The 248176-nt window shown below is 35.5% G+C and overlaps 5 protein-coding genes and 1 long non-coding RNA gene across 15 annotated transcripts; 5 read left to right on the top strand and 1 right to left on the bottom strand.

Annotated features, from left to right (window-relative positions):
- The first annotated feature begins 55755 nt into the window (after nucleotides 1-55755).
- On the top strand, nucleotides 55756-57441 carry LOC123541002 (serine protease inhibitor Cvsi-1-like). The gene is made up of 3 exons (XM_045326343.2): nucleotides 55756-55897; nucleotides 56535-56660; nucleotides 57271-57441. The coding sequence occupies exons 1-3, from the start codon at nucleotides 55858-55860 to the stop codon at nucleotides 57393-57395; spliced, it is 291 nt and encodes a 96-aa protein (XP_045182278.1). The 5' UTR covers nucleotides 55756-55857; the 3' UTR covers nucleotides 57396-57441.
- Nucleotides 57442-61801: 4360 nt separating this feature from the next.
- Nucleotides 61802-64248, top strand: LOC123540666 (uncharacterized). The gene has a single exon (XM_045325880.2). It carries the CDS (start codon nucleotides 61895-61897, stop codon nucleotides 63098-63100), a length of 1206 nt encoding a protein of 401 aa, XP_045181815.2. The 5' UTR covers nucleotides 61802-61894; the 3' UTR covers nucleotides 63101-64248.
- A 1543-nt stretch (nucleotides 64249-65791) lies between these two features.
- On the top strand, nucleotides 65792-73796 carry LOC128549239 (tenascin-like). Its single transcript, XM_053525760.1, has 3 exons — nucleotides 65792-65940; nucleotides 67095-67220; nucleotides 73644-73796. Exons 1-3 carry the CDS (start codon nucleotides 65901-65903, stop codon nucleotides 73760-73762), a joined length of 285 nt encoding a protein of 94 aa, XP_053381735.1. The 5' UTR covers nucleotides 65792-65900; the 3' UTR covers nucleotides 73763-73796.
- An 8349-nt stretch (nucleotides 73797-82145) lies between these two features.
- Nucleotides 82146-201725, top strand: LOC123540797 (adenylyl cyclase-associated protein 1-like). Its single transcript, XM_053527339.1, has 14 exons — nucleotides 82146-82210; nucleotides 108273-108495; nucleotides 112303-112406; nucleotides 123230-123307; nucleotides 129845-129898; nucleotides 130124-130213; nucleotides 130830-130915; nucleotides 148302-148407; nucleotides 187198-187390; nucleotides 193669-193877; nucleotides 194657-194780; nucleotides 196544-196626; nucleotides 197206-197349; nucleotides 198434-201725. Exons 2-14 carry the CDS (start codon nucleotides 108375-108377, stop codon nucleotides 198512-198514), a joined length of 1473 nt encoding a protein of 490 aa, XP_053383314.1. The 5' UTR covers nucleotides 82146-82210; nucleotides 108273-108374; the 3' UTR covers nucleotides 198515-201725.
- On the top strand, nucleotides 103759-108336 carry LOC123541278 (uncharacterized). The gene is made up of 3 exons (XM_045326693.2): nucleotides 103759-104233; nucleotides 107627-108282; nucleotides 108329-108336. Exons 2-3 carry the CDS (start codon nucleotides 107865-107867, stop codon nucleotides 108334-108336), a joined length of 426 nt encoding a protein of 141 aa, XP_045182628.1. The 5' UTR covers nucleotides 103759-104233; nucleotides 107627-107864.
- Nucleotides 201726-209246: 7521 nt separating the features above from the next.
- Nucleotides 209247-237954, bottom strand: LOC123540678 (uncharacterized). Of its 10 annotated transcripts, XR_006684249.2 has the most exons (8): nucleotides 237087-237954; nucleotides 235090-235206; nucleotides 234465-234562; nucleotides 234056-234239; nucleotides 232323-232432; nucleotides 230270-230467; nucleotides 223402-223770; nucleotides 209247-216201 (listed from the first exon to the last, which is right to left on the bottom strand). It is a non-coding gene; the product is annotated as an uncharacterized LOC123540678 (long non-coding RNA). The 10 variants fall into 10 exon arrangements; XR_008367937.1 differs by having other exon boundaries at nucleotides 234465-235206; XR_006684257.2 differs by lacking the exon at nucleotides 235090-235206 and having other exon boundaries at nucleotides 234056-234242.
- Nucleotides 237955-248176: the final 10222 nt, after the last annotated feature.

Raw genomic sequence — 248176 nt, 5'->3', positions numbered from 1 at the left:
ATAGAAAGAGGTGGTGTAACAGATATGTTGGAACAATCGTTTGCTTCTTCTACAATCCTACATACGCTTGAAACTGATGAAGATGCTTTTGGTGTGGTTTCCTTGGAAACCCTAATATAAAAGCATTACGGGTGGCACTTGGTGTTGATCCAGCTTCATCTTAATAGCATCATATCCACAAAATATAATCAAATTATAAAGAACAGATAAAGGTTATTCCATGTATTATCGCCTGTACCATTTTGTACTTTTATTTGTTGAAAAATGAAACATGAACAATTATTATCAAATTGCTGTTTATGCATTTATAAGTGAACAGTGAAATTTATACACACAATAATGATCAATTTCGTTATTCAATGTAGGCTATGAATCGGTTTTAAATTGCCGGGCAAATAACATACAAAGAGATGTAATAGAAACGAAGTAAGCATGCTAACATTGGATTACATTTTCAAAGAGTTTAATGAATAAAACAATATATTTGGCAAAGCGTTCTCTAACAAATGTTATGTTTTAAATCCGTTTGATATGCAGTTACAAAATCTTATGAGAAACAGTAATTGTACGTAGCAAGAACACAATATCAATAATTCAATATCGTGTTTGTTTTATTCAACCATCACATAAGCTTTTCACTTGTTTGTGTTTTTCAGGGTAACTTCATGCAAATAAACATGTCATTTAAACATTTGAAACAAATTATTTTAACTTTTTTGAAGCACTTGGCGATAATACAACGTTGTTTTCGTTTTTCGTTTAGTTGTAGAAGGGGATATCTCGAATATTATTATGAAACCAGAACAATGTAGAACTTATTTAGTTGATACTAATTTGTTTCAGCTCGTTCTAGCTTATTGGAACCACTCTCGAGTCTGCTTCCTGGAAAAACCAGTACTGGTGTCATATGAGAAGTCATGGTCGTGACCTTGGTAGGGCTCGAACCCACGAGCCCTGAATTGAGCGCCCGACACCTTATTTACTAGACCACCTCTTTCTTTAGTACGTAATACTATGAACTATGCAGGTTCTATTCTTTTACATAATGAAGTTCAAATAGAAAATAGAAAAAGTGGAAACTTCACTGGTCGCTCAACACGACAAAAACGAAAATGTTGCAGGCTCGGTTTGATTGAGCCTGTTCATGGACGGTAGTGGAAATGCATGTTACCGTCCACGCCCTCTAGCCCCGGGTTGAGCAGAACTCAACATTTACACTTGTATGAACAAGACGTGATAATGCTGCTTCCTTCAAACATATATCCCAGTTGGTATTCGAAGACTTACATATAACCAAACTGAGGATGACGCCCTGTATCTATAGTGTCTTTGCTTGACGGTTAACCTTACAGGCGTTTCTGGACTCTGCAGCAGTACCAACCTATTCTCCGCAAGTAACCGCTATTTTTTCCACATGAATCAGTGGTGGGGGACGAATGTCGTCAGACACAATGCATTTTATCAATCGTCATGGTGAACATAAACTCACGTCCCGCGATCCGTAGGTCTGCGATACTACTATTGTGCGTATCCTACGTTTTCGTACCTACAGAACAAATCTATCAAGTGTGAGGTGGGCAAGCCGGAAACTCTTTTAAATCAGACGCATATTTCAACCTGCAATTTGCTTAAAACGTGTCCCTGAGTTTGTGGTAATGTATTAGTTAAGTAGTGGCTGGATATATATATATATATATATATATATATATATATATATATATATATATATATATATATATATATATATATCTTCTCTCATCTCTCTCTCCTCTCTCATCTTCTCTCTCTCTCTCTCTCTCTCTCATGGTCGTGAACAGACTTAATCAAACCAAACCGTTATATATATGCCTCTCATGACAGACTCAATCAGACCGAGTCTACTATTATTCTTCTTGGATGCATTCTTTGCTTCTAGGATCTTTTTACAGATTTTATTAACTATCACAACAGCAATCTTTAAGCTGTAAAAAGTTTCCCCGTACTTGGATTCAGTGTTGTTATATTTTCTAGTCGTTTGGGATCATGGATTCCATTCAACATATGTGTAATATAGTTCCGCTGGGGTGTGAGAGGTGTTGCACAATTCCATTACCTCTCATGAACAGACTTAATCAAACCGAGTCTGCTATTATTCTTCCTGGTTGCATTCTTTGTTTCTAAAGGATCTTTTTACAGATTTTATTGACTATCACAGCTGAGCAATCTTTAAGTGCCGTGTGGTGGCTGTAAAAAGTGTTCCCGCACTTTGATTCAGTGTTTTTATATTTTCTGGTCCTTTGGGATCATGGAGTACATTCAACATATTTGTAATAGAGTTCCGCTTAAGCCGGTGCTAGGGGGCGTGAGAGGTGTTGCACAATTCCATTACCTCTCATGAACAGACTCAACCAAACCGAGTCTGCTATCATTCTGCTTGATTACATTCTCGACACGGTTTTTATGCATGTACTATATTATAGAAAACAATGCAAATCCCTACGTAAATAATACATTTCTTCATTTTATATAGAGGATATTAATTTGTTTTACATTGCGAGAGTGAAATGGAGTACCCGTTCACTTCGATGCGAGTTCACGGAACTGTGCAATTTGAGGGAAATAATCACCACAATATCATTCACAGTATGAGCGATATAGATTTTATTTCAATGATATAACACAACATTTCATCAGTTTGCATTAAACTGATGTTTAGACATGGTATCTAGATACGTAATATGACTTCTTTTGCAATTTGATGTATTATATTAGGCAGCTGTGCTTTGTCAAGAATAAATATTTCATATCTATTTTAAATTTTTATGCACATGGCATCAAAGAGAACAAAGATTTTATTATAATCTGCAATAAAGCTTGATTTTGACATACTTAAAGGTTATAATTACAGCTGTCGTTATAATCCAAAGAAACCAACTTCTTTCATACTATCATACGCTGACGACTTGAATGTAAAAAGGAACTTCTGCTGCTTGTGTAAACACCATGTGAATAAATTTCTCTTTTCCTGCCTTACTTGTGTGACAGTTTATTCGCCACATGATTCAACCTGCTATTAAAATTAACAATTTAAATAGTATTTGTTAGCACCATTTAGCATGTAATTATTTCGCTTTCAAAAAGAATTTACAAGCGATCTTCTCAACCTTTCGTGGCATTGTAAAAACTATTATTTACATCTTCATTATCATTTCATATATACGAGCGTAGGTACAAACTGAATGTATTAATTCGGAACTGAAATATATATAGCAAAATGAATAACGTAATCGTTTCATAATGATTGATAATTGCTCTCCATCACACTTTGGTACTAATATTTCAAAATTTCATAAACAGGTAAAGCCACTAGATTTTAGTGAAAATTGGAATATTTTAGTTAACATAGATTGTGTTGTGAAAGCTGGTATTAAGTTTTTGTTCATTACGTCTTTCAAAGCCTCGCACAATCTGTAAGCATTGTTTTAAAGCTGCGAGGGAAAAAAACTCTAGGTATGCTTAGGTAGATAAACATTTTAATTACTGTAATTGAAGAATTTGAAAAAGAATACACCAAAAAACACGATTACGATTCCTCAGCACATTCTTCATTGTCTCCGCACAGTTTGATCAACCCTTCCTTTTAAACTGATGTTTACTGCGAATTTTCTTTAAAAAGATTATCGTGAATTTCTTAAAAAATCTGCGAAAATATGAATACTGAACAGCATTCTACAGAACTCACAGATGTTGATGGATTTTCATTGTTACAATGTATTTATTGTTTTGAATTCACTATTAAATAAGAACGTTTGGATGAAATATTTCCGCTGCATCTATATTGTTGATTTGGGTTTTACGGCACAAATTAAAGGCAATATGATGTCAAACCGGTTCTATATTTCAGTTACACCGGTAGGGAAAGAGAAGATATTTTTTTGCGAAACACTGTTACGCAATCGATGAATCAAACAACAAGTATTTTATCAACAAGCATTTTGTAATCATAGAATGTGGGCTCAATATGTTAGCAGCATATTGCATTTCAAAAGACACCCACGTGAAATTTTATATATCATTTAAAAGATGTGGTTATCAGAACTTCCCACATTGGTTGTCGTTTAAAGCGAATTGTGCTATATAAGAACCCCAGAAATGATTATAGCTCTATTTTGTAAAAATGACCTTTCGTATAAAATCATTGCGAATATCCGTGTTATTTATAGAAATAGTTTTTGAAAGAAGTAAGACGTTTTCAAACGATAGAGAAATCAACATGCAAAATATGTTGGTTGTAAAAAGTATGTAATATCAGTTTTAATCATTTTAATTCCTGGTCAGAAAGTCATTTTTTACGGAAGAGCATTAGTGCCAGGTGTAAGTTATTTATTTACCCGAAATTTCGAGTTACGTATCTCGCAATTTCGAGTTAATAAGTCAAAATTTCGAGTTAATAACACGAAATTTTGACTTCGTATCTTGACCTTCTATCCGCAAAATTTGAATGTCTGCCCGTCTGTCAAAGGCTAAAAATGTAATGGCTTCGAAATGGAATCAATTATCTACGCATCCATATACTGTACCCAACATGTAGCGACTTGAATATATACTACTATACATAAATGCATGACCTACCCCATATCCTGTAGAGCTACTCCAGGTTTTAACCTGTATCCAGGATGTATACCTTCATTTACATATATAGTATGTTTAGGTGGTAGGGACTCGAACTAGGTCGAAAATCTTCCGATATGGTCAAAATAATGAAATATTCTAAGTTTGAATACTTCCCGGTAACCTTCCAGGCACCCAATCTTGGTCAGACTCATTATTACACGTTCATGTCGAGTATGTCTATATTTCCTTGCCATATGGGCTCAAACTAGGTCGAAAACCTTCCAGACTTAAACATGGTTTAAATAGTGATATTTTTTATGAGCAAACGCTGCCCGGTCATCTTAATCAAATGACTCTGTAGGGCTACCCGATGGATACACCATGTATGTAATCTTGACCAGGACATATACATCAACGTAAACTATTGTAGTTAGAAACTCGAAATTTTGAGTTACTAAATCGAAAATTCGAGATACTTAACTTTGAGAAAGTAACTCGAAATTTTGAGTTAATAAATAACATACACCTGCACATTTATTAATAATATCTGTCATGTGTTTACGAACCGGATAGAAATATCCGTCCCGAGGGCACCTGCGCATTGGGCGGTAATGAGGCTTGCCGAATTACCGCCCATGCGCAGGTGGCCGAAGGAATCGAGAAATATACCACATGGAACGGAGAGAAACTATCAAGATACCTGCTTTTTTCGTATTTTTACATAAACAATATATTATAAGTGCATGAACCATTAGTTGTCATTAACAGCACGAGAGTCATCTGGCATGGGGGTGGGGGGCCAGATGGGTTTTGTCGGCATGGGTAAAATCACCGGAAACGCCAGTCCGGTATGCAAGAAAAAACAGTCTTATGCAAAAGATTATTTACATATTAATTATTAAATCATATCTAGATCCTTTTAAAATTAAAAATCTTTAACATTCATATCGGAGAGATGCCTCAATTATTTCACGTTCTAAATATTGTCTATTTCCGTCTTCAGAAATGATTCAAAGGCTGAATCTTTGTTACAATCAATATAATAGTATACGCGGATGCTAATTCATATTTAATACTCCTTTTTTGAAACGGAAGTACGATGAAATGATGAGGCGTGGAAAATCCCATGCCAATTCAACAAAGCTAGGACATAGGCACGGCTTACTAAATATTCAGATCTATATCTATTGTAATAGTTCAAATAATAGGAAGAAGAAAGGTATGTGAACAAATACCTTGTATACATACACTGGACCAGGTTTCTAAAAGGTTTTATCCCTATATTGATGCACTCTGTTGTTACAAAGCATATGTGGTCAAGCAAAAAAAAAGCTATGTTACTAGTCTTCTCTAAACATTTACTAGATATGAAACGAAAGCATTTCAAGTTTTAGTTACTGTCGATATCTGTTTATAACTATGACAACAGATCGGATGCTATAATTTCATAAAGAGTGAGTTTGCAGAAAGAAAGAGATCAATAGCAGATCATACATTTCAACGTACATAATAAATTACTACATGATATATATTCAGACACGATATAAACAAGTAATACGAGCTTTTACTCGTGCATTATGAACGTTAAATAACGCAGCTGGGTATTGTCAAGGACAAGTATTGCTTTCCATTTCAGTCGCGGGGTGTCTAATGGAACACCGATCAAGTTTCGTTAAAGGTTATAACACACTAAATAGCCACCACTATATATTCTATATAAAATGACAAGTTTTCACAATGCTGCAATACACACCTAAACCCATTTTAAATTTCTTTAACTTACATTTTCTTGTAGAGCAACATTTATACTGTAAAAATATCCAAAGAAAAGTAGGGGTCATGTTTGATGCAAGAAAAATATTTCTTGTCAAATGGACACACCGTAATTTTTACACTGAAATGACAATCACAATTTAGGATAGGGATGTATGAATAAATTTCACATGTTAAATCAGTTTGGAGTCTTTTTTCAACATGCAAATGCTACCAGTATGTCAAGTATAGGCATACAATATGATTTCAACCAGTATATAGCAATGATTTCAAGGAAAAATCCTTCTTACAGCAAAAAAAAACTGAGAACTATTTGAATCCGCCATTATGCGACTACCATTTTTTCATAGGTGCTCAGGCTATTTAGTGTCTGTATGCCTATAAATTAATAAGGTCAGTAATTCGGTCGAAAATGTGCTTCCGTGGTGTAGTCGAAAGAAGTCCATAATAAATAGACCCTAATTTTCCCATTTTTTGCGCAAATTCGTGTAGAACGAGTGCTTTAATCACCATTTTTCACTACTAGAATACATTCTGCATGAAATGAGATGGTTTTCATGTTCATACACCCCACATGGCAAGTTTTGCAGATCGAAACCGGAAGTAGGTGTTTATTGCGCGGACGAGAGCAAATATGCGCCATTTTTAGGGTAGCAGACCACAACTGACTGGCATTTCACTAGGAACTACATAACCCCCTATTTTCTTTTCATTTTTTCGTTAATTTGTGATAGAACTTCCATAAAAAAATAGGTGTAGGAAAAAGTGATGTTCTCTAAAGATACGTAAAGACGACCTGAAGTTGTCGTTTTTTTATATGAAACAAAGAAGGATTTGAATTACTGACCTTTAACCTAAACAGAATTCAATTTTATAAAAGACGTTACGGTTTTAATCATAGCAATCGTAAAAGTCCATTTAAAATCAGATTAACAGAGGTTAAGATAACCATACAGTGACATTTGTTCAAGTGTTGTCACACAATACTTGTATTTTGTAATTTCCGCTTTATCTCTTAATAAAGTGTATGTTTTGTTCTCTTCTAAATACGTATGTAGAGCATTTGCAGTCAGTACTGCCCATATTTCCTAACCATATGAAAATGGTTGATGTCTTTATCTGGAGACAACTCCCAAAGAAATTAAAAATGTCTTATATTTGAAATTGGTCAATATAATGTATAACGATTTTTAAGACATTATGATATTATATGCTATACCCGCTTTGAAAAGTTATTCCTGATACTGTGTACCCAACAGGGAGTAACAAAATTTCATGATTAAGAAAAAACTAAACTATTAATGGACTATGGTTCTTCATTATAGATTCACATTAGGGGAGAATTTGAATGTATTAATTATTAATTGAAGCACTGCACAGTGTATTACATAATAATTTCATAATTGCTACAAATTGTTAAGACTAGGTAATTGCCTTTGCTTAAGATTTCAAAGGTAATGAGAGCTACTTTTTACAATCTAATTATATGATATTGTTGCCTCTAATATTTGTGCTCTGCTGAAAAAGCGTGTCTGGAGCGATATTTTGTTAGATCTGTTCATATATACATGTACAGTTAACGTTCGTTCATTGAGAGGTAACTGAAGTTATGAACATAAATTTATACGTTACTCTTTCGTACATTTTACGCTGAATGAAAAATCACTGACATTCAGCGTGACTTCGTAATTTATTTTACTATAATACATTTTAGCTCTTTTAGAACTTGCCGAAAATGATGGTTTAGTCTGCGGTTTGACGAACCAATTTTTTACAAAACATTGAATCTGTACTTGACGTCTTTGTGACATCAACAATGAACTGTATGGGTCTACCTAAATTTGTCCGCTTTTTCCTGGGCAGTGTTACAATGCTGCAGTGCACTCACACTATTGACTCTTGACCGGGTTTTCGGAAGGATTTCATGAGTGAATTAGTACATGCATGCTTGTTATTGTAAATGCATATAATATTATGATTAACAAAAAAATCATCATGCGAGTCTTATAAGAAGATAACTGATAACTAATTGATAACTACCATTACTATCAGAGAGGAAATATCCAATTGAATACCATAAAACCCGATGCAATATGAGAGTTAATTTGCAGAAAGGAAAGCATTGTATGCATATAATACATTTCTACGTACATAATAGATTAAAACATCACATACATTTGAAAAACGATATAAGCATGTAATACAATATCTTATTCGTGTAATTAGAGGGCTAATCCATGCAGCTTGTCTTCGTCAATGATATATATTGCCTTGCATTTTTCAATTGCATTTTATCAAAGAGAATTTTCAATATGCAGTACATTTCATGATTTAATAGACTTGCACGTTTAAATAACAGCAGCTTTATAATCTGTCTTTCATACTACCATACACTTAAAATATGTCTTCTGTCTGTAATTGTTTCTTCTTGTTTAAGCGCCAAGTAAATTAGTCAGTTAATTTTGTCGATGAATTATGTCTTTATTGTGGAACTTTATTAAATAATTTGCCACATATTAAAACTACGGTTAAAGTGAAAAGGTCTGCATTGTCATGTTCGGTCCTCCCATTTAGCATTTAATAGTGTTTTATTCAAAGAGTATTGAAAAAATAATTTTCATAACCATTCGTGGCTTTATATAAATACATCTTTTATCATATATGATTGATTTGGACAAATTGGCTATATTAATTATTAATTGAAATCCATACTGCACAATGTAGTACGTAGTAAATACATAATGATTGTAGACTGTGCGAGACGCCCCCACACGCTCATACATAAGAATATTTCAAAATGTTTAAAGCTACTCACCTTGGTGAAAATTTCAATATTTTAATTTGTATAGACTGAGCTGTGAAAACTGGTGTTAAATATTGTATGAAAGATCGATCTTGTTTTTTATTTTTGGAAAAACATAATGTTCGTATTTCAAAACTATTCTCAGAAGTTGTAACTATATAAAACAAGTCTTTCGAAATATGATTGCCCAACAATTCTTGATACGCCTATACAGATATATATCACATCGTTGTCATGATTGTGCATAATTATATACCCAAAAAATCAAACGAAAATTGTGTGATTCCTTAGTAAATTGTCGTTTTTATTCCTTTTTCTTTTGGTGGTTTTGTGGGACGAAGGCGTGGGGGAGGAGTGGGGGGAGGGCAGTTTGAGGGGGGCAATATTGGTTTATAAAGTTTTACAAAGTATCATTGTCTAGGACAAAAATAGTGTTTTGAACGTTTGAAAGGAGTAAAAAGGTTGAAAGGATAAAAATCAACGTTCTATATACTTTTTGCAAATATTCATTACTTATATATTTTGTTATTTCGAGATAATAAAACCAAATGCATTTTTAAGTAAATGAAGATTTTCGGAATTAGTTTTCCGCTTAAGCCGGTGCTAGGGGGCGTGAGAGGTGTTGCACACTTCATTACCTTTTATGAACAGACTCAATCAAACCGTATCTGCTATTATTCTTCTTGGTTGCATAATTTGCTTCCAAAGGATCTTTTTACAGATTTTATTAACTATCACAATAGCAATCTTTAAATGCCGTGTGGCGACTGTAAAAGTCTCCCCGTACTTGGATTCAGTGTTGTTATATTTTCTGGTCCTTTGGGATCACGGAGTCCATTCAACATATGTGTAATAGAGTTCCACTTAAGCCGGTGCTAGAGAGGCGTGAGAGGTGTTATACATTTCATTACCTCTCAGGAACGGACTCATTCAAACCAAACATTATTCTTCTTGGTTGCTTTCTTTGCTTCCAAAGGATCTTTTTACCGATTTTATTTCTTAAAAACTTTGACCGAGTGGCTGTATAACAACGGAAATATACCTGTAACAAACTCAGTTTGCTAATTAGTGTTACTTGTGTATGTGCAAAGTTTCAAATCTGATTAAACGAAATTTGACATCTTTATGTGCAAGATGAACATGCATTTCTGAAGAGTTTTCGGTAATTTTTGTTAATTTTATTTTCATTTGTTTACGTTACAGAAAAGGAACGCATGCAAATATCTAAAACTGTGCAAAGGTGAAACTGACGGGAGAATCTTTACGATTTGTTCAATCCCAAAATAAATGTGCGACATTCATTCAATTCGTTGCTCTACTGTTGTTCAATGATGAGATATAAACAAAGGCACATAAATAAGGAATGCAAATGATATGTCTGCAACTCGACTTAGGGACGGCAAAAGTGCTAGGCCACTGATCACCAAGGAATCGATTGAGTTTTGCAACAGTTAATTAATAATTAAAGACAGGAATAATTGTATTGACAATGATTTGTAAAATGAAAATGAACTGCATGAACAAGAGAAATTTGAGAAAGGAACGTTTATTTTGATAATTGATTTAATTTGTGCTATATTGAAGAATTTATGCAAAGAAAGAGCGATATACATTTAGTCAAGTGAATGAAGTATTGCCATTATCTCAACTTCAGTATAACCGCATTTTTGGACCAACTGAAACAGTGCTATTAAACAGGTGGTGACTGGTTAAGCTGAGATCCCGTTCGGCTCAAAACATTAAAATAATATGGACTCGGGAACATAATAGTATCTGCAAATGTATTTTAGTAAAGCAACATCGTCTTTTATTCATACGAATGAAACAGAATCAAATACAGATCGTCTCAACTTTTATTATCTTAAAGATTTCTCAGTTTATGATCGTATTTACAAGCAGCATACAAAAGTTTCACATTTGATTTCCCAGTGTCTATTACGTCAGATAAAAAGCGTGTAAATATTAATATGCAATGTTAAATATCGCTTTATACGATTTCATGCAACTGCTTAGCACGTAAACAAACTGAGTAGTAAAGCACTTTTTTGTTAAAACGTGTCTTTGAAATGTATGTATGTATTTTAAAGAAACTCTATGGACCAGTAAAAGAGTACCGCAAACCTATTCTAGATAAGTCTTTTCCGCAAATTTTTTATCAGATCAGTTTTTGTTTAAATTTCTATGGTCGCTGACCATAATGTGATATTGTTCGGATTCGAAAAGAAGATTTCATAAGAGCAATAAAATATCACTTAATTCTCTCAATATTCAAATAAAAATACATCAACACGAATGTCTTCATCAGCATACGAATTAGATAAAGGGCATAACATTTATAACCGTGTACACCGGCGTGGATTGAAATAATTACCATAGAAACCAAGACGTCATGTAACACAAGAAATGGAGTAAACTCGCGTTTGTCAGACGTCATTTCCGTATAAAATTGCCAGCCGATTCCTTTGAGAGTTTCAAATCATATACAGATACATTAGTGCTCTCATTTTAAATAGAAAACCAATAGGCTAGCATCATTTTGGGAACTATTCGAGTTACACCTTCTTGACCTTAGTATAAAAAGAATATTCATTTTGGTGTAACTATAACAAATGACGTAGGAAAGATGTGTCCTTCAAAACTTGATATTGATGTTTCTTCTTGAAAAGTTGATATAATAACCTTGTACGTTCTTGAACGTACGGCAACCGTGTAATATACATTATATCCACACAACAGAATGGCTGTAATCAAAAAACAAATACATAAACGAACAAATTGATTCAATGATTATCTATACTCCTAATCACTGTTTATTATACCAGATGCTTTTTTTGCAGATTGTTTCTTCGAACTGAAATTAGAATATGAAAAGATATTTTTACCTTTTAATTGTTTTTTAATTGTCGGGCTAATAAGGTACAAAGAGATGAAAAATCAATATGACATAAGTGTGTTAGCATGAGATTATATTTTCAAAGACGTAAAGGAATACTAAAATCAGGGCAAACACTCCATATCTTTATCAAAATAGTTTCTAAACAAATATTATATGCTTCATATCAGTATAATGGGCAGTTAAAATTTCTTTCAGAGATATGTAACTGAGTCAGGAACATCTACGAGATCAGCATTCGTTGTTGCATTAATTTAGACCTTCTAATTTCTTTGTTTTATCAACGGAAACATTACACAAGGTAAATTATCCCAACGATGATATATCCACAAAGTGACAATTGTGTTTACCTATTTACAGAAGGTAGCACAAACAACTTTAATGCAATTTTAGACCAGAACTGTTGATGACATCCTATATCTATGAATGAGCGAGCCAGTAACCAATGTTCTTACTTACCTTGTTTGGTGTCTTTTATGGTGTCAGTTATGTAGTGCCTGGGTATATCTTATCTTACTAGCGCCTCAGTCACAATCAAATGCATTTTTTTGTTTCACTTGAGGTCAAAAATAAAAGTTTGTAAAACTCTTTTATTTTGAAATGTTAATTTACCATATACCTTGGTTCTACAAAAACAATGGTAGTTGTCGCTGTCTGATAGTTTGACAATATTTTTTTCCGATATAAAGATGAATCTTCAGGGAAAAAATAAAACAGACATGACCATTTTTAAAGGACTGTTTTATTCAAGTAACTCTTTGAGACCCAACAAAATTGTTACCACATGATAAGGTACATAAAAGTAATGTAGAAAACCCAAAAAACTAATAAATTACACAAAGATTTGTAGTTATTATCTTCTTTTGAAGTTCAAAATTCTAGAAATTTTTGTTTTCTACTTGCTTTCAGTTTTTGCATACCTTTTGAAATGCATTTATTCAACTCAAATATGTTATTTTCTAAAAATTCAGTCATTTCTCTTTAAATAATGGTCTCATTTTTGTGATTACGACTATGTTTGGCAGAGATATCGCAATTTTAAAATGAAAGTCGAAATTTATCCAAAAAGTCTACGGACAAGACATCATCGCAAAGTGCTTTCTACATAGGTTTTAGAAGAAAGTCTTTTAGTTCTGTTGAACTTTTTATGTTTAAAATGATCAAGAACAAGTAAATAACAAACAAATTTAAGAAAAGAAGTATAATTGACGGTCTTCGGAATGTGTCTTCGAATAATTGAAGGATTTGAACAACTGTAACTAAATCAAAATGTCATTATGTGACAAGTTCTGTGCTACTGCTTACATAAATTAGGACTAATTGTTTTCATATTTCACTATATACTAAAAATAATGATACTTGGAAGGATCCTCACTGAAATAGGCTGTTAAGAATCTCCTTCAGCTTGGTGTCTACGGACAAGACATTTGACCATAATTTCTGTCTAAAAGACAGATAGAGTAATAATGTTTCTGATCAATGCTCATGCATTTAATGGGCTTAAGAACTGACCTTGCAGTCTGTTATGTACACCATTTAGACTATGTTTATTTATCTGTAATAACTTTTAAACTCAATCTTCCTGAAATTGGATGGTGGAAGAAACCACCTGACTAGACTTTGTTGAGGCAAATTATTTACATGCTGTTATCAACCATATCAATCAAGAAATGGTAAAAAAGTATAAACATAAAGTTTAACATGAAGAACTCTATGAGTTCATCTAAACATGTTCATTAAAGTAGAAACATTAAAAAAGTAGGAAGAACTTGTTAAACTTATAGCTGAGAACAACATCTTAAAAAGATTACAACTGTGTCTTAAATGGAAAACTAATGAAACAAACTCCCTTGCTGACTGCTTAAATAGCTGTATGTTGTAAAATACTCATATGACATTTATTCTGTGAGATCCATAACTCATACTAATATTTTAAGTAGTCCTGCAAAATAAAATTCCTGTGAATTTTAACCTGTTTACAGAATAATTAAATGTTCACTGTGATAAGATTTTATCACTTAGTTTTGAGTCAGCTAATGACTTACATATTATGCTTTTTTCTTAAAATTCCCAAGATACATTCTCTTTTTCTAGCCAGTAATATTTTTTATTAATATTGACCTTTTTCCATTATATAAGATAGTATGACTGGAGACAAAGTTTTTTAACTATCTTTTTATCACATTTACTTCTTTTTTTCATGTTATCACCTATATTAATATTATTTTCTTGGAAAAATACTGGAACAAATGTTAGTAACTCCAATCGTAAATCAAACTATGATTTCAAAATTCTAGACCTCTGCCTCTGATGCATGTGGGGAAGTTGGCAGTTACTTGCAGAGAACATGTTTGTACAGTACAGAATCAATTAACAATTGTTAAGTTACATAACTGAAATTCTGTTGAAAAAGGGCATTAAACCCCCCAAAAACAAACAAATCTAAATAGCTCTTATTTTTGAAAGGGAGAAAGCTGCAAGGAGACTAAGGTAATCACATAGTAAATTGCTTGTAATTTCTTTTTTAAGATGATTTAAACTGCTTCAATTTTATGTGATTTCAGTCAGTTAGAGAATAAAAGTTGATAGGCAAATGAATAGAATGAAATCTTGAAAACCAATCACCATTATATCTTGGCCCTGAAGAGCACAGAAATATGCCATCTTGAGTGGATTATAACAAAATGTTTAAGGTTTCGATGGAGGCCTTGAGAAACAAAGATCAAACAACACCAAATCATGGAAAGAAAGAGTTGTTTGACATGAAAATTGAACAGCATGTAAAACATGTATATTACTTTACGAAACAAGTGTCAGTATACTGATATAAACATTGAATTCCGGAAAAGGGCTGCCTAAAGGGGCTCCACTTCCGGACAGTTAAACGCCTTTAAAAACTCACCATTTTCAAAGAACAGTTACACATGTTCGTTTTGATGCATTTGCAATAGCGTGCGAGTGGTGAAATTTCGCATAACAAGGTGGAACACAGTTTTCAGCAATTGTTTATCTTTATTTCTTTACAAATGGCATTCATTTTCAAAGGGAGACAACTGTTCCCGATTATTTTAAGTACAAATGCCATTCATTTTCAAAGGGAAACAACTTTTTCTGATTATTTTAAGTAATCTTTGAGAAAAAGTTGTCTCCCTTTGAAAATGAATGCCATTTGTAAAGAAAAAAGATAAACAATTGCTGAAAACTATGTTCCACCTTGTTATGCGAAATTTCACCACTCGCACGCTATTGCAAATGCATCAAAACAAACATGTGTAACAGTTCTTTGAAAATGGTGAGTTTTTAAAGGCGTTTAACTGTCCGGAAGTGGAGCCCCTTTAGGCAGCCCTTTTCCGGAATTCAATGTTTATATCAGTATACTGACACTTGTTTCGTAAAGTAATATACATGTTTTACATGCTGTTCAATTTTCACGTCAAACAACTCTTTCTTTCTATGATTTGGTGTTGTTTGATTTTTGTTTCTCAAGGCCTCCATCGAAACCTTAAGTTGAAAGTGGACAGCCCACACCATGTCTAACAATAGATCCATACTCAACTAGAATATGACCAAATGTCAAATGATTTTGCTTCTATCTTCTCATTCTTTCTGTTTTACTACTAACTTGTAAAAGATTGTTGTTTTTTTTGCATTTCAGAGTCTCTTGATTTATTTCAAAGAACTCTTGATATATTTCTAAGGTCCAGTACTGGCTTTTATTGAAAACAGAAAATATATTGAATAGTATTTGCATAATGTCTTGTCCGTAGACACCCTCATTACATGCCTTGTTTTTGCCATAACAAAGGGAGGGTTAGAAAGAAATGTATTATTCCTTTTTTGATAGCTTTTAACATTTATATAAGTCATGTATAAGATTAAAACATATTCTATATCCATTGTACTTCTCAGATTCAGATTGTACACACAAGAATAAATGGGTAACATTTTGCATTTGGAAGAAGTAAGTTTCATTAGAAATATATTTATTCTATATTTTGTATAAACATTAAGTGTGGTGTATCATTGAAACTTGATAAATAGCTCCAGTATGATTTTATAAATAATATTTGTCAAAAAACCTTCGTTTCTTTAGTGTCTACGGACAAGACATGTGTCTACGGACAAGACATTTTGCAATTCAACAACTATTTATATCTATATAACCCAGTTTAATTCCGTCTAATGTTTATCAACTTAGACACTATCCTAGCAGCTTTCATACCAACAGTGATTAATCTCTAATATTGTACCCTTCACAAAGAAAATAGGTGTCTACGGACAGGACAAAAAAATGGCGCATTTATCATTGTCTGTTCAGAGTCAAATTTGAGGAGATAAGAAACTTCCATCTGAAAGAATGCTATTATTTTCAGAAGAAGGTAGACTGAAGTTCACACAGAGACAAATAAGACAGTAAAAAAAGAATTATTTCATAATGAAATCACATATCTGATATGAGGAAGAGCAAAAAGGCAAAATATATAACAAAACGGTCATGTCAGTCTTCAGTACATAACTTCTGTTGTGGGTGACATAGACAGTTGAAATAACTTGCGGCTGAAAGAAGACGAATTTTCCTGTAAACCAAACAGCACAAAAAGGTCTTGCTGGTTCAGGTTTTAATCAAAATGAAAAGACAAAAAGCACATTTTTTAAGGTGAAACAATATAACGCTGAATTTTGGCCTTTTTTCTGTTATTGGACAGCATGGCGTTCGTTTTATATGTACATCAGCTACCTGATAGTAGTTTTACCTGCAACTGGGTAGTGATATGTAACTCCTGAAGTGCTGGAGACAGAATATATAAACATGCACTTATAAATTTGGGTATATAACATGGAGCACCTAAAAAGTATGCATTTGATTGTGACTGAGGCGTATATTGCCCGTGTTAAAATAGGTTTACACGGGTGGCCTTGGGAAGGTGTCCAATTGGTTAAATGCATATATAAACCGAAATTATGAAAGAGGACAAGATTAATTGTACATTCATTTCTATGAACGTAATAAATGACTTCATAATATTAATTTAGATGCAATATAAACAGGTAATACAATGTTTGTTTCGTGAATGTTAAATAATGCAGCAGGATCTGTAGTGCATTCCATTTCAGTTGCATTGTTTCTGAGAGAACAAACAAGGTTTCAGTTTTCAGTACACAATATTGTGTAAACGACTTCCAGTTTTAATTATAACAATTGTTATTATGCACGAAAAAGCAAATTCACACTAATTTCATTAACTTCATTCATACTTTAACAAGCTAATGGAAACATATCTAAAAAATATGTCATATGTAAGACAAAAAAAAGAGAGACATATGTAAAGAAATTATTACTTCTTGTTGAACCATGACCAAGTACACTAATCCGCCAGTCTCGTCTACGTATAATATATTTTTCTCCGCTTTGTTATTAGTTTGTTACCCTTGTGACATTTTTAGCCGTATTATAAAAAAAAACTATTGTGTACAATTTCAGCAGCCATTCCCAGAACTAGCTAGCAGTAGCATTTAAATGTTTGCAGTCAGAAACATTGTTTCAAATGCTTTTCAAAGGTTTGAAAAATAGAAAACTTTACTTTTATTCAGAATACTGTATAAACGGAATCAATGTATTTCTTAATAATTTGATTTGTCTGCATTTTTACACTACAGAACCATTCCATATAGTTACTACCGCCGTAAATCCAATATTTCGTACAATTTAAACAGTAATGTAAGCGAATTACAGTACCACGAAATGGGTTTGATTTCAAAATGTCCACTTTGTAAAGAACATAAAAGGACCTACAGTTACCTTACTAACAAAAGTCATTCGTGTCCGTATTTCTAAACCAGAATGCCAATGTTTTATGACAGTGTCTTGAGACAAGTTTTAGTCAAAAAGAGTTGTTCATTTAAAATTAAAAACATTTAAACTTCAGAGGTGGAGGATACACATCGTCACGGCGAACAAACATCTTGCCCTGGTGTCCGGTGTCCGGTTCATAACTCTGCCGTTCATCAAGGGATTTTGAAACTATTTGGCATAAATGTTCCCCATAATCAGACAACGTGTCATGCGCAAGAGCCAGACCACTAGCTCTAAGGTCAATGTCACACTTAAATGTTAAATGTTAACATGGTCTGTTTCTTGTCCGGTCCATAACTCTGCCATCATTGAAGGGGTTTTGATATTACTTGGCGTAAATGTTCCCTATAATGGGATGATATGTCATGCGCAAGATCCAGAGCTCTAGCTCCAATGTCAAGTTCACACTTTGAAGCAAAGGTTAAGGTGGTCTTTTTCTTGTCTGGTCCACAACTCTGTCATTTATCAAGGGATTTGAAAATAATTTGACACAAATATTAACTATACTGAGAAGGTTTGTCATGCTAAAGACCCGGGTCACTCACGTCAAGGTCAATATCACAAAATGATTCATACCTAAACTATTCTGGCATATTTTGTGCAGACAACTAGCATTCTTGGGCATGCTTCGGGGGCATTTGTCACCAAGAGTGACAGCTCTTGTTATTAGTATTTTAAACTTTTAAAACATGGCTTTGAATAGGGCTATGGATATTTAGTGATAGGTCTAGTAAAATGTTCCACCGATGTGCTGGATCTTGTTATAGAACAAAACTGCAGCTGACATCCTGTATCTATTTATAAAACTGCAGATAAAATCAAGTATCTATTTACAAAACTGCAGATGACATCCAGTATCTATTTGACATCTAGTATCTATTTAAAAAAAACAACTGCAGATGACATTCAGTATCTATTTATAAAACTGGGCTATGTTGGCTATATAGTCTGTGGTTGGCCAGTCAAAACCCGATTTAAAACCAAAGTTTCCTTCTAACCTTTTAAATTTATGTTATGTCTGTGACGTATTAACTATATAGTACTATTTGGATACATCTAGACTTACTTGACTTTTCCTCGAAGTTCTATATTAACTTCTTAATGCCTGTGCTACCCTGTTCAGGACCAGATGTCAATTTACGCATGTACCGATACATAAATATTTGTATGTATTTCCATATATATATAATAAGCAAAAATAAAAGCTAGCTGATCATTTATATGAAATGCATGCGAGAACTGAATCCATTTATAACTGCAGTTAATGTAGGAAAAGCAAAGTTGATGTAACACCATTGGCACCTGCGTCTGTATGGCTTGAGTTTACGAAGGATGAGTTTGCAAAACAGTAAAAGGTTTGAAGTACGATCATAGATTTTAACGAACGTTATAAATTACTTCATCGTTTATATTTAGATACAATACAGACATGTAATACAAGCTTCTATCCGTGCAATGAGAATGTTTAATAAATCCAGCTAAGCTTTATCAATTAGATAGATTGCATTCCATTTCAATTGCATGGTATCAAAGGAACAAACAAAAGTTTCAATTTTCGTTATGCAGTATAGAAATCTTAAGGAATCATCATAATGTATGAAACGGCATATAGGCAATTGTTTAATTTACTTCTTTCATGTTGCAACACTATGACGACTACAAATTTATAGTACAAATCTCGAGTGTGTGTTCGTAAAGAAGTTATTTCTTCTTGGTTGTACACCATCATGATCATAAATATTAATCCGTTAGTGTCGTTAATGCATGTCTTTTTCTGTCTTCAAATTTGTATAACCTGGTACTAGTTACTAGTAGTAATTGGTATTAAAGTGACCTTTGGTAACTATAGTTTTGTAAAGTTTCCATGTTATAGTGATTAACTGCAAATTATGTCTTTACGTTTAATAAAATCTATCCACTGGAAGCACAGAATATGATACATGTAGCTAACGCGGTTTGATGTAGTCTGTTCAAGAGAGGCAATGAAGCCGGCTAGAGCGTAGTTCAGTTATAGTAAAATCTAATGAACTCCATGATTTCAAAGAACCAGAAAATTTAACAACTCTGAATCCAAGAACGGAGAAACTTTTCCCGACCGCAATACGGCACTTTGAAGATTGCTGTTGTAATCGTTAATAAAATCTACAAAGCAAGCAGAAAGGTTATGAAATGTGCAAACCCACAAGCGCCCTCAAGCACCGGTTTCCCTTCTTTTATTTTCTCTCAAAGCCTAGTGCTAGCATTCATTTTATACAACATTTCCATCCCAACTTTGAGCTAGTAGCTTTAAATAAAGTAAATAAACTTTTCACTAAAAACATCTGTACACTACCTGTGTATGTGTGTTAATTTTGAAACAAGATTAAAGGAAATCCGACATCTTCATGTGCGGTTAATTTCATGATTTGCTAGATGAACGTGCAAGTCTCAAGAGTTTTTGTCAATTTCATTTTCTTTTACATGATTTGTCGTTTACTTAGGAGATATTTTGAACAGAAAAGAACGAGTGTAAATACTCAAAATCTGAACATGCCGTCTTTAAGTTTTGTACAAACAAAAACATTTAAAGTTTATTTCGTGTGATGTCATAGATTGCGACTGTCCTCAATTCCCGTACTCTGAGACTGAAGTTATTGCTTTACGATGAGTTGCGATGCCTTGCCAATATGTTTATTGATATATCAGCGGGGTATGGTGGTATCCAATCGCCCTTACTAATAATTTTAAACTTATAATTTGCTCTTCTTTTAGTTTCTGAAACGCATCGTTCAACATACTTTTATATTGGGCAGATTTTTTTATCGTACTACACATTTATTTCAAACCTAGTCGTTTCAGAGAAGACAGACACGTAAAAAGAAGAAATGAAATAAAGACAGACAAACAGAAATAGATGGAAATATAGGAAAACATAGACACGGGCAGGTGGATGGAAAGATGGAAAGACGGAAAGGAGAGAAAAAGGGGTTAGGTGACGATTTGTAGGTAGGATATAGGGTAGACACAGAGACAATGTATTATGTTCTTGGATTTAATGCATCTTGGTTGTTTATTCTCTCATGTCCCAGTGGTAGTCCTTGTCACGCCATATATATATGGTAACAAAGTACACTGTTTCTAAACAGGATTTTGAGTTGAGAGAATGTGTTATAACTGAACATGAAATTCATGAAATTGCACATGCATTCCTTTGAGGTTTACGATTGTTTCTTTACTTTATTTTCTACAATAATGTTATCTTTAAAAAATTAAACGTTTAATTCTTTATACAGCAGTAAGACTTCATTTACATATACAAAAGTAACATCCCAATCGCATCAAATATTTATCATAATACAGGTCAGTACAATATTCATAGCAGTCGCATGTTTAAATTAATATTTTTACCAATATTTTCATATAACCTTAATTAGGAAACTAAGTACATGATTTATAACTATTATTGAATTTTGATTTGCAGTTCGCTTCAGCTAACATTATTCTGTCAATAGTCATTGTTTATTTAAGGTGACATGTATGTCAACTGGGGTGGGTGCTCGATGATATATTGGTCCGTTGGGATACATAGGTCCGCCGGGGCGGGCGCTCTGTGATATATTGGTCCGTTGGGATACATAGGTCCGCCGGGGCGGGCGCTCGATGATATATTGGTCCGTTGGGATACATAGGTCCGCCGGGGCGGGCGCTCTGTGATATATTGTTCCGCTGGGATACATAGGTCCGCCGGGGCGGGCGCTCTGTGATATGTAAGTCTGATGATAGGCGGGTGTTCAACACTTATTTAAGGTGACACATATGTCCACTTGACCATGTCACGGTTTTAGTGTGTAATGTTTTCTTTGTTTTGTGTTTGCACCAGCCACTGTAATGAAACACCTTATACTATTGTACTTTATACGTTCAAGATTTGCACTTTTCAAATTGTTGCCTTTTCTTTTATTACCATGGCGATACAGCGTTTAGCCTTGATAATAGTTTAGAAAGCGCCATGAATTCAAACAATGAAACTGTGCATGTAATTCTATTTAGTTTAAGATCGTTTATGATAGCACGATTCATACCCGACAACGCAACTCAACTTTTATGTAAACATCCCCTTTTTCACATCCCTATGGATATACAACAACAGTTACAGGTAGTATAACATTCTCTTCAAAACGCGAGGAAACTAGAACGCATGGTAAAATCTGAAACACCAATCTGAGTATAGCAAGACGTAGAGTTTCTGTTTTTTAGCGTCTTTTTTTTAAAGTACCTCAACTCAAACTAATAACCACATGATATGCTAAAATGTGATGTAGGGAATGAAATAAATAAATACATTAGGTTTTTAGGCAATTGATTTTAAACCCATGCGTTTTTGTACTGGCACATTGTTACTTTGAAGCAAGAATGACTTAATTAAATAATTAAATTTTACTGATGATTATTAAAATGATAATGTGGCCGTGTTTGTGGCGGGCCTACCTTGTGATGTATGACTGTGGCCGTGTTTGTGGCGGGCCTACCTTGTGATGTATGCCTGTGGCCGTGTTTGTGGCGGGCCTACTTTGTGATGTATGCCTGTGGTCGTGTTTGTTGCGGGCCTACCTTGTGCTGTATGCCTGTGGCCGTGTTAGTGGCGAGCCTACCTGGTGATGTATGCATGTGGCAGTGTTTGTGGCGAGCCTACCTGGTGATGTATGCCTGTGGCGGGCCTACCTTGTGATGTATGCCTGTGGCGAGCCTACCTGGTGATGTATGCCTGTGGCCGTGTTTGTGGCGAGCCTACCTTGTGATGTATGCCTGTGGCGGGCCTACCTTGTGATGTATGCCTGTGGCGGGCCTACCTTGTGATGTATGCCTGTGGCGAGCCTACCTGGTGATGTATGCCTGTGGCCGTGTTTGTGGCGAGCCTACCTTGTGATTTATGCCTGTGGCGGGCCTACCTTGTGATGTATGCCTGTGGCGGGCCTACCTGGTGATGTATGCTTGTGGCGAGCCTACCTTGTGATGTATGCTTGTGGCGGGCCTACCTGGTGATGTATGCTTGTGGCTGGCCTACCTGGTGATATATGCTTGTGGCGGGCCTACCTGGTGATGTATGCTTGTGGCGAGCTTACCTTGTGATGTATGCCTGTGGCGGGCCTACCTTGTGATGTATGCCTGTGGCCGTGTTTGTTGTGCTCTATGCTTCTGGAAAATCTTTATCGTTTAATTTTGATAAATTGTTTCATAAATGATATCAAAATTACTACTAGGCTATGAAAAAACTCAACCAAACCGAGTCTGCTACTATTTTACTTGGCTGCTTTCTTGTAGATTTCATAAGTTGTGAAAAGTACGAGGTTGCATATAAAGCCTACTAGATGGTCTCAACTCAATTTGTTCCTTTACTGTTGTTCCTTGGCCAGACATAAATAAAGAAACCAATAAATACAATGCAATTAATATGTCTGCATCTCGACACGGGACAGCAAACGTGTGGGGTCGCTGATCTGTTGTCTACGACATCCAAGGGAATAACCGCAGTTCGTGTAAAGAAGACAAGAATAATTGGCTTAATAATGATTTGGTAAATGTGAATGAACTGTATAAACAAGCGTTGCTTCATTTAAAAAGGGAACCTTTGTTTTGATAATAGATTGAATTTGTACAATATAGAAAGATTCATATAAACAAAATTAATGCGAAGAAAGAAAAGGTGATATACATTAAAATAATCCAAGAAGCAGACGAGGATATCTTAATTGTTATACAAATATACAAACGTAGTTAAATTTGAACAGTTTAGAAAGATTCAGTACACATTTGATCTGAAATAGGCCACACAGTTTGGTATAAAACCTCCAGTTAAAACGGCACGGATGGGATGTCTTTTCTTTTTAAAAAGCTTTTTTTCATTAATTGTTCATGAAATACACGTATAATATACTGAAACAAAACGTCCTCTGTCAAAACTAATTACGTATTTGGTATTTTTGCAGGTAACTCGGTGAGCTATTCAGTTCAGGAATGTTATATAGGGAAACTGCCCTGGAACGCCCAAACACTCATCTCCTAGGGCATGAAGTCACGACGTACAGTTGGTCGCTACAGCAGGTTGACTCTAGTATTGTTCAGTCGTTTCCTTGGAAACACAGGTATATGAGCCGTGTTGATTGGTACGCAGTCCCGGCCCCGTCTGTGTAACTGAGAAGGGAGAGTGTCATGAAGTCCCCAAAACGCAATGGAGATTGTTTCATACAGAATCTGATATTCTTCCTGGCTAATTCATAATCTTTATTTTGAATAATTGTGATGCTTTGATAAATTGTTATACTATAAACAGCTGCTCAGCTCTCAATAACTGAATCCTGAACCATAATTAAGATATTATCATAGAACAAGATTTGTGTACAAATATTTGATTTACTGAAAATGTCTTCATATGAAATACACCTAAATGAAAGGATTTAATTTCATAATTATCTTGAACCCAATCATTATCAAATCGTGTATAGAATAATAATCGGTTTTAAATTGTCGAGCAAGTAAGATCCAAAGAGATGTAAAGGAATATGCACATGATAACAGGGGTTTATACTTTCAAAGATTTTAATTGATACCACAAGCAATGCAAACTAAGTAATTGCCGCAAAGCGTTCGTTAAATATGCAGTTAAATGATCTTGTGTGGTACATTATCAACTATTCAACATTGTATATGACATAAACATTTCCTCACTTCTGTTTTGTTACCCATAAATTACCCATAACTATTATATATTATATAAGAAGTACATTTTACAAAAAAAAATATATTATAACAAAACGACAATGTAGGGATAATGCATGTTTGTTTTCGTGTGCTAAAGCCTGCATTATTCCCTAGAGATAACACAAAACAAACATGCCTAAACGCTATTATATCATAAAACGTGAAAAAAGCTAAACAAAAATTAATACATTGGCCATCAACTTCATTAAAATGTTCGTGAAAGGCGCAAGAATCTCACGATGACGTCATTTCCTTTATTTGAATATTGTCCGTTATGGGACTGTAATACATTTGCGTGTTGTCGCGGAACGTACATTTGTAATGTGTGAGCCCGAGAATCTCTATTAACACACGTTTAGTTCCTATTGAAATACCTTCTGAAAACAACAAGAAAACAAACAGAAGTTTTATGCTAGATTTTTTATTTCTTACATAGATATAGAAGCATGAATCTATATCTAAAACTGGGTTGTAGCAGCCAAAATCTTGGAATCTTGGGTCTCCGTCACCTACTGGTTAAGGTCTCTGACTTGACTTCGAATCAATTGCTCCTCACCAGTGTGGGTTCGAAACCTGCTTGGTTGTAGATTTTTTCGTGTGCTGGCTTACGGTAGGCCGGCGGCTCTATCCAGGTTCCCGTCCATGTTAAAACAATACTCGGAGGGGAATCTGGGGTCTTCCCCGCAATCAAACGCTGGAAATGTTGCCATATGATCTAAATTGTGCCGGTGCGCTGTAAATGCAACAAAAAAAAACCCAGCCAAAATCTGGTTTGAATCTAACCTCAGCTGTATTGCTTTTGTGTCTTTGTAACCACATGATTGTGGTATTTAAACACGTGCACTGACGCACGTGTATGAATAAGCGATACCATCATTAAAGATGTCTTAACATTTATGAAACGTATACGAGAACTATGTCTCATTGATACCGGAAAGGCAATGTCAGTCTTGAATGTTCAATCTATTTAACACCCCAACACTATGTACTATAGGAAACAACTTTTTGAAGATTAAGGTTGCAGAAAAGGCAAAAGGAATAATACCAGATCATAAATTTAAGCGCCGTATAGACATGAAATATGATCTTTTAGTCGTAGGCTCACACTGAGATATTGTATATATAGACTGCATTTCATTTCTCAACTACAGGGTTTCAATTTTCATTATGCAGTATAACATCATTTAAAAGACTTAAAACGTTTAATTATAGCAATCTAATAGCACATGAAAAAATACATTTAAAATGAAAATTGCTTTAACAGAATAAATGTGTTTAGATTATTTGAGAGAGATGTTTTCATTGTTACGTTGTCGTACATGAATCGGAATTGGGCGAAATTCAAACATAGCTTATTTTGCGTACATGTATATATGCAACTTGATTTCTGTAGAAGAAAAAAAAATTACTTCAGGTCTATGTATACCAAATATCCTTCTTAACATCTACCTTGAAAGTTTTGGAGTTTGTTTTATTGTTTGAATTTTACTGTAGAGACCTAATGCATGTCTGTGGATAATATGGATCATCATTAAACCGATAGTGAAAGTGAAAGTCCATCCCATTGGTCGAAATACAGCTACATGGTTAATTATAAAAAAAAAAGTCAAACTGAATTGTGACTTCCAACAGTGACAACATGACATTTTGCCGTAAAAACAGTGCGACGTCGTACACAATTTAAGACCAGGACACTGGAAAAATTAGCAGTCGCTGCAAATGTTTGCATTTCCCTTTTTTACTTTTACTTTATCCAGATCATTAAATCTCCATATTGAACTCACTAAAAAAGGGCAATTATTGTATATTTATTAAAATCACCAGGAATTGCTTGATCTATGGTCATTACCCTGTCATTTTCCACAGACGACAATATTTTATGTTTGAATCTGGTGACAATTCTCTATCATACTGAACTTAAGGTATAGGTCCATGTTTCAGAGAAAAAAGTTCGAACGTCATCAAATCATAGAAAGAAAGCATTGTTTTACTTGAAAATTTAACAGCGTATAAAACATTTATATTATTCTACAAAACCATTGTCAATTTACTGATATATATATTGAATTCCGGAAAGGGACTGCATGAAGGGGCCACACTTCTGGAAAGTTCAGCGCCTTTAAAAACTCACCATTTTTTAAAAGCTGTTTCACGTCTTCGTTTTGATGCATTTGCAACATCGTGCGAGTGTTTAAACTTTACATAACTAGGTAAAACATCGTTTTTGACAATTGTTTACACTTTTTCTTTACAAATGGCATTCTTATTTAAAGGGGGACAACTCATTAAGAATATTTTAAGTATCCAACTCCGTGGGACAGAACAGTAAAACATGTATTGGACAGATAAGTTGTGTATCAAGATGCTGTTCATTCGTTAAAAAATCTGTTGTTTTGTGATATACTGCTAAACCTTAAGTAATTTCAGATCAATATTACAGAACAAATAAAGGTTGGGCAATACTTTTTTCAAATTTTGAAAACCATCGAAGGTCTTAATAAACGTAACTATCTGTTACACCCGCTATGAAAATATCTTTTTAAAAAGAATGGCAAAATCAATTATCAAAATAATTGAAAAACTATTTTCTTAACCATTCAGTGCCTAAGGAGCCGGTAATGATATTAGCAGCCCTGAGCCAACAGCGTCTAGGGAGCCGGTAAAGATATTAGCAGCCCTGAGTCCGCAGGAACCTACAAAGATATTAGCAGCCCTGGGCCAACATTGCCTACGAAGTCGGTAAAGATATTAGCAGCCCTGAGTCCGCAGGAGCCTACAAAGATATTAGCAACCCTGGGCCAACAGTGCCTACGAAGTCGGGAAAGATATTAGCAGCCCTGAGTCCGCAGGAGCCTACAAAGATATTAGCAGCCCTTGGCCAACAGTGCCTACGAAGTCGGTAAAGATATTAGCAGCCCTGAGTCCGCAGCAGTGCCTAGGGCGCATGCAAAGATATTAGCAGCCCTGGGCCAACATTGCCTAAATAGCCGGTAAATATGATCAGCCCTGGGTTCAAAGTGCTTACAGAGCCAGTTAATACGAGCATATGATCCGTAGTGGTTTTACAATGCCTATGAAGCTGGTAAAGATATCATCATTCCTGGGGGTCGGTTAAGATATGATCAGTTCTTGGTCCACAGTGCCTACGGAGCAGGTTAATAGATGATCAGTCCTGGGTTCTTAGTGCCTACGGATCCGTTAAAGACCTTGCTAGTGAAATGATCACGTAAATTGTATGTTTAATGACACATAATAAATATGTCTCAGCAAATATGACAAGACAAGACAAGACAAGACAAAATTTTATTATGATAACTTGTACACATATTGGTACATCGTTATATACAAACAAAATTGTAAATAAAATTCGTATAAGTCAGTGAACTAAACACATAAGTAAGAAAATTATAAAAATATGGTATTATTATTTTGTAAATATTATGGAATCGCCAAGTTAAGACAGATAAATTGAATGAAATGTGTGTGTATACATTTCTATGAATTTTATCCACTCGATAGAAAACATTATTAACTTTAAGTGGAGAATGAAGCAGTTTTTAAGTGGAAATACATAAATACTATGGATTAAATATTAACTTTAAGTAAGGAATGAAACATTTAAATCATTAATAATAAAAGTATGGATTACTACATTAAGGTAGTCGTTACAAGGGGTGGGGGGTGGGGGGCAACCCATGCATGAATCTTATACTATTTCCTTTATTAAAGTAATGAAAAAGTATTTAACCGTTTCAACATGGTTTCAAAGGGAAGACCTTTAAACTTTTAAAGCGTCCTGTAAACGCAACGCACGTCGTATGAATAGTTGGTTGATCAATACGAGAAAATGATTACCGCATTAAATAAGTAAGTTCGTTTCTTGCAATATTTGCCTTAACTAAGAATTGACAAAGATTCTTTAAAGTTTTTTTTATTCTTGGATTAAAGTAGTTGCGTAAATTTAAACATACTCGGGCGGATATAATAGTAACGCTTGATGAATTGTACTCGCAAATATTCTAACGCTTTGCACACAATCACAAAGTGATACTCGTCTTCTATCTCGTTTGAATCACAGAGCAAACAGACTCATTCGTGGCGCTCTAAGCGATCTCTCCCGTACCTTCCGGACTCGATGCGAAGCCTGTGCGCGGACATACGAAGCTGTGACAATGCGCTTCTAAGAGATTTACACGGTAGTTTGTCCAAATAGGTCTCATATTCAAACTTATCTTTTACATGAATATACAGTTGTGACAAAACACTTGAATTTCGCAAATGCATGTGCCAGTCTTGTAAATAGCAAAAGACGCTTACGGGCAAGATTTCGAGAACATACACGAAAATATGACAAGTTCAACCAAATTGTACAATATGGTTATCTACATGTTGAACATTTCTGAAGAACCACGCATATTTTAGCAGCGACTGATAATGACAAACGACTGTCGACGCCATTTTGTATCAATGCGCATGTCAAATAAAATAATTATCACTACAACTCAGCACGTGTTGAAACAATTATTTTTGTAATTCATATCTGAAAAAAAAGACGCTGAAAGGCTTGATACTAACGACAACATTATTTTGTTGTTTTTTATCTGATCAACTTATATGTAGTCCGATAAACGAGAAGAAGATACAAATATTATTTGGCATCGCTTTTCTTTTACACGTAATTGGACTAGATTTTTACGCGGAGGAACTACCGCGCATGAATACAAATTCTTGTTATCAGATCTCGCGAGAATCTCGTGTGCGTTCCTCGCAGTACAATGAAGACATTTTTTGCGAGTTGCTGTCAGATTAAATTTCGATAATAAGAGACTGATACATGTAAGTATTTATCTTGGAGAAAGATCTTTTTGTTTAGAGATTGTCTTTGAATGTAGACAACGAATAAGAAGGTGGGAAAGATAAGTCATCAACTGCAGTTGATTCTAGTCCGTTAATAATTGAAATACCATCCAAGAATACAGAGTAATATGGACCAAGTGTACTAAGTTCAAGAATCGTGTTTCTGCGATACATTTTGTCCAGTATGAAGACGTTAAGTGTGAGTCTTCTAGGAGACAGATCACTTATCGCAGTTACTTTGATTAAATGTTAAAATGGACATGCTTGCCGAAGCACTGGTGCCGCGGACACAGCCCCTGTCGCCCCTCTCACGATGCCACTATTCCAGATGTGAAACAAATTATCAGCTTCTTTAATAAAAATCGTGTACAAAAGAAACAAAGACATTTTCAGTGTTAATAAATTGATACCTACATGAAAGATACGAAGTGCAGGTAGATTTATTCTGTTTTACAGATCGCAGTTCTAAAATGCGCTATTTACGCAGTAATAAATTTTCTACATATTTTACACGATGCAGTGACAGTTACTTAATAAACTTTTCTGCTTAGAATTCGATTAATCACTTTATTTTTGCTATTTATGTACGATATATTGTATAACAAATGGAAGTACTTTCAATGTTTTTGGAGAGACAAACAATCTGGATGCGTACTCTGTAAGAGAATAACAAATAATTGACTTTTATCTTTGTAAATTTGTAGGACGCCGGACTACGACTCCAGTTGGTTCTTATCCTCTGAAAAAAATACACATATTCTTTCAGATTTTTTGGTGTTTTAAATCTTTCACGCAAACTTCTGAGATTAATTCTTGAAAAATATCATTTTCTGTATAGCAAAATCAAATCAAATCAAATTTATTCACTCAGTGCATCATACATGATACAAACATGAGGTATATATATATAGTAATACGTTTTAAACAGCGGTACATAGTAAATGTTTCGTAAAAGGTAACCATCTATTGTTTACAATTTGTTTTTTTTAACAATATTATTAATCATAAATCTACATTATGAGGACAGTAGATGTATGCCGCATGTGGAAAAGATTCCCAATCCCCACACTACTAACAGTCTACGAGAGGAGTCACCTCAGTGAGTAGCCGGCGGCGATAGATACCAACATCATTGGAATAAAATGCGTTAATTAAAATACGTAGATTTTAATGTCCAGAAAGTAAAACAATAAAGAGCTTGCACTGAAAACCTAAATGTGTCCAATATTCTAATAGGTTCAGTTTGCACGACGACTGCGTAATTTCCCCTGTCACAGGAAAAAAGCAATTAGTTTTGAAATGGAAATACACGTCATGCTTTCGACAGGCGGTAGGCATATTTCTCAGGAATATTGCACAATGTTCCTTCTGGTAGTTTTTTTTATTGAGCCACAACCGGAAACAAGAAAAAAGTAACTTTGTTCTTCATAACTTTTTAAACTGAACCATTTCCAGATAGAAATTATATTTATTTAACTGTATCCTATGATAAGACAATTTGTCTCATTCTTAAATATGTATTTATATTTGTCTTGTCTTGTTTTATCTGTATGTTTTACATTCATATTATTGTTAATGAAAAGAAGGCATTTTTGTTTGTGTTGAATTTGTTTTTGTTAGTATTTTTCGCAATGTATTCTGTAAAGCACTTCAAGTTGAACCTGTACATCCGCATGAAAAGAGTGATATATAAATGTGGAATAATTATTTTGATACTAAAAAGCAATAATTCTATGATAAAACATGATTTATTTTCCTGAAATCATCTCATGTGGATATGACGTAGAAATCATCCAATGATAAAACATGATGTTTCTTTATGTAGCAGTGAACTGTTTAAATGTTCTATTGTAAACAAAAACAATAAGAAAGGAGCTGAATTGTTCTAACATACACAGCTCGTGTTTCAAATCAACCTGAACATTTCTCAAACACTACTCGAACATGCAGAAAATGGTCTTAGGTGAGACTGACGTACACTTGACGAAATGTTTCCTGTGAAACACGTGTTTCTATCAACAATTCGTTACTTCTCACGAAGTGGTGAAAATTGAAAATTCAGGTGGCCATACGCTTTTGTGTAATTTTGTCTAGAATGAAAGTAATATATTCTTATTAAAGGTAACATATCTTTATACTGTGCAATGAAACATATACATGTACTTTGTAGCTCGTACCGCAGATTTGAATGTATAAGAAAATTATTGTCTTGCCTTCTAAATGTAGCTTCGAACATTTGTTAGTAATCAAGTTACGCTCAAAAAGTGAGGACTGGTGTAATTAGATAAAAAAAGTGCAATTATATGTATAAATCGTAGAATGATAGAAAAATAAGATTTACCATAAACTGTTACGGTGGTGTATGTTAGTGACTAGAAAATAATTAATATCAACATGATTATATTTTAATTTATGTAACGAGGATGACAACTGTCGTACAAACTTTACTATATTTTTCTGCTGCTAAAGGGTTTGTGACTTGAAAATAAAAAGTGATATTTTAAGCAAAAAAAAAAAAAGAAAAAAAACAACAAAAAGCAAAAAACAAGTCCATCCTATGGATGAGCATTAGTGTCGGGTCTTTGTTATTAGTTTGTTCGAAATTTCAACATACTAATGTGGCTAGCTCGAAACTTCTATTTCTTTACCCAAGGACATAGAAGTGTAGGTTGTGGCCAAGATACTTGGATAGCCATAGTAGATCATAGCAGACGAACGGTCAGTGTTTACACTAAAAAATATCCATATTTTTGCTATGTTTAAGTCTCAAAAGATTTTGTAACTACTTCGAATCCCTATGGAAACGAAATGCAGTAACTTCCAGCACGTTCATTTATGACGAAGATCATGTAACTTGGATAGCTCTAAAATTGAGGGCAGATCGTTGAAGGTGACCGGAAAGTAATTCCACAGTTTTGTCCACAGACACGACTAACTTGGATAGCTCTAAAATTGAGGGCAGATCGTTGAAGGTGACCGGAAAGTAATTCCACAGTTTTGTCCACAGACACGACTAACTTTTGATCACTTGGCATTTTTTCAGTTACTGTTATGTATGTGTATGCGTGCGCGCGCGTGTGCGTTTGTACGTGTATGTGTGTGTTTCAGTTGGTTTCGCGTATTTTTTCTTTCGTTTTATGCTAAAGAAATTACATGTCACCTTTATGTCACTGTAGATTCCCGATTTCAGGTAAGTCGATGAAATTCCCCCGCTGTAAACATTAGGCACTACGTGACACGGAGCAAGATAGCAATGAAATAAAAAGTTCAGACTAATGGCTGGAAACAGCCGTAGTTACGTAGTGTAAAAACAAAAATTCAGACTATGAAACTATTTTTTTTACAGACGCATGATCATTACATGCACGCAAGTTACCGTTCATCAAAGCACATCATCTCCCACGACTAAATATTATCACACAAAAATGATATAATTCGCAGTCATGTTTTGAATAGGTTCTTACAATAAATTCCCATGTGCAGAAAATTTCATGGAATTCAACATGGCTTTTAGATAATAATTTAATTATTTATGCTGAATTAATTATTCGTCCTCCCAACACAGTAATGTTAATCTCGCGCAACCCGCGTGCTGAGTAGCGTTTAAAGCGCCTATTTCACACTTTGGGCGTGAAAATGAAGTTCCTTTCCTTCAAAACTATTTTTTTTTTTTTTGCGCTTGGTCATATAAGATACGTGGACTGTTTTTTTACCAAGTCGGTCGATACATTGTGTAAAATATTTCTTTAAGGCACAATAAACAATCTCTTGAAAGAAAAAAAAAACATCTAGAAAGGTTTAAAATAATAAAGAAAAATTTATTTTGGCTTTATCATGGGTATTTCTCAATGCCAGGAATAGATGAATATACAAAATGTACATGTAATACCTTATTCTACACGTGTGGAAAAAAAGCTGCCCGATTAGAGTGTATATCAAAATCCCCTTGATCAAAATCCCCTCCACTGAAAAATGACTGGGTGTTAAAAAATCCCCTTCACACATTTGCAGGGGGTATCATAATCCCCTCTGTGATTAACATTATAGATATATAGATATTAGTGCTCCAAATTACATTGTGTTTGCTAAAGGTATTGTATTTACGTGCTTTATGCAATAGACTGTTAAGCTGTATATAATTGTATTTGAATTTCATTAAATAAGTGAAAATCACAGAGGGGATTATGATACCCCCTGCAAAAGTATGAAGGGGATTTTGTAACACCCTGTCATTTTTCAGTGTAGGGGATTTTGATCAAGGGGATTTTGATTGTCCCCCGCCCGATTATGAAAGCGTGTTTTATCATGTGTTGTACGTCTAATAGGTCGAATACATTTCGATAAATGTAGAAACTAAATATAGAAAAAAATGTTTGAAAAGTGCATCTATTAAAAGAAGTTGAAAAATAGTATTTACACAAATGTAGAATTAAAATGCAGAATATGCACCATGGACGTCATTTCGGTATGATGAAAATAATACTTTTTGTGAGTGACTTATATATGTCTAAAGACGTAGAAATCGTTTGTTTTTTCCAATGTGTGACAATAACTGAGAGGCAATTCTATCAGAATAAAATGGTTGGCTCTGAAAAGTGCCGTTTTTTGACATTGAATGTCGTAAAAGTTTGTTGACATCAACAGAAATTATCGTCCGAGGAATCGTCGGAGCCCGGGGTATATCCAAACATCAAGTCGGACATCTCAGAGTCGCTATCGCCGTCGTCGGAAGAAATGTCGACATCGAGAACGCGGCGCTGAAGTTCAACAATGTCGGCTGCCTTTTTGGCGGCGTATTCGTAAAACATATTACGAACACCCTCGAGAATGGAGAGACGCAGACGAACGTTGTAACGTTGTATTTTGTTATTAGCAGCATCGGCGTCGTGAAATCGCAAAGTTGCTTCCTCGACCTGACGGTTCAATACGAAGACCTGCTCACAAGCTCGTCGGAAGAAAACTTCAGCGTGACGAAGTCGTCGGCGGAGATCAGCGTTCATGTTGACTGACATTGTGATGTACTGATATACAATTTAAGAAGAATATGTAGGCGTTTTGGTACTGTTTACTGTGAAACTCAGGAAACAGAATAATTTCAAAAGTGAAAAATCTAACATTTATACGTTTTTGGAGTACTGGTCACGAAATTGTGACAATACACACAGAAAATGTCAATTAAGAGGAATATTTCAATTTGCACCCCAGATATTAGAAAACCCACCGGAAAGTGTCAATTAGAAGGGTCATTGCACAGTAGTGTTCTATTCGAAAAGTGATAGTCACGTGTCTAATCAATTAATGGAGCGAGTACTTATTTTTCTGAAATTAACAGGGGCGTGAAAATAACTGATCTGTAAATGTCTACTTATTGTTTTAACACCTTGCCCACAACAATGCATAGACTTAATGGCTCTAGCCGCTAATTGATATTCCTGCCTTTTTTCTCTCCGTTAATTGACACATTTTCCTCCAGGAGTAGTTTACAAAACGTTTTTCTTACAGATAAGATTAGAAAAACTTTTGATATTTAGAAGTAGTTTCATTCAAAATTAGCCCGATATTTTTTCCAAAAAAACAATACATAAGACTTAAATACGTATTTGTTTAAATTAAACAAATATCAATTTGCAAACGGACCAGGGAAAATTTCCATCTAGATTATGACCCTGCTCCATTTGACAAGATATACACATTTTTGCCAGACAGACTAAGAAGTTCCAGCAGATAGTAAAATTTAGAAAAATAAATAAATAAACAATTGTCAACTTAAGCAGTTTATTTAGTACACTATCTAATTAAGTTTGAATTTAGTAGAGTGCGCGCAGTATTCTTTCCTCATATATTTATTCTCAACCAGCAGTTTTCTTTATAAATAAATCTTTTTCCAAATTGTTCATGTACCACATCCGTATGTTGTAAGTTATTACAGAAAACTCGTCACGTTTGAAATAAATCACTTAACTAATATTTGAAAAAAAACTTATTTTATTGCAATTGTTGAAATCTTTGTGTTGAGAAATAATTATTAATAGCTTTAGATGAGATACGCTATCAAATTTAGACGTTATTTAGGAACATATCTTGTAATCTTATTTACAGTTTGCAATTTAACGGGTATTAAATGTCTGCACTTGAGAAACGCTTTTACCTCACCTATTCATCAAATACAGTTTTATTGAAATATAATTGTTTCACCTTTTATATATTTTACAACGATATATAAATAATGCAAACAGTGAAGTATTGTTTCTTGTTAATTCTTGTAAATTGTAAATTTAAGTTATGTCTACAAATTTTTCATACAAGTGCATACATATTCCTCATTTTACTTAGTATGCTTAATAATTGGTAATGGATTGTGACTGACTGAATTAAATAACTTAGTCATATGTTCATTGAAATATGAATTTGACTTCCACTTAACATATCAGTACACTCTGAGGTAACTTTCCCTCACCAGTTTCAATCACACACACACAAACCACACAGACAAATGCAGACACACATACATATACACATTTCTGTACTTTTCTAAGTAATCTGGTTACACACATACACACTGGTCGGTATGTTTTAAGTCAACTGGTAACACATACACACAGACACCTGCACACAGACACACACTGACTGAATTAAAAAAAAAAACTTAGTACATTTCCCTCACCAGTTTCAATTACACACACACACACACACACACACACAAACCACACAGACAAATGCAGACACACATACATACATACATATACACATATCTGTACGTTTCTAAGTAATCTGGTTACACACATACACACACCAGTATGTTTTAAGTCAACTGGTAACACATACACACAGACACCTGCACACAGACACACACTCAAGCACTCATAACACACAAGCACACACTTGCTTATACACATAAATCTGTACTTGTTTAGTAATCTGGTTACTTTTAATGTATGTATCGTTATTTTTACTATTTTATACGGGTATGTCTCTTATAATTCTAAAATTGAATGGCCATTTACATGTGTTTTTAATGCTGTGATGTTTATTTATTTGTATATATTTGATGTTTGTAAATGGAGGAGACTGAAATAAATAATAAATCTAAATCTGTTACATTATTTAGTGTTTTTAAAAATATTGTTTTATCTGCTAGGCGTTCGTGCGAGCGCGTGTGTGTCCCTATCATTTTTGAATGGTACGCTGATGAACTAGTTACGAACGAACACGCCATATCTTTTTCACTCCTCATCCATACAACTTCTATATGATATATAGCTAAGATGCCTAACACAAGTATACGAGGGCTGTTCAAAAATAACAGAGACTTTTTTGCTGTGAAAAGCGGTTTATTGCTTGTGGTGCAATGTTAAATATTTTATGACTGAAATTCGCAATATTTGTGTGATTTGTTCATATATTTTTTGTAACATTTTTGCTAATAAGGTATGCATAACCGGCGCAGCCGCTGTCTCGTCTGTCATGACCTCAATTTGACCGCTGATACTCGCACTAAAAGTCCACTTGTTTACCTAACAATATGCCAAAGTACAGCAACATGTCCAGGAGTATGGCGTCAGTGGACATAAAGAACGCCTGAACTAAGTGAAAAGTGTTGTTTTTTTATAACGAATGTAATGTCGTCATCTGCTCTTCTTCTCCGAGCTCCCTGGTGCGTGCACGTCGCGGAGAGGGCACATATGGCGCTAACTGGGTCAGCGCCCTAACTAGGTCAACGTCTGATCTAGTTAGCGTCACATGGGAGTGTGGCCGTAAAAAGGGGACATTCATCGGCTGAGCTTCATCTTGCCTACTTGCCTTCGTGTTGGACCTCTCTTCTACAGCCGAGGTGCCGGATCTGGTTGATCCCGGCCAACTCGATGCCGGATTACCATCTCTGAGGGATCTCTATCCAGATACTTCAGCTGGTTCATCGACGAGGTTGATGTTGGTCCAGAACCCACGACTCGATGCCGGATTACCATCTCTGGGGTATATCAATACAGTCGACCACAGCTGGTTCATCGACAAGGTGGGACCTCGGGACCAGGCTTCCAGATGCGACACTTCGGGCAAGACAGTTAATGGAGGCGACGTACAACGCAGGGACGGAGGGCGGGATGAAGAGCAGACGACCAGATCGTTTAAAATGTAGACACAATAACAGCGATGCCAACAACACTAAGAAGATATACTCATAACAGATGTTACATAATCACGATGACATACATAACAGATGACACATAACTACGATGTTACTTAAATGATGTATTCTAATGGGAGTGATGAAGAGATGATGTACAAAGAGGAGGAGAAGAATAATTGTAGCTATGCTCGCCCATATGGTTTATAACCGGTGGCGAGGGTAAACAAACTCACAACACACACAGTCATCTGCTCGCACATAGAACGGACGCAGCGGTCAAGTGGTAACACCGTCTGACTACGAAACCTGGGGTGGTGAGTTCGAGCCCCCACTCCAAATAAAAATTACTAACATCGGGATAAAGAGTCCCATGTATGGGTGCATTACACCTGGCTCGCTAAAGAACCAAGGAAGCGTCTTCTGTATCTTGCACTAGCCCCCCCACTAGTGTTACTAACAGTCTTATAACTTATTACTGCATGATCATTATCACGTCAAATTTGCGATAAGTTAGCAGAATGATTGGCATTTCTTGTTTTGCTCCATTAATGTATATAAAGCTAGACAAAGTCTACGTTATAACGGCCCTCGTATATCAGAAATAAACATATTTCATTGGATATTTAAATGCTACATACCTTCGATCTAATTTTAGTTTTGAACATATTTTTGTCACCGGACAAAATTTCCGCATCCGGGTAATTTTACATTGCTAACTTTTCATTGATAGTTAGGAGAGTTTGGGGGAAAATGAAACTTCTCCGAGCTCCCCGGTACGTGCACGTCGTGGAGAGGGCACATATGGCGCTAACTGGGTCATGTATATTGTCGGTATATTGTCGACCTAGTTAGCGTCACATGACTAAAACCGGGGAGTGTGGCCGTAAAAAGGGAACAACAATCAACCGGAATGCATCCTGCCGATATGTACAACGTATTCGTCGGTGGTCTACATGGTGAGCCGCGCCACGACTTGAGGACCTGAGGAGTATGCACCCAACTGGACTTGGGCTTTCGTCGACAGCATGTTGCTTTTAATGTGTTTCTATCCGGTTTTAACAAGCTCACCGGGTGCTGGTGTGCTCTTACGGCTCTTGACGGAGGCCCAGCACAGACCAGAAGTACGGGCTTGTGGACTCAACAGGGACTCGAGCGTTTCTAGGTCTTCAGCTGGTTCATGGACGAGGATAGACGCCAACACTCCGGGACCTCGGTAGTGGCACACAAAGGGAAGATGGCGGGACATATGGACGATCGCCAGGGTTAATACTTAACGGGCGTTCATGTACCCCGATCCGCGCCCCGGTCTCGAGGGCTTGGTGAGTTGGAGTCTACCAACACTATGCCGGATTACCATCTCTGAGGACATGGCACTAAGCATGCCATCGTGTTGGGCCTCTCTTCTGCGGCCGGAGTGCCGGGTCTCAGCCGAGTTGCGGTCTTATCCACCTTTCTATTATTTCTTGCGAGTAGATCATTGGGCGGCTGATCGGGTGCGACGCTTCGGACGGTGGAGGCGACGTACAACGCGGTGGCGAAGACGGCTGATGATGCGGAGCACCGAGGCTAACCACAGATCATGGCGGTGGGACACATTCCGGATGACCAGACGTTTTATATAGCAGGATAGGGAGGTCTGAATTGCAGAAAGACAAACACGCAGACTACAACATAACTACGCAGAATACAATATAACTACGCAGACTACAACATAACTACGCAGAATACAATATAACTACGCAGACTACAACATAAGAAGGCACCATATAACTACGTTGACATACACAATAGAAGACATATAACTACGATGTAATATAATTGATGTTCTATAACGGGAGTGAAGAAAAGACGATGTGATGAAGGAGGAGGGAATAATTGTAGCAACAGTCGCCCATATGGTATTAACCGGTGGCGACTATAAATAAACTCAACACACACACACAGGAAAATGAAATCGTTTTCGTTCAAATTTCCATCCATTCCGAATCAGAGTATTCTATGCCTATTGTCTACAGTTGTACATTTTATATGTGGTTTCTCCATGCTTTACATGTCGACAAATGTTCCATGTTGAGCGGTAATTTACAGACACTTTGAATACCAGACTTATAAATAATTGATGTTCATCAAATGCTATCTTTAAATCTATTTACCACATACTTTTCTATAGGACAATAAGTCATGATAGTACATCTATAAAGTCAATATCATTTGTTTTCAGTATTAAGTATTTGATCTAGCCGATTAGAAGCTATTGAACACTATGTAAGGAACGTATTTATCTCTAAGCGGTGATAGAATTTCATATTAAATTTTACATACAATTTTTTGGTGGTATTCAATTCGTATTAATCAGATTTTCACATGTAACGTTTAATAAAACATGAAATTCGAATACCCATAAAATAGACCTGGAGTATATAGATTCATTTTACGGACTTAGAGGAGATATTTCAAACTATTAAACATTTTATCTCGTATATCTAACAGAATTTAACATTTTATTGTTTAATTGTATTTACCTATGTTTGACATATATAACTGCCAACAATATGTAATCAAGATGGCATTAACTGATAAGCCGTCTGAGTTTTTGAACAATGTTTAATAGATGGAATAGATAGCGGGAAAGATCGCATTTCTAGAAGACTGGTCTAGCGGAGAGATGAGATATATGGATACCTAATGTCAGGGGAGGCCCTGCATTGGCTAGATTTTAAAGTCACAACAAGATACAATCGGAAGACAAATGGCAATTAGGACAAAATCTGGAAAAACAAAACCCGTCGCTCTTGTAAGCAGGAGCAAATTAAAAAAAGGCGTCCCTGGCCTCCATGGCAACGAAGAAGCGCAAGAGTCCCCCCCCCCCCCCCCCCCCCCTTTGCGCTCCATCCTCGCCCCTCGTGGTTTAAAAAAGGGTAAGAAAAGACAATCGCATCTTTCTACATCAATATCAAACAAAGACACCACCTATCTCCTCTGAATATAGACACCCCGTCCCTCCCTCGAATATCTTCTAATTTTAATGTGTGTAATATTTGACTATATATGTATAGCAGATATTAATAGAAGGTCCTCTTATGTAGAAATATCGTTACTTTCCCGCTCATTTTGTCGGACACTCCTACTCACTTTCTCCTTATTCAGCTTATTCGTGAATACAGTCTAACCTGTACTAACGGTCACCTCCGATCAGCGGTCGCCTCCGTTCAGCGGTCATTTTGTGTGAAGAATGGTTCATGAGTTTCAGTTGCGGACGCAGTGGTATGACTATGAAACCAGGGTCATGAGTTCGACCCACTCATTCAACTTAAAACTAAACGAACTTTCGGATGAGTGCTTTACATCTGGCACGCTTAAGAACTAGGGAAGCTTCTCGCATAGAAGTGTCTTCTGTATCTTGTACTATTCTGAGGTGTTCTGGAGAAGATGCACATATGGCACTTAAAACTGAGCTCCATTTCCGGAAAGGGTACCGATATTCTCATCACGACAAACTACCTTCCATTTTTTTGTCAATGTTTTTACTAAATTTCAAATATATATATAAAGATACACACATCACATATATATATATATATATATATATATATATATATATATATATATATATTCTACTCCATTTTAGTATAGATTTAAAAGACATACACAATACTATATAGGGAGTGGGAATGAGACCGGGACCCTCAGCACCACCTCTAATCGGGTCATTTAATTGATCAGTGATATTGCATTTCTCATAATAATGTTTCGCGTGTTTCGAACCCAAACAGATACAATGTATAGCTGTCCCATTGTTACAAATCCATTCTTTGTCAAGACCCACCGAAGTTTTTGCCAGAGATTTCCTAAATGGGTTTATTTTGTCACATTTGATCACAGATAAACGGAATAATTAACAAATTAAGTTTATACGTGGATGGTCGCCCTAAAAAATCAAACACATCGTTTGAATGGAAGGCGGTTTGATTTTTATCTATTTACGACCTGGAATCGACCTACGAACACTATTATATATATTATCTTATTTTGAACAATTTGCAGTCATGCTAGTTTAGTCAAGTCGGGTGTCAAATTTCGCGCAAACTGTTGCATGATTTTGAAGATTTCTCAATATCACTGTTTAAAATAGATTTGGCTGCAAAAGAACAACATTTACTATCAAAACGTCCGCACAATACACGATGTAAAACATGGTTATTTTGGATTTAAGCAAAACTTGGGATGTATTGATCGATTCAATCAGGATAAGATAATACACACAATTGAAATATATGTATCCACAATTAGTAAGCCGCAGGTTGTACACTAAACTGTTATGAAACGATAGACAGGGCCAAACATGCATCTGCTTTTACACAAAATGTTACACGTATAACACAGATAACAAACCCTAAAAGGATAATTTTATTGTGATTTATTTTTAAAAATCCATCCATTAAAGAATAATTATTATTTTACAAAAAGAAATAAAAGCATTTACAATTATTTCACAGTTTGACTTAAATAGTCTCGACTAATCTCATACCGATGTACCCACTTACTTCCGGTTGGGTCCTCTACTTCCGGTCGGGTCCTCGGAGCAATGTGAAAAGCATAGTCTACCTTCTTGAAATTGAGAAGGACAATTCATACCAGTCATGGTTGTCTGTTTTGTTTTAACGTCTTAATTACGACAAAAATAATTCGGTTATTCAATGTTCATGTTGATGCTGACCAGGTTAATTATCTTACTTAAGTTGTTGTGGCTATAGATTTTGGCCAATACTGCTAGATGATATTAAGGGATGGGGCGATGGGGTGGGTTGGGGGTGTGGCGTTCGGAGTCAAATTTGAAGAAAAATGTAAAAAAAAAAAAAAAAAAAAACACACACACACACAATGTATTAAAGGTCCATTACTAAGGGAAAGTGAGTTGGCAATTTTTTTCATAGCCAGTGCATAGACTTCTGCAAGACACTAAATAATGATGATTGGCAGGTCAAAGTTTACAGAAGGTCTTTGGAACTCAAAGAAATGTATGTGTATTATGTTGAAATTTCAATGAATCGACAGAATGACGCCCCAGGTCTTTTTAACTTTCTTCATACTTCATAGAAAAATAATTGTACATATACTGCGATTTATTTCGAATTTCTACATACCAACTTTCATTTTCCAATAAAATGAAATAGTTTCTGTGCTTTTTAAAAGAAATTAAAATGTTCACTTTCCTTAGTACTGGACCTTTAAAAAGTGATAAATACTTCTATGTCATTTCAATTTTATTATTTGAGTTCAATTTAGTCAACAGAATACCGTTTTCAAAAGTATTATATGCGAAAGATAAAATTACAGGTGTGAATTATGAACAATGTGAAACGTAAGCCCTAGATGGAGATGGTTATCCGCCTATGTCTGTCAGTGATAAACTGATGACTTGCTAAATATAATAAATTCATGTAGCATAACTATTTCGATCATAGGTTTGTCACGTGTGAATTCTTTTCAATAGCTCGCAGAAGGTCACTGATTGTACTCGGGTGTTAAACACAGGGCTGTCAAAAAACATGTAGCTACCCAATCCATATACACATACTGCAGAATCGGTGGTTAAGGACTGGAATCTCACACAGACTGGTTTTTGGGGGGTTTTTTTTCCGACTGGCGGCATGTGATTCTGCCTTTGTGACCAGTGCAGACAAGGGTCAACCTGCTGGTCAGTGGTCTGCATTGTTCGCTATTCAGTCAGTAAATTTTCAGGGAACACCCCTTCCAATAATAAATGGTACTGCCAAATTAAATGCTAGACCAGTCCATTTTAGAAATTTAGCAGGGTAAAGGTTATTAATGATTCACACTTGAATGGTGTCCATAACCCATGATCGGCATAATGATCGGATTGCTCTTTGGCTTGACCATTGTTTCAGAATTCTTTTCTTATCTGATACATTTGCAGCTAAATTGATTTTTACCGCACTAAATAACTTTTCAAGTATATTATATAATGTTATGTATTATGTTATGTTATATAAGGGAATATTTTCTTAAATAATTATTACATATAATTTACCGGATCACTTTCTTTTCATATTTAAAAAGTAATTTTAAACACAGACATTTCTCAACATTTTTACATATGCGCGTTCCTGGGTAAACTGTAAAAGTATTTCGGTCCTTTAACGGAAATTCAGAAGAAAATGACATTCTAGACCATTTCATGAATATTCATTGACCTTGATAGGCAATATTCTAAGTCTTTCATCTTTGTTTTTTTTTCTTTGCTAGAACAGCGTTCACCCAGTTTTGTTTCATCATATAACATCAACAGAATCCCTCGGAATACGTTGTTGCAAACCTCGCCCTACCGAGTTTGGGCACCAACCGGACCGGCTTCGGGTTTCTGCAAATGTTATAACACAAAAAGCTCGCGGTATCCCGTAAAACGTAACGTCGGCACATTAAGAGTGCTTCACAATTTTGTATAATCGAAACGCGTTACACTTAATTCTCACACTCTGAATCGCAGAATAGTTCACTAAACGTCTAAGGGTGCCATATTTCATGACGTAGAAGAAGACATGTAAGAATCAAAATAATAAATAGCAGAACTATGGTTTGATTCATTTATACACGACAAGGAAGTTATACGCCGTCGAAATAATTTCACGTAAAATACACTTAAAACACTTTCTCAATCAAAGATAAAAACAATCAAGCATAAGAGTTTATGTAAAATGAGCAACAATGCTTGCGTGACTTCCAGCAATAATCGTACAGGCACCGTTAAACACAATGGATCAAAATTAATTTAGAATGGATTTTGGTTTGTAATAGGAAATAAAAGTTCTCTTGCACGCAACTCAAGCTCTTATACGAGCGTATCTGTAAACAATCGACTTTTAATTGGTATAAAATGATATTCATTTCAAGGAGATATGGTATAAACAATCGAAAACAATATGGGAATGTCATAAATACAACTGTAATGTTTTGTCCAGAAATACGACATTTGGGGAAAACATTTACCATAATAAAATATATCGTTGGAAGAACTTGAGAAACTTTTACATCGTCAGTCTTACTATAAAACAAGGAATTATGTGCCCGCAGTCTGAAAACTCTCCTTATCATTAAATGAATGTAGATAAAAAACTTCAGTCATTATATAAGCTAAGACACTGTTTATTGCAGTGACATGTACATTCTCAATAATAATGAAGACCAAAACACCCGAACACGTGGGGCTATAAGTCACCATATACCAACAGTTATTTTTTATCAACAATATGAAGTATATACAATATACATGCTATATTTCAATAGAAATACATGACAGAATAAAATTATTTTTCATTTTTATTGATATTTTTTTCCAAATTTCATTGACAACCAAAGTGGCAAGATTTCGTTTGACCTGTATATATCATTACACCATTAGAATATTTTTTGTCATAGTATTATTATGTTAATTTAAATTTCTGGCCAAATAAAGTTTCTTTTTAACTCTATTCTGTTTTTATATAAGTGTGGTGCATGCATCGGTGAAAAAGAAAACGAAAAAGACGCCTCTGGCCTGGACTTTGTCATCGAGTGTATATCAAAATCCCCTTGATCAAAATCCCCTCCACTGAAAAATGACTGTGTTTTACAAAATCCCCTTCACACATTTGCACGGGGTATCATAATCCCCTCTGTGATTAACATTATAGATATATAGATATTAGTGCTCCAAATTATATTATGTTTGCTAAAGGCATTGTATTTACGTGCTTTATGCAATAGACTTTTAAGTTGTATATAGTTGTATTTGAACTTGATGAAATAAGTAAAAATCACAAAGGGGATTATGATACCCCCTGCAAAAGTATGAAGGGGATTTTGTAACACCCTATCATTTTTCAGTGAAGGGGATTTTGATCAAGGGGATTTTGATTGTCTCCCTTGTCACAGTCTATTTGTATGTGTGTTAAATCTTATTTATAATATTGTACTGTCACTTGTCGTTAGAGTTCTTTAAAATAAATCTAACTGCCATAACGTTCTCTTTTTAAAGCACTTTCTGAAACAGTATATGTTGATCTCTTATCTCGATGAAACTAGAGAGAAAAGGGTTTTCTGAGAAAGTATCTGAGAGTATGAAGAAAGAAATAAACGTTATTACAGATTACTTGGTCTAAGTCTAAGTTAGTTTTTATAGTTTAGTCCAACTCGTGACGTAATTATTACATTCTGATTGTCAGGGGAGGTAACTAGAGTCACGGCTTGGGACTACGCTAACCCATATTGGTGACTCTTCCAGAACACTGTTACTGATGTTCAATGGAAGGAAAGTGCAAGGTACTGAATACAGCTTCCCTACTTCTTTAGCGTACCAGATGTAAAGCACAGATATACGGACTCTTAGCTGAATGATAATTATTGTTAGTTCGAGCGGGAGTCGAGCTCACGGGTCCTGGTATCGTAGTCAGGCAGTGTTACCGCTGTCCTATAGCATTTTATATTTGAATATTATCAGGGGAAGTAGCTCCAGTTATCACACTTATACAATCCTTTATTTGTATCCCTTGACTCTGATAGATCAAAATATTGTTAACGATATTTTTCTCAGTGAAAATCCCTGATAGACAGGGCTCGAAATCTTTGATTGAAAATTGTAAAATTGGAGTAATTATCTCTGATATGCTATTTTAAGATGACTGGTATGCCATTCAATAGAAAAAGGTACATTCATGGATAGCACGTGCGAGTGGGTTTACAAAGGAAAGAGAGACAACTCCTTCGGCCTTATCCATGTTTGTTATTAACGGAGTAACTCGTTTTGAAAAAAAAAGATAATTTATACCAAACGAGCATGGATAGTTGTGGATAGGGACAGTGTTTCGGCGGGGCATTGAGACGGTCGATACTTAAGCAGTGTATTTTTCGGAGTGAATCCGGAATATTTGTACAATAAGAATGTAGGACAAATACATGTATACCAGAAACAGGGCGATTTTTAAAATTTCAAAAAGTTAATAGTTACAAAATCAGTTAAAATGTCGCAGAACATATTAAAGGAGATCACTGCGTAGGAGTTTGATTATAGAGAGTGAATGATAATATTTACATCAATACGCACATCCAAAGTAAATAGTTTGTAAAACATACTGTGTATGATTGGTTGTAACATTCACAATCGTAACATATTAATCTAAATTATACCGTTTCACCTCTAATATAAATGGTATCGAACTTATTGAATGATGACATTCGCGTACTGGGCTACACCTCTCAAACCACTAGGTCTCCAACAATCGTTATTCATCGATAGCTACACCTCTCATACCGCTGGGTCTCCACTAATCGTAATCCATCGATAGCTGCACCTCTCATACCACTAGGTCTCTACCAATCGTAATCCATCGATAGTTACACATCTCATATCACTGGGTCTCTATCAAACGCAATCCATTGATAGTTACACCTCTCATACCACTGAGTCTCTACCAATGTTAATCCATCGATAGCTACATCTCTCATACTACTGGGTCCCCAACAATCGTAATCCATCGATAGCTACACCTCTCGTACCACTGGGTATCCGCCAATCTTAATTCATCGATAGCTACACATCTCATACCACTGGGTCTCTATCAATCGTAATCCATCGATAGCTACACCTGTCATACCACTGGGTCTCTACCAATCGTAATCCATCGATAGCTACACCTCTCATATCGCTGGGCCTCTACCAATCGTAATCCATCGATAGGTACACCTCTCATATCGCTGGGTCTCTACCAATCGTAATCCATCGATAGGTACACCTCTCATACCGCTGGGTCTCTACCAATCGTAATCCATCGATAGGTACACCTCTCATACCGCTGGGTCTCTACCAATCGTAATCCATCGATAGGTACACCTCTCAAACCACTGGGTCTCTACCAATCGTAATCCATCGATAGCTACACCTCTCATATCACTGGGTTTCTACCAGTCGTAATCCATCGATAGCTACACCTCTCATATCACTGGGTCTCTACCAATCGTAATCCATCGATAGCTACACCTCTCATACCGCTGATATTACTGGGTCTCTACCAATCTTAATTCATCGATAACTACACCCCTCATATCACTAGGTCTCTACCAATCGTAATCCATCAATAGGTACACCTCTCATACCACTGGGTCTCTACCAATCGTAATCCATCGATAACTACACCTCTCATATCACTGGGTCTCTACCAATCGTAATCCATCGATTGGTACACCTCTCGTATCACTGGGTCTCTACCAATCGTAATCCATCGATTGGTACACCTCTCGTATCACTGGGTCTCGACCAATCGTACTCCATCGATTGGTACACCTCTCGTATCACTGGGTCTCTACCATTCGTAATCCATCGACAATGTCAAAGGCTTTGACCAATGGAACCGGCATAGAACAGGTACTGTGATACGCTAAAATTAATATTTAACACAAAAAAAATGTTCATTACATTATAGCCTGTCACGGACACATATCTAATCTTACCAATAATATACATTTCTAATACATGTATTACCAATAATAGAGAAATATAAAAAAAAAATCTAAAATAAAACAGTGAGAAATGATTGTGAGGGGAACTGCTGGGTAAGTAGAAGCTTTCTGTTTTGTATTCTCTTTATTGAGGATTTTGTGGTTCCAGAATATTCCACATGCTATTCTAGTTTCTAATTTTCTTTACTTTTTCCAAAATAATGTTGCATTGTATTATTGAGGTTTAGCTTTCTGCAAGAAAATGCATTAGACTGTTTGCAAGAAAATGCCTTAGAGTTTGCCAGAAAATTTAGTGGAGCAAGAAAATGCAGAGAACTGTTTACAAGAAAATGCAAAGGAATGTATGCAAGAAAATGCTATGAACTGTATGCTGGAAAACGCACGAAGTTGTGTATAAAATTTAATGCAGGAAAATGCTGTATATTAAGTGCTGAAAGTATGTTGTACAATATCATATGATATATATTATAAAGGAGAACAGAATCAGTTATAATCTCTATTGTCTATTGTATTATCTATAATGATATTGATGCAATGAAACTGATGTGATTTTTTCAGGTTCTGAAGTCGTGACTACAACAAAACAGAAGAAGGATGAGCATAAATCCTAGAGCTGGAATCCATATAATGTTGACCCCAGAACTGAATTAAGAAAAATCATGTGGTCTAAAGGAACATTTTCATAATATTTATATTCCCGGTCACCAAAGGACAATTTCGTCAACTTTATATTCGTCGTAAAAGGAACATTTTCTTCAAATCTATATTCGTTGTAAAAGGAACGTTTATAAATCAAAAGTAGCATTTTCTTGTTCTTGAACAAATTACAAAGTGATAAACAGTCATTAACAGTTAAAACAACATTCTAAAAATTCTTGATTTGATTAAGAAAAATTTCCTATTGAAATATTTATAAAATTCATAAAATTATGAATTATGTAAATAAATGTATTAAAATTTTATTATTGGTTAAATCTCATGTGTCTGGCTAGACCCAACCTGTAACATTGCCTCAAGTACTACGTGCGTGGCTTACAGGAAACTGTGGGAATACTTCTACATTTTAGCGTCCGACTTTTGCGAATGTATCTTTGATATGGTTGAAACTTTTAGGGATCAATATTTATGCTAAAGTAACTTAAAGTCTGATGTAACCCGGGTATTTCATATAAATTCTAATATTTTATTATGCATGTACTTTGATATTATTGGCGTAAAAAATTTCGACTGCATGTATCACTACGCTCAGCGTACATTTTTAAATACTGTGAACGGTGCAAGGTAGTTCCAATACGTCTGTAGATAGTTATAATGTGGTAAGAATATCTTCCTGTACGTGTCCGAGACTATTTAAGATATTCACTGATATAAACATCTGTCTCCTGGACTAATTATTGCAAGTTACTAATCCTAACGCAGTACATTAGTACTTTTTCAGAAAGTGAAATGTCAACAATGAAGCCATTCTAATTTTAGGAAATAGTCCATATATAGAAGAGTCACTTAGGTACACTTTAAGGATTGATAACGGTCCATTACACTAGTTCATTCGTTCTATAAGGGACAACTGCATTACAAACTCAAACATTTTCAATAATATAGAGAGTAATTTACAAATAATGTAAAGTGACCCTAGCATATCTTCTCTATTGAAAAACAAAATCTTTCACAGTAAAAGACAAGAACCAAATCTGAAAGAAAAATACCGTCACGAGAAACCTTTCTGCTTAAAAGTCAAAATATAGTGTTAAGTTCGTTTATTCGTTTGTTGATTATTGCCTTGTCACACATGAAAATTTACATTATTTTTCAGATTTTAATGTGACACATATCTCTGATTTATTGAATACTATTGGTATACATAATTGTTTTTCTAAAAATATACCTGATCATTCTATAATTTCATGGAAAATCAATATACCAGACACTGAACAATCAGATAATTTGAATAGTTTTTCAAATGTTGAGGAATGTGTAGCTCCTTATGACAGATTTGATTTAAAAAATATTCCCTCTGACTTTTTACTTGATACTTGTACTCTAACAAAAGTTAATCAGCTTATTGATAGGCTTGAACAGGGATTGCGTACACAAGGTGATATTGATACAGCCTATAGTGGCTGGTGTGAAATTGTGAAGCAGGAAATGTATGAAAAGCTGCCTCATAAGACAATATACTCTGGTACTACTATTACAAGGAAAAACAGAAACTCGAAACCGTGGTGGAATCCGAATTTAACAAGTATTTTTAAGAAACTACATACGGCTGAAAAGGAATGGCTAAAATGTAAAGAAAGAGCCAGAAAAAACAATCTTAAGCACATATATGTATCTATTAGAAAAGAATTTGATAGAGAGGTCCAAAAATGTAAACGTTTCTATTGGTATAAGAAGCAGAATGATATTTTGTCTGACCTAAATGATAAAAATACAGAAAATTTTTGGAAAAGTATTGGGAAGTTGGGTATTATATCTGACCGTAATATCTCTATTCCTATGCAAGTTGTTCTTGAGAATAGAACTGTTTCTTACGAAGTCAAAGCTGTTTTGCAAAAGTGGAAAAATGATTTTTGTAATTTATTAAATGTAAAAACTGATGATAATAGTTCTACAGCTCATGTTAATTCTTTTACACATAAAGTATCTTGTGACACGCTTGATAATGGAATAAGTATATTAGAAGTTGTAAAAGCAATAGAAACAGCCAAACTAGGTAAAGCAGCAGGGGTTGACAATATTCCTTCAGAGGTTCTAAAAAATGATTCTTCTTTGTTTATTCTGCATAGCTTGTTCAATGTATGTTTTGAAACAGGTCAGGTCCCTTCACTCTGGACGAAGAGTATCATAACCCCTATTCCCAAAGCAAGTTGTAATGACAAAAGAGATCCGCTCTCTTACCGTGGTATATCACTAGCTGCTACAATGTATAAAATGTATTCTGGTATTTTGAATAACCGTATTGTATCCTGGACTGATGAAAGAGATGTTATTGTTGAAGAGCAAAATGGCTTTCGAAGTAAGCGTAGCACTGTAGATCACATCTCTAGTTTGACAAATATCATTGATACACGCAAGAAAAACCGTCTCTCAACTTTTTGTGCTTTCATTGATTTCAAAAAGGCCTTCGATTCCATTAACAGAAACCGCCTTTGGCAAAAATTAATTGAAATTGGTATATCAACCAAAATGCTATCGGCAGTAAGATCTCTTTACAGTAATATCTCTTCATGTGTACGACTTAATGGATATTTTACTGACTGGTTTTCTGTCAATACAGGCTTACGTCAAGGCTGTTCATTGTCTACTGTTCTTTTTAATATCTACATTAATGATCTTGCATTAATGTTGAAAAGTACAGAGAAAGGTGTCTATATTGATAATCAAAAGGTGTGTATTTTGTCTTTATGCAGATGACATTGTCTTGATTGCTGAAAATGAAGCTGATTTGCAATTCATGTTAAATATGTTAAATGATTGGTGTAAAATTAATTGTATGTCTGTTAATACAAGCAAGAGCAATATTGTACATTTTAGACCTACCTCTGTTCAAAGATCTGATTATTTATTTGTATGTGGTGAATCAAAATTAGATTATGTCAGTCAGTATTTGTACCTTGGTATTATGTTGACAGAACACCTTGATTATAATGTAACAGCAAAAGTTGTTGCCCAGAGTGCTGGACGTGCCCTGGGTCTTCTCATTGCTCGCTTTAAAAACAATGGAGGCTTACCATATGATGTATACACAAAACTGTATTATTCAATTGTTGTCCCAATTATAACATATGGCTCCTCAATTTGGGGAACTAAGGTATTTTCGTGTATAAATGCAGTCCACCACCGGGCCATGAGATTCTACCTTGGAACAGGAAAATATACACCAAATGTGGCTGTTTATGGTGAAATGGGTTGGAAGCCAATCCTTATAGATCAGTGGACTTCAGTATGTAATCATTGGTATCGCTGTCTGAGTTATGAAAATACACGTATAAATAAAAAGATTTTTAGCTGGTCCTGTAAGAAAGGTAACTCAAGATGTAAGAACTGGCCATTTATTGTTAAAGAAAAATTTAAGTGTTTAGAGTTAAATGACTTCTTGCAATTACCTTTCTCAAGAAAACGCTTAATTGAAACTATGTCTACTGTTTTGTTAAATACTCATTTAGAAAAATGGTCTACTGACATTTCAAGATTAACTGGTGTCAGTGGTGCTGGTCAAAATAAGTTACGAACCTACAGTATGTTTAAGAATGAGTGTAATGTAGAACCTTATTGTAAGTTGCTTTGCCTTTCTCTCATAGATCTGCATTGTCTAGATTCAGGTGCGGTGTTGCACCCATAAGACTCGAAACGGGTCGTTACGAAGGTTTAACAGAAAATCAACGATTGTGCCCATTTGGTTGTAATACTGTAGAATCAGAGATACATGTTATTCTATGCTGTCCGCTTTATACTGTTGAACGAAGACTTCTATTAGAAAAGGTCACTTCTATATTTGTAAACTTTGGGAGTCTAAATGACAATGATAAACTGGTTCTGTTATTCACACATCCAAATTTGATAAGAATAGTTGCAAAAACCTGTTATGATATACTTAAAAAAAGAAGTAATACTTTATATAATATAAACACAGTTTAATGTACCTGTATAGATAGGCTTTTATTTATTTATAAATTTTTTTTTTTTACTAAATTGTATGTAGATTCTTTTAAATAATTACAGTATTTTAGTGTTAAGTAAGAGATATCTGCTAATCTGTTCTCTACCAATCTGATTGGTGGGGATACTTGATTCTTTAAGCCATTTTTTACTAGCGCACATTTAGTGCACCTGTCTAATCTGGTTCAGTGTCTTATAACCCTTTTTTTTAATTAAATTTTAGGACACATCTTTGTGTTATGATTAGCAGACATGTCTTGCTTTTTACTGTAATATATGAGAATTGATTTATGTGAAATATGTGATATGTAGAAATTTTATATATATAGTCTCTTGTAATTCAAATTTGAGTGGCCATTTACTTGTGTTTTATTATGTATATGTCATGTTTTTATACTGTAAACATGTAAATGGATGAGACTGAAATAAACAATAAACTATATCGTAGCAAGTAATTATCATAACTTCAGTTGGTTTAATCTTTTTGTACACGAGTCAATGACATTCGCAGTTTGAAATGTTTTACATGTTTTATATCATTATATATACTGTTTATAAAGAGTATTACATAGGTGATAAATTAAGAAATCGAAGAACTGTACATTAAAAAATGGAGACCCTTCAACAAGGCAAATGCTTTTAAGCAAACATTTAGAGATATGTGGAAACAAAAATATGAAATATGAAATGTTTTCATTTTCAAGATCAAACTTAAAATTAACTCAGCGATTCATGTTTTATTTGCCGATCCTTACGCATAAACTCAGAAAAAAAAATTCATTTCTTATATTTACATTATATTTCCTTTCCGTATGTAAACAAGGTTATATTATAAATTGCACACATTTTGTTTCATTTAATATAAAAATCAGCTTCCCGGCCATTCTGTTCACAAGGCGGAACAATGGCGACGTCATCTCCATGATTAGGTTAGAAACACCAATTGTTTCCTATACACTTCCATTATAGCATAATGGCGTGTACGGCCTTCCATAAATCGAAACATGTAAATCTAACCACATTTTTTTTTAACTATTTTAGTTCCACCAAAATATCGGGCTAAAATATATGAATAGTGATACTTTATTTAAGTATTTTATTTTCGTGTGAATGAGTGACAAGCTCTATAATTTCAGAGATCAGACAAATCACTCAATGTTAATAACATAAAACTAATGAAGTTCAGCTTAACGTCCTATAGACTTGACCTACCATTCATGACTGGTCCTTTTGTTGAACTCAAAATATTTACATTTGCTCTATTCTTTTCCATTGAAAATTATGACGTTCATTTTATGTGAACAGCTAAAGGAAAGGTGCCACAGTTTAGTGATAACGGGCCGCTGTTTTGACGACGTCCGCGTATAATGGTCAGAGACCACCAATTCAAAAAGGTACTGGGTACTTACTGGGAATAAGGTACGCGTATACCTGGGTATAAGGTAATGTTTGTCCGTTCTGATTGGTCAGTCGTGTAAACAAACCCAAGAAGTGATTTGTTTTTAAACATTGAATTTTTTTACTGCAGTTACAGTATTTTATTGTAGGGATAACGCATATTTTTTCGAGCCCGGTAGGGCGAGGGTACCAACGATTGCGTGTGTTGTGCGGGAAGCGGGTGGAGGGGGAGTGGGGCTTCTCAACGATTAATGTACCAGTACCACTAATTTGTGTTTGTTGTGCGGGGGAGAGGAGACTTCTCAATGATTAATGTACCACTAGTTTGCGTGTGTTATGCGGGAAGCGGTTGGAGGGGGAGTGGGGACTTTTCAATGATTAATGTACCGCTAATTTGTGTGTGTTGTGCGGGAAGCGGGTGGAAGGGGAGTAGGGACTTCTCAATGATTAATGTATCGCTAATATGTGTGTGTTGTGCGGGAAGCGGATGGAGGGGGAGTGTGGCTTCTCAACGACTAATGTACCACTAATTTTTGTTTGTGCGGGGGAGAGGGGACTTTTCAATGATTAATGTACCACTAGTTTGCGTGTGTTATGCGGGAAGCGGGTGGAGGGGGATTGGGGACTTCTCAAAGATTAATGTACCGCTAATTTGTGTGTGTTGTGCGGGAAGAGGATGGAGGGGGATTGGGAACTTCTCAATGATTAATGTACCGCTAATTTGTGTGTGTTGTGCGGGGGAGTGGGGACTTCTCAATGGTTAATGTACCACTAATTTGTGTGTAGGTTATGCAAGAAGCCGATGGAGGGGGAGGGGGGGGGGCGTTTCAATGATTAATGTACCACTAATTTATGTGTGTGGTGCGGGGGAGGGGGGACTTCTCAATGGTCAATGTACCACTAACGCGTGTGTGTGTTGTGTTGGAAGTGGATGGGGGGGACTTCTCAATGATTAACGCACCACTAATGTGTGTGTGTGTGTGTGTGTGTGTGTGTGTGTGTGTGTGTTGTGGACTTTTCAATAGTTAATATACCACTATAGTTTGTGTGTTGCGTGGGATGCGGGTGGAAGGGGAGTGGGGACTTCTCAATGATTAATGCACCACTAGTATGTGTGTGTTGTGCGGGAAGCGGATGGAGGGGTAGTGGGGACTTCTAAATTATTAATGCACCGCTAGTTAGGTTGTTTGGTATTACTTCTCCAGTGATTAATGTACCACTAATTTGACTTTCTGGTTTATTTAGGGAGAACTTCTCCGGTGATGTATGTGCCGCTAGTTTGCGTTTGGGTATGATAGGGGAGGATAATTATTATCTTTAGTTTATACCGGAAGATGGGTACTTTATCCATGATCTTGAATATTAACATGTCGATTGTCGCCAATATTTGATTACAAACTGTCCTTAATTATTCCTTCTACACAATTTCGTAGTGTGTAAAACATAATGTCAGCAAATGAGCCTATGTCCTTAAATACCTTCTGGTGTCTGATTGTAGCTTTCGCTTCGTGATCTTAATGTCACGATTATATCTGCTATGTCTTATCATTTGTGAATGGTCAACTTTCTGACATTGCGCTGCGTATAAATAGTCGCCAAAGTTTTTGACAGTTTACTGTCTGTAAGTTTTTCTGCATATCGGACTTAAAATGAAGATTTCCATAGCACTTTGTTTAGTAACGTTTGCAGGTATGTATTTTCGTATCACCAATAAAAACCTATGTTTTTTACTTATGATCCATTCATTAAATCGATTTTACATAAAATAAAAAAAAGAAAGAACATGTTGTGAGACATTAAAGTTAGAGAAAACGAAATGCAAAACTTAAACTTGGCGCTTTCAATTCGTTTACTTTTTAAAAGCCTACCGTGCGCCAAGTCATTGCGTTACACAAGGTTATTGATGACCTATCGCACAGTCATATTGATGATCTACCATACAGTCATATAATGACCTACCTTACAGTCATATTGATGACATTTCGCACAGTCATATTGATGATCTACCATACAGTCATATAATGATCTACCTTACAGTCATATTGATGACCTATCGCACAGTCATATTGATGATCTACCATACAGTCATATAACGATCTACCTTACTGTCATATTGATGACCTTTCGCACAGTCATATAATGATCTGCCTTACAGTCATATTGATGACCTGTCGCAGTCATATTGATGAGCTACCATACAGTCATATAATGATCTACCTTACTGTCATATTGATGATCTATCGCACAGTCATATTGATGAACTACCATACGGTCTCATATTAATCTACCTTACAGTCATATAAACTTTTTCTTATTACAATTTCAGTGTGTGTGTACAGTGAAACATGTACTCGTCTCAGTGATTGCCACGAGACGAAATGTAGCTCTGAACATGGATGGTGGCTTCACTGTACCAAAGGCAACTGCCTGTGCACCCATGATACGTTCATAGGTATGCATGTACTTGTACACATATGTTTACTGATGATAGTTTCCAGTTTGTGTTTTGATTTTAGAAATACTTTTATTTAATTAAAACAAATCTCATGTTGCGAGCATAAGCAGGCAAGGTGTCGGTCTGAGTACATGTTTCAAACAGAAATACAAATACAATCCGGATATACCGGCCTATTTGTGTACATCAACTGTTGTTACCAACGTTTGCAGATACCGACAAAGGTCAAATTCAAAGCTATTTCTATACATGTGTAGTTACTGGTAATAGACAAATTCAAACGAAACCGGACATTCAAAACATAATTTAACAAAACGATATGATGACCGTATGTTTGGTGCTACAGATTACCGAATTGAAGCTTTTCGTGCAGTCGTTTATAATAATTTAGTTTATAATGCCGGTACTTGATATCAATGAAAATAGAGTAAAAAGCGGAAATATATAGAAACAATCTAAACACTATCTAAGAACCATCATGGATAGAACTGCACTGGCCTTGAGGTCATGGGTCCCGTTGAAAGAACTATGCTCTTGCGAATCCCGCGAATAAAAATATATATTGTCATATTGTTACCTTCCCTAGTTTCTTGTTTCTATTTTACAGGAAAGAATTGCACGGACGGTGCCTCCGCAACATGTGATGCTATCCATGGATCCCGTTGCACAGACCATAATCTCGTTTGGCGGTGTATTGACAGTGTTTGCCATTGCTCGAGACCTCGTAACTAAATTCAGAATGGCGAAATCAATAACGAAATAAAGCTAAATCTTTTCATTTGTGTATATTGGTATTTCCTAGTGGCATCTGTCTTCATGACTTACTGTACTTCATTTGTCATAAAACTGACAATGTGTCGGGCCTAATTTCTACTATGTACAGTTGTAAAGAGTTTGAATGTATCGTCTTTTAGTATTGTTTCTGTGTTACTTAGAACATTGGTAGGTGTCACTTCTATGACTCTGTGCGTTGTTTTTAGCCGATCTTTTATTTTCATGTAAATTTCATCAGATTCGGTTCAGGATTAAGGAAGCTAAAAAACTTCGTATTTGTGACTTATTTTATATCTATCCGTACATTCCTTCGATTACTCTAAGCTAATGTGGCAAAATGGAATTTTTCTTAAATGTTTAGAACATAATTATGTTAACTATTATATATAAAATCTGCTGCAGACAGAACAACCACTGAATACTTTAAATGCTCTCAAAAAGTTCTCCACTTTTGAAATGTATGACATTTGTAAAGAAATTAAAGAACTACATGTTACGTTGCTATAAGAAATTTCAACACTGGAATATTATTGAAAATGCGTCATATTGAAGATACGTAACAGTTTTTTGAAAATGTTAAGTTATTAAAGGTGCTAAATTGTCCAAAAGTGTGGCCCCTTTCTCCAGTCCTTTTCATATGTCAGAGTAATATACATGTTTTTACATGTTGATAGATTGTCATGTGAAACAACACTTTCTTTCCATAATTTCCAAAATATTGACCTAGCCGCTAAATTATTGTTCATAATTGCTAATAAAAGGTAGCTGGAGTGCACGGACAGTTGAGGACTGTCTCTGTGTAGTATTATGACCTATTTAAACGCTAAATATGTATACTAGTGTTACAGAAAGTAGAAGACAAGTTTCTACGGGCGCCGCCATATTTTGCTTGATCGCCTCTGCGTGACGGTGTAACTATGAAAACTAGCAAATACTCCGAACATTGTCAAAAAACAGGAAGTGCATGGCTTCCATAAAACATAACAGGCGACTGGCTTCTTGAAAAGTGACCAATATAAACGAGTTTTTCAAAGCAAATATTTTCCTCTACAGTCCACCATCTTGAATAGGAACTAGAATAGGACAGGAAAATAAATACCAAAAAAGATCATAATGGCATGGAAATAACAAAGCAATCTTTTGCAAGGAAAGGATCATGATCAATTTGCTTTTGGGATTTCTCTACAAACCCTGTAATTAAAAGCTTCAAATCATATGATAAAAAGTTATGTTTTCATTAAGCTATTTATATATTATGACGATTTCAAAAAGCTACTACGATAATGGGATTTCACGGAAACCGTTGTAACGGGGGGTCCTTTCTGGGCAGGTTTCGATCAGAGCCTAACCCCCGCAGTCAAATCTTGCCTTCAAACAAGAACCAAGCGAGCGGCATTTGTTTATGCATACTTTTTCACCTCCAGCAACAGAAAGCAGTACGCTCTATTATTGGAGAGGTCTATCGGTCTATCAATACCTCTCCATATATAGTGTTGGCTTTCAAACTAGGAGGATTTAGACTAATCTACGAATTTTACGGCGTTAGATTTCACTTTATAGCGCAAGTTATGGTGAGCCAGTCCAAAATGGCCCAATGCGCTTGCGCACAAGTAAGTTTTGAAATCCTCTATGACGAAAATAATTGATCGTTTAAAAAAAAAGACATATAGAGTAATACTATTGTTACCAATGTTGGAAACGGTTCAGTTATTAATAAAAATCTATAGATATATATTTACTATTCTTTGTTTGCAGTATTCAAAGATATGCATATGAATTGAATCACGTTAAAATATATTTCATTTATTGTTTAACTGGCGGTTCTTTTTGCTGCTAACGTTTGACCCGTTCGTTTGGGCCACGGAAGATCTGCCGGAATAAGAAGAGCTCATCTGAGATATTCGATTGTGCGTCTTCTGTTTTTAGAAGATCTGTGTCTTCCACCCGATAGTAGGAATAAAAAAAAGATACATTTAAAAAAAAAGAATGATATATTTTTTCACTCCCGGCAGACGTCCGTTCGATTGAGATTTTCTTCCAAGCTTTTCTAAAGCTTCTCGGAAGCTATTCTCTTGGGCCTAAACGAACGGGGCAGTTGACAAACAAGCCAGTCAGGTGAGGTTCTAGCAAAATGGCCGCATTGTTTCTGATGTCATTAGGTCATGGTCACAGTGACCTGTACCAGGAAAACAGTTTCCAGACTATAACCCAAGAAAACTTGGAGCTAGGATCTCTAAACTTGATACGAAGGTTTCCCATCACCGACAGAATGATGACCACTGGGAAATTGTTGAGGATTTTCTCCCGGAAGCGCTGCTTGATTACCTATTTAGTACTATTTTACCATAATATTTGGCTACCGATTAGATATATTTTTTATTTGTTTTTAGAAAAAATAATTCTTTTATAATTATATTCTGACTTCATCATGGCTCTGTTTATCTACCTATGTTTTGAGAAGACAAGGGACATAATTATAGCCTCAGGAGTTATCTCCTGTGATCAAAACAGGGTCTGAACATAGACTACTGCCACATGTAAAGAGGTTTTCAATAACACTGTATAGACAACGACTGTCATTGTTCGAGACATTAACAAAAGTAAACTGGGTTAACCAAGGTCAAAATCTAGGTCATCAGTTTAATCTTGTTACCACCCTAAACGCCATACTTTCTACTTCATCATCATACCTTTTTGTCAGAATATTTGTCTCTATGAAATTATGATAAACAAATAGTCCTCAACTGGAAGGCAACTAATTTTCGCTATGATCTGATAATGTCTGATGTATAAACAATATTGTACTCTAAAACATATCATTTGGATTAAAATTTGCATATTCAAAAATCTATAGTTGTTGACTGCTTATAGCATCTATAAATATAAAAAGAAAATATCTATAAATATAAAAAAAAATATTTATTTTTTTAATTTCAATTTTGGTTACATTTTGATATTGGTGATGAAAATATGAGAAAACTTCAAATTAAAGGGAAGCAAGTCTGAAGAAAATACACCAACAGTATTTTTCATTTGGGTCCATATAACACATGAGCTTATATTGAAATATTTTACAGATTGGAATGGAAAATATCAATGTTGATTTTTGACATTTTGAGCTAAAAAAGCTTAAAAAGCTTAAAATCCCTTCATGGATGACAGAGCTATGGACCAGTAAGGAAAAACTCCTATTGACCTGCGACCTCCGAATGTGACCTTGACCTTTGAATTAGGGATAAGGGTTTTGCGTGAAATACTCGTAATAGGAAACAGCTGTTGGCCTTTGACCTCCAAAAGATTACATTGACCTTTGTGCGAAGGCCCCGAGTTTGGCGCATGGCACGTCGTCTTATCCAGAGGAATATTTGTGCCAACTAATATTTAATTCCTGTTTTGCATGACAAAATTATTGACCGGACAGCAAAAAATACCTGTTGACCTTTGATCGCCAAGTACATGATGGATGATAGAATTCTGGACCTGACACGAAACAGACCCTGTTCATGCCATGTTCACATTTGACTGCCAAGTGTGACCTTGACCTTTAAGCTAGGGGTCTGAACAATGTGCATGATACATCGTCTTATTAAGGTGTACATTTGTGTCAAGAAATATTAAAATCTCTTAATGGATTGTTGAGTTCCAGACTGGACAGGAAAACTTTGACCTCCAAGTGTGACATTGGTCTTTGGCCTAGGCATCCAAGGTTTACGAATGACAGGTCGTCTTATCACGGGGAACATTTGTGTCAAGTAATATTAAAATTCCTTGATGAATGACAGAGTTATGGACCGGACACGAAATTGCGGACGGACGGACGGACGGACGGACGGAATGACGGACAATCAGATGGACGGACGGAAAGTGCAATCCTATTCCCCGAAACTGGTTTGGTTTTCAACAAGTGGGGGACTAATAACACGATATAGACTTTGTCTTAGTAACTTTAAATGCATGCACACTTGTGCAGTTAGTTGAGTAATCAATATTTCTAAAAGAATCATTACATTTTTTTAATTAGGGTAAAAATAAACCCGCACAATGTGCTATATAAAATGTACGAGCTTTTGATCACCAGCCCTGTATATGAACCTAAGAGGTCTGTAAACATTCATGTAAGTGGGTCAGCATTCGGTTTTAAAACCCCTATGAACTTCTGTTGTGCTGACTGATCCCTCGCCGACTTTAAATAAAGCCCCCTCCCACACCCCACGCTAACTGACCAACAAAATGAACCACTTGGTAAATACACTATACTTTTTATTTGACACATATACATGTGACGAGATTATGACACCTAACATAAATTTAGGATCGTTATTTTCAAAAGCTATGTCACGTAACCAACCAGGAAGAATATTAGATAAATACACCGTGAAATATATTTCAAGTAGATAAAAATTAAACGCCATACAATAATTGTGATTTTAAAACGTAACAGCTTTCTGATTGAAAAAATGGCGAATGTGTTAGATTTAGCGTTTGCAATGGATTGTACTGGAAGTATGGGTTCTTATATAACAGAGGCGAGGAACAATATTGAAGCTATTGTAACCGAAGTTGTTGAAAGTGAAAAATGTCAGGTTAGACTAGCCCTGGTTGAATATCGTGATCATCCTCCGCAGGATAAAACTTTTATTACGAGGAAACATGATTTCACAGATTCCGCTGATACTATGAAACTGTGGTTACGGGAATGTGAAGCCGATGGAGGTGGCGACACTCCTGAGGCTGTTGCAGACGCGCTGAATGATGTACTAAATCTTTCCTGGCGGGAAGAGGCTACGAAAATGTGTGTGTTTGTAACTGATGCTCCTCCACACGGTTTAGCTACAGAGGATTGCAGCGATTCGTTCCCAGATGGCTGTCCAGAAGGGTTAGATCCAATGGAAATTGCCAAGCTACTTGCAGGAAAAGGTGTATCACTTTACGTGGTTGGGTGTGAACCAAGTGTAAGTCCTTATAAGGACTTTTACCTCGCTGTAGCGCACGTAACTGGCGGACAGTACGTTCCGTTAGCGGATGCAAAGGGTCTTGTGAAAATAATCATATATGGATCACGGGAAGAAATGTCGTTGAAAAAGTTAGAAGCTGAGGTTGAAGAAGAGATTAAAGTGTTGACATCTTCAGGAATCGTCATAAATGAAGAAGAACTGTCTTCATCACTGCATAAAAGATGGAAATCACGAGGAGAAAAGTCTAAACAATTGATGCTCAATCAGCGAGGGTTAGAAACTGCAAAGAACTCCGCAGATGCTATGGCGATGACGAAAATGGGGTTTGATGATGTAAGAAGTCTTTTTTCTACGTCATCAAGGGAGGCGAAAAAGGCGTCAGGAACGCTGCACGATTCTAAAGCCAAAGAAAACGCCGGAGAAGGTCCTAGCAAGGACATGGATATGGATGCAAAAACTGCTATGGTAACCGCTGCCTTAGCAGATATTAAAACTGCATCTAAATCAAGCTCTGGGGACTGGGTAAAGGTTGATTTTAGCGGATTAGCAGAAACAATCGACTTTGGTCCGGCCGAAGAAAAAAAGCAATCGATAGATGAAGGGTCTGGATACCAGTGTATTGATGGAGGTGTAACATTGTCTCAAACCATGAGAGTTGTTCAAAAGTCAATGATGAAAATGTCAAACAGCGGAAAGACTGATAAATGACAAGATTTACAATACATTTAACACTGTAGAAATATATAACATACGGAAAGACTAATCAGAATTCTGTTTTAATTAGTGACTATAAACGCTGTGTTGCGACATATATTATCTAATCAGTGTAACACGATAACATATATTATAAAGTAAAGTGTAAAGTGTTTGTTTATTATAGCGTCACCTATTTTTTAATGCCAGGCACCAGACAGGTAGACAATCGGTAACCATTATTTAACTAACTGGCGGCTCACCAACCGGTCTCTCTTCAGTAAGAAGACCCTCTTCTGGCAGGGCTCGAACCTTCGACCTCCCGATTGCGGGGCAGGTGCCTTATCCATTAGGCCACCGCAGCTCGGTTTACAATAAAGGTTAATAATACCATATACAAATGTACTTGTATTTGTAGGACAGGACAGAACAATGTCGATAAGTAAAATATTGTTATTTAATCGTATAAACACAATGAAAAGTTGAAATACATTCTTGAGAATTCTAGAAATCAACAAAATCATGCCAATATACTAATTTTTAGTAATTTTAGTAATTTTAGTTTTTAGTATTTGCTAATATCCTGTGTTTCTTTGTTATTGTTATTAATACGTAATGTCACTTGTTTTTGTTATTGTTGTTTTATTAGGTTTTCATTTTGAAATGGTTTTCTTTGTATACATATTGTGAAGACTGGTTGTTAAACAGTTTATATCTGGATCAAATAATCGAGGCCTTCGAGTGGTTTATCGCTTGATTTATCACGGTTTAGAGTTCAGATGTGCAGGCATTGAAACACGGGGCATAAGCCTGAGTGGTAAATCTATTCAACTGAACGATGAATCGCGGTAAATAACACGTTAAATCACAAGAAGACCTTGAATATTTTAATTCTTACATGTTCATTGAAATATTTTGTTAATTTATGTAGGTCTTTATTTATCAGAGTATTAATGAACCGAGCAACCGTTGTATATCGCAGAAAATACAGAGCTTGACCTTCTACTTTGTTTAACTGGCAATGAAATCCAGCCATATTATAACTTATAGAATGAATGATGTTGTTATTATTATCTTTTCATTATAATTATTATTATTTTCTATGACCGTATATCCATGGGTAAGAAATAAATCTCTAACTTGCGTATAGAGATTAGACCTCCTGTTTGTTGTTTATTTTTTTATTAGCTCGTCTGATTTTTGAAAAAAAAAAAGCTACGAGGTATTGACGTCATTTGATCGTCGGCGTCAGCGTCAGTGTTGGTGTCGGCGTCGCCGTTGGTTAAATTTTTTGCTTAGGTCCACCTTTTCTCAGAAATTATAACAGCTACAGCTTTAAAACTTTGCACACTTGTTTATCATCATTAGATGACTATGTATGCCAAGGGCCATAACTCTGATTTGCGTTTTGTCGGAATAATGACCCTTTTATACTTGGAAAATTTGAGTTTAGGTCACCTTTACTAACAAACTATAAGAGCTACAGTTTTGAAAATTTGCATACATGTTTATCATCATAAGGAAACTTTGTAGGTCAAAAACCATAACTCTAACCTGCATTTTGCCAGAATGATGGCCCTTTTTGTACTTAGAAAATCTGAAGTATAACTCTTTACTTACATTATTGTCCAGCACATTCAGACGAGTGACGGCACCCGTAGGCGGTGCTCTTGTTTCTGTTAGCCACAAGTTAACCTGAACGTAAACCAAGGACTAGTTTGAAACTGGATTGTCTATGTCAAAAACTAGGTCACTGTGTCTTATAGAATGACCTCGTTTACACTTAATAGGCCACATTTTCTACCTGATCTTCACGAGAGACTTGACCAGAATGTGGATGTGTTTAAAATCTTCGTTAAATGTAACTGTGTCGTTTTTTTTTTTTTTTTAGACGGGGGTTGGGGGCGTATGAGTTGTACTGTGGTAGGAGAGATAATGACATGATACTGAGAACTAAGAGACAATACCAACATGCGATCCCGAAGCTTAGCGATCTAGGGCCACCACGGTCCTCTCATTTTTATCTACCTATTAAAATACATGGACATTAGACAGCGGTTGGATTAATTCTTTAGGCTAGAATAAGGCAATACATCTAAAACTGGAGCTTAGTCCTGCCGGCATATAGTCGCTTCTAAAGAGGCCATGACTTTCAATTGACATCCCAGAAAAATAGGACCAAAGAAATATAAATACTTTTAAAAGTACGAGTGTGAAAAAAAATGCGTGTATTTTTGTCTACAGAATCTTTATTTCTACATATCAATCATATTGCATGCGGACAACTGACAATGATGTCTGGATATTTCGCAAAAAGAGGCACATGTGTTACGTGGCAACCATTTACAAATGATGCGCGTATAGCATATAGTGACACAGGCTACCGGCGGGACTAAAGTTAGAACTTTATTTTGTTTTTCATAACCCAAGGGAAGTTTTAAAAAATTGAATTCATTTTTTATATTTACATCGATAATTGTAATAAACAAAGATATAACCGATATTTTTTCGTTACGTTATGTCTTAGGAATTGATTTACTTCTACATTTGTGACGGATATTCTGGTATTCTGTAATGCGTTCTATGAGCAAAAAAAAGAAGATATGTAAGCCATTAGAATCAAAATCCATAACCTTCGTGTTGGCAGTGTCACGTAAATGCTATAAATGTCTTACCATTTTTGATAATACAAAACTTTCCTAAATTGGACATTGCGGCATATATAAGTAATTATATATTGTAATCAGTCACGACCACTTCCACAGTCAACAGTTGGGACTTGGTGGCTTTATTCGCATCACAACAAGGCCTAAAGATGAAGATTGGCATAGCTCTTTGTTTAGTGACATTTGCAGGTAACAATTTCAGTCTTTTAATCAAGGATTGATTTTAGAATAGTGAAAAGGGAAGCACGTCTTATAAAGCATCAGTTTACAAAAAAAAAGAAAACATGAAAGCGAAATTAAAAGTAAGCAATTTCGCGCCTTGCTCTAAGTTTCGTACTCCAGTATTCTATCAAAACGCACACATTGGGGTCAGGCAGTGCTACTGATTTTTCCATAGGCTTCCATTATAAGAAATGACTCTGTCACATACCCCAAACTTTAGAGATGACAATTAAAATGTGATTCTTTTGATAAGATAACATCCAAAAAAATAGTCATGTTATAAAGGCTTAACCGAATCCATTATTCCAACACAACTACCCCCTTTTTTGAATTGCATCTAGAAGCTAAATGCCCACTGACACCTAAAGTAACAACTGAAAAGTCATGCATTCAATCAGACCCTTGCAAAATATTCCAAATTTCACAGAAAACATTGTATTGCTTGATTCTGACATAAATTTTATTTTTAATCAGCTTATACCTTGTTGTTTCTTACGGCTTTCCCTACAATTGCTTTTTCAACCAATCTAAAGCCGCGTTTCAATACAAACATGTGACCTAGGGCGAAGCAACATTTTCAACTTTCGAGAAAAAGAGTGAGTGAGTGAGTTGGGTTTTACGGCGAATCGACACAAAACGGTCATATATCGATGTCATATATCGCCGAGTTCGCGAAAAAGAAGCACATTTTCTACACGTAAAGGAAACGCAAAAATGACAAGTTTAAACTTCGTGCGTTTAAATATACATCGTTGTACTATCTATGTGTTCTTGTCTATAAGTATCGCATGTAGTATTATGGCAAAAGGTCAATTGTTCTCTTAGTGGATATTAGCGAAAGGAAATAGGATTATAAATATATGTTTTAAGATTGTTATTCTCCAGTTTCTAGTTCATAAGTTTGTAGTTAATTTCGTATATAACCGGTCGTATCTATAAATCAATCAGTACTGAAACTTACACCTAATGCTATTTAAAGTAAATATGAGATTGGCGTGAAGTTTATGGAAGTATTCCATAGACTAGCCTTAAATTGCATAGGAGTCAAAAAGCCAGTCTTATCTTGAAATTTTGTCAAAGAAACGATTGAAAAATTACGGTATATGATTGCTATATTTCAGTGAGTGTTTATGGTGAGCAATGTAAAACTGTTAATGACTGTGATGAGACCAGTTGCATCAATGAAGATGGTTGGTGGCTTCACTGTGTAAACAACCTGTGCCTTTGCAATCACGACACATACACTGGTGCGTATCAAATCCTACATAGCACGAAATTTAGACTAAGGCTTTTTTATTTTGCTCTGTCATGGTTGAATTAGCACTGATTGTAATGAAACTCAGTACTAATCAGCATTCCGAATACACGAACCGCTCTGCGAAATTTCATTAGTATATATGTCTGCTAACAATGTTCAACAAGAAGGCCTTGATTGTTTTAATAGCATAAAGCGGCTGTTCTTTCTCGTCACTTTTCGCAGGGTGGGGGGGGGGGGGGCGAGGGGGCCGGTAGGGTAGGGTTAACAGGAGAGAAAACGCGTGTTAAGGACGTACGCTAGAATTCGGGGAGAAATTTTTCCCAATAATAGAATTTCATCAAACTTTGGATATTGAAGGACAATCGTCTAAACAACAAAAATATGCAATAAAAATCATAGGTCGCCGATATTGAAAATGAGTTATCTGCCCTTGAAAACAAAAATTCCCACCTTTCAATACCTGTGACCTATGATTTTTATTGCATATTTTTTTGTTTCTTAGATTATTGTCCTTCAGTATCCAAAGTTTGATGAAATTCTATTACTGGGAAAATTTTCGCCATTACAGGGAATTCTAGCGTGCGCCTTTAACAGACATGTTTTCACACTAACGTGATTTTAGAACACCTTTTTATAAATGCGCGTTCTGTGGCAAAGCGTAAACGTATTACGGCCCCAAAACGGGTAATTCAAAAGGGAGTGACACAACATACACATTTGCGAGCATTTCATGAAAATTTAATAACGTTAATGGACAATAAATTTGTTTATGTATTCCTGATACCTACTTCTTTGAAATGTTTCTATTGTATTCTGCTTCCAAATGCATCTATAAATTTGACATTTTTTTAAATCACGTTTTCTTGCGATTCTGCTCGACCTATGTTTTGTGGATATAATTAGCACAAATTTAGTTTTAAAGAATTCTCCCTTATTACAATCAGCTATATCTGTAAGAAGAAGAAAGAAGAGGAAAAACAGCTTTCACACAATTCTCTGTATATTTATTTTCCAAAGAAAATTAAATGCTTCTTTAACATGTTCTGATCTTTTCAGAATGACAAAATTTCTTCCAAATCTGCTACTAGTATTAGTAAAATCTTATCAGTATTCTAAACTTTCATTTGACCGCTTTTCAGTGTAGTTCGTGTTCTTGTTTTTAGCAACATTTGACATAAAGAATCCGTGTACAATATGAAAAATTCAATCATTACTTGAAATAACTTCACGAGAAAGTATTTGCATTTTAAGCAGGCCTATATCATTGGCACCAGTTGCAGAAAATATAAAAAAAATCAGAGACGGGATTCTTTCAAAAACTTTTACAAAGTCAGTCATGTCAAAGGAGTTTAGCTCAAATATAAGGTAGTTCTGTACATGAAGTTTGATTTATCTAAATTTTAGAAAGCGTCGTTTAAAACTAAGAATTCACCCAATAAAAATACGGTCGCCGCAAGGTTGAGTCTTTGCTAGACTTATTTGTATCAACAATTGGACCTTGAGCATACTTTTCTGAGTGTCTGAAAACTCACGCCTTCGTAAAACTCCGTTGTCTGTCATATCGTAAACCATTTTCATTTACCAGAAGTTCTTCATAATTCTGAAACCACGACAGGCCTCTGCTATGCTCTGCGATAAAGATTTTCAAGTATATTAGTTCCATATATTAGCTTTTGAGATATTTGTCAATGGTTCAAAAGAACCCAGCACTTTTTGGTCTTTAAATGCACACGGCCATTATTGGGATAGTTTTGTTACTATCTTAAATCTCCAGAAAGATAGTAACATCACGGGTGGTAAACGCGTAATCCTTTTCCCATTGGGAATACGCTTAAAATGGGTTGAGCGACTTCAAGTGCTGGTGTTGCGCATCTATATATACAAAATCGAGGTAGGTGGGTTTTTGTTTTTGTAAATAATGACACATTTATGAGTGTCTTCGAAAAAAGCAAAATGCTATTCGACACAAAAATGAATAAAGATCATATGTTTGAAATGCGAAATTATTAATTTAAGAATCAGCCCTGATATCATGAAAACTCTGCTGGCTCGGTCTGTCAGAAAAGTTTGGAATCATAAAAATGCAAATTTTCTAACTCTTGTGCCTTCTTTATGGAAATGTGACGCTTCTAATGATCAAACACGTGTATAACAGTCATGAATATTACATACACTTGAACGAAATGTTGCTTTAGGGGGAAAGATTGGCAAAAAAAACAATCGGGAATGGGGTTGCGCCCTGGGAATGGAGTTGCGCGTATACATTATATACATTATGATTTATACGTGCAACTCCATTCCCGGTGCGCAACCCCATTCCCGATGATTTTTTGTCAATTATGTCCCTGTAAGCAGGATTTGAAGCAAATAATTTTGATATTCGTTACTATATAACAGTTGAGTTATCATAAAAAGCATCAGATGTCCTCAGATTAGGTATATGAGGTCAGAAACTTCCATTTTTGTTGATTTCATACTTTTTTCACACTTCGTGCCGCCAGAGTTTTTGTGATAATAGAGCCGAATCATAAATTACAAACCAGATATTTTATATATACGATGTATCATCATATTTGTGATGAATAGCATTTTCCTTTTTTCGAGAAAAAATATTCTTGTCTCATACGAAGCAAAATCATGACTTCACATATCTCAGTTTCGTCTATTTTTACGCGCAACACCAGCACCGGAAGTCGCGCAACCCATTTTAAGCGTATTCCCGGCGGGAATTGGGTTGCGCGTTTACCACCCGTGAACATGGCTAGTGCTTTCGGTTAACAAATAGTTTATCTGTTTAATTCTTAGGTTTAATTCTTGTTTATCTGGATAACAAACTCACCTTGTGCTAAATTACAAATACCACGTGACCATGACAACCACATGGCAGTTGTATCTCATTCCTATGTTTATTCATTTTTCCATTTTACCATCCACATTAGTATGAAATCTTTTAGAAATACTCAAAACAATTTCAGTAACCAAAATCTAATAAATACAAAAAAAAACGATTTATCAAACGGAAGCCATACTGTAAGGGGAGATCACTGTGTAAGAGATTATGTTCAAAACGAATAAAACACCTGAAAGAGAAATATATCTAATTCTTGATTTAAAAAATCTGTAATCACGTTGATTGAAATCAAAAGAAGTTAATCTATTTTATGTTAAATGCATTTTCAAATGTCTATGACACGGTTTCCACAAGCAGGGACTAGACTCTAGGTTATAGACCTAAAACTCAGTAAAACTTTTGGGTATAAAAGGGTTGTTATACTGTGATGAAGGTCTGGCAAAATCCACTTGAGCCATTATTATATACCACATGTTTTAAAAAGATATTTTACAAAAAAGAGGGGGAAAAAAAAACAACGTTGTGTTACATGTGAACTCAGTCGTTTAGTACCCCAATTGGAAAATCATGACGTCACCGTGCTCCCAATAAATAGAAGACTTATTGATAAACAAGACATATCTTTAAAAATGATGGTCGGCGAATTGTAATAAGGAAAGAAGTTTGTGAATTTTTCATCCAACATTCATCTTTCATCTAAAATTTTTCAAATTGCAAAACTAAACACCGCACTTTAACAATTTAAATGGTTCTCTTTTAATTTTTCGCAAAGGTTTCGTAGGGTTGCAATTTTGTTTCGTTTATCCTTAGACGAATAATTACAGCAGTAGTTTGATGAAGATTCATGAAGCGGTTCACGAGAAGAGATCATTAAACGTGTTTATATTTTTAGCTAAATTGGTCCCTATCCCCATTTGTAACAAAATAGCAGGAGACCTTACGATATTGTTACACATCGAGTTTGATAAAAATCCAAGACATTTTAGTGGTTAATGCGAAGAAAGGCATATCTACTTTTAACTATAGTGGTCCCTAATAGGGCTCAAGTTCCTATTTAAATAAATTTGGAAGAGGACCTTATAATGATGCTCCAGACCAAGTATGACAAAGATCCACCAAGCTGTTCATGAGACGCTGTATAAAGGCATTTCTAGTTTTAGCTCTAGCAGCCCCTAAAAGGGATCAAATGTCCCAGCTGAACAAAGTTGGCTGAGGGCCTAATAAAGATGCTAAAAATCAAGTTTGATTAGGATACATGAGAAAAAATCAATTAAAGGATTTTTTATTTATTATTTTTATTTATTTCTAAAATAGGCCAGCTGATCCCACTTTAACAAACAGCATATTCGCTATTCATGAATCTTTGGACAATGAGGTCACACCTATAAAAAAAGTGAAGGTCAAGCAAAAGATACAATTGTAATTATTTCAATATTTCTGTTCCATAAGCAAAGTTTGACCGTAGTCATATCACATAGATAAACTATATGCAGCGTACCTTCATTTCAGTTTAATGAGATTCAGTCATTATATAGCATATATATAATAAAACAGATTTCAACTGAGTTCAATATTTGCATACCATACTAAAGAAAAATATTCATATATAATAAATCAGTTAAATAATTTATAACAAATATATCAAAGCAAACAAGTACTCATTTTAATATGCAATCTGAATAAGTCACAAAAGCAAGAAACCTTTTCATATACAGACGACAATTGTTACAAGGAAAATCTTTTAAAAAGCACTTCTCTACATAAAAGACTCTTATCACACCCTTATTCATGTGATACGCAGACCGTATTCAGCTCTTTCTTTAATTTGATATATGTTGGTATTTGAACAGGTTTTTATGATATTTATTAAACTTACTTATCATTTTGAGATATATCAATAGTCTTGCTAAATATACTGAGCCAAAGTTAGCTTTAAAACTGTGAACAGCGTCGTTTAGGATAAACGCTTTGTCTACATTTCACTCAGCGTAGCACAATCACCAGAGTGAAAGAAATTGACACTCTCGATCAATCAGGCAGAGTGTTGCATAAATCTTCCATTTTGATAAATTATCTATAATGCGTTATCAAGTAGTTTGATTTGCAAACTGAAGTCACGTGGCATAGGTAACGAAAACGAATTTAGACGGCGTCGCCGAAAAAGCATAAAATATGTAATAAATGAATTAGATGATAATGTCATTATGAGTAGTGGTGCAGTTTGGTGTTAAAATGGGGAATAAATATGGATTCCTTTTTATTTTTCTAAAGTTTTTATGTTTGAACTGTACTATAGAACGGGTAATGAATACTACTAGTAATGAAAGAAGTCAGGGCACACGCATAATACGGAATTGGATTTCAAGTCAATATAATACGGAATTTGTTTTTCTGCTTGCTCGTATTCACTTGTAATGTGCAACCCATATTCACAGAATTTTTGTTTTATAATACATGGGGTTATCCTTAATCGTAAGCTGTTTGTTCCATCTTCTCTTAAGAAGAAACACTAATGGTCAACATTTCACACTTGACTGAGCAAGTAATGGATACAAGGGTACTGTCAAAGGCATCCGAATACCAGTAGGGCGCCGCCATCTCGGACTCATGCATATTCATTACAAATAACCTCTATGCCAATGTGTGCGTAAATCTAAATATTGTGAAATGCATTAAAAGCAGGCTGACAAGGAAAAAAATCGTATAGAGTGCTGACCAGTGCATTGAATATTTGATATTATTATTAAATCTGTATTTATAGTCCTTTCCATTGGTCTAGATGTAGTCACATGATCAATGATAAAAAGTCGTATTGACTCGAAGGTGGAGCCAAAAACACATATTGACCTCCAGCTTGACGTCATCGCAGTTTGACGTAAAAATAATGCGACGTCGTACGTACAATTTACCACGAAAAATGACCAAAGGCCGCAGATATTTATACTGATTTAATAATGAATTTAAGCTGCGCCCTCGGTCGATATCGCTTTTTTATCAGGTCAATAAATCCACCGGTCGATATCGCTTTTTTCAGGTCGGTAAATCCACATATCGACCTCACCAAAAGGCAATCATTGTATAAATGTAGAATATAGATTTATTAATATAATTGATATGCATGATCTAAAAATAGACTCCTGCCAAATATATCTGACATATTTTTATGTATGCATAATATGCAGGCAAAGAAGTATAAATACATTTATTTTATATAGCTTTGCTTGTGTTAATCACGTGATGAAAACTTCTTTTGAACATAAAGTAAATTAACAGACTTTCATCACTGTCATATTAAACATCTGTAATATGATGCTAAAATCAGATTTTCTGAAAGACAAATCATTGCATATGCGCTAGAATGAACCTTTTGGTCAGCTTAATCTTGTAAATATTGATGATTGATAATTAATTTCTTCCTCCACTATGAAAAGCTGGAAAGGTCGTACAAAAAATGTATTACGTGAAATTGATCGTGAGTTCGAGCAGCTGTTAAAAACGTCTATGGGATGTTCTAACAATTTTTTAACAAGACTACGGTGAATTGTTTGTCTTTTTCTCTAGGAAAACCTTGCGCTGATGGAGATCCCGCTACATGTGCGGCCGTCCATAATTCCCGTTGCACGGACCATGGTTTCCGGTGGCGCTGTATAGACAAAATTTGTCACTGCTCAAAACATTGAATATTAAATAAATATTATCGTTAAAGAAAATTGAGTGTATTTATATTTTCTTATAACATCCACCATGTTTGTTGTTGCTACTATATTACATATCACTGATATTGTCAGTGTGATATGACCTACTTGTGTCGCAACGTCGGTCGTTAAAGTATCAATCAATCAATCGATCGATCGATCTCAAATTCCCTGAAAATCGATATATTTTGTATTTATTTAGAAAGTTTTATAATACTCTATCTTAAATCCGAAGCCCTTGTATAAGACTTTTTCAGGCCACCTAAATATTTCAAAGAAATTCGATTTGAATGACATAAGTTGTAACTATTCCATAGCAAGGAAAGTAGTGCAAAAAGGATGGTGAAAAAATCATGCCATCATATTTTTTTAAAATAAGTCTCTTTTGTTATGCCGAATATATTTTAGAATGGAAGTGTCCAGGTGTTGTAGTAAGTCCTAAGTATGAGTAAGGGTTATTTTTGGATGTACATATCACCGAGTGAATTGAACTTAATATAATGATTTTATTCCTGTATTGAAATAGAAAAAGTGGAAATTCCGCAGGTCGCTCAACACGACAAAAACAAAAATGTTGCAGGCTCGGTTTGATTGAGCCAGTTCATGAACGGCAGCGGAAATGGACGCCACCGCCCATGCCTCCCAGCCCCGGGCCGAGCAGAATCCAGCACCTACAAATGCCACAGATACAATTTAGAGACATCCACAGATGTGTTCATACGGCGTTGCAACCTTCGATGATAAACTAGAGTGTAATTCCATGAAAAGCGGCGTATGGATCCCAGTCAGAATAATGGGTTTGCCCTAAACGAAAAAAACAATGACCAGAACAGGAATTTAGAAAGGTACGGTGTTCCGTTTGGACAATCATGACTTTTTATTTAATACTAAACCGCGATGCACGATGGTACGATGACGAAAAACGCGATGGCATGATGATGAAACAACGATGGTACGATGGTGAAAACGCGATGGCACGATGATGAAATCGCGATGGTGCGATGGTACGATGGTGAAATGTCGATGTAATATCGGGTTTTCATCATCGTACCATCGAGTTTTCACCATCGCACTATCGTGCCATCGCGTTTTCACCATCGTACCACCGCGTTATCACCATCATACCATCGCGTTTTCACCATCGTGCCATCGCGTTTTCACCATCGTACCATCGCGTTTTCACCATCGTACCATCGCCTTCCGGTTAGAAATGCGTAGTTCGGTGCACATGTATTTTTGTCAACAATAGATGAATGCATCTCAATGAAATTTACCATTTAGTTTATGCTGTTTTGCAAAATGTTTAGTGCTCAGTTCATTAAAACTGTGTAAAATCTTCAAGGCCATGTCCTTTATATTCTATGTATGCATGAAAGTAAATAAAAAGCTGGGTGTAATAGTCATATGATATTATTCAAACTCTGCTTATCCTTGTTAGGATGTAGAAGGTACATAGTGCAATGTGAAAATGAGATTGTATCAAGCCTGTACTTTACTGACACATATACTGTACCACTGAAAGGCGATGGCACGATGGTGAAAATGCGATGGTACGATGGTGATAACGCGATGGTACGATGGTGAAACCGCGATGGTACGATGGTGATACCGTGATGGCACGATGGTGAAAACGCGATGGCACGATTTTGATAACGCGATGGCACGATGGTGAAAACGCAATGGTACGATGGTGAAAACGCATTGGCACGATGGTGAAAACGCGATGGTACGATGTTGAAATCGCGGTGGCACGATGGTGAAAACGCGATGGTACGATGGTGATGGTACGATGGTGAAAACGCGATGGTACGATGGTGAAAACGCGATGGTACGATGATGAAAACGCGATATTACATCGACATTTCACCATTGTACCATCGCACCATCGCGATTTCATCATCGTGCCATCGCGTTTTCACCATCGTACCATCGTTGTTTCATCATCGTGCCATCGCTTTTCCGTCATCGTACCATCGTGCATCGCGGTTACGGATTCAATAAAATGTTACGATTGTCCAAACGGAACACCGCAGAAAGGGGATCTGAAATTATGGAGCCCGCGCATCACAGGAATTGCAAAGACAAAAATTAAAAAACAGGCACCATATCCACGGCTTGATAATAAAAAACCAAAAGCTATGAAAGCGGGAATATCGGAACTACCCAGGCCTTTGAAGCCTTTTTGGATATTTAATTACTTCAAAGTGTACCCTTTAGATTAGTTGATGACGTATCTTTTACGAGTTCGCGTGCGCAAAAAAAAATGTTTATGATAAACAACCATACGCTACATATAGCATTATAATACCAGATTTATACGGCGCCCTAATATGCCAGATGTAACGCAAGTAAAAATAAGTCGGCGTATCAATATTTTTTTCTAGACAATTTGCAACACAATAAAAACACTAAAACTAGATTTTATCATCAAAAAGTCCGTTTCTGATTTTCCATCAGCATTTTAGCACTTGTACTCCTTACAAGAGACGCTAGTGGCATGGCTGTTGGAGCAACCATCATTTTTAATTTGGGTAACTTCGATGAAATAGGTCGTCTTTCTTCGGGAAACATAATCCGGTCAATTTCTTTCATTTCTTTTAATGTTTCTTGTACATCATTTGCTTTTTTGACAGCGTCTATTGCCGAAGCACCTTTTCCAGTCCTCTTTAACACACTGCCTTTATGTTCCTTGCGATTTCCGAGTGGTGTTGGTGTGTAGTGATATGCAAAATCGCCTTTTTGTTCTGTCGTCTCAAATGTCTCAAAACACGAGGGCGTCGGGATACTTTTAAGATTTTTTATTATAAATCTATGCCTGACATTGTCCCTGTCAATAACTTTCCGTCTATTACTGGCAGAACTGACAGACCTAGCTGAACTTAATTTTCGCTCTGGACTTCTTTTCTTCGAACTAGTTCCGTGATCGGAGAATCTCGGAGTTGTTCGTCTTGTTCTGCTTCTGCTTTTGCGTGTACGTTGGTTCCTTTGATGCCGCTCGTGTCTAATACCTGCACTGGAACATCTGCTTGATGTTCCGACAGACTGGCAACTTTGACTATCACTTCCATCGCTAAATTTACTTGACAAACTTCTATCCCGCGATTTTCTGCCTGATCGCGGCCTTCGTCTGTCAACGTGGCCGCCTTTTTTCTCTATTCCCAATGTCCTTGGACTGATTTGCCGTACTGCATTTGATAAAGTATTTTGTTTTGTTTCATCATCAAAGGACATTGCCGTTTCAAAAAAACTTTCACTACTGGTAATTGGTTTCCTTAAAGTATTATTATCGCGTTGTGTACACTTTCTTGAAGCAGAGCTGGCACTTTTTGACCTTTTTCGAGGTCTCGAAGAACTTGGTCGCTGTGGTACATGTCTTACATTCCCGGCACTTTTTACCCTGACACCTTTTTCCTTATACGCTGTGTCCCCAACAACAGAATCTCTGTCAAGTCTTTCAAACCTATCATAAAATGAACGGTCCACACTCGGTGACCTTGACATTGACTGAAGCACGTGTTTGTCGACATGCGCTGACTTAGGTCTATGTTTGGTATCAGAAACAGTTCCAGTAGACGTTATTTTTTTGTCTGTAACAGTTTGTGCACTTTGTGCTCTCTGAATTGTACTTCCTTGAACTAAAAAGTTAAAATTTAAAGGGACCGGCTGTCCCTTTGGAAGCATTTTATCCGGCGCGGGCGGTGGTCTATTAGGAGAGGATGGTGGCCTCTTTTTCAATATATACCGGCTCATTTTATCTTAAACTCGTTAACTACTTGAAGTTTAAACGTTTCAATTGACTGTTTGTTGAAACAGTTATCAGGTTATCAGTATTTGCCCCTTTACTACACACATTCATAGCACAAATTCGTATCTTTTTCTTTGATAACAGTCGTCACTATGTCTCTCATTAGACTTAAATGTGGATAAATTATGGTCAAATAATTAACAGCTCCTTTTAATGTTGAAATCATTCTATCATCTGTTTAAACAGGGGTCCGTCCAAATTATAAGTACCTTCTTGTATCGCTGGGTCACATTCAAAGTGCTCAGTGAAAAAAATGGTCCGGTTTCACTGTATCAATAATCCAACAATTCAACTTCCTTACAATCTAAACAGTCTATTCTATTCTTGTTAAATTATCACCATTAATAATCCATACTTTTAACCATTGTGTGAATACAATTTGCTATTGCACGTTATAGCTTTTTCATTGTTTTTATCCTACCTCATTCATACATTTAATTTTAATCTTGTCCATATAAACAAGCATTTTTGCGTTAGTATGTCAAGAGTCAAGAACGTTGATAGAAGCGATTATATTCCAGTCCGTGCTTGAGGCCCATATCGGGGTACCCAGGTCAGAATGTGTCCTTACAACGCTTTAAAGTTGATATTTTGAGGGGGAAAATATGGTATTGCTTTCCTCGACTGCTAATAAATTTTGAAAAACATTTGTCCATGGATATTTTTGTGCCATTTATTTTTCTCACTACAACTGCGGCGTTTTATTCATTTATTCGTAAAAATTCTACTGTATCTATGGCCAAGATATATACATATTAATAAAGGATCATTTATGAATACCAGTCCAAATCAAAACATTTTGAACTTAAACTAAGGAGCAGTTACTTCTTTAAGGGTTTGTTAAATTTCTCTTATATATTTAGCATGGATTACTTCTCTTATATATTTAGCATGGATTACGTCTCTTATTTATTTAGCATGGATTACTTTTCTTATATATTTAGCATATTAACTTACACTTTATATTCCAACAGTTAGAACACATGGGATGCGCACATCGGCCGGTATCAAACCCTTTTGTAGGGAAATGGCCTATATATACAATATTATAATAATACGGAACTACAGATTACTGTCCCAAAACATAATGTAGTACATACAGGCTATTTCCCCATAGGCCATTTCCCACCAAATAACATAGTATGTATAGGCCATTTCTCCCAAATAATATAGTATATCATAATATGGGTCTTTTTCTCCAAATAATATTTTATATATAGGTCGTGTTTCCCTTGCGGATAGATACACTGTTGACTAACATGACTTAAGAAATAATAAGTTCCCAAACGTGGTTTATCGTAGAATAACCCGAGTTTTGAGTTCTTATGCGTAAGCATATATCGCGAAGGCCGTAGGCCTGAGTGATATATTGTTTCACATAAGAACGAAAAACTCGGGTTATTCTACAATAAATCACACTTGGGAACTTATCATTTCGATTCGAACACGACATACTAGTATCAACAGTGTAGAAAAAGATGGTAACTACTTTTTACGACCGTGCTCCGCACCTGGATCGGATGACGTCATTTCACGCGAGTGGTTTATGGCAGAATAACCCGAGATCGATTTTACTCTACATGTATGTAGGTTATTCGCTGGTCGTGTTAGAATAACATATGAACCGGTCAAAACACCATAGCTTTCACGTCAGCTTCTGGCAGATAACACATTTGTTTTCTACGGCTATATCGAGGTTTTTCTCTATTATACTGTTTATAATATTAATACCAGCCTGCTAAATTAGAAATTGGTTTTATTACCTAAACATTAATTGTTCCCTTCCTCATATATAAACTGCTTTGGCTGTCGTTGTAGTATCATTGGTTGAAAAATGTTAATTAAATTATACACCCCATTTACATTCCCATTATTACTTTTTGTTTGGTTTAACGTCGCGCCGACACAATCATAGGTCATATGGTGACTTTCCAGCTCTGGTGGCGGAGGAAGACTTCAGGCGCCCAGGTGGGTAGAACCACCGACCTTCCGTAAGCCAGCAGCTGAAGAATTCAACGCCCCATCGGTGAGGGGCAAGTGATTCGAAGTCAGCGACATTAACCACTCGACCACGGAGGCCCATAAAAGAAACTGAGATTAACTATAAAAACATTTATAATTGAGCTACCCTTTACACGTTAGTCTGAAAGGTTCAAATTCATGTATGTATACTCACACCTGAACTCGACGCAATCTTTCAAGATTGTGTTTTAAAAGTGAACATCACTGTGTTGATCTTTTTTCAGCCTGTGGAACTTTGATTAGCTGAATTATATCGTATTTCATATTATCATTTTCTTTATGTTTGATTCACTGACCACTCTAGCTGGGCCTCAATTTATATCAATATATGTCAGAACCTTTAATTATCAAATACTTAACACACATCTATAAAGAAATCAGTGACTTTATTCAAGCGTTTATTGAACGTGCTCCACAAAAACTTATCTATCAATATAGAATAGTCTAAAACATGTGTGTCTAATCTGCAGAAACAAATGGTCCATTGTTAATCGATACAATACAGTGATGAAACGGGAAGATTATTCATTCAAAATATGAAATTCGTGTGCGATCATTTTTTTATGCTGGAGGAATTTGAATAAGAATTGAACAGTTTTAAGCTGAGTCTCGAAATATGCATAGAATAGTGCATTTATTTCGGTCACCATATAAATTTAAACATATACTGTTTAAAACAAAGGTGACGATCTTGCTGATGCTGACGAAGAAGAAAATAAAGTATTGTTGCCGCTGCTGTTGATGAAGACGATGATCGCAATTGTTTTTTGTTGTTTTTTTTTGTTGTTGATGATGACGATGATGATGATGATGACCATGACAACGACAATGATGGTCTGATACCCACAATGTAATAAAAAGTTCTTAGTAGAAAACTTACTAGGAGTAAATAAATGTGACCCTGCAAGGTTCAGTCCTTGTAAACAAATCCAAAGTAGTATTCAACCTTTTTCATGCATTTTCCATTTTTTCGGTACTTGGTTATACATATTTACAATATGCGCTACATTGTTTTTGCATTGTGTACTGATAGAATTTTTTTTCATTCAACACTTTTCTCCCACCATCCAAACCATGCCAGCGATGTAAAGAGGGGTTATAAATCTTTCATGCGAAAAATATACATATAAAGTATCTTTCGAAAGAACTTAGATAACTCTTGAAAAAATGTTGTTGACCGTTTCGACTAATTGGGGGGCGACGCACGTCATAATGTTATAATGGAGGTTAATCGGAAGATAATTTGTGGCTTCTAACCTGTTCACAAGAATAAAGGAAGTATTGTTGATGTTGTTGTTGCTGCTGCTGCTGCTGCGAGTGATGATAATGGTGATGATATTGATAAAGATGGTGGTTGAATGGATCATGAAAATGATCATTTGTCAAGTTGTTGTTGCTACTGCTAATGATGACGAAGAAAATCTGCTGCCGGAGATGATAATGCCGACTGCGATATTTATATTGACTCGGGGTGCGGGCTTTGAATGACAGGCTGTTACATGTGAGAAATTAGTCATTGCTCGATTATAAGTTTAACCTTTAGCCTGCTGGTGGTAACTGTTTCTGCCTTTGCGATCAGTGCAGACCAAGATCAGCCTGCACGTCCATACAGTCTGATTATGACCTGCAATGTTCGCCATTCAGTCAGTATCTTTTTGGTAAGCACCCCTTTTAACAGTTAATGGTACTGTCCGAAAGATGGACAAGTTCGTTATAGAAATTTAGCAGGGTAAGTGGTAATGGATGCTGGCAATAATAATTAAGGAAAGGATGTCACAGCCCTGCATTCTCGCATGCCTAAGATCTTCCACGGAGCTTCTGGTAATAACAAGCATTCTGGTGTACCGTTATAGGTTTGAATTTTCAAGGAAATAGTATAAAATAGTATAAAATGTCAAAAAAGACGTTAGGCATCACACATGTATAAAGCATGAATATTTCCTCATCTTATTTCTCTTTAAAGGCGACATATTAAGCAAACATTCATAAAAATGTTGACGTTTTTAACATCAGATGAACTGAAAAAGATAATAAAAGACAGTCGGGCATCTATGTGACGGAAATAAATCCGGTGCCGTTTAAGACTGTGTAGCTTTACGTTAACACTATGGTTGTGGCCGAAGTCGGAATTTCCAAACGCGTTGCCCCGCGTCTTTGTGCCGCTTCTATTCTGTCTATTTGAGTTTGTGTGTATGGGACCAGACCTTCGAGTTATATTCTTGTTGGGGTCTGTTTAAGCAAAGAGCTATAAAAATAAATATAGTTTATAGTTATTTGGTTTATGATCTGGCAAGTTGTTGGCTTAAGGGTCTTTGGCTTGACCTTGGATGTTGTTTTATTGTTTGATGGAAGTAACATGACATGTACTGCAAAAAGTGGCCGAATTTACGACTCGAACCAGTATATTTAAAAAGGTAAAGGATAGATTTCTCGGAAGCACTGATCACCACAAACACAGCCGCACAGCCACAAAAAAAAAAAAAAAAAAAAAAAAGCCGGTAAATAATCCGACTTCGGACAGATTTTAGTCTGCGCATTTATATTGCATTATGGGTCACATTTCTGTTTCCGGTCATAGACAAATGCGGAAGTGAGGCGTTTTACCGGTAAAATTGGTGTTTTCTTTAAATTACACTTATTATATTTAGTTTATAGTAGGCAGAACACTTAATTATGTTGTGAATACAAGTTTCAATGCATGTTCACCTGTCATTAAAGCTGTCACTATCGTTGAATAATGAAAAGTGATGGTCTGGTCCAGAGTAGGAAATGAAAGAATGTGAGTCATGTATTATTTAGGATCTTTCAAGGAAATGATCCACTGAACAATTGCACGGTGTTGGAAATCATTGTGTGAAAGAATATTTTTCTGCTAAGAAGAGTCTATTGGCAAAACTTTTGTGCCGATTATTTTTCTTATTCCACAACGGTCATATCCTTATCTCCTCACAAAAGCATGTGGTCCCGATGGTCTAAAGCCAATCCTTCTTAAAAATCTTAGTGAACAAATCTCACCACTAGTCACTAAGCTCTTTCAAAGGTCCCTTGACACGGGCACTATCCCAGCTGACTGGACCAAGGCCAATGTCACTCCTTTATTTAAGAAGGGTGACAAAAGCAATCCTGCAAATTACCGGCCTATATCCCTAACTTGCATCCTTTGTAAGTTACTGGAACATATCATAGCCTCTAATATTACCAAGCATTTCCAGGTTAACAATGTCCTGTATGACCTACAGCATGGGTTCAGAGAAAAAAGGTCATGTGAAACGCAGTTACTCGAACTTGTAGAAGATCTATCCCGAAACTTAATTCAAGGCCACCAGACGGACCTGATCCTTCTGGACTTCTCTTAAGCATTTGACAAGGTTAACCATCTGAAACTTCTGTATAAACTTCATCAACATGGCGTTCAGGGCACCACGTTGCAATGGGTCAAGTCTTTTTTGATTGGCAGGCTCCAGTCTGTCCTTGTGAATGGTGAAACATCAGAAGAAGTTCCAGAAACGTCCGGAGTCCCACAGGGCTCCGTCCTAGGCCCCCTTCTATTCTTACTCTACATTAATGACCTGCCTGAAAATCTAATTTCACAGGTTCGGTTATTCGCCGATGACACTGCTGTCTACTTAACTGTAAATAGCTCTGCCCAAGAAAACATCCTCCAGCAAGACTTAAATAGGTAACAGATATGGGAAAGCAAGTGGGACATGGAGTTCAACCCATCAAAATGCACTGTTATGAACATAACAAGGTCAAAAAAACCTTTTAAATCAAAGTACACACTCCATGGCCAAGTCTTGGAAACAGTTCCTGATGCAAAGTACCTTGGGGTCACTATATCCTCAGATCTAAATTGGAATAAACACATCAATTTAGCAGTCTTCGCCTTAATTTTTTTTCAGCACTTGTCCTTTCGGGCAAGCAAGTTAAGAAAACCACTTGCCTGAAAACATTTTTACTTGCCCGAAATAATTTTGTTTATAAATATGATGTATTTTGGTTTATGCTTAATTCAACATTCAGTTATTTAAATGGTAGTCAACTAACCTACCCACACTATCCATGGGCAGGCTAAGCCAACGTAAGTGGATAACCATGTTGCAATATTCAAGTAACTAGCAGACAGAAATTATGGGAGAAAACTGTAGAAAAAAAGTAAGACCTATACCAGTATCTAGTTGTATGCCAGGTGTGGGGTTCAAATTTGCACTATCCTTCTAAAACTTACTTTTTAGGGCCTAGGGCCTTTAAAATATTGTGTAGTTGTTCAAAGTTAACTGCAATAATGGATCAGCCTGGTTAGGCAGTTAGGCACCTGGCATGGCCAAAAAAAGTAGGGTCGGTAGGTCAGTATTTTTGTTTTTTGTTTTGTTTTTTTAATTTTTTTTGAAGCATTATTATCAAGTAAAATTTTAATGTAGCCTATTATCACAGTCCGGGGCGACGTGTCCAAAAAAAATATGGACAAAATAACACATCAACCCACCCGTGTTTAAAGCGAAAAAAAAACATTAACAATTATAGGTAATTATTCTGTTGATAAACAAGTAATTGGCCTTGTTTTCATCATCAATTAAAACCCCCTCAAAGAGCTAAAAGAAGTGTGTCGGTATTGTGGCTTCTGAAGTGGAGATCAAAGCGGCATAGTTGCCCGAGATTGTCATGGCATTACGTCATGTTTTCGCGCCATGTGACACATCACTGTCTGATCGTACGGCCTCGGTTCTTTAAATTGCTGAGAAGAAATCAGTAAAAAAGGTATCTTCTTTAATTTTTTTAAAAGCGAATATACAATATCCCGTATAAACTGACAGGTAAATGTGTCAAACGATAATAGTAGATATCCTACCTCTGTGACCTATTTGCCCTCAAGGAATTTACATTATTGTTTGAAAAGAATATCTGACATAGTGTCGAGTCAAAAAAGTACAAAGATTCATTTACTTATTAAACTAATTAAAAACCACAGCGACATCATACTGCTTTATTTTAAAACAATTTTTATTTACGTTCACGTGGTCCCGTAACCTATTCTGCCGCACTTGCAGAAAACAGTTTGCCGAAAATCGTTTTACTCGATGTATTTAAATTGCTGCCGCTTTTTCATTATTTAAGATTTTTTAATTCTGTTTTTTGTACTTTCTTGTCAAAAGTCTGAAATTTATGACTATAGTATGTTTTATCTATTTACTTTTAGAAATAAATAAATAATTAAGATCGCGCTGTTTGAAATTTTACAAGTAATTGTATGAAACTTCGATCGTTTTTATAGAATTTTGCCTACATTTCTGTCGATATCTTATTAAAATTGTTATAGAATTCAAACTGTATAACTTTTCAAGCGGTGTTGAAAATTTGAAGCGATTATATTAAAGAATGAATGCACTATACGCATTTTTTGTGTACGTGTCGATAAACAAAAGTAACGGCGATACGATAGGTCGCACGTGCTCGTGGAATTGAAAATTACTGGCATGACGTTTTGATATCTTTACGATTCGCGGGTAAATTCCAGTCAATTCAGGTAATTTTAGGGATGTAATTTATGAATTTTGTAAAGTTACTTTATATATTGCAAATGTGAAGTCATCAATTCATGCATAAATATACGAAAGCTAGTATTTAGGATGTTCATTTCAGATTCATGAAATTCTGTAATTATTGTGAAAATTAAGGGATTTAAATTTCGGAAAAAAGCACTTGTCCGTTCGGGCAACCACCTGAAAACTTTGGCTTGCCCGAAACAGGATCTACTTGTCCCGGACTTCGGGCAACCCAGTTACGACGAAGACTGATTTAGTCACGTCCAAAGCTACCCGAACACTAAACTTCATTAAACGAAACATCCCATGCAAGAACCCAAAAGTTCGAGAAGTAGCTTATAAATCACTAGTCAGGCCACAGCTAGAATATGCTAGCTGTGTTTGGAACCCTTACACCCAACAAAACATCCACCAGATCGAAATGATTCAGCGGAGGGCAGCGCGATGGGTAAATCATGACTACTCCCCTTACAGCAGTGTCACAAACATGCTAGGTCAGCTGAGATGGCGTACCCTTGAAGATAGGAGATCTGATTCACGCCTCCTTATGTTCTACAAGATAGTGAATGGTTTGGTTGCTGTGCCACTCCCCCCCTATGTCAGCCCCCCATCCCGTCTAACAAGACATATGCATCCCCACTCCTATACTCAGATCCTCACTCCCTGTAATTACTATAAGTACTCTTTCTTCCCAGCCACCATAGTACTTTGGAATGCCCTTCCAGTACAACTTGTGCAAGCCCCCACCCTGAATCAGTTTAAACAGGGTGTGACCAAACTTGTACACAATGCTTAACATGATGGACCTGTTTTTAAACTGCTTTTATCTGTAAATCCTTCTTGTTTTTAACACTATCAACTGTATTTATACTGCAATACACACCGTGTATTACTTTTATCCTTCTATCCAATCTACTTTTAACTTCTTGTACAGGCGCGCAGCTGCAAAAAATACTCGCAGAGAGGAGCGCTGCAGTATAAATAGATAGATAGATAGATAAGATATAATTTAGATATGCCAATAGCCCTTCTATTTTTGGCATAAGATATATCTCTCAGTTATAAGACTATTCAATAAGAATCATGTTGATTCTTTAACAGAGAGCAACAGATAAGGTATATATTTACCCAGTGATTTTTTTTATTTTCCAAACAACCTGTCTATCTATCTATCTATCTATCTATCTCAAGGGGGGTATTTGATCTACTCCTTACCACCAAAACAAAATGGCGGCCAAAACTGAAAATGTGAGTTTTTCTTACTTTTTATCTTTTTCAAAGATTTCTAGACCATGATACATGGCTATCAACCTGCTACACTGTTTTTTCTATTTACCAGTACCTTTAACTTTGGAAACAGTGCTGTAATTTGTCTAAAATGCTGGTCATGGGATTTGAATCGATAGAAAATCCTCCTGAAAACACGGGATAAGGAATAGTGCGATTAGCAAAAATGGTCTTTTTCCCCAATTATGCAAATAGTTGTGAGCTATTTTTCTGATAAGAAGTAAGATTTCAATATATATTTCCATCATGGTTAGTCTGGAGCCGATTAAAAGTCGTAATTTTTAAATTACACAGTTTTTTGTCTGATGGTAAGGAACAGTGTATGAAAATAAGAGGATAAGGTGCAGTTCACTTCTTCAAGCGACTTTTTTCTTCGCTCTTTTCAGAGACAATCAAGTAAAATTCTGTTACAATAATATTTTGATGATCATTTATAACTATCTCTTGCTCAATGTAGGAAGATTTAAAAGGTATCCGCCTGTCTATCAGACACGTGATGTACTGAAAGCCAAAAGTTTATCAAGTATTTAATATAGTATTTGGTATAGCGCCCAAGTCTTTAATAACAAGCAATTGTCTTACAAAAATGTTGAAATATTTTTGTCTTAAAACGTTAAGCCTACTTAAAATACATTGTGTTCTACTAAAGATAGTGATAAATCAGCAACACCACTTAAAGGCAAAGAAAATCTCCTATATAAGTGACCCCCACCCCCAAATACCAGACATCTTAATCTCCAATAAACAAGATCCTGTCTGGTCCAGTCTGATGAGGGTCCATTTCATAAAAAAAGTAATTATTTAAAACTTAATAAGTCAAATTAGAAGGGTTTTTTTATTCAATGATTATGATCTTTTTATCTGAAGTAACAAAATAAAACCAGAAAAAAATTATAAATGCTGGATTTTATTAGAAATTAAAGAAGTGTTTAGGCGTTATGCATTGTTGAAATATACCGCTCTTTTTTTTGCGTTAAGATACATACGTTATGCGACATTTAGGCGCACTAATTCTAGATTTTTTGGTTACATACAGACAAGAAATTATTGTGGTTGAAGCTTTAACTATGTATACGACTTTTCATAATTATGGTTAACTGTTACATTATAAGTTAACGTTGGCTTAGAGTTATTAAGGGATATTACCTCGCAAGTTCGCTAGTAGATTATTGAACGAACATTTATCAGTTACAATGCATATTTAAAAACATTGACAAAAGGCAAATCACAAACATAATTAGCTCATAAAATCATATATATACTTTTATGATGCCATTAATATATACATTTGAAAGAGCAGTTTGAATATTTTATGTGTCCTGCTTGTATCTTAAGCTGCATTACCAAAGTAACGTATCATTACACTAAATTACATGGGTATGAGAAAAAAATACATTCAAGTAAGGCTTAATATTTGGCAAATATGATTGTTATTTACCAACATTATGCATCTTATACCACGAATTTAAGTTCATTTAATTATCAAGCTTTTCTTGGGAACATTTATGTCAATCAACTATAACATGTATTATTTACTTGTCAAAACATAAAACATGCAACTTTACAATAATACTTTTAAACAACAAATATTGTGGTTATTCCTTTGTAGTAAAACCGTTGACATATAATCAGCATAATCTTATGCACAATATGACTATACAATCTTGGTAACCATCTGATCAGAAATATGCTGATGGTAACGTATGTATCCCAAATTAAGAATAACGAATCAATTCCTTTTCGGGCATCAAAATTCGTGTTCAAGATTGCCATCAAATTGAAGCCGACCATTGTAAATCAAAAGCACAAATACTTATTTATTCAAATTAATTATTTCTTACGATTGTCAAATTAATTATTCGTAATTTCAAAGGCCGCGTTGATAATCTCGTTCTCTTGTATATTTGTAAGGTGGCAGCCCTTATAACAAGTGCTTTTGTCATTGAATCCATGAATCACACAACATTAAGCTGTATATAAGAAGAAAAAGTGCTTATTCAAATATTAAAAATTAAATGTAACCACAAGTCACCGTGTCAGAACTTTTCCAAAAAATGAAGAAAAGGTCATTTTATTTGAGTACAACCACATTCATGAACCAAGCATCAACACAAACAGCAATTCTACATATAAAATTTCATTCAGAATTAACAGTTCTATTAAGTCTGTCTTTACTGTAAGGACTTTTTCAAATATATTAACAGTCTTGTAAAAATATTTCAAGATATATCACGGTTGGAACAAAATTTTATGCCCTTTTACTGGAAGATTTTTACCTTAACAGTAGCCCACCACAAGTCAACAGTGAGTTATTATTACTGATATACACACACATACACCAATAACCTATGTATTGATACGTACGTTACCGATCACTGTGCTATGGGTACCACAGGTATGCTGTTTCCATTCATTTTGTATTCATGTCAAACATCTATCTTTATGATAAAAATGCTATGACATACGACCAATTCTGTAAACAAAACCTTTTTAACAAGAAATTAATATTAAAGCATATATTATCAGATTTTAAAAATAGAATTTGCATGACATGTTTTGAACAAAAATAGTGATAAAAACAAAACTTTTCAGCAAATTAAAACTTGGAAACTTGACTTCAAAAAATAAAAGAAGCCTCATGTTGTATAAAATGGTCTGTCAGTAAGATATCAAGTATGAAAGGATACGTACGTTACCATACGTAACATATGAATCAATAGTTTGTACTGTGTTTATAGCGTACTCAATATGTATAACAACATAAATTTAATTGAAACAAAAAATATAATTGTCATATAATCACAAATAGGTTTAACTTTAAGGAATATCAAATTAGCTTCCTATTTAAACCGAACATTACCAGCGGAGCCCGTTGAACATTTTCAGAAAAAGAAAACACGTCTTTAAGGACAAATGTGTGACTTTACATGTGTGAAATCTGCATCTTATGACATAGACGATACAAACTGACGACACTGTCAATTAAAACTGAGTGACACTTTCTTGTTTATGTTATTTTAAATAAGACTGGTAACGTTTGTATCGATCATGTATCATTTTGCCATTCTATGCCATTTAAATTAAGAAGGACCTCTGCTTCATAATAGATTTATTGAAAATGCATGCACTGTTTTGGCGTGAAAAAACTACTCTTAGCTCAACATGAATTGCTGTGATTTTCAATGTCTTAGAATAAAGGTAACGTTTGTATCATAGAAAGTGGAATCTTTACATAAAGAAAGTTTAAGTGAAAAATATATCACTACTAAGTATATCTTGTATCAAATTTTATAACATGTAGTTGAAACAAAACTAGAAATAACCTTTAAAGACATAAAAACGCTATTCTTTGTATGTCAAGCTCATATATTCGTAGTAGGAATTAGATCCATAGCGTAAGTATCCCTTCATCGGCATCATATCTGTTTTATTGTTTAGGAATCGTAATAACACAAACATACATATTATGATGCAGTTATTAGTAATAAGGGAATATGTATTCTTTGCATTTACTAAAAAAATCTATTAAAATTTTTAACTATAAAAGCGATCGAGCGTTGTGATTTTTTGCATAAAACTTGCGCATGGCATCAGTAACGTATGTATTATTTTAAATTGTCCCTAGTACATTTTTTGGATTATGGATCAGGTAAATCCAATTGACATTAGGTAACAAGTGTAAACACATAGTCATTGAAATTATAGTATGTTTAATTTGCTTCTGGAGCCTATTTTTAAACGACCAGGCACGATAATGAACACCGGATTGTTTGACATGACTTTTAACAAGGGAAGGGTTTACACTAAGGTTCACCTGCAGTATTAGTGTAGTTTAACAGCCAGGGTTACGATTCAGACCTCCTTAATTATTAAATGGTAGAGAAATGTCAGTTGGTTATCTCAGAAACGATGAGAGAAAACTGTAAAATCTGTTTGAAAAAAATTGCTCTGCACCTTATCCTCTAATTTTCGCACACTGTTCCTTACCATCGGACAAAAATTGTGTTTTTTTGAAAATACGAACTGTGATCTGTTCAAAACCAACAGTATTAGATAAGTATGCGGAAATATTCCTTCAAATCGGAAAAACAGCTTACAACCTGCAGTATATTAGGTAAAAAAGACCATTTTTGCAAGTCACACTATTCCTTATCCCGTGTTTACCGGAGGATTTTCCATCGATTCGAATCTCATGACCAGTATTCCAGACAAATTACAGCACTGTTTCCAAAATGAAAGGTACCGGTAAATAGAGAAAACAGTGGAGCAGGTTGATAGACATGTGTTATTGTCTAGATATCCTTGAAAAAGAAAACATGTAAGAAAAACTCACATTTTCAGTTTTGGTCGCCATTTTTTTTCCATGGTAAGGAGTAGATCGAATACCCCCCTTGTATCTATCTATTTATACTGCCATTGACCATATCGACATTATAGGATAAATCCCGTCTTCCGGTATTTCCGTAAATAGGGTCAGGGGAGCTGGCGAGATTAACCAATATACGGACCGTGTACAATATATCAGCCATTATTTGTGCCAGAAGATAAGATTTTATGAAAGTTCGTACTATCTCACAATGAAAATAGTATTTTACGACCTCGGCAACAAAATTTTTGCAAAAATGATTTGTTAACCTTGAAAAATGCCAATAATTTCACACCTTCGGTATCGAGCAATGGAAGCAGCAGTGTAGAATAAAAGATCAAATTTCAAAATGAAATTAAACTTGCAGGATATTTTTGCTAAATCTTAATGACAACAGTGTTTTATGATAATCTGCAATACTTTTTTTTATTCATTCTCTTTGTTTAAACCTTGAAAAAGGATAATATTAACCACTACCGCTATACAGTGTAATGGCCGATACCCCCCTCACCGTAAAACAGGGAACAGGTGTTTATTGGTGGGTAATACCAGAAAACGGGATTTATCCAATAATGTCAATATTGAGAATGCCCTCTTTCCGAGTATTACATGCAGGTGCACATTTAGTAGCCCTTCAGAATTTTCTGGTAGCCCCAAGGCTCCAGACATGGGATTTTAGAAACCCTGCACCAGAAGGAATTGATTTAAAAGTTCATTGTTTTGTGTTCTAAATAGTATAGTTTATTGGTTGAAGAGTTAAGAAGGGAATTTTTGCAAAAGAGGAAGAAAACATTTTTATAAGGGAGAGGAATTGGGCCAAATTTTGACCTCAGTAGCAGCCCCAAGACACTGGTAGTTCTTATCCAGTGTTCACCAAACTATGGTAACCAGGTCCAGGGCCTCCTCTGGGTTTTTCATACTTGTCGCCACCCTTTTCGCCAAATTAAAGAAGTTGGAGCCACTTTTGAGCCAAAGTTCTGAGCCACTTATTTCTCTCAGTTGGCTGTCATAGTGTGCATAGGGAAATTAATTATTGTAAATAATTACACTTAATAGGAATAATAACAATGTGAAATGAATAATTGTAAAAGTAAATACAAAATAAAAAGTTCAGTTTCTAAAGCCGAATCGACAAATACACCGCCTAGACTGTTTATCGATTTTATTTACAACCAACGCCTAGGTAAACACGTGTATCGAGAACCAATTCTTGATCACTTATATCATTACGGAAAAAAACATGAACGACCCCAAAATAATATGTGCCACTCATTTTCATCAATTTGCAAAATTTAGCACCAAATTCTTAGAATTATCGCAAATGGCAACATTGGCGATCGACTGTTGAGGCCCTGAGATCACATAAGTCCCAGTCACTCTTGAGTTATTGCCGTTGTAATTGCATAAAATTGTAACAGTGTTTGCTTTAAAACTAATGCAAAACTTTCTTATATCCACTGTTCACCAAACTTTGTCATATTAATTTTTTGCGTATTATCTTGGCCAAGTTCAGTAACCAGCTGCATAGTCTGCAGCTGTTTAGTTATGCTCCTTGAAGCTGAAATCGAGAATATTGACAACAAGGCTTCTCAATAAGTAGAATATTTTACAAGACAGAATGATGTATTTTGTGAAGTTTTGCACTGTTACTAGCATTGTAATTGCAAAATTATGTGGAATGCCATCATACATGTAACGATACTTCTGTCAGCTCAACACGTGTTTCACTTTAGCTAACTTTTGGAGCTAAGAGATCCTCTAGAAGGTTTCGCTGAATCCATTGATTAACATTCTCTTTTTTAGCTCCACTATTCAGAGAATAGGGGTGCTGTTCTACTCACCCCGGTGGCGGCATGCACTTTCTTGGTTAAAGTTTTTCGGCAACCTTGGTTTTTCTTTGTTACTATTATTTATATCTTACTGTAACTTCACTTTATCATTGTTCAGCATGCAAACAAAGTATGTGCATACTGACAATGGGCATTGTTCCACATACCTGACAGTCAATACACCTCATGCTTATATTTGACAAAGTAATAAGAGGTACATCTTTTCAGTTTACAACATCTCTAAATATATGTAGTAGGGTAAAGTATAAGGGTGCACTTGTACTTCTTTGCTATAAAAGCTACATGTAGCTCAATAGCCAGGCCTTGACACTGACTTTTTTCTATGGTGTCGAATTTGGTGTCCCTCACCAATACAAGGGATACCTCGAGTTTGAAAGTATGAAAATGTACTCAACCAAAACTGCTAAATCTTGAATCATATTTATTTCTTTTCTTGTTTCGATTATAACAGCTAATATAGGTTGTTGCTGAATTTAAATTTAAGCAATAAATGAAATAAATATGATTTAAGATTTAGCAGTTTTTGTGAGATGAAAGCAACATCGGTTTCATATTTTTCGGTTGAATATTCTGTTAGAATTAAGAAATCTATGAATGTAATCCGGTATTTAATGTGGCTATTACATTGTTGTTACTGAAAATAGGTATCCTGGAGGAACACCTAGCTTTCAATATTGGGTGTCCCTCACAAGAATTTGGGGTCCTCGGGATTCCGAGACACTGTTAGTGTCGAGGCCTGATAGCAAAGAAGAACAAGTGCACCCTTACACTCACACCTGGCAATCTCCAAAATTATAACCAGTCAGTAATATATGGAAATGCTTCTTTTGTGATTGATGGTTATGATGGTTCTAGTATGAAAACATTGACACTGGTAAGCAAATCTTGCATTATTTTCTTATATTACTGAAAATGAAAAATCAGCGAATGCTATTCGGGGCCTGATTGAAAAACAGTTACAGGCATACACAATTTCCTGTGCAGCAACCAACTACTTGCTTCCTGTTAACTTAAGAAGTTGTACACCTGATGACATTTCAGCGGTTCAGAACCACAAATATCATGCTCTGCTAGTGTTTTCAAACATAAATAAGTTTTTTTTTGCAAATAGTCAGCATCAGTCGATTAATGATTTACAAACGTTTCAGTTTGTTCCCACAAAATGTTTTGAGCATAGTTTACGAATGAAATGCTGCAGTGTATTTGGTGTTATGATTCGGTTGGTGATGTTATGATTCTTCGGAGGTGGTTATGATTCTTCGTAGCATATAACTGCCATAGGAAGTCTAAACTATTCTTTCAGACAGAAAGAAAATAAAACATGGAATTTCAGATTTCCATCTTATAACCCTACATGCACACACTCACACATGTATAGAGTTTGAATAGTCGAGCATTGGCTGTCTTACAGACAGCTCTTGTTTTGTATAATGTTAACTATGCCTTTATGAAACTTAAAAAAGTATTTTTGACAAGATTGCATTTTGTATGTAGATTTTTGTGATATAAACTAAGATCCTGAAAGTTTAACAACCAATAAAGAAAGGAAGCCAAATTTTTATGTGAAAACTTCTGTTGTTTAGAAGAGTGGGGGCTTGAAGTCAATGTCTTAATCAGTTCAAGATTGAAAACAGTTTTGGATCAATAACTGGAAAATGTTTTTGTAACAGCGATGAACCTTCATATGTGATAGTCTTTGGTCCCGTACTGTTTCTAGTCAGTAGGTCAATTTCAGAGGGACCTTGCAATAAGAAAGTAAGAATAGAATCCCTTGAAGCCGGACAGTAATTTCTGATCAGTTACTGCAAACCTCTTTGGTCTAGGACAAAGGTTAAATCAAAATTATGATTACGTTGATTCTAGTGGTTAGTAGTAAATTGACCCCTGTTTTTCGAGTGGTGGGGGAGTGGTTAGCTGCTGAGGTTCAGATCAAGGTCTCTTGGTCTTTTAAATTGTTTGAGTGGATAATGCATTGGCCTGGGGCTGTCCAACTTTGTAATAATTGCCTGTGGTTAGTAGATGACCCCTATGACAAACACTGGGATGTGGGGGCATATGTTCTCTTCAATCAGCTGTTATTGATATAATATATGGAGAAATTAAGCCAGGCATATATATATATTGGAAAATATTTAGGTGCTTGTAGCTGCAGAATGCATCTTTTGGTCACCTGTTCACAGATTTATACCACTGATAATATGACTGTATGTATTGAAGTAAGTGGTTTTATTGTGTTGTAATTTTGCAGGTATTTCAGATATTTTAAGCGTCCATGTATCCACTTGAGGTTAATAGAGACACTAGTATTTTCTGGCAGTAACTGTAGGGGTTACTCAAACAGATATGCTGAATATTGTCTGTATGGTGCTTGAGTTCTCGTGCTTGAATAGAACTTGAGTTGCAACAAATTTTGCACTCAGGAAAATCAGTTGGAAATGGATGGTTTTATATCTCTGCAAAGCTAGATGACTAAAGTTGTCCCATCTCTCAGTTGAGCTGTTTGTATCAAGAGATAATCCAGTGTTCACCAAAGTTAGTCACAAAGTTTATGAGCATGATATCGTGGCCAAGCTTGATAGCCAGCTGGATCCTCTAAGTCTCTCTAGAGTTATGGCCCTTGAATTACATGCAATCACAATAATTGACAGGTTTTGTTCTTGAACTGGAGCAGTTTTTATCCATTGTTCATCATGCAGGATCACAATGTCTGTGGGTACTCTTATCTTGACCATGTTCGATAACAGTCTAGATTTTTTAAGTAACTGTAGTTAATTGGCTTTTGTATTATTAAAAATTTCAAAGAAAAGACAGTGTCTGCTGTCTCTATGTTCACCAAACTTGGTCATGATATTTATTTGCATGGTATCTTGAACAGGACCTGGTTTGATTTGCAGTCTCATGCACCTTGCACCCTTGAGTTACATCAAGTTGCGAAATATTGTCAGAATTTAGTTAAATGCTAAAAGCAGTTTATATCCACTTCAGTCAGAATATATATGGGCATATTATCTTGGCCAGGCTTGATAACCAGCCAGATAGCTATTGTCCCTCTGGAGTAAGTCAAAATAAAGAAAATTGACAACAAATGTGTTCATGAAATCTACTCAAGTTTGAAACAGGTTACATATGCTGTTATTTATATGGCAGTTATTGCCTATAGTTTATCAGCTATTAAGTGAAAGGTCAAAGTACCTCAGCTTCAGTGATATAGCAGTGTATCTTTTGCTGGTCAAAATTCAGTTCAAGTTTTGTGCAAATATCTGTTGAAAAATTAAAACTATTTTAGGCCACAGTCTATTGAATAATGAGGTGTAGGAAAAGTATGTGTTATTTATTTTGCTTATCAGCCTGTGGCAACTGGTCAGTGCTTCGCCTGGGATTATCTTTGATAATCTTATCTGAGTTTCCATCCTTCACTTGATATTTAGTAGACACTAGGCTGGCTACCGACTACAAAATCTTATAAAAAAATTATGCCCCCCGGCATCTACTGATGCGGGAAGCATATAGTGATTGTCCTGTCCATCTGTTCGTTCGTTCCTCCGTCTGTACGAGGTTAACCAAATGGGACCGTTTTGTCTAGCATCAATACCCCTTACTAGAATGACTTGATACTAATGCAGATGTAACCTGTGATCATTCCTCATCTTCAGACATCACCTTACCTCAGTTTGACCTTGACCTCATTTTGGACTTAAGTTGCTTTATATGGGTTATCTCTTGGTTAACCAAATCGAACCATTTCGTCTAGCATCAATACTGTTTACAAGAATGAATTGATATTAAAACAGATGTAACCTGTGACCATTCCTCATCTTTAAACATCACCTGACCAGAGTTTTACCTTGACCTCGTTTTGGACTTAGGTTGCTTTGTATCGACAAGAATGCCACCGGGGGCATCAAGCGTTAATTGAACGCAGCTCCTTGTTTAATCATTTGACCGAGCTTTCCTATAGCTCCGATTTTTAGCTCACCTGAGCACGAAGTGCTCAAAGGTGAGCTTTAGTGATCGCCCTGTGTCCGTCGTCCGTCCGTCGTCAACAGTTTAACTGTCAACACTCTAGAGGTCACATTTTTGGCCCAATCTTAATGAAACTTGGTCAGAATGTTACCCTCAATAAAATCTTGGACGAGTTCGATATTGGGTTATCTGGGGTCAAAAACTAGGTCACCAGGTCAAATCAAAGGAAAAGCTTGTTAACACTCTAGAGGTCACAATTTTGGCCCAATCTTAATGAAACTTGGTCAGAATGTTGCCCTCAATAAAATCTTGGATGAGTTCGATATTGGGTCATCTAGGCTCAAAAACTAGGTCACCAGGTCAAATCAAAGGAAAAGCTTGTTAACACTCTAGAGGTCACATTTTTGGCCCAATCTTAAAGAAACTTGGTCAGAATGTTACCCTCAATAAAATCTTGGACGAGTTCGATATTGGGTCATCTGGGGTCAGAAACTAGGTCACCAGGTCAAATCAAAGGAAAAGCTTGTTAACACTCTAGAGGTCACAGTTTTGGCCCAATCTTAATGAAACTTGGTCAGAATGTTACCCTTAATAAAATCTTGGACAAGTTCGATATTAGGTCATCTGAGGTCAAAAACTAGGTCACCAGGTCAAATCAAAGGAAAAGCTTGTTAACACTCTAGAGGTCGCATTTATGACTTTATCTTCATGAAACTTGGTCAGAATGTTAATATTGATGATCTTAAGGTCCAGTTTGAATCTAGATCATGTAGGATCAAAAACTAGGTCACCCGGTCAAATCAAAGGAAAAGCTAGTTTACACTGTAGAGGCTACATTTATGACCATATCTTAATGAAACTTGGTCGAAATGTTAATCTTGATGATCTTTAGGTCAAGTTCAAATCTGGGTTAGGTTGGGTCAAAAACTAGGTCACCAGGTCAAATCAAAGGAAAAGCTTGTTAACACTCTAGAGGCCATATTTATGACTGTATCTTCATGAAACTTAGTCAAAATGTTAAACTTTATTATCTTTAGGACAAGTTTGAATCTGGGTCATGTCGGGTAAAAAACTAGGTCACCAGGTCAAATCAAAGGAAAAGCTAGTAAACACTTTAGAGGCCACATTGATGACCGTATCTTAATGAAACTTCGTCAGAATGTTAATCTTGATGATCTTTAGGTCAAGTTTAAATCTGGGCCAGGTGGGTTCAGAAACTAGGTTACTAGGTCATATCAAAGGAAAAGCTTGTTAACACTCTAGAGGCCACATTTATGACTGTGTCTTCATGAAACTTAGTCAGGATATTAAACTTGATGATCTTTAGGTCAAGTTCGAATCTGGGTCATGTGGGGTCAAAAACTAGGTCACAGGGTCAAATCAAAGGAATAGCTAGTTAACACTTTAGAAGCCGCATTTATGACCATATCTTAATGAAACTTGGTCAGAATATTAATCTTGATGATCTTTAGGTCAGTAGGTCAAGTGAGCGATACAGGGCCTTCATGGCCCTCTTGATTATGTTTTGAGAAGAAAAGGGACATAATTATACAAAAGTTGAATAGCCTCAGGAGTTATCTCCTGTGAATAGGAAGCATTTGATAACAGAAACAAATTCCATACTTTTTCTTTTAGAATTAAATGTTGCTGTAAATAATGCTTACTTCATGTTGCAAACATTTGGCATGATGGTTGTTCTAACTTTAATGAAAAAATGTCTTTTAAGTTATAATTTATCATTTTGTTTTAATATTTAATTGTAACCCTCATATGATTTATAACTTGAAATAGATACAATGTAACTTCAAATTTAAATGTGGGTTGCCTCTATGGCCGAGTGGTTAAGGTAGCTGCTTTCAAATCGCCCCTCTTCAATATGGGTTCACAGTCTGGGTTTGGATGTAAAATTCTTCATCTGAGGTAATCCAGGTAGCTTACTTAAGGTTTGTGTTCTAGTTCTACCCAAATCCTGCCCTTATTATATAATCATAATGGCACCTGGGGTCTTAATCCGCCATCAAAAGCAGAAAGTTGATATATGACCTATATGTTGGTGTGATGTGATGTTAGACACAAGCAAAACAAAATTTCAAGTTTTAATCAATTATGTCCACTTCCTTTAGAACAACAGCAATTAAGTCAGGTCACATAAGGTGAATAAATTTGAATAAATTTGAATAAATTTTGTGTATTTGCTAATCCTGTATCAATGAAATGGTTTGTTTTAACAAATATTGGAGCAGTATTTTGCCATTAGCAATATATTATGATGAAAATGTTTAATTTTATCAAGCCTAAGATACCAAACACAGAGTTCCTAACATACCACGCATGGATTCTTACTTTCCTAAAATGGAATTCCTTAAATACAAAACATGGAATTTGTAACATACCAAACATAGATTCTTAAATACCAAACATAGAAGTCTTAACATAACAAACACAGATCCTAACATACCAAACATGGAGTTCCTAACATATAAAATACAGTGTTTGTAATATACCAAGTGCAGAGTTCATATCATACCAAACACAGAGTTCCTAATATGATGATACGCAGAGTTTCTAATGCACCATACACAGAGTTTCTAATGCACAGAGTTTCTAATATACCAAACACAGAGTTTCTAACATATCATACACAGAGTTCCAATATATCTTTGCTTGCTAATTATAATTTTGAAAGTACATGCTCATGAGCACAAATACTGAATGGCATGGAAAGGTTTCTCCTTTTTATACGCCTGTTTGAAAAACGGGACATATTAAGGGTACACCCCTGGCAGGCGGATGGGCGGGCGGGCAGATGGGTTTTTCGGGCAGCGTCCACAGACTTTGTCCGGAGCCTATCTTCTACATGCATGGAGGGATTTTGATGAAACTTGGCACAGTTGTTCACCATCATGAGACAGAGTGTCATGCGCAAGAACCAGGTCCCTAGGTCTAAGGTCAAGGTCACACTTAGAGGTCAAAGGTCAAATTCAAGAATGACTTTGTCCGGAGCATATCTTCTTCATGCATGGAGGGATTTTAATGAAAGTTGGCTGAATTGTTCATCATTATGAGACGGAGTGTCATGCGCAAGAACCAGGTCCCTAGGTCTAAGGTCAAGGTCACACTTAGAGGTCAAAGGATACAAGAATGAAAACTTTGTCCGGAGCATTTCTTCTTCATGCATAGAGGGATTTTGATATAACTTGGCACAAATGTTCACCACAACGAGGCGGAGTGCCATGCGCAAGAACCAGGTCCCTAGGTCTAAGGTCAGGGTCATACTTAGAGGTCAAAGGATCCAAGAATGAAAACCTTGTCTGGAGCATTTCTTCTTCATGCATAGAGGGATTTTGATGTAACTTGGCACAAAGTTCACCACCACGAGTCATGCGCAAGAACCAGGTCCCTAGGTCTAAGGTCAAGGTCACACTTAGAGGCCAAAGGTCAGATACAAGAATGACTTTGTCCGAAGCATTTCTTCTTCTTGCATGGAGGGATTTTGATGTAACTTGGCACAATTATACACCATCATGAGACGAAGTGTCATGCACAGTTCCCTTCTTTAGAATTACTTCCCTTTGTTGTTACTATAAATAGCTTATATTGTAACTTTTTCATTACTAGTCGTAGGGAAAAATCGAGACCACTTTTCTGTAGTACAATAGTACAACATGCATTCTACATCCAATGGTAAAGTATTTTGTGTAGACTTACAATTTTTAGCTCATCTGATTTTTTGAAAAAAAAATGATGAGTTTTTGTCATCACTTGAGCGGTTGTCGGCGTCTGCGTCTGCGTCGGCGTTGCCTGGTTAACTTTTATGTTTAGGTCAGCTTTTCTCCTAAACTATCAAAACTATTGCTTTGAAACTTGGAATACTTGTTCACCATCATAAGCTGACCCTGTATAGCAAGAAACATAACTCCATCTTGCTTTTTGCAAGATTTATGGCCCCTTTTGTACTTAGAAAATATCAGATTTCTTGGTTAAGTTTTATGTTTAGGTCAACTTTTCTCCTAAACTATCAAAGCTTTTGCTTTGAAACTTGGAATACTTGTTCACCATCATAAGCAAACCCTGTACATCAAGAAACATAACTCCATCTTGCTTTTTGCAAGAATTATTGCCCCTTTTGGACTTAGAAAATCAGTTTTCTTGGTTAAGTTTTATGTTTAGGTCAGCTTTTATCCTAAACTATCAAAGCTATTCCTTTAAAACTTGCAACACTTGTTCACCATCATAAGCTGACCCTGTACAGCAAGAAACATAACTCCATCCTGCTTTTTGCAAGATTTATGGCCCCTTTTGGACTTAGAAAATATCAGATTTCTTGATTAAGTTTTATGTTTAGGTCAACTTTTTCTCTTAAACTATCAAAGCTATTGCTTTAAAACTTGCAACTCTTGTTCACCATCATAAGCTGACCCTGTACAGCAAGCAACATAACTCCATCCTGCTTTTTGCAATAATTATTGCCCCTTTTGGACTTAGAAAAATCATTTTCTTGGTTGAATATTATGTTTAAGTCAACTTTCTCATAAACTATCAAAGCTATTGCTTTAAAACTTGCAACAGTTTTTCACCATCATAAGTGGACACTGTACATCAAGAAACATAACTCTATCCTGCTTTTTGCAAGAGTGATGGCCCTTTTTAGACTTAGAAAATCATGGGTGGGACAATATTTCTATTATACAAAAAAAATCAGATGAGTGTCAGCACCCGCAAGGCGGTGCTCTTGTTTTTTTTATGCCCCCGAAGGGAGGCATATAGTTTTTGAACCATCTGTCGGTCTGTCAGTCTGTCCGCAATTTTCGTGTCAGGTCCATATCTTTGTTATCGATGGATGGATTTTCAAATAACTTGGCATGAATGTGTACCACAGTAAGACGATGTGCAGTGCGCAAGGCCCAGGTCCATAGGTCAAAGGTCAAGGTCACACTTAGACGTTAAAGGATAGTGCATTGATGGGCGTGTCCGGTCCATATCTTTGCCATCGATGGATGGATTTTCAAATAACTTGGCATGAATGTGTACCACAGTAAGACGACTTGCAGTGCGCAAGACCCAGGTCCGTAGGTCAAAGGTCAAGGTCACACTTAGACATTAAAGGATAGTGCATTGATGGGCGTGTCCGGTCCATATCTTTGTCATCGATGGATGGATTTTCAAATAACTTAGCATAAATGTGTACCACAGTAAGACGACGTGTCATGCGCAAGACCCAGGTTCGTAGCTCAAAGGTCAAGGTCACACTTAGATGTTAAAGGATAGTGCATTGATGGGCGTGTCCGGTCCATATCTTTGTCATCGATGGATGGATTTTCAAATAACTTGGCATGAATGTGTACCACACTAAGACGACATGTCACACGCAAGACCCAGGTCCGTAGCTCAAAGGTCAAGGTCACACTTAGACGTTAAAGATCATTTTTCATGATAGTGCATTGAGGGGCATGTCCGGTCCATATCTTTGTCATTCATGCATGAATTTTAAAATAACTATGCATGAATGTGTGACACAGTAAGACGATGTCGTGCGCAAGACCCAGCTCCTTAGGTCAAAGGTCCTAAACTCTTAACATCGGCCATAACTATTCATTCAAAGTGCCATCGGGGGCATGTGTCATCCTACGGAGACAGCTCTTGTTTTTATGCCCCGGAAGGGAGGCATATAGTTTTTGAACCGTCTGTCAGTCTGTCGGTCTGTCAGTCTGTCTGCAATTTTCGTGTCCGGTCCATATCTTTGTCATCGATGGATGGATTTTCAAATAACTTGGCATGAATGTGTACCACAGTAAGACGACGTGTCGCGCGCAAGATCCAGGTCCGTAGCTCAAAGGTCAAGGTCACACTTAGACGTTAAAAGATAGTGCATTGATGGGCGTGTCCGGTCCATATCTTTGTCATTGATGGATGGATTTTCAAATAACTTGGCATGAATGTGTACCACAGTAAGACGACGTGTCGCGCGCAAGACCCAGGTCCGTAGCTCAAAGGTCAAGGTCACACTTAGACGTTAAAGGATAGTGCATTGATTGGCGTGTCCGGTCCATATCTTTGTCATCGATGGATGGATTTTCAAATAACTTGGCATGAATGTGTACCACAGTAAGACGACGTGTCGCGCAAGACCCAGGTCCGTAGCTCAAAGGTCAAGGTCACACTCAGACGTTAAAGGATAGTGCATTGATGGGCGTGTCCGGTCCATATCTTTGTCATCCATGGATGGATTTTCAAATAACTTGGCATGAATGTGTACCACAGTAAGACGACGTGTTGCGCGCAAGACCCAGGTCCGTAGGTCAAAAGTCCTAAACTCTAACATCGGCCATAACTATTCATTCAAAGTGCCATCGGGGGCATGTGTCATCCTATGGAGACAGCTCTTGTTTTGTTTTGTTTTTAAATTAACTTCCCTTAGTTGTAACTATAAATAACTTATATTGTAACTTTTTTATAATTGACTGCAGGGAAAAACCAAGACCACTTTTCTGTGGTACAACATAGATGTTACTTTCCAATTTTAGGTGTATTTTAAGGTATCTCTACCTAGTAAGGAGTTTTTTTGGGGACTTAGAAAAACAAAAGACTTACAATGATTACTAAACAACCACAAAATTAAAATTCCAGTTGCAAATACAGGTGCTAGAGTAAAGAAATTTGCTGTGACGGGCGTATATTGTGACATTCTGGCACTCTTGTTTATCACTGTGGATTCAAGCCTTCCTCACTGTGTCTGAGTTTCTTTCATATGAGAAAGTCTGCTTGCTTTGTAGTTCTACTCAGATATAATTTGCTCCTGTGACAGCACCTGGAGTAACTGCCAGTCTGACTTTAAACCCCTCACAAGATATTCCATAATATGCTCTGGACTAGGGTAATCAGTTTCCTGAATTTCATGTGTGTACAAATCCACAAAATCCTTTCCATAGGAAACAAGGAAACTTCCTTTTATTTTGCATCTGAAATTTGAAATCTGCAAATTTTTTTGCAAAACTACAATGTTCCATGCTCACGAAATTTAGTAAGTGAATAAAGTTCCAGTCTAAATCTGATTATGTGGAAGACTTACCATACGTTACCTGGCAGAGAAATTTAGAAACAATTAACAGAGCAGTGTTTTTAATTATTTCACTGTTATTACTCTCAGAAGGTAATTTAACTGTAAAATAAGATTTTACCTTTAAACTGATCTCACCATCAATACAAGTTATGAAATGCTCATTAATCAAAAAGATTCTAAATGTTGGGGATTTTATCAGCCGCATAGATGCCTGCTGGTGAATAGATTAGTTATACCCGGAGTTGATAAGGCCAGTCTATGTAACATGCTCACATGTTGAATGAATTTACAACATTTTTATATTCACTGGCTTGGATAAAATTTTCGCATACACAGAATCAGTGAAGGGAGGCCTTTTTTTCGTGTTGTGTATATTTTGGAAGAAAAAAATAATGAAGAGATTGGAAGTAAAGTGAAAATGGTGTGTTAACTTGTGAGAATACATGTGATCTAGTGAACAGGAAGTGTAATTGTAGGTTATTCTAGGATATAGTGTGACCTTGACATTCAAATTGACAGTTGTAAACACTACATAGTACATATACTTGTCGGAAATATAAGTAGCTTGATAATGGGCACTTACGATAGTTTTTCTTAATCAAGGGCTTGATTACACTAATATATATTACCTGAATTACCTGAATTGAGAAAATTTGCTTCAAGCAATCACTGATTTTTTTGTATTAACCACATTCAATATTAAACACATTGAAGTATATCTTTAACTTTATGTAATGTTTCCTCAAGCATGAATATTGCAAAGATTACAAAATATTTATGGTTAAGAAGATGCAAGTAATTTATTATTATTGATGCATAATGTTTTATAATGCAGGATTTATCTTAGCCAGTTTAACTTAATTGTGTATGTAATTTATTTTCATATTAAGAAATAAAATTTTCTTGCATCCTATTTTAGCCGGTATTTGAATTAGGAAATCAGAGGTTTGAATTCTAGTCAAAACAAATGTTCTGTTGGTGATGGACTGAAAGATATATATCCCAAGGTTGTTTATGCTCCACCAGTGATTCATGTGGGGAAGTTATCAGGTACTTGTTGAGAATAGGTTAATACAGGTGTAAGGTTACTGGTTAGTCACATTTACTGATATACTGTTAAAGTGGTGTTAAAGCTTACATTACATCAGATCACTGTTACATCAGGTCACTGGTGTTTTGCATTTATTCTATTTCTGTTTGCATTGCACAAAAATACAGATGGTATATATCACTGCTTTTTTGAACAGTCTTCTGTCTGCCACATGGTAGCTGCTCTGCTCAGTCTGAACAGTCCTAGGACTAAGTCTAAGTCTGAACACAGTTAAAATCCAGTGTGTGGTCTCTGTTGAAGTAAAAAATTGTTTAAAAATTCAAATTCAGTGTTTGGTCTTTCAACACTGCAGAATACAATTGAAATACAATTTTGGACTATTTTAATTGAAAGGTAGAACTGTCCAGTTCAGCCAGCTTACAGTTCAGATTCATAAATCAGGTTCTCAGTCCAAAGTCATTTGTCGATCGGCAGTGATTATTGCCTGCCTAGGGAGAGCCTTTGACTACCTAAACCAAGGTTGTGAGTCTTCACAAAAGGCCAAAATCCAGTCTGAAGACATGACTGAGCAGCTAGGTTATTTTAAACTTAGGTCAACAATAAGACATTGTGGTAACAGATTGTTAAATTACCTGAAAGAAAATGTAGCATCTACAGTATAATATTATCAACATAATGATACTTTATATATATAAAGATATAGACAATAAGTCTTGTGTACATTTTTGCACCAGAAAAAAAGAACATAAATTTCATCAACATCTATCTCTGTGTTTATAACAATAGGTTGTTTGTTTGTTTGAAGTCTGACTAGCAGTATAAATGATCAGAAACCTATATTTATAAAAGATAAGTGGTTATAAAGCCTACAGACCTATCAGTCAGGTAGTAGTTTTCCCAGGTAAACACATAATATTCATGTATTGATCTCATAAAGGGTGTGTGCTTACTAGCTGAGATAAGAAATAAGTAAATTATTTTCACATACAGTCTATAGACTGGCTTACTGTACCAAAAAGTGTGGCAACTATTTGTTTATTATTGAATCTAACAGCACTGTTAAAGAACAGTAAAAGTAAATGCTTTTGTGAAAAAATAGCGATTGAATGAATATGTGGGCAGTTCATTGAAAAGGAAGTAATATTGTACACACTAGTTGCAAAATGAAAATATTTAAGGGGAATTCGTTTATATTAGGGATGGGAACGAATACTGAAATCAATATTCGAATATTCGGTTTGCCATATTCGAATATATTTGAATATTTGGTTTGTTTTAATGGAAGCTTTAAATTCTTACTACCTTAAGTGATTGGCATATACTCAATGTATTCCTTTGTTTAAAGCGTGAATCATCGTACGTAATAAGGCCTAAAATGTTTCTTTCGGGTAACTCGATTCTACCTATAGTTAAACCCGCCGACCCTAGCGTTTTATTTCACGATTCTGTCAATATAACCATGAACATATTTAACTAATTCAGTGTTTTAGCTTCAAAATGATACAAAAAAATCAAATCCATTATAATTTAGACCGTCACAACTTTATCTAAACATAGCAGGTCATCCCATTTAAGCACGTGTCTCGCTGTTGTATTACCGCCGCCATTTTGAAAATTTTCAATCGACGTATAAAAAGCAAGTAAGGCAGACTTAAACTCCTTCAACATGATCTTATGCATCAGTCATACGTTACTTCTTGATTTTTATTATAAACTACTTCAAAATTTATTTCAAATACGGCCAATTGCGCATGAAAACAGATTTTGCGGACGGTCTGAAATGTCGCACAAAATATTGTAAAAAGATCGACAATATCTACAAGTTTGGTATTGTTTTCGAAAATAAATAAATTTTAAAACTTGTTATATAAAACAGACACCAATAAAAATGAACAAAAGATAAAAAGTTACGCCTAGTGCAAACTGTTGATCCGTAACGATGACCTCAGCTAATTATGCATTGCAATTTTCTTGTTAATTGGACATTTTTTGACATGCATCTGACACATTTACGCCTGTTACAAACTGTTAATCCTTGACGGTGACCCCTGCCAATTATGCATTGCTATTTTCTTGTTAATTGGGCATCTTTTGATACACTATAAACAAACACTAAAGAACAAACGGTTTTATTCCGTACAATTAGCATGCTTATATTGCCCAAAATCAATGATACTTATTTTGAAACCGTTATACAATAATTTATGAATATTCGAATTATTTATATTCAAATATTCGACCGATTTTCGAATATTCGAATATTCATTCCCATCCCTAGTTTATATTCTTATATAAATTATTGTTTATACTGTTTTTTCATTTCAAAATTATAATTTATATAAAGGGAGGTAATAATTGGTCTTACTGTTCTGAAATGAAAATGCATATCAAGGGAGGTAATAGAACACCTAAAATGACCTTTGCAGTAGCACAATTATAGGGAAGTATCAAGTGCTTCTGATGCTATATAAGGAGGTGGGGGATGGGTTGGTTATATAGATTTTTTTATTATCAGTTTTGTAATAACTGCTGCATATAATATCATGTATATGTTTGTAATGGCTTTTGATACAGGGTAATAAAATAGTTTTTTATTGGAAATAGCATATAGTTGAATATTTTACTTTATGCTCAATACACAAATCAGGCGAAGAGGATAAGTTTTTATGCTTTTTTCCATGTACATGTTAAAAGGATAAAATCAAGGTTCCCATCCAGGACTGTTAATGTTGAGGATGTATTTTAGGTGTTATGAAATCATTTTTTTTCTTCATATTACCGGTAATATTGGGTCTTATGTTTGTGATTAGACAAACAAACAAACACGCCAGCATGAAGTACAGCTAATTGACTTTTAATGTAAGATTTTGTATATGGGAATGAAAAAGGTCACATTATATAGTGCTATAGGAGAAAAAACAACAGGAGATACTTTTTGATTTGGTGCTGTATAAATATAGAAATGAAAGCTCTTTATTTGGTTACATGGTAACATATTGACGTACTGGTAAGAGTAAAGCATGTGGAGAAATGAATTCAGTGTAATTTCTCTATAAATAGCTTGTCGGAATACTTAACAGTCTAATAAGATAATCAATTAAGACAAGTTAGTGACAGCAGTACAGACTAAACCCAGCAAAATGTTTTGCTGTAAGCCAAAGAAAAGAGAGTATGATGTCGCCAATGAGGAAGAAATTGATAAAGAACGAAGTAAAGACTTAAAGGTAGATAATGACAAAGAAGTTAAAGATAATGCTGCTGATATTGAATCTCCTATAGAAGTCACTGTAACTGAAGTTACTGAACTAGAACCTAAAACAAGTTCTGAACAAAATGGTGAAGTGAAAAAAACTGAGACTCAGTCTGGAGTAGGTGAATCAGGGGAGAAAACTCAGGCTGAGGAAACAGTTGAAGAAAAAGGAGAGAAGAAAAACCCCAAATATGTATCTCAGATGAGTGTTTCAAGCTCTTTGAGTATTCGGGAGGAAATAAACCGTAGTAGGGAGCAATTTTTTTCTAATACGTCTCTAAATGACTTTAATTTACAGGAGGAGATAAGTAAAAGATACTCGGCTACCGAAGAAAAGTTTGCCGAACACCAGAGAAAAGTAAGACAACTACGGGCACAACGTCAAGCAGAAGAAAACATCATGTCAGCAGAACAAATGCAACAGGCTGTGAGTCGTCTGGAAGCAGTGGCAGCAAGACTTGAGACATTGGCCGTCGCTGGTGTGAAACCTGGCAGCAGTGCAGCACCTTCAGCTGGCCCAGGTAAGATTTTCTCATTTAAAAATTTCATTACAGAGACATTCATAACTGTGTTTAAAAAGATCTAATATTTGATTAGTTAGGAGGTGGGTTTCTTGAAGTGTCATTAAGGCAATATGAAGCTCCCCCACCTTGCTGCAGTAAATAAACTCTGGAAAGTAGATCCTTCGGAAGCACCAAGAATAAGGCAAACAGTGAAAATTGTAGACTCTGTTTGATTGAGTCTGTTCATGAGCAGTACAACATGGTCAGAATGCTCCGGGCATATTCTGCCATTCGCCAATGTAGCCAAATGCTACAAATTCAAAGAACTGGCTAAGATTTTTAAAGGTGGTGACAAAATTTTTATTAAAATGTGACCAAATTTCAGCAGTTCAGATTCAGTTTGGCACTTTCTCTCAAAAAGTGGCTACAAAGTTCTGCAGGGTTCACATAGACTGAAATGTCCCTGAATGTTAGTCCTTGAAAACTCCTTTACCTCAAGCCAGCTGGCACATCATGCAGGCTGATCATGGTCTGCACTGTTCACTGTTCAGGTAGTAAATTTTCAGTGAACACCCCTTAATTATAAGTGGTACTGCTCAAATTGAACGATGGACCAGTAGAAATTCAACAGGCTAAAGGTAAAAAATGACTAAAAGCTGAAACTTCCTTTACCCAAACTTCTTGAAAACATTATGTCCAGCAGTCCACTTTTTTATTGGAGGGCAAATGTCCTGGGGGGCAAATGTCCGGATCCCCAACTTGCTTTATGGAATGAATAATTTGTAAAAAAGAAAGTAAAGAAATAAGATGTTTTAAAGGAAAATATGGGGTTTTGCCACTTGTTAACCTTTGTATGCACCTTTAGCTATGATCACATTTTATTGTGATTTTTAGCCCACCATCATCAGATGGTGGGCTATTCAAATCACTCTGCGTCCGTGGTCCGTCGTCCTTCCGTCCGTCCGTCATTCCGTCCGTCCTTCCGTTAACAATTTCTCGTTATCGCATCTCCTCAGAAACTACCAGGGGGATTTTGACCAAACTTTGTCATAATGATGTATTGGTACCCTAGTTGTGTCCCCCTGAAAATCAGACTGGTTCAACAAATTTTTAGTAAGTTATGGCCCTTTGTTTATTTCTATAATTTACATAGATTTATATAGGGAAAAACTTTGAAAATCTTCTTGCCCCAAACCACAGAGCCTAGGGCTTTGATATTTGGTATGAAGCATCATCGAGTGGTCTTCTACCAATATGATTCAAATTATTTCCCTGGGGTGTAATATGGCCCCGCCCCGGGGGTCACATGGTTTATATAGACTTATATAGGGAAAAACTTTGAAAAACCTCTTGTCCAAAACCACAGGGCCTAGGGCTTTGATATTTTGTATGTGACATCATCTAGTGGTCTTCAACTAAGATTGTTCAAATTATCCCCCTAGTGTCAAATATGGCCCCGCCCCGGGGGTCACATGGTTTACATAGACTTATATAGGGAAAAACTTTGAAAATCTTCTTGTCCAAACCACAAAGCCTAGGGCTTTGATATTTGTAATGTAGCATCGTCTAGTGGTTCTCTACCAAGTTTGTTAAAATTATCCCCCTAGGGTCAAATATGGCCCCGCCCTGGGGGTCACATGGTTCATATAGACTTATATAGGGAAAAGCTTATAAAAACTTCTTGTCAATAACCTACAACATTCAGATTTGGACCACATGTATGGTTTTGAGTGGCAAGATGAACCTTGACACGAGTTGACCTTGATTTTGACCTAGTGACCCACTTTCACATTTCTGTAGCTACAACCTTCAAATTTGGACCACATGCATAGTTTTGTGCACTGAAATAAACTTTGTCCTTGACATTGACCTAGTGACCTACTTTCACATTTTTGAAGGTACATGCTTCAAATTTGGACCACATGCATAATTTCGTGTTCCGAAATGAAATTTGACCTTGATTTTGACCCAGTGACCTACTTTCACATTTCTCAAGCTACAGCCTTCAAATTTGGACCACCTGCATGGTAACTGTACCGAAACAAACTTTGACCTTTACATCGACCTAGTGACCTACTTTCACATTTTTGAAGGTACAGGCTTCAAATTTGGACCACATGCATAGTTCTGTATTCCGAAATAAAATTTGACATTGATTTTGACCTAGTGACCTACTTTCACATTTCTCAAGCTACAGCCTTCAAATTTGGACCACATGCATGGTTTTGTGTACCGAAACAAACTTTGACCTTTACATTGACCTAGTGACCTACTTTCACATTTTTGAAGGTACAGGCTTCAAATTTGGACCACATGCATAGTTTTGTATTCCGAAATAAAATTTGACCTTGATTTTGACCTAGTGACCTACTTTCACATTTCTCAAGCTACAGCCTTCAAATTTGGACCACTTGCATAGTTTTGTGTTACCGAAATGAACTTTGACCTTAAGATTGACCTAGTGACCTACTTTCAGATTTCTGTAGCTATAGGCTTCAAATTTAGACCACATGAATAGGATTGTGTACCGAAACAAACTTTGACCTTGATATTGACCTAGTGACCTACGTTCACATTTTTGAAGGAACAGGCTTCAAATTTGGACCACATGCATAGATTTGTGTTGTGAAGTGAAATTTGACCTTGATTTTGACCTAGTGACCTACTTTCTCATTTCTCAAGCTACAGCCTTCAAATTTGGACCACTTGCAAAGTTTTGTGTACCGAAATAAACTTTGACCTTAAGATTGACCTAGTGACCTACTTTCAAATTTCTCAAACTACAGTCTTCAAAATTGATGCACATGCATAGTTTTGTGTACAAAGAACTTTGTCCTTGAAATTGATCTAGTGACCTACTTTCACATTTCTCAAGTTACAGCTTTCGAATTTAGACCACATGCACAGTGTTGTGTACGGAAATGAAATTTGACCTTGAGCTAGTCAGTAAGTCTTGAAATTTGGAACACACAAAAATGACACATTGGTGGGCGCCAAGATCACTCTGTGATCTCTTGTCATAGAGTGCACCTTTTTACCACAGTGCCTCTTTCAACATTTATGTTTTCAAGGCCGAAACAGTACAGTTTTCATACTATTTATTCAGAAGAGCTTTTTTTCTGATTAATACACAGGCAGCAAATTTGATCCCTGCTAGAAGAGCCAATTGCTCTCTGTTGAAAATTTTTTCATTGATCAAGTTAAGCAGGAATTTAGTTGACAGATTGAGCATATATGGCAACCAGTCCGGTGTCCAGAGGCACTGAGTTAGAACCAGGGCATGCTTATATTGTTGGTGGCAGACTGACGGATGAGATTGTTTCTGAAGTAATTAGTCCTCTGTATCTGATTCTAGTGGAGTAGTTAACGGTCAGCACTAGTAGTGAATCCAGAAACAATGATTAGGTCTCTTGACCTATTTTAGACAAATTCAGCAGTATATGAAAACAGAATTAAACCCATTCACACCAGTAGCAGACAGTTTTGAATAAATTACAGATGCATATTTGATTAGGGCATTTTATTTAGACATTTCCTACTTTATATAACCCTCATTCTCTGTACTTGTATTGATGTAAAAAAAAAAAAAAACAAAAAAAAAAAGATTTAGCATATAAGTTAAAACCTTGAATAACCCATGGGTTATGTGAGCAGCAAATGATTTGATGCAGTCCGAAAGTTTCAATATATAAACTGTTCTATCAGATAATTTTATCCCATGCACCTATAGTTCAAGGAAAAATCTCAGAGAATTTGTAGGAAATAATTTTATTAAAGATTCAAAGAAAGGTAAATATTAATTCGATATTGTTTTGCATTTTGTAGAAGTAACAGCACCATTTGTCAAGGCGTTTGATGCAATACTGAATGGAGAGTTTGCACGCTTCTTAGAATGTAGCAGCAAGATAGGGGGTGATGTTGAAACACAGGTGAGACAATATACATAATTACTATGTCTCCTGCATGTAGTGGGGTTGGGGGGCGGGTGGACATTGATTTCGTGCCGTCTGTCCTTCAGTCTGTGTGTCTATATGTCACAAAATTTGTTCGCCTGACTCCTCAGACACCACAGAGTAGATCTTTTAACTTCACTAAAGTGATCATTGCCAAGCCTAGTTATGCATATCATTGGCATGTTTTGTTTCAGTGGTTTTCATTTGAGATACGGCCCTTGATCCATCAAGTTTTATGATGTTTTAGCCACTTCTGTTATATTATTTGACAAATTTCCATTCAACCTTACAGGATTGATCTGTCTGTTAGTCTACATTGGTCTTCACAACTCTTCTGAATCCATTGGGTGGATTTACATCAAACTTCACCAAAGTGATTATTTCCAAGCCTTGTTCTGCATATTATCAGCATGTTCCTGCTCGGTGATTTTCGGTGGAGTTAAGGCCTTTGATTAATTAAATTTTATGATGTTTTTGCCACTTATATTATATGGTGAGATTCCACGAAACCTCACAGGTTTGATCAGTGCCAAGCATAGTTGTGCATATTTTGGCATGTTTCACTTTGATGGTTTTCAGTGGAGTGATGGCCCTTGATTTGTTGTAGTTTACCTTTTCCGCACAGCTACTCTTTCACCAAAAGGAGGAATTGCACCAAAATCTATCAAAGTGATAATTGCCAAGCCTTTGTTTACACATCGTCAGCATGTTCTGGTCATTGAGTTTCAGCAGAGTTATGACTCGTGAGTTATCAAATTCTATTATATCTGTGTGACTTCTCCTAATACCACTGGATGGAATTCCTCAAAACTTTACAGGAATGGTCAGTGCCAGGCCTAGTTGTGTATATATTGTTAAAATATTGTGGTTCAGTGATTTTCACTGGAATTATGACCCTTAATTTGTAGGATTTTACAATGTCTGTATGTTAAGATTAGTGTTGGGAGAAATAGGTTTTTCATGACTAACAGTGTCTAGTTCTTAGTTGATGTAAGTGGTACCATTGTGTCCTCATATTTTGAGGGGGATGGGATTTAGACTTGCCCTTGTCATTATGTCTGTCTGTCTGTCAGAGGCTATACCAAAACTATGGTTTGAAGTTTTTAAATGAAACATTGTAAAACTGTTAACTGTTTATAAGGGAACACTGGCAAAAATTGAAATCTGACCAGATGAGGGTGGAAATGGGCTACTTTAATTAGAATTTGATAGAAAATGACAAATATATTGCAATTTTGCTGTAAATATAGATAACACACAAAAATAAGCAAGTGTAATTTATACTTGACCTAACTACATTAAATGAACTGGAATGATTTTGTGGCAATGACATGTTCAGAGTACTCCAGATTGTCAGTGTATGAACATTGACAGTAGTTTTCCTGTTAAAAAATAAAGTCAAACTCAGTAGACAGCAAGCTTTGTCCAAGTTTCAACAATGGTTTTAGGAGTTTCGATAGGATTACAATCTTAAGGAACTAAATACCTCCCTGCATCACAAAAAATTGTTAGCATTCACTGTCAGTATTATGACAAAGATCAATTGTCATTCAGTCATTCATAGATATAAGTCCATTGTTAGCTCACCTGTCACAAGGTGAGCTTTTGTGATCACACTTCGTCTGTCGTCCGTGCGTCTGTGCGTGCGTCAACAATTTCTTGTCTGCACGATAGTGGTTTCATTTACGATTTTATTTTAACCAAACTTGCACACAACTAGTATCACCATAAGATCTCGGTTCCTTTCTTGAACCGGCCAGATCTCATTATGAGTTCCAGAGTTATGGCCCCTAAAAGGGCCAAAATTAGCTATTTTGACCTTGTTTGCACAATAGCAGCTTTATTATGTCTCCCCAAGGAGACCTATTGTTTTTGCCCTGTCCGTCCATCCTTTCGTCCGTCCGTCCATCCGTACGTCACACTTCATTTCCGAGCAATAACTGGAGAACCATTTGACCTAGAACCTTCAAACTTCATAGGGTTGTAGGGCTGCTGGAGTAGACGACCCCTATTGTTTTTGGGGTCACTCCATCAAAGGTCAAGGTCACAGGGGCCTGAACATTGAAAACCATTTTCGATCAATAACTAGAGAACCACTTGACCCAGAATGTTGGAACTTCATAGGATGATTGGTCATGAAGAGTAGATGACCCCTATTGATTTTGGGGTCACTCCGTAAAAGGTCAAGGTCACAGGGGCCTGAACATTGAAAACCATTTCCGATCAATAACTAGAGAACCACTTGACCCAGAATGTTGAAACTTCATAGGATGATTGGTCATAAAAAGTAGATGACCCCTATTGATTTTGGGATCACTCCATCAAAGGTCAAGGTCACTGGGGCCTGAACATGGAAAACCATTTCCCATAAATAACTAGAGAACCACTTGACCCAGAATGTTGAAACTTCATAGGATGATTGAACATGCAAAGTAGATGACCCCTATCGATTTTGGGGTCACTCCATTAAAGGTCAAGGTCACAGGGGCCTGAACATTGAAAACCATTTCCGGTCAGTAACTTGAGAACCACTTGACCCAGAATGTTGAAACTTAATAGGATGATTGGTCATGCAGAGTAGATGACCCCTAACGATTTTAGGGACACTCTGTGAAAGATCAAGGTCACAGGGGCCTGAACATTGAAAACCATTTCCGGTCAGTAACTTGAGAACCACTTGACCCAGAATGATGAAACTTCATAGGATGATTGATCATGCAGAGTAGATGACCCCTAACGATTTTAGGGTCACTCTATTAAAGGTCAAGGCCAAAGGGGCCTGAACATGGAAAACCATTTCCAATCAATAACTTCAGAACCTCTCGACCCAGAATGTTGAAACTTCATAGGATGATTGTTCATGCAGAGTAAATGACCCCTATTGTTTTTGGGGTCACTCCGTTAAAGGTCAAGGTCACAGGGGCCTGAACATTGATAACCAGTTCCTATCAATAACTTGAGAACCACTTGACCTAGAATGTTGAAACTTCATAGGATGATTGAACATGCAAGGTAGATGACCCCTATTGATTTTGGGGTCAGTCTATTAAAGGTCAAGGTCTGTTCATGTAAAATCATCTTTTGGAAAAATCATCTTTTGGAAATAACTTGAGAACCACTTGACCTACAATGTTGAAACTTAATAGGATGATTGGACATGCAGAGTAGATGACCCCTATTTATTTTGAGGTCACTTGATCAAAGGTCAAGGTCACAGGAGCCTGAACAGTGACTTGAGAACCACTAGGCCAAGAGTGTTGAAATTTAGCGGGATGACTGGACATGCCAAGTAGATGATCCCTATTGCAGCCAACCATCAGTGTCTCTTTGACTACGCTCCTGACCCCTATTGACTTCTTGCCTATAGGACTTTGCATTGGGGGAGACATGCGCTTTTTTACAAAAGCATTTTCTAGTTTATGATTTGATATTTACCAAACTGGCACACAACTTGTATCACCATAAGATCTTGGTTCCTTTCTTGAACTGGCCATATTCCATTATGGGTTCCAGAGTTATGGCCCCTAAAAGGGCCAAAATTAGCTATTTTGACCTTGTCTGCACAATAGCAGCTTCATTTATGATTTGAATTTAATCAAACTTGCACAAAACTTGTGTCACCATAAGATCTCGGTTCCTTTCTTGAACCGGCCAGATCCCATTATGGGTTCCAGAGTGATGGCCCCTGAAAGGGCCAAAATTAGCTATTTTGACCTTGTCTGCAGAATAGCAGCTTCATTTATGATTTGATTTTAACCAAACTTGCACACAACTTGTATCACCACAAGATATTGGTTCCTTTCTTGATCCCATCATGGGTTCTGTAGTTATGGCCCCTGATAGGGGGTGGGGCTTATGGCTATATAGAAAACTTTGAAAATCTTTTTCTTAAAAGCTGCTGGTCCGTTTTCAAAATAATTTTACACAAATGTGCCATGGATGACCTTCTACCAAATGCCTTGAGATAATTTTGATTCTTCGAAAAACATGGCGGCCCGCAGGAGACACTCATTATCCCTATTTGGCCATATAGAAAACTTTAAAATTAAATCTTCTTGTATGAAACTTCTGGCTTGATTTGAGAATAATTTTATTTAAAGTTACTTTGGGAAAATTTCAACTATATTTTCTCATAATTCTTTTGATTGATCTTTATTATGATCTTTTGACCTTGAAGACTTGTCCTTAAGTGCAATGATAACAGGTGAGTGATATAGGGCCATCATGGCCCTCTTGTTTTCATATACTCACAGCTGCTGCTTGTTTAGATTTCAGTCTATTACCAAAATAAAAGTATGCAAAGAACAGTCTTGGTATATGAAATGTTAAGAATCTATGTTTTGGCCACAAAAAAGGTTTTTTTAGACTAGAAAATAAAATGTTATCAACTCTTTGTTCAACAATGAAAAACACAAATACTTCACTATGCCTTGCTACACAGATCACCATGTGGAATATCTTCTCTATCTTCACTGCTGTGAAATTAGAGAAAGTACAAAGCTATAACTGCTGGCATTTGTTTACCACATTTGAATGCTAATTCTTCAAAGTAGTAGGTCTACAGCAATGTAAATTGTATTTACATGAAATTCAGAATATGAACCTTGGTTAATAGTTCTGCCTTAAATGTAATGAACCAATATACCCATGTTGGGTGCCAAATGTCACATGGTGAAAAAAATTTGCAGCCAGACCAGGGCTCGAACCACGGGCCTCGGAATACCGAATGAACTGTGAGCTTACAAAAATGAACTACGAGCATACAGGAATGAACTACGAGCATACAGGAATGAACTACGAGCATACAGGAATGAACTACAGGTATAAAGGAATGAACTGTAACAAGCATATAGGAATTAACTACAGGTATAAAGGAATGAACTGTAACAAGCATACAGGAATGAACTACAGGTATAAAGGAATGAACTGTAACAAGCATATAGGAATGAACTGCAAGCATATAGGAATGAACTACGAGCATATAGGAATGAACTACGAGCATATAGGAATATGTACTACAAGTATAAAGAAATGAAATGCAAGTAGATAGGAATGAACTATGGGCATACAGGAATGAACTTCAGAAAGAGAATACTACAAACTTTTATTTAACTAGTTGTAAAATGTTAATTGATAAAGCACTGTGTTGCTGCATAGAAATGGTTTGTCTTGGACTTCATTTATCAATGACTGAATCTACTTTAAGCATAAATGACTCAATCACTCTGCATTTTTTTGTTTGCTAATGAAAACATTCTTCTTGCCTAATATGCATAGTCATTTTTCATTATTTAAGAGTTGTTGGTGCGATTTTTATCAGTAAAATACTTCAATGGGGTGCTCTCAATACGTGTAATTAGTATTGAATAGACTTTCAACAATAGGTAGAATTACTTTAGAAAAGATAAATTGTAAAAATTACTAGTATTCTTCAATAGAAGTTGAAATATAAATAAAGATTTTGACAGGTGCCAATCAATGTCTCTAATTTGCATAATTTATTCATAAAATATGCTTTGATGTATCAGGAATAAAATAGAAAAAGTGGAAAGTCCACAGGTGGCTCAAATCGACAAAATGAAAATGTTGCAGGCTCAGTTTGATTGAGCCTGTTCATAAATGGTAGTGGAAATGGATGCTACCGTCCACGCCCTCTAGCCCCAGGTTGAGCAGAATTCAACATTTACACATGCTACAAGTACAAAAAGCAATTTAGAAGCATACGCAGATATGTTCATACAGCGGTGCAAATGGAACCTTCATTGTATAATTACATGAAAAGCGGTACTTTATGCTTTGTTGCTTTTACTGCAGTTATTCTTTGGACAGAGCAATTTTGCTGTAACGGTTTAAGATCTCATAAAAAAGGTAAATATATGAAAGACACTGCAAATCTTTTACTATGTTTTAGAGAAATTTTCAGTAGTATTGTGGAGATCAGCAAATATAATGTGTGTTCCCGAACTCTTTACCAGTACTGACAGTGTTTTTAGCTCACCTGTCACAAAGTGACAAGGTGAGCTTTTGTGATCGCGCGGTGTCAGTTGTCCGTGCGTCCGTCCGTAAACTTTTGCTTGTGACCACTCTAGAGGTCACATTTTTCATGGGATCTTTATGAAAGTTGGTCAGAATGTTCATCTTGATGATATCTAGGTCAAGTTCGAAACTGGGTCACGTGCCTTCAAAAACTAGGTCAGTATGTCTAAAAATAGAAAAACCTTGTGACCTCTCTAGAGGCCATATATTTCACAAGATCTTCATGAAAATTGGTCAGAATGTTCACCTTGATGATATCTATATCAAGTTCGAAACTGGGTCACGTCCTATCAAAAACTAGGTCAGTAGGTCTAAAAATAGAAAAACATTGTGACCTCTCTAGAGGCCATATATTTCAAAACATCTTCATGAAAATTGGTCAGAATGTTCACTTTGATGATATCTAGGTCATGGTCGAAACTGGGTCACGTGCCTTAAAAAACTAGGTCAGTAGGTCTAAAAATAGAAAAACCTTGTGACCTCTCTAGAGGCCAAATATTTCATGAGATCTTCATGAAAATTGGTCAGAACGTTCACCTTGATGATATCTAGGTCAAGTTTGAAACTGGGTCACATGCCATCAAAAACTAGGTCAGTAGGTCAAATAATAGAAAAACCTTGTGACCTCTCTAAAGGCCATATTTTTCATGGGATATGTATGAAAGTTGGTCTAAATGTTCATCTTTATGATATCTAGGTCAAGTTGGAAACTGGGTCACGTGCGGTCAAAAACTAGGTCAGTAGGTCTAAAAATAGAAAAACCTTGTGACCTCTCTAGAGGCCATATATTTTATGAGATCTTCATGAAAATTGGTCAGAATGTTCACCTTGATGATATCTAGGTCAATTTTGAAAGTGGGTCACGTGCCATCAAAAACTAGGTCAGTAGGTCAAATAATAGAAAAACCTTGTGACCTCTCTAGAGGCCATATTTTTCATGGGATCTGTATGAAAGTTGGTCTGAATGTTCATCTTGATGATATCTAGATCAAGTATGAAAGTGGGCCATGTGCCGACGAAAACTAGGTCAGTAGGTCAAATAATAGAAAAACCTTGTGACCTCTCTAGAGGCCATATTTTTCATGGGATATGTATGAAAATTGGTCTGAATGTTCATCTTGATGATATCTAGGTCAAGTTCGAAACAGGGTCATGTGCGGTCAAAAACTAGGTCAGTAGGTCTTAAAATAGAAAAACCTTGTGACCTCTCTAGAGACTATACTTGTGAATGGATCTCCATAAAAATTGGTCAGAATGTTCACCTTGATGATATCTAGGTCAAGCTTGAAACTGGGTCACATGCCTTTAAAAACTAGGTCAGTAGGTCAAATAATAAAAAAACCTTGTAACATCTCTAGAGGCCATACTTTTCATGGGATCTGTATGAAAGTTGGTCTGAATCTTGATGATATCTAGGTCTCAAGTTTGAAACTGGGTCAACTGCGGTCAAAAACTAGGTCAGTAGGTCTAAAATTATAGAAAAACCTTGTGACCTCTCTAAAGGCCATATTTTTCAATGGATCTTCATGAAAATTGATCTGAATGTTCACCTTGATGATATCTAGGTCATTTTCGAAACTGGGTCACGTGCGGTCAAAAACTAGGCCAGTAGGTATAAAAATAGAAAAACCTTGTGACCTCTCTAGAGGCCATATTTTTCATGAGATCTTCATGAAAATTAGTGAGAATGTTCACCTTGATGATATCTAGATAAAATTCAAAACAGGGTCACATACCTTCAAAAACTAGGTCAATAGGTCAAATAATAGAAAAACCTTGTGACCTCTCTAGAGACCATATTTTTCAATGGATCTTCATGAAAATTGGTCAGAATTTTTATCTTGATAATATCTAGGTCAGGTTCAAAACTAGGTCACATGAGCTCAAAAACTAGGTCACTATGTCAAATAATAGAAAAAACGACGTCATACTCAAAACTGGGTCATGTGGGAAGAGGTGAGCGATTCAGGACCATCATGTTCCTCTTGTCTTAGAATCTTCACTGAGAAAATTTGATTAGCCTGACAAACACTTGATTCAGCAAAACATTTGCAATTGAAAAACCTGAAAAAAGCTTTATGATATTCCATTTACTGTTTGGTTGGTTTCTTTGGTCACTGGTTAGGTTAGTTGAAGTGTAATCTAAAATACTATTAAAAATGGCACTCAGTTAAATTGCTTGCATAAGAATTTGATAAATATTGAGCCCCGACTCTAATGTTTTTCTGTAAGTTCTTGTTGAACTTATCTTAGCCTTGATACCAATCATTGAAGTTACTGTCCTAAAAATTAAAGTGACTAGTTAGCATCTAGCTGTAAAGTGGATTATATAAATGAAAATCAAATTGGGTAACAAAAGGACATGACAATCACTGACAATTTGTGGTATAGATTATTTAATAAAAGTGGAGTAAAAAATATAGGTTGTTAATTTATATTGGAAAAGAAGGCCGCCTACCTAGGACTGTCATTGTAACAATACATATTAAAAGATAACAAGCTCAGCTTTGTATAGGAATTCAATTTTTTTAGTTTTATTTTAAAGATCATCTAATCAGAATAAATTGATAGAAATTAAATTGAGTGAAATAAACGTAGGGTCTATTGTTGTATCATTTAATATGCATTTGACATGCATTTTGCATTTTGTTCATTTCCAAAGTTTAAGCAAAAAAATGTGCAATGATAATCAGTATTCATATTTCAATAACAAAATTACCTATGCAAAATACCGATAGACATGTTTGTAAGACCTGTATTAGCTGTACAAGTGGAGCTTTTTGTACCTATTAAAACACATTGTACTCAATTTTTATCCATTTAACATCATTTGATTTATGATAGATCTTTAAAGTAATTTACTGTTGTAGAGTTTTTACAAAGATTTCACTAATTCAATTAAAGTGAAATAGAAGGTATAGAGATAACTGGCAGTTAATGACACATGTGTCATTTTTTGGAAAAATAAGATATAAAACACTTCCATTGTAGAACAATTTACACCTTTCGGTTATTGGCATGAACAAGATATATCAGTGCACACAAAGTAGATACTATAAATATTATATACGATCAAAATAGAACTTCAAAAATGATTACCTCATTGCTATTTCATACAAAATGTAAGAGAGATAATGGGGTAGAAAAGTGAATACAATATCAGACTAACTGAACCACACCAGGGACACATCTGTATGTTCTCATGAGACATCAGCCTCGTGATTGGTCAATTTCAAATTTGTATACATGAACAACCAATCAGAAGCTGTAGTTTAGAGACTAGTCTCTAAACTCAGTTTTATATAACAATTGACCTGTGCAGGTTAAATGCCAGTCTCAGAATGCATCCTGACATACCCAGAAAAACCAGTCAGATGCTTGGACTCAGTTCACTGTATAGCATCTGTGTATGTTTAGTACAAGGAATACACTGGTTAGAACTCTGTCCGTAGTACCACCTGTGTATGTTTAGTACAGGGAAAAGTCTGGATGTGGAACTCAGTCAGCTGTAACATCTGTGTACAGATAAGTACAGGGAAAAGTCTTGATGTGGAACTCAGTCAGCTGTAACATCTGTGTACAGATAAGTACAGGGAAAAGTCTGTATGTGGAACTCAGTCAGCTGTAACATCTGTGTACAGATAAGTACAGGGAGAAGTCTTTATGTGGAGCTCAGTCAGCTGTAACATCTGTGTACAGATAAGTACAGATAAAGTCTTTATGTGGAACTCAGTCAGCTGTAACATCTGTGTACAGATAAGTACAGGGAAAAGACTGGTTGGAACTCAAGTCCATTGTAGTGCATCTGTGTAAAGATTAGTACAGGGAATAGACTGGTGTCAGAACTCAGTTAACTGTAGGGTCTGTGTATAGTGAAGTACAGGGAAAAGACTCGACTTAGACTTTAGTCCACTGTAGCATCTGTTAGCAGTCTAAACAGGGAATAGATTGGTCACGGAACTCAGTCTACTGTAGCATCTGTGTACAGTCTAGAACAGGGAATAGACTGGTCATGGAACTTAGTCCACTGTAGCATCTGTGTACAGTCTAGAACAGGGAATAGACTGGTCACGGAACTCAGTCCACAGTGGCAGGGAATAAACTGGAAATTTGACTGATGTATTAACTGGGATAAGTAATGGAAAGAGTAGGGGTTCATGAAATTAATTAGGTTATTTCTCAAAGGCTACGCCTTCTCGAAATAACCTTATTATTTTCTCATTATTCGAGTGGCCCCCTACTCTTTCTGATTCGTATCATGGTCCGCCAATATGAACAACGCATTCAACTAGTAATTTTGATTAACAAGTGAACATTCCATTTTAAGCGTTGGTACTATCACACGTGACAAGCGTACTCTAACTGAAATAGAGAACGGTTTCAGAAAGTTCAACATTTCCCTACAGTTTTCTATAATATTATGTAGGTGAACCTAAGACATGTTCTCTAACTTAGAGTACGGCATATAGCCAAGCCTCTTCCTAAGTTGAAGAATATTACAGATAGAAGTTAACAGTTATAATGACACTGCAGGTAAACCATGATACAAATGTGGATTTAGATTACATTGTAGATATCAGTCTGACAGTTAGACTGTACAAAACCGTAGTACTCTCCATGTATTGAATTCTTGTTACAATTAAATGATTATTGAATAGAAATTTGAAAAAGGAGCAATTTGAAAATATATTGTCACTACTGTAGTAAAGAAATATTTTTTATTAATCATTTTTAGTAAATTCTTTCCATTTTTCTATTTTCAGGCCAATATGGTTAAAGCATCGTTTCAGACTTTGAGAGATTTCCTCGTTACTGCATCGAAGAGCAAGAAGCCTGCTCAGGTAAATAACAGTAAACGTTACAATATTCCTCAAGTATTTCATGCACTACCTATATATGACATAGAGGGGATTTAACTATATATGGGCATCATGTGGCAAAGATATCATTAGTTCCAAGAAAAAAAGCGATGATCAAATTTTTAAGGGAATTGATAGGATAATCAGGCTGTGTTTTTCTGGACAAATAAATGTCAGAGGTTACAATGCCCACATGGCTGTCATAATCCCAAAATTATTTTAGCTGAACTTTACGAAGAAAAGGTAGAGCTATTGTACTTATAGGTACCTGGTGTTAGAATTAACTTCCAGGCAGCTTCTTGTCAAAGGGAGAAAACTCATGTTTTCTGATTTAATGCCTACCAGAGTTAATTTTCTTGGTAGAAAGTGAAAGATGCTGTTTTCAAATTTGGTCTATATTATTATTATGCTTCTGGCAAGACTGATAGGAAATCTTGGATAAACATATTATCATTGCTCTAAAAAGGAATTGTTTGCTATAGACTGTCATTGACTAGCATGTTATTTTCAACAAAATTATCTTTGCTTGTTCAAACACTGGCTTAAAAGCCCCCGTTTGATAATCAAAGGGAGGGAATCCAGAAATTTTCTACTTTTTTGCTGAATTTATTTCTTGTAGAGTAAGCTAAATTGGAATGGTATATACAGGAACAGATGCATGGTTTCTTATGAAAATGATCAAATTTATTGAGAGATTTTTTATACTACCATACGATGTAACAATATACAATGGCTTTTTAACGATAATTTAAGTCAAAAATTTGATTTGTTTTTGCGTCATGCTAATGTTTATTGAGTTTTATGTTAAGTAAAGATTATTTATTGGCAGAAAAGAAAACATTGAAATGAAATATGCTGACAGACTTTTTAAAAAACACAGGTGTATATATATATTTTTTACTTTTACTTTGGTTCTGAGATTTTTGACTGCTGACATTTTGGTAGTGAGATAATTTTTTCTTCGTAGACAAAAGAATAGAAACCACTTTCTGCTCCTCTTTTTCTTAATTGTTAACATGCGGTAGATGTACTTGAAACAGTCCCCCAAATTACTGAGCCACATGACAGAAGTTACAAGATGTAATACTTGTTTCAGATTGCTGGCTTCTAAAAGCTAACCTAATGAACTGAGCATTTACTGCCAATGATCCCAATAATGTAACAAAGATTTCTGTAATTATGACATAAGACATTGAATTAAAATGTGTTAGTAATTACACATATTGTAATGACTGTTCCAAACGTCTTTGAGTAGCAAACAGGTCTGGAGTTTTTATCATTGTTGAAGTGTGTAACTTTACAATAATCCTGCCATTAAACAGAACTTGTCAATGACTGTATAAAACATCTGTCATTAGTCAATAACATTCTGCACATAGTTTTTTGTTCATTAAGAAGCACTGCTAATTGGAAATTGTTTGCAGCCAGACAGCTTTGGAGAATTTACTTTTCCCAAGGGGATTCAGAAAAAAAATGCAGTATTATTCAGAAAGAGTGGCTAGATTATTTAGGGACTAATTATCGTGGATTTCATGGTTGCATCAGTCCACAAAATTAAGTCCTAACAAACAAATTCCCATTCATTTTATCTTCAAAAGATGAATTCATATCCCCACGAAACAGTCGTTTTGGTCAAAATCTGGAAAATTCATGCGAAAAACAACATCTTGTCCTGAAACGATATTTCATGCTACTGGGAGAAAAGCTTATCACGGATGTGCAGACTCATCTTGGTCTGAACTGGTTGCAAAAGCAGAATCATGTGCCGCTAGCAGGCTAAAGGTTAAGGAACAACAGGTTTTGAAAGTCCTAATTACATAATTTTTGATTTTGCCCACAGCAGCTATTTCATTAGGATATGAATTTTGGATTTCCACTTTTCAAGATTAAAGAATGAGAACTTTGCATGAGATATGTAGAGGAATTATTATTTCTAGTGGATCAGACAAAACTAATTATGAGTTTTTATATGATAAAGTTCAAGTCAGAGACACAAGCAAGACAGGTCATATGGAGACTTTGACCTTTAGCCTAAATTTATAAAATGGAGACTTTGACCTTTAGCCTAAATTTATAAAATGGACTGGTCCATCATTCAATTTTAGCGATACCATTTATTAATCGAAGGGGTGTTCATTGGAAATTATGTCTCCCACCACACAGTGGTGTGGGAGACATTGATTTATTCCAGTCTGTGTGTCTGTCACAAAGCTTATCCGCACTCTAAGTCAAACATTTCTCATCCGATTTTCACCAAACTTGAACAAAATGTGTTTGACCATATGACCTCGGCCAAGTTCGATAACTAGCCAAATTGGTTCAGGCATATTGGAGTTATGGCCCTTGAATTACCAAAAATCGGCCTTTTTAGCTCATCTGATTTTTTGGAAAAAAAATGATGAGTTATTGTCATCACTTGATCGGCGTCGGCGTCGGCATTGCCTGGTTAAGTTTTATGTTTAGGTCAGCTTTTCTCCTAAACTATCAAAGCTATTGCTTTGAAACTTGCAACACTTGTTCACCATCATAAGCTGACACTGTACAGCAGAAACATAACTCCATCCTGCTTTTTGCAAGATTTATGGCCCCTTTTGTACTTAGAAAATATCAGATTTCTTGGTTAAGTTTTATGTTTAGGTCAGCTTTTCTCATAAACTATCAAGGCTATTGCTTAGAAACTTGCAGCACTTGTTCACCATCATAAGCTGACCCTGTACAGCAAGAAACATAACTCCATCCTACTTTTTGCAAGATTTATGGCCCCTTTTGTACTTAGAAAATATCTGATTTCTTGGTTAAGTTTTATGTTTAGGTCAACTTTTTCTCTTAAACTATCAAAGCTATTGCTTTGAAACTTGCAGCACTTGTTTGCCATCATAAGCTGACCCTGTACTTCAAGAAATATAACTCCATCCTACTTTCTGCAATAATTATTGCACCTTTTGGACTTATAAAATCAGTTTTCTTGGTTGAGTATTATGTTTAAGTCAGCTTTTCTCATAAACTATCAAAGCTATTGCTTTAAAACTTGCAAAACAGTTTTTCACAATCATAAGCGTACGCTGTACATCAAGAAACATAACTCTATCCTGCTTTTTGCAAGAATGATGGCCCTTTTTGGACTTAGAAAATCATGGGTAGGACAATATTTCTTATATACATAAAAATCAGATGTTACTCTTGTCCGCACTCAGAGTCAAACATTTCTCATCTGATCTTCATTAAACTTGAACAAAATGTTTTTGACCATGAGACCTCGGCCAAGTTCGATATCTAGCCACATCGGTCCAGGCATTCTGGAGTTACGGCCCTTGAATTACCGAAAAATCAGCCTTTTTATTCTTGTCCACACTCTAAGTCAAACATTTCTCATCCGATCTTCACCAAACTTGAATAAAATATGTTTGACCATGAGACTTCAGCCAAGTTCGATAACTAGCCAAATCGGTCCAGGCATTTCGGAGTTACGGCCCTTGAATTACCGAAAAATCAGCCTTTTTATTCTTGTCCGCTCTCTAAGTCGAACATTTCTCATCTGATCTTCACCAGACATGAACAAAACGTGTTTGACCATAAGACCTCAGCCAAGTTCGTTAACTAGCCAAATCCACCCAGGCACTTTTGAATTATGGCCCTTGAATTACTGATTGGATCCACTCGTCCAGACCATCTGATTGGATCCACTCGTCTAAACCATCTAGAGAAACTAGACATTTTTCATAGGGGCAGTTGTGGGAGACATGTGCTTTTCTTAAAAGCATCTAATTTACTGACTGAATAGCGAACAGTGCAGCCCACGGATGTGCAGGCTGATCTTGGTTTGCACTGGTCGCAAAGGCAGAATCACTTGCCGCTAGCAGGCTAAAGGTTAAACGAAATCCCATCGTGATCCGAAATACCATGCTACACGGAAAAATCTTATTATGATCTGACATATCATGCTACTTGGAGGAACCCCATTATTTCCCAACACATCATGGTACTAGGAAAATCCCCACCATGTCTCAACACAATTTATACCACTGGGAGAAAACCCTTTCATGTCCAGACACATAATTCGTGCTACTGGGAAAAACAACATCATGTCCTGAAACATATATCATGCTACTGGGAAAAACAACATCATGTCCTGAAACGATATTTCATGCAACTGGGAAAAACAACATCATGTCCTGAAACGAAATTTCATGCTACTGGGAAAAACAACATCATGTCCTGAAACGATATTTCATGCTTCTGGGAAAAACAACATCATGTCCTGAAACGAAATTTCATGCTACTGGGAAAAACAACATCATGTCCTGAAACGATATTTCATGCTACTGGGAAAAACAACATCATGTCCTGAAACGAAATTTCATGCTACTGGGAAAAACAACATCATGTCCTGAAAGGATATATCATGCAACTGGGAAAAACAACATCATGTCCTGAAACGATATTTCATGCAACTGGTAAACAACATCATGTCCTGAAACGATATTCCATGCTACTGGGGAAAACAACCTATCATGTCAACACACATATTTCTACTGGAAAAAAGACCATTATGTCCTGATATTATTATTATTCCATTCTACGGCCCAACATATTATATCATGCTACTGGGAAAATCCAGTATCGTGGCCCAACACATTAGTTGTAACCGAAATGAATATAAAAGGACCTGGTGCACTTGGACCCGATTTTAGGCCACTAGGTAGAAAATCTATGCTGTTTCAAGCTATCTTCATGTCTTCTCCACATTTGATGATTTTACTCTTAGCACAAATCAGCTATCGTAAGGGTCAAGTAATTTCAAGAAGAGCAAGGTCAACTCTTCAGCTGTGTGTCCCAAAATTGTGTCTGAGATATATTTTCCCCATTGTCATTGATGGAAAAATTACTTTCTCAAGGTATTATTGTAAGAAAAGTAATAAAAGAGAGGTAATTGCTTAATTACAGGATTACCATCAGTCTGTCTTTGGTTAGAGGAAATATCCTGCCATACATTCTATTGTTGGTGATAGATACATACTTTCTAGAAATTAGATATCTCCTTGCTGGCACATATTTGCATACTTTGTGGTAATTTAGGGAGGATGTATAAAGTCAAGTACATTATAACTCAAGTTTATTATTTTCTTAGTGGGGTGCTACATTTTTTTGAAGTAATTTATCAGTGATATGGTTATACCATCAGTACAAGACAGTTAATGCTGATGTACAACTTTGTTACTTGTAGTGTTGGTGAACTGGTATTACATGATAACAGTGAATTAGCAGTTGAAAAAAATATGTAGAAATTTTTATTTGATAAAACGTTATGATCTACTTAATGTATCAGATCTGAATCTCTTGTAAGAACATAAATGAAATCTTGCTAACTCTTATGAGATAATGTATATTAATGATGAGACTGTCTTAATACTTGAGGTAATAAGCAATTCTAGGTATTTGATAAATTGTTCAAGATGATACAATTCATGATTTCATGATACTGCCTCGGTAGCCTAGTGGTAGAGCGTCCACTTCGAGTGCGGGAGGTCATGGGTTCGATCCTCGGCCGCGTCATACCAAAGACATAAAAAATGGTACTAGCAGCTTCCTCGCTTGGCGCTCAGCATTAAGGGATGTGCTACGACTGGTCAGCCCGGTGTCAGTATAATGTGACTGGGTGTGGTAGCATGCCACGTCTCTATGGCGTGATATTCCAGTGAGGCAGCACTACAAAGTTGGGCATTGTGCGCACTGCTACAAGTAGCCACTGTCGTTTATATGACTGAAAAATTGTTGAAAAAGACGTTAAACCCGAACACACACACACACTCATGATTTCATGACAAAAATGGCCACTAAAGACATGTATTCATTTGTTTAGTATTTCTCCAGATAATACACTTCTTTCATAAAGTATTAATAGTGGATAAAATTAGAGAAGTTTATTACATTGTTTTATTTTTCTAGAACTAACATTGCTTTTCATCATCCCCTTATATTTACCTTTAGCCTTCTGGCAGCAAATGATTTTGCCTTTGCGACCAGTGCAGACCAAGATCAGCATGCATGGTCTGTACTGCAGTAAATTTTCAGTAAACACCCCTTTGAATAAGAAGTGGCACTGCCTAAATTGAATGAAGAACTAGTCCATTTTAGAAATTTAGAAGGGTAAAGGTTAAAGTGGGAAAGTTGTCAGTTATTTACATAGAACAAGACAGTACTGAATCAAAAGCTAGGAACACCACCACTAAAAGTCTTTATGTTTATGACACTTACAAAACAAAGTAGTCATGTAATACAGTATGTTATAAGTCTTAAAATGATTTATTTCCATATCTGTTTAAGTCTGTATTTCGGTGCTCATAATATTATATTAAGTTAAAATTCATATATATATAGATTTATATATATTTTGAAATGGATTCTTTATTGCCCTTTTGTTAGTATATAATATATGAATAATATTGACTTGAGTAGCGATTTTGATTTTTTATGAAAAATTATTTCATTGTAATTATTTTTTGTTTAATGTATTTTCAGAATGTATTGTCTGAGCTGTTGAGTCCGCTTTCTCAGCATATTTCTTCCATACAGGTATGTTATTTTGAAAGCTGCGGGCAGTTTGAATTATAAAAATTGTGTGATTCATCAATATTCTGTAACAATTTTGTATGAATTTCTCCATAATTTTTTTGAGAGCCAGATATTTTTTACATCAGTCTACATGTCCTTAGGGAACTTGTATTGTGTTTAATATGCAATAATTATATAACAGATTGTTCATAGAATGTGCTGGTATTATTATATTTCTATTACCAGGAATTCCGGGAGAAAAACAGAACAAGTCCAAACTTCAACCATTTGTCTGGCATCTCCGAGTCCATTCCTGCACTTGGCTGGGTAGCTGTGGTAAGAAGGATTCTCAGATTTTAATAGAAAGTTTTAATTTAACTCCTCACTTTAATATTTTATGTTGTCTGTAGAAGTCTTGTATAACATACTGTAAAAAAATGTCCCTGACCCTTCCTGAAATAGTTCCTTGAAGAGTTATGCCATTGTTAAATGATCATTTTAAGTAATTGCTTTTATTACATGACTCTTTCCATCATGCTGACTTATGGAAGGTCGGTGGTTCTACCCAGGTGCCCGCTCCTGATGAAATAATGCACAGAAGGGCACCTGGGGTCTTCGTCCACGATCAAAGCTGGAAGGTTGCCATATGACCTATAATTGTGTTGGTGCTACTTAACCCCAACAAAATAAATGAATATATGACTCTTTATATCACCAGTCCATAGTCTGTGGTATATATGACCGTTTTACATTCAACACAATCATGTTTACTTGGATAATAAGCCAAAAAACTTAAAACTGTGAAAATTAATTTCTTATATTGTGTCGTGAAACACACTTATTGAATGGCTTGAACTATTGTCTGAGGCAGAAAGAAACTCTGCACTTGAAGTAGAGGGTTTTGCTGAATATTTAAAGTAGAAATGAAGACATACCATTTATATTTTTGCAGGAGCCCACTCCAGGACCTTATGTTAAAGATATGCAGGATGCTGGACAGTTCTACACAAACCGAGTTCTCAAGGATTATAAGGAAAAGTAAGTACAGTAGGCTGGAATAGGAGAAAGCTGAGCGTCTTTGACTTCTGATAGGTTTTAAAAGTTGGTTCGTTAAATTTTCTTGTGGGAAAGTAAAAGGTATTTTATTTAAAGAAGGGCTGCCATTGCAGATCCCAGTCCCAGTGTGTTGTGGATATTGACAGGTTGGTGGTATATTGATACACAACGATAGACAAGATATAGAAAAAAAAATCCTTATGAAATTTTTCAAAGAAAAGTTTTTGTACTTGTAGCCTTTATTATTTTATACAGTGCAGGCTTGCTCTCCTTAATCTTACATTAGCACATTGGTATGGTCTTGTGTTCATACTGCCCAAGATCTATAAAAGTTCTTTGGAATTCAAGATTTTATAACTACTTTCATTTTACACACGAGTAAGTGGTTATAGTGATGAAATATCAAAGTCTGCTATTTGATATATCAGTGAAAAGTCTCTATGAGAGGCCCTAATAAAACTATGGGCAATTTGCGATTACCCGTGTGATTACATGTGAATTACATTTTAGAAGGTTTTGCAAGCTACTTATTACCTACCCCTTGCACTGTAAATTAATTAATAAAACAAATATTTCAAAGTTAAATTCTAAACTTCTAAAATTTAGATAGCTGGGGATAAAATTTTTGGTGATTGACAAAAACAAAAACAAAAATAAAATTTTTAAAAAAATACGCCGCCAAATGAAACGTATTGATTAAAATAAAAATGTTTATTTAAATACAGCTCTGATTAAGACGTGAGCAAGCTGTGTTTACTCTATAGCATTGTGTTTTCTTGAAGAAAATTTTGGTATTTCTGGTATTCAAGTGGTCTTTAGATATTTAAAATCTCAAATAAACAGATTATGAGTAACTGTTTTTGTGAAGTATAATGATGTGAAAGTCCTGAAAAAACACAAAAACAAGTGAAAAAACACCATAAGACAAGCATTTTGAAAAATAGTGTTTTTGTTTCAAAGTTAATTGTTCTTTGCACCAAAGACTCGTGCAAGTTGAGTGTAAGTTTTTCTTCACTGCCTATGATTTAATGTTCTGTTGCACTTACAGATAGATTATTCCATGTTTTGCTAATTTTTACCGTTCTGCAAAAAATTGTCGACATCTTGTTACATTCGTCAAGTCAATGTCAGTTGAGCTATAAATTACTTTATCTTGTACATAATCTTCAATCTTCGTGAGATTTTTTTGTGTGTTCAGAATATTGTTTGCAGGGTTTAATGTGGTACTTACTATACTGTTGCATAGCAAAGTGCATATACACATGTACATGTGTGCAGTTCATTTTGAAAATGAAGGAAAGTAAAAGTGTTTTCTACTTATAAACCGTAGTAAAGTTGGTTCAATAGGAGGGTTAAAAGCACTACTTTAGAGAAGTCATGATTGTGTCAGTGTCCTCCATAAATCTTAAAAACCTCAAGTTTTGTACTTGCTTTGTCTGCAACAAATTAAGATATTGATTATTGTCTGTCACGAATGATAATATTTTACAGTATAATAATGTTTTACAGAGTCAGTCTCATTTCTCTTTGTTCTATGGTTTCATTTGGTTTCATTTTATAATGCACTAAAGGGGTCTCTGTGGCTGAGTGGTTAAGGTCGCTGACTTCAAATCAGTTGCCCCTCAATGATGAGGGTTTGAGCCTTCAACATTGTGACATCATTATTATGTAATTAGTTTGGCATTGGGCAGGTAAAATGGTGTAATTTGGTAAAGACCATTAAAGATACATGAATTAAGGAGAAAATTCGTATGGTTTACATACAAGATTGAAGTATCTTTAACTTTTGAACAGCATACATTACATTTTCACTTTTGCCTTCCCCACTTGTGAAAGTATTGCATCTGGTTTTCATTAAGTGAAATATATATTGGTATAACAATGGAACAAGAAGATGTCACAAATGGTTGAAGGCTGTTTGAGCTCATCTCAGATCTTCAATCTTCATAGTTACCATTATCTGCCATATAAATTTCTGGCAGAGGACAGTTCAGTAATTATACAGATACCAGACAGAGGACAGTTCAGTAATTATACAGATACCAGAGGACAGGACAGTTCAGTAATTATACAGATACCAATTATCCAGGCAGAGGACAGTTCAGTTATTATACAGATACCAGGCAGAGGACAGTTAGACAGAGGACAGTTCAGTAATTATACAGATACCAGACAGAGGACAGTTTAGTAATTATACAGATATCAGACAGAGGACAGTTCAGTAATTATACAGATACCAGGCAGAGGACAGTTCAGTAATTATATAGATACCAGGCAGAGGACAGTTCAGAAATAACACAGATACCAGGCAGAGGACAGTTCAGTTATCATACAGATCCCAGACAGAAGACAGTTCTGTTATCCTACAGATACCAGACAAATAGTGTTTCAGATGCTGCTGCTGTTGCATTTAGGTCTTCTTGTCACCCCAACCATAGTGCATGAAACCTTAGTTTGTAAATAGTGTAGCATGAGGGTATTAACCTGCACGAAATCCTAGTTTGTAAATACCGTAGATACCCATGTATAATGCGCAGTTTTTTGACCCCCCGGGACCACCCCCGAATCGTGGGTGCGCATAATATACAGGTATAGACAATTTCAAAACAAGTTTGTTACCGATGTTCGCCATTTTGGTAAAGTGAAACTACTCCCCGCGCTTACTGTCTCCGCTAAAATCTAAGATTGCCATTCCGTAAAAGATCTAATTGTTTATTTTTCTTTCAAACAAAATTAATTTCATGTAAGGCCATACCAAATTGATTTGTCGTTCGTCGGAACTACCGCATCAACGATTTCATTCCCGAGAAAAAGAAAAAAAATTCACCCGCCCGCACGTACATAAAAATCTCCGGAAATTTTTTTTTTCTGCTTACGCGGTCGGGAATGATAATGGCAAAACAGGTTTTATCGCTGTTTTAATGCGTCAAAGTGATATTGATCAGAATTCATGCATTCGTAATACATGTAGCTGATGACTCAAACTCAAAAAGTCGGGAATTATGATGTTTTTCATCATTTGTTTTAAATCTGGAGTGTGTGTGCTAGTGCCACACATGGCCTTCGATGTGCCGGTAAGTGATGAAGTAGGCACGTTCTACGATTGTTCAATACAGTGAAAAGAACAAGCCCGACTTGTAAGACGTGCACGGGGATTCAGTTAAAAATATTTGGATTAAACATAGAAATATTGTTCAGATAAAGTTTCCAAACCATTTGTTATCAGTTGTTTAGTTCATTATTTTAGATCTCAAGCCAAAGCCAGTGCTTTCTTAAAAAAAAAAGAAGTTTGTTCACAGATCCTGACTGATCCATCACATTAGTTGTCTGGGGCCCAAATCGTTTTGAACGAAACTTCTTTAGTACTGAAGTCAGATATTCTATCAAAATGCATATATTCAATTGAAAAAAATGTTTAGCTTTTCAAATAAGTAGTGTAGATATAAAAAATAATTTCTGTCGTATTGTAATCCCAATTTTCCCTGTTAGTATATTAATTTGCTGTGAATTGATTGAAAGAAAGAATCTGAAAAAAACAGACCTTCCCAACTCAAAATTTCTTGGTCAGTCAAAGCACAACAAATAACACTTTTAAGAGTGGCCATATTGGGATCATTTTTTTGTCCGTCTGTTATCATTTTTGACTGAAATGAACCTCTACCACAAAAACTTAAGCTAGCCTGATCTGTTAATTAAGGAATTATTCCAGTGGAATTCGAGCAATGTCGAAGCATTTAATTGTGTGCCCAACTTTGTTTGATCTCATTGGTCAAGTGACTTATTACTTGCCCCTCACCTCTACCGTTTGGAGTTTCTCTAGGGGCACAAAGTTGCTCATGTGTCGAAGCCATCTAACTGGGTTTCAGAAGATATGTTAATTATTCCACTTGGGTGCCCATTTTGTGTTAAATATTCCTCATCCTCTGCAGTTAAATGGGCACGCCTTCAGATTAATGTAGAGCAATCAAAATTAAAAATAAGACACTCATCCCTTAGTAATTATAAATACAAAATAAAAGCAAAGTGATTCAATGAGTTTTAGCAAGAATTTATTAGCAAAACCATTCATGTAGTCTTTAAAACATATAGAAAAGCTATCTACTGTGTTAGTCACACTGTAAATGTTTAAGTTCTGTGTTATTCTTAAAGAAATTTTAACTTCATGTATAATCATAACTGCAAAAAAAAAAAAAAATACCCGCTCGCTCCATGTAAAAGCTACCCGCCTCCGAAAAAAATCAAAATTGAGAAAAAAAAAAAAATTTTGCTCGCTCGCTCCCATTTTTTTTGAAAATTTTCCGAAGAACTATGAATCAATTTGGTATGGCCAAAATTTAAAAGTATTTTGACGAAATAAATGTTTATAAATCACAAAAATTATGATACTAATTAAAGATCGAGAATTATCTTTAACCGAGATCAAACTGTGAACAACTTAATTGACACGAGGTGACACGTTAATTGCCGGTAATTACTGGCTATTTGATCGTGACAAAAAGACTATCACACCTTTTGTTATCAGTTTGATTTGAGAAGCTCATGTCATTTTGAAAGATACCATTCCGAAATATTGAATCAGCTGCTATTTATTTATTCAAAATAGTGAATTAAAGAAGGTCAAACAACAAATATAACAATATTTTACTGGTTTTATTTTCGAGAAAACAAAAATCGATAGTACCGCGAGACCAATGCTGCTCTCCGCCGCGGAGATAAAATTTATTACCAGTGTCTATGTAAACTCTACTTCCGTTTTCCATCCTCCATCCACCTCAAAATTGACCAAAAATGTTTTTTTTCCCCCAGGATTTTGGGCTAAGATCGGGGGTGCGCATTATACACGGGTGCGCATTATACATGGGTATATACGGTAGTGTAACATGAGTGTATTAACTTATATGAAATCTTAGTTTGTAAATAGTGTAACATGAGGGTTTTAGCCTGCACGAAATCTTAGTTTGTAAATAGTGAAACATGAGGGTATTAACTTGCACGAAATCTTAGTTTGTAAATAGTGTAACATGAGGGTATTAACCTGCACGAAATCTTAGTTTGTAAATAGTGTAACATGAGGGTATTAACCTGCACGAAATCTTAGTTTGTAAATAGTGTAACATGAGGGTATTAACCTGCACGAAATCTTAGTTTGTAAACATGAGGGTATTAACCTGCACGAAATCTTAGTTTGTAAATAGTGAAACATGAGGGTATTAACCTGCACGAAATCTTAGTTTGTAAATAGTGAAACATGAGGGTATTAACCTGCACGAAATCTTAGTTTGTAAATAGTGTAGCATGAGGGTATTAACCTGCACGAAATCTTAGTTTGTAAACATGAGGGTATTAACCTGCACGAAATCTTAGTTTGTAAATAGTGAAACATGAGGGTATTAACCTGCACGAAATCTTAGTTTGTAAATAGTGAAACATGAGGTATTTTAACCTGCACGAAATCTAGTTTGTAAATTTGTGAAATCGAGGGTATTAACCTGCACGAATTTAGTTTGTAATAGTGAAGCATGAGGGTATAATTAATCTGATCTTAGTTTGTAAATAGTGTAGCATGAGGGTATTAACCTGCACGAAATCTTAGTTTATAAATAGTGTAGCATGAGGGTATTAACCTGCACAATATCTTAGTTTGTAAATAGTATAGCATGAGGGTATTAACCTGCACGAAATCTTAGTTTGTAAATAGTGTAGCATGAGGGTATTAACCTGCACAAAATCTTAGTTTGTAAATAGTGTAGCTTGAGGGTATTAACCTGCACAAAATCTTAGTTTGTAAATAGTGTAGCTTGAGGGTATTAACCTGCACGAAATCTTAGTTTGTAAATAGTGTAGCTTGAGGGTATTAACCTGCATTTTGTAAATAGTGTAAACAGAAGATTAACCTGTTTGGAATGGCTGCAAAAGATGCTGCTGTTGATTAAATACTTGTTTTCAACTATCTGACTGTTCCTAGACACAATGCCAGGTGAAAAACAGGAGAGTGGGAGGATGATTTATGGTTTAAAATTTGATTGTAAAACAACATCATTCTGTTGTTCACCTTGACACTGATATAGTTTTCGGCACTTGGGTGGTTTCATAGTTTTTGCTCAGTTGTATGTAAAAAGAATCGGTATTAAAACTCGAGTACATGCAACTGTTTTATCTAATTTTAGAAATTATAATTGCAAACTAAGTTTAAATGCTTCCCATTTTATATTTTCTGATTCATATGAAAGTTTTATATAAAATGTTTAAATTTTGTTTGCAAATCTTTGGTTTTTCCTAAATAAGTATTTATAGGGACATGAAAATATGTATTTATAGTATTTCAAACTAGACCTTGGTTTACAATTCAGTTGCCCCTTGCTGTATCATGAATGGTATATATTTAACTAGAGAGGGATTCTTGGGCCTCCGTGGGCGAGTGGTTAAGGTCGCTGACTTCAAATCACTTGCCACTCACCGATGTGAGTTCAAGCCTCACTCAGGACGTCGAAATCTTCATGTGAGGAAGCCATCCAGCTAGCTTACGGAAGGTCGGTGGTTCTACCCAGGAGCCGGCTTGTGATGAAATAATGCAGGCAGTGGCACCTGGGGTCTTCCTCCACCATCAAAGCTGCAAAGTCGCCAGATGACCTATAAATGTGTCGGTGTGACGTAAAACCCAACAAAAAAAAAAGAAAAAAAGAGAGGAATTCTTTCTAGTGAGGAAGTTCTTTAGTTTGTAAATTTTGTATATTTTCTCATATGCCTGCCTTTTCCTGAAAAAATCCCAGCATAATTATTTGTTTTTGGTTCTTCCTCCACCAGTAATTAAAGCAGAAAAGTGTTTGAGGTTAACTTTATTTGAAAAATATTTTAAAGTAAACAAAATTTCACCATCTGTTTGATTGCAAGCCATCTGTTGATAATTTCATTTAGTTTAGAAGCCCGCCCAGTAGATAGAGCACAATACTTATAGTTATAAGAGAAGTTTGAATCTTTGGTAGGGCCTGTCGTCTCCATAAGGATTGACTATATATAGGCAGTCAACCTCCACCTTTAATTTGTGTAGAGAAGTTGTATGTTTCTTGCAGAGAACAGGTAAATGCTGAAAAAGTTAAATGACTGTTATTGGACAGCATAAATACTGATGAAAATTATGTTTCTGTTAAGGACAGCATAAATACTGATGGAAATTATGTTTCACCCGATGAAACAAAGAAGTTATTAGTATAAGATTTCATGATTTAGATAAATTTAGATACATATTGGAGTCTACTTCAAAGGTAACCGATTGTTTCAAGTCTAAACTTGTTGATTACTTAATTACATGCTTGTTACTTAACTTAAGGTATTGGATCCGTAATGATGTTCTGCAATTTCCATACAATTTTATATTCTCTATATTTGATATTTCGGCATTCTGCAGCTGGTTGTTTCTTTGAACTACAGTGCCAAAATAGCATAAGAAGAATACAAAATCGAACATAAATTACCAAATGTCATTACGGGTCCATTAACCTAAAGTTGAATTGATTGGAAAATTCATACATGCTGTCAAAGCATTTTAGTTCAGTGGGGCTGGTATTTATGTTAATTAAACCAAACCTGTTTCTTGCAAGGAAACAATTTCAATCAACATTTTACATACTTTTTTATGCAGATTTTACACATTTTTGGCAGAGATAATGAAATTTATTTCCCATTTAATTCTGTTTTTATGTATAGATATGAGCAATAATGTAACTTTCAGCACTTAGAATGAATTGATTTCTGTTATTTAGCCTGAACTTTGGAAATGAAATGGTTAAAAAGCCATGCTCCTTTGATTGGAACAGACATTTAGTATTCCACTTTTTAATTTAATTTAAGGTTAATGTGTAAAGGGTAATGTTTGCATGTCACAGTGGTTAGAAAGTGTATGGAGTTGAGTAATTAAAGATAATACTTGAGAAATCAACTAAGGTTTCCTGTAAAATGTGGTGTTGGTAACATTCACAAATAAAATTGATAAAGATTATGCAGAATAGGAATTTACTGGTAGATGCTGTTTTTAGCCCACCATCATCAGATGGTGGGCTATTCAAATCACTCTGCATCCGTGGTCCGTCGTCCTTCCATCCGTCCTTCCGTCAGTCCTTCCGTCCGTTAACAATTTCTCGTTATCGCATCTCCTCAGAAACTACCAGGGGGATTTTGACCAAACTTTGTCAGAATGATGTATTGGTACCCTAGTTGTGTCCCCCTGCAATTCAGACTGGTTCAACAATTTTTTAGTGAGTTATGGCCCTTTGTTTATTTCTATAATTTACATAGATTTATATAGGGAAAAACTTTGAAAATCTTCTTGTCCAAAACCACAGAGCCTAGGGCTTTGACATTTGGTATGAAGCATCATCTAGTGGTCCTCTACCAAGATGATTCAAATTATTTCCCTGGGGTCTAATATGGCCCCGCCCCGGGGGTCACATGGTTTATATAGACTTATATAGGGAAAAACTTTGAAAAACCTCTTGTTCAAAACCACAGGGCCTAGGGCTTCGATATTTTGTATCTGACATCATCTAGTGGTCTTCTACTAAGATTGTTCAAATTATCCCCCTAGGGTCAAATATGGCCCCGCCCCGGGAGTCACATGGTTTACATAGACTTGTATAGGGAAAAACTTTGAAAATCTTCTTGTCCAAACCACAAAGCCTAGGGCTTTGGCATTTGTAATGTAGCATCATCTAGTAGTTCTCTACCAAGTTTGTTCAAATTATCCCCCTAGGGTCAAATATGGCCCTGCCCTGGGGTCACATGGTTCATATAGACTTATATAGGGAAAAACTTTTAAAATCTTCTTGTCAATAACCTACAACATTCAAATTTGGACCACATGTATGGTTTTGAGTGGCAAGATGAACCTTGACATGAGTTGACCTTGATTTTGACCTAGTGACCTACTTTCACATTTCTGTAGCTACAGCCTTCAAATTTGGACCACATGCATAGTTTTGTGCACTGAAAAATACTTTGACCTTGACATTGACCTAGTGACCTACTTTCACATTTTTGAAGGTACAGGCTTCAAATTTGGACCACGTGCATAGTTTCGTGTTCCGAAATGAAATTTGACCTTGATTTTGACCTAGTGACCTACTTTCACATTTCTCAAGCTACAGCCTTCAAATTTGGACCACATGCATAGTTTTGTGTATCGAAATAAACTTTGACCTTTTCATTGACCTAGTGACCTACTTTCACATTTTTGAAGGTACAGGCTTCAAATTTGGACCACATGTATAGTTTCTGTGTTCCGAAATAAAATTTGACCTTGATTTTGACCTAGTGACCTACTTTCACATTTCTGGAGCTACAGGCTTCAAATTTTGACCACTTGCATAGTTTTGTGTACCGAAATGAACTTTGACCTTAAGATTGACCTAGTGACCTACTTTCACATTTCTGTAGCTACAGGCTTTAAATTTAGACCACATGCATAGGATTGTGTACCGAAACAAACTTTGACCTTGACATTGACCTAGTAACCTACTTTCACATTTTTGAAGGTACATGCTTTAAATTTGGACCACATGCATAGATTTTTGTTCTGAAGGGTAATTTGACCTTGATTTTGACCTAGTGGCCTACTTTCACATTTCTCAAGCTACAGCCTTCAAATTTGGACCACTTGCATAGTTTTGTGTACCGAAATAAACTTTGACCTTAAGATTGACCTAGTGACCTACTTTCAAATTTCTCAAACTACAGCCTTAAAACTTGATGCACATGCATAGTTTTGTGTACAAAGAATTTTGTCCTTGAAATTGATCTGGTGACCTACTTTCACATTTCTCAAGTTACAGCTTTCAAATTTGGACCGCATGCACAGTGTTGTGTACGGAAATGAAATTTGACCTTGAGCTAGTCAGTAAGTCTTGAAATTTGGAACACTCAAAAATGGCACATTGGTGGGCGCCAAGATCACTCTGTGATCTCTTGTTTATTTATATGTATAGTTTCATACCCAGCTGTCTTGTTTTGATAAACAGTTTAAATAACTTCTACTTTAAATTGTTGTTAATAATCATATTAGAAAAAAAAATGTCTCTTATAGCTTCCTGGGGATCGGTTTTATGACAGTCATAGAGGGATAAAGCATTTCAAAAGGAAGTATGAAAGAAGTCTTACGTAACTGAAGACTCTGTATTCTGGAGCCACTATGCCCAAGTATTAATGGTTATGATAGAGTCTTTTCTGAGGCTTTACTTACAGGGTGGTCAGAGTCACTGATTTCAGTTCACTTTCCTTTCACCTAACAGGCAGAGTGGTACGTTAAGGTCACTGATTTCAGTTCACTTTCCTTTCACCTAACAGGCAGGGTGGTACGTTAAGGTCACTTTTTCATCAGCTTCATGTCTGAGTGGTTAATGTTGCTTATTTTGATTCACTTGCTCTTTAACACCATAACTGAGTGGTTAATGTCCCTGATTTGAAATGATTTACCCTTCACCTCCATTGCTGAATGGCCATGGTCCCTGATTTCAATTCACTTGCCCGTCACCTCCATAGCTGAGTTGTTAAAGTTCCTGATTTGGATTCATTTGCTCTTCATCTCCGTGATGGAGTGCTTAAAAGTTTGTTTATTTATTTTGTTGGGCTTAACATGGCACCGACATATAGGTAATTTGGTAGCTTTGATGGTTTAGGGAGACCCCAAGTGCCCCTCTGTGCATTCATTTCATCATGCAGGGCTTGACAAATTCTTTGAAATCAACTTGCCTGGAGGATGAGCTGCTTAGAATTTTCACTCATCGTGCTACAATTCTTACTTGTCCTGCAGTTCACTAAGAAAACAGTTTTTACACACAATGTCTATCTTAAAGTCTGTTATATATTATGGGGGCAAGGGACAGTAAATTTGAAAATTCCACAACTCTGCGCTGATACCAGTGTGAAAAAAATCATAAAAAACCCAATTTTGACAAATTCAAGGCAATTTTTAAGTGAATGTCTTGCATAGACATAGCACTTCATTCTATGACATTTTCAGCCTGCCGATTCTGTTGATTCTGTGATAGAAAAGAGAAAAACGCAGGTTTCAGGACACTAAATTTTGAGACAATGGCCCAAAATGCACACCTTGCACGGCCTGTACCATATTATCTGCAAATGACTGACCTAAAACGCACACATATTTTTAAAGCATGTGGCCAGACGAAAATAATGGTTGGAAGAAAATGATCTCATAACCATTTACATTTTCCGCAAATTTGAGCTGAAGCTGGATGGATGACCGTTTCCAATTCGTCTGACTTCCGTTACCTCAGGTAAAGTTTTAGACCCGGCCGTCTACATGGAGCTAGGAAAATCGATAGAAGTACATATTTATTTTACACAATAATCACTCGTACGCGGGAATTCTTAGTTCTATAAACATCATAAATAACCAGTTGAATTTATATGCCTGTAAAGTACATATGTCTATTTTATTTAAAAAACGTACCCGGGCCAAATGCGAAACTGGCCCCTGCCACTTAAACTGTAAATACTGGAGTCTTGTTCTGGATTATCAAGCTTCTAGCTAATGTGATCAAAATATAGTACTGTAACGGACCAGAGGAGATTGTAAGAGTTGCATTTAGCAACAAATGTACTTTCATTTTAGTTTTTAGCTCACCTGTCACATAGTGACAAGGTGAGCTTTTGTGATCACCCTTCGTCCGTCATCTGTGCATCAGTGCATCCGTGCGTGCGTCAACAATTTCTTGTCTGCACGATAGTGGTTTCATTTGTGATTTTATTTCAACAGGTTCATTTAATTGGAAGTTTTATTGAATCTAGGTTTTTGATTACCTCTCTTTATGGTACTCCTTGTTCTGTATGCAAAGAATCACTTTTTAGGTGAGAAATGCATGATTGAAATAGGTTAGAACATTTTACGTTCATGAAGGTGGTTATTATAGTATACTTTAGGGTCAATCTGACTAAAGTACTTGATCTTCTAAACGAAGATCTGAGAATGACCCATTCACATTCGTCTTCTGTATATTTTGGATTTCCAATATTGCTATTTTTATTTTCACACATATATTTTTATTTGAACCAACCAGACGACTTGTTCGAATGTCAAAGAGTAAATATAGCTATAGAGGCCCCCTGATTTGTGTTTCCACTTGTGCCTGCCTGTGTCTTGAATTATGCCTTAAGAGAAACCAGGAATTTTCTTTCACCATTGAAAAGTCTTGAAAGTTGCAGTATGACCTGAATTGTATTACCTTCATTTAAGAACAGCAGTTTAACAAACACACATTTAAAATAACAGTTTTTTTCTGATTTTTATTTTATATTTTTGTATGTGTGAAAGTTATGCTTTTAATTCGATGTAAAACACTAGAATGTTTTTACTCAGACACTATCTCAGAAAAATGTGCAAAAATGTCTGCTGTTTTTTGTCTTATTTTTAGATCTTAAAAACAACATATCGCTTCTGTGAAATATATGATATGTCAGTAGATATTACCATCTTTCTAACAGCTGATTAATATCCAAAGGGCAGGTAATGTTAGCAAGTTCGAATTCAGATAGAGTTATCTCTCTTTTGTGTAAGTTTAGTGATGAGTGGAAAGTACTAACAGCAACAGTGTTCATTGTTGGCATGAAAGATTTGAATATTAGTTACATAGGTGCACTATATATCTATGACTGACAAAAAAGTGAAAGTTGGTAATAAATAATTGTGAAATTCCATAATTATATATTATAGATTTTTTTTCATTTTAAAATGAGTTTAGATGCTTGTCTTTACTCAGACACTTTCGAGGATAAAAATTGGTAATAAAAAGTCAAAATCTCTTAATAATTCATTTTTACAAATTTGAGAGGACCACAGAAATTAGGAACAAGTTGCTGTAATGAAGGTACAGAGTTGATGATCTGGTTCTGTCAAGTTCAGAAAATACCTTTCTTCTTAAATCTCACAACAGCTCGGAATGTCCTTCTCTAATGAAGAAAGCATGTAAAAACTGAATATAAACAAAAGAACCATCCAAGGTTGAAATGCCAGGGTACGAATTGTGATCATATTCTATGTGGGATATAAGTCTGGAAAGGTCATAACTCCTGCCTGCAGAAGTCATTATTTTCAAAGTTCTGAGTCCGTATAACATAACAGTCATGGCCACAGTGATTGATGTGTAACTGTCTATACTTTTAACTGCTTTTTCTTGTTGAGTTTTGATACAGTGAATGGATTTACGCAAAGGCAGTTTTAAAACAAAGTACTGTTCATTTAAAAGCACTTAACACCTTCAAATGTTGAGCACCTGCCATTTTCACTTTTTGGAAAATTTCTTTCACTGTTCGCTAACAAGTGAATGATTTTTACAGAAGCAATTACCAGTACATTCGTTCTGGTGTAGATTTTGGACAAGACCTCATAGGAAGTCAGAATACAGACTGAGTGGGACTTTTTTTATCTAGTTTGACTGTCAGTAGTTTTTCCTAGTTTGGCTGTCATTGGTTTTACTTAGTTTGGCTGTCTAGTTTGGCTGTCAGTGGTGTAACCTAGTTTGGCTGTCAGTGGTTTTACCTGGTTTGACTGTCAATGGTTTTACCTAGTTTTGCTGTCAATTGTTTTACCTAGTTTGCCTGTCTAGTTTGGTTGTCAGTGGTTTTACCTAGTTTGGCTGTCAATTGTTTTACCTAGTTTGCCTGTCTAGTTTGGCTGTCAGTGGTCTTACCTAGTTTGGCTGTCAGTGGTTTTACCTAGTTTGCCTGTCAATGGTTTTACTTTGTTTGGCTGTCAATGCTTTTACCTAGTTTGACTGTCAATGGTTTTACCTAGTTCGGCTGTCAGTAGTTTTACCTAGTTTGGCTGTCAATGGTTTTACCTATCAATTGTTTTACCTAGTTTGGCTGTCAGTGGTTTTACTTATCAGTGGTTTTACCTATCAGTGGTTTTACCTAGTTTTGCTGTCAATGGTTTTACCTAGTTTGGCTGTCAATTGTTTTACCTAGTTTGCCAGTCTAGTTTGTTTGTCAGTGCTTTTATCTAGTTTGGGTGTCTGTGGTTTTACCTAGTTTGCCTGTCAATGGTTTTACCTGGTTTGCCTGTCTAGTTTAGTTGTCAATGGTTTACCTATTTTGGCTGTCAGTGGTGTTACCTAGTTTGTCTGTCAATGGTTTTACCTTGTTTGGCTGTCCGTGCTTTTACCTGGTTTGACTGTCAATGGTTTTACCTAGTTTGCCTATCAATGGTTTTACCTTGTTTGGCTGTCTGTGCTTTTACCTGATTTGACTGTCAATGGTTTTACCTAGTTTGCCTATCAATGGTTTTACCTGGTTTGACTGTCAATGCTTTTACCTGGTTTGACTGTCAATGCTTTTACCTAGTTTGCCTGTCAATGGTTTTACCTGGTTTGCCTGTCTAGTTTAGTTGTCAAAGGTTTACCTATTTTGGCTGTCAGTGGTGTTACCTAGTTTGTCTGTCAATGGTTTTACCTTGTTTGGCTGTCCGTGCTTTTACCTGGTTTGACTGTCAATGGTTTTACCTAGTTTGCCTATCAATGGTTTTACCTTGTTTGGCTGTCTGTGCTTTTACCTGATTTGACTGTCAATGGTTTTACCTAGTTTGCCTATCAATGGTTTTACCTTGTTTGGCTGTCTGTGCTTTTACCTGTTTTGACTGTCAATGGTTTTACTTAGTTTGCCTATCAATGGTTTTACCTTGTTTGGCTGTCCGTGCTTTTACCTGGTTTGACTGTCAATGGTTTTACCTAGTTTGCCTATCAATGGTTTTACCTTGTTTGGCTGTCTGTGCTTTTACCTGATTTGACTGTCAATGGTTTTACCTAGTTTGCCTATCAATGGTTTTACCTGGTTTGACTGTCAATGCTTTTACCTGGTTTGACTGTCAATGCTTTTACCTAGTTTGACTGTCAATGGTTTTACCTGGTTTGCCTGTCTAGTTTAGTTGTCAGTGGTTTACCTGTTTTGGCTGTCAGTGGTGTTACCTAGTTTGGCTGTAAATGGTTTTACTTTGTTTGTCCTTCAATGGTTTTACTTTGTTTGGCTGTCAATGCTTTTACCTGGTTTGACTGTCAATGGTTTTAGCAAGTTTGCCGGTCAATTGTTTTACCTGGTTTGACTGTCAATGGTTTTACTTTGTTTGTCCTTCAATGGTTTTACTTTGTTTGGCTGTCAATGCTTTTACCTGGTTTGACTGTCAATGGTTTCAGCAAGTTTGCCGGTCAATGGTTTTATCTGGTTTGACTGTCAATGCTTTTACCTGATTTGACTGGCAATGCTTTTACCTGGTTTGACTGTCAATAGTTTTACCTGGTTTGCCTGTCTAGTTTAGTTGTCAGTGGTTTACCTATTTTGGCTGTCAATGGTTTTACTTTGTTTGGCTGTCAGTGCTTTTACCTGGTTTGACTGTCATTGGTTTTACATAGTTTGCCTGTTAATGGATTTACCTAGTTTGACTGTCAATGGTTTTACCTGGTTTGCCTGTCTAGTTTAGTTGTCAGTGGTTTGCCTATTTTGGCTGTCAGTGGTGTTACATAGTTTGGCTGTCAATGGTTTTACCTGGTTTGCCTGTCTAGTTTAGTTGTCAGTGGTTTACCTATTTTGGCTGTCAGTGGTGTTACTTAGTTTGACTGTCAATGGTTTTACCTGGTTTGCCTGTCTAGTTTAGTTGTCAGTGGTTTACCTATTTAGGCTGTCAGTGGTGTTACCTAGTTTGGCTGTCAATGGTTTTACTTTGTTTGGCTGTCAATGCTTTTACCTAGTTTGCCTGTCAGTGGTTTTACCTAGTTTGACTGTCAATGGTTTTACCTGGTTTGCCTGTCTAGTTTAGTTGTCAGTGGTTTACCTATTTTGGCTGTCAGTGGTGTTTCATAGTTTGGCTGTCAGTGGTTTTACCTGGTTTGCCTGTCTAGTTTAATTGTCAGTGGTTTACCTATTTTGGCTGTCAGTGGTGTTACTTAGTTTGACTGTCAATGGTTTTACCTGGTTTGCCTGTCTAGTTTAGTTGTCAGGGGTTTACCTATTTAGGCTGTCAGTGGTGTTACCTAGTTTGGCTGACAATGGTTTTACTTTGTTTGGCTGTCAATGCTTTTACCTGGTTTGACTGTCAATGGTTTTACCTAGTTTGCCTGTCAATGGTTTTACCTGGTTTTGTGGTGAAGGCATATCTATTTTATTTAATTTTTCCTTCAAACACACATCGACATTTATTTGACACTTTTTATACACTTTAATTTAATACAAAAACACCATCATAATTTATATTCATTTTATTACTCCAAAACACAATTTATATTTATTCCACTTGGATTATTTTCCAACTATATCAAACATGTTTTAATCCAGTCATGTGTAGATGTTACCACTTTTCTATTTCTTACTTATATATCTTTTTCTAAATGACAAATAACTGCTTTTATATGCTGGCTTTAACAAAGGCAAACAATACACACAATGGAAGGAGCAGGCTCCTCTATACAAAGTTTAAATAGTACAAAGAGTGGAGCCTTATACAATGAGAGGAGTTTTCATTCATAGCTTATTGAATTAACATATATACATATACATATACAACAAAGGAGGAGCAGAATGCTCCGAAATCTAAATTTAGTTACAGAATAACAATATGCAAATATTATTCAGATAATCAAACACATAGTAATATTAAAGTCTTTGCGATATTCGCAACAGGTTTGCCTGTCTAGTTTAGTTGTCAGTGGTTTACCTATTTTGGCTGTCAGTGGTGTTACCTAATTTGACTGTCAATGGTTTTACTTTTTTTGGCTGTCAATGCTTTTACCTGGTTTGACTGTCAGTTGTTTTACCTAGTTTGGCTGTTAATGGCAAAGTTGTCATAGTACCTTAGTTGTGTCAGTGTGCTAATCGTAAATTTTGGCATTATCAGGCCTGGGATTTTTCAGGACTGGTACTGATTTCAGGCTTTTGATTGTCAGAATTTCCCTAATATAACTCTATTGAAAATGGGATTTCAGGCTTGAGATTGTAGATTTTCAGGCTTTTGATTCCTGACAGAATCCCAGGCCTGATTATGCTAATTTCTACCAGTGGACACAGTTATTATATGAATGAAAAATGGTTTGGAAAAAAAAAACTAACGCAAATACATTGTATCTAGGAGATTGAGGGCCTTAATCTTTAACCTGCTGGCAGCAATTGATTCTGCCTCTGCAACAAGGTTAATTAGTGCAGACCAAGATCAGCCTGCACAATCATGGTCTGCACTTTTCGCTGTTCAGTCAGTAAATTTTCAGTGAACACCCCGTCAAATAATAAACGGTACTATCCTAATTGAATGATGGACCAGTCCATTTTAGAAATTTAGCAGACTGAATGTTAAATGAGTGTAATTGTTCCATTTCAGAGATCAGACGCATGTAGATTGGACAAAGGCATGGAATGGCACCCTTAGAGAGATGATTACTTACATCAAAGACAACCATACTACAGGTGTCTCTTGGAATCCACAGGTTAGATAGCTAATTATGCTTGCCTACACCAAAGAAAATCTTGATCTCTTCAACCTGTACTCATAGAATTTAGACCACTCACATTTAGTTAGTGTTTCATTGAAATCACAGACTGGATAGTGTTTCAGTGAAATTCACACTAGATAGTGTTTCAGTGAAATTTACACTAGATAGTGTTTCAGTTAATTCACAGAGTAGATAGTGTTTCAGTGAAATTCACAGGCTAGGTTATGTTTCAGTGAAACCCACATAGTAGACAATGTTCTAGTTAAGTTTGCAGGCTACATAGTGTTTCAGTGAAACAGACATAGATAAAGTGGCTTAGAATTTGATCTATTTCAATCTGTTTATGTCCCGGCTTGGCTACTGGTTCTTGTTGCAGCACAATAAATATGGAATTGATTACAGCCTGATTTTATGTGTGTTCTATCTCTTGGAAGTTGCAAGCAAATACATTTTACCTGGAATTTTATCTTTTCACATTAAAACAGTTCTGTTAATTGCATGTAAAATACTTTCATCTTTTCTGACACTGAAAGGTTTACTTTAAATTAATATTGAATGTTTTAAACACTTCCCCCCACCTCTTATGTGTTTACTTAAAGTGTTTTATGTTATTGTGTTCTTAATGACACACAGGTTATGATTTACAGTCCAACTTTATTTGCTGGAACTTGAATGGATTGAACACCTTCCTTTTCCTGAACCCAGCATAGGGTTACAGCAAAATCCCTATATAATACATAGTGTTGTATGTCACATTGCTCGAATAATACGGATGGCTGAAACCATTGATTGTTGCCTCTGGTTCAGATAACTATTTATTGCAGAAACAATCAAAGGAAAGAATTATTATGTCCTCTTTTGAAAATGAGGGATATATTGCTTTGATCATGCCGATCTGTATGTTTATTGGTAGACCTTTTAGTTTCCCCATCTAAAACTAAAGAATTCTTGGTCACACAATTATCAAACTTCCTAGGATGACTGCCTGGGGTCAGTAGATGAGCTATATATTTTTGGGGGCCAATAGGTCAAAAGTCAAGGTTACAGTGGCATCATGACTGAAGAAGGTTTCTGCTCAATAATTAAAGAACACTTTAACTAACAGTTGTTCAACTTTATAGGATGTTTGCCAGTGGACATTAGGTGTAATGGCCCTTTGAAATGTTATTTTTAGCTGTATGAATAACTATTGCAACAGGCTAATTCAGTTTTCAAGGGACCTAGCCCAAACAAATGGATATGCATTGCTATTAAGTTAACTTGGGCATATTTTCAGGATATCAAGGTACTACCATATGATCAAGTGATGCCCATACACCCTCTGCCATATCTACCAAAACAAATTTGTTTCTTGTAAAGTCATGTTCTACCATCCACCAGTTTATACAACCCCATACAATTTATAGAATAAAAAAAAAACATTAAAATTATTATTTTTTTAGTTATGTCTGAAGAATGTAATTGTGGAACCCACGTGTTGCAGTACATCAGCATGCTGCAGTTATATTTGTTGTTGGTTTCCTTGCTTTATAATTTATCTTCATTTTATCCACTTAAAAGATTAAAAGCTACAATTCATTCCAAAATTTCTATAATAACTACATCTCAGACTTGGCACTTGGCTAGGGTTTTAAGGGCGTAAAATATACACAATAAAATAATATTTGTCTGAATTATTTTACTCAGATACTAACATTGTAATTCCTCACATTCTTTTCACAATAAAAATCTGGAAATGCAATAAATTATATCATTTTTGTGCTGAAAAATTGTTCATCACAGTTGAATTGATGCTGTTGTGTATACTTGTAATCAGCTGAGCTTACCAAAAGATTTACGGAAATTACAGGCAAAGATTTCTTTTCTTTTTTCCACACAAAAAATTGTGATCGGAATTGTTAATCATGATACTATTTGGAAACCTTGAATACGTCTTTTTTTATATGTCTGAGAGTATGTGTTTACAGTAATAGTAATCCAGAAATCATTGGTTTAATTGAAAATGCAGCAATGAAAATTCCATATTTTATCCAGCGGTGCTTAACTAGCATGGATAATCAGACTTACAGCTCTAACAATATGACTGGACAAATTGGTCATATACTTACAACTATATCTTTGATGTAATATAGTTTGTTTGCTAATTTTGTTTGCTTTAACTGTGTAAAACAGGATAGTCAACTATATTAAGTTTGTTTAAAGTCACACTGGCATAAACATTCACTATGCAAAATAAAAAAGTGGAAAACGAAAATGTTGCAAGCTCGGTTTGATTGAGCCTGTTCATGGATGGTAGTGGAAATGCATGCTACCATCCACACCCTCTAGCCCCGGGTTGAGCAGAATTCAACATATACACATGTTAGTACTAGGATATGATTTAGAGACATCCGCAGATGTATTCATAGGGTTGTACAGAATGCAATTCCATGAAAAGCGAAGTATGGTTCCCAGATAAAATAATGGCTTTGCCCTAAACGAGAAAACAATAGGCAGAACTTAATAAACTGGAATTTAGAAAGGGGATCTGTGGTTATGGAGCCTGCATATCACAGAAACTGCCAAAAGACAAAATTAAAAAGCAGGCTTCATATCCAAGGGGTGGTTTAACAATAAACAAAGCTTTTACAAAGTATTGGAACCACACAAGCCAAAATGTTCAAGCTGAAAAATTAAACAGTACACTAACACAACATAAATGTCATGCTGAACGATCTGAAGAGATCAGATATAGGCAACATATCCTTGGCAAGACTTAGATCACTAGCTCAAATGTCTAGGTCACAGTAAAGGGTTAAATCTAAACATTTTATTGACAGAACACATATTTCTTTTCCCTAACATAGCATAGCTAGGGCATTTGTGTCCTGTGGACAATTTGGACAATTGTCTAGATCTCTTCCTGGGCAAACTATCTTACAGTGCCAGATCTGTGAGAGATCTTTGGTCCTTCTGAAAATAAATTCTGGGTTTACATTATCACAAAAGCATTATTTGAAAGTACATAGGGAAAAGTCTTTAACCTGTCAGTTTACATAATTTCTTCTGCAGAAAAGAAGCCTCTGGATTAATTCTCAAGTTTAATTTATTTTGACAGGTTTTTGTTATCTACAAATTAAAAGTGAAGTATAATAACCAGTCTGTGAAATCAGGATCAAGTAGATGATTGCAACATGGAACAAACATTTTATGAAAGCTTTTGGGTAATCCTGATGCAAACCAGCAGGTGAAGTTATCTTCAAAATTCATTTTTGTATTGAAAAAAAGCAAAAGAAGTCAAAGAAAATTATATCATAACAGCGTGCAATAGTTGCTGTGACTGCGATGATGAAAATTCCTGGAAAGTTCTTCATTGTTGAGGAACTTGTATGTTTGTACCTTAATCTACAAGGAATAATTATAATATACAGGCACCTGCTCATGCTCATTGAGTTATGTTTGCATTTTCTTATTTTCAGTACTTTGAATTACAGTTAAACCTGTATTTAGTGTGCAAGGTGGTGACATAATGTAGTTGCTGTAGCCAAGTGGCTGTTTAAGTCAGTTGGACATTGGAACAGAATGTCAATATGGGAAGATTGCTGACTAGCTGCTTATGGCAAGTGCCTGCATGATAATGTGATAATTGCAGCCTTTGCGTTACTATACCACTGGGTAGACTGAAATTGTTTTTAGCTCACCTGTCACCAAGTGACAAGGTGAGCTTTTGTGATCGCGCGGTGTCCGTCGTCCGTGCATCCGTAAACTTTTGCTTGTGACAACTCTAGAGGTCACATTTTTTGTGGGATCTTTATGAAAATTGGTCAGAATGTTCATCTTGATGATATCTAGGTCAAGTTCGAAACTGGGTCACGTGCCGTCAAAAACTAGGTCAGTAGGTCTAAAAATAGAAAAACCTTGTGACCTCTCTAGAGGCCATATATTTCACAAGATCTTCATGAAAATTGGTTAGAATGTTCACCTTGATGATATCTAGGTCAAGTTCAAAACTGGGTCACCTGCCATCAAAAACTAGGTCAGTAGGTCTAAAAATAGAAAAACCTTGTGACCTCTCTAGAGGCCATATATTTCCCAAGATCTTCATGAAAATTGGTCAGAACGTTCACCTTGATGATATCTAGGTCAAGTTCGAAACTGGGTCACGTGCCATCAAAAACTAGGTCAGAAGGTCAGATAATAGTAAAACCTTGTGACCTCTCTAAAGGCCATATTTTTCATGGGATCTATATGAAAGTTGGTCTGAATGTTCATCTTGATGATACCTAGGTCAAGTTCGAAACTGGGTTACGTGTGATCAAAAACTAGGTCAGTAGGTCTAAAAATAGAAAAACCTTGTGACCTCTCTAGAGGACATATATTTCATGAAATCTTCATGAAAATTGGTCAGAATGTTCACCTTGATGATATCTGGGTCAGGTTTGAAAGTGGGTCATGTGCCATCAAAAACTAGGTCAGTAGGTCAAATAATAGAAAAACCTTGTGACCTGTCTAGAGGTCATATTTTTCATGGGATCTGTATGAAAGTTGGTCTGAATGTTTATCTTGATGATATCTAGGTCAGATCCGAATCAGGGTCATGTGCGGTTAAAAACTAGGTCAGTAGGTCTAAAAATAGAAAAACCTTGTGACCTCTCTAGAGGCCATACTTATAAATGGATCTCCATAAAAATTGGTCAGAATGTTCATTTTGATGATATCTAGGTCAGGTTCGAAAGTGGATCACCTGCCGTCAAAAACTAGGTCAGTAAGTCTAAAAATAGAAAAACCTTGTGACCTCTCTAGAGGCCATATATTTCACAAGATCTTCATGAAAATTGGTCAGAACGTTCACCTTGATGATATCTAGGTCAAGTTCGAAACTGGGTCACGTGCCATCAAAAACTAGGTTAGTAGGTCAAATAATAGAAAAACCTTGTGACCTCTCTAAAGGCCATATTTTTCATGGGATCTGTATGAAAGTTGGTCTGAATGTTTAACTTGATGATATATAGGTCAAGTTTGAAAATGGGTTACGTGCGGTCATAAACTAGGTCAGTAGGTCTAAAAATAGAAAAACCTTGTAACCTCTCTAGAGGCCATATATTTCATGAAATCTTCATGAAAATTGGTCAGAATGTTCACCTTGATGATATCTAGGTCAAGTTCGAAAGTGGGTCATGTGCCATCAAAAACTAGGTCAGTAGGTCAAATAATAGAAAAACCTTGTGACCTCTCTAGAGGCCATATTTTTCATGGGATCTGTATGAAAGTTGGTCTGAATGTTTATGTTGATGATATCTAGGTCAAGTTCGAAACAGGGTCATGTGCGGTCAAAAACTAGGTCAGTAGGTCTAAAAATAGAAAAACCTTGTGACCTCTCTAGAGGCCATACTTGTAAATGGATCTCCATAAAAATTGGTCAGAATGTTCATCTTGATGATATCTAGGTCAAGTTTGAAAGTGGGTCACGTGCCTTCAAAGATAGGTCAGTAGGTCAAATAATGAAAAAACGTTGCGACCTCTCTAGAGGCCATATTTTTCATGGGATCTGTATGAAAGTTGGTCTGAATGTTTATCTTGATGATATATAGGTCACGTTTGAAACTGAGTCAACTGCGATCAAAAACTAGGTCAGTAGGTCTTGAAATATAAAAACCTTGTGACCTCTCTAGAGGCCATACCCTTGAATGGATCTTCATGAAAATTGGTCAGAATTTTTATCTTGATAATATCTGGGTCAAGTTCAAAACTGGGTCACATGAGCTCAAAAACTAGGTCACTATGTCAAATAATAGAAAAAAACGACGTCATACTCAAAACTGGGTCATGTGGGAAGAGGTGAGCGATTCAGGACCATCATGGTCCTCTTGTTGCTATACAGAGTTGTTTTGCCATTTGATCTGGGTATTCCATAACATTAAAGTCTGTAAATAGATACTTTGGAAGCATAGAATGCAACCAAGCAAAATAACTCGATATGATTGAGTCTGTTGATGAAATGTTATGGAAAGTGCAACACCCCTCGGGCTCCCTACCACTGGCTTGAGCGGAACTCTATTACATAAATTGTGAATGAACTGCATGATCCATAAGAACCAGAAAATATAACAACACTCAATTCAGTTATTTTTAAGGCCTTTTAATTGCTTTCTCTTGACAAATAAACAGTACCATTTTTAGCTCACCTGTCACAAAGTGACAAGGTGAGCTTTTGTGATCGCGCGGTGTCCGTCGTCCGTGCGTGCGTCCGTAAACTTTTGGTTGTGACCACTCTAGAGGTCACATTTTTCATGGGATCTTTATGAAAGTTGGTCAGAATGTTCATCTTGATGATATCTAGGTCAAGTTCGAAACTGGGTCACGTGCCATCAAAAACTAGGTCAGTAGGTCTAAAAATAGAAAAACCTTGTGACCTCTCTAGAGGCCATATATTTCACAAGATCTTCATGAAAATTGGTTAGAATGTTCACCTTGATGATATCTAGGTCAAGATCGAAACTGGGTCACGTGCCTTCAAAAACTAGGTCAGTAGGTCTAAAAATAGAAAAACCTTGTGATCTCTCTAGAGGCCATATATTTCACAAGATCTTCATGAAAATTGGTCAGAATGTTCACCTTGATGACATCTAGGTCAATTTCGAAACTCGGTCACGTGCCGTCGAAAACTAGGTCAGTAGGTCAAATAATAGAAAAACCTTGTGACCTCTCTAAAGGCCATATTTTTCATGGGATCTGTATGAAAGTTGGTCTAAATGTTCATCTTGATATCTAGGTCAAGTTCGAAACTGGGTTACGTGTGATCAAAAACTAGGTCAGTAGGTCTAAAAATAGAAAAACCTTGTGACCTCTCTAGAGGCCATATATTTCATGACATCTTCATGAAAATTGGTCAGAATGTTCACCTTGATGATATCTAGGTCAAGTTTGAAAGTGGGTCACGTGCCATCAAAAACTAGGTCAGTAGGTCAAATAATAGAAAAACCTTGTGACGTCTCTAGAGGCCATATTTTTCATGGGATCTGTATGAAAGTTGGTCTGAATATTCATCTTGATGATATCTAGGTCAAGTTCGAAAGTGGGTCACGTGCCATCAAAAACTAGGTCAGTAGGTCAAATAATAGAAAAACCTTGTGACCTCTTTAAAGGCCATATTTTTCATTGGATCTGTATGAAAATTGGTCTGAATGTTCATCTTGATGATATATAGGTCAAGTTCAAAACTGGGTCACGTGCCATAAAAAACTAGGTCAGTAGGTCAAATAATAAAAAACCTTGTGACCTCTCTAGAGGCCATACTTTTCATGGGATCTGTATGAAAGTTGGTCTGAATGTTCATCTTGATGATATCTGGGTCAAGTTTGAAACTGAGTCAACTGCAGTCAAAAACTAGGTCAGTAGGTCTAAAATTATTAAAATCTTTTGACCCCCCTAGAGGCCATATTTTTCAATGGATCTTCATGAAAATTGATCTGAATGTTCACCTTGATGATATCTAGATCAGTTTCGAAACTGGGTCATGTGCGGTCAAAAACTAGGCCAGTAGGTATAAAAATAGAAAAACCTTGTGACCTCTCTAGAGGCCATATTTTTCATGAGATCTTCATGAAAATTAGTAAGAATGTTCACCTTGATGATATCTAGGTAAAGTTCAAAACAGGGTCACGTACCTTCGAAAACTAGGTCAATAGGTCAAATAATAGAAAAACCTTGTGACCTCTTTAGAGACCATATTTTTCAATGGATCTTCATGCAAATTGGTCAGAATTTTTATCTTGATAATATCTAGGTCAAGTTCAAAACTGGGTCACATGAGCTCAAGAACTAGGTCACTATGTCAAATAATAGAAAAAACGATGTCATACTCAAAACTGGGTCATGTGGGAAGAGGTGAGCGATTCAGGACCATCATGGTCCTCTTGTTATTACATGGTTCTAAAGATGTCTGGGATAGTGTTAGGAGGTTTGGAAATTTTTAGAATAACTTAATATGTTTAGAATTAATAATCTGAAAATGATTTTGACAAAAAGTTGGTAAAATATCAATATTGACTTTTATTAGTCTTCCACTATTGTTTCACCAGAGGAGACCATCAGTCTGTAAGTCACACAAAGTAGGGGCCTGTGATAACCTGTTTTTCATAAAACTTGGTGCATAGATAGATGGCAGTATATATGGAAAATATGCATATCCATTTATTTTTATTGCCATGGCAAAAGATGCAGTGGCAGCAAATAGTCCAAAAATATGACAGAAATGTGGATTCAGCAGTAACTTAAACAGTACGAGAATTTTTTTTTCATATAATTTGGTAAAGGGGTAGAAGACAATGTGGAAAACATGCACATTGGTTTATTTTCTCTGTTTTTTGTCTGTTTGTCCCTGTCTCTCATAAATTGTGGATTCTGTTACAGCTTTGGAATTACATGTCTGCATTGTTTCATGAAATATGGGACATAAATAGGGTATTTGGTGAATATTCAGGTTCTTCTAATTATGTTTTGGTATAGAAATGTGTGGTTGCTGATGCAGCAAATATGACAATGCCTGTTTTGGTAGTCCATATTTCAGAAACATTTTTTTCCTTGGGGGATTATAAACTGTGAAAAAACATTTTTAGTTCCGCATTAGGTTTTGTGTTGGTGTCACACCGTAGAAAAAAGTTTTTAGTGCAAGATGAGACAGTAACCATTGCATGTATTTGATTGAAGCTTCACACAAAGCTTCCTAGTCATCAGACTTCTGTATATCTTGGTTGATTTTATATAAACACTGGCCCCTTTTTGTTTAGAAAATTGGAGTAAAGTTTTGTGTGCAACTGACTGTCAAACTGTTAAAGTGTCAGACTGATTGTATCAAATTGAAACTAATATTCTTGCATAAAAACTACTTTTTTCACTGGATCCGCCCATGTATTAACGGGAGAAAAATCGTGTGCAAACAAGGCAATTCACGTGCTGTTAATACCCGATTTTTATTTTTGAAATGCTTTCCCAGGGACATATATGTAATTCTGCGCAGATTGACATCTGGTATCTGCGTCTTGTTTCTTTCATAAAAACCTCTTCTGGAAGCATTAAAGATGCAATCTAAACCATAGAATGTTTTACTGTATCAGTAACTAACGCCAAATGCGCTGCCCCCAACATTGTTCGTACTCGTTTCTTCCCTTGTTTACTCCCCTTTTAGAACCCGCTGTCAATTCAGATTTTGTAGACAACCGTGAATGTTAAAAAATCGTGTGTTTACCTGGGTGATTCTTTGTTTTTAGGTATCATATTTATGATTTTGGTAAGTATCAGTCGGTATGTTTTTATCTAATTTCTCGAAGAATTTATATAAACAGCTTGGAAACTTTACACTACGTTCGTACTCATCGGTACTCCAACTGCATGTCCGTACTCAAAGTAACTCGAATGTAAAGTTATTATTCTTGAAATTGTGATCGAGTCCACCAGATTGTGAAATGATATGAACAATTATTGGTAATTTATGTTTGTAATAATGAGAGATAAAAAAAATCAGTTAAAAACCTTCAGGATGTGCTTTTGATAGTGTTGTTTATTTCCGGGCCCTGGATACAGATATTTAAAACATGTTTACCGTTTCCAAGAACAACAGGAATGGTAAATAAGAAATGTAACTGAATTGTCAAGTCATCACATATGAAAACAATACATAAATCGTCGTGAAATATTTTTTTATGCAAGAATAGCGACAATACATGTTTGTTTGTCGAGGTCACAAACATATCCCGCGGGCTTCTGCAGACGTTAATACACAAAAAAAACGTGTATTATTCCTACAACAATGCTTCCCACTGACACAGCCAACAAACCTGCTGGAATAACCAGGTTAGATAACTCTTGCTTGAATATCATACAAATTGTGGCTTTTTCCTTGTAGAACATTTAACAACTATATGGGAAACTAATAACATGATGCTTCCCAGTCAACAAATCTACAGAAATATACAAGTTAGGTAACTCTTTAAATAGTTGAATTTAAAGTACAGATTCTCTAAAAGTTTTGCATTCAACTAAAAATCATACTGTTTTTCAGTAACAGATATATACCGGATTGAATATATAAATTTTTAGTATTTTTAAGAGTTATACCCTTTATAAAACTGTCAATAATGGGAAATAACTGAAAAAAATAAGAATGATAGAGTTATGTTCCTTGTACATTGCACTTCCTTGCATGAAATGTCCTCGATCATTGTATGCAAAATGAATAAATTCCCTACAGTAGTTGAAGAGTTATGCTCTGGACAAGAAAATTGGATGAAGGAGGGTAGAAGAACCCTGAACATTTTGGATTTCTTAAAATTATGGACTTTGATTACAATATAATTGATGTCTTCTGCACATGTTTATCATTTTAGTTGCTTAATTCCAAGTCAAAACATTTAAAACCTCATTGCCAATAAAACTTCATACTTAACAGCAACTGTGTATAAAGTTTTCAAAATACATTTCAACTTCAGAAACCAGATTCATTCTACAATCCTCAGGTTATCTTCAATCATTTGTTAAAGTCAATTAACGCAGCTGAAAGATAGAAATGCTAGGAAAAAACTGATTCTTGCAAAAAATGGAACAATTGGTAGTATGAACAGATAAGAGATTAGTTTTACTGTTCGGAATAAGGTTTTTGATGGGTTCCTCAAATGTTCAAACATTTCACTCTACATTGTAGTTAGAATCTTAGTTGAAAAATTTAGTACTAAAAACTTAAAACATTTTGATGATCGAGGAGAATTCAAGTGGGAGCTGATGGCAAAAAGACAGAGATTTGAATTTGTACTGTTGATTATGTTTTACATTTATGTCTTTTGACACTACCTGAGTTACTGTCATTTAACTTGATATAAGTAGTAACTTGATATAAGTAGAGAACTTCTGTGGCTGTGTGGTTAATCTTTACCTAGCTAACTTTTTAAAGGGAGTGATCTATCCAGGCCGCAGGTATATTGGAATACAACAAGAAGTGTAGCACATGGGGACTGGGTGATTTCACGTGACTTTTTACCGATATGCGATTGGCTAATCGCATTTATGGAACGCCGTTTTTGCAATATAGCTGGCACTCTATATGATATATAGAGAAATGTTTGTGACCTGAATTCCTCATTCATTATTTCATATAATTTATTCAAACTTTCAGCAGTGATCAATATTGATACCTAATTGTGCATTAGGGATTTCTTCTGAATTGCTCTTAAATTTCCTGGATTATGGTCCGGTGTTGTCTTGCTCTATATTTCAACGAAGTCCAGGTGAAGGCATGAATCACATTTGTGATAGCTCTAGTAAAGTATTTCAAAAGTCAAGGAATTGACCAGTTGAGCTTAAAGTTATGTTTTACATGAAAGGGAAATATACTAGTAGTTTTTTTTTGCTCAAAACAATAACTTTCAGAATTAAGAAATACATATATCATAGATCTACTTGTATATCATGTAGAATTGAGTAATATTTCCTATATCAAAGCGTAATGGTATAATAAATAATCAAGCGCGTACGTTATTCACTAATAAGTTACTTTTTAGGCTGAGGGGACACACATACATCCGTAACAATTTCTGGTCTGTATAACTCCTGGCCGCAGGAAATCTTTTGACTTGTTTAATTTGGGCAGACCATTTATCATTCCAAGGGGTGTTCACAGAAAATTAACTGACTGAATAGAAAACTGCGCAGCCTGATCTTGGTCTGCACTGGTTGCAAAGGCAGAGTCACTTACCACCGGCAAGCCAATATTGTTCTTTTCAGATCACTGCAGGTTTGAAACCTTCTTTGGATGTAGAAGTCAACTATAACTGTCTAGCTGGCTTGCAAAATGTTGGTGGAGACCAAGGGGTGGAGGGGCATACCTTGTGAAATACTTAACATAAATAAGTAGATATATGTCATAACAGATGAACAGAATGGATATTTTTAACTCTTAAGGTAAGGGTTTCTGATGCCCAGTTGTCAGGGTCACTGCAGACTTTGAAACACTTGACATAAACCTATCTGGGTTTTACCCTAAGTCCTACAATAGATGGAAAGGGTAACGGTTTCAGTGGTGACGAGTCTCTGCCGAGTTCCCACAAAAATAGTTGGCCAAGTACAGAATATTCCTCATCTTCAACTACTACCAGTAATGGATTTTAATTCAAGCATACATATTTATACAAAAATGATAATAGCACTATTTTCTTAAGGAAATATATCTGAAAAATGTATAACAATAAACAGAAAGGACCTCTTGACTTTTTAAATGAGAACAGCAAGGAAGAGTACCACTTTAACCTTTACCCTGCTAAATTTCTAAAATGGACAGGTCCATCATTCAATTAGGGCAGTACCATTTATCATTTGAAGGGGTGTTCACTAAAAATTTACTGACTGAATAGTGAACAGTGCAGACCATGATCAGACTGCTCGGATGTGCCGCCTGAATTGGGTCTGCATTGATCGCAAAGGCTGAATCATGTTTATTTACTATGTCATATAGTCCTGGTGTAGTAGTTTATTTGAATCACAGAACAAAAGAATTTGATTTTTATCCCATTTTACAGAAGAAAAAAGAAATAATTTGTGAATCTACCATATAAATGCACTGTGTTTTGATGTCATTTAAAGCATAAGGGTCATCTTACACCGTAGGGTATCTCGGACTGGTGAAGACACCAGAAAATTCTGTTTGCTAGACCAGAATACTTTAATATGGAGTTAAAAATCCAGCTGTATTGCAGATGGTCAATGTTTTTCCTTACGACCTAATTTGACTTAGAACCCAACCCAACAACACAAACAACAAAGTGCACACCCTATAAACGACTGTATTTCCCCCCTTCCTCTTGCGAGTGATCAAAACAATTAACAGACACGTAAAAGGTAAGAATCGTCTTCAAATTCATTATTTGGCTTTACACTGTATGTGTATTTAAATTAAGCGGTAAGACTGACATGAATATGTGTATATGGTGATATAATAGATGAAACTGACAAGTAATGTTTAAAAACAGTTGACTGATCCAGTGCTCCAGCTAGGATTAAAAAAGGGCAGGGTGCTGGCACTGAAAAGGCCACTTCTGGGGTGGTGTTCGGTCCGGGACCGTGCTCCCCCGGGAAAAAAATATAACTGGTCCATGCATACAGTGCATTTTAACATAATTTAGGCATGGAATATTGCATAATTTAGGCATGTTTTTTTGGCACACTTTAGGTATGGTCTTTTAATAAGCTATGTCTGTCATCTCTAATGCACCTATTTATTAACTAAAAATTCTGCTGTTTGTATTTTACTTGGCATTGATTTTCAACTTGTCACATTTCTTTGTAATTGCATACTGAATAACAATATCTATGTGTTTAGGCCTATTTTACTTGTTACAATTTCAGTGACACATCTTCTCCATGTAGGCTACTTGATATTTATAAATTTATACGTGCAACATATTATATACAGAAAATAAAGTTTAAACTTCCACTTAAATAAATGAAATGAGGCAAAGTTTTTAACTTACAACAGTCTAAAAGCAAGTTTAGCACTTGTAATAGGCATATTCCGGGTATCCAAAATTTTATATCCGGATATGGTTACACTTTTTAGCTCACCTGAGCACGAAGTGCTCAAAGGTGAGCTTTAGTGATCACCCTGTGTCCGGCGTCCGTCGTCGTCCGTCGTCCGTCTGTCCGTCCGTCGTCAACAATTTGACTGTTAACACTCTAGAGGTCACATTTTTGACCCAATCTTAATGAAACTTGGTCAGAATGTTACCCTCAATAAAATCTTGGACGAGTTCGATATTGGGTCATCTGGGATCAAAAACTAGGTCATCAGGTCAAATCAAAGGAAAAGCTTGTTAACACTCTAGAGGTGACATTTTTGGCCCAATCTTAATGAAACTTGGTCAGAATGTTACCCTCAATAAAATCTTGGACGAGTTCTATATTGGATCATCTGGGATCAAAAACTAGGTCATCAGGTCAGATCAAAGGAAAAGCTTGTTAACACTCTAGAGGTCACATTTTTGGCCCGATCTTAATGAAACTTGGTCAGAATGTTACCCTCAATAAAATCTTAGACGAGTTCGATATTGGGTCATCTGGGGTCAAAAACTAGGTCATAAGGTCAAATCAACAAAAAAGCTTGTTAACACTCTAGAGGTCACAATTTTGGCCCAATCTTAATGAAACTTGGTCAGGATGTTACCCTCAATAAAATTTTGGACGAGTTGGATATTGGGTCATCTGGGGTCAAAAACTAGGTCACCAGGTCAAATCAAAGGAAAAGCTTGTTAACACTCTAGAGGTCACATTTTTGGCCCAGTCTTAATGAAACTTGGTCAGAATGTTACCCTTAATAAAATCTTGGACGAGTTCGATATTTGGTTATCTGGGTTCATAAACTAGGTCACCAGGTCAAATCAAAGGAAAAGCTTGTTAACACTGTAGAAGCCGCATTTATGACTGTATCTTCATGAAACTTGGTCAGATTGTTAATATTGATGATCTTAAAGTCCAGTTTGAATCTGGGTCATGTAGGATAAAAAACTAGGTCACCAAGCCAAATCAAATGAAAAGCTAGTTTACATTGTAGAGGCCACATTTATGACCATATCTTAATGAAACTTGGTCAAAATGTTAATCTTGATGATCTATAGCTCAATTTCAAATCTGGGTTAGGTGGGGTCAAAAACTAGGTCACTAGGTCATATCAAAGGAAAAGCTTGTTAACACTCTAGAGGCCACATTTATGACTATATCTTCATGAAACTTAGTCAGAATGTTAAACTTGATGATCTTTAGGACAAATTTGAATCTGCGTCATGTCGGGTCAAAAACTAGGTCACCAGGTCAAATCAAAGGAAAAGCTAATTAACACTGTAGAGGCCACATTTATGACCATATCTTAATGAAACTTGGTCAGAATGTTAATCTTGATGATCTTTAGGTCAGGTTTAAATCTGGGTCAGATGGAGTCAAAAACTAGGTCACTAGGTCATATCAAAGGAAAAGCTTGTTAACACTCTAGAGGCCACATTTATGACTGTATCTTCATGAAACTTAGTCAGAATGTTAAACTTGATGGTCTTTAGGTCAAGTTCGAATCTGGGTCATGTCGGGTCAAAAACTAGGTCACGGGGGTCAAATAAAAGGAATAGCTAGTTAACACTTTAGAGGCCACATTTATGACCATATCTTAATGAAACTTGGTCAGAATGTTAATCTTGATGATCTATAGGTCAAGTTTAAATCTGGGTCAGGTGTGTTAAAAAACTAGGTCACTAGGTCAAATCAAAGGAAAAGCTTGTTAACACTCTAGAGGCCACATTTATGACTGTATCTTCTTGAAACTTAATCAGAATGTTAATCTTGGTGATCTTTAGGTCAAGTTTAAATCTGGGTCATGTGGGGGCAAAAACTAGGTCACCTGGTCAAATCAAAGGAAAAGCTAGTTAACACTTTAGAGGCTACATTTATGACCATATCTTAATGAAACTTGGTCAGAATGTTGATCTTGATGATCTTTAGGTCAATAGGTCAGGTGAGCGATACAGGGCCTTCATGGCCCTCTTGTTTCTAAAAGTCGTCGAATGTCCAGTTTAAACAATATTTTTGAAAAATTATTATGATGCAAAGACAGTTTAACAGCATTTTACAGTATCTGACATTAAAGTGTACCCTGTCATTACATCTTAGTAAACTAATTTCAAAGAAATCTTCATGAAAAATCGGCAATTTCACCAAGCAGACGACAACCTACTTTCGATTTCAAAAACTTGTAAAACGATAAAATCAAAATATTTTCCTATCTAAATTTGATTGTGATCGATTTTTAGCTGATCTGATTTTTTGAAAAAAAAATGATGAGTTATTGTCATCACTTGAGCGGTTGTCGGCGTCGGCGTCTGCGTTGGCATCTGCGTCGGCATTGCCTGGTTAAGTTTTATGTTTAGGTCAGCTTTTCTCCTAAGCTATCAAAGCTATTGCTTTGAAACTTGGAATACTTGTTCACCATCATAAGCTGACCCTGTATAGCAAGAAACATAACTCCATCTTGCTTTTTGCAAGATTTATGGCCCCTTTTGTACTTAGAAAATATCAGATTTCTTGGTTAAGTTTTATGTTTAGGTCAACTTTTCTCCTAAACTATCAAAGCTATTGCTTTGAAACTTGGAATACTTGTTCACCATCATAAGCAGACCCTGTACATCAAGAAACATAACTCCATCTTGCTTTTTGCAAGATTTATTGCCCCTTTTGGACTTAGAAAATCAGTTTTCTTGGTTAAGTTTTATGTTTAGGTCAGCTTTTATCCTAAACTATCAAAGCTATTGCTTTAAAACTTGCAACACTTGTTCACCATCATAAGTTGACCCTGTATAGCAAGAAACATAACTCCGTCCTGCTTTTTGCAAGATTTATGGCCCCTTTTGGACTTAGAAAATATCAGATTTCTTGGTTAAGTTTTATGTTTAGGTCAACTTTTTCTCTTAAACTATCAAAGCTATTGCTTTGAAACTTGCAACACTTGTTCACCATCATAAGCTGACCCTGTACAGCAAGCAACATAACTCCATCCTGCTTTTTGCAATAATTATTGCCCCTTTTGGACTTAGAAAATCATTTTCTTGGTTGAGTATTATGTTTAAGTCAACTTTTCTCATAAACTATCAAAGCTATTGCTTTAAAACTTGCAACAGTTTTTCACCATCATAAGTGGACACTGTACATCAAGAAACATAACTCTATCCTGCTTTTTGCAAGAATGATGGCCCTTTTTAGACTTAGAAAATCATGGGTAGGACAATATTTCTATTACACAAAAAAAATCAGATGAGCGTCAGCACCCGCAAGGCGGTGCTCTTGTTATTAATTAGATTTAAATGTCTGTTGTCTGGACTTAAGTTTCAGTTGTGTATAAAGGGGTATTTACGACTATATTACCGAAAACGAAAGTACACTTTGACAGGTGGCGCAAAATGATAATGATTTCAGACTGGTTTTCAAACTGTTTTAACACTAAGTTCAGTGATTTTAATGCTAGTGGAGCAGTCTAAAATATCATGGTCTGCCTCAGGCACGATTACAGCAGGTAATTGTTTAATTGTTTGCTAATTATGTCAATGCCCCCCGGCGTGTATCACTCGATAAAAAGGAGCAATAAAGCAGTGTATTATAACCACTGAGGCAAAAAAGGGAAGTTTGGCCAAAAAAAGAAATGAATGGTTGCAAAACGGGCAGGGTGCCTGGCAGGGCAACAAGGCGGAACGAATTTCGGAACGGGCGATGCGCCCTGCTGTAAATAGCTAGCTGGAGCACTGTGATCACACTCACTGCATGAAAATTCACTCGACCCAGTCACGAAACTGATGAATATCACGCCAAATTGATTTGTAATCCAATTATCCATGATGTTTTCTGTAATAAGTGTGCATACTCCATAAATATATGTAAATAAAATGTTTCGTTTCTGTTGCGTTTTTGAATGAAATTAATTTTTATCTAGTCGGTGAAAAACATTAACTGTATGCCGACTTGCCAAATTTGATATTTGATCTGAATGCGTATTTGCGAGTGATACTGTATTTAATCTAGCGGGTACAATAGGCGATTTATGTCCTTAAAAGGCGTAAATGAAATACAAAATATGCATACAAAATTGTTTCTTTTGATCAGTCGTCATCTTTATAATGTCATTTAATGTCGAACCCCCGTGCGATGCTTGTACTAATCCATTGGGGGTGGGGTGGAGAGTCTGTGACTCGCTATCCTACTTAATTAAATAATTAATTGAATGCTTCAGCGTCATTTACATGCAAGTGTTCAGTATTGGTTTTGCACACAATCATATACTATCATAAAATACAAATTAGGAAGTGAATGTATACACAAGGTCCCTACTATGTCTTGCAAGAAATTAACCGTCGATTCCATATGCATGGAAATCAGACGAAGAAATGTTACCTTACGATTTCAAAATATCGAGACAGGAGAGGACTATAGGTTGACCCCCGTCTGTCTGTCCGTCTGCAACAAAATGATCCTCTGATTTAAAAAAAAAAACAACAACTATTTCACCCGCAAGTATCCTGCACATTGACGTATTAGTAAATCAGTCAACAAGATTCAAAAGTAGTACAAAATAGTTGAATGGCCTAATGGTTTAACTGCCCGATTCCCCCTTCCTCAATAATAAAATAAACATGTTATCGTTACAAACACAGCCGTCGTGTTTACTACCTGTCAAGATTTATCGCTATTTCTCATGTTAGAAATAATTAACACTTGATAGTGATAACGCACGCACGCCGGGAATCTGTCCTTGCGGATTTGGTCGTTTTCATTGCTAGGCCTTGCTCAATCCACTTCCATTATTTAAAAATGGCGTGAGTTGTACCTCATCTTTGTTTCAGTATGATCAGCAAATTCCAACATTTATATCGAAAGCTGTATGTTATTTGGTAAGTATAAATGTATGAGAAATGATTATCAAATCACAGCAGGTAGTCGTGGGTAGGCATTAGAGATATTGCCATACTTACGGCCGATAGAGAGTTAACAGGCTTTTCCTTTGATTTTATCTGGTGACCTAGTTTTTGACGCCACTTGACTCAGATTTAAAGTCACCTATGGATTATCAAGATTAATATTTAGTTTTCATTACGATAGATGTGGCTTCTAGAGTGTTAACTTGCTTTTCCTTTGATTTGACTTGGTGACCAAGTTTTTGACCCATCTGACCCAGATTAGAACTTCACATAAATATCACCAAAAACACATGTTGAAAAAAAAGTTTCATTAATAAATGGTCATAAATGTGGCCTCTAAAGTGTTAACTAGGTTTTCCTTTGATTTGACTTGGTGACCTAGTTTTTGAACCCAGATGACCCAAAGTCGAACTGGTCCAAGATTTTATTGAGGGTAATATTCTGACCAAGTTACATTAAGATTGGATCAAATTGTGATCTCTAGACTGTTAACAACCTTTTCCTTTGATTTGACCTGGTGACCTAGTTTTTAAGCCAAGATGACCCAATATCGAACTCGTCCAAGATGCTATTGAGGGTAACATTCTGACCAAGTTTCATTAAGATTGGACCAAAAGTGTGACCCCCTCAGTGTTAACAGTCAAATTGTTGACGACAGACGACAACGACGGACACAGGGTGATCACAAAAGCTCACCTTGAGCACTTCTTGCTCAGCTGAGGTAATAAACCCTCATTTTTTCCTTTGATGGCACTTCTGCTTGTAAAATGGGGACTTATTTCATTCGCAGAATGTATTTTCAGTAAAATAAGACAAGTTTCATGTTAAAGTTCATGTGTTTATGGCAAATACAAAGACAAAACTAAAATAGAGCTGTTTGCTGTGCGACGCTGTCAAGAAAGCGATCCACAAAGGATTAGTGGATTCAATCTGGCGCCGTTTCACTCCAAATCACCCTATTTACTGTTCATATTTTCACACCTTATTAATTGCAGTTGCGATTATATATTGGTTTCAATGGTTTGAATTTCTAGAAAATATTGTCTTGTATGCGACACATCGTCGCATTACGGTCTCATGATGGTGAACATTTGTGCCAAGTTAATTCAAAATCCCTTAATGCATAAAGAAGTTATGGCACTGACACGAAAAACAGACCATGTTTCACCTTTAAGTGTCACTTTAAAAAGAAAAAGGAAAATAATAAGTTGGACATTAACTACATATGGCCGATGTTTGTATGTAAACTTTGTGAGAGGTAGGTGCAATAGCATTGAAGTAATTGCACGACCAAATATATGAGGATACATATACAAACAGACCGAACAGACACACCAGATGGTGACTGCTTTATACCACCCTCCTTCAAACATTGTTTGCGGGTTCTAAATATGAAGAAATACTACAGGAGCATAGGAAACGCCGATATTTTATATAAAAAAAGTCACTCACAAACAGGCATACAGTCTTTTTACCAAACTCGCAAGCACTTGTACAGTAATTAAGCAAGCGTGCATACAGTCAGGAAATAACACCGAATCTTCTTTCATTTACGGTTATAAACAAATTGGAGAATTTATCAATGATTTTATTTGATTTTACCAAACTAGTATTGTTTCTTTATCCATGAAACAGCGGAATTTTCATGTAGGTCATTCTTCAAGCAAGAAAATAAGTACTTTTGACGCCGACAATGTGCAATTTCTGGACAAAATCAGTGATCAATCGAGTTTTTTGCTATAATTCTACCTGTCATCAGACTAAAACATTATATACAGAAACAAATCATGTTTAACTTCCAATAAAATGTAAATACATATACCTTCAAAGCAAATCAGTCACTTTAAAATGCTGTTTTTCAACTTTTAGCTGTCAGTTTATTGCTTTGATCACTCGCAAGAGGAAGAGGGGGAATACAGTCATTTATAGGGTGTGAAGTGAAATTGATAACCATGCTCTTTTAGTACTAATATGTTTGATATACAATGAATATGCCATCTTAGAAGTGCAGACTGTGATATCCTCTTTATTTTTTTATTTTTTTTTGAAGCAATAATTGTACAAACTGATCATTTGCCTTGACATTGATTGAGTGCATTTTGCATTCTACAGAAATGTATGCAACAGAAGTACTCTCATGACAGTATTCAGTCTAAGGGGTTCATATTCTGCACAATTGAATGCATGAAATGTTTGCAAAAGTAATTTTCTGATGTAAAATGTATGCAGCAAGTGTATTGATTTGTTTAACAGATAACATTCTTATCAGCAGAAATGATATATGATTCAAGTTTTTAGAGGTTGAAAATCTCATTTTGTGATGAACTTTGATTTTTATGGAACAAAAAAAAAATGACAGCTATGAATACAATTTAGGGAACCCTATATATTTTTCACATTGGATCAGGGTAAAAAAGGCTATGTAGGGTATAATTTTGATATATTAGCCATTCCAGCAAGGCAGTTGGTAGAGTACAAGACCTATAATGAAAACAGATAATTTTGCATATGCATTCATCATTCCATTTGGATGAAGTAGGTGACCTGTGCAGTCTCTAGTTAACACCTGGTCAGGTCAGTTTAAAGGAAAACTTGTTTTCTTTTCAAAGTTGTTATGATCTGTTTCACTGTTTGATTGCCCATATGTTAATTAAACATGCTCTCAACTCAGTTGTTTATTGTTTCTACTGGCCTTTAATTATCCCAGCTTCTCTATTGTATTGGGTTCAAGAATGTTCCAGAACTGTTTATCTGCAGAAACATGGTCATTTACAGGTCTTTGATTATTTGTGTTTTGATCTGTTGTTTTCAAAATGAAGAGTATTCGTTTACCTGCTCAGAAAGGTCAGACTTAATGGTATTGGTTACATTTGTTACTGGAACATTTTAACAGAACTTTTCATGAACAGAGAATTATTTATAAGAAATTTCTGCTATTTGCAAGCATCATTAAACTTGCAGACTGGGAGAGACATTATGATTGTACAAAAAAACAACACTTGAATATGCATTCAGCATGCACTAAAATTATACTGTTTGTTTAAATGATGGTGATAGAATCTATTGATATTCATAAAAATAGATAGAAGTTTTACCTTCTGAAGTAGAAATCGGAGGTAGAAGTTTTAGCTTTCTGAAATTTTTATAGTTGTCAAAGGTAGAACTTCAAGCTTCTGAAATAGGAATGGGAGGTTTGGTCCCAGTTTCATGTGGCTATAATGAAAGCCATTTAGAATCACAGTAGCTGAAAAATGCTTATAGAACTCTTTCATGTGTGGATGCTTATAATTTTTGGAACTTGGCTGATGGTTCTACTCTGAGGTGGTTATATGTGCATGAAACAGTAACCATTCCTGAAGATATAGCTGAAGTTGCACCTTGTTACGATATTAAGCGTAACACTGTGACTTAAAATCCTACAAAAGTGTAATTCTGGTTCAGGAGAGAGTAATTTCCAAATGGTCATGAAGCTGTACATATGGTTGATAAAATTGTGTGTAAAAAATCTCAAATTTTATAGTTTAAAAATTGATTATACAAAAATATCCACCAATTTGTAAGTTCCATTCTAATATCATTTTCAATGTCCTTCAAGTCTTTGTAACCACTTTATACAAGAGTAATGTTAACTGCCAACCACTTAATACAAGAGTACTGTTAACTCCGACTACCCCACTTCTTGAAACTATCTGTCCTAGAATAACCTTTCTACTACAGTTTGACCTTGGCAAATGTATCCTTTGATGCCCTCTGATAGGGAGCTTCAATAAACAACCTAGTGTTTGCTGGTACATGAATTCCACATACCAGTTTGTACAGGAATTACAGCTATTGTTTTCTTGTATGTGAGATCCTTGTTTACTGTGTCATAAATATGAATTATGATGTTTTGCTTTGGCTTTGAGAGTGACAAAAGAATGTTATATTTAGGAAACTGAATATTTCTTAGCATTTTTGGTGAGAAGGGAGCATATTTGCAGCATTTCTTTCACCCTCATTCAGAATGTGGCCTATATCACATGAAGAGCAGTCATAAATGTCAAAGTTTGGCTTTGTTTCATTGAACTAGAATCTTATCATTTGATTCAGAATAGATTTTTGCCCATAAAATATAGGGCATGACATGAGCAAACAAGTAAAAAATTGCTGCAAGATGCAGCAAATAGATGGTCGCACGGCCCAAAAAAACAAAGTGTTTGACCCATATTCAAACTTGACCTAGATTTTATCAAGGCAATAATTCTGACCAAATTTCATGAAGATCAGTTGAAAAATACTGTCTCTATCGCATACACAAGGTTTTTCTTTGATTTGACCCAATGACCTACATTTTGGCCCCAGTTGACCCATATTCAAACTTGACCTAGATTTCATCAATGCAATCATTCTGACATAATTTTATGAAGATCAATTGAAAAATACAGCCTCTATCGCATACACAAGGCTTTTCTTTGATTTGACATAGTGTCCTAGTTTTTGACCCCAGAAAAACCATTTTCGAACTTGGCCTAGATTTCATCAAGATAATCATTCTGACAAAATTTCACGAAGATCAGTTGAAAAACAGGTGAATGAAGTATTGCCATGCAATACAAAGTCCCCTACTGGAAGGCACCTAGTTTTCTCTACTGCAGTATAACATGATGAACTGATATCTGTCAATGATGTATAAACAATATTGTACTTTATATACAATATGTTATAACAACACACTTGGATTAAAATGTGCATATACAAAAACCCACAGTTGTTTTCATATTGAAATGTTTTTGCCGATTATAAAAAAGTTATCATGTAAGTTATTTATAGTACCAACAAAAGGAAATTAATCTTAAGAAAAAAAAATCTATATAATATAAGTCCACAAGAAACTCTTTACCAGGTAGAGATAGGCCAAAATACACCTAAAAATTGGATGTAACATGCATGTTGTACCACAGAAAAGTGGTCTTGACTTTTCTCTACAGCCAATAATAAAAAAGTTACAATAAAATCTGTTTATAGTAACAAAGGGACATAATTCTAAAAATAGGGTGCCTCATGGTGGTGACCATTCGGTCCAAGTTACATCAAAATCCCTCAATGCATGAAGAAGAAATGCTCCGGACAAAGTCATTCTTGAATTTGACCTTTGACCTCTAAATATGACCTTGACTTTAGACCTAGGGACCTGGTTCTTGCTCTTGACAATCCGTCTTATGTTGGTGAACATTTGTGCCAAGTTACATCAAAATCCCTCCATGCATGTAGAAGAAATGCTCCAGACAAAGTCATTCTTGTGTCTGACCTTTGGTCTCTAAGTGTGACCTTGACATTAGATACTGGGCTTGGGTTTTGCGCATAACATGTTGTCTCATCCAGGGGAATATTTGTGCCAACTGATGTCTAAATCCTGTTTTGCATGACAAAGTTATAGACTGGACAGGAAAAAAATCCTACTGACCTTTGATCTCAAAGTGTGACCTTGACCTTTAAGCTAGGGTACTGGGTGTTGCGCATGACATGTCATCTCACCATGGGGAACATTTATGCTAAGCAATATTGTAATCCCTTCATGGATGACAGAGTTCTGGATCGGACAGGAAAAAAACCTTATTGACCTTTGACCTCCAATTGTGACCTTGACCTTTGAGGTAAGGGTCCGGGATTTGTGCAAGACAAAACGTCTCATCATGGGGAACATTTCTGCCAAGTAATATTAAAATCCCTTAATGAATGTCAGAGTTACGGACCGAACACTAAACAGACCCTGTTCATGCTATGTTAACATTTGACTGCTAAGTGTGACCTTGACCTTTGAGCTAGGGGTCTGAAAGTTGTGCATGACACATCGTCTTATTATGAAGTACATCTGTGCCAAGTAATATTAAAATCCCTTCATGGACGGCAGAGTTATGGACCGGACAGGTAAAAAGCCCCGTTGACCTTTGACCTCCAATTGTGACCTTGACCTTTAAGCTAGGGGTCTAGGTTTTGCGCGTGACTCGTCGTCTCCTCATGGGGAACATTTGTGCAAAGTAATATTAAAATCACTTCATGGATGGGAGAGTTATGGACCGGACAGGAAAAAAGCCCTGTTGACCTTTGACCTCCAATTGTGACCTTGACCTGTGAGCTAGGGGTCCGGGTTTTGCGCATGACACATCGCCTCATCATGGGGAACATTTGTGCCAAGTAATAATAAAATCCCTTCATGGATGGGAGAGTTATGGACCGGACAGGAAAAGAGCCCTGTTGACCTTTGACCTCCAATTGTGACCTTGACCTTTGAGCTAGGGGTCCAGGTTTTGTGCATGACACGTCGTCTCATCATGGGGAACATTTGTGCCAAGTAATATTAAAGTTCCTTCATGGATGACAGAGTTATGGACCGGACACGAAATTGCGGACGGATGGACGGAATGACGGAAAAGCGCATTCCTATAGTCCCTGAAACTGGTTTTCAACCAGTAGGGGACTAATAAAGCCTCTGTCGCATACACAAGCTAAATGTTGACAAACGACAGAGTGACATCGAGTGATCACAAGAGCTAAAAAAAAAAACAAAGAGTACAAATATGCCCCAAAGAGTAAACAAAATAGTGGGGAATAAATTTATTTCAAGGTAAATACAGTATTACAGCAGTTTAAGTAAATAAGATGCATTTTTATATTTTACCTGTAGATCTTCTATAAAAAAAAAACTGGAAAAAGTTAACTTCACAACGCGCAGTTTGCACAGCCAGACCAGGATTCGAACCTGGAACCTCCCCAAAACACAAATTACCATACGTAATTTCCTCAATTTTGGGTTGCTCTGCCAATTGAGCTATCTGACCAGCGGAACTGCAATATCCTAGCAATATCACTTAAGATAAATGTTTGATTTGCGGTTTTTAAAGCTGAAAGGGAGCATGAAAATGTGAAAAAATGGTAATGAGGATATTAGTAACCATTCAAGTTTCTACCAAGTCAACTCTGTATATAAGCTGATTTACCACCTTTTTTTCTATTGAGCCTGCTGAAATTCTCTCAAAAATATTAATTAAAATCCTCTTTTAATATTTAAAACAAGCATTGTCATAAATAAATACAAATTAGGTTAGAAAAAAAAAAATTGTTTCCGGTATCCCGACCTACCCTTTATTCCGGACCCTAATTCTTTTTCATTGCCTCGGAGAAGTTTTTTTTTTTTGATTTAATGTTTTAACAAAAAGTTGAAAAACTGCACTTTTTATGTTTTAAACATAGTCAGTGATGTTAAAAATCAACTTACTCAAGAAAAAATCAGCAGGGGCTAAGGGTTGTAACGATACATCGGAATTCATTTTATCATGATACATCAGTTTGGCGATACAAATATCGTACCATAGGCCTGTTATTTCGAAATTCATTTTACCATGATACATCAGTTTGGCGATACGCGTATCGAATCATAGGTCTGTTTCACAATACAGAAACAATAAGTGGAAACTAGAAATATTGCATGATATCTTACATACAATCAGTGTTAAGGATAGTAACTAAAGAAATGTATCATTCCAAGAGTAGAGACATTGAATAATTTTTTTTTTTTGTCACACAAATGCTTACTTACGATACTCAATTCATATCGCGATATGTACCGTATCGTTGCATCTGTATCACGATACATATTGTATCGTGAGACTAGCATATTGTTACACCCCTAGCAAGGGCCCAGTAGCCCATGGTTCCTAGATTTTTGGCTGGGACCCTAAATTGTTGAAGAAAATGCCCATATACCTAATGTTAAACATTTATTTTGACAGTCTGGGCCCAAAAATAAGAATAGCTAGTTTATATCCTTGTTACTGATGCTCTAAAGGAATAACTCCCTTATTCGTATTTTTGTACACAAAAATAGTTTCCGAAAGGTCCCACTTGATAATAAAATCCAGATTTTTAAAAAAAAAAAATTACTGACCAGCTACCTACCTATTTTTCTTTAGCATGTTACTGGAAACATTTGTTTGGCCTTACAGTACATGTATACCTAAATTGTAGTCATACAGGGTATCTTGAATACTATATGATTTTTAAGACGGGAAAGTGTGCAGATTGGAAATTATACCTACACTGTTTTTCAAAGTGAAAGCACCTAAGTTGTTTTTCAAAGTGAAAGCACCTAAGTGTATTTGAATGGGGCTAAAATTACATTTTCATTTTTCATCGAGTGGGTGCGTAATCTCCCTATAAATCCATATCTAAATTTACAGAAATACTCCCAACATTCAACTATTAATTTCTGATCATAACTGGGAGGTCAAGGCAGTTGTTAAAAACTGGGGATATCTTCAAATAAATGTAGCACAAAATATGCAATTATACCTGCTGTCACTCGTGCAGAAAAACCTGAAAAATGTGTTAGTGTCATAATTTAGGACCTATATAAATCTTTATTACTTTAATTTTATGTCAAAAGCATTGATTTGTCATTCAATACATTCATACACTTACAAGAGTCCAAAACACAATTTTTGTCTTGTAATCAAAACTAGCAGAAAAGTAGTGGTTGCTATTTATCATCAGGAAGTACATTATGTACCAGAAGACAGCGAGTCAAAAATTTTCACAAGGTCTCAAATCGCCCATTATCTGGACTGTCATTGGACCTTATAATAAGACGAAATGCCCCCTTGTGCTGGACATTGGATTATGTTTAACGGTTCGCTTTAACAATTGGAAAAAACCTTGAACAGTGCCACCTGCCGAGTGTAACATATGTACATGTGTAGTAAATTCGTGTCGTAAGTCACATGGTCTATTCTAGGATTTCTTCGTTTTAAAATATATACTGTACAGTACATATATGGAACATCCATGTACAGTACATACATGGACCATCCATGATTTCAAAGATTTTTCTATCTATAATTTTACAGAACATTCAAAATCCTAGACTTGTTATCTCTTTAGACAAGCTTATACATCGGATTATTTCAACTATCTATCTCTTCATACTGCATCGCGCCTCTTGTTATCAGGAAGTATGTATGCTGCTTTCTCCTTGATTCGAGCCTTTTAAATCTTTTAGGGGAGTGCATATTTTTATAAACCTGTTCAAAGAAGTATAAAATACACAGAATGGCAACTGGCTGTAATCTCGCGTGAGCTCGTGTCAGAGCGTGATTCGACGTTATCTTACTAAAAACAAACATCGGCGAGCATGGAGTTACAATTTGTACTACATTTAAAATACATGTTAGCTTCTAAAACAAAATTAGTTTAATGTGAAATGGTCTTAAGACACGAAGTACCCGTTTTTTTTTGCCATCGAAAGAAGCGTGGTCATACGGTGATAATTATTTTACCGATAAATAATTGCTTTCGCATACAAAATAGCGCATGGAGAAAGCGCCACTTCCGGTAAACGAGATCTCGTTTTTTTGTCACGGGAGGTTGGCGAGATTTGCTCTGTATGCCTTTCAAGTTGCCAATCTATTTATTTTTATAGCTCTTTGACCGGTTCAGTTAAATAATTTTTGTTTGTTGTTACAAAAATATTTGCATTTAACAATGAACATTAAAAATTACAATGTTATCATGTTTTATATGTACCTTTTTGCACGAGACTGAAGGAGGTCAAACTCTGCATCATTTTAAAACTTTCTCATTGATTCGAGCCCTTTGTTTGGTAGGTCAATAAGTGTTAATGTTTGCACAGTCTATTTCCATAAAGCAAATTTCTATCAAGACTGACTTCTTGTTCAATTGTTACAACAGTCGAAATATGCTCAGGATGCTTTTATATTGAAATTTTGGCTCATAATATTACCCACTGTGTAATTTCCTTTTGAAATAAGCATTTTTTGATGCAAAATATTAAAACAAGTATTTACTCAATTTTTCAGTGATTTCATGACTAATATTTTCATAGGCATTTTAAAATGTAAATGGCACGAGTTTCTGATGGAAGAACATGCTTCATGAGCATGAATTTTACTAAAACACAAGGGCTCGAATCGATGAGAAAGCTCGAATCGACGAGAAACAGGCATACAAGAAAATTCTCTCCAAGACACCGAGTCAAAAGTTCTGACGCGGTCTCAAATTGATAAATTAAAATGCCTTATGTTTCAGTAACTGTTTCAGACATTGGGATATGTTTATAAATAGCGTCATTTAATAATTGGAAAAACCCTACACAGCGCCACCTGCCAAAAGTAGCATATGTACATGTATGTGTAGTAAAATCGCGCCAAAAATCATGTGGTCTATTGTTTACACTATTCCGTCTTCAAAAACTTCACATTTATACATATTAAAAAATGATACTTTGACTGCAATTCATCTCTATAAACCTATTTAAATGCATAACTAAGCAAAAAGTCTTCTAAAGCATGCTATTTATTTATGATTCCTATTGATAGTGTTAGTAGGTCATCACTTAGGGTGACTTGCTATGAGTTTGGTTTATTCTAAAATTTAGATCAACGAATGTGAATTGGCACTCAAAATGCATTGTTATCAAAAACAATATTGTTGGTAACAATTTACCTTGTTCTTGACAAAATCCACTACAAAATATTTCAATAAAAAAGACGTTACACTGACTACACTTTATGTACAGCAAGAATGTATAATTTTACTGCGCAAGCGCGAATGGCTCTGCACGAATAACTTGAAAGGCTGAAATTGATCAAATCCGATTCAATATAATGCAAATTCTGCAAATATTGCAAAATAAAACCAGAAGGAACACAATTAAATAATATTAATTGCATTATTTTTGCGATTACACGTTAGAATATTCACTTTCTGAGTGTCAAACGAAAATTTAACAGAAATATGACTCGAAGGGAAAAATTTGTCAAATCCGAACCCATTGCACATTCTAAAACCACCTCTATATGCCCGGCCCTGATGGGCCGTGCAATAAGGTTGGAACTGGCTGTTGGAATTTTGCATAGACCCATTAAAGTTGGAATTATCATTTGCCTTTTATTAACCAGGTTTTCAACGAAAACCTGAGTTATTAGATTGGGGTAGATGTCGGTCGGGCGGGCGGGCGGCGGTGGCAGCGGCGTCGTCGTCAAACTGGTGTTTCCGGTCAGTAACTTTTGTTTCGGAAAAGATATTTGAATAAAACTTGGTATGTATGTAGCTTATATCAAGACAAAGGCTGGGATTGATTTTGGGGTTTCTGGGGTCAAGGTCAAGGTCACTGTTACTTAAAATAGAAAAAGAGTTTCCGGTCAATAACTTTTGTTTCGGTAAAGATATTTGAATAAAACTTGGTATGTATGTAGCTTATATCAAGACAAAGGCTGGGATTGATTTTGGGGTTTCTGGGGTCAAGGTCAAGGTCACTGTTACTTAAAATAGAAAAAGGGTTTCCGGTCAATAACTTAACTTAGGAATGAGCTATCATGATGAAACTTGGTGTATAGAAAACTTATATAAAGTTGTAGCTTAGGATTGATTTTGGGGTTTCTGGGATCAAGGTCAAGGACATTGTTACTAAAAATAGGGTTAGGGTTAGGTTAGGGTTAGGGTTAGATTATCTTCTACATGCATGGAGGGATTTTGATGAAAGTTGGCACAATTGTTCACCATCATGAGACGGAGTGTCATGCGCAAGAACCAGGTCCCTAGGTCTAAGGTCAAGGTCACACTTAGAGGTCAAAGGATACAAGAATGAAAACTTTGTCCGGAGCATATCTTCTTCATGCATAGAGGGATTTTGATGTAACTTGGCACAATTATACACCATCATGAGACGAAGTGTCTTGCGCAGTTCCCTTCTTTAGAATTACTTCCCTTTGTTGTTACTATAAATAGCTTATATTGTAACTTTTTCATTAATTGACGTAGGGAAAAATCGAGACCACTTTTCTGTAGTACAACATGCATGTTACATCCAATTTTTAGGTGTATTTTGACCAATCTCTACCTGGTAAGGATTTCTGTGTGGACTTAAAAAAAAAATTTTGTATTTTTTTTTTTTTTTTTTTAAGATTAACTTCCCTTAGTTGTTACTATAAATAACTTATATTGTAACTTTTTTTTATAATTGACCGTAGGGAAAAACCAAGACCACTTTTCAGTGGTACAACATAGTTGTTACTTTCTAATTTTAGGTGTATTTTAAGGTATCTCTACCTGGTAAGGAGTTTTTTTGTGGACTTAGAAAAACAAAAGAATTACAATGATTACTAAACAACCACAAAATTAAAATTACATCTGCAAATACAGGTGCTAGAGTAAAGAAATTTGCTGTGACGGGCGTATATTGTGACATTCTGGCACTCTTGTTTATTCTTATGAAAAGTGTTGAAAACCTGGTTTCGTGGCATTGCCGCGTTTCTTGTCTTAGTCATGTGTCTGCTAAACCTGAAACTAATGGTTCGAACTTGAAAAGAATATTTGAAGTTAAGTGATTTTTTAACATAGCACGATTCATTTATCATTTAGAACAGGATTTTTTTGGCAGATATATGACATCATGTTAATTACCACCTCAGCATAATTTGATGACAGGGGCTAAGGTAATGGTTGTTATAAATTGAAAATTTCTGTGTATTTGGACTCTGAAATGATCAACCAGTTGAAGACCTTTATTCTTTGATTGACTGCGGGTCCACAGGTCCATCCTTAGGCGAGGCGTTCTATGTTCTCTGTGACGATTTAATAAAAGACATAACTTCGATTGATCTGAATCTCACTTGAACTTCATTATAAGATAACCTGTACCTTTCTCTCATGGAGTAGAGCTTTTGTCATTACCTTTGTGGTATCTCTTGAAACTGCTTTATGGGATAAAAACATTTCTACGAGAAATTTCAGTCCTCATGGTAAAGAGCAGGTACACCACAGTGACTGTGAAAAAATAACTGAAGTGATTTGTAATAAGATTTTGATAATTATTTTTCTTTTAAAATATCATTAAAGTGTTCTAAACTTCATAAAGTTGCAAAAGACATTTACCAAGCTATTTTCCAGATACCAGTGTTTAAAAGCCTGAGCAGACCAAATGCTAGGATGAGCTGCATGGCCAAGCTTGTTTGATTTGCTTTGATTTATATGGGATAGGCAAAAATTGTCAGGATAGTTCTTCTAAATGGAAAAATACCTTCTGTCATTGAAAACATTTTTGCTGTAACTCAAGCTGTGTGGTGTTAATAAATTCCCCAAGTTCTATATGCTACATTGCCAAAGATGGACTGAAGTTTGTTGTGATAATTGTCCCATAAGTCATCTAAAAACGTTTTTTCAATTATTTCCAGATCGACCAGAACTATAGTTAGAGCTACTGTCAGATTTTATTGCTTGGCGGCAAAGGAACACAATGTATGGATAGCACATTATAACATATTTCTTAAATGTGAAGGAACTCCAATGTCATAAAACGTATTGTTTCCATTATATATGTTTTGTAGTAAGGGAGATAATGTGGTCTTCGTCTGTCTTGGTGTGGGTATTTGAGGAGTATACCATTCAACATACGAGTGGGGCCTTAGTGGCAAAGTGGTTAAGATCATCAACATAGAACCACATGCTCCAGACCACAGTTGGCTTGAAACCTTGGTGGGAGTGTAGAATTCTTTTATATGAGGAAGTATTTAGCTTGCGTATGGAAGGTTTGTGGTTCTACCCATGTACTTATCCATGTCTGAAATCATGCCTGTACATAAAAAGTTGGAAAGTCAAAATATGAGGTATTCTTTGTGTGAGTTAAACCCAGCAAGATCTAAAACAGAAATGGCATTCAAAATGGTATTAAAGAATTTATATTATATATAGCAAGACCTCAGGGTCCAACTTTTTAAAACTGAGTATTAAGACCTGACTCAGCGTGCAGCCTTGCCATTGGTTAATTACTGAAATTTGTACTCTTAAATAATAGTTTGATGGTTAAGTGTTGAAACTGGTCTTTTGTGATGACATAGATATACTGTGAAATCATTTGAATTAGCTGACATGAAATTTTACGTCAAAAGCAAAATAAAGTCTGCTTCCTGAAAAAACCAGTGCTAGCGCCATATGAGAAATGGTCTTGATCCCAGTGGGGCTCTAACCCATGACCCCTGGATTGAATTTGTTTATATTACCACTATTAGATAAATGGATTGTTTTTGCACATAAAATATGATGTAAAGAATGTCAGGAAACTTTATACAAAGTTTTTATCACTATCAAATGACTACCATTCCCATTCAGTGGACACCCGTAGAACTGAGTTGATACATGGGCTTGGCTTCACCCCAATTTCACATTATTTGGGTCAATTTATACCTAAATTCCATGTATATTTTGATATCTTGGGGCAGATTACAATGTAAAAAATTTACTAACAATGTAAAAACTTGACCATGATATCTTGTTCTGTATGGCCATTAACATCAAATTACAAGCCTGGGAAGATATAAGTGGAAGGTTTGTATTGATAAGGAAGCATGGAATGGCCATTTACTTACCAATTTTATTCCTTCATTCCAGTATAATCCTTGTGAAATAAATGTATGGCAGGATCAGTTACCACATTGGTAAAGATAAAAAAAATGTTCTAGGTTACTTTTTTTTTGCCATTAAAAAAACCCATTAATTTTTATGTTTTATTTGTCAGAGTTCAGAAGATAGTCTCTCCCTATACTTAGAAAATCTGAACTATAACTCTTTTCTTACATATAGTCCAGCACTTGCAGGCGTGCGATGGCACCCGCAGGCAGTTCTCTTGTTACCCCTTTTGCACACTCTGTTAGATCCAGTTAGTTGCATGTGGTTAGAAACACTGTGTACCTGGGAGAGTTCCATTACTAATGGGTAAGAAATTCAGGGTTGTAGTCTTACCTGGGAGAGTTCCATTACTAATGGGTAAGAAATTCAGGGTTGTAGACTTAAACACCTTAACTTAAAGTCTTCATAATATTACAGTATTTCATACTCAAACAAGTAGACCCCAAAATTGTTGAAATTAACTGATTACAGGATATTTAAGGGAAAGGCAGTGTAGTTTTAAATCTCATTTTGTCTGCTATATCATCATTTACCATTCAGGACAGTGATTTGTCTTACTAACTTTTCATCACAATCATTTTGTTTCATTGACACTGTAATACAGAATTTTTTATATATATATATATATATATTTGAACTTAAGTGAAATGTTTTCTTAACATTAACATGATCAGACAGATTCTCCACTATTTCAAATGAGAATGAAATAATTATCATGTTTTACAAATGATAGGTAATCTATTTGCACGTTCAATAGTGTTTAAATGATGCGGTAAGTACTAAAATGGCTGTCTCTGATTTCAAAGCGCTGTACATAACATTCATTGGTGGTCCAATTTGAACATTTCATTGAGAGGGGGCATTTATGTATGAATGACACAAGGATTTTGCACAAAGTCAATCTTTCCTTCCTTTATAATAGAGCGAGGCTGTTCATTCAGTCATTTATTCAAAAATTTCTATAATATCAGTCTTTTTTTTGTTTGTGTGAAGTGTGTATATAAGACTCATTTGTTAATGCATGCGTTCTGCATTTTCTCCTTGATGATGCCACTTTGTAATATAAAGGACAGTAAACGAGAAGTGTAGGAGCACAAATTCTAGGAATCTGGCATAGTATGTCTGCCACACTTTCAATTATTACCTGTACAATAAGCCATGATAACATCTGTGATAACTTAGCTTCCCACTGAGCGTGTGCCAAATCTGCCAATCAAATTGACTGACAGGTAGACTCTCGACCAATAGGAGAGCAGCTTGCTGTGGGAATGAGACAATATGGTTGCCAGTGTTATGATTTGTAGCAGGGAATTGTATTGTCAGGAACTGCAGGAGAAAAGTCAAGATTAATGAATGTTGGCATGTATTTGGGGTATCATGATTTTTGTGTAATGAGAGATAAGATTTTCTCAGATGCAGATACTATTTTGTTTTACACCACATAGATAAGTCAAGAAAGGTCTTATAAAAAGCCATGGGCAGCATGATTTAAAGTTTTAATCTAATAATTATTTTCTTGAAAAAATGAACACAGTAGTTAATAGTGTCAGTGGTGAGCTGGTTTACGACCTCATAACATGTCATAGGTAGATCTGTCTTAGAAACAATGCCAGTGATACAGTTGTATTAGCCCTGTTGAACAGATAATGTGCTATAAAACTAATGTGCCTGCCTTGAAATGTGAAATGAATAAAAATAAAAATCAAACTCATTTTTTTACCTTCAAAAATTAACTTTCAGTTCATGAAATAATTGTTATCTGATGTCAGTTGTGGGGAAAATAAAATTGGCTTTTGGGTTGGAAATTTTTTTTAAACATTGATATAGATTTTGATCATTGCTAAACTGTGTAAGATTGTCAAAATATCTTCATGCACCATTGCTTTAGAAGCAGTCACCATAGTTTCGCTGGAAATGAAAATTTTCAGTCTTGTCTTGCCAAAAAATGTTGCACTTGAATTCCCCTCAGTTTGGATGAAAACTTAAAACTGTAGACCTTCAAAAGTAAAAAAAAATATAAAAAGAATAGAACCTTTGGCAGAAAAACAATTCAGTCATGGTGTGGGGCTGCCAGTTCGCTTGTTAGTAGAACTAACATTTGATATATACTAAGGCTTACATGTTAAATTGTATAATTGAGAAAATGTGCTCCTAAATCTTTTTTTTTTTCCTTCGTAGACGGATGTTTAAATCACATTTCATAAAGGAGCATTTTGCAGGAAATGAGAGTTCAGCTTTTATTCGGTGTTCATAGCTAGAAATAAAATAATTATGCACTATTGATGGCAACATTCACTAGGAACTTATTAACCTCCTATATTTGAAATTGCCAGGCCTTGAGTGGTCATAATAATCTATGCCAAAATGCCTTTTTCAAGGGCAGATAACTCTTTTGCAATACCGGTGACCTATGATTTTTGTCGAGACCACTTGCAGACCAAATCACTTTGACATGCATGGATCGATCTTGTTTATATTTGGCATGAATCTTCACCTCAATGAGAAGGAGTGTCATGCGCAAACCCCATTTTCCTATCTCAAAGATCAAGGTCACAGTTGGAGGTCAAAGGTCAAAGGTCAAATTGAAGTTTGTCCGGAGCATTTCTTCTTCGTGCATTGTGGGATTTTAAAGTACTTGTCATGAATGTTCACCATTATGAGACGGAGTGTCTTGCGCAAGAACCAGGTCCCTAGGTCTAAGGTCAAGGTCAGACTTGACAGCTTGTGGGCTTGACATTCTGACAGTGGGCATACTTGTTACTGCATATTTTTGTTTCTTTGATGATTGTCCTTCTGGCTTCAACATCCAAAGTTTGAGGAAATTTATTATTGGAAAAAATTTCGCCAATCTCATATATACAGGGAATTCTAGAGACTACGCCTTTAATAATGTGACTGCTATATTTAATTGTCACTATGAACATAACATTATATTGATTTGTTAAATTTTGCTTTTTGATAATTGTTTTCCTATATATTTGTCTAAGGTTTGAATATTTTATAAAAGTAGAAGAAAAAACTAATTTGACTTCATTGTGGAATATTGAAAGGTGCACTTTCATAGCTATGCTCTAAATTTCACTTAAAGGGTCGTGACTGCTACATTTTTTTTTTATAATGAACATGAGATATATTAATTTCTTGTTAAATTTTACTTTTGAAGTGTTTTCTTCTATGTTGGTTCAAGGTGAGAATATTTGAGTCTTGAGAAAGAGTTTATTGACTTCATTGTGTAAAATCATTACATTGTGGAATATTGAAAGGTGCATTCTCATGCTCTGTTCGTGCTATTTAGACAGCTGCTTTATCCATTTTAACATAAAAATGAATACCTGATGAGACTTTAATTTATTTACATAACCATAAAATCTATAAAAATTAGTTGCCTTGAATTACACTAGAATTATGTCTAGTGTAAATGGGGTCTTCATGCCATCTGTTTTCATACAATAAGTTTATTATCAGTCCTCTTGGATAGCCAGAATGCAGCTGGTTACAAATATCTCTCATAAACTACTGTGTGACACTATCTGGCTGGAGTTCCTTGGATAACTTCTCATTCTGGAGTGAAAACAGAAGTTATTTGTATTGGTTTCCAGATAACTATTTTGCATGTTCTGTGCTTTTTAAAACGGCCAATATTTCAAGAGCACAAAACTATTAATTAAGAGTGTGTAAGGCAATAGTTCTCTGAGACTGTTCGACTAGGACAATTCCCCTGTGAGGCAATAGTTTGACTAGGAGGATGATTCCTCTGTGAGGCAATAGTTTGACTAGGAGAAGGATTCCCCTGTGAGGGAATAGTTTGACTAGGAAGACAATCCCCCTGTGAGGGAATAGTTTGACTAGGAGGACAATGCCCCTGTGAGGGAATAGTTTGACTAGGAAGACAATCCCACTGTGAGGGAATAGTATGACTAGGAGGACAATCCCCCTGTGAGGGAATAGTTTGACTAGGAAGAATATCCCCCTGTGAGGCAATAGTTTGACTAGGAGAACAATGCCAAGTGTGGCAATACTTTGACTAGGAGGACAATTCCCCTGTGAGGCAATAGTTTGACTAGGAGGACAATTCCCCTGTGAGGCAATATTTTGACTAGGAGGACAATCCCCCTGTGAGGCAATATTTTGACTAGGAGAACAATCCCCAAGTGCGGCAATACTTTGACTAGGAGGACAATCTTCCTGTGAGGCAATAGTTTGACAAGGAGGACAATTCCCCTGTGAGGCAATAGTTTGACTAGGAAGACAATCCCCCTGTGAGGCAATATTTTGACTAGGAGGACAATCCCCCTGTGAGGCAATATTTTGACTAGGAGAACAATCCCCTAGTGCGGCAATACTTTGACTAGAAGGACAATCTTCCTGTGAGGCAATAGTTTGACTATGAGGACAATGCCCCTGTGAGGGAATAGTTTGACTAGGAAGACAATCCCCCTGTGAGGGAATAGTTTGACTAGGAGGACAATCCCCAAGTGCGGCAATACTTTGACTAGGAAGACAATGCCCTGTGAGGCAATAGTTTGACTAGGAAGAATATCCCCCTGTGAGGCAATAATTCTATGAGTCTGTTTGACTAGGAGAACAATCTTCCTGTGAGGCAATAGTTTGACTAGGAGGACAATTATCCCCCTGTGAGGCAATAGTTTGACTAGGAGGACAATCCCCTTTAGAGGGAATAGTTTGAGTAGGAGGACAATCCTCCTGTGAGGCAATATTTTGACTAGGAGGACAATCCCCAAGTGCGGCAATACTTTGACTAGGAGGACAATCTTCCTGTGAGGCAATAGTTTGACTAGGAAGAATATCCGTCTGTAAGGCAATAAGTTTGACTAGGAGGACAATCTCCTGTGAGGCAATATTTGACTAGAGAATATCCCCTAAGGCAATATTTGGACTAGGAGGACAATCTTCCTGTGAGGCAATAGTTTGACTAGGAGAATATCGTTGTGAGGCAATAATTCATGAGGCTGTTTGACTAGGAGGACAATCTTCCTGTGAGGCAATAGTTTGACTAGGAAGAATATCCCCCTGTAAGGCAATAATTCTGTGAGGCTGTTTGACTAGGAGGACAATCTTCCTGTGAGGCAATAGTTTGACTAGGAAGAATATCCCCCTGTAAGGCAATAATTCGATGAGACTGTTTGACTAGGAGGACAATCTTCCTGTGAGGCAATAGTTTGACTAGGAGGACAATTATCCCCCTGTGAGGCAATAGTTTGACTAGGAGGACAGTCCCCCTGTGAGGCAATAGTTCTCTGAGACTGTTTGGCTTGAAGTACAATCCTCCTGTGAGGCAATAGTTCTATGATAGGCAGTGGTTCTCTTAGACTGTTTGACTAATACTGTCTATGAGTACAACTATAAGTACAATCCCTGCGTAAGGTAAAACTAAGTGTTTAGATAGATAGGAACAATGTATGTAATAATTAGCTGGTAATAATTGTACAATTTGTAGATTAGTTTATACAGGATTCATAGCAGTCTTTTATGATATCTTTGACTGAAATGGACAGGCATGTAACTTAAAACTGCCTGGTATTTATATAAACAAATCATGGCTGAGTAGTAAGGATGCTGACTTCTGAATAACTTCCCCCATCAATGATATGGGTTTGAAACTTTTCTTGGTGGTTATAACTAGGTACCTGCTCGTGACAAATAATGCCCAGAGGGGCGTCTTGGGGTTTTCCAACACCATCAAAAGCTGGAAAAGTTGCCATGTGATCAAAATTGTGTTGGTGTGACTCTTAAACCCAACAAAAAAAGGAAGACAAAAATCATCTAAACAAGGCACAATAATTATCTTTAAAACATCAAAATTTCAGTATTTTACATTTTGTTGTTTATCTGTTTTCAGGGAGGAGATGCGTCAGCAGCAGCAGCCAGCAAGCCAGCAGCGGGTGGAGCAGCACCGCCACCTCCCCCACCAGGTCCTCCGGCCCCACCACCGCCCCCACCAGCCACAGCACCAGCTCCAGAAGGGGATGGCGGGCAAGATTCTCATGCAGCTTTGTTTGCTGAGATAAATAGAGGAACTGCTATATCATCTGGTAAGTTATGATCAGCTTGGAGAATTGGTCTTACAGCTGATCTTACAGGCAGTCAGTTACATTTTGGTCAATATTATTAAGGATAAAAGGTAAGGGTAGTTTTCCTGGAAGCACAGAGCACCCCAAGCCCCAACCTAAAACATGGTTGCCCAACTGAAAAAGAATTGTTATGTCTCCCACATGTTGTAGTGTGGGAGATATATTGATTTAGTACTGTCTGTCACAAAGTACGCCCATGCAATTTCTCTGACACCAAACTTCACAAGACTGATCATTGCTAGGTCTAGTTGTGCATATCATCAGCAATTTCCAGTTTGATGATTTCAGCAGAGTTATCACCCTTGATGATGATTTGGCCACTTCTCTTATATCATTGGGCAGATTTCCACCAAACCTTACAGGATTGATCAGTGCCAAGTCTCATTATGCATATTTTATTAGCATTTTCTGGTTCGATTATTTTCAGCAGAGTTATGGCCAATGATTTATCAAATTTTTGCCAAGCCCACTTGTGTTGAGCTCGACTGAGTCATCACTTTTGGCCAGCCCGTGTAAGTGCGTGCAACCGTCCGATTTTGTCCGGGCCGTAACTTTGACTTGCTTGGACCAATCTTGTTTATATTTGGCATGAATGTTTTCCTCAATGAGAAGGAGTGTCATTCACAAACCCGATGTTCCAATCTCAAAGGCCAAGGTCACAGTTGGAGGTCAAAGGTCAAATTGAAGTTTGTCCGGAGCATTTCTTCTTCATGCATGGTGGGATTTTGATGTAACTTGGCATGAATGTTCACAATTATGAGACGAAGTGTCATGTGCAAGAATGAGGTCCCTAGGTATAAGGTCAAGGTCACAGACAGCTGGCGGGCTCGACATTCTGCCAGCGGGCATACTTGTTATGTTAGCAACTCTTCTTACATTATTGGGTGGATTTCCATGCCAATTCTCTTTGTGCATATTGTTGAGATGTCCATTTCAGTGATTTTCAGTAGTGTTATGGCCCTTGATTTGTTGTATTTTACCTTGTATGGGCAACTACTCTGAAACCACCAGAAGGAGTTACTCCAAACTTCACTATAGTATTATTGCCAAGATTAGCTGTGCATAGAAGATGATCCCTATGGTTTTAAGGTCAGTACGTCAAAGGTCAAGGTAACAGGGATCTGAACACTGCAAACTATTTCTGCATGGCAATTTGAGAATCACTTGACCAAGAACCTTCAAACATGATAGCATGTTTTGACTTAATGAAGTAGAAGACCCCTATTGTTTTTGGGGTCAGTGAATCAGAGGTCAAGATCACAGGGGCCGGAACCGTGAAAACCTTTGACCCAGTATCTTCAGACTTAATAATATCAGTGGGCTTATGAAGTTGATGACCCCTATTGTTTTGGGGGTTAGTAGGCCAAAGGCCAAGGTCATATTGATTATGACACTGAAAATCGGACAAGCTATCATGAGGGGCATATGTGTTGTACAAACAGCTCTTGGTTATCATTTTCTTGTATATTCTGACCAATCTTTTCTTGGCTCAGATTATATTTTGAGATGGAAAAGGACATAATATTATACAAAAAGAGAATAGCCTCAGAAACAAAACATAGGGTCTGAACATAGACTAGGCAGTCTGTAATGCATTTTATTATACCCCTACGGGTTGAAGACCAGTTTCGGGAACTAAAGGAATGCACTTTTCCGTCTGTCATTCCGTCCCTCCATCTGTCTGTCTGCAATTTCGTGTCCAGTCCATAACTCTGTCATTCATGAAGGGATTTTAATATTTCTTGGCACAGATGTTCCCCATGATGAGACTCCATGTCATGCACAAAAGCCAGACCCCTGGCTCAAAGGTCAAGGTCACAATTGGAGGTCAAAGATCAACAGGGCTTTTCTCCTGTCCAGTCCATAACTATGCCATCCATGAAGGGATTTTAATATTACTTGGCACAAATATACCTTATAATAAGACGATGTGTTCTGCACAAGTTTCAGACCCTAGCTCAAAGGTCAAGGTCACACTTGGCTGTCAAATGTTTACATGGCATGAACAGGGTCTGTTTCATGTCTGGTCCATAACTCTGTCATTCATTAAGGGATTTTAATATTATTTGGCAGAAATATTCCCAATGATAAGTTGACATGTCAAGGTCAAAATTGGAGGTCAAAGGTTAACATGTATTTTTTCTGTCCAGTCCATAGCTCTGTCATCCATCAAGGGATTATAATATTACTTGGCATAAATGTTCTCCATGATGAGATGATGTGTCATGCGCAACACCCAGAACCAATTATGCCCCCTTTTGGATTTAAAAAATTCTGGTTAAATTTTGCATGCAAGTACATAATATAATTATGGCTATTATTGGCATATAGCTTTGAAACTTATTTTTTCTAGGTCAATACCAATCTCACTTTACCAAGTCCCATAACTCTGACATGTATTTTGGGCAGATTATGTCCCCTTTTGGACTTAGAAACTTCTGGTTAAAGTTTTACATGCAATTTCCTATCTCCAATACTGATGCAGATATTGAATTGAAACTTCACATGTGTCTTTGGGGTTATGAAACTAGGTGAAAGCATAAAGTCCTATAACTCTGACATGCAATTTGGCCAAATTATGCCCCCTTTTGGACTTAGAAAATCCTGGTTAAAATTTTGCATGCAAGTACATATAGCTATTACTTAAAGGCATATAGATCTGAAATTTATTTTTTATTTTTCTAGATCAATTACCAACCTCACTTGGTCAAGTCCCATAACTCTGACAAGAGTTTTGGGCAAATTATGCCCCCTTTTGGACTCAGAAAATTCTGGTTAAAGTTTTGCGTCTGCAAAACATGCAGACATTAAATTGAAACTTGTCTTCGGGGTTATAAAACTGGTTGATTGTATCAAATCTCATAACTCTGACTTGTATTTTGGGCAAATTATGCCCCCTTCTGGACTTAGAAAACTTCTGGTTAAAGTTTTGTGTTGAAACTCTATTGATATTTTAACATTAGATTAATATTCCTGCTTCTGTAACAACGAAAAGAATAGTGGAGCACTGGCTGTCTTACGGACAGCTCTTGTTTGTTTAGGATTAACTTCCCTTTTGTTGTTACTATAAATAACAATAGAGAAAATAAGGTGCCTTCCAGTAGGGGACTTTGTATTGCATAGCAAAACTTCATTCACTTGTTTGACCTTGCGGGGTGGGGTTTCTCATCAGTCCAGTACATTATTGTGCAGGGTATGTAGTACATGTAACCAATATATCACTGAATTTTAGTTGGTTACCGAAGATTACGGAATTAAACAGTTATATTGCTCTACCTGTTTTGCTCGTTTTTTGAGATTACCATTATTTGCATAAGTCAGAGATGCACTCTGTCCCACCAGGTCTAATAAAACACACAATACTAAACTATTTAAGAAAGTTGTGAACTCAAAAGAGCAATCTTTCGCCGTTATGGCCCATTCATATTCTTCTATAATTGGGGCCATTCACAGGCTTCTTTCTACTGAAAAATTTCTTTCAAATTGTGCAGTTACCTCAAACATCGACTTTTCATCAAGGTTTTTAGCTTGACTATTCACCACAGCGTCGGCATTGGCGTCACACCTTGGTTAAGTTTTTCGTACCAGTCCACATTTTGACAGTCTTTTGAGATAAAGCTTTGAAATTTTCAACACTTGTTTACCATCATCATGGCCAGTTATAGGCAAGAGTACATAACTCCATCAAGGATTTTGGCTGAATTATGGCCCCTTTTGACTTAGAAATCATGGTTAAGTTTTTCGTACCAGTTCATATTTTGACAAAGTCTTTTAAGACAAAGCTTTGAAACTTTCAACACTTGTGTACCATCACCATGGCCAGTTATAGGCAAGAGTACATAACTCCATCAGGGATTTTGGCTGAATTATGGCCCCTTTCGACTTAGAAATCTTGGTTAAGTTTTTCGTACCAGTTCATATTTAGACAAAGTCTTTTGAGATAAAGCTTTGAAACTTTCAACACTTGTTTACCATCACCATGTCCAGTTATAGGCAAGAGTACATAACTCCATCAAGGATTTTGGCTGAATTATGGCCCCTTTTGAATTAGAAATCTGGGTTAAGTTTTTCGTACCAGTTCATATTTTTTGTAAAGTGTTTGACATATGGCTTTGAAACTTTTATCACTTATTTAGTATAATAGTCGCTATCTATAGGAAAGAGTACATAACTCTGTCCTCTATTTTGGCTGAATTATGGCCCTTTTGGACTTTGAAATTGGTTCTGTTTTCATACAAGTCCATGTTTTGTCTAAAATATTTGACATATGGCTTTTAAACTTTGAACACTTGTTTATCATTATGATTTCCATCTGTAGGCAAGAGTACATAACTATTTTGACTGAATTATGGCCCTTTTTGGACTTTGAAATTGGCTCATACATTGCCATTAGTGCAAGACTTATCGAAATAAAAGAAATACAGGAACATTGTTTGTCTAATCTATTTATTTCTTTTGTCTGAATATCCGTGGAAATATTTTGACCCCATTCTTCAATCAATGCTTCGAATAGTCGAACGCGCTGTCATCAGACAGCTCTTCTTATTATGCCTCCCTGCACTGGGAACATTGTTTTTGCCCTGTCCGTCCATCCATCCATCCGTCACACTTCATTTCCAATCAATAACTGGAGAACCATTTGACCTAGAACCTTCATACTTCATAGGGTGGCAGGGCTTATGGAATAGACGACCCCTATCGATTTTGGGGTCACTCCATCAAAGGTCAGGGTCACAGGAGCCTGAACATGGAAAACCATTTTCGATCAATAACTTGAGGACCACTTGACCCAGAATGTTGAAACTTCATAGGATGATTGGACATGCAGAGTAGATGACCTCTGTTGATTTTGTGGTCACTCTATTAAAGGTCAAAGTCACAGGGGCCTGAACATGGAAAACAATTTACGGTCAAAAACTTGAGAACCACTTGACCCAGAATGTTGAAACTTCATAGGATGATTTTACATGCAGAGTAGATGACCCCTATTGATTTTGGGGTCACTCTATTAAAGGTCAAGGTCACAGGGGCCTGAACATGGAAAACCATTTCCGTTCAATAACTTGAGAACCACTTTACCCAGAATGTAGAAACTTCATAGGATGATTGGACATGCGGAGTAGTTGACCCTATTGATTTTGGGGTCACTCTATTAAAGGTCAAGGTTGCAGTGGACAGAACATGGAAATCCATTTCTGGTCAATAATTTGAGAACCCTTCAAACTTCACATTATGCAATATTGAAATATTGACAAAATGCACATGACCGCTAAATATTATGACTTACACCTAAAACATCAATGTCATATATACTGGCTCTGTTATAGCATTATATTAAAACACAGAGTTATTAAACTTCGTTTAGAACATTTTATTACAATAAACCCATAAAACAGTGAGAAAACTGCTTATATCATATTAAAAAACTAGTTATACAAAACATTGTTACCATATCAATAAGATCATTAGTAAAGTAATTATTTGACAACCATTTGGTCTACATATGGTAATTAATTGAAACAATTAAAGAACAAAGGTGGGAAAATTAGTACTTAGTTAGTACAATAAGATGTGATGATATTATAGCACTTGTGGTAATGCCTCCTCATTACTTATTTTGCTGGAAAAGTGATTTTATTAGTGCAGATATAACAGGAAGTCTGTATTATGATGTTGGTAGATAATAGGAAATTAATTATCACAAGTGTTCTAATTAACAATAAAATAACTGCTGTAACTGATAACAGAAGTACGCTCAGAGACAGACATACTCATGATAATTTAGTGTACTGTAAATTGGCCATACAGGAGATTTGATGTTTTTGCAGCTTTTTGTCATTTTGCATCTTTTAAATTCTTTTTGGTAAAACTGAAGTTCTCACAAAAAGCTCACAGGAGGTAACTCCTGAGGGTATTCAAAATGTTATTAAAAATTAATCTAGTTGGTGTCAAGACTAGTAAACAGTATGTTAAACTTTAAACTCGTTAATTTTTAAAAGAAGTCTTTAGAGAAAGTCTGTTGACAAAATAACTGTACACTTCTGAAAAATAAAAATAAAAAGAATCCATTTTATTTCAATATTTCTCGAGTTTTTTCCCCTTATTTTTCAGTCTCAGATATTCATGATGCAAGGATATAAAGTTGTGCATAAAAGAAGGAATTCATGTATACAAGTAGTGTTGATTGGAAATGGCTATTTTGAGCATTTTAGAACCTGAGCTTCTTTTTCTAATTGCAGGCCTTAAGAAGGTAACAGATGATATGAAGACACACAAGAACCCGGCACTGAGGGCCGGCAGCACAGTGACAAGTTCATCTGGGGTTCGCACTGGACCTGCTCCCTTCAAGGCAACAGTTCCTCCCAAACCTGCCCCAAAACCTGGCAGCAAACCTGCACCTGCTGCCAAGCCACCAGTGCTTGAACTTCAGGATAAAAAATGGATAGTGGTAAGTAGATGGGGTGTCAGTAAAATGGCCATTGTCGTTAATCTTTACCCTGCTTTCCAAAATGGACTTGTCCATCATTCAATTGGGCAGTACCATTTATCATTCAAAAGGGTTCACTGTAAATTTACTGACTGAATAGCGTACAGTGCAGCCATGCAGGCTGATCTTGGTCTGCACTGGTCGCAAAGGCAAAATCACTTGCCACCAGCAGGCTAAAGGTTAATACAAATGGCTTTGCCTCAACTAAAATTTTAGAATATAAAAGTGAATGACATGTTATCATAAATTATGTTCACAAAACATTTTCTTCAGAGTTTGATAATGAAACTTTGTTTATCGTTGGTATTAAAATATTGCAAGCCGTTGGTTAAAATTAAATGATAACATATGACTATTTTCAAGCCACTATTCAGTATTGATGATCAGTCTTAACTAGAATTTTATCTTGAATTTCTAAAAACAAAAATGCCAAAATTTTAACATCAAACTCAGCTGAGACTGAAAAATGTTTCGTATGCATGGGGCCAGAATTGTAATTCCCATATACCCTCATTATAAAAATTTTCTGGAGGTCCATCTTTTTCAAATTATTCTGGCAGAAACTAAGCATATGACCCTGTCTATTTTTTTATCAGCTGGAGTATCTAAGCATATCATAATTCCTTGAAACGTAAGGTTATAACAAATTCTACACTGTAGAAAAAAAGTTGAGATTCAAATATGCAATACCTTAACCAATGTTTAAATGTCTGTTTAAAATGTTAGCTTGCTACTTGCAGGAATATCAAGTAGGAAACAAAACTATGGTGATAGAAGATACAAACATCAAGCAGGCAGTGTATATGTTTAAATGTCAAGATAGTACCTTACAGATCAAAGGAAAAGTCAACTCCATCATTGTAGGTAAGTGCATGTTCACATGCCGAGATAATACTTTACAAATGAAAGGAAATGTCAGCTCCATCATTGTAGGTAATGTCAGCTCCATCATTGTAGGTAAGTGCATGTTTATATGTCGAGATAATACTTTACAAATGAAAGGAAATGTCAGCTCCATCATTGTAGGTAATGTCAGCTCCATCATTGTAGGTAAGTGCATGTTTATATGTTGAGATAATACTTTACAAATGAAAGGAAATGTCAGCTCCATCATTGTAGGTAATGTCAGCTCCATCATTGTAGGTAAATGCATGTTTATATGTCGAGATAATACTTTACAAATGAAATGTCAGCTCCATCATTGTAGGTAATGTCAGCTCTATCATTGTAGGTAAGTGCATGTTTATATGTTGAGATAATACTTTACAAATGAAATGTCAGCTCTGTCATTGTAGGTAATGTCAGCTTCATCATTTTGGGTAAGTGCATGTTTATGTGCCGAGATAATACTTTACAAATTAAAGGAAATGTCAGCTCTATCATTGTTGGTAAGTGCATGTTATATGTCGAGATAATACTTTACAAATGAAATGTCAGCTCCATCATTGTAGGTAATGTCAGCTCCATCATTGTAGGTAAGTGCATGTTTATATGTCGAAATAATACTTTACAAATGAAATGTCAGCTCCATCATTGTAGGTAATGTCAGCTCCATCATTGTAGGTAAGTGCATGTTTATTTGTCGAGATAATACTTTACAAATGAAATGTCAGCTCCATCATTGTAGGTAATGTCAGCTCCATCATTGTAGGTAAGTGCATGTTTATATGTTGAGATAATACTTTACAAATGAAATGTCAGCTCCATCATTGTAGGTAATGTCATCTCCATCATTGTAGGTAAGTGCATGTTTATATGTCGAGATAATACTTTAAAAATGAAATGTCAGCTCCATCATTGTAGGTAATGTCATCTCCATCATTGTAGGTAAGTGCATGTTTATATGTTGAGATAATACTTTAAAAATGAAATGTCAGCTCCATCATTGTAGGTAATGTCAGCTCCATCATTGTAGGTAAGTGCATGTTTATATGTCGAGATAATACTTTACAGATGAAATGTCAGCTCTATTATTGTAGGTAAGTGCATGTTTATATGTCGAGATAATACTTTACAAATGAAATGTCAGCTCCATCATTGTAGGTAAGTGCATGTTTATATGTCAAGATAATACCTTACAAATGAAAGGAAATGTCAGCTCCACTATTGTAAGTGTATGTTTATTTGTCAAGGTATACTTAACAAAGTTAAAGGAATATGTAACTCATTTCTTTATATAAGTAAGTACATGGTTGAATGTTGAGATAAATATGTTACAGATCAAAGGAAAAGTCAACTTGATCATTATATGTAAATGCATGTTTAAATTAATAAATTGTACTTCATAAGTGAAAAGAAATTTCAGCTTCATCATAGTAAGTACATGTTTGGATGTAAAGCTAGTACTTTGCAAGAGAAATGAAAACTCTGAGTCTTTGTAGCGGAGTGGTTAAGGTCGTTGACTCCCAGATTGCTTGTCCCTCCTTAATGTGGGCTTAAAACCTTGCTTGGGGTATATATGTTTTTTCATGTGAGGAAGCTATCTAGCTGGCTTATGAAAGGTTCTATCCAGTGCCTGCCCTTGCATTCCAAACTACAACATAACAGAAACATTCTTAAATCTGCGTTAAACTTATCCTGAAAAGATAAGATATATACAAGTTCTTTCTCTCATTTTACATTTACAGATAGTTGTAAGAAGGTAGCCATAGCATTTGATGATGTAGTATCTTCTATAGAATTTGTCAACTCACAGAGTGTTCAGGCACAGGTATACATTGTACTTTTTCTTTCATTTTGGCACTCACAGAAAGTATAAAGTTTCAAGTTATAAAAAATGGTTCAGAGATCAATCTTAAAATACAGGCCTGTCTTAGGGCAATTTCAATATTGACTTCGTGCTCATGAAGTCCTGTCCTGGAGTCTGAGAAGCTTAGATTTGAAGATGTGTTCATGTAGCATTTGACAAATGTCAGTATAAAAAAATTGTTTTGTAACATGGTTGAAGTTGTGGGAGAGAAATAAAGCCAAAACATAATTTTAGTATTACAGTAGCGTAATAAAGCTTTGATGTTCATGATGTTTTAAATACAGGAGACATTGGTCAAATTTACTTTATCTATGATAGGTAAAGAAAGAAGAAATTTTGATGTTTCAGCTTGAAAAGCTAAGATGTGATAATTAAAAGAATATTACATCTGTGTTTTTCTACATTGAACTAATCAAGCTCATTGAATAGATAAAATGTTCCAGTTTTGAGATATTTTTGAGATTGTTTTAAGCTTATTTGGGTGACTGTACTGACTTCATTGGCACAAAAAATCATCTTCATTCTTTTCCACAATTTCAGGTGATGGGAAAATGCCCCACTGTTAGTATTGACAAGACTGATGGGTGTATGATGTACCTCAGTAAAGACTCGTTAGATGCCGAAATAGTCACGGCTAAGTCATCTGAAATGAATATCTTAGTCCCTAAAGAAGACGGAGATTTCGTAAGTACTCTTCATTTTTTTCTCCAAGGAAACAATTTTTTTTTTCCAAAGAATAAAAAAAATAATCAGGTTTTAAATTGATGGTTTGGTTTGTGTAGAAATAAATGCAACTTTAAGTAGACATTTTTAACTTCAAGTAAATGATATAATATGTGGATAAAAAAGATGTTAGACCCAGATTATTACATTAATTTGATGCTGTGATAAAACACTTCTGATGAAGAACATTTAACCTATTCTGTGAAATCATTGATATTCATGGTGGGCTACTTTTTATGGCTTTTGTGATTGTATCAATCCACGCTATTGAATTTCTAACCTTACCCTGCTAAATTTCTAGAATGGACATGGTCCATCATTCAGTTTGGGCAGTACCATTTATTATTCAGAGGGGTGTTCACTGAAAATTTACTGACTGAATAGAGGCAGATTCACTTGCCGCCAGCAGGCTAAAGGTTAAATAACACTAATTCATGCATGAAATGGTCATTTGTGACAAAACCAGGAAATATGATGCCCAAGAAATTAAATAACTTTACAATAGTATGTATATTTGTACAAAAACATGCCTATTTAGCTCAATAAGGAGAGTACAGGTTCTGGTTTGCGGGGTCTTGAGTTCGATCCCCAGGCAAGGAATATGTTCTACATGACGATTTGATAGAAAAAATTATTCTACCTACACCTTTAATTCATGTGTAGAAGTTATTAGACCAGATACAGAATCCAAGAGGACCAGTTAGGTTAACTGTCAACTGTTACATAATCTGAAATAGTATTGAAAAATAGCGTTAAACCCAAAACAGACAAACAAATTAACATTTTGCAAAGTCAGTTTATTGAAAAGAAAATCTGAGCTTGAATAATGCAGCAGTTGAAATGTGATAAAAGCTGATCATTGCAAACTTTGATCTTTTGAAGAACTGTAGCATACCTTTTTGTAAACTGCATTTTTTGAGCTCATGACTATAAACCTATGAGATAGATAATGGAATTTAACTCAGTGCATACTTATTCATTTTACGAAACTGTATTGTCTCCCTTACTTTCTGAATTGTACTGTGATATTACTTTTTTTCTACAGGCTGAATTCGCTTTGCCAGAACAATTTAAGACTACCTGGAATGGTAAAAAGTTTTCAACAGATTGTACGGAAAGCGTTTGAGACTAGGGCAGCAACATATCTGTTAATACCTGGCTCGATATTTTCTACTGTCTGTGCTTCATTCCATTGTATGTTTTACTGACTCTTCCAAAAAAGTAGTCCTAAAAGTTTGTAACATTTTTATACTTATCTAAGTTATAGACATCTAGCATGAGTAAACAAATTGAATTGTTCAGAGAAAAAATATTGTTATTTATGCCATTTCATTATGCAAATTGCTATCTTTTTCAAAATTAGAGTTATTTGATATTGCAGTTAATTTAAAAGTCGACCATATTTATGTCTTTAATCATTTTTTGTACTATGAATATGTGAATGAAAACCAAAAATCTTAGTGAAGCGAGAAATACTTCAGTATTGGCAGTAATGTAACTTCTCTTAAAATGAAAGCCCTAGAGGTTGATGATTGCTATTCGGATTAAGATTTGATAAATACAGGACAATGAAATGTAAATTGTACATGTTTTCTTGCCGTATTTGAATTCTCGAAAAGTATAATGGTATTCAATTATTATTTTTTCACCTTCCTTTAAAAATTGTACCTGGACATAACATAGTTGCATGGACTTAGTAAAAGAGTAATTTTACTTTTGAAATGTTTTTGATTGACCTTACTTTCTAGGATTTTAAATCACTACATAGTATTACCTAATGGACTGATTTCCAATGTTTGAAACAAATGAGATTATTTTATTGTTAAGAAGAGTGAAAAAATATATAGAACAAACTGATAATGGATGAAATGCTTGCTTGAAGGAGACACATTGCTTAGCTTGAAAAACTTACAATGTAAATTAAATACTTTTTTTCCCCCAATATTAGCTACTGTCTAGCTCAGTGTTATACCTATGAAAGTAAAATGTTTAAATTGCCATAATGACACCCTTTTCAGGATTTTTTGTCTTTCAAACATTTGGTCTCAAATGTGTTTAGTTTGGTAATACAAAATGTACCAGTTTTTGCAGAAGAGTTCAGAAGACGTCAGTTAATGCGGAATTCTTGCATGACAAAGCGATTATCTCTAATTAGATATTCTAATTTTTTATAGAAACATTCAAAGTTATTTTTCCAGAGTTATAATGCCTTAATTGTTGATACACTGTTTTCTTGATTATGTATATTAATTTTTTTAATTCTTGATACTGTATCACATGTTGAAATATTCACTTAGTATATAAAAAGATGTACCCGACTATGCTGGTGTAACATATCAATGTAGTGTGCTAGATGAAATCTGCTTGTCTGTTCTAAATACTGTATTATATGCTGATGGACAAAACCAGTGTCAGGCAAAACATGTCTGGTTAATGTTTTGTACACATGAAAAAAAAAACACAAAAAAGAATAAAACACTTCTGTGACTTTTACAAAATCTTCACCATGTATTTCATGTACTCTATATAATATTTGATGACATAGATAAAAGTCTATAAAGAATTTATGTACAATATAATTACTAATTAAAAAGGATAAAGTGAAATAGTTATGAGAAGAAAATCAGAAGGAATAATATCCTTATTGAAAAGCTGTTTTTGCTTGGGCTTTGACCACTATTGTAAAATTAGGTGGGAGGTGTGTGGTCCGAGAAAATTTTTGTCCTGCACTAAGTATTACATTGTTAGAGCCAGTTTTTTATTGTTATATATTCATTGCAAACATTGCCTCAGTCTGAATGTCAGGATGTGTGTCTTTATGAATATAAATAAATCATTTCAATTTACTGTATGTTTGTAAATGTTTATATTTTATGAACAGTAAGTGTATATTTCTACATTTCATGGGAACAGGTTTTTGCTTTAAGACATAACCCAACTGACATAATATCCTACTTACATATCTGTATGTGCAATATTGATTATAAATGTCAGCCTATGAAGCTCCTTCATGACTTTTTCAGTTTAACAGTAAAATTATAGGGGTCACGACCACACCTTACATGACATCAATACTGATTTATCTAGGAAGATGACTCAAGAGTGGTTCAAATTTGTTTGAAGTTTTCATCACAATGTAGCTAAAATAATTTGTATAAACTAAATGATTGGAATGAGTAAAAGTTTGAAATATTTTACATTTTTATAAGAAATTTTAATATGTTTGTAAGAAATACAGCACTGCATTCTTAAGCAAAAAGATGGTCTTTGAAATCCCTGGTGTCAAAAGAATTCAGCTTGTTTCAGTTTATATACTGTAGTTGACAGGGGGCTGGCAAATCTATCAAAATTCTTTGTTTATTCTTGTTTTAATAAATTTCACGTCCACCTCGGTTTATAGTATGATGTGAATGATGTGTGTAAAATGTATAATTCTTGTTGAACTAAATGTATCCTGCTCAAAATGATTATATATAATTTCTCTGGTAGTTACGAGGATTGTTGTTTGTAGATGTTCTTCTGTCGCTATTCCACAGTTACAGTCAGATTCAAAATCATATTTCCGGCAAAGGTTACACACCTACTATTAAGTTGCCTATTGTTAAGGTGGTTGTATTTACAAAGTCCAAAGAACTGACAATAACTTTTCCAGTTCTAATAGAATTCTATGTGGACTGTGATACCCACCCTCATGCCCTTCAATGAGCTTGTTTTTAACCTTTTCTGGAAGAGACATTGTGATTCTGACTGTATGTATTACATAAAGACAACAGGCCAAACATACTGTGCAATTTGAATTGATCAAAAAATTTAGTGTGATCAAAAACACGAAAAATGGAAATGCTTTAACTTCTTCTACACACACATTGCAAGAATTATTTAGTCTCTTTCAAAAGAAATGCTTGCCTTCTTGCACAGTGCAGCAATAATTTGCTATAAAGTTTGCATTTGCACCTATCAAAAAACAGTAATGAATTTAAATAAATTTGAGAAAGAGGACCACTGTTACTCTCTTGAGATAAGGAATGTGGCATGATCTTTTTGAAAGAAGTGAAGAACAAGTTGAATCCCAGTTATGATTGTTAATAAAGATTATATTTGTATACATAATTTTTACCTGTAGGTCACAACTTTTATACTCTCTTTCAGATATCTGTACTTTTAAAAAGCAAGACTTAGTTCTGATTATAGCAGCATATTTAGTGTTTGTTTATAATGAAAATGTAGCGCATGCTTAAGTTTCTGTATAACTGTGTTTTTGTTTCCTTTTAGCTTCAGTTATGTACAATGTAAGCTTTTGTATAACTTAGGATCAAATAAAATTATTATTTATCTAAGGCATGTGTTTGTTATTTATTAGCTCGACTATTCAAAGAATAGGTAGAGCTGTTGGAGTCGCCAGTGCGTTGGTGCCGGTGTCCACGTCCCGATTTGGTAAAGTTTTTGTATGTAAGCTGGTATCACAGTAACCGCTTGTGGGAATGGATTGAAACTTCACACGGATTTATTCACTGTGATGAACTGACTTATACTGCACAGGTTCCATAATGCTATTTTTCTTTTTTACAAAATTATGCCCCTTTTTCGACTTAAAAATTTTTGGTTAAGGTTTTGTATGTAAGCTGGTATCTCAGTACCCACTTATGGGAATGGATTGAAACTTCACACGCTTGTTCACGGTCATGATCTGACCTGCACTGAACAGGTTCCATAACTCTACTTTGCATTTTGTCAAAATTATGCCCCTTTTTCCACTTAGCAGTTTTTGGTTAAGTTTTTGTATGTAAGCTGGTATCTCAGTACCCACTAATATGAATGGATTGAAACTTCACACACTTTTTCACTGTCATGATGGGACATGCCTTTTTCAACTTATCAGTTTTTGGTTAAGTTTTTAGCTCACCTGAGCACAAAGTGCTTGGGGTGAGCTATTGTGATTGCTCACCACCCTGTGTCTGTCTGTCCGTCGTCCGTCCACACTTCCCTTTAAACAACATCTCCTAAACCACCAAGCCAATTTTGATGAAACTTCACAGAGATGTTCCTTGGATAGTATTCTTTAAAAATTATTCATATAATTGAATTCCATACAGAACTCTGATTGCCATGGCAACCGAAAGGAAAAACTTTAAAAATCTTCTTGTCCAAATCCAAAGGTCCTAGGGCTTTGATACTTGCTATGTAGCATCATCTAGTGGTCCTCTACCAAGATTGTTCAAATTCTCCCTCTAGGGTCAAATATGGCCCCACCCTGGGGGTCACATGGTTTATATAGACTTATTTAGAGAAAAACTTTGAAAATCTTCTTGTCGAAAACCACAGGGCATAGGGCTTTGATATTTGGTTTGCAACATCATCTAGCGGTCCCCAACCAAAATAATTCAAATTATACCCCTGTGGTGAAAGGAGTCCCCTCCCTAGGGGTCCGAAGTTTTGCATAGACTTGTATAGTAAAATTTTTTTTTAAATCTTCTCGTCTTAAAACATAAGACCTAGGCCTTTGATATTTGGTGTGTTGCATTGCGTTATGGTTTTCTAACAAGATTGGTCAAATTATGCCTCTCGGATGAAAAGAGGCCCCACCCTGTGGCTCATAAGTTATATAGGAAAAATACTTCAAAATTATTCCATTGTTATATCCTAGACTATTTAATTATAATTACCTGATGACCCCAAGTAATTAGGGGACGCTTGACATTGACCTTGACCTACTGACCTACTTTTTTGCTTTTTAAGATACAGCCTTGAAGTTTGGTTGACATATATAATCAATCATTCAATAATGTATGTGGCTTTTGTTATAGTAACATACTGACTTCTATACATATACCGTCAACTCCTGAGGCACAATTATTTTGTAATGAACATAGGCTAGACTTAATTTCTTCTTCACTAATCTCAACATCTAGAATTTCACAGTCACACTGTTGAGTCATATTTTCAAATATTCCTAATTACTGCGTCTCGTTAACATTACTGGTATTTTTATAAGTTTTTTAAAATACCACTCTGCACTAGATATATTGACATTCTCCTTGCTAGATTGTTGTTTATTTACGTTTTTTACACAATTCCAAAATTTCTTTGGATTTTTACGATTTTCTATAAGATCGTTCCGTCGACTCCTCTCTAAATTTAATCGTTTTGCACGACACATATTCTGAAATGATCTCTTTAATGAGAAGTATTCGTTGAGGTCATCTTGACAGTTCGTTCTGCGAAATTTTCTTAGTTTACTGTATTTACTATGTTTAGCATTAGAACATGCGTTATCCCACCATACCGGTTGAATATTAGCGTTGATATTCTGACCACAGAACTTGAGATTTTCATGCATTCTCCTGCTTGTATATATAAAGTTACGAAGTCCTTATGACTATGTAGTATATTATATTGATTAAGATTTTCAAAGAACTTTGTAAATAATTCACGGAACTTATTTAAAAATGTCGGTTTCAACGGCTCTCGCCATTTACAATATTGGTGTTTGGATACAGTTTCATCATAGGGTTTCGTATTTTCACCAACCTCCAGTGCTGCGGACAAGCGTAAACTGCAAATAATGTGAAAGTGATCTGAAAGGTCAAGGTCACCAATGAAAAAATCATTTATGTGGTGAAATAACTCTGATGACGCTAAATAGTAATCTACAACACTTTACCATTATTGGCTGTACACGTATAATTGCCGTCACTATCATTAAATCTGCCATTTAACATATGTATATCTTTTGTACAGCAGAATTCCATGAGAGAGATACCAAAACGGTTATATTCCGTGTCTCTATTAGAATGTGGTATACTAAACCAGTCTCCCAGATAATCAACTTCCTCATTAAACACATGGTCAATATTATCTTCTGGTATAAAGTCAGAAAAATCTTTCACCCTCAAATTTAAATCTCCGGCTATTAAAACTGCGATGGCGTCGTATTCATCTTCAATTTTAGAAATTTTTTCAGACAGAATTTTGATCCCATTATTATTTTCAAGACTACCGGTATATATTGGAGAGTTTTCTGGTGCGATATAAGTAAAAACTAAGATTGCATCTATGTTAAATCCTGGCTTTTTACTAACCTAAAACACGATACATTCTTCGAGATCTTTATGAATTCTTTTAACAAACCCTGTTTCTATTAACCAATTCTTTATTAGTTTAGTTTAAACAATATTTATTTTCATTATAAATTATACACAAAGTCAAACAGAACTAATATACCTCCTGACCCTTGGTGTCCCTTCATACCTAATCTCAGACTATCAAAACTTCGGTAACCTGCAACAATTTCATTAAAAACGTCTGCTGCCGTTTGCCATGCATATATAAGGTTTACATATCAGTCAGATAACTATGTGACTCGAGATGCATGTGCCATTTACCAGTCCATTTACTTCTAGTATTAAATATTAAGAATTTAAGTCATCATTTTCATCATAATTTCCAGTAATCACCTCACTTTAGAAAAGTATACTCTGATTTAGGTACTGTTCATGCATGGCTGTAATGGACAGATATCTACAAACACTTTTTACCTCCACTGTATGAAGTATGGAGAGCTGTCCTACTCCACCCAGCTTCTGTGTCCTGTGTCTGCACCTTGGTTCAAGTTTTGATGCACTTTCTTTATCATTGTAACAACTCAATGGATTTGTTTGAAACTTGAAATAGTTATTCCTCATCATCACTACATCATATGACACAAGGGTCATAACTCTCGCACCAATATTTAATTAATTATCTCCCCTTTTTACTTAGATTTTCAGGTTTAAGTTTTGATGCACTTTCACACCATCAGTTATTACTAAATGGATTTGATTCAAACTAAAAGTAGATGTTCTAAATCATCCCCACATCATGTGACACAATGTCCATAACTCTTGCACCAATATTTCATGAGTTATGCCCCTTTTACTTAGATTTTAAGGTTAATTGTGGTGACTTTTCATTATATCTTTTTATTACTTAATAAATTTGATTGAAATTTATATTAGTTTTTCCAGTTCATCAACCTAATCATGAAGTTTTGGTGCACTTTCACTCTATCTCAGTTATTACAGAGAGGATTTGATTCAAACTTAAAATATTTGTTCCACATCATTTTAACTCAAGGACCATAACCCTTGTACCAATATTACATGAATTGTGCCCCTTTGAATTTCAGTAGTTCAATTTTGGTGCCTTTTCACCATTTCCCTTTAATACTTATTTAATGTTTTGATACACTTTTCTTTATCTCTCTTATTACCCAGTAATCAGATCACATGAAATAAAAGAATAGAATAGAAGATCTTTATTTCTAATAAGCCATCTATGGTTCATCAATAATCATAGTATATAATATACAATGATAATATGACCAGTCACATTACAAATAAGAATAACATTACACAAACAAGAGTGCCAGAATGTCACAATATACGCCCGTCACAGCGAATTTCTTTATACTAGCACCTGTATTTGCAAATGGAATTCTAATTTTGTGGTTGTTTATTAATTATTGTAATTCTTTTGTTTTTCTAAATCCACAAAAAACTCCTAACCAGGTAGAGATACCTTAAAATACACCTAAAATTTGAAAGTAACATCAATGTTGTACCACAGAAAAGTGGTCTTGGTTTTTCCCTACGGTCAATTATAAAAAAGTTACAATATAAGTTATTTATAGTAACAACTAATCAAAAGAAAAAATTGTAAGTCCACACAAAAATCCTTACCAGGTAGAGACAGGTCAAAATACACCTCAAACTTGGATGTAACATGCATGTTGTTGTACTACAAAAAAGTGGTCTCGATTTTTCCCTATGACTAGTAATGAAAAAGTTACAATATAAGCTATTTATAGTAACAACAAAGGGAAGTAATTCTAAAGAAGGGACCTGCGTATGACACTTCATCTCATGATGGTGTACAATTGTGCCAAGTTACATCAAAATCCCTCCATGCATGAAGAAGAAATGCTTCGGACAGTCATTCTTGTATCTGACCTTTGGCCTCTAAGTGTGACCTTGACCTTAGACCTAGGGACCTGGTTCTTGCGCATGACACACCATCTCGTGGTGGTGAACATTTGTGCCAAGTTATATCAAAATCCCTCCATGCATGAAGAAGAAATGCTCCGGACATATTATTTTTGCATCCTTTGACCTTTAAGTGTGACCTTGACCTTAGATCTAGGGACCTGGTTCTTGCGCCTGACACTCCGTCTCATGATGGTGAACAATTGTGCCAAGTTTCATCAAAATCCCTCCATGCATGAAGAAGATATGCTCCAGACAAAGTCATTCTTGAATTCGACCTTTGATCTCTGTGACCTTGACCTTAGACCTAGGGACCTGGTTCTTGCGTCTGACACTCCATCTCATGATGGTGAACAATTGTGCCAAGTTTCATCAAAATCCCTCCATGCATGAAGAAGATATGCTCCGGACAGTCATTCTTAAATCTGACCTTTGACCTCTAAGTGTGACCTTGACCTTAGACCTAGGGACCTGGTTCTTGCGCATGACACTCCATCTCATGATGATGAACAACTGTGCCAAGTTTCATCAAAATCCCTCCATGCATGAAGAAGATATGCCCCAGACAGTCTGTGGACGCCGCCCGCCCGCCCACCCATCTGCCCGCCCACCTGACGGGCGTATAAAAAAAGAGACAAAATTACAAACATATTTAATTGTAAACGAACCTGTATATTTTTTTTTGTAAACGAACCTGTATATTTTTTTTTTATCTTTTCCAGCATTTGAATGTTTAAATACTCGAAAACAGTTTTCTTCTTTCAAAAGTCTTAAATATGTTTGTTGATAGTTTTCAGCTCACCTGAGCACAATGTGCTTAGGGTGAGATTTTGTGATCGCCCGGTGTCAGTCTGTCCACACCTTTTCTTCGAACAACATCTCTGAAAGCGGGTTTAGGAGATATGGAGCAGACACAAAGTGTTACGGACATACGGAAGGACCGATGGAGACCATTCCTATAACCCCCCAGCACTCGTGGAGGGGGATTAATTATCATAAGCATCTGTTACTTTAAGTATTGTATAACTACTAATGACTTTTGTAAAAAACTGTTTTTTTAGGCTGCCATGTATACAATAATCATTTTGCATTGAAAAGGTATACATCGTCCTAAATTTACATTTGTTTTAGCTGATATTGCTACACAGTCATATACTTTAAATGAAACTTTTTGATAAAGAACAGGTGTACATGTTTAAGGCTGTTCACACTGGAAAATAACTTTGATGCCATGGAAATGAATGGTAGAAAAAACAAAATCAAAATTATGTACATTTATTTAGTCATTTATTTTTTCATTTAAACATATTGAACAAACAACAATGTATATCCAAGAACGAGAAATATCCTATTTAAACATTAAGAAATATACATATATTCATGGAACTTATAAGTTATAACAGCCAATTTGTTCAAATACTTTTAAGGATAACATGGTGTAATAGCCATATTTCATATCTTGTAACCGGATGGTAATATTTAAATGAAATTTGGTCACATTAAAGACATTCAAAATTAAAAACTTTTCACTGAGAGATTTTTCAAATTTTATAATTTTCGAGGGAGATAATCGGTATTAAAGTTAACTTTGATGCCTATGGGAAATATATTATTTCTTTGATTATGAGAATCTGAACTTGTGTTTTGAGAAAATTTTGCAGTAGAAAGCTGCATTATACACCTCTGATACAAATATAAAAAAGAAATCTAAAATTCCCTGTAGGGAAAAGGAGAAAATCTTTTTCTAGTTTTCAGGGGAGATAACTCATGAAAAACTAAAATTATCAGGGGATGTAACCCAAAGACCTTCTGTCACTATATATCTTGTCAATATGCACCTTATTTCTATCTTTTGACATTTTTAAAGCTTACATTATCAAGTTGTATGTACGCTTTTGGTGAAATTGAGGTCTATTATACCATGTTATCCTTAATGCTGTGGGGTAGCGCCAATGCTGTGATTTCATTTCGAACCAATTGCATTTCAGTATTTCCTGAGCCCTGTTAATGAACAATTCTGTTGTCAATTTACATTAACTTAATCATAAACAAAATTACAATGCTCCATTATTGACATGTCCAACCAGCAGATTTATGATGAAATTTTGAAATTTGGTTTCTGAACAAAGAACAAACTCTTGTCTTAAAAAGCACATTATATCAAATGATCTACAGGACAGATGTTTCTGCAATATTTTGCAAGATTCAATAATAAAATGTAAATATTTCTTTGGAAGGACAGATATACTTATGTAGAAGTCTTGAGTAAATTTATTCAGACAACCCCTGACCATACACATTTCAAGACAAGTTGATCTTCGGTAATTACACACTGCAATTTCAGAATACATTTCTTAATTCTTTTTGAAAATTATCAAAATGAAAAAAAAAAATTATTTAAATAAGTAAATGTACATGTTGGTAAATTAGAATCTTATAATTATGTCTTGTATAGCCAACAATGAATCCATTCTCAAGATTAACAGACCATCTTCCATGAACAGTTCTTAAATTTGTTGGAAAATCAGCCAGAATTTCAGTTGTTCGCTTTAGCTATTGGTTAAAGGTCAGTAATTCAAATCCTTCTTTGTTTCATATAAAAAACGACAACTTCATGTCGTCTTTACGTATCTTTAGAGAACATCACTTTTTCCTGCACCAATTTTTCATGAAAGTTCTATCAAAAATTAACGAAAAAATGAAAAGAAAATAGGGGGTTGAATAGTTCCTAGTGAAATGCCAGTCAGTTGTGGTCAGCTACCCTACAAATGGCACATACTTGCTCTCCTCCGCGCAATAAACACCTACTTTCGATCTGTAAAACTTGCCATCTGGGTTGTATGAATATGAAAACCGTCTCATTTCATGCAGAATGTATTCTAGTAGCGAAAAGTTGTGATTAAAGCACTCGTTCTACACGAATTTGCGCAGAAAATGGGAAAATTAGGATCTATTTATTATGGACTTCTTTCGACTACACCACGGAAGCACATTTTCGACCGAATTACTGACCTTATTCCTATTGGCCAGTCAGTACATGGGGTTATAATTTAAGTAAAATACATGACGCAATATTGGTACTTTTACAACTGTTGAATCTTTTGTGAAAATTAACATTTCTTTACACAGTAAATCCTTAAAATATGATGTTACATCAGACTCTTATTAGGAAAATGGTGATCGAATTGTTGTGAATTTATAAAGCAGATTCACCAAAAAATCAAGCATGCCAATCCATTATTTTTGCTGTATGTTCTATTCATGTAAACTCAATATCTACTGTAGAAAGAATATAATTAGATTTTTTTTATTTTGGCACACAACAAGCCTCCATGTATATACCGACTGTCAGTTGGTGTGCATTATTACAAAAATTCAAAGTCTGACATACAAAAATTCAAAGACAGACATACAAAAATTCCCTATAATTAGCCCAAGTGTATCGTTTTCACAATACATTAATCAGTTTAAAAATTTATGTAAAAGCAATTAAACAATATGAAAATTTAATAAAATCCATGTCAATTTACAGGCCTTTGATAAAAACAATTATCAACATTCATGAAAGAGAGGTCATTCGAAATTTTTTTTTTACAAGACTGAAAAAAAAAGAAGAATTTATTTAAACAACATATTTCAATTTTCCAGGGTGCCCAGTTTGTGATCTTCTTTCTGTCAAAGTCACATCCATCATTATTTTTGACAGGTCCAAACCAAAAAAATGACTGACCTTTGTTCAAATATATTCATAGCTTACTTCCATTAGAAAAAAACTGAATGATGGTTATTTTCTTATTTCACTCTCTCTTGTAAAAACATTTCTTGAAACATTTCAAATTTACAGTGACATTGTATTTATTTATTTGTTTATTTATTATCATCAGCACAGATGAATATTTATACACTGCCACTGTAAACAGAGTTATAGGAGATATATGTACAACATACAACACTTAAAATTTAAAAGTTATCATTTAAAACTACACTCTATACATTTATGTTTTGTGATACAGTACACTGAAATGTGTAATGTTTCTTTAAAGCAATAAGAGCAAGTACAAAATTGGAGCTTGATTTGGTAACTATAATTACCTGAATTGATTACATGATTGCCAAAGTGACAACTAGGTGACACGATCGGACCAAAATGTATTGGAGAGCTGTAATACACCCCACTAAACCAAAATATATGACTTGACATTGTGTTTTAACATTTTCAGTATGGCACTGAAATACCAATCACAAAACAACATACTATTGTGATCTATAACCCTAAAAAAATAAAAATTTATACATGTGAATTATATATAGTATCTCAGTTTTCGACACATATAAAAATAGATACAGTGTAGCAACAATGGCTTCAGTTCCCTAAATGAAGATCACAGTGGCTGAAAACTTCACACTGACACCTTTCACATGGCAATTCTTAAAATATCATTGTACTATATTAAAGTCACTTCAATTAATTAAATTTACTGAAGCAATACTTAGTATGTAGTGAAAATCAATTCATAAGTACCATGAAAGATCTAGTAGTTAATGAAATAACATTTATATTTAAAAATGTGCATGCCATGCGTCAAGTTAACTCGGGGGGGGGGGGGGGGGGGGGTTTCAAGAATATGTCCTTGAAGCAGACTTAACACTACCTCTCCCACTTGGGTGTTAAATATTGGACAGTCTGATGTTAATGTAATGTGTATATTAATAAGTTTTCCTAATACTTGAAATAATGTCTGATAGGTCTCACATTTGTTCTTTATTTTTAAAGCTCGATCTACAAATTTGTGGTCTGTGAATTAAAAATCCTTCGGGTGTTTTTATTAAATATAAAGATTTATATTTTGACATTCTTGTTATATTTCTAGTTTGGTTTCTATAGTTAAGAAATAAACATGTAAACACTGTCAGTACTTTTGTTGATTAACAATATTTCAAATAATTGTTGGGGTGTTATTTCAAGAAGCTACGCTTTAAGCCAGACAAATATGTGATTGACAATCTGTTGTTTCCCCTTTGAGCATTTACTCGGTTAATTTTTGCATGTCATGAATTAACATAGTCTTCATATAGTCTAGGAATCAATTTTTCACATTTCTCATGTCTTGAGGAAAACTGGCCAATCTGTACATGTTCACTTAATAAATTCTGTAAAAAGATCATTTGGAAGCAAAGAATGCAACCAAGCAGAATAATAGCAGACTCGGTTTGATTGAGTCTGTTCATGAGAGGCAATGAAATGTGCAACACCTCTCACACCCTCTAGCACCGGCTTAAGGGAAACTATTACACATATGTTGAATGGACTCAAAGATCCAATAGAACCAGAAGTTACATTTTAAAAACAATTTAACAGCTTTAAAATTTCAATTTTTGCAGTTTTCTATTACTAGCATTTTTAGACCATGCAAATATTTTCCTGTTTATTCTGTCACTTGACACATTTACTAATCTAGACCATAACTGTACAAGTGTTTTCTTAACCTTACAAGTCATTGGCTGCCGCCCAATATCTCTATTTACTGCAGCACAAAATATCTAGCTGCTCTATGTTAGATACCATTAATACAACCGAAATCTTCTTCAATTATAGTTCATATACCAGAAACATAAGTGATAATCGGTACAACGGTTGACTCGTAAATCTTAGTAAACGTCAATTACAGAAATCCACCAACTGAACATGCCTTCGCTATAAGTAAACCAAGGGCTCTCCCAGCAGACTTTGCTAAACATTTTGCTGTGACTGAGAAAATCCATGTGTTCAGTCAAAATAAGACCAAGGTACTTATACCGAGAGGCATACTCAACCACTGAATTCTCACATCTAAAGTCATATATAAAATCATTTCTACTGAGAGACCCATTTCTAAAATATACTATCTTTGATCTGTCAACATTTATATTCATTCTATTATCAACACACCATGGCAAGTATTAATTACCGGTAATACATTCAGAAGACATTGCAGATTTTCAGGATTATCTGTTATCAATATACTCAATCATCAGCAAAGAACAAAACTGAACAGTTTGTACCATAAATATCAATACCTTTAATCAATGAATCTAGCTTAACAGCAAGGTCATTTACAAAAGATTCAAGAGCATTGGTGATAATGCACAGCATTGTTTCAACCCTGTGTTTATATGGAACCATTCTGTAAGAAACCTATTAACTCTAACTGAGCACATAACATTGTTGTACAAACATTTTATGGCATTTAATAACTGATTCCCTAAAATGCTATCTTATTTACACCATAAAATTTGCCATTTATACAGTCATAAGCCTTCCTTAAGTCTATAAATGAACAATATGTCAACAACTTCATTTTACACCATGTATCAACAGTACTTGTTAAAGTCGATAGATGATCAATGGTACTTCGACTTTTACTGAAGCCATTTTGGCCTTCAAATAAAATACAGTTTGTTTGAACAAAAGAGGTAAGTTTCTTATTTAACAATGAACAATAATTTTGTGTATGACTGGTATGATAGAAATACCCATGTAATACAATGGATCCTTAGTAGTGGTTGTAGATTCTTTCAGTACAGGGTTAATAATACTTTTACCCAAAGCTTTTGGTACTTTGCCGGTGTTATAACAGAAATTAAACATCAAATGCAAATACTGTGCCTCATATTTAAAACCTATACTTGGTATTTCATCATTTCTCATTGCTCTATTATTTTTAACATTAAAAATAGCAGTTTTAACATCAAACAATGTGAATATGTCTTGATCAGTACAATTATCTATATATACATTGCTTTCCTTAGGCCTACAAAAAAAAATTCTTTGTTTCCGGTAACATGCTAAAAAAAAAATAGGGTAGTTAGGTCGGAATTTTTCTTTTTTTTGGAAATTTTTTTTATTAAGGGAGACTTTTCGGAAAATACTTTTTTGTCAAAAAATGATTACAAATAAGGGGGTTATGCCTTTAGAGCATCAGTAAGTTGATTTCTAACATCACTGGCCATGTTTAAAGCATAAAAAGTGCAGTTTTGCATCTTTTTGTTAAAAAGTTGAAAAAAATATTCTCCAAGGCCATAAAAACATTTAGGGTCGGGCCAAAAATTTAGGGTAGGTCGGGATACCGGAAACAAACAATTTTTTTTTTTTACGCCTTATTTGTAATCCATCAATAAACATGTCAGTATTCAGTGTAAGTTATAGAAGTCTGTTTTCCACATATTTAAAACTAAAACAGGGCTAGAAGTACAAATCTCAGAATCATCTACAAATTCAAATGGTACAGAACTTTGCCAGTTATCTCTTACACCTGATCTACTGATGAATAAACAATTTACCAAATTTCTGATATTCATACATATTACTTAACTGTTGGTCAAAATGATCATGATCTCCACATATGAAGAAGATCCCATTTGTGGCAAAAAGCAAGCACAAACAGTAAAAATGTTCTCAAAACTTTTTTAGATTTAAAACTTAACCATAAAATTCCCTCATAGCTTATGTCTAAAATTTCAATACTAAAATGTTCTGCAAATGACCTTTTTACAAAAATACAAACTCCTAGAAACTCCACCTGAACCAGTTTGTGCATTTATGTGAATATATTTTTTCTATTGTATCCATGAAATACATAGACAGTTCAATTATCTTATCACCTGTTAGGTGTGTTTCTGAAATAACAATCACATCAAAATGAAGTTTATCAATAAAATTTGCTCTAAAAATAAAATTATCTGAGAGACCATTTGTGTTCCATCCATTCACAAATTCAACCAAGTTTTATTACAATAATTATAAAAGTCTCAGTCAAGACGCTGGTGGCTTCGACGGCTATCGTCTCTGTGTCTGTGCTCTGTCTGTCTTCCTATCATCTCTGAAATCTGCTCTGTCAACCTCTACTACTGAACTCCCAGGGTGCGGGTGATAAGAATCACGCCCACTGCAATCTCCAGAACAATATCTCACAGAACTATCACTCCCGCCCTGTTTATCAAATGCGCCTCTTCCAAGATACCCGCCCTGTCCTTTATTCATGCCCTTTCTGCAGTTCCCCGCCTGTTTATCAAATCCTACGTATCCCAATGACCACCATCAAGGTCACCAACCTGGTCACGATTGGAATCACATTCTCGTTTTCTAGAATGCTTGTTTCTATGCTGCTCACTACTTGTAGCCGTTTCTTCCACCAGATGAGAGCCGCGGACATCCATGGGGTTTGCGGCACCAGCAGTCTGGGTCTGTGAGGACCCAAACCGGCCAGCCAAACCAGTTGTTCTGTCGGTGGGGTTCGCGGCACCAGCAGTCTGGGCATTTGACACCCAAGACCGGCCAGCCAAACCAGTGCTCCTGTCAGTGCGGTTGTCATCACTAATCAAAAACTTTTGTGCTTTCAGTTTCTTTCGACTCCATATGGTGAACTCCATCGATGTTCATACAGACCTTCCAAAAAACAATTCAAGTAGTTTTCAAGGAGTTTTCAAGTAGTTTTTCTCCATTTTCAAGGACTAAAATGGGCGCAATGTCACTGTTGCTGAGACATGAAATAACCAATTTAAATCCAATTTAGGACAAAATTAAACAATGTAACACAAGATTTACCTTCAACGCATCGCGGATAAATTACAATGTGAAAATTACTTGAAAGAGCATAAAACCCGTAAAGTACAGTACCGTACCGTACTATCATTGACTCCATGGCAGGCCCTAATGGCGGTAACGTTTGTTTTTTTTTTCGTCGTTTTTTAGTTTATTTTGGTTCATTTATAATGTTTGTCCGTTTTTACTTCGCATCCGATGAATTTAAGGACTATTTGCCATCTTTTGTACGTTTTTTCCTAAATTCAAGTAGTTTTCAAGTAGTTTCTGACTGTTACAAAATACAAGTACTTTTCAAGAAGTAGGCATCAAATTCAAGGATTTTTCATGGCCTGTGCAAACCATGTCCATTTCTATTGACATCTGTAGGGTTCGCGGCACCAGCAGTCTGGGTCTGTGAGGACCCAAACCGGCCAGCCGAACCTGTTGTCCTGTCATTTGGGTTCGCAGCACCAGCAGTCTGGGCACTGGACAACCCAGACCACCAGCCGAACCCGTTGTCCTGTCAGTGCGGTTGTCATCTCTAATCAAAACAGTTTTGTAATTTCAGTTTCTTCTCACTCCATATAGTGAACTCCATTCCTGCCGACATCCATGGGGTTTGCAGAACCAGCTGTCTGGGTCTGTGAGGACCTGGACCAGCCAGCCAAACTAGTTGTCCCGTCAGTGGGGTTTGCGGCACCAGCAGTCTGGGCATTGGACGTCCCTGACCGGCCAGCTGAACCAGTTGCCTAATAATAGTTTACAGAGACCACTGTAAACATTCAAATTGCCACCTTTCCAAAACTCAATTGCTCAAGTATGGCATGCCAGAACTAAATATTCATACACATGTCTTCTACTTAAGAATGGCACAGGCAAGTTATAGAGAAGCTTTTAAGCTGTCCAAGTAAGTTTTTTTTAAGACAGAATCTTGAGAATGTCAACAGTACAAAAAGATCCAAGATCCAAGATCTCCTGACTGCATACAACTGTCAAGATCCCTGGACTGCAAAGTACTGTCGTGATCTCCTGACTGCATACAACTGTCAAGATCCCTGGACTGCAAAGTACTGTCGTGATCTCCTGACTGCATACAACTGTCAAGATCCCCGGATTGCATACAACTGTCATGATCTCCTGACTGCATACAACTGTCATGATCTCCTGACTGCATACAACTGACGATATCCCCAACTGCATATAACTTTCAAGATTTCCAAATTGCATACGCTGAAAAATAGAGAACTAAGATTAACAATCTAATTTCATTCTTGGAATCTGGGTGGGATATTAGTCTTCAGCATAATATTTGTGGCTTTTTGTTATTGAATAAAACTACTGACCTAGAAGCCAGCAGGAGGGCTGCCTCTCACCAACCTGAATTGCATAAAGTTTACTTGTACCTCAAACATTTAGAAAACTTCATGAGTAAATGTGTAATATAAACAAATATATGTATAACATTTAACTTTCTACTGCCTCCTGTGATGTCTATTACATATATATTTGTTTCCTATTTATTTAACGGGCTTACGGAAGGTCGGTGGTTCTACCCAGGTGCCTGCTCGTGATGAAATATGCACGGAGGGGCACCTGGGGTCTTCCTCCACCATTAAAGCTGGAAAGTCGCCATATGACCTAAAATCGTGTCGGTGCGACAATAAACCCAACAAAATAAAAATAAATATTTATTTAACCAAAAACTGTTAAGTCATAACAAGAGGACCATGATGGTCCTGAATCGCTCACCTCTTCCAACATGACCAAGTTTTGAGTATGACGTCGTTTTTTCTATTATTTGACATAGTGACCTAGTTTTTGAGCTCATGTGACCCAGTTTTGAACTTGACCTAGGTATTATCAAGATAAAAATTCTGACCAATTTTCATGAAGATCCATTGAAAAATATGGTCTCTAGAGAGGTCACAAGGCTTTTCTATTATTTGACCTAGTTTTCGAAGGTACGTGACCCTTTTTTGAACTTGACCTATATATCATCAAGGTGAACATTCTCACTAATTTTCATGAAGATCTCATGAAAAATATGGCCTATAGAGAGGTCACAAGGTTTTTTTATTATTTGACCTACTGACCTAGTTTTTTACGGCATGTGACCCAGTTTCAAACTTGACCTAGATATCATCAAGGTGAACATTCTGACAAATTTTTATGGGGATCCATTCACAAGTATGGCCTTTAGAGAGGTCACAAGGTTTTTCTATTTTTAGACCTACTGACCTAGTTTTTGACCGCACATGACCCTGTTTCGAACTTGAACTAGATATCATCAAGATGAATATTCAGACCAATTTTCATACAGATCACATGAAAAATATGGCCTTTAGAGAGGTCACAAGGTTTTTCTATTATTTGACCTACTGACCTAGTTTTCGACGGCACGTGACCCACTTTCGAACTTGATTTAGATATCATCAAGATGAACATTCAGACCAGCTTTCATACAGATCCCATGAAAAATATGGCCTCTAGAGAGGTCACAAGGTTTTTCTATTATTTGACCTTCTGACCTAGTTTTTGAAGGCACATGACCCACTTTCAAACTTGACCTAGATATCATCAAGGTAAACATTCTGACCAATTTTCATGAAGATCTCATGAAATATATGGCCTCTAGAGAGGTCACAAGGTTTTTCTATTTTTAGACCTACTGACCTAGTTTTTGACCGCACATGACCCTGTTTCAAACTTGACCTAGATATCATCAAGATAAACATTCAGACCTACTTTCATACAGATCCCATGAAAAATATGGCCTTTAGAGAGGTCACAAGGTTTTTCTATTATTTGACCTACTGACCTAGTGTTTGAGGGCACGTGACCCAGTTTCGAACTTGACCTAGATATCATCAAGGTGAACATTCTGACCAATTTTCATGAAGATCTTGTGAAATATATGGCCTCTAGAGAGGTCACAAGGTTTTTCTATTTTTAGACCTACTGACCTAGTTTTTGATGGCACGTGACCCAGTTTCGAACCTGAACTAGATATCATCAAGATGAACATTCTGACCAACATTCATAAAGATCCCATGAAAAATGTGACCTCTAGAGTGGTCACGAGCAAAAGTTTACGCATGGACGCACGCACGGACGGACGGATGGACTACGGACACCACGCGATCACAAAAGCTCACCTTGTCACTTTGTGACAGGTGAGCTAAAAAGAAGTATAATTTTGTAAAAATACAAAGTAGAGTTACGGTTAAACCTGTGCTTTGTATGTCATATCATGACAGTGAGTTTCAATCGATTCCCATTAGTGGATACTTAGATACCTGATTGCATACAAAAACTTAACAAAAAACTACTTAGTCAAAAATGGGGCATAATTTTGTTTTTCTAAGTCAACAAAAAAAAAAAACTCCTTACCAGGTAAAGATACCTTAAAATACTACTAAAATTGGAAAGCAACATCTATGTTGTACCACAGAAAAGAAAAAAAAAATGGTTAAGTCCACACAAAAATCTTAACCAGGTAGAGATTGGTCAAAATACACCTCAAAATAGCATGCATGTTGCACTACAGAAAAGTGGTCGCGATTTTTCCATACGACTAGTAATGAAAAAGTTACAATAAAAGCTATTTAAAGTAACAACAAAGGGAAGTAATTCTAAAGAAGGGAACTGCGCATGACACTTCATCTCATGATGGTGTATAATTATGCCATGTTACATCAAAATCCCTCCATGCATGAAGAAGAAATGCTTCGGACAAAGTCATTCTTGTATCTGACCTTTGGCCTCTAAGTGTGACCTTGACCCTAGACCTAGGGACCTGGATCTTGCGCACGACACTTCGTCTCGTGGTGGTGAACATTTGTGCCTAGTTAAATCAAAATCCCTCTATGCATGAAGAAGAAATGCTCCGGACAAGGTTTTCATTCTTGTATCATTGACCTCTGTGACCTTGACCTTAGACCTAGGAACCTGGTTCTTGCGCATGACACTCCGCCTCGTAGTGGTGAACATTTGTGCCAAGATATATCAAAATTCCTCCATGCATGAAGAAGATATGCTCCGGACAAAATTTTTTAAGAAAAATGATAAGGGGAATAACTCAACAAGAGGACCATGATGGTCCTGAATCGCTCACCTCTTCCCACATGACCCAGTTTTGAGTATGACGTCGTTTTTTCTATTATTTGACATAGTGACCTAGTTTTTGAGCTCATATGACCCAGTTTTGAACTTGACCTAGATATTATCAAGATAAAAATTCTGACCAATTTTCATGAAGATCCATTGAAAAATATGGTCTCTAGAGAGGTCACAAGGTTTTTCTATTATTTGACCTATTGACCTAGTTTTCGAAGGTATGTGACCCTGTTTTGAACTTTACCTAGATATCATCAAGGTGAACATTCTCACTAATTTTCATGAAGATCTCATGAAAAATATGGCCTCTAGAGAGGTCACAAGGTTTTTCAATTTTTATACCTACTGGCCTAGATTTTGACCGCACGTGACCCAGTTTCGAAACTGACCTAGATATCATCAAGGTGAAAATTCAGATCAATTTTCATGAAGATCCATTGAAAAATATGGCCTCTAGAGAAGTCAAAAGATTTTAATAATTTTAGACCTACTGACCTAGTTTTTGACCGCAGTTGACCCAGTTTCAAACATGACCTAGATATCATCAAGATGAACATTTAGACCAACTTTCATACAGATCCCATGAAAAGTATGGCCTCAAGAGAGGTCACAAGGTTTTTTTATTACTTGACCTACTGACCTAGTTTTTTTAAGGCACGTGACCCAGTTTCAAATTTGACCTAGATATCATCAAGGTGAACATTCTGACCAATTTTTATGGAGATCCATTCACAAGTATGGCCTCTAGAGAGGTAACAAGGTTTTTCTATTTTTAGACCTACTGACCTAGTTTTTGACCGCACATGACCCTGTTTCGAACTTGACCTAGATATCATCAAGATGAACATTCAGACCAATTTTCATACAGATCCCATGAAAATATGGCCTTTAGAGAGTTAGCAAGGTTTTTCTATTTTTGACCTACTGACCTAGTTTTTGAAGGCACGTGACCCAGTTTCGAATTTGACTAGATTTTATCAAGATGAACATTCAGACCAATTTTCATACAGATCCCATAAAAATTGGCCTCTAGAGAGGTCACAAGGTTTTTCTATTATTTGACCTACTGACCTAGTTTGGGATGGCACGTGACCCACTTTCAAACTTGACCTAGCTATCATCAGGTGAACATTTGACAATTTCATGAAGATCTCATTGAAATATATGGCCTCTAGAGTGGTCACAATGGTTTTCTATTTTTAAACCTATGACTAGTTTTTGACCGCACGTGACCCAGTTTCGAACTTGACCTAGATATCATCAAGACGAACATTCAGACAACTTTCTTACAGATCCATGAAAAAAATGGCCTTTAGAGAGGTCACAAGGTTTTTCTATATTTGACCTACTGACCTAGTTTTTGATGGCACGTGACCAGTTTCGAATTGACTAGATATCATCAAGGTGAACGTTTGACCAATTTTCATGAAGATCTTATGAAATATATGGCCCTAGAGAGGTCACAGGTTTTTCTATTTTTAGACCTACTGACCTAGTTTTTGAAGGCACGTGACCCAGTTTCGAACTTGACCTAGATATCATCAAGGTGAACAATCTGACCAATTTTCATAATTATCTTGTGTAATATATGGCCTCTAGAGAGGTACAAGGTTTTTCTATTTTTAGACCTACTGACCTAGTTTTGAAGGCACGTGACCAGTTTCGAACTTGACCTAGATATCATCAAGATAAACATTCTGACCACTTTCATAAAGATCCATGAAAAATGTGACTCTAGAGTGGTCTACAAGCAAAGTTTACGACGCACGCACGGACGCACTAAACGGACGACGGGACGACGGACAACGCGCGATCACAAAAGCTCACCTTGTCACTTTGTGACAGGTGAGCTAAAAAATAGGCAAGGTGTTCTATCAGTGTATGAAGTTTGAAGAAAATCGCTCAAGTACTTTTGGAGTTATGCTCCGGATAATGCCCTTGTTTAAAATGTGGCTGCTACTTTTTCCGTTTAATGAACATAAATACATTAATTTTTTGTTAAATCCCATTTCTGATAATTACTTTCTTTCATGTTTGGCAAAAGTTTGAATGTTTTATTGAATCAACTGTTTTTATTACCTCCCTTTATAATGATCTAGTTATAAATATTCACGTGTACTCTTAAAAGTAGTGCTTTTCTAACCATGTAAGTATGCATAACATGAATTTAGAAAACTTTTAAGATAAAAATTTCCTTTAAAGGTAGTTCTGCACATTCAGGTCAAATTTTTTGTAGTATCTATGAAACCCTGATTTTCCAAAACAGAATATATTTAAAAATTTGGCCATTTTTTTCTCCCTAGACTGATTTGAAAATTTTATAATGGGAAAAAATGCAACAATTTCAGTAACATTTTTATCAACAGAATTTTTTCTACAATATACAATATTTTAATGAAACTTCTCACAGTTGTAAATGAACATGTGGCCTATAATATGGTGAACTAAACTTTATAGGCACTTGTGCTTGATTTTAAGGTATAATTTTGCCAATAATTAAAGAGTTCCAAGCATTTTAAGCTGATTTAAAGCCATTTTTTTTATTAATTCAATGTCTCAGATGTTTCAATATAGTATTTTAACTTTAGAAGGAAAGTAAACTTGCCATTGTAATAGATTTACATACATACTGCTATCAATTTATTGAATGATTTTCATTTCGGTATCTAGTCTTTATTCTTTAATGACTTCACACCAACACCTCAGATTATTCAAATGTGCAGATCTACCTTAATGACTCCTGCAAGTCTGAATAAAATGTATTTAGTAACTAAGATCGAGTGGCGAGTTTGTTTGGGTTTAACATAATTTTTTCAAGAATATTTCAGTTATTTGGCAGGCAGTTAATCTAACCAATGTGCCTGGATTCTGTACCAGTACAAACCTGTTCTCTGCAAGTAACTGCCAACTTCTCCTAATGAATCAGCGGTGGAGGATGAATGATTTCAGACACAGTGTCTTTTCTCAAATTATCACAGACAACATATGCACTGCCCAGGTATCAAACTCACAACCTTGTAATCAATCTGTATATCTATGCTCTCTCTACTAAGCTAAGCGGGCGGGCTTTCAAATGGAACAGCATCAAATCATTTACTACGTATGATTCATGAAATATTTCTGCAAGAATAATGGACCATGTGTCACATCATATGGCTAATTAAGTAAAGAACTATCTTAGTGATAATTAAGGTAGAGAAAAATAGCATCATGAATTTACCTGAAATTCTTAGAAAAAACTAGAAATGTGTCCATGGGACACAGATGCCCCCACTACATGACAAACGACACAAAATTTTTCCTGGGTCAGGGGCCATAACTCCTACAATACTGAATGAATCCGGACACAAAACCCCAGGTGCACAACCGCAAATGCTGACCAACATTCCTTTAAACTTTGGTGACTCTATGTCAAATACTTTTGGAGCTACACACGACACAACATTAAAATGACCAATTTTTAACTAAGTCTGGGGCAATAACTCCTACAAGGCTGAATGAATCTGGACGCATACCCTAGGTGCACAACTGCACATGCTGACCAACATACCTGTAAACTTTGGTGACTCTAGGTCAAATACTTTTGGAGCTACACACAACACAACATTAAAATGACCAATTTTTAACTAAGTCAGGGGCCATAACTCCTACAAGACTGAATGAATCTGGACGCAAAACCCTTACTGCACAACTGCACATGCTGACCAACATACCTTTAAACTTTGGTGACTCTAGGTCAAATACTTTTGGAGCTATGCGCAACACAACATTAAAATAATCAATTTCTAACTAAGTTAGGGGCCATAACTCCTGCATGACTGACTGAATCCAGATGCCAAACCCCAGGTGCACAACTGCACATGCTAACCAACATTCCTGTTAGCTTTGGTGACTCTAGGTCAAATACTTTTGGAGCTAGGCGCGACACAACATTACAATGACCACTTTTTATAAAGTCAGGGGCCATTACTCCTACATGACTGAATGAATCCAGACGCGAAATCCCAGGTGCACAACTACACATGCTGACCAACATTCCTGTAAAGTTTTGTGACTCTTCGTCAAATACTTTTGGAGCTATGCATGACACAACATTCTCTGAAGGACGGACGGAAGGACGGACAAGGGCAAATCTATATGCCCCCCAAAAGTGGTGGCATAAAAATGGGGCATAATGTATAATATATTGATGCCAGATTTATGGATCTTGTGTCAAATAATCTGGGTGATGATTTGAAACAACTGTTTTAAGTTTGAATCAAGTAGGATTGCTCTCCATATACTTCATATAGTTGAGCTAAAAACAAATCATACCATGTGTTTCAAGCTGGAAACAGCTGAACTTCATTGCGCTTTTCCCACTGATGTAGTTTGTATTGAAATCTGCCTGTTCCACTCCCACTGAGATGTATATTGTCAAACCGGAGTTAAAGACCACCTCTGAACAGAGACAACATGGCTCTAAAGAACACATGTTTTGTTTCCCATTTTTACATTAAATTTTACAGTATATTTTAACCTGTGAATAATGACCACCTCCCAATAAAGACCACATTTTGACTCTCCCAAGGGTGGTCTTTATAGACAGGTTTGACTGTACTGCAATCTGCTCCCTCCACTCCCCTATATACCAGCTCTTCTGCCGAAGTTCCTTGGCAGTTGTAGAATCACGTTGTAGATCACCTTTGAATAAACCAGAAAATATTGCTGTTTCTTTCGTATGTTCAAATAATATTTCTAAAATGTGACCTTACTGCATCACACAATTTAAGCTTGCAGTGCAAGTAAGTAAATAAGTAACAACTTTATTTCCAGAGGCTACACATTGGGTTTCCCCATCTGCCATGTGGGCCTCAATATAATATATACAGTTTATACACAACATTAAACAAACATTATCAAGCATAGAATATCATTAATACAAAATGTACAATACAGGATTTAAACAAGCAAGCCAAAGAAAAAAGATATAGAATGAGGTGAAGTTATAATCCAAAACCAACAACAATCAAAGGCCTGAATGGCCTGAGTCGGCTAATGATTGATGTACTGACAGTATAGTCTACCAGTTTCAGTTTGTTTTTAGTTTTTTTCTTAAAATTTCATAACACAGCTCGATATTTACCCAAAATATTATATCCGGATACGATTACACTTTTCTCCAGTTTGAACAATATATTTTACAAATTGTGATGAAGCGAAGACATTTAGCAGCAATTGGCAGTATCTGACATTGAAGTTTACGGTTAAATTACCTCTTATTTAAATCTTTTCATAAAAAGGTTGTTTCGTTTCGCCAAACATAGACGATCTACTTTCGATTTCAAAAACTACAAGAAAATACAATTTAATGTTTCGCTGATTTGTTTATTTCTCGAAAAATAAGAATTAAAATCATTTTTAATATCAGTAGTAACTAAACAAACCAGTAACAGCTTCTTCCTCCGTTAATTTATCCGTTTACTGACTGCAAAATTCAACCCACGCAAAGTTTATAGAAATCATACGATGCGTGTTTACGTTCAATGTGGGAGAATTAAGGCTGATCGGCTATGTTACCTAACGCATCCAGACGATTCAGATTTTGTTTTTAAAAAAGCATTGTGTGCGTTTCTGTAATTTTATATACGTTTTTATACGCTTAGAAATTATTAGACATGCGTATTTGCATTATTTCTATACGTAATTTACGTTAATACGCATCTTATCTGGAGCCCTGCTGGAACTATTTTTTGTCTTTCGCTGGATGTTACCCAAGCTTTGTAAGCCTGCGCAATTCTTAAAATGCACATTTATGCTTAATGAGTTACATTCGAGAATTGCACAATTACAAGTCATAAATATGACAGATTACATCGTATATTGGTCATAGCAAAGGGAATTGACACAACTTAACTTCATTCATGCAGTGAACTGTTTGAAATTTGAGAAATCTAATGGAACTACATCCCTTCACATGTTATTCGGTCCATTTAGAGAATCGTTGGATAGCAAGGACTCGTCAAAAGGCTTTCAGCCTTTAGCCGACTCAAAAATAAACTAGAGCTGTCACTAATGGTGAAAATGCCCCCGCAACACCTTGACCTTTGTCCTGGTGACCCCAAAGTCAGAAGGGGTGGTGTACTCATTAAGTACTATCAGCAAGTGAAGTTTGAAGGGCCTAGGTGAAGTGTTTCGCGAGTAAAGTGCCTTCATGCAAAAAAGTTAACATTGGCCCCTGTGACCGTGACTTTTGACCTGGTGACCCCGAAGTCAGTAGGGATGTTGCACTCGGTAAGTACTATCAGCATGTGAAGTTTGAAGGTCCTGGGTGCAGTGGCTTGCGAGTGAAGTGCCTTCATGCAAAAAGTTAACGTTGGCCCCTGTGACCTTGACCTTTGACCTGGTGACCCAAAAGTCAGTAGGGGTGGTGTACTCAATAAGTACTATCAGCAAGTGAAGATTGAAGGTCCTGGGTGCAGTGGTTCGCGAGTAAAGTGCCTTCATGCAAAAAGTTAACATTGGCCCCTGTGACTTTTGACCTGGTGACCCAAAGTCAGTATCGTTTGTGTTCTCAATAAGTACTATCAGCAAGTGAAGTCTGAAGGTCTTTCGTGCAATGGTTCGCGAGTAAAGTGCCTACATGCAAAAAGTTTAACATTGTGACAAACTAACGAACGAACGAACAAACAAACAGACAGTTAAAAACTCATATGCCTCCCTTCGTAGGCATAAAACTGCATACTTATTTGACTTGGAATTACTGTTTGAGATAGCGATGGTTCCTTTAACTGTTTAATGCACAAGAGCTGTCAGAGGACAGTGAGCTCGACTATTCTCAGTGCTTGATAGTATAAACTATGAGTAAAACTTTAACATTACAATAAGCATATTCTAAGTTGAAAAGGGACCATAATTCAGTCAAAATGCTTGATAGAGTTGCCTCCTCCATTTTTACAGACTGGGGTCATGACAATAAACAAGTATGCAAAATATGAAAGCAATATCTCATTGGACTTTGAAAATATTTGGGGTGGTACGCAAACTTTAACATTATTCTAAGTCGAAAAGGGGCCATAATTCAGGCAAAATGCTTGATAGAGTTGCCTCCTCCTTTTTACAGACTGGGGTTATGATGGTAAACTAGTATGCATAATATGAAAGCAATACCTCAATGGACTTTGAAAATATTTGGTGTGGTACACAAACTTCAACATTTGTGTGACGCTGACACTAACGCTAACGCTCACGCCGACGCTGGGGCAAGTAGGATAGTTCCCCTATTCTTCAAATAGTCGGGCTAAAAATGTCGCTTCACGTATGAGCTTTGAAATTGTTTTAGCGTTTCTGATTTACGGATGGTAGGCAGTATTTCATTCCATAATTTTGGACCAGAATAGGCAAAAGATTTACGAAAGAATTCTACTTCAGGTTTAGGCACTTTTAGTTCATTATTACTCTTTGAGCGTAGGTTGTAATTATGAATTTAATTTTTATTTTGAAATTTTTCTTTCAAATAGTCAGATGTTGTTTCATAAATTTATAGATTTATACATAAATATTGCCATTTTTTATTAATTCAATAAAATTTAATTTCATCCAGTTAAGTTCCTTGAATAAAGCTGCAGATGTGGTGTCAAAACTTTTATCAAGAAATAATCGAGCAGCTCTCTTTTGGAATTTAATCACTTCTGAGATTTGACCGTCAGTGCAGTTTCTCCAAATTGTGCAGCAATAGTCCAAGTGTGGAAGTACTATAAGCATTGTAAAATAGTTTCCTTGTATTTAGATCAAGATAGTGTAAATATAATTGTGTATTGCATTTCTTAAGTGTTTTGTCAACTTGTATTTTCCATTTGAGTCCATTATCAACATGCAAGTGCATTTCAATTAATCAGTCCAAAGGACAATTGCAAACCATGTCAAAGGAAGTTCAGTTTAGTGATTACCCTACTCTGACTACAGCACCTTACAAATATATTGTAACAATAGTGTTAAAAAATAAAATGAAAACTAGATCCCCATGGGCAAAATGTCAAGCCCGCCAGCTGTCAAAAGGACTGGGAGTTGCACATGACACTCCCTGTCTCATTGAGGCAAACATTTATGCCAAATAAAAAAAAGAGATTGCAAAATGTTACAATATAAGTTATTTAAAGTAACAACAAAAGGGATGTAAAGCTTTAAACAAAAAAAAAAAATGTGTGTAAAAAAAAAAAATCTTTAAATTTTTAAAAAAATTCTAAGTCCACACAAAAATCCTCACCAGTAGAGATAGGTCAAAATTCACTTGAAAATTGGATGTAACATGCATGTTGAACTACAGAAAAGTGGTCTTGATTTTTCCCTATGACCAGTAATGAAAAAAGTTACGAATATAAGCTATTTATAGCAACAACAAAGGGAAGTAATTCTAGGATCTTGCATATGAGGTTATAATGCAGTAATTCGGTCCAAAATGTACTTCCGTGGTGTAGTCGAAAGAAGTCCCTAATAAATAGATCCTAATTTTTCCATTTTTCGCGCATTTGCGCGTAAATCAGGGGCCAAATGGGCATTATTTCACTCGTGGAATGAATTTTACATAAAATAGGACACGTTTCATGCTAATACTCGCATGTTTTTGAGTTGTTTACTTGAAAACGAAAGTAGGGTGTTTATTCTGCGGACCGCTTTCTGAAATGCAGCAATATGAGGGTACCTGACTTCAGTTGACTTGCATTTCACTGCATACTATTCAACACCCCTTTTTCTTTTCGTTTTCTTGAAGCAAATGTATGGATATCTTGTGGAAAATAGGTCTACGATGGAGTGAAAATCTAGAAACTGTAACAAAATTGGTCTGAAGTAGCTGAATTTTATATGAAACAAAGAACAATTTCTTTTGTTGGTATATAGCCTATAAGAGCTGAAATAAGACTTTTCTTGAAACACATCACAATTAGTCTTCATAGTCATAAATCGATTGTATATGTTATAAAATGATGTTTTCAATGCAAAATAACCATTAAATTTGAAATTTTTTGAATTTTGACCATATTTTGAGTAGATGCGACTATTTCGGCAGCAATTTCTGCAATAGAAAGGCCAATATTTTGTCTCCAGAATGTGTGAAAATGCACAAAATGCGTCCATTTGAGTCATATTCATGACGGAATGAATGATATTTCAGAATCAAAGTGAAAAATGATGCATACAGGTGAAACTTTTACCAAAATTTACAATGAAGCGACTATAGAGCCTAAATTTAGCCCAGAAAATGGGTAGGGGGTGGCCTCACTTAAATGCCTATATTTCTCTAAAATCTCGAATTTTCACAATGAAACTTGTTAACATGTTCGGTATTACATCTTTCTTGAAAATAGAGATGAAAATGTTATGAAATTTGATAAAAAGATATCTCTTATAGGTTATAATGCAGTAATTCGGTCCAAAATGTGCTTCCGTGGTGTAGTCGAAAGAAGTCCCTAATAAATTGATCCTAATTTTTCCATTTTTCGCGCATTTGCGCGTAAATCGGGGGCCAAATGGGCATTATTTCACTCGTGGAATGAATTTTACATAAAATAGGACACGTTTCATGCTAATACTCGCATGTTTTCGAGTTGTTTACTTGAAAACGAAAGTAGGGTGTTTATTCTGCGGACCGCTTTCTGAAATGCGGCAATATGAGGGTACCTGACTTCAGTTGACTTGCATTTCACTGCATACTATTCAACACCCCTTTTTCTTTTCGTTTTCTTGAAGCAAATGTATGGATATCTTGTGGAAAATAGGTCTACGATGGAGTGAAAATCTAGAAACTGTAACAAAATTGGTCTGAAGTAGCTGAATTTTATATGAAACAAAGAACAATTTCTTTTGTTGGTATATAGCCATGACACTCCGTCTCATGGTGATGAACAGTTGTGCCAAGTTACATCAAAATCCCTCTATGCATCAAAAAGAAATGCTCCAGACAAAGTTATTCTTATATCTGACTTTTGACCTCTAATACTTCAGTATGACCTTGACCTTAGACCTAGGGACCTGGTTCTTGCGCATGACACTCCATCTCAGGGTGGTGAACATTTGTGCCATGCGACATCAAAATCCCTCTATGCATGAAGAAGAAATGCTCCAGACAAAGTTGTCATTCTTGTATCCTTTGACCTCTAAGTGTGACCTTGACCTTAGACCTAGGGACCTGGTTCTTGCACATGACACTACGTCTCATGATGGTGAACAATTGTGCCAAGTTACATTAAAATCCTTCTATGCATGACAAAGAAATGCTCCAGACAGTCATTTTTGAATTTGACCTTTGACCTGTAATTGTGACCTTGACCTTTGAGATAGGAACCTGGGGTTTGTGCATGACACTCCGTCTCACCGAGGTCAACATTCATGCCAAATATAAACAAGATTGCTCCATGCATATTAAAGTTATGGTCTGGACAAACAAATCCGGACGGACGCACTCACATACACCGAACAGCCATTTGGACAACTATGTCTTCGCATCCGCAGGCTCGACAACAAAAATATAACTAGAAGGTGTTTTTGACACAAAAACATATGTCTCACCCTATGTATACCTTTAGCTCTGGTGGCCATTTTCTGCAGCAAAGCAGAACATGTCGGCAGTATGCACAACTAGGCTTTGTACTGATGTGAAGTTTCGACAAAATCTGTCTAGCAGTCTGACCAGTGAACGCCGGACAAAATTTTTCTACTTTGAGCTCTGGTGGCCATTTTGCAGTGAAACAGAACGTGCCAGCGAGGGCTGGTACTGATCACTCCTTTGATGTTCTGTAGAAATCCAGCCAGCAGTTTGACCTGTGAAAGGTGGACAAGATTTTTTATTTTTAGGCGGCCATTTTGTGCAGCGAGGTGAAACATAGCGGAGACATATATAACTAAGCTTGGTACTGATTGTTCCTGTGGTTTTGTTGAAATCCAGCCAGCACTTCGACCTGTGAAAGCTGGACAAGATTTTCTATTTTCAGCAATATGCACGGCTGCACTTGTTACTGATCACTCCTTTGAAGCTCTGTCGAAATCTGGCAAGCAGTTTGTCCTGTAAACACTGGACAAACTTAATGCAGATGGATGGACATACAGACGTCGAAGGCAAAAACAGTAAGCATTCTTGACCTATGGGGGAGACATAGTAAATCAGGTGAGCTAATGGGTTAACTTAAATGTTTGACTAAATACTCACAACTTCTGGTTTCAGCAAGACTGGGTTAATCTGCAGCAGCTACATAAACCCGCCTTTCTGTGACATATCTTGCAAGCTCACGACTTGTTGAGTTACTGGCTGGAGTCATTTCCCTTATTGACTGTTAACTTGTGATATTTCTACTTTTCGCACCATCATTTGTCTCCTTTACCTCTGCCAATTTTCCTTTATCATCTTCTGAAACAATTTCAAAATTTGTTAACACATGGTTTCAGTCCCGTGCTTTTAACTCATTTTGTATGAATGCATCGTCCCACTGTTATCAGTGTACTGCATTCCAATTCTCAGCAGTATTAGGCTAGTGCATGCTGCATAAATGTGTCAATACAGCAGTAGCTCTAAATTCCAAGTGACACTTTCAGTCATCACATTTCATTGCTCTTATAATATTCTCTTTTAGTTGGACCAATCAAATTTTTTGTTATGTAACATAAATAAAGCCAGAATATATTGTAAAACAAGAGGGCCATGATGGCCCTATATTGCTCACCTGAGTTTAATTGCTCACTTGAACAAATTTCTTTGCTAAAGCTTCAAAAACAAAACAAAAAACTAGGTGAGAAGGTCATGGTGAAGATTTTTCAAGATATGTACTGAAATCTGTTAAAAAATATACAGGTGGTCCACGCTTCTTTGCTTAACTTCAAAAACAAAGTAGGTCAGCAGGTCAGGGTTAATATTTAAGATGAGTAAGATGAAATACTGTATTCTATCAGTGAGATATAATCCATATCACTTACTCTTTATCACTCATTGTAACAAGAGCTGTCTCCATAGGATGACACATGCCCCCTATGGGACTTTGAATGAATAGTTATGGCCGATGTTAGAGTTTAGGACCTTTGACCTACGGACCTGGGTCTTGCGCGCGATATGTCGTCTTACTGTGCCACACATTCATGCGTAGTTATTTTAAAATCCATGCATGAATGACAAAGATATGGACCAGACACACCCATCAATGCACTATCATGACATATGACCTTTAACGTCTAAGTGTGACCTTGACCTTTGAGCTACGGACCTGGGTCTTGCACACGACACATCGTCTTACTGTGGTACACATTCATGCCAAGTTATTTGAAAATCCATCCATGGATGACAAACATATGGACCGGACACGCCCATCAATGCACTATCATGAAATACGACCTTTAACGTCTGTGACCTTGACCTGGGTCCTGCGCGCGACACGTCGTCTTACTGTGGTACACATTCATGCCCAATAATTTTAAAATCCATGCAAGAATGACAAAGATATGGACCGGACACGCCCATCAATGCACTATCATAAAAAATGACCTTTAATGTCTAAGTGTGACCTTGACCTTTGAGCTACGGACCTGGGTCTTGCGCGCAACACGTTATCTTACTGTGGTTCACATTCATGCAAAGTTATTTGAAAATCCCTCTATGGATGACAAAGATATGGACCGGACACGCCCATCAATGCACTATCATGAAAAATGACCTTTAACTACAGTGTGACCTTGACCTTTGAGCTACGGACCTGGGTCTTGCGCTCGACATGTCGTCTTACTGTGGTACACATTCAAGCCAAGTTATTTGAAAATCCATCTATGGATGACAAAGATATGGACCGGACACGAAATTTGCGGACAGACCGACAGACGGTTCAAAAACTACATGCCTCCCTTCGGGGGCATAAAAATAATATAGCTTTGCAGATCTACTTGTACACTGTGTATAAATTTTAAATCATTTGCTTAAAACAGGCTGAAAATTATAGTCACACTTTGTTCTTTACAGTATATTTCTTGATTGAAATTATTTTACTTAACAAGAATTTCATAACGTTATGCAGCAAGAAATAAAATAAAATGGAACTTTATATTGTGTGTGTCTTTCTAACATCACATTATCTTTGTCTTAAAAGATCGATGTTGAACTTGATCATTCTTAGCTGAAATTGAAAAATAGTGTGCACACTTCCATCAGACTGTAAAGTAAATATACAGCAGCACAAATATTTTAAATAACCCAAAACCTTGTTAAATGATACCAGACTTACCTTCAAAACCTATATCGATATTGTCATCAGACCCCTCCAATGTTCTTTGAGCTGATCCGTTTCTCCGAACTCTGGCTGCAGACATTATTATAGAAACCAACTATCGATGTCTGAAGTAATGAATGTTTTTGTTCATATCAATCTTTTTTTTTTTTTGTCTGGGAAAGAAGATAATATTTTGACAAACTTGCCTAGCATTCACTGTCCTTTACCAGAAACAGAATAGGTATCATCAACACCCTATTTTTACAAAAAGCAACAACATTTTTAAAACAGCTGACATTGTCTTTAAAATCAGCGTACTGTAAAACCTGTCTAAAGCAGCCAGCTATGAGTGTGGGGAAAAGTGGCTGTAGCGCATGTGGCTGCTTAGTTAATGCATGTCATTTATAGAATGAAGGGAAATGAGACACTGACTGCCTAAGACAATTTGGCTGCTTAATAGAGGCGACAACAGGTTTTAATGTATGCTAACTGTAGCTATGGCTGATGTCCAAGTAAACTTTCTGCTCAAGTGATTTTGGGTCTGTCTGGCTGTCGGCAGTGAGCGGCCATTGCGCAGAAACACTTCATTAATGCTGTTTTTAAGTCAATTTGCACACATGCGAAGCTTTCAACCCACCATTTTTAAAAATGTGAAAATCAAGGATCTTCAATAAGTTCAGTATTTTAGTGACAGATTTAACTTTAGCAGCAGTAACTTACCTAAATTTAACATATGACATGTATGATTTATTAAAATTACAAAATCTATCAAATACAGTTTCGAGGAATCAAGTTTACAATGTTATAAATCAGTATGGTTCATATAATCTATGTTCATAAAAGCTTGAGGGAGGTTGTAGATGTTTCAAATCTACTTGAAAAGTGGCTGAAGAAGCCTGACGAAATTTTTACAATTCTTATCCACTCGGACATTAGCAGAAAAAAATATTTAAGCGACAATATTATACAATTATCGACTTTTTCATAGGTTGATATCAGGATTTATCAACCCGAAAACAGTTATATTCACTGAGCCGGATACCAGAAACAATTTTGTTTCGCAGACGTAGTATACATACCATTTTTGTATCTTAATGTAGTTGGTACACCCAATAGACAATGAATACAGATAATGTACCTTTCTAGTCTGTACATGTTAAAACTATCCCCCTTAACAGCATACTAGCTAGTGAGAAGAACTGTACCCTGTGCAATCCATGCAAGTGATTGATGATATATTTCAAATTAAGCTGAACTCGAAGAGTTCCTGTATTTGACAAAGAATGATCTCAGTTTGAACAAATCAAATGATATAACTTTTTTAATAACTGATGTAGTTCTGTTTTTAAATGAAAAAAAAAAAAGGAAAAACACTTTGTAGCAGTTAGCATTAGAACTTTAACAGTTAACTTCACCTTTTTTGGCAATGGCAATATGCTTTAACCTTTACCCTGCTTTTTTTCTATAATGGACTGGTCAATCATTTAATTTGGGCAGTACCACTTATGATTCAAAGGGGTGTCCACTTAAAATTTACTGACTGAATAGCGAACAGCGCAGACCAGGATTAGCCTGCACGGAGGTACAGGCTGATCTTGGTCTGCACTGGTCACAAAGGCAGAATCATTTGCCGGCAGCAGGTCAAAGTTTAAATGTTCATTGTGTGTACTCCCTAACTATCTGCAGAAGTTCGAATGTAAACGGCTGTTATGAAAAAATAAATTTAATATGAATTTAAGTTTCATTACCTCAACATTCTTGTATGATTTGACCAGCTATATCTAATCTATGATGTATCACCCTGGATCTACTGTATGTTGAGATACCATCTGTCAGAGTTGGTGCTGGTGGTGTGAGGGATTATATCTACAGCATGTGACAATTTTCACCATCCACTGATTAAGCCTTCTGATTCTTCATCCATGGGTATTTCTGCTAATAAGAGTGTTAATGTTTTGGAACTTAGGCATCTAAAATCATGGTAAAAGTTACATGGAATATATTAGTTAAATCCTGGTAAACTAGTCTAAATAAATCAATCATCCTCCACCTCTAATATGAGTGAAGATGACATTTACCTGTGTTGAACAGGTCAACATATCAATGAAACCTTTTATAAACAACACTACAAGTATAATTATAAACAACAATACATACCAGTGCCTATCATTTGGTTTGGAAATCAGTCTTGTAGCCTGCTACTTAAATTTCCAGCATTTACAGCTGTCACATTCAACATCTTTTGTCTTCTGTCTCTAGAAACAGTAAAATGTAAGAGACCTGTCATGTTGTTACATTCAATGTTTATATATCCAGCAGTTTTCCCTTACATATTGCTACAAATGTCATTCTAGGTTTAATATTTATTCTATCTTATATTCTGTATAATATTGTATAACTGTATCCATATGTTTGACAAAAACTCGTATACTGTAGAATTACGAATTATACTTTCCTGAAACACAATTTAGTTTTATACAATAATAAACAACTAAGTATCTACAGCATAAATAGAACACATTCTCACACTAACATATTTTGTATTAATATTTTTTATACAGTCTTTTTTTTTCGGCTTATTTTGTGGCCATATTCTAAAACACTACTTCAATATACAATTCCATTCATATAATTATGCAGCTTGCTCTTTTTACAAACACTTCTAGATTATCAATCAGGAATGGATGGGCCAGGTCAGGATGGGACAAAACAGAATGGGGAGGAACAGGAATAGACAGGACAGATTCCCAACTCCACAAAATATATAATTTCCAGTAAGTACCAATTTGTTATTCTTTCGTCACTTCAAAACTACAAATGAATACAGTCTCTTCTTGAAAACATTCTTCATTCTTTCCCAGGGAAAATCCACAGCTTCAACAATGGTCAGCAAATATGACTGAAACACACAAAAGTATTTTACCTATCAAACAATTTTTCCAAACTTCTTAGTGGACTACTTAGCGGACCATATTGTTAATCGGTTTTGAAAAATGTATCCAATGCCATATATGTTATCCACTTTAAATAAAGTCCTTACTTACTTACTCAAAATACAGCAAGAATGTAACTTTCAACAACTGTACATGAACCTTCATTTGCCCATGCAAGTGTGGTTCCAGATTTAATAATCATTTGTCTTTTTGTCTTTAGGTAATAGACTGATTCCATAATAATATTATGAACAGCTCAAAAAACAAATGTTTATAACCTTTTCTATCAAATATATATCTACTTATAAAGAAGTGTACTTTTACTTCTTATAAAGTGTTACCATAGTAAGGGTCAATTGCACGATTAAAACATATTCATAATTATTCTATATATACACATATTTTCTCTTCCTTTATTTTGGCCATGCTCAACATAAATATTTTAATTCTAATATGCTATATTATATATTATTTGTACTATCAAACATTTATTACCCATCAGAAATGGGATGGACTGGGTCAGGTTGGCTTAGGATAGGCATGAATGGGAAGGAACTGGACAATGTTCCCATCCCTTACAAAGTATCAATTTCAATTATTAACATTTTATGTTCTTTCTTCACTCTAAATACTATATAAACATCATATATACATTATACAGAAGTATACTTTTACCACTTCTTATAAAGTGTGACTAAAGAAAGTGTCAAAAAGTGTCAACTACATGAACATGACATATTTTCACACAAAAATATTTCATATCAAATTTATTTATTCACATCTTTTCTCTGCTTTTAATGCAACTATGTTCTACATTAATGTTTTCATTCAGGTATGTTATATTATATAATATTTGTATAAACATATCAGGAATGAGATGGGCAGGGTCAGGGTGGAATCAGAAAGGATGAATGGAAGGAGCGGAATACAGGACAGTGATTCCCCCCCCACAAAAGTACCAATTTCCCAAAAATTAACATTTTTAAATTTTGTCATTTTTATAACTTTAGATTTTCTTTTCCCCGCTTCATATTAAATCCTTTCTATTGCACTTTATATTCCTTTTCTGCCCTTTATAATTTAAAATCCAATCAATTGCTGACTATACAATATGAATGGGACATAAAGTCAGTTGTCATGGCAGTCTATTGACCTTTTCTATCATATATACATTTTTACAAAGAAATGTACTTTTACCACTTCTAATCAAGTTTAACTTTAGCAAATGTTCATTGCACATTAATAAGACATATTTTCACATGAATAATTATTTCATATTGAATTCATTTATACAAATCCATTCTCTGCTTATTTTGTTCCCATACTCTACACAAGAGTGGTTCCAGATTCAATAATTATTCCATATAAGATAATAGACTGAATCCATAGCAATAATACAAACATTTCCAAAAACGCATGTTTTCAACCTTTTCTATCATATACATATATTTTCTTACAAAGAAGTGTACTATTATCAATTCTTATAAAGTGTTACTATTGTATGTGTCAATTGCATGCATAAAACATATTTTCATACTAACATATTTCATATTAAATTCATCTATATACATCTCTCTGCTTATTTTGTGGCCATGCTCTATATTAATATTTTAATTCAAATATGATATTATTATTTGTACATTCGTATCTGGATTACAAATCAGGAATGGGATGGGCTGGGTCAAGATGAAATGGGGTTAGGACTGATGAGAAGGAACTTGACTACAAAGGACACAGATTCCCACCCCCACAAAAAGCATCAATTCCAATGATTAAATTTGTTATGGTCTTTCTTCACTTTAAATACTACAAATAAACAAAGTCACTTTTTTCACATTCTTCATACTTTTCCAGGGAAAATCCAGCACTGCTTCTTTGGCTTGCCTTGACCACTTGACACCATTTTCCTGCTTCAACTTGCAACTCAAACTGAAAAAAAAATGGACTGGTATAAGTACTGTTAATAAGCATGGCATCAAGAAATATAAATTACTCCTGTAATTCTGCATATATGTACCAAGTAGAATAGCATAAGTAATATTATTACCTTTCAGACAATTCTTTTTCCAGACTTTTCAAAATATCGTTGGAGTGTAACTTCTGAAAACTGTACAAGTGTGGTTCCTGATTGAATAACTATTCCACTTCAGATAATAAAACTATTTATAATAATATTAAGAATGTCTCGAAAAATTCATGTTTTCAACCTTTTTCTATCATATACTTATACATACATCTACTTATAAAAAAGTGTACTATTAACACTTCATATAATGTGTGAATATAGAATTTGTCAATTGGATGAATAAGACATGATTTCTCACTAACATATTTCATATTAAATTGATTTATACACATCTTTTCTCTTCTTATTTTTTTGCCATGCTCCACATTAATATTTTAATTCAAATATGCTATATTATGTATTATTTACACAATCATATCTGGGTAATCAATCAGAAATGGGATGGGCAGGGTGAAGTTGGAATTGGATAGGATGAATCGGAATAAATGGTATAGACAGACAAGAGATTCCCACCCCCACAAAAGTATCAATTATAATAATTAACATTTTTAATTGTGTCACTTTTTATAACATCTAGATGATCTTTCCTTGCTTCATATTACATCCTTTCTATGGCACTTTTATATTCCTTATCTGCTTCATAAAAAGTCCAATCAATCACTGACTATACATTTTGAATGGGACATAAAGTCAGTTTTCATTGGCAGTCTATGACCTTTTATCATTTTAACATTTTACAAAGAAATGTATTTACCACTTCTAACAAGTTTAAACCCATAGCAAAATGTTCTTGCACATTAATAAGACATATTTTCACATGAATAATTTTCATATTGAATTCATTTATACCAAATCCCTTCCCTGCTATTTGTTCCCCTACTCTACACAAGAGTGGTTCCAGATTCAATAATTATTCCATATAAGATAATAGACTGAATCCATAGCAATAATACAAACATTTCCAAAAACGCATGTTTTCAACCTTTTCTATCATATACATATATTTACTTACGAAGAAGTGTACTATTATCAATTCTTATAAAGTGTTACTATTGTATGTGTCAATTGCATGCATAAAACATATTTTCATACTAACATATTTCATATTAAATTCATCTATATACATCTCTCTGCTTATTTTGTGGCCATGCTCTATATTAATATTTTAATTCAAATATGATATTATTATTTGTACATTCGTATCTGGGTTACAAATCGGAATGGGATGGGTGGGTCAAGATTTAAATGGGGTTAGGATGATGAGAAGGAAAATTGACTACAAAGGACACAGATTCCCACCCCCCAAAAAGCATCAATTCCAATGATAAATTTGTTAGGGGCTTTTTCACTTTAAACATACAAAATAAAAAAGTCACTTTTTCACATTCTTATACTTTTCCGGGAAAATCCCGCATCTTTTGGGTTGCCTTGACCATGGGCCCATTTCCTTTAATTGCACTCAAACTAAAAAAAATGGATGGGTTTAAAATACTTAATAGCATAGGGGCTCCGGCGAGTGGTTGAGTGTTTACTTCAAACCATTTGCCCTCATCGATGGGGTTCGAAACCCCATTTGGGGCTAGAAATTTTTCAGTGAGGAAGCCATCCGCTGCTTCGAGGGGGTGGTCACCCCGTGCCCTCGTGATAAATATGCACGAGGGGCCCGGGTCTTCCTCCACATTAAAAAAGCTGAAATCGCCAATGACCTAAATTGTGTCGGTGCACATAAACCAAAATAAAATAAATTTAAGCATGGCATAAGAAATATAAATTACTCCTGTAATTCTGCATATATGTACCAAGTAGAATAGCATAAGTAATATTATTACCTTTCAGACAATTCTTTTTCCAGACTTTTCAAAATATCGTTGGAGTGTAACTTCTGAAAACTGTACAAGTGTGGTTCCTGATTGAATAACTATTCCACTTCAGATAATAAACTATTTATAATAATATTAAGAATGTCTCGAAAAATTCATGTTTTCAACCTTTTTCTATCATATACTTATACATACATCTACTTATAAAAAAGTGTACTATTAACACTTCATATAATGTGTGAATATAGAATTTGTCAATTGGATGAATAAGACATGATTTCTCACTAACATATTTCATATTAAATTGATTTATACACATCTTTTCTCTTCTTATTTTTTTGCCATGCTCCACATTAATATTTTAATTCAAATATGCTATATTATGTATTATTTACACAATCATATCTGGGTAATCAATCAGAAATGGGATGGGCAGGGTGAAGTTGGAATTGGATAGGATGAATCGGAATAAATGGTATAGACAGACAAGAGATTCCCACCCCCACAAAAGTATCAATTATAATAATTAACATTTTTAATTGTGTCACTTTTTATAACATCTAGATGATCTTTCCTTGCTTCATATTAATCCTTTCTATGGCAATTTTTTATTCCTTATGCTTTATAAAAAGTCCAATCAATCGTGACTATACATAGAATGGGACAAAGTCAGTTGTCATTGGCCCGTCTATTGACCTTTCTATCATATAAATTTTTACAAAAAAAATGTACTTTTACCACTTCTAATCAAGTCTAACTACAGCAAAATTTAATGTTCACTGCATTAATAAAACATATTTTCACATGAACAATTTCATTTATACACATCCATACCCTGCTTGTTTTGTTCCCATGCTCTACACAAGAGTGGTTCCAGATTCAATAATTATTTCATAATAGACTGAATCTGTAACACCAAAAACTCACGTTTTCGACCTTTTCTATCATATACATATATTCACTAACAAAGAGTTACTTTTATCAATTTTTATAAGTTACTATGTAGTGGGCAACTGCATGCAAAGACATATTTTCATACAAAATATTTCATATTTAAAATTATCTAAACATCTCTCGCTTATTTGGGCCAATGCTCATATTAAATTTTAATTCAAATATGATATAATATATTTGTACATTCATATCTGGATTACAAATCAGGAATGGGATGGGGCCGGGTCATGATGAAATGGGGTTAGGACTGAGGAAGGAACTGGACTACAAAGGACACCAGATTCCCACCCCCACAAAAGCATCAATTCCAATGATTTAATTTTTTATGTTCTTTCTTCACTTAAATACTACAAATGAAACAGTCACTTTTTCACATTCTTCATACTTCTCCAGGAAAATCCAGTACTGGGTTCTTTGGCTTGCCTTGACACGTGACACCATTTTCCCGCTTCAACTTGCAGCTCAACTGAAGAAAAAAATGGACTGGTATAAGTACTTTAAATAAGCATGGCAAACAAGAAATATAAAATACTCCTGTAAATTTTGCTTTTATGTACCAAGAGGGAAAACATATTACCTTTTTAAATAATTCTTTTCCGACTTTTCAAATATGGTGGAGTGTAACTTCTGAAAAAATGTACAAGTGTGGTTCCAGATTGATAACTATTCCACTTCAGATAAACTATTTATACTAATATTAAGAATGTCTCAAAAATTCATGTTTTCAAAACCCTTTTTTATCATATACATACATCTACTTTTAAAAAAAGTATACTAAATTTAAAACTTCATATAATGTGTGACTATAGGAAGTGTCAATTGGATGAATAAGGCCTGATTTCAAACTAACATATTTCGTATTAAATTGATTTATACACATTTTTTCTCTTCTAATTTTTTGGCCATGCTCCACATTAATATTTTAATTCAAGTATGCTATATTATATATTATTTATACAATCATATCTGGGTAACCAATCAGAAATGGGATGGACAGGGTCAAGTTGGAATTGGATAGGATGAATTGGAATAAATGGTATAGACAGGACAGTGATCCCACCCCCCCAAAAAAGTATCAATTCCAATAATTAACATTTTTAATTATGTCATTTTTTATAACATTTTAAATGATCTTTCCCTTTCTTCATATTTAAAACCTTTCTATTGCACTTTTATATTCCTTTCTGCTTCATAATAAAGTCCAACCAATTGCTGACTATACATATGAATGGCACATAAAGTCAGTTGTCATTGGCAGTCTATTGACCTTTCCTATCATAATACATTTTTACAAAGAAATGTACTTTTACCACTTCTAATCAAGTTTAACTATAGCAAATGTTCATTGCATTAATAAGACTTATTTTAACATGAACAATTATTTCATATGAATGCATTTATTACAAAACCATTTTCTGCTTATTTTGTTCCCATACTCTACACAAGAGTGGTTCCCGATTCAATAATATTCATACAAGATAATAGACGAATCTGTAACAATATTATAAACGTCTCCCAAAAAAATCAGTTTTCGACCTTTTCTTCAATACATATTTACTTACAAAGAAGTGTACTTTTATCAATTCTTATAAAGGTTACTATTTTATGTGTCAACTGCTGCATAAGACAATTTTCATACTAACATATTTCAAATTAAATTCATCTATACACTTACTCTGCTTATTTCGTGGCCCTGCTCTATATTAATATTTTAATTCAAATATGATATATATTATTTGTACATTCATATCTGGATTTAAAAAATCAGGAATGGGGTGGGCTGGGTCAAGATGAAAATGGGGTTTTGGACTGATGGGAAGGAACTCACTACAAAGGACACAGATTCCCACCCCCACAAAAGCATCAATTCCAATCATAATTTTTATGTTCTTTCTTCAAATTTTAGATATACAAAAATGAAAATCACTTTTTCACACTCTTCATACTTTTCTGGGGAAAATCCAGTACTGCTTCTTTGGCTTGCCTTGACATTTGACACCATTTTCATGTTTCAACTTGCTGCTCAAACTGAAGAAAAAACGAACTGGTTAAGTACGTAAATAAGCATGGCAACAACAAATATAAATTACTCCCGTAATTCTGCAAAATGTACCCAAATAGAATAAACATTTACCTTTCAAACAATTTTTTTCCAGACTTTCAAATATCGTTGGAAGGTGTAACTTCTGGGAAAATGTACAAGTGTGGTTTCCAGATTGAAAATTATTCCACTTCAGATAATTATTCATAAATATTAAGAATGTCTTGAAAAATTCATGTTTTCAACCTTTTCTATCATATACATACATATACTTTTAAAGAAGTGTACTTTTAACACTTCATATAACATGTGAATATAGAATTTGTCAATTGGGTGAATAATAAGACATAATTTCACACTAACATATTTCATATTAAATTGATTATGCACAAACTTTTCTCTTTATTTTTGGCCATGGGTCCACTTAATATTTTTAATTAAGTATGCATATTTTGTATTATTTATCCAATCATATCTGGGTAATCAATCAGAAATGGGATGGACAGGGTCAAGTTGGAATTGGATAGGATGAATCGGAATAAATGGTATAGACAGGACAGAGATTCCCACCACCCACAAAAGTATCAATTCTAAAAATTAACATTTTTCTGTTATTTCTTCACTTTAAACACTATAAATGAATCTAGCGGACATATAGACACCAATTTGTCCTCGAAGGTAACATTAGCATGTCTCAATCAATAGTAAAGGAATCTGTCAGGGTTTTGCACCTGTAGCAAAAAGCAACTCTGCCAATATTTTGAAGCAACATCTTCTCCCAAGTAGTCTCCAGTGTATTGCACTTTGATGTCTCTTCCTTTCTTCATAATAAAATCCCATTCACTGTACTCTGATGTTCCTTTCTTGTTTCATAATTAAATCCAGTCCTCTGCACTCTAATATTCCTTTCTTAATTCATAATAAAATGCTGTCCACTGCACTTTTCTTTTCTTGCTTCATAGTATAATTCAGTCAAATGAATTTTGGTATTCTTTTCTTGCTTCATAATAAAATTCAGTCCACTGTATTTTGATATCCCTTTCTTGCTTCATAATAAAATACAGTTAACTGCATAATGATGCTCTTTCTTGCAAAGTGATGTAAGTCTTTTGCTGCCTTAAACTTTTTATGTTCTTTCTTCACTTTAAACACTACAAATGAACATAGTCACTTTTTTCACAGACATTCTTCATACTTTTCCGGGGAAAATCCAGTACTGCTTCTTTGGCTTGCCTTGACACTTGACACCATTTTCCTGCTTCAACTTGAAACTGAAGAAAAAAATGGACTTGTATAAGTACTGTAAATAAGCATGGCAACAAGAAATAAAAATTACACCTGTAATACTGCATATATGTACAAAGCATAAAAATATTACCTTTTAAACAATTCTTTTTCCATATTTTTCAAAATATCGCGAGAGTGCAACTTCCAAAAAAGCTGTACAAGTGTGGTTCTAGATTTAATAATTATTCCACTTCAGATAATAGACTGTATCCATAATAATATTATGAACGTCCCGAAAAATACATGTTTTTTTTCTATAATATACATACATTTACTTCTAAAGAATTGTACTTTTACCACTTCATATAGTGTGAATATAGAAAAGTGTCAATTGCATGAATAAGACATATTTTCACACCAACATATTTCATATTAAATTGATTTATACACATCTTTTATATGTTTATTTTGTGGCCATGCTCTACATTTATATTTTAATTCAAATATGCTATATTATATATTATTTGTACAATCATATCTGGGTAACCAATCAGGAATTGGATGGGCAGGGTCAGGATGAAATAAGATAGGATGAATGGGAAGAAATGGTATAGACAGGACAGAGATTCCCACCCCCACAAAAAGTATCAATTCCAATGATTAACATTTTTATGTTATTTTTTCACTTTTAACACTACAATTGAATACAGTCACTTTTATGGGTCACATTAACATTAAGATATCCTCTCTTCACTCTGAGAAAATCCAGTCTGTCCACTGCACTTAAATAAAATCCAAGTTGATTGCACTCTGATGTTTCTTCCTTGCTCCATAATAAAATTGAATTAATTGCACTTTTATGTTCCTTCCTCATGTTCTTTCCTTTCTTCCTGAGAAAATCCAGTCAATTAGAATTGGATGTTGTTTCTTCCTGTCCTGAAACAATTTAATTCATAACACTTTGATAATCCTTCCTTGCTTTATGTTAAATCCAGTTAATTTCACTTTGATATTCCTCTACTGCTTCATAATAAAGTCAAATCAATCCCTGACTGTACATATGAATGGGACATAAAGTCAGTTGTCATTGGCAGTCTGTTGATATGGAAGAAATGCAAATCCTCACAATCCCTGATTCCATCTCTCAAAACACAGAGGAACAACCATCATCTAAACAATGCCGGCACATTGTTGCAGACCAGTCGCTCCAAAAAATGCCACAATCTAGCGGACATATAGACACCGGATTGTCCTCGAAGGTAACATTAGCATGTCTCAATCAATAGTAAAGGAATCTGTCAGGGTTTTGCACCTGTAGCAAAAAGCAACTTTGCCAATATTTTGAAGCAACATCTTCTCCCAAGTAGTCTCCAGTGTATTGCACTTTGATGTCTCTTCCTTTCTTCATAATAAAATTCCATTCACTGTACTTTGATGTTCCTTTCTTGTGTCATAGTTCAATCCAGTCCTCTGCACTTTAATATTCATTTCTTGATTCATAATAAAATCCTGTCCACTGCACTTTGATATCCCTTTCTTGCTTCAAAATAAATTCCAGTTCACTGCATAATAATGCTCTTTCATACACAGTGATAAAATCTATTTACGTTCAATGGTCTTCTTTTGCTGTCTTAAACTTTTTTTGTTCTTTCTTCACTTTAAACACAGCAAATGAACAGTCACTTTTTTCACACACACATTCTTCATACTTTTCCAAGGAAAATCTAGGACTGCATCTTTGGCTTGCCTTCAAACTTGACACCATTTTCCTGCTTCTACTTGCAGCTTGAAACTGAAGAAAAAATGGACTGGTATAAGTATTGTAAATAAGCATGGCAACAAGAAGTATCAATTACTCTTGTAATTCAGCAAATATGTAAGAAAGAGAAAAACATAATTACCTTTAAAAAAAATTCTTTTCAAAATATCGCGAGAGTGTAACTTCCGAAAAAAACTGTAAAAGCGTGGTTCCAGATTTAATAATTATTCCACTTCACATAATAGACTCTATCCATAACAATATTATGAATGTCTTGAAAAATTCAAGTTTTCGACCTTTTTTATCATATACATACATTTGCTTATAAAGAAGTGTACTTTTACCACTTCAAATAGTGTGAATATAGAAAAGTGTCAACTGCATGAATAAGATACGATTTCATATCAACATATTTCATATTAAATTGATTTATACACATCTTTTCTCTGTTTATTTCGTGGCCATACTCTACATTTATATTTTAATTCAAATATATGCTATATTATATGTACAATCATATCTGGGTAACCAATCAGGGATGGGATGGGCAGGGTCAGGATGAAATAAAATAGGATGAATGGGAAGAAATGGTATACACAGGACAGAGATTCCCACCCCCACAAAAAGTATCAATTCCAATGATTAACATTTTTATGTTATTTTTTCATTTTTAACACTACAAATGAATACAGTCACTTTTATAGGTCACATTAACACTAAGAGATCCTCTCTTCACTTTGAGAAAATCCAGTCTGTCCATTGCACTTAAATAAAATCCAAGTCGATTGCACTGTGATGTTTCTTCCTTGCTCCATAATAAAATTGAATTAATTGCACTTTTATGTTCCTTCCTCATGTTCTTTGTTTTCTTACTGAGAAAATCCAGTCAATTTGAATTGGATATTGTTTCTTCCTGTCCTGAAACAATTTAATTCATAACACTTTGATAATCCTTCCTTTCATACAAAGTAATAAAATCTATTTACGTTCAATGGTCTTCTTTTGCTGTCTTAAACTTTTTTTGTTCTTTCTTCACTTTAAACACAGTAAATGAACAGTCACTTTTTTCACACACATTCTTCATACTTTTAAAAGGAAAATCTAGGACTGCATCTTTGGCTTGCCTTCAAACTTGACACCATTTTCCTGCTTCTACTTGCAGCTTGAAACTGAAGAAAAAATGGACTGGTATAAGTATTGTAAATAAGCATGGCAACAAGAAGTATCAATTACTCTTGTAAATATGTAAGAAAGAGAAAAACATAATTACCTTTAAAAAAAATTCTTTTCAAAATATCGCGAGAGTGTAACTTCCGAAAAAAACTGTAAAAGCGTGGTTCCAGATTTAATAATTATTCCACTTCACATAATAGACTCTATCCATAATAATATTATGAATGTCTCGAAAAATTCAAGTTTTCGACTTTTTTTAACATATACATACATTTGCTTATTAAGAAGTGTACTTTTACCACTTCATATAGTGTGAATATAGAAAAGTGTCAATTGCATGAATAAGACATGATTTCATATCAACATATTTTATATTAAATTGATTTATACACATCTTTTCTCTGTTTATTTCGTGGCCATACTCTACATTTATATTTTAATTCAAATATATGCTATATTATATGTACAATCATATCTGGGTAACCAATCAGGGATGGGATGGGCAGGGTCAGGATGAAATAAGATAGGATGAATGGGAAGAAATGGTATACACAGGACAGAGATTCCCACCCCCACAAAAAGTATCAATTCCAATGATTAACATTTTTATGTTATTTTTTCACTTTTAACACTACAAATGAATACAGTCACTTTTATGGGTCACATTAACATTAAGATATCCTCTCTTCACTCTGAGAAAATCCAGTCTGTCCACTGCACTTAAATAAAATCCAAGTTGATTGCACTCTGATGTTTCTTCCTTGCTCCATAATAAAATTGAATTAATTGCACTTTTATGTTCCTTCCTCATGTTCTTTCTTTTCTTCCTGAGAAAATCCGTCAATTAGAATTGGATATTGTTTCTTCCTGTCCTCAAACAATTTAATTCATAACACTTTGATAATCCTTCCTTGCTTTATGTTAAATCCAGTTAATTTCACTTTGATATTCCTCTACTGCTTCATAATAAAGTCAAATCAATCCCTGACTGTACATATGAATGGGACAAAGTCAGTTGTCATTGGCAGTCTGTTGATATGGAAGAAATGCAAATCCTCACAATCCCTGATTCCATCTCTCAAAACACAGAGGAACAACCATCATCTTAACAATGCCGGCACACTGTTGCAGACCAGTCGCTCCAAAAAACGCCACAATCTAGCGGACATATAGACACCGGATTGTCCTCGAAGGTAACATTAGCATGTCTCAATCAATAGTAAAGGAATCTGTCAGGACATTGCACCTGTAGCAAAAAGCAACTTTGCCAATATTTTGAAGCAACATCTTCTCCCAAGTAGTCTCCAGTGTATTGCACTTTGATGTCTCTTCCTTTCTTCATAATAAAATTCTATTCACTGTACTTTGATGTTCCTTTCTTGTGTCATAGTTCAATCCAGTCCTCTGCACTTTAATATTCATTTCTTGATTCATAATAAAATCCTGTCCACTGCACTTTGATATCCCTTTCTTGCTTCAAAATAAATTCCAGTTCACTGCATAATAATGCTCTTTCATACACAGTGATAAAATCTATTTACGTTCAATGGTCTTCTTTTGCTGTCTTAAACTTTTTTGTTCTTTCTTCACTTTAAACACAGCAAATGAACAGTCACTTTTTTCACAGACATTCTTCATACTTTTCCAAGGAAAATCTAGGACTGCATCTTTGGCTTGCCTTCAAACTTGACACCATTTTCCTGCTTCTACTTGCAGCTTGAAACTGAAGAAAAAATGGACTGGTATAAGTATTGTAAATAAGCATGGCAACAAGAAGTATAAATTACTCTTGTAATTCAGCAAATATGTAAGAAAGAGAAAAACATAATTACCTTTAAAAAAATTCTTTTCAAAATATCGCGAGAGTGTAACTTCCGAAAAAAACTGTACAAGCGTGGTTCCAGATTTAATAATTATTCCACTTCACATAATAGAC

This window comes from Mercenaria mercenaria, chromosome 16 (assembly GCF_021730395.1).
Source record: "Mercenaria mercenaria strain notata chromosome 16, MADL_Memer_1, whole genome shotgun sequence".
Classification (NCBI taxonomy): domain Eukaryota; kingdom Metazoa; phylum Mollusca; class Bivalvia; order Venerida; family Veneridae; genus Mercenaria; species Mercenaria mercenaria.
The sequence above is the reverse complement of the archived record's forward strand: the minus strand, read 5'-3'. Positions and strand labels throughout refer to the sequence as shown.

Bases quoted from the DNA above. Each gene is read 5' to 3' on its own strand.
- LOC123541002 (XM_045326343.2), top strand. From the start codon at position 55,858: ATGAAGATTTCCATAGCACTTTGTTTAGTAACGTTTGCAG. The intron at 55,898-56,534 runs GTATGTATTTTC...TTACAATTTCAG, and splicing joins TTGTTTAGTAACGTTTGCAG to TGTGTGTGTACAGTGAAACA. The intron at 56,661-57,270 runs GTATGCATGTAC...TCTATTTTACAG, and splicing joins CACCCATGATACGTTCATAG to GAAAGAATTGCACGGACGGT.
- LOC123540666 (XM_045325880.2), top strand. From the start codon at position 61,895: ATGGCGAATGTGTTAGATTTAGCGTTTGCAATGGATTGTACTGGAAGT.
- LOC123540797 (XM_053527339.1), top strand. From the start codon at position 108,375: ATGTCAGCAGAACAAATGCAACAGGCTGTGAGTCGTCTGGAAGCAGTG. The intron at 193,878-194,656 runs GTAAGTAGATGG...TGCTACTTGCAG, and splicing joins AGGATAAAAAATGGATAGTG to GAATATCAAGTAGGAAACAA. The intron at 196,627-197,205 runs GTATACATTGTA...CCACAATTTCAG, and splicing joins CACAGAGTGTTCAGGCACAG to GTGATGGGAAAATGCCCCAC.
- LOC123541278 (XM_045326693.2), top strand. From the start codon at position 107,865: ATGTTTTGCTGTAAGCCAAAGAAAAGAGAGTATGATGTCGCCAATGAG.
- LOC128549239 (XM_053525760.1), top strand. From the start codon at position 65,901: ATGAAGATTGGCATAGCTCTTTGTTTAGTGACATTTGCAG. The intron at 65,941-67,094 runs GTAACAATTTCA...GCTATATTTCAG, and splicing joins TTGTTTAGTGACATTTGCAG to TGAGTGTTTATGGTGAGCAA. The intron at 67,221-73,643 runs GTGCGTATCAAA...CTTTTTCTCTAG, and splicing joins CAATCACGACACATACACTG to GAAAACCTTGCGCTGATGGA.